Below are 221,267 nucleotides of genomic sequence, written 5' to 3'. Positions count from 1 at the left end.
CTTAGGTTTAAAAGACATAGAAGTTCCCTAGTGGTAAAGCAGGTTGAGGACCTGGCATTGACCTGTGGCTTGGGTTGCTCCTGTGGCACAGGTTTGATTTTTTTTTTTTTCTCTTTTTACTGCGCCAGGTGAGGGGTCGAATCCATGCTGCAGCTGCCAACCTACATCACAGCCAAATCAACATTGGATCCGAGCAGAACATGCAGCCTACACTGCAGCTTGTGACAAAGTGGGATACTTAACCCACTGAGCCAAGCCAGGGATTGAACCCGCATCATCATGAACACTATGTTAAATTCTTAACTCACTGAGCCACAGTGGGAACTCCCTGTGATGCAGGTTTGATCCCTGGCCAAAGAATTTCTGCATGCCACAGGCATGGCCAAAAAAAACCAGAAGGAAACCTGGATACATGGATTTGAGTTGGGGACGATGCCAAGAGAACTGTTAGGGGAGTAGGAAAGTAAGACAGAAAGAAAAGAACCAATTCAGGGTGTGTTACTGAGCAGGTTACTGCTGTGGGCATCTGGGACCTGTATGAGATGGTCCAGAACAAAGATGTCCAGCCCACGAGGCAAGGAAATGGATTTTTAAACACCAACTCCCATCAGTCATTGGTTGTGGGTTGCTCCTGGAAATGGCTTCCTGCACTGCTACCTCCCTGTCCAGATGGGTCTGAGCAAGACTCCAGCAGCCAGAGAAAGACCTCTGGCTACACTTCTCGGTGCTCCTGTAGGAAGTGGCTGGCATATCTGGGAATGGTGTGTGCTGATGAATAGGAGCAGGACTCTGACCATGTCTGCAATGTACACCGTGGCTGGAGTCCAGGTCTTCATTCAACAAACAAGGGAAGAATATGCTGCCCTCATGAAAGTGCTTTGCCTTTCCCTGTGTGGGATTGATTCATTAATTTGGTCTGACCCAGTGGAGTGTATTCCTTCCGATTTATTTTTGCCCCTAGGCACGCCACCAAACCTCGTGGTTCTTCCAAATGAAGGAAGGGATATTTTATCCTATTATGTATAGTCAGCTGATGTGGAGGAGATTCCCTTTCAGGCTCTGAGCACCAAAGAACATAGCCTCCTTTCTGGCTGGGCAGCCAGCCGTCTGGCCATTCCATCTTCCATGTCATGATGTGATTTAATTTCTAAAAACAACCCAAGTCCAGAGCCTGATGGCCTGGCCAAGTCTGGTCCATGTGGGCCACTCTCAGAAAGGCTTGTTTAGGGCTTTACATGTATGCCAGAAGTGGTAGGTGATCGCCAAAAATCACAAGTGACAAGTGACTTAACCTTTCAGAGATTCAGTTTCCTATTTGAAAAACCACAAAGAGAGTGTGGCATGAGGCCACCTCTAGGGTTCCTGCAAGCTCGAGGACCCTGCCTGACCAGCAACTCTACAGCCAGAAGAGTCACCTCTGTATGTCCCGGACTCCCCCCTGGGGACTGGGAGAAGGTTGCCCCTTCACTCGGTCCCCACACCTTTGGCCTCATCCCACACCTGAAGGTACATTCCAGTGAAAAACCCAGCAGTCACGTGGTCAGCATAAAGGTGTTCACCACAAATTCATAGAAGGATGGCCAGATGGCTTATGACACATTCAGGTGATGCCATGTGATTCAAATGGCAGGAAAATCGTGAAGAATTGTCAAAGACACAGATTCCCGCAGCCCATGATGAAAAACAGGATGTAAGCCATGTATGTAAAAGGATCCCAACCGGTTCTAATATATGATTATAACAGATCTGAATTTTCTGTGTTTATAAATGTATATATTATATATTTATAAACGATCAGAACATTAATTACAGTTGATTTTCCCCTGCTTTACCTTATGTTTTCTAAGTTTTCTACAATTAACAGAAGTATGTTAGTTTTATGAACAAAAAAAGAACAAAAGTATTTAAAACAGCGCATATTTGGGCCTTTTTATTTGTCTGCAAGAGCTCTAGTATAGGCACCCAGGCATCTGCTGATCGTCTTTTACTCAACTTGGCAGGCTTCACTGTCGTGGCTGTCATAGGTTTTTAGGGCAGTTACCTGCATTGTCTAGATACCAATGATGGAGTTTGAGCCCCTGTTCTTTCCTGTCTCTTGCAAATGCTGCTGTCTCATTTTTCAACTGAGTGTCAACGGCATCATCTTCTGCCCAGACTTGTGCTGACTCTACGGGGAGAAGGTGACCTCATTTATTTTGAGTAGAGCTGGAAATGGGGGATGGGAACTGAAAATGGTGAAGGCTTCAATTCCAGTTTGCCTTTGCTCCATTGCCAATACCTGGGGCTAGATTTTCTGCTTCTTTGCTTAAAAGCAAATAGACTTTGCAAGGCAAAAATGGTCATTCAAAATATCATACTGTAGGAGGTCCTTTTGTGGCTCAGCGGTAATGAACCTGACTAGTAAACCATGAGGATATGGGTTTGATCCCTGGCCTTGCTCAGTGGGTTAGGGATCCGGCGTTGCTATGAACTTCGGTGTAGGTCACAGACACGGCTCAGATCCAGAGTCACTGTGGCCGTGGCTTAGGCTAGCAGCTGCAGCTCTGATTCGGCCCCTAGCCTGAGAACTTCCATGTGCTGCTAGTGTGGCACTAAAAAAAAAGGCCATACTGTATATTTACTCTTTTTTTGTGTGTGTGCCATGCCCACAGCTTGCAGTAGTTCCCAAGGCAGGGATCAAACCCTTGCCACAGCAATAACTCAAGCCACAGCAGTGACAATGCTGGATCTTTAACCCACTGAGCCACCAGGGAACTCTCTATATGGTATGTTTTAAATGTGGAATATGGCTCATTTATGAATATGACTTTGACTCTTAGAGCAGATGCTATCAGTGGCCCACCCATACGTCCTCTGCCTTCCTAGAGGGCTCTCTAGTGTCTCTGTCTGAGACATTTTCTGACCCTAGGAAGTGGGGCTGTTCAGTCCACTCTAGGGTAAGCCAGGGGTGTCAGAGAGTTAATGCCCCAAGAGCAACCCTCAGCCACTGAGGAATGGGAGCAGGTGCCTATACACCCACCTCTCCACCCTTGGTGGATGGCCTTGAGGCTCAGTCCAGCAGACCTTCAGGATCCTCAGAGGATGAAGTCCCAGGGACCACAACAGAGACCTCTGCTGATGGGTATCTGCTTCATTGCTCTTCACCCTCCTTTCTCCCCTCCCTCACCAGGTCCTCCATAAACCTTGTTGTTGTGCACCAATTCCTTGCCTCACTAAGAGAATCTCACTCCATGCATACCTGACAACACTCTGGGCCATTTGGAACAAAAGACATCACCTTTATCCTCCCCAAACCAAGATGGAATTAGGGATATCAAGTTCATTTACCCATAGGCTGTAAAGCAGGAAAGTACCCTAACTTCCAATTCAATTGTTTAAATCTCTCTCAGTTGGGTAGGACCAGTTAAACCCTTGGTACCAGCAAGCAATGAATCATTTCCTGTTTCTACAAAGGAAGAACTCGTTTTGGACCCTGGCTGGAAAAGAGAACCTGCTTCACTTCCCTAAAGCATGAAGACATTTCCACCAAGCCAACAAGAGCTTTTACATGATTTTGCCCTTAAAATAACATTCTCACTCTTGAATGGGTTATAAAAACTGAAATAGTAGGTTATTTTCTTCCACCTCCAGAACAGCTGCTCAGAAACTCAGAATGTCGGAGGGAATTATGCAATGACTTGGTGCTCTCTTCAGCTTGGCAAAGGGAGTCACTGCTCTGTGATGGGCTTTCAAGGTAATGCAGTGGGAGGTGTGAAGATCCATGTGAGGAGGGGAGGAAAGGGCTGAAGAGTGGGAAAAACAGCTTAATCCCTGGCCTCACCCAGTGGCTTAAAGATCTGGCATTTCCAAGAGCTGCGGTGTAGGTCACAGATGCAGCTCGGATCCTGCCTTGCTGTGGCTGTGGTGTAGGCTGGCAGCTGTGGCTCCGATTCGACCCCCAGCCTGGGAGCTTCCATATGCCGCACATGCAGTTATAAAAAAAAAATAAACTTACTCTTAAGGAAGTTCCCATGTGGCCCAGTAGGTTAAGATTTGGCATTGCCACAGCTATGCCACAACTTCGGCGTAGGCTTGATCCCTGGCCTAGGAGCATACACATGCCAATATGACAGCCAAAAGAAAAAATTACTTTTAAATTGTTTCTGTGATTATAAGACTATTATATGAAATACAGTTTTTGGAATTATATGTTATAATAATACAACTTATGAAACTATTAAATATTTTATTGAATTTTTAAAAAATTGAATTTGTATTTTATATTAGAGGATAGTTGATACAATGTTGTGTAATGTTAGTTTTAGGTGTATAGCAAAGTGATTCAGTTACACATATACATATATCCATTCTTTTTCAGATTCCTTTCCCATATAGGTTATTAAAGAATTTTGAGTAAATTGCTATACAGTAGATCTTTGTTGATTATCTATTTTATATATAGTAGTGTGTATATCTTAGTTCCAAACTCCTAATTCATCCCTCTCTACCTTTTGTCTTTGGTAACAATAAGTTTGTTTTCTATGTCTGTGAGTCTATTTCTATTTTGTAAATAAGTTCATTTGTATCATTTTTTTTCCTTTTTATAGCCTTACCTGTGGCATATGAATTTCCCACACCGCGGGTCAAATGGGAGCTGCAGCTGAGGCCTACACTACAGCCAGGGCAACACCAGATCCAAGCTGCATCTGAGACCTACACCGCAGCTTGTAGCAACGCCAAATCCTCAACCCACTGAGTGAGACCAGGGATCAAACACACATCCTTACAGAAACAACATCAAGTCCTTAACCTGCTGAGCCACAGTGGGAACTCCTGTATCATTTTTTTAGATTCCAGGGAGTTCCTGTTGTTACGAACCCAACTAGTATCCATGATGATGGGGGTTCATTACCTGGCCTCGCTCAATGGGTTAAGGATCCAGAATTGCCATGAGCTGTAGTGTAGGTCACAGATACAGCTTGGGTCCTGAGTCACTATGGCTGTGGCATAGGCTGGCAGCTGCAGCTCCATTCAACCCCTAGCCTGGGAACTTCTATATGCTGCACCTGCGGCCCTAACAAGTAGATTTCACATGTTAGTGATATACGGTATTTGTCTTTCTCTCTCTGACTTACTTAGTATGATAATCTCTAGGTCCATCCATGTTGCTGCAAATGGCATTATTTTATTCTTTTTTATGGCCGAGTAATATTCTATTGTATATATGTACCACATCTTCTTTATCTCTTCCTCTTTTGATGGACATCTGAGTCACTTCCATGTCTTGGCTATTGTAAGCAGTGCAGCAGTGAACATTGAGGTGTATGTATCTTTTCAATTATGATTTTTTCTAGATATATGCCCAGGAGTGGAATTGTTGTGTCATATGTTTCTTTATTTAGTTTTTTCTTTTTTTTTTTTTCTTTTTAGGGTTGCATCTGAGGCATATGGAGATTCCCAGGCTAGGGGTCGAATTGGAGCTTTAGCCTCTGGCCTACACCACGGCCACAGCAATGCCACTTCTGAGCCATGTCTGCAACCTACACCACAGCTCTCGGCAATTCCAGATCCTTAACCCACTGAGCGAGGCCATGGATTGAACCTGCATCCTCATGGATACCAGTCAGATTTGTTTCCACTGAGCCACGATGGAAACTCCTTTATTTAGTTTTTTAAGGAGACTCCATACTGTTCTTCATAGTGGCTGCACCAATTTACATTCCCACCAACAGTGTAGGAGGGTTTCCTTGTCTTCACACCCTCTCCACTTAGCATTTGACTTTCATACTTTTGACTACAAAATGACTCTTCCACCTCCAGGTGTCACATACAAAGAAGGAGCTAGAAGGGCAAAATCCATATGTCAGATAAGTCTTTCCCTCTCTGTCATTAAAATAATGACTTTGCTAAAGCCCCATCCAGTAGACTTCTGTCCATATCCCACTGGCCTGGAATGGGTCACCTGGCCTGCCCCAGCCTGTGAGGAGACTATGTATTTTAACTGACATGTTGCCCCCAAGACAAAGTTGCAGTTTTATCAATGAGGAAGTAAACAGAAGTAGGTACTGAATAGACAGTTGCCAACTCATGCCATAGCGCCCACCCAAGCACATAGGGAATCAGGGTGGGGGAGCAGGCATCTGGTCCCAAGCTTCCTAAGGCTTGTCACAGGGAGCAGAGAGGGCCACTGGCTTTGGCCTCACTGTCACAAAGGGCCTCAGATTGACCTTATATGTGTTCAATCATTGCATTTTGTATGTATGCTAAATTAAAATTTATTAAAAATAAATAAGATATATAGTACATTTTTTTCAATTGTCTTTTGACTTTTCGTCACTAAAAATGTTCCCAGGAGTTTAAAACATAGAACAGGAGGAGTTCTTTTGTGGTGCAGTGGCTTAAGGATCCAGTGTTGTCACTGTAGCAGCTTGGGATCGCTACTGTGGCTCAGGTTTGATCTCTGGCCCAGGAGCTTCCATGTGCCATAGGCATGGCCAAAAAAAGAAAAAAAGAAAAAAAAGAAAAGAAAAGAACAAAATGTAGAACAGAGTTTAAAAATATATCCCAGGTCTCTCTCATGTGCTGGCTCCGTTGCAATGACTTAACTAGTATTGATGGGCAGTAGATAAAAAGATGGGCCTCTGTGATCCAAGAATGTCTGTGGGCTAGGTGGGAGCAAGGCAAAGCAAGAGATATTTGATTAGTAGTTTTCATTTTACTTGTGAGTGGTAGAAGGTGGACCTCTTAAGGCCAGAGGCCTTTTGATGGCCTTGACCCAAAGGACTTCCACAGACACTTCCCAAGGTGGCACAAAGTTAAACTCCTGCCTCAGTACAGCCAAAGTCTGTTTTCTTAGTCAGCACAATAGACCATAAAGTGAATTCTGAGTCACAACCTTGACATCCAGAGGACCCGCTTTCCCCTAACTGCCTTCTGTCCTTCCTCTTTCTCAGCTCTCTCCTGAGGGAGTGGGGACTTCAGTCCATCACCAGAGAGCACAGATGCTGATGTTCTAACGGAAAAGTTGCTGTAGTAGGTTCAGTTGAAGCAAACTGTGCATTCTGCTTTAGCCACTTTCTACTCACTGCAAATCCAGATACCAAAGCACCCCTAGCCATTGGGTCCCCATGCGATACCCCAGCCACCTCAGCCGTTTTCCTCCAATTAGTGGAGAAAACAGCAATAATGTTAGGAATGATGCTTTCAACACTTGTACTCAGCGTTTGGTCTGCAGAGCAGCAGCATCTGTGAGTTTGTTGGAAAGGCAGAATTTCCATCCTGACCTCTGATATTCTTACTAAGAGTTTGCATTTTAACAAGATCCCTGGTGATTCAAATGCACACTGAAATTTGGAAGCCCAGCTTAAATGTTAGCACCTTAAATCATAAATCTAGCTCTCTTTGTTCATTCATTCAGCTACCTAATGATTTTTTTTTTTTTTGTCATTTTCTAGGGCTGCACTCGTGGTATATGGAGGTTCCCAGGCTAGGGGTCTAATTGGAGCTGTAGCTGCCTGCCTACACCACAGCCACAGCAACGCCAGGTCCTTAACCCACTGAGCAAGGCCAGGGATTGAACCCGCACCCTCATAATTCCTAGTCAGATTTATTAACAACTGAGCCACGATGGGAACTGTAGCCACCTAATGATTATAATTTGTCTGTTGCAGAAGAAATGCCTGCTCTAGCCTCCTTTTCCTTGCCTTTTTCTTTTTTCTTTCTTTCTTTCTTTCTTTTTTTTTTTTTTTTTTTTTTTTTTGCCACTGTGTGCGGCAGCCTGATGTGTGATTTCAATTCTCAGACCAGGTATGGAACCCTGGCCACAGTGGTGAAAGCCCCAAGTCCTAACCACTAGATCACCAGGGAACTCCATTCCTTGCCTTCTTAAGAACAGACTTCAGCTTTATTTGGGGAAGCAATGTACCTCTCTAAAAGACCACCTTTCCCAGATGCTCTTGCAGCTAGACGAGGCTCTGAGATTCTCACCAGTAACATTTAAGTGGAAATGTTTATGGGACTAATGAGAAGTCTCTGAAAAACAGATCCTTTCTTCTTTCCTCTTAACTGTTGCCTGCAACATGGACATCACGACTGGCCTTTAGAAGTCATCTTGGGATACAAGGTGACCTTGAGAATGGAAGTCACAGACTGAGGATGGCAGAATACAAAGACTAGAGCTTATGTCCCAGTGAAACTACTCTATCAGCCTGGATATGTTGACACTGTATGTCATACTATAGAATATGTTGTATATTCCAGACTTCTTTTATGGGAAACTCCTATTGTGTTTAAGCCACTATAATTTTGGGTTTTCTGTTATATGTAGTTGTTATTTGGGTAAGTGTCTAGAACTTACTGGCAAAAAAAAAAAAAAGGGCAAAAGTTCAGCCCCCTCAAGCAGTTAAATCTCTCCTTGTAAATTAGCAAAATGAAATTGAGATTCTGGTTTATACATCAGTCTCTTTGAACTGTGAGAATGTGAATCTGTCCCAGAGAAATGACCTGGTGAGGGAAGGGCAATAAGGGTGCCAGCCAAGGAGGACCTCCAGGTAGCCAGCTGGTCCCTTGGTAGGCAATACCCCTGTCTCTTGCCTTTCATTTTCTTCTAACCTTAATATGCTCTATTAGCCAGAAGAAGGATATCTAAAAAGCCTAAATAATTCCAGACAGAATAAGCCATTGTTCAATCTCTAATATTCAATTTATTTATACATTGTTTTCTATGAATAGTTAACTGGTCTTTGTAAACATATCAGTGGGGATACACTGGGGATGTGGCACACAGCATCCTCTCCCATCATGCCATATAGACTTTGTATATTTCTATATATAACTGTCTTTTTCTAGCTATGGCTTATATACTGGCTGCAAGTTGGTTTAATTTTTCCTTTCTTTCAGAGATAGCAAAGATGTGAGATTATCCACTTTACCCACTCCCATCCCTCAGACTCCAAAGCCCAAGAAGTGAAACAATTTATCCAGGATCTCGGAGTTAGGTAGATACAAGTCCTAGACTAGACCCCTGTACCCCTCCAAGAGAGTTAATGATCCTCCTAAAACATCACAGTGATTCTCAGTAAGTTCTGAAAAGATCATGTTATCACAGCAATGTTTTGAGCAAAGTAAAGAAATATCCCCGGTTGGAGTTCCTTGGTAGCTCAGCAGGTTAAGGATCCAGTGTTGTCACTGCTGTGGCTTCGGTTCAATCCTTGGCCTGGGAACTTCTATATGCCTGTGTATGTATTACACAGCAGCATTGGTCTTAAATCAGCACATGATTACTTTCAGATTACCTTGAATTGATATTGGAAAAAAGCCTGGGGAGTTCCCATTGTGGCTCAGCAGGTTAAGAACCCTACATAGTGTCTGTGAGGATGTGGGTTTGATCCCTGACCCCGCTCAGTGGGTTGAGGATCCAGCATTGCTACAGGCTGTGGTGTAGGTCATAGATGTGGCTCACATCTGATGTTGCCAAGGCTGTGGTTTAGACTGCATCTCCAGCTCCAATTTGACCCCTGGCCTGAGAACTTCTTTATGCCACGGGTGCAGCACCCCCCCCCCAAAAAAAGAAGAAGCCTGAAATCAATCACTATATAGCTTTAGACGTAAATGTAACTCTACAGAGCTGTACGCGCAAAACCAGTCTTCTACAGAAGCTCTAAACAACCAGCTTTTTTGAGATGCAAGAGCAGCTAGCTGTATCTTTGGGCACCAGACGGAGTAGCTGACTTGTATTTAGGCTTCATGTTGTATGAAAAATCCATACCTGCGGACACTAGAAGCACGTTCAGTGTGGCCAGGCAAGCAGTGATGTGCCAGTCAGCCGGCTCTCTGAAATAAAGTATCCTCACAGTATGACAGTAACATTTGCTGACATCCATGGGATGTCATAGTTCCACCATACCCCATTTCAAGCTACCAATGTGATGTCACCGACAGAGTTGGGAAAGAGATGTGCCCATTTGCTCCAGCACCCAATGGAAAGGCAAGGACTGACTTGCCCAACTCAGAGATCTGTTGATTCATGTCTCCTACTTCCAGTTCATTTCAGGATTCCAGGGCATACATCTAAAATATCAGACATAGTTACTGTATAATTTAATATTTCTCTTCTTTTTTTTGTGTGTTTAGTGTTTTGGTCACATGCATTCAGTTGAGTCAGTGTGAATGAATTGTACCTCTGATCTCTCTCTCTCTCACCTTTAGTTGGAATAGGTAAACTCGTTCATGCTCAGCTAAAGTAGATCATTCAGATAGTACTCACTGAGGCCAACCTGCAAACCAAAGGTGCTCTGTGATGATCAGGCTGAACTTACCAAACACAAAAGAATGTGTTCTCTCATCTCCATCTCAGCCTCTGTAATGCACCCAAATTCCTTATGCCTCAGTCTCTCCAGATCAACAGAATGAGGAGATATTTTAATACCCCTGACCTACACAAACATGTGGGTGTTGAAACCTTATTTTCTATCACTTTCTGTTATGTTGGTGAATATTGTTTATGCAGGGTGATAAAAATTATATTAGCTGTATCAACTAAAAATAAAAATTACAGGAATGCGGAGTTCCTGTTATGGCTCAGTGGTTAAGGAATCCGACTAAGAACATGAGGTTGCGGGTTCAATCCCTGGCCTCACTCAGTGGGTTAAGGATCAGGCGTTGCTGTGAGCTGTGGTGTAGGTCGCAGATGTGGCTCGGATCCTGCACTGCTGTGGCTGTGATGTAGGCTGGCGGCTACAGCTCCGATTGGACCCCTAGCCTGGGAACCTCCATATGCCATGAGTGCGGCCCTAGAAAAGACAAAAAAAAAAAAAAAAAAAAAAAAAAAGAGGAATGCCGCGGTAGCTCAGTGGGTTAAGGATTGCCACTGTTGTGGAGCAGTTTGCTGCTGTAGTGTTGGTTTGATCCCTGGCCCCAGAACTTCTGTGTGCCACAGGTGTGGCCAAACAATTTTTTTTTAAGTATATTAGTCTTTTTTTTTTTCTTTTTTTTTTTTTTTTTGGTCTCTTTGCCTTTTTCTTGAGCCACTCCTGTGGCATATGGAGGTTCCCAGACTAGGAATCTAATCGGAGCTGTAGCCACTGGCCTACACCAGAGCCACAGCAACACCGGGTCTGAGCCAAGTCTGCGAGCCACACCACTGCTCATGGCAATGCTGGAGCGAGGCCAGGGATCGAACCCACAACCTCATGGTTTCCAGTTGGATTCATTAACCACTACGCCACGACGGGAACTCCAGTCGTCTTTTTTTTTTTAATGGCTGCACTCATGGCATATGGAAGTTCCCCAACCAGGGATCTAATCCAAGCCACACCTGGAACCCAAGCCACAGTTGCGGCAATGCTAGAGTCTTTAACCCAACATGCCAGCCGGATATTGAACCTGCATCTCAGTAGTGATCTGAGGCACTGCAGTGAGATTCTTTTTTTTTTTTTTTTTTTTTTTGTCTTTTGTTGTTGTTGTTATTGCTGTTGTTGTTGTTGTTGCTATTTCTTGTTGTTGCTATTTCTTTCTCCATATGCCTCCATATGCTCCCGAGGCATATGGAGGTTCCCAGGCTAGGGGCTGAATCGGAGCTGCAGCCACTGGCCTACACCAGAGCCACAGCAACGCGGGATCCGAGCCGCGTCTGCAACCTACACCACAGCTCACGGCAACGCCGGATCGTTAACCCACTGAGCAAGGGCAGGGACCGAACCCGCAACCTCATGGTTCCTAGTCGGATTCGTTAACCACTGTGCCACGATGGGAACTCCCTGCAATGAGATTCTTAACTCACTGCACCACAGCGGAACTCCGCATTAGTCTTAAATATACAGCTTGATAAATTTTTACCTAGGCAGCCACACAACTAACATCTAGATCAAGACCTAGAACATTTCCAGTATCCCAGAAGTCTTCCTCATGCTTTTCCCCAATCAGTAGGTGCCCCCTCCATTTGCTCCAGGCATCTTAATGTTTGTTGGGATTTTTTAAAAAGATAGTTCTTAATCATAGACTCATTAAATGGCATAACTGATCTAAAATGCTTGGTATTAATGAGACAATAGAAACTCAGAGGCCAAATGACCTTTCTGAAATCATCAATTTGTTGTCTGGGCTGATTCTAGGACCCAGAATCCAAGATTCAGTTACAGTTCAGTGGTTGTTTGTTTTTTTTTTTTTTCCCTTGGCTGTGCCTATAGCATGTGGAAGTTTCTGGGCAAGAGACCACACCCACACCACAGCAGCAACCTGAGCTGCTACAGTGACAATGCCGGATCCTTAACCTGCTGTGCCACAAGGGAACTCCCTAGTCCAGTCGTTTTTAATGTGTGTCCACCAGACCAGCAGCAATAGCATCACTGGAAACTCATCATAAGTGCAAATTTTTACATCGCCCCTACTCCCACCTATTAAATCAAAAACTCTGGGTGGGCTCAGCAAATTGTGTCTGAAGAGGCTCTCCAGCTGATTCACATACTCAAGTCTGAGAACCACTGAACTGCACCAATGTTTGTAAATCAATATTAGAGTTCATAAAGTTCTTGTTGGAATTCCCTTGTGGCCTAGTGATTAATGATCCAGTGCTGTCACTGCTGTGGCTCAGGGTCAATCACTGGCCTAGGAACTTCTGAGTACTATGGATGCAGCAAAAAAAAAAATAATAATAATGATGATAAATTTCTTGTTAATTGTGAAATTCTGTTTAGTACCAGGCACAGAAGAGTTTTAAGGAGTATTTAGGAGGCCTATACTATTCAGTCAGTAAAAAAGACTCACAACGGCACAGTCTGGAAAAAGAATATGGACTTAGTTTTGCTTTTCATTAGCTTTGTAGCTTGGGCAAGACACAATCTCCTTGAGCCCTAGTTGTTTTGGATTGCAAAATAATTACCCTAGTATGTTAGAGCCTGGGTTGGATCCTGGACTGAATTTGTATTTTGTTTGATCTACCCAAAGATTTTTCTTTTTTGTTTGTTTGGAGTTAAATGCTGTGTTAGGAGCAGTGAGTGGTCATCAAATATCCAACTGCTCGCCTTCATTTCTTTGCTCTCTTTGGACTCAAGCAACTCCATGTGATCAATGGACTATGACTGAAATGTATGTCATCTCCTGGCCTAGGCACATAGGAACTAGTATGCATCTTCCATCTCTTTCTTCCCCTGAAGTGGTGACCTTGGAAACCATGTGTTGTGTGGCAGCATCACAAGATAAGGGATCCTTGAAATTTCCTGATGGCCTAGCAGTTAAGGATTTGCCATTGTCACTGCTGTGGCGTGGGTTCCATCTTTGGCCCAGGAACGTCTGCATGCTGTGGGCACAGCCAAAAAATTAAAAAATTTTAAAAATAAGAGTTCCCATCATGTCTCAGCGTTGAACAAACCCAATTAGTATCCATAAGGACTCTGGTTTGATCCCTGGCCTCACTCAGTGGGTTAAGGATCTGGCGTTGCTGTGACCTGTGGAGTAGGTCACAGAAGTGGCTCAGATCCCACATTACTGTGGCTGTGGCATAGACTGGCAGCTATAGCTCCGATTTGACCCCAAGTGTGGAAACCTCCATATGGCGTGAGTTCAGCCCTAAAACAAACAAACAAACAATAAATAAAAGGACACCCTACAACTCAGCAGCTTAGGACACTAAGCTTATTTATGGCTGTGGGTTTGCAATTCAGCTGGAATTGGCTCCAGACTGTGGGTCTGCTCCATTGGGCTCATTCTGTGGTCCAGGCTGAGGGCTAGTGGCTACTTGGTCATGTTCTTGGTGGAGGTCAGAACTTTATAGAGGCCCGGGTGCAGAGTTCACACACACACACACACACACACACACACACACACACACACGCGTGTGCGGAATTGACAGTGTATCAGCTCTGCCCACACTCCTTTGGTCAGGATAATCCATACGGCCAAGTCCAACATCATATATACTGAACAAAAATCTCACTTTTCACACCTTCTCTCTAAGATTTTGTAGCTTTTTTGTTTTTTGTCTTTTTTTTTGTTTTTTGCCTTTTCTAGGGCCACTCCTGTGGCATATGGAGGTTCCCAGGCTAGGGGTCGAATCGGAGCTGTAGCCGCTGGCCTACGCCAGAGCTACAGCAACGCGGGATCCGAGCCAGGTCTGCAACCTACACCACAGCTCATGGCACACCGGATCCTTAACCCACTGAGCAAGGCCAGGGATCGAACTCATGCCCTCATGGTTCCTAGTCGGATTCATTAACCACTGAACCACAACGGGAACTCCAGATTTTGTAACTTTTGCCATGTCTTTTCTCAGCTTTTATTTTCTTATACTGAAAATTTTCAATCTTTTTCTTCTTTTCTGATAAAGACTTCACTCCCTTCCTGCTTTGCTTTCCTCTCTAGTCTCCTCGCCTGGTTAGATGTGACCCATTTTGTTGGCCTTCTCTGTATACATTGTACTGTTGGGCTTTGGAGTAAACCTGGAAATAAATGCCTAATGTCCTCTTCTGGGATCAAGATGAATAAAAGAAGTGAAAGGAGACTAACATTTTTGGAATCAATGACATGCCGAGCACCAAGGTAGGTATTTTTCATATCATGTTACAGATTCTTCGCACATGGTCTCTTTAATCCTCACAAATCAAACACCTCTAGGAATGAGGCAGGCACATGAGTGAAGTGAGAGGGATATTGTGATTTTCTCACTTCAGATGTAATTGCATTTCACAGCAGGGACATTTATTTTATTCACAATCGAAAGGAACCCCCTGTTGAAATTTAAGCCCCATTTTTTAGTTTGTAAGTTTTTCAGCAGGCATCTTTACTCTACAGCCATGGTAACTCTTCCTATGGGTCACTTTGGAGTAGCATGTTACACTATCTCTTTTGACATAGACACACTTTACTTTCTTTTTGGGGGTGCCCATGGCATGTGGAAGTCCTGGGCCAGGAACTGAACCCACACCACAGCAGTGAGCCACAGCAATTACAATACTGGATCCTTAACCCATTGAGCAACCAGGGAGCTCCATACACTTTAAACATTTAGAGATATTCTTCTCTCCCACAAAGAACGCTGCTCTCTTATAATTTTCTTTAATCAAAACCCCTCATGATCTATGTTAATTTTCCCATTTTTTGGTTAGGGTTATGCATATGGAGATATTTGACTTTCCTCTTGGTTATAAGAAAACAACTACACGAGAGTGAGGTTGAGTGGCAATTGACATTCAGCTGTGTTGTCAAGGTTTCCTTCAGGAAGTGGTGAGAACTGTGTGCCCGGCCAAGACGGGGAAGCATCACTCAGCTCTGGATAATTATTACCATTTAGGAATTCAGGCCCAGCATTGCTAGATCTTCTCTTTATTAAGACAAGTGAAGAATCCATATTATTAGTAGTAGTAGTATTTGCTTTTTAGGACAGCACCCACGGCATACAGAGGTTCCTAGGCTAGGGGTCTGATGGGAGCTGTAGCCACCAGCTTACACCACAGCCACAGCAATATGGAATCTGAGCCGCGTCTGCGACCTACACCACAGCTCACAGCAACGCCTGATCCTTAACCCACTGAGTGAGGACAGGGATCAAACCCACAACCTCATGGTTCCTAGTCGGATTCGTTAACCACTGAGCCATGACGGGAACTCCAACATCCTAATATTTAAGTGTCACCAATTGTATTAGTCAGGATAGACTAGGCTATGCTGTAATAAGAAATAACCCCCCAAATATTATTGGTTTAGTACATTGTACAAAGTCATATGTAAGTCAGGAAGGTTCTCTTCCATCTGGTCTCAGGGAACCAGGATCCCTTTATCTTTTTTCCTTTTCCATGCAGAAGTTCCCAGGTGAGGGATCAAACCCTCACCACAGCAGTAACCAGACCCACAGCAGTGACAATGCCAGATCCTTAACCCACTGAACTGCCAGTGAACTCCATCAGAGTGCCCTTTTATGCAGCATTATTGTAGCAAAAGCTGACCACTATGGAAGGTACAGATGGGGAAGAGCTAATTCACCATTTATAATGTCATCATTTATAATTTCCCAAATGCCAGGACCAGTCACCTAGACTTTCTTCTATATGAAACTTCAAAAGAGAAAACATACCTATCTGCTCCCTCTCCTTTAAAGCCTCCATTCTCACCTTTGATGCCCCGTCTCTCTGTTGCCCTTCATTGTTTGTTTTCATTTATGCACTGTGGGTGGGCTTTCTCCATCTCATTATTTCCTCAAAATGAGACTTAAGTAGGGAAGCCTCAGAGTACAGAGGACAATGTGAAGAGGGAATCAACACCAAGATTTGGCAGATCAGTGATGAACCAGCTGGAGCAATGAGGGGAGGGATGCTAAGCATGTCAGTCCTACAGGTAAGATGGTGATTGCCCTGCCCTCTTTGACAATGGCAATGTTTAGGGAGCAAGCCAATCTACTTTGTTCTTTAGTATGGGGTTATTCAGAATTTTACTTTAACATGTACCTGCATCTTATTAACTGTAGTAAAAATAGGATGGTGATTTAATTTGCAGCAATGTGGATGGACCTAGAGATGATCATGCTAAGTAAGCCAAACAGAGAAAGGCCAATACTATATGATATCACTTATATGTGGAATCTAAAATATGGCACAAATGATTTATCTATGAAACAGAAACAGACTCACAGCCATAGAGAACAGACTTGTTTCCAAGGGGGAGAGGGTTGTGGAAAGGATGGAGTGGGAAGTTGGGGTTAGTAGATGCAAACTATTACACAAAGGATGGATAAACAAGGTCCTACTGTACAGCACAGGAAACTATATTCAATATCCTGAGATAAATCATCATAAATGAGATAATAATACAATCTTAAATTATTGTAATACCCCCTCCCCCACCTTGAGCAACCCAGCCTACTCCTTCCTACTCAGACTCGGAAAGGTATGTGGTCACCTCCTCACCCTACCCCTATAGGGGCCTTATACACCCCTAACCAACCAGCAAGTGTATCATAAGTCACCTCTTTCCCCAACCAATCATCAGGTCAACAGGTGTATTTTAAGACTTCTCCTCTCTCCCTGGGCTATAAAAACAGACAAGACTTTGAGTTTGGGGTCGGTTCTCCCCAGTTATCATCCTGCTGCACTAGCAGTGTTTCTTATCTCAATAAACTCTTCTTTCTCTTCCCCTCACTATGAGTCTGGAAATTCTTTTTCCAACTCATGCACAGATCACAACAATATTCAGGGGGTATTCTTTTCCAGTAATACATTTTTTCTTTGTAAAATTTAATCCTAAAATATGGTTGTACACAAACACACACAAATGCATACATAAGCACTTTTTTTAAAAAACAAAAAAAAAGAGGGGCATAGAAATTGAGGAGATTATCTTTCTGGTGTTTTCTTTCTTTTTTTTTTTTTTTGGTGTTTTCTATGAAGGAAAAAAAGCCCCTAAGAAAGTCAATTTCTACCTTCTCCTATCAGGTGTTTCCCCCGTCTCTGTCTGATATGCGAAGTTCTGAGAGGGCTCACCTGATAAAAATCCTAGGTGAATGGTAGGAGAGAGATAAGATCTGTAATTAGAGGCACTGGTGACTAAAAAGTGAATTAAATATCCATCATTGCTTTCATTCTAAGGAGGTACTCAGATTGAGATAAACATGACTCAAAAGGAAAGCAACAAAAGCAAAATTGGGCTGTTTTTTTTTGTTTGTTTGTTTTGTTTTTCCTAATTGGATCCCTGGATCCTCTGCTGGGAGAGGTTATATTCAAGGACCTACCAATTCTGACATTACCATTTTGTCTCAAATGTCAGAGATGTTAACCAAAAAACAAAAACAAATTAAAAGTTTCATATACTGTGTAGGGGAGGGGATTCTTTAACCTCTGAAGGTCATTCTAAAGCTGTTTTATTATTTGAGTTGTTCATAGAGTCAAACTTTAAGGGACTACTCATCATCTTGCTTATTTCCTTTTTCTTTTGGTTTTGGCTTTTCACCTGGCATTGGTATCAATGGTGATTGCCAGCATTTGGCGCAGTGGGTGAAGCAAGTCTTAATGAAAAATCTGCCAGAGACAGCCTGTGGGCACTGGTACAACAGGAAGCAGCATGAGGGGTGGCTGCTTTTTCCCAGTTCTCATACACAGAGGGAGGCATCCCAGACAGAAAGAGAATGTAGCCTGCACCCCCCACCTGAGCCCTACAGAAGACTCCCCTCCCTGACTACTTTTCTGCAGAGCTCTTGTATGTGACCATTGCTCGCTTTTCTTGAGATAAAGAAATGCCTAATTGCCTTCAGGGAGCTGATGAGTAAGCAGAGGATGATGTTTGACAGAAGAGAGTTATAGCTCCCAGGAGATGAAAAGCTGGAGAGAGGAGATGTCTTTCTTATGAAGGAGTGTTCCATTCCCCAATTCCAGGGCCCCAGGCTCAGCTGAATTAGAAATCACACTAAAAGAGACATCTGGGGTACCCCCAGGGGGTATCCCAGCAGAAGCTAAGTTTGCCCATATAGCAGCAGGATACTGTGATTGAGGAACCTAAGGGGGCCCAGGGCATCCAAGAAAAGGTAAATCAGTATTCAGAAAAATCTGTTAAAGTGGTGAGAGAATATATCAAATATTTTAGAAGGATTTATATAAAAAGTGGTTAAAATATCGTAAAAGAGAGCTCCTGCTCTCAGGTTTTGAAAATTCTTTTGTACACTATTCTCAACTTAAAACACACACACACATCCTTCTCATCATCCTGACATTTTAGACACCTGGTGACAAGGACTAAATCTGTTCATTTTGAGAAATAAAATATTGCCTGCCAGATCAGTAAACAAAAGATGCTAGAGTCATCAGTGAGTGCAGCCACCTCCAACGGTGAGCTGGTGAGCCCTGAGGGAATTCAGAAAGGACATAGAACACCTGACATCAACCATCATACTGCACCTACTCCTAACAGTGAGCCCTGAGGAAACTCAGAATGTGAAAACACAGGATACAGGCCCCAGAAAGCTGAGTGCATATCAAAGGAACGATTTCAGTGAGCCCAGACCCTGCATCTTCCCAACTGTAGAAAAGTGCTAAATTCCTTAACTTGATATATCTAGTTTTTTGTTATTAGCAGTAATCTTTTGTTTCTACTACCTACCCTTTGTTGAAAAACTCCTATGTATACTACCTCCCCCATCGCCTCCTCAGAGCAGTTTTCTCTGGGTTACTTGAGATGCTTCCTCCTGGGCTTAAGTCCTCAGTTTTGTCCACTGAATAAAACATAACTTTTAGGTTGTGTGTTTTTTTCAGTCAACAGTTAATTCATACCTTCAACGAATCTTCACTGAACATCTGCTATGTTCTAGGCACAAACTGCTTGGAGCAATTATTGAAGCCCTCACAGAGCTAAAGTTCTAATAAATAAATTCTATACAGTTGACCCTTTGTATTTGCAGGTTCTACACTCACAGATTCAACCAACCTCTGATTAAAAATACTTGGAGGAGTTTCCACCATGCCACAGTGGGTTAAGGATCCAGTTTTGCCACAGCTGCAGGATAGATCACTGCCATGGCTCCAATTCAGTCCCTGGCTTGGAAACTTCATATGTCAGAAGTAAGGAAAAAACAAAACAAAACACAACAAAAAACCTTGGGAAAAAAAATTATAGAAAGTTCCAAAAAGCAAAACTTGAATTTGCCCCATGGAGGCAACTGTTAACATAGTACTTACATATATTTACAACTATTTATATAGCATTTACATTGTATTAGTTATTATAAGAAATCTAGAGATGAGTTAAAGTATATGGGAGGATGTGCATAGGTTAAATGCAAATACTACACCATTTTATATATTTTGTATCCATGGATTTTGGTATCTGTCAGCAGGTCCTGGAATGAACTACCATGCAGATACTATGTTAGGAGGTAATAATAAGTATATTTTATGCTACATCAGAAGGTAGTAAGTATTATGGAAAACAAGAAGATAAGCAAGGTGAGAAGAACTTGGAATTGCAGGGGTGAAGATTTACATTCAGCACTGAAGCAAGGGTGGGTAGGGTGGACCTCATCCAGAAGCTGAGAACTGAGCAAAGACACTGTAGGAGGAGGAGAGGAAAATAGCCCAGTGGCTACCTGGGAGAAGACAATGGTTTGAGCATCTCCTTACCTCTTTCAAGGCAGAGGGAACAGCTAAATCAAAGGGATATAAAATATGTCCAAGCAATAGCAATGGGAGCCCTGAGGGAATTCAGGAAGGAAACAGAATACCTGACATCAGCCATCAGCAATGGGGCCATTGAGGCTGGACGGGAAAAATCAAAGCACAGAGCGGAGCACAAAAGTCCAGAGAGGCAATGGGGGCCAGATTCTACTGCCTTTTGGGTCATTGTAAGGACTTTGGCGTTTACTCTGATTGAAATTGTGGAAAGTAACATAATGTCTTCCCTATCAAAGGAAATCTTGGTTACTCCATTTTGCTCTGGTTTTGCCTTCCTGCGACCCCCACCCCTCCCCTTTTCCTCTTCTCCCAGTAACAGTTTGTTTCAAATTAGCCAACTGGGAAGAATGTGCACCCTGACCTGACCAATGGGAAGGGGACAGGTAAATCACCTGCATTAGGGATAAATGGGGGAGGGTCCTCCGTTTGGTGCACGCACTTTTTGGAGTACCTGCACCCTTCTGCAGGAGTAAAGAGCCTTGTCAAGATCTCCCCATGTTCTTGTGTCTCATTTTTTGACACTGACAGTCTGAGCCATGTCCCCAACAAAATGAAGAGCCACTATGGGGGTTTGAGTAGAGGAGTGATAGGATCTGGCTTATATGTTCAAATGATCTCTCCAGCTGCCATGTTTTGTTTGTTTTGCTTTGTTTTTTCTTTTTTTTGGCCACCCTGCAGTGTATGGAGTTCCCAGGCCAGGGACCAGATCCCAGCTGCAATTGTAGCAACACCAGATCCTTAACCCACTGTGCCATCTGGGGATTGAAGCTGCGTCCCAGTGCTACAGAGATGGCACCAATCTCATTGGGCCATAGCGGGAACTCCTCTAGCTGCCATGTTGAAGAGCCTTTTATAGTAGTTCAGGTAAGAGATGACAGGTCAAGGTGATATCAGTAGGTGAGTGGTAAGAAGCTAAATTGTGGGTATATTTTGAAGGTAGAGATTCTAGGATTCCTAAAGGATTCAGTGTAGGGTGTGAGAGGAATGGGGAAGTCAAGAATAGCTTAGGTAACAAGGAGCTGCTAGCTAGTGGGGAAGATGATGGGTGAAGTAGCATTTTGGGAGAGAGATCAGCAGCTCAGTTTGGAGTATGTTGAGTTTAAAATGTAGAGTTTGGACATCCAAGTAGAGATGTGGAAGAAGAGTTGGATGTATTAATCTGGGGTTCTAGATGGGGTTCTGGGATGGAGAGAGAAATCTGGGAGTTTTTATCATACGGATGGAATTTAAAGTATTGAGACTGCATGAGATCACCAAAGGACAGTGTATAGATAGAGAAGAGGAACAAAGACTGAGCTCTGGAGTCCTCTAACATTAAATAGTCAGGAAAATGAGGAAATGGTAAAGAAGCCTGAGAAGGAGACGTTAGTGAGGCAGGAAAAAGAAAAAACCCAAAGAGAACATGGTGACCAGGAAGCCATGTGAAGAAGGATAGACAGAAGAGGTGATCAGCTGTAGCCTGTGATGCCAAAAGGTCAAGAAAGACAATGAAATTAATTCCCATTGCGGCTCAGCAGTAATGAAGCTGACTAGTATCCATGAGGATGCAGGTTTGATCCCTGGCCCCACTCATGGGGTTAAGGATCTGGTGTTGCTGTTAGCTGTGGTGTAGGTTGCAGATGTGGCTTGGATCCTGTGTGGCTGTGGCTGTGGCTGTGATGCAGGCCAGCAGCTGCGCTCCAATTAGACCCCTAGCCTGGGAACTTCCATATGCCACACATGTGGCCCTAAAAGAAAAAAAAAAGAAGAAAAAAGAAAGAAAGACATGGAAGGCCAATTTACCATTGGATTTAGCAACAAGGAGATCACTGACAACAATGATAAGGGCAGTTTCTGTGGTGTCATGGGGTAAAAGTCTGAAGTGGGTTCTAAGGGCAAAGGGGAAGAAGAAGACAGTATATGAAGACAACTATTTTAAAGAATTTTTCTATAAAAGAGTGGAAAGAAATGTAGCCAGAGTTGGTGAGGGAGTAGGGTTAAGATAAATTGATCAAATGAAAATCAGTAAATGATTATACAGAGAAAGAAGAAGAAAAAATTTTGGAGCAATGTCCTTGAGTGGAGGAGAGGAGTTGGAATCTAGCGCAGAAGTGGAGAGATTATTGTAAGATTTGGTGAAAGAATACAGATTATTCTTCTATGATAATTGGCAGGATAATTGACAGTACAGATACTGGAAGGAGGTTTATGTGTTAGGGGAAATCTGTGGAAGTTCTAAAGGCCTCCAAGTAGAAAACACATACATGCATACACAGGAAAGGATTAGGAATCAGAACAGCTTTGGATTTCTCAATGCTAACACAAAATCTAGAAGACAAGGGATCACGGCTTTGAAAAACCAAAGGGAAGATAATCTGCAACCTAAGAATTTTATACCTAGCCAAACTATCACTAAGTGAGCATAGTCTACATGCATTTCTGACAGGGTGAGCTGGATATCTTCTGTTTGGCCTTCCAGATCCACTCTCCATCCTTCTCTTTCCTTCTTTGTGCTCGGGAGGGTAGACCTGTACAGATTGCTTTGCTTGAGTTCTCTTGCCCTCTAGCTTCTGGTGGGTTTGGCAGATGTGAGATACTGTAGGATACCAGGGAGCAGAAGAGAGAGAGGTCAGTGCTGTGTTCATTTACTGTAAAGACATAGATCTTGCTGATCAACACTTCTATAGCTGCAGCTCTCTGGATTTTAGTAATCACTCCTTCCTTTTACCCCTTCAGGCCTCAATCTTCCTGTTGTTGCTAGCCTCAACTCTTAGTATCATTCACACCTTTGTAACCAGTTCCTTCTTGAAGCTTTCCTCTGGCTCCCACTTAAGAATGCCTTTTTTTCCCCCCTTGGCTGGACCTTGACTGAATGACTACATAGATTTCCAAAAATGTAGCCATACACTTTATCTCATAAAACCATTGAAGAAAATTCTCCCCTAAAATAAAAAAAGAAGATGACACAGGAATGAGGCAAAGAGAATCCTCAGAAGAATGGTGAAAGGAGATTCCAAGATGACAGCTGTGTATTAGGTACACAACAAGCGATTCTAATTTGAGCTGGAGGGAAGGCAATGACAGTGCAGGAATTCCACACCCGCCGCGGGGTTTGCGTTTGCGTTTGCGGACCAACTGATGAGTGGGAGGGAGCATTGTTCCTCTGACACACCTCAACGCACCCCGGCTGCAGCCCAGGGCTGAGGGCGGGGTAGAGGGAAGAGCTTCAACTCGCTGAGCTCAGGAGGACAGGCGCTGCAGCGGAGCGGCCCGCCAGGCCACTCGCGCACGCGCATCCCCGCCGCACCCCGCCAGCCTATAGCGCACGCGCAGTCCGCCCTCGCTCGCTCAGGCAATCCCCCCAGGGCCAGGGCCCCACCCCCGCAGGCCCCGCCCCGCTCCCAAGCGCGGAGCGCTCCATATCCGGGTTCCCGCCGCTGCCGCCTCGCTCATTCAGCTTTGCCGGGAGTGGTGTGATCCCCGACCAAGATGGCGGCCGTCGGGCGAGTCGGCTCCTTTGGCTCCTCTCCGCCGGGATTAGTCTCGACCTATACTGGCGGCCCCTTGGCTAACGAGCTAACGTCGGGAAACGGCGGGGCCGCGACAGGCGACGACGAGGACGGGCAGAACCTTTGGTAAGGACCGCAGCCCTCCCTGGTCCCCGCTGGCACCCTCGGCCCTGCGGACGCCCCAGGGTCTCGTGCCCGCCGGAGCTCGGCGCCCACCCAGGCCGCGGCTTTCTCGGCAGCTCCCGCCCCGGCGCACTGAGCCCGGGGCCGTTCCTCCCTCGCCAGACCCCGGCCTGAGTGTGCTGTTTGCTCTCCACCAGGTCCTGCATCCTCAGCGAGGTCTCCACCCGCTCGCGCTCCAAGCTCCCCGCGGGGAAGAACGTACTGCTGCTGGGTAAGTGCCCCCCACGCCACTCTTGCTCCGCTCTGCGCGCCCCCACCACGGCCTGGGTACGGGTCCGAGTCTGCTCGCCGCTCCTTGGCTCGCTTTGTGCGGACTGCCGGGCCTGGCTCCACCCGCGCGGGGCCGGTCCTTGACAGCTGGGGGAGGAGGAAACCAGGGACCCCTGCCCCGGGACCTGCGAGGACTCGCCCTCCACTAGGTGTGCGTGGGTGGCCCTGACAGCCTCCCCTGAGAAGGACAATGCCGTTAACCCATCTGAAAGATCCGAGTGGCTTGGGGTTTACCTAGAAAATAAAGACGGTTTTTCTTTCATAACAAAATTTAGTAGCAGGACACTTTCTGCAAGAGCTCCAGTGCAAATGGCATGCTATCAATATTTAATTGCTGGCTCTTTGTATAATTAACAGAGAAACTAGAAATGAGCCCTTGTAGTCATGACAAATGTTCTTACTTGATTCAGCTTTTATTGGTACAATGGGCTCGTGTTATAGCTGCCTTTTCAACTGTCACTTAAAATTCCGAAATTCGTAAAGGGCAGTAAACACCTTGCTAGTTCAGTCCCTTTAGCCAGATAGATGTAATAAGGAGAAATATCTCAAATCTCCTGATGGTTCTATATCACCTTTGCTCTCTGGAAGTTGTATGTATTTTGTTTCTTTACTGATTCTGGGGGTGGATGTGGAAGACAGGGAGAACAATTCACAGGTCCACATTTTTGCAGGCTTAGCTTCAAAGTCATTTAGAGGAGAGATTTCATTTCCTTTAGATGTGAAGTTTTGAAGTTTGGCCTATAAAATGATGGTTGAATTGTAAAAATTTGATATTGATGTCTCAAGACATTTTATGTACATTTAAACACGGAACAGGAAACAAAGACGTCAAATGCCACTTGTCAGTGTCCACTTTTAATGGGAATGCTTACTTTTTTTTCATGAACAGCCGCCATCTACAATATATGATTCTTGACGTTTAAGTTAATGGATCTAGTTGAAAAATTGGTGTTAACCTTGGTTTTTTTAAGTTTTTAAATGTTTTTTATTTTAAAAATTTTATAGGAGTATGGTTGACTTAGACTGTTGTGTTAACTTCAGGTGTAACCTTTGTTTTTAATGTGATTGAAAGTACCAAAGGCACACTGACATGGGTTCACTCATGGCCATGTCATATACTAGTCCTCTGATCTTATGGAAGTTCTTTGACTTCTGGTGACCCTCAATTTCTTCATCTTTAAAATGAATGTTATAGAAATAATAATTCCTACTTCCTAGGAATATGAAGAGAACTAAATGAGATGATGTTTGTAATTACAACAGTGTGACTTTTTGTGATGCCTTTCTCTTAACTGGATTAGAAAATGTTTTATCAGAACTCTTTTTAAAAATTGAGTTTGCACCTATATAAGCCATATTTACAGGGCAGAGATAAAGATCCAAAAGAAAAAAAGAAATCCAGAAAGTGTTTGTAATTTACTAGTTAAACCAAATTACTATTAAGTACTAAACTAAAAGGAACCTGACTATATGACCTTGTTGAAGTGAGTTATATTTTAATTACTCTAAGATAAACAAGACTTCTTTTCAAATATTGTTATTGTAAAGATAAGAGTTCTGAATTTTTTCATTTTATAAGTTCCTCCCAATTATTCCTGTGCAGTCGATGCTTACTTACATGGTGCTGCTTCTAGTGAACAAAAGTGACCATTTTGTTCATTTCTTGACATTCCTAATTTGCACTGAGGTTGCACTATGCTTTTTGTTTGTTGGTTTTTTGTTTTTTAGGGCCGAACCCACGGCATGTGGAGGTTCCCAGGCTAGGGGTCCCGGAGCTACAGCTGCCGGCCTACACCACAGCCACAGCAACGCCAGATCCGAGCCACATTTGCCACCTACACCACAGCTCATGACAATGCTGGATCCTTAACCCACTGAGTGAAGCCAGGACTCGAACCCGAAACCTCATGGTTCCAGGTCAGATTCATTTCCGCTTCACCATGACGGGAACTTCACACTATGCTTTTTTTTAAACCGTTCTTTGACACTGGGTCAGTGCATGTGGCTGAATGTGTTTGGAGGCCAACTTAGAATATTCTTCAAATTCAGAAGAAATTAAATTCCTTTTTTCATGAACTTAATAGTTGATGAAGCTCCACCTAGTATCCAGTTATACAAGGTAAAAATTTAAGAAAAATTTTGAGGACTGTTACTGTTGGGATTTTCATCATAGTCCTTTTCAGCTTTGGAAGAAACTGACAACAGACTTTTTTTTTGGCTTTTTTTAGGGCTGTACCTGTGGCATATGGAGGTTCCCAGGCTAGGGGTCTAATTGGAGCTTTAGCCGCTGGCCTACGCCAAAGCCACAGCAATGCAGGATCTGAGCTATGTCTGCAACCTGTACCACAGCTCATGGCAACCCCGGATTCTTAACCCAATGAGCAAGGCCAGGGATCGAACCTGCGTCCTCATGGATGCTAGTCAGATCCGTTAACCACTGAGCCACAACACGAACTCCTGATAAAAGATTTTTATGCTGATCATTTAAATAGGATGAAATTTCTAGAATACCTCCAAAGATGTCTTAAAAGACATTTTACCATCATATATTACAGCCACGTTCAGTTTATGCTGGTGGAGGGGAAAAATACGTAAATAGGCATTGTCGATTTCTTTGTTATGAGTTTGAAGGTGCCAGGCATAATTCTTTCACGAATTATGGTGATCTCTGGAATCTCATATTTAAAAAACCAAATCTGAGACTTTAACAAGGTTTTACATTTCCAGAAACACTATAGAGTAGGAACAATGATCTAGGTTTATGTACCCCACACACAAATTGTTTGTTACCTTACTTCATGGCCTCTCCTCTCACAGCCTATGGGTGAAGAGAGTCACAACTAACAATTTAGGCGCACACATGAGGAATTTTCAAAGCATTTTCATGCAGATCTTAGTTTACCTCTTATGCCCCCACCCCCAAATCTGAGAGGTAGATGTTAACATCAATTTATAGATGAGGACCTGAATTTTAGAGGGCTGTTAGGCGAGTTTTCTAAGATTGCACAGCTATAAACACCCTGCATTCTCTGACTTTGGCATAGCTTTCCTTTCAAGTAGAAGAGTAGAAGTTCCTTTCAAGAGAGAAAGTTCCAGGTACTCTTACTGCATAACTCTTTCTTTTCTTTTTTTTTTTTTTTTTTTTTTGTCTTTTTGCCATTTTCTTGGGCCGCTCCCGCGGCATATGGAGGTTCCCAGGCTAGGGTTCGAATCGGAGCTGTAGCCACCGGCCTATGCCAGAGCCACAGCAATGCGGGATCCGAGCTGTGTCTGCAACCTACACCACAGCTCACAGCAACGCTGGATCCTTCCCCAACTGAGCAAGGCCAGGGATTGAACCCACAACCTCATGGTTCCTAGTCGGGTTCGTTAACCACTGAGCCATGACGGGAACTCCAGCATAACTCTTTTGAAAGGCTATCTTTAGTGAAGGTACCAATAATTATTTTAATTAATTAAATGAGTTTTTTTTTCCAATTTGGCCGCCGCAAGGCATATGGAGTTCCCAGGCAAGGGATCAGATCCGAACCACAGTTGTGGCCTACACCACAGCTGCAGCCACTCTGGATCCTTAACCCGCTATGCCAGGCCAGGGATCAAACCTGTGTCCTGGTGCTGCAGAGACACTGCCAATCCTGTTGTGCCATAGGGGACAGTCCGTCAATAATTATTTTAAAGTATAATCCAAATATGTGTTGAATTGTAGGCTATCTCTTAATGAGGGACATGTGTGTATCATGGCCACAGCACTTGTGTTGCAGCAGTCACTTACTCTACCTAGGCTTGACCCAAAACACTATGTGAAGCCCCAAAACATTATGGCATTACCATTTAGCCAGTCTCTTTCTTGAAAGATTTTGATAATGAGTTTGTTTTTGTTTTTTGTTTTTTATTTGTTTAGGGCCGCACCTGTGGCATATGGAAGTTCCCAGGCTACGGGGCTAATTGGAACTGTAGCGGATGGCCTACACCACAGCCACAGCAAGGTGGGCTCCAAGCTGAGTCTGCGACCTACACCACAGCTCACAGCAATCCCGGATCCTTAAGCCACTGAGCAAGGCCAGGGATCGAACCTGCGTCCTCATGGATGCCAGTCAGATTCAGTCTACATGGGAACTCCGGAATGAGTTTGTTTTTAATATTAAAGGCAAAACTTCTTGGAGTTGCCATCATGGCTCAGCGGAAACAATATGACTAGGAACCATGAGATTGCAGGTTAGATCCCTGGCCTCGCTCAGTGGGTTAAGGATCCAGCATTGCAGTGAGCTGTGGTGTGGGTCGCAGGCCGGCTCAGATCTGGTGTTGCTGTGGCTCTGGCATAGGTTGGCAGCAATAGCTGTGTTTGGACCCCTAGCCTGGGAGCCTCCATGTGCGGTGGGTGCAGCCCTAAAAAGACAAAAGAAAAAAAAGCAAAACTTCTTGTGCATGTATGTTAAGTAGGTTTAACTTTTAAATGGTCCTTTTAAGAACTATTTTTCCTCTTTACCCTTTTTAATCAATTTTTACTATAGTGATTGTAATTATACATCTTTCAATAGCTGCTTTTGAGCACTTTCTCCATACCTTGGTTACATAACTATGTTGTGATAAGAAAACTACCTAAGGAAAATAAAAGCAATAATACATAACTTTTTTTTTTTTTTTTTGTCTTTTTGCTATTTCTTTGGGCCGCTCCCGCGGCATATGGAGGTTCCCAGGCTAGGGGTCCAATCGGAGCTGTAGCCACTGGCCTATGCCACAGCCACAGCAACGCAGGATCCAAACCGCGTCTGCAACCTATACCACAGCTCACGGCAACGCCGGATCGTTAACCCACTGAGCAAGGGCAGGGACCGAACCCGCAACCTCATGGTTCCTAGTCGGATTCGTTAACCACTGCGCCACGACGGGAACTCCTAATACATAACATTTATAGAGCACTTACCTGTACCAGTCACATATGGGTGTTTTACGTACTGCGATTATCCCCTTAAAGTTCAGGATATTAAGTAAATTGCTGTGAGGTTACATAGCCAGAAAGGAGCAGGTTCAGGATTCTAGATTGTGCAGCCTGCCTCTAGAGGCGGTATTCTTAATGTATACACTGGACTGTATCTCTGCAGAAGAGAGCTTTCTTTGTAGGAAAAGTCAGAAGCTGTTTAGCAATTACTGAGGAATTTTATCTGATTGTCCTGATTAAATCTCTCTCATTGCAAAAAATCTCGTTTTTAAAGATTAATTGAATTCATTGTCTATGAAGACGAATATGTAGTCCTGGACCCCAGCATGATATATAGGTAAGACAGCAGTATAACTTTCTGATTTGAGGCCAGTGGGAATTAATGAAACGTAGTTGGCCCTTTGGTAAATCAAGTAAGCTTTATCTTTCTCATCTGCTAGCTAAGATATTTGGATTTAATGATCTCTGAAGTCTTGTCTCCTTACATTCTGTAATTATTTCTAATTGTGAAGTTTATGAGTTGTATATTTTTTAAGAAATGCTTTGAAGACATACTGCAATTGTTTTTTTGTTTGTTTGTTTTATAGCTTTATTGCTTTGCCAGGCAAAGGAGGCTCACGACAGGCTAATGCCTTAAAGACTGTGCCCCCTGGGTTTTAATTAATAAATTTTTTCCTTGTATATGTGGGGTCTTTGTTTCCACCCACGGAAGAAATCAAGAGTCTGTGTTTTTCCCTGAAGGCCCTAGTTTGGGATAGTGTGCAGCCAAAAAAGTCCCACAGGATGTTGAGTATATCATCAGGAACAAAACTAGCTTCTATTATGTTTGAAATATGGCAAGTAGGAAACATCAAGCTATGTACTGTGGACTAGAGATCTGTTCAGAGAGGTAACTTGTCAAGGAAGTGAATGGTTTTCTGTGTGAGAGCTGACTCTAAAAATAATGAGATTGTTCAGTCAGAAACTTAATTTTGTGAGAAGCTAGCATTAAAGATCATCAAGGTTCTATGACGTGTGAGAAACGGATTTTTTCAGTCAAAGCATGTTAATGCTGTTTTCTGGTGTGATTGGTTGTGGGAATATGGTGCAAGGAATAGAGTGTTAGCACAGATATGATGTTGGATTGGTAATTTTCAAAGGGTTAACAAAACTATTTATTGCCTGTTATGTGTTAGTACTACTAAAAATATACCAAATACAAAATATTTTGAGAGTCCAGTGGCATATTGGTGTTTTATGATGGACAGCAACCTATTAGGGCCACATGTGAGCCATATAGTCTCTGTTGTAACTACTCAACTCTGCCCTTGTAGCCACAAAACAGCCATAGATAATATATAAATGAGTGGATATGGTATTGTTTAATGACATTTTATATATTTTTTATTTTTTGTTTTTTTTTTAGGGCCGTATCCATGGCGTATGGAAGTTCCCAGGCTAGGAGTCAAATTGGAGCTATAACTGACAGCCTATGCCACAGCCAGAGCAATGCCAGATCTGACCTGTGTCTGCAACCTACACCATAGCTCATGGCAACTCCAGATCCTTAACCCACTAATCAAGGCCAGGGATCGAACCTGCGTCCTCATGGATGCTAATCAGATTTGTTTCCTCTGAGCCACGACAGGAACTCCTATTTAATAACATTTTATTTACAAAAACATTGAGCAGGTGAGATTTGACTTGTGTGCTGAAGTTTGTAGACCACTACTTTAGGCCATTATGGGCATCAATTTTATCAATAAACTCAGATGCCAGTTAATACAGGTTTCTGATTAATGGAATATGATGTTTGGCACATGATAGGTGCCCAGTTAATAAATGTTGGATGAATGATGACCAGCTTTTACTTAAAGGTTCATTGTTTTTCCGGCTAGAAGTATAGTCTGAACACAGGTTTAAGATATGTCAGGAGTGGTCTATATATTTCCCCCCGGTATTTCTCTCAAAAACAGAAAACAGAGCAGGAAGAACCTCAGAGGTAGGCTGGTAGAGTGGTAGTTCAGTGAGTGTGAAGTCAGCGTGAGAGAAAGTCAGCAAAAGCAATTTTAAAATGCAAAACAGACTGAAGCCTTGAGCTATGAAAAGGAAAAAAAAAAGAGCCAAAAAAAAACAGGGGTTACTGGGACTGGGTCCCTGCCCTCCAGGAGCTTATAACCTGTCGGGAAAACTCAAAGTATATAGTAAAAATCAAAACATGTCAGTGTGAACTAATTGCTAAATGGGTTACATAAGATTTTGTGGAAGAGGCAGCATCTGAGTAAAATTTTGCTAAGTAGGGTGGGGAGAACACTGCAGGACTAAGGGAATATGTTGCTGTAGCTAAAGTCCTGGTGAAAAGGCAGGGGGTACTCGTTGTGGAAGAGTCCTTACCTAGGGGCTCCAGATATGGGAGTCCTTTCTACCCTTTGAAGCTGTGGGATTGTGGGCAGATACAGCCTCTGTTAACTGAGATTCTTTCATACTTCCTGGGCCTAAAAAAACTAAAAGTATATGTAAAATACCTTCCTCTTAAAATTAGTGTTTTTTTTTTTTTTTTTTTTTTTTTTTGGTCTTTTTAGGGCTGCACCTGCAGCATGTGGAGGTTCCCAGGCTAGGAGTCCAGTTGGAGCTGTAGCTGTTGGCCTATGCCACAGCCACAGCAACTCAGGATCTGAGCCGCTTCTGTGACCTACACCACAGCTCACAGCAACGCCGGATCCTTCACCCACTGAGCAAGGCCAGGGATCAAACCCGAAATAACCTCATGGTTCCTAGTCGGATTCGTTTCCGCTGTGCCACAACGGGAACTCCAGTATTCACTATTTTAAATTATAAAAGTGATACATGTTTCTTGCCAGAGGAAAAAAAAATTTACAAGGATAAGAAATTGAAAATAACACATGATCTCACCACCTCGAGGTGTAATAAGTGTTCATTTTTCCTGTGTGTATATTTTTTAAATAAAGTAGGCTCATACCTTATATTTGGAAATGCATAATTTTTTCTTTATGGATCAGAGGGGTTTTTTGCATGGCAATAGGTATGGATTTCTTCCTTTTTAATGACTGAATAATATATGCGGCTCTATCATAATTGAGTAAACAGATTATTGTTATACCCCATTTCCACTTGCCAGGTATTACCTTTGAGATATATTCTTTTTTTTTTTTTTTTTCTCCTTTTTTTGCTTTTTAGGGCTGCACCTGCATATGGAGATTCCCAGGCTAGGGGTCAAATCCGAGCTGTAGCTGCTGGCCACAGCCACAGCAACACAGGATCCGAGCCGCGTCTGTGGCCTACACCACAGCTAAGGGCAATGCCAGGTCCTCAACCCACTCAGGGAGGCCAGGGATTGAACCTGCATCCTCGTGGATGCTAGTCAGATTTGTTAACTGCTGAGCCACCATGGGATCTTTTGGGATAAATTCTTAGAAATTGAATTGCTGGGTCAAAAGTGTATTATTTTAAGTCATTTTATCTACTACTAAAATAATAGTTTTTGAAAGTTATACCATTCTACATTCCCACCATCAGTATATGAAAGTACCTCTTTATCTATCACCATTGCCAACACCAAGGGTTATTCATTTTAATCATTGCCTTTCTGCTGGGTAGGTTAAAAATTGGCATGCTAATTTGAAGGCAATCTAATTGTGGAATTCATACCATGTTTGTTAATTAAGAACTATTGTGTTAGTGTGACTTTGACCTTCTGGAGCATAGGAACTGTTAATAACCATTGGGATCAGCATTTATTGGCCTTGGTAAATGTTTATTGAATTAAACTCAGTAATTTTCAGTTCACATCTAGTCAGTCTGCAAGAGTGAAAGAAACGGTAAAGGATAAGTTCTATTTTTTAATGTACTATGAATTGCTGAATGGTGATATTCAAAGGGGGGAGGGGTTTGGCTAACTAATAGGAGATAGCATGGTTAGGCCTGTTACAGGAGTGTTTTGCTAGGTGCTTTATTATGTAGCATGTTCACTGTTGGACAAAAGAGAACTTTAAACCCCAGGTTACACAGCTGAGCTGGGATTCTGGATTGGGTTTGTCTAACTTTCCACTATACATGCACACCTCGACAGGTAGTCTCAAGTCCTTGAATGCAGGTGCTACAGCTCGTTAACAGTTTCTTCCTGATTTTGCCAACTGAGGCAAGGGAGGAGATGCTCTTCATGAGTGGGGAGCACACCCACAACTCTCACTCTACCTGGATCATCCAGATAACTTAGGGAAGACCTTGCAGAAGGTCAGAGCCTAAAAGTAGCTCCAGTGAAGACCACCTCATGGCTCTTGTCGCCAGAGCTTTCAGGTAAAATAGGGTGATTTATTTTATATCATACAAAGCCAAGTCAAAGATGTTAATTTTACCATGTTGATATCTCACTTGGATAAAGAAGGAATATAGCAGGCTCGCTATTCTGATTATCATTGTGCTGTGGACCATAAAGTTTCCAACAGAGTTGTGGAAATGTGAATCAGCTCTGCATAGAAAGCAAGCATGGGGCACACAAACCTGTGCCAGGCCAGAAGGGTATAGTGCTTTCCTTCCGGAAAAGACACTGGGAGGAAAGGGAGGCAGAGTGCTGTTTTACCTTTTGTCATCCCTGTCTTGAGTTGGTGGGGGGAATCCTTGGGAACTCAGAATCCTCATATTATCACTATGACAATGATAATAGTGTGGAGCAGTATTGTTGGAGTCAAGTCCTGACCCTTCTTGAGCAAGTTGCTTAATCTTTGAGATTATATTGTTTACCTTTTAGGATTATCATGAGGATTATATGAGATAATGTTTGTAAGACACTTTAAACAGTGGCATACATGAGATGTATTCAAGATAGCTGTTATTAGCAAACTATGTGTACTAACATGCTATGTATACTTTGACTGCTCGTTTTTACAATTGATGTTTCTCTGTTAACTTTTTGAAACACTGTTGATGCCCTATAGAAATTTTTATTTCTATTGTATCACCGATCAAGAAGTAATGAGTTGTAATAGTCACAGAACTTTAAATCCACCATCATAGAGATTGTCTGCTTTTACCCACCCTGACCCCCCCCCCCCCATTGAGAAGACAGGGAGCAAATGGAAGTACTTGACCTGTCCTCGTTCACTCTAATGGTGACAGTGTTGTAGTTAGAGATCACATCTTCTAGATCTCTATTTTTTTTTGTATGTGTGTGTGTTTTTTTGTTTTTGTCTTTTGGCTTTTTAAGGCTACACCCGTGGCATATGGAGGTTCCCAGGCTAGGGGTCGAATTGGAGCTGCAGCTGCCAGCCTTCGCCACAGCCTCAGCCACAGCAACCTGGGATCTGAGCCGTGTCTGCAACCTACACCACAGCTCATGGCAACGCCAAGATCTCTATGTTCTTAATTCATTAAATTGTCATTTTAAACTTTATGGACAGTACATCCTGTGGTTGAATTAGAGACCTATTGGGGAGAAAAAAATAGTATCATAAGTCTACCTTTACCTCTATACTGTTTGGGTGTCTTTGTGTGGAGTTGTGTTTCTTTGTTTTTGTTTTTATTTGGCTGGGCTATTCAGTAACTTGATGTGGCATCTCAGTTCCCCAACCAGGGATTGAACCCCAGGCTGTAGAAGTGAAAGCAACTAATCCTAACCACTCGGCCACCAGGTTTCTCCCTGGAGTTTTTCTGTTGTAATCAATTTTGTTTTCATACTTGAATTGAGAAGTGAGAATTGATGGCTGTGCTTTATGATTTTTTTTAAGTGCTTTGATCCTATACTTGGCTCACAGGGAATTACTTATTTGAACAGGATTCAGACAAATAATTTGTAATACCGGCTTATTTGCTGTGAAGAATTTCACTGTAATTGGATCAGTAAACCTTTTGGTCCATCCACTAGGGCAGGGTTTGGCCTGTTTTTTTTTTGTATGGCCAGCGAGCTAAGAATGGGGTTTGTTTCTTTTCTTCCTTCCTTTCTTTCTTTTTTTTTTTTTTTTTTTTTTTTTTTTTTAGGGCCACACCTATGCAGCTTCCCAGGCAAGGGGTCCAGTCAGAGCTGTTGACTGCCAGCTTAGGCCACAGCCACAGCAACGCCAGATCTGGGCCATGTATGTGATCTGCACCACAGCTCATGGCAACACCAGATCCTTAACCCACTGAGCAAGGCCAGGGATCGAACCCTCAACCTCATGGTTCCTAGTCGGATTCATTTCCATTGTGCCACGACGGGAACTCCTGGGGTTTGTTTCTTGATTTTATTAAGAATTGGGAGGAAAAGAGATAAATATGTGAGAGACCTTATGTGACTTACAAAGCCTAAAATACTGTTTATCTTGTCTTTTACAGAAAGAATGGCCCAGTGCCTGGATGAGGACATGAAAATAATTTTATTATAATAGAATTTGATCTGATGAAATATCTTGGTTTGTTTTTAAAACACTTTTAAATATGCCCTCTTTTATTTTATTTTATTTATTTTTTAATTTAAAAATTTTTTTTTGTCTTTTTGCCTTTTCTAGGGCCACTCCTGCGGCATATGGAGGTTCCCAGGCTAGGGGTCCAATCGGAGCCATAGCCACCGGCCTACGCCAGGGCCACAGCAACGCGGGATCGGAGCCGTGTCTGCAACCTACACCACAGCTCACGGCAACGCCAGATCCTTAACCCACTGAGCAAGGCCAGGGATCAAACCTGCAACCTCTTGGTTCCTAGTCGGATTCGTTAACCACTGCACCACGACGGGAACTCCTAAATATGCCCTCTTTTAGAAAACCTAATAGAGAATTACAAATTTAGATAAAAGTATTTAAAGAAAAATTTTGGCCTTATCACTGAAGCGTGCTTTATAGACTTTGATCATAGTTTGTTTAAATAGGAACTCTCCTTGTATAAGTGTATGTTTACAGATCATTAAGTATTGGCTGGCACACTTAAAGCTGGTGTGCCTGTTTCACTACTAGCTGAAGGCCAATGAACTGAAGATAAAGCTCTCTTAATGTTCATAGACAATAGATAGATGAATGCTTTCAGCATTGTTTGAAGCCACACAGGCCCCATTGCCCTACTTGCCACTTTAAAGGTATAGAATGAAATATATAGGTAGTTTTTATTTTACCCAAACTATTAGGCACTTTGTTTTGTTTACCAAAATTATCATGGAATTTAGTCACTTTTGTTTCTTGAATGGTTTGGCCAGTAAAGATGATTTTTAGGAGTTTCCACTTTGGTGCCACGGAATTGACAGCATCTTGGGAGCCCTGGGTCACAGGTTCAATCCCCGGCCTGCGCTACTGTGTTGAGGACCCGGCATTGCACGGATGTGGCCTAGTCAACTCTGGCTCAGATCTGATCCCTGGCTCTGGAACTCCATGTGCCACAGGGTGGCCAAAAATGGAAAGAAAAAAAAAAAAAAAAAGATGTTTTTTAAACGTCTTTCAATGCCAAATATAGGAATCCTGAATTTTAACTTTTTTTTGTATTTTAAAAATTAAAGTGTAGTAGATTTACAAAGTTGTGTCAGTTTTTGAATTTTAACAGTTTTGAAACCTTCTAATTGCATAATAGAATAAAGAGAGTATTTATGATGGAGATTTTAATATCTTCAAACAGTTCAGTTTCGCTAAATACTGACAGCTCAGTGCAGTGACTAGCAAGTTTTCATAAGTTAGTGAAGGAAGTATATATTATGATATGTTATTGATGAGAGGCAGCCAATTGAGTTTTTTTAAATTAAGGTGTAGTTGGTCTACAATGTTGTGCCAACCAATTGTTTTATAGCTATGACTGATGAATTATTACAGAAGATTGTGGTAAAGGCCCAGGGCAAGAAGTGACAGATGAGGTATAGGTATGAAAATAGCTATTCCACATGATTGTGGTTGAGATATGAATACTGATGAAGGATCTTCTGTGTGTAGAACAGGTGCTATAGAATGTGTACCCCCAAATTCATGTTGAAATTCTAACCCCAATGTGATGACATTAGGAGATGGGGGCCTTTAGCAGTTGATTAGATCATGAAGGTAGAGCCCTCGTGAATGGGTTTAGGGCCCATAAACAAGAGACAGCAGAGACTCTCTCACCCTTTCTGTCATATGAGGACACAGCGAGAAGACTGTCCATGACCCAGGAAGCTAACCCTTATTAGCTACACCTGCCAGAACCTTGATCTCAGATGTCCCAGCCTCCAGAACTGTTAGAAATAAATGACTCTTGTTATAAAACCACCCATCCTATGGTATTTTTGTTACAGCAGCCTGAAGAGACTAAGACATGTTTTCAGGTTTGGGTGAGCAAGCAAGGACAGTGCCTGTTAAGAGTAGGATAATTTCTTTCCTATAAGCAACTTAAAAGCAATGTCTTCATATCCTGCTTACTGTTCAGATAACTCGCCCAAAGAACATTTGTTGAATGAAGGAAGGGAATGTACATTATCACAGTCCGCTGAAGAAAATACACAAATAATGCAAACTATTGCATTTGGAATGGATAAGCAGTGAGATCCTGATGTCTAGCACAGGAAATTATGTCTAATCACTTGTGATGGAACATGATGGAGGATAATGTGAGAAAAAGAATGTGTGTGTGTGTGTGTGTGTGTATAATTGGGTCACTTTGCTGTACAGCAGAAATTGACAACATTGTAAATCAGCTGTAATTAAAAAGAAAATAAATAAGCTGACACACTGCAATGAAGTGTCTGAGCTGTGTGGTGTGTTCTTGAAAGTACAAAGAAGGGTGCTTAACCAGACTTATGGAGTCAAAGAAAGCTTCCTGGAAGAGACTTAATTGAGACTGGAAAGATAACGAAGGGTTCTCTCAGGTGTGGTAAGGAGAAGGAAAGACTGTTCCAGAAAGAAGTGACAGCATGTATGAACATTTAAGTGCTGAGAGAGCAAGGCCTCACTGCTGCCGTGGAAGAAAGTGTGAATGGCTGGAGCCTTGCCTGTGAGTGGCAGGAGTTGGTGAAAGCTGGGCTGGAAAAATGAGGGGGCCTTTTGTAAGGGCTTGCGGCAACCCTGGATCCTTAACCAAGTGAGCGAGGTCAGGGGTCGAGCTCGCATCCTCACAGAGGCAACATTGGGTCCTAACTTGCTGAGCAACAATGGGAACTCCATTTTTTGTTTGAGACAGTCTATCAGGGGCTGCTCTGTGGGAGGATTAGGAATATGCCTTTCACTATGAAAGGAGCAGAGTTCATAGGCACTAGGGATGCAGCAATAACAAAACACAAAAATGTCTGTTCCTCTGGAGCTTTGAGGGGTAGCGAGTGACTAAGGGGAAAAAATATTAAGTTGAATGGAGAAAAATAAAACTAGCCTAGAAATGATAGGAGGTTGTGATTTTAAATGAGGTGTTTAGGGACAGCCCTCTGAGAAAGTGATATTTGAGGGAAGGTGGGAAGAAGCTTACGTAACAGATTTCTGAAAAGAATGTGTCCCAGATAGAGGACAGTGGATGAAGGCCTTGAGGTTGGAATCTTATATGTACATGAGTGTTTGGGGGAAAGTGGCTAGATAATGGTAATGCTTTTGTGCATAGTGAAATGTGAGTTATTTGTGGGACATCCAAATTGTGATGACCAGCAAGTAGTTCGGAAGAGGTCCAGTCTGGAAGGAAATCTATAGATCAGCAGATTATAGGAGGTATGGAAGTATTGTGTGAGAGTCCCTGGAATGAAATGTGGAGTGAGAAGGATAGAGGGCTGAGGAAGGAACCCTGGGAAACACACATGTTGGGTAAGGATGGAAGCCTGCAAGGAAGACTTAAGTCTTAAAAGTAAATAGTAGAACAGGAGAGGGTGGCGTGATGGTCCCTGTGGCAAGGGAGCATCTTTGCCTTTTGTGTCGTCCTTATTTCCCTGCCAGCTCCCAACCAAATCAGCCTTTGAGTACAGCTGTCCCAACCCCCATCACCTAGGACTCCAGTAAAAGTTATCGAATCTCCTTTCCCTAAACTTACCCTTGTCAGTCATTCTTCCACACCTTTGTGATAGCAGTCTTTCTAAAACACATAAATACTGCCAGGACTCTACAGGATGAAGTCTAACCATCTCAGCCTGGCATAAGATGCCCTTCATGATCTAACACTCCCTATTCTTACTTCCTGGTTCTTTTTATCTTCACATCCTAAATTTAATGCATTCAAATATTTGTCCTTTCTAGAAGGACACTTCTTTGCCTCCAGGCCTCTGTGTGTTTTCCTGTTTCCTGGAATGGCTACCTCTATGGTTCATTAACACCACAAGATTTGACTAAAGTGTTACCTTCTCTCCAAGCAAAACCAGAATCTTCCCTTAAGGCTGGCTTCCTGGTTTGTTGAACATCTGTAGTATAGTCCTAGTGATAGTATCTTTTTTATTTGATTTGATTTTTTAAAAGTATAGTTGCTTTACTGTGCTGATTTCTTTTTCTTTCTTTCTTTTTTTTTTTTTTGTCTTTTTGCTATTTCTTGGGCCGCTCCAGCAGCATATGGAGGTTCCCAGGCCTACACCAGAGCCACAGCAACGTGGGGTCCGAGCCGCGTCTGCAACCTACACCACAGCTCACGGCAACGCCGGATTGTTAACCCACTGAGCAAGGGCAGGGACCGAACCCGCAACCTCATGGTTCCTAGTCGGATTCGTTAACCACTGTGCCACGACGGGAACTCCTACTATGCTAATTTCTGCTGTACAGCACAGTGACTCAGTTATACACACATATATATATTCTTTTCCTTTATAGTTTATTTTAAGAGATTAGATATAGTTTGCTGTGCTATACAGTAGGACCTTATTTATCCATTCTAGATACAACAATTTTCATGTACTAACCCCAAACTCCCAATCCTTCCCTCTCCTTCCCCCCTGCTCCCTTGGCAACCTCAAGTCTGTTTTCTATGTCTGAGTCTGTTTCTGTTTTGTAGATGGGTATATTTGTGCCATATTTTAGCTTCCGTGATAAGTGATATCCTATAGTATTTGGTTTTCTCTATCTGACTTATTTCACTTAGAATAATCACCTCTAGGTCCATCCATGCTGCTACAAATGGCATTGTTTTGTTCTTTTTTATGGCTGAGTAATATTCTGTTATATGTGTATTTAAGTTGTTTCCAAGTCTTGGCTATTGTGAATAGGGTTTCTATGAACATAGGAGTGCATGTATATCTTTTTGAATTATTGTTTAGTTTGGGTATATGCCCAGAAGTGGAATTGTTGGATCATACGGTAATTCTGTTTTTAGTTTTCTGAGACACCTCCACACTTTTCTATATTGACTGTACCAACTTACATTCCCACCCATAATGTAGGAGAGTTCGCTTTTCTTTATTTCCTCTCCAGTATTTGTTATTTGTAGATTTTTTGTTTCCAATAATGGCCATTCTGACTGGTGTGAGGTGGTACCTTGTTTTGATTTGCATTTCTCTAATAATTAGCGATGTTGAGTATCTTTTCATGTGTCTGCTGACCATCAATATGTCTTCTTTAGAGAAATGTTTGTTAAGATCTTTTGCCCATTTTTTGATTGAGTTTTTTTGTTGTTGAGTTGTATGAGCTCTTTTGTATATTTGTGGTGATTCAGACTTTGTTGGTCACATCATTTGCAAATATTTTCTCCCATTCTGTAGGTTGTCATTTTGTTTTGTTTTGTTTTAATGGTTTCCTTTGTTGTGCAAAAGCTTGTAAGTTTGATTAGGTCCCATTTGCTTATTTTTGTTTTTATTTCTATTGCCTTGGGAGAGTGACCTAAGAAATATTGGGTACAATTTATATCAGAATGTTTGCCTGTGCTGTCTTCTAGGAGTTGTATGGTGTCATGTCTTATGTCTTTAAACATAAGAGTTAATTTTTGTGCATGGTGCGAAGGTGTGTTCTAACTTAATTGATTTACATGCAGCTGTCCTAACTTTCCCAGCACCACTTACTGAAGAGAGTGTCTTTTTCCCATTTTGTATTTTTGCCTTCTTTTTTGAAGATTGATTTACTGTAGGTGTGTGGGTTTGTTTCTGGGCTCTCTGTTATGTTCCATTGATCTGTGTGTCCTTTTTGTACCAATACTATACTGCTTTGATTACTGTAGCTTTGTAATACTGTCTGAAGTCTGGGAGAATTACACCTTCTGTTTTGGTTGTTTTTTGTTTGTTTGTTTTTAACTCCTCGGTATTATTTTGGCAATTGTGGGTCTTTTTTAGGTCCCATGTAAATTTTTAGATTGTTCTGTTAAAAATGTCATGAGTAATTTGATAGGGATCACATTAAATCTGTAGATTGTTTTGGGTAGTATGGCCATTTTAACAATATTAATTTTTCCAATCCAAGAGCAGGGTATATATTTTCATTTCTTTGCATCCTTTTTAATTTCCATTATTAATGTTTTATGGTTCTCAGTATGTAAGTTTTTCACCTCCTTGGTTAGCTATGTACTTTTTTTCAGTGTGATTTTAAAAAGTATTTTTTGGGGTTTTTTGCATTCTCTTTCTGATATTTCATTATTAGTGTAAAGAAATGCAGCTGATTTCTGAATGTTAATCTTATGTCCTGGGAGTTCCCATTGTGGCCTTGCTCATTGGATTAAGGATCCAGCATTGCCATGAGCTGTGTTGTAGGTCACAGACACAGCTCAGTTCTGGCATTGCTGTGGCTGTGGCATAGGCCGGCAGCTATAACTCTAATTCAACCCCTAGCCTGGGAACTTCTGTATGCTGTGGGTGCAACCTTAAAAAGACCAAAAAAAAATCTTGTATCCTGCTACTTGGCTGAAGTCATTTATCAGATCTTGTAGTTTTTGTGTGGAATCTTTAGGGTCTTCTTTATATAGTATCATGTCCTAATGATAATATCTTGAAATTGTCTTTTGTTTGTTTTCCCTCAGTTGATCATGTTGTGTGATCCTTTTAATGTATTGTTGGATTTGGTTTGCTGGTATTTTGTTGAGGATTTCTGCATCTATGTTTATCAGTGATATTGGCCTGTAATTTTCTTTTTGTTGTTGTTGTTTTCTCTTTGATTTTGGCAACAGGATGATGATGGCCTTGTAGAATGAGCTTGGGAGTCCTCCTTCCTCTGCAGTTTTTGGGAAGTGTCAGGATAGGTGTTAACTATTCCCTAAATGTTTGATAGAATTTGCCTATTAAGCCATCTGGTCTGGACTTTGTTTGTTGGAAATTTTTTGTTTGTTTGTTTTTGCTTTTCACGACCACACCTGTGGCATATGGAAGTCCCAAGCTAGGGGCCAAATCGGAGCTGCAGCTGCTGGCCTGTGCCACAGCCACAGCAGCGCCAGATCCAAGCCATGTCTGTGACCTACACCACAGCTCACGACAGTGCCAGATACTTAACCCACTGGGTGAGGCCAGGGATTGAAGCCACATCCTTATGGACACTAGTCGAATTCATTTACGCTGCGCCACAACAGGAACTTCAGCTTCCTGTTGGAAGTTTTTTTAGTCACATTTTCAATCCAGTACTTGTGATTGGTCTGTTCATATTTTCTATTTCTTCCTAGTTTAGTCTTGGAAAGTTGTACCTTTCTAAGAATTTGTCCATTTATTCTAGTCTATCCATTTTATTAGTTTGTAGTAGTCTCTTAATGAACCTTTGTATTTCTGTGGTATCATTTGTAGTTTCTGCCTTTTTAAAATTTTATTAATTTGAGCCCTCTTTTTTCTTGATGAATCTGGCTAAAGGTGCATCATTTTGTTTATCTTTTTAAAGACTCAGCTTTTACTTTCATTGATCTTTTCTATGTTTTCTCTGTCTCTATTTTATTTATATCTGCTCTGATATTTGTGATTTCTCTCCTTCTGCCAACTTTGAGTTTTGTTTCTTCTTTCACTGGTTGCTTTAGGTATATTTGAGGTTTTTCTTATTTCTTGAGGTAAAATTGTATTGGTATAAACTTTCTTAGAACTGCTTTTGTTGCATCCTGTAGGTTTTGGATCGTTGTGGTTTCATTTTTATTTGTTTCCAGGTTGTTGGCTTTTTTTTCTCTTTAGGGCCACAGCTGTGACCTATGGACATGCCCAGGCTAGGGGTGGAATCAGAGCTGCAGCTGCAGGCCTACAGCACATCCATGGTAACACTGGATCTGAGCTGTATCTGTGATCTGTGCTGCAGCTTTCAGTAACGCTGGATCGTTAACCCATTTACCAAGGCCAGGGATTGAGCCCACATTCTGACAGACACGATGTCAGGTTCTTAACCCACCGAGCCAGGAGTTCCTCTAGGTATTTTTTGATTTGGCCTTTGATTTCTTCAGCAATCCATTGCTTATTTAGTAGCATACTGTTTAGCCTCCATGTGTTTTGTGGGTTATTATTATTATTATTATTATTTTTTTTTTTGTCTTTTTGCTATTTCTTTGGGCTGCTCCTGCGGCATATGGAGGTTCCCAGGCTAGGGGTCGAATCGGGAAAGATGGTTAATATGATTAATATGATTTCAGTTAAATTTATTGAGGCTTTCTGGCCCAGCATGTGTTCTATCCTGGAGAATGTTCCCTGTGCACTTGAAAAGAATGTATATTCTGCTGCTTTCAGATGGAATGACCTATAAATATCAATTAAGTCCATCTATTCGAATGTGTCATTTAAGTTCTGTGTTCCCTTAATGATTTTTCTGTTTGGATGATCTGTTCCTTGGTGTAAGTGAGGTGTTAAAGTCTCCCACTATTGTATTACCTTTGATTTCTCCTTTTATGGCTGTTAGACTCCCCCCCTCCCCCTTTTTTGGCTGCCCCATGGTGTATGGATTCCCCAGGCCAGGAATCAGATCGAAGCCACAGTTGTGACCTACACCACAGTTGCAGCAGTGCTGGATCCTGTAACACACTGTGCCAGGCTGGGGATTGAACCTGCATCCTGGCGCTGCAGAGATACCATCAATCCTGTTGCCCAGCAGCAGGAATTCTTATGGCTGTTAACCTTTGCCTTATATACTGAGGTGCTCCTATGTTGGGTGCATATATATTTACAGTTGTTTTATCTTCTTTTGGGATTGATCCCTTGATCATTATGTAGTATCCTTCTTTGTCTCGTATAACAGACTTTATTTTAAAGTCTGTTTTGTCTGATGTGAGTATTGCTACTCCAACTTTCTTGATTTCCATTTCAAGAAATGTCTTTTTCCATCCCCTCACTTTCATTTTGTATGTGTCCCTAGATGTGAAGTGGTCTCTTATAGACAGTATATATGTGTCTCACTTTTGTATCCATTCAGCCAGTCTTTGTCTTTTGGTTGGAGTATTTAATCCATTTATATTTAAGGTAATTATCAATATGTATGTTCTTATTGCCATTTTCTTAATTATAGGCCTTTTTTCCCTCCCTCTTTTATTCTTTTAAGCTGATGACTATCTTTAGTGTTGTGTTTGGATTGCTCTGTGTGTGTGCGTGTGTGTTTATTGTAGATTTTTGGTTTGCAGTTACCATGAGGTTTTGCTCTAGGAATATATGTATATGTGTATATGTATATACAGATAGATAGACAGATAGATACACACAATATTGTTTTAAGTTGTTGGTCTCTTAATTTCAAATGCAGTTCCAATATCCTTCATTTGTACTTAGCTCTTCTTACCATGGCTGGTTTTGAGATCTTATTTGTGTATGAATAATTTCCTACATTTACTGTATGTTTGCCTTTATCAGAGAGCTTTCCCACTTGTAGTTTTCTTTTCTTTTTTTTAGGGCTGCACCTGAGGCATATCGAGGTTCCCAGGCTAGGGGTTGAAACAGAGCTGTAGCTGCCGGCCTGCGCCACAGCTACAGCAACACGGGATCTGAGCCATGTCTGCAACGTACACCACAGCTCACGGATCCTTAATCCCCTGAGCAAGTCCAGGGATCCAACCTGCATCCTCATGGATGTTAGTCGGGTTTATTAACCACTGAGCCATGAGGGGAACTCCCCCACTTGTGGTTTTCTTGTATCTAGTTACAGCCTTTTCCCTGTAGAGAAGTTCCTTTAGCATTTGTTGTAAAGTTGATTTGGTGGTACTGAGTTCTTTTAGCTTGTGCTTGTCTGCAAGGTTTTGATTTCTCTGTCAAACCTGAACGGGAGCCTTGTTGGGTAGGGTACTCTTGGTTGTAAGTTTTACCTTTTCATCACTTTAAATATTTGTGCCACTCCTTTCTGGCCTGCAGAGTTTCTGTTGAAAAAATCAATTGATAACCTTATTGGGGATTCCCTTATGTATTATTTATTGCTTTCCCCTTGTTGCTTTTAATATTTTCTAATTATCTTTAATTTTTGTCGGTTTGATTAATGTGTCTTGGGTGTTCTTCCTTGGTTTTAGCCTGTATGTGACCGTTTGCTTTCTGGACCTGGGTTCCTTTCCCTTGTTAGGGAGCTTTTCAGCTCTTATTTATTTCCTCAGATATTTTCTCAGGCCCTTTCTCTTTTCTCCTTTTGGGACCACCTCTCCTCACTCCCCCATAATGTCATAATGTGTATGTTGTGTTTGATGCTGTTGGCGAGGTCTCTTAAAATGTTTTTCTTTTTTCTTTCCTGCACTCTCTCTCTCTCTCCTTTTTTTTTTTTTTTTTTTTTAGGTTTTTAGGGCTGTACCCGTAGCATGTGAAAGTTCTTTGACTAGGGGTCTAATTGGAGCTGCAGCTGCCAGCCTGTGCCACAGCCATGGCAACACCAGATCCTTAATGCACTGAGCAGGGCCAGGGATTGAACCCTTATCCTCATGGATGCTAGTGAGATTTGTAACCTGCTGAGCCACAACAGGAACTCCTGTTTTCATTTCTTTTCATTCTTTTTTCTTTATTCTGTTCCGCAGCTATGATTTCCACCATTCTGTCTTCCAACTCACTTATTTGTTCTTCTGCTTCATGTATTCTGCTGTTGATTCCTTCTACTGTAGTTTTCATTTCATTTATTGTATTGCTCACCTCTGCTTTTATATTTTGTAGCTCTCTGTTAAACATTTCTTACGAATTCTTGGTCTGTGCCTCCATTTTTTTTTTTTTTTTTTTTTTTTTTTTGTCTTTTGTCTTTTGGTTGTTGTTGTTGTTGTTGTTGTTGCTGCTATTTCTTGGGCCGCTCCCGCGGCATATGGAGGTTCCCAGGCTAGGGATTGAATCGGAGCTGTAGCCACCGGCCTACGCCAGAGCCACAGCAACGCGGGATCCGAGCCGCGTCTGCAACCTACACCACAGCTCACGGCAACGCTGGATCGTTAACCCACTGAGCAAGGGCAGGGACCGAACCCGCAACCTCATGGTTCCTAGTCGGATTCGTTAACCACTGCGCCACGACGGGAACTCCGTGTGCCTCCATTTTTTTTCCCAAGATACTGGATCATCTTTAATGTAATTACTCGAATTCTTTTTCAGGTAGATAATCTGTCTCAACTACACTACACTACACTAGGGGATTTCTCTTGGTGGTTCTGGGGATTTCTCTTGTTTCTTCATCTGGAATGTATTTCTTTGCCATGTCATTTTGTCTAAATTTTTGTGTTTGTGGTCTCCATTTCACTGGCTCCATAATTGTAGTTCCATCTTGCTTCTGGTGTCTGCCCCCTAATAGGCGAGGCTGGTCTATGGGCTTATGCAGGCTTCCTGGTGGGAAGGACTGGTGCCTGCCCACTGGTGGGTAGAGCTGAGTCTTGTCCCTGTAGTGACCAGGGCTGTGTCAAGGGGTGTGTTTAGAGGCAGCTGTGGGCTCAGGAATACTTGAGGCAGACAGTCTGTCTGCTGATGTGTGGTGCTGTATCTCACCTTGTTGGTTGTTTGGCCTAAGGCATCTCAGCACTGCAATCTATAGGCTGTTGAGTAGGGCCAGGTCTTGGTGCCCAAATGGCAGCCTCCAAGAGAGAGCTCATTCCAATGTGTACTCCCTGGTACCTTACCACCAGTGTCCTTGTCCCCACAATGAGCTATAGTTGCCCTTCACCTCCCCAGGACACCCTCCAAGACTAGCAGGTAGGTCTGGTGCAGGCTTGTGTGACATCATTGCTTTTCTCCTCAGTTCTGGTATGCACAAAACTCTCCAAGAGTGGAGTTTGTTTCCCCCGGTCTTGGGGAATTCCTATGATCAATGCCCTCCCTTGATCCTTTTCCTAGTGCTTAACTTCCAGGCTGGGGAGCCTGACACAGGGCTCAGAACTCTCACTTCTTTTACAGTTGATGGTTTGCCTGTCCAGCAAGTATGGGATTTGATGATATGGGAAAGTGCCCTCCTGGCATCTCATTGTGGATTCTTTTTTGTCTATGGATGTAGAATATCTTTTTTTGTTTGTTTTTTTGGGTAGTAGCTTCCAGTATTTTTTGTCAGTGGCTGTTCAGTTGTGGTTTTGATGTTTTTGTGGGAGGAGGTGAGCTCAAATCCTTCTATTCTGCCATCTTGGCTCCAATTCCACCCTCTCCAATTATGAGCTCCTAAGACAGCAGCTTTGACCTGTGGACCTTTGTATTCCTGTGTGTGTGTGTGTGGCTGCACCCATGACATATTGAATTTTCTGAGCCAGGAATGGAAACAAAGTTGCAGCTGCACCCTGCCCCACAGCTACAGCAGTGCTGGAGGATCTTTCTATTTCTAGTGCTTGACTTAGGGTATTGAATATCCATGCAGTGGTTCTCAAAGTGTAGTCCTTGAACCAGCAGCATCAGCAACACTGGGAAGAAACTGTAAGAAATGCATATGTGTGGGCCCTATCCCGTACTTACTGAATCAGAAAGCCGGGGGATGATGCCCAGTAATGTGTTTTCACAAGCCTCCAGGTGAGTCTGATATATTTTAGAACCATTAGTCCAATGAGATGAATGATGGACAACATTCACTCAGAGGAATAAACTCTTGTCTCATGGTAACTGGGGGAGGAACCTTCCACTTGTATTCAGACCTTAGAAAAAGGAAACAGCCATGCTGTAGTGATGGCTGCAAGAACGTAAAATAGTGAACATATAAAGTTATTATTGACAGTATTTTTGATATGAATTGGTGCTCAAAATCAGTCCTGGGCATATTGTCTTGAAACCTTTAAAATTAGAGTTAGATAAACTAAAAGAAGCAAACTTATTACTTAAGAAATCACTCATCACACCATCAGAGATAACTACAATTATCAAGGATTATTTCTGTTATTATGGTTTTTATTCTTTTTGCTTATGCTTAAGCTCATCTACGTGTGTGTTTGTGTATGTGTTTATGTTTTATTCAGAAACCTTTATATATAAAATATCTTTCAGGAGTTCCTGTCATGGTTCAGTGGTTAATGAATCCGACTAGGAAGCACGAGGTTGCGGGTTTGATCCCCGGCCTTGCTCAGTTGGTTAAGGATCTGGCATTGCTGTGAGCTGTGGTGTAGGTTGCAGACGCGGCTTGGATTCTGTGTTGCTATGGCTCTGGTGTAGGCCGGTGACTATAGTTCCGATTGGACCCCTAACCTGGGAACCTCCATATGCCGTGGGAGCGGCCCTAGAAATGGCAAAAAGATCAAAAAAAAAAAAAAAATCTTTCAAATATTAAGAAGTTGAAACATACCTTAATCTCTTGACCCTTTTAAAGATGTATTTTCACTTTCTAATATGTAATTTGGGGATTATAAGATAAATCTTGGGTCACGTTCAGTGAAATTTTATTTGACTAATTACTGTCTATTTTAATGGATCTACCTATACTTTGAAAGTTCTTAGAGCAATTTTAGGTTTACAGCAAAACTAAGTGGGAAGTACAGAGAGTTTCCAGCTTGGGGTCCATTTGGAGCTACAGCTGCCGGCCTTCACCACAGCCATAGCACATGGGATCTGAGCCATGTCTGTGACCTGCACCACAGCTCACAGCAATGCCAGAGCCTTAACCCACTGAGTGAGGCCAGGGATCGAACCCACAACTCATGGTTCCTAGTCAGATTCGTTTCCACTGTGCCACGACAGAATTCCAGTGCAGCAACGTTGACTCATCATTATCACCCAAAGTCCATAGTTAACTTGAGGGTTATGAATTAAATGCAGTAAGAACTATAGAACAGATAAAGTGCAAATTAGTAATCAATATAACAAATGGGTGTTTTGCTAAAATTAAATACCTATGTTGAGTTTAATAGTAGACTGAAGTGTTAATATATTTTATTTTTCACGAGTTAAAGTTATGGTTTCCATTTCAAGCATGATCATTGCGAGACTGTCATTATCTTAGATATTACTGTTTTCAACCCAATTTGTGATTTTGATGGACAGTTTGAATAGTTTACTGTAAAAACAGTACTGAAAGATAAGTACTCATTTAATGACAGATTCTTTATTGCCTAGTTAAAGCTACACTTATTGTTATGAAGTGCTGGAAAATGGTGCAGAACCAGTCTGACCAGTACAATTGAAAATAGTACTGGAGTTCCCGTTGTGGCTCAGTGGTTAACGAATGTGACTAGGAACTATGGGGTTGAGAGTTTGATCCCTGGCCTCGCTCAGTGGGTTAAGGATCCGGCATTGCCATGAGCTGTGGCATAGGTCGCAGATGTGGCTTGATTCCCGAGTTGCTGTGGCTCTGGCGTAGGCCGGTGGCTACAGTTCCGATTAGATCCCTCACCTAGGAACCTCCATATGCTGCAGGTGCAGCCCTAGAAAAGACAAAAAAAAAAAAAAAAAAGAAAAGAAAAGAAGATATTACCACTCTGGGGCTGCTGACTTTTTGAGTTTGGCCTGCTATGTGCCTCTTCTCTTCTTGTTACTGTCTGCATCACTTGACCTCTGCTTGGCACCAATAAAGATAATAAGCATCAATGCAGAAGTGGGTACTGCAATTTTCTGCCAGCATTTAGATATAAAGATGGTTTTTCAGAAGATCCAGGACATATATAACTTTTTATAATTCTTAGAAAGTGAAAATAACTTCTAAATTGTCAGAGAACTCATGAATCTCCAAAAATAAGTCATTAGATCCAAGAAACTCACCGTTATTGAGTACTAATAAATGATACTGTCAATAACAAAATAAGTTCATTAAACAGTAACATAGTATTGGAATTCCCGTTGTGGTGCAGTGGAAATGAATCCGACTAGGAACCATGAGGTTGTGGGTTCGATCCCTGGCCTTGCTCAGTGGTTTGAGGATCCAGCATTGCTGTGAGCTGTGGTGTAGGTCAGAGATGCGGCTCGAATCTGGTGTTGCTGTGGCTCTGGTGTAGGCTGGCAGCTACAGCTCTGATTCGACCCCTAGCCTGGGAACCTCCATATGCCGCAGGTACAGCCCTAAAAAAGGACTAAGACAAAAAAACAAAAACCAGTACTGTAGTATTTAAATAAATTCACAAATTAAAAAAAAATCTCACCAAAACATTGAATAGCAGAGTATTCATCAAGGCTTAGTGTAAACGAATCTGACTAGTGTCCATGAGGATGCAGGTTCTATCTCTGGCCTCGCTCAGTGGGTTAAGGATACAGTGTTGCTGTGAGCTGTGGCATAGGCCACAGATGCGACTTGGATCTGCCGTTGCTGTGACTGTGACTTAGTCTGGCGGCTATAGCTCTGATTGAACCCCTAGCCTGGGAACCTCCACATGCTGCGGGTGCAGGGAAGGAAGGAAGGAAATACTGAATAGCTAGCCTTGTCTTAAACTTTTAAAATTTGTGCCAGTTGTTCTTGTTGTGTGTTTGGTTTTTTTGTTTGTTTTTGTTTTTGCCGTACCCATGGCATGTGGAAGTTCCTTGGCCAGGTCAAACCCACCCCACAGCAGTGACCAGAGCCTCTGTAGTCCATGACAACACTGGATCCTTAACATACTGTGACACCAGAGAACTCCAGGATTTGTGCCAAGTTTAAACTGCTTTTCTTGCTATTCATATTTTTTAAGTCTACATTTTGTTTTTGTCTATTCTACCTTCTCTCTACCTGTGTTCTTGCCCCAACTTACTACCCCAACCCTCAACTCTCTCCTTTGCTACATATTTCTTCTGGTTTCATGGTTTTGGTGAGGCTACGGTCACAGTTCCCTGCTCTGGTCAGTTTTTATGTATTATCCAGCCTCTATGAGTGGCCCTTAGGTGTGCACACAACCCAAAGTGGACCAACAAACAGTCTTTATCTGAGAAGTCTATGGAATGAAAGCCAACAGAGAGAGTCTTTTGTTCTTTGTAGATGAAGTGGGGATGGCATAAGAGTTGAGCTTCCTGAGTAATACTCCTGGAGGAAGCCATTTGTAATAGGATAAAATGAGACTGAATAAGAGGAGCAAGAGAACGAATCCTGGAGGTAAAGTCTGTATCTCCACCTGTGTGGTTACCTAGTTATCTTGTATCAAATTACCCTTTTGGCTGAAGCTAGTTCCAGTTGAGTTTTTCACTTGGCACACTTTTTTTTTTTTTTTTTTTTGGCTTTTTAGGGTTGCCCTTGTGGCATATGGAGGTTCCCAAGCTAGGGGTCCTATTGGAACTCTAGCTGCTGGGCTACACCACAGCGACAGCAACAGCAACACAGGATCTGAGCCGTGTCTACAACCTACACCACAGCTCATGGTAATGCCAGATCCTTAACCCACTGAGCAAGGCCAGGGATTGAACCTGTGTCCTCATGGATGCTAGTCAGGTTCATTAATCACTGAGCCATGATGGGAACTCCATCACTTGGCACACTCTTGAAAGCACCCTTAAATAATCCGTATTGTAATTTTAAAGATTTGTCCTTTTTTACAGGTGAAGATGGAGCTGGAAAAACAAGCTTGATAAGAAAAATTCAGGGAATAGAGGAGTACAAGAAAGGCAGAGGATTGGAATATTTGTACTTAAATGTTCATGATGAAGACAGGGATGGTGAGTGTCATTTATTTGTAATGAAAGTTTCCTAAAGCCTTTCCAAGTTGCACTGCTATCCATATTAGTCTGACTTTTCTTTTTTTTTTTTTTGGCTTTTTGCTATTTCTTTGGGCCGCTCCCGCGGCATATGGAGGTTCCCAGGCCAGGGGTCGAACCGGAGCTGTAGCCACTGGCCTACGCCAAAGCCACAGCAACGCGGGATCCAAGCCGCGTCTGCGACCTACATCACAGCTCACGGCAACGCCGGATCGTTAACCCACTGAGCAAGGGCAGGGACCGAACCCACAACCTCATGGTTCCTAGTCGGATTCGTTAACCACTGCGCCACGACGGGAACTCCAAGTCTGACTTTTCTTAGTGTGTCATTTTTTATTAGGAGTCCTACTATATCATGCCAGTCAATAAAGTATTATATTATGGCATACTTTTATTGGTAGGGAATTGGGATTCATATAGTGGTATTTTTAAACACTGTAAAAGATAGTCTCATGTGCAGACTTTTACTTTCTTGGTAACCTTGAAGCATCTCAGTTTTTCAGTTCATTTTCCCTCAAGGTAATAGTATCCTCTATGATTGTTTTGCCTCTCTTTTTACCTTCTTCTCATTTTTTGACATAAAAACATCATCTGCTCTCCAACTTTTCTCATCTGATCAGCCATTTTTTTTCTTCTGTACATCACTTGTCCTCTCATTTTTGTATATAATAATTTGAATATGCGTGGCTCTATCTGCTAGTGTTAAGAGTAGAAACTTTATTCAGTTTAAGGTTTGGGATTGAGAAATAGGAAGCAGAGGATGCTGATACTCTGTGTTGGCAGTCTAATCATGTTTTTAAATACTTGTTAGGACCATACTGAATTGGTAGACATCACCCAAGTATTTGAACATTGCCAAAGGAAGTTTCTCCTTTGGAGAGCCCTAAAATATACTAAGTAGTATTGCTAGTTGGATGAAGTAACTTTATCCTGTTGTCTTAGTAACTTTCTTTTGTCTGTTGTAGATCAAACAAGATGTAATGTATGGATCTTAGATGGAGACCCGTATCACAAAGGCCTCCTTAAATTTTCACTGGATGCCATTTCTCTGAAGGACACTCTAGTTATGCTGGTTGTTGATATGTCAAAGCCTTGGACTGCTTTGGATTCGTTACAGAAATGGGCAAGTGTTGTTAGAGAACATATTGACAAATTGAAAATTCCTCCCGAAGAAATGAAAGAAATGGAACAAAAGTGTGAGTAATCTAGAAAATATAGATGTCAAAGACAAAAGGTCCTCTCATAATTGTTACGAACATTGACTTTAAATAAGGTGTAATGAATGAAACATAAATGCAAGTACTGTTTTTGAAAATTAGTTTGAATGATGTACAAGGTTTTAATATAGTTTTATGTTGGAAACAGACATATGGCAGCCTCCATAGTAAGGCTCCCTTTCTCTTTTGCCAAGATGCTCTATGTATTCATTTTGGAAAGCAGTTTTTCAAGATGAAAAAACTTGAATCTTTTTTCAGCTGCTCTTTTCCAGTAGTTTTTTTTTCTCGATAAGGAGAACACCCCTATTAACCTTGTAAAAATGAAGTATATCCATAAAGATGTTAACAACATAAAGATGTTAAGCTAGTTTTATGGTTTACTATGTACATGGTATATTTGGTACATTCCCATGTAAATTGGAGATTTTCATGGAAATTATAAAAATGATATGGGTGATTGCTAACAAGTTGTAAGCCACTTGTCACCATTCCTCATTTCACTGAGAGCTCTTGTATCAGTTTCATTTTGCTTAAGAAAATATGTGATATGCTGCTGTTTTCAATTGTTAGCTGATAACTTTTAGGGGAAATTTGACAGCTTACTAGAATTTATATGCAAGGAAACAGTAAAAACTTAAGAGCATGTATGTCCTAAATCATTGAAAAAGATGTCTAACTCCTTTTAATCCATACCTTTCTTTCCTTGTTGGTCATTGCCTGTGGGGCATTTTTCCCCTAAGTTTATGCTATAGCAGTGGTTCTCAGTGTGTGGTCCCAAGACCAGCAGCATTAATATCCGTTCATTTGGGAGATTGTCAGGAATACATTCTGAGGCCCTCCCCAGAATGCTGAATCAAACTTCTGGTGCATGCTAACACTTGAGAACCACTGTTAGATTTCATCCTCTGATTGGAAGGGTAACAGCTACTAGAGCTGCTAAAGGTATACGCATGCCCCATGTTCCTGGAGGAACTGTGTTCAACTCTTCAAGATTCCCTCTTCTTTGACTCCATATAAATTTAGGACAGTTTTCCTCCTGTGTGGCACTGTATAATATTCCCTCATACTGTTTTAATACTGTGCTGTGGATAATTTGTTTGCAAATTTGTTGTTTTGCCTTGAAATGTGAAAATGAGTCACATGGAAGTCCCTGTGTGTGTATCTCTGGTTGGTTCCTTGAGAATTCCTTGAAGAGTGATTACTGAGTCAAAGTATACATTGTTAAGTCTCTTGGTATATTCACATTAACTTTTTTAAAGTTTTTGACAATTTTGCAAATGAGTTCTAAAAATTTATCAGTATTGGTAATATCTCACTATTCTTACTGGGGTTATAGAATAAATATGACTAAAGATTGCACATAGGTAGAAAGGAGAAAACCTGAGGTTTAGAGAAAGGAAATTAATATTAGAATATAATCTAAACTATCTTTTAAATTGTGGAATTGCCCATCCCCATCCCACCCCCACCACCAATAGGCATGTATTTATTTTTCTTTTATCCTTTCAGTGCCCTTTGTGAATTAGAGTAAAGGGACAAAGCTCAATTGTGACCTGCCCAAAGTAATTTTCACCAATGAACCAGGCCTGCATTGAATACCACTCTTTGGAGCTGTTCAGTGTTTTTATTCTGTCTCCTGGTAATTAATGTGGGTCCAGTGTTTCTGAATTGACCTTGAAATAGATTTCCTCAAACCCTTTTGTTTCTTACATAAGACTAAGTCTGAACTCGAGTAAAATATATTTTTAGATTATGGCAGAAAAACTATCTGCTGAAATAAACTATTTCTGAACTATGTATTAAATTATTTACTTTGATTTTCAGTGATTAGAGACTTCCAAGAATATGTAGAGCCAGGAGAAGATTTCCCAGCTTCTCCTCAGAGAAGAAATACTGTGTCACAGGAAGACAAAGACGACAGTGTGGTTTTACCTCTGGGTGCAGACACACTCACACAGAACTTGGGCATTCCAGTACTAGTAGTTTGCACAAAGGTTAGTTTGCTTCCTACAGATTCTGCTCCTGATAGTAACCAGGGATGGACAACTGTCTTATTTTCTAGGCTCCTTTTGAAGTTGACACAGTTTTTCTAGGTAACTTTTCTTAATGAGTAGAAATAATAGTTTAGGAAGTTCCTGTTGTGGCTCAGCAGTAACGAGCCTGAGTAGAATTCGTGAGAATGCGGGTTTGATCCCTGGCCTCGCTCAGTGGGTTAAGGATCTGGTGTTGCTATGAGCTGAGGTGTAGGTCGCAGATGCAACTCAGATCTGGTATTGTTGTGGCTGTGGCTGTGGCTGGCAGCTGCAGCTTCAATTCGACCCATAGCCGGGGAACTTCCATATGCTGCAGGTGCAGCCCTAAAAAGGAAAAAAAGAAATAATAGTTTAAAATATTGAGTGATATTCACATTTGTTTTGTAATCTTAATAAGTGTTTCTTTTAAGTAAATTTAAATTTTTTAATTTTTATTTAAAAATTTTTATATGCATTCTTTTAAAAAAATACTCTTTTTCATCATGGTCTATCCTAGGAGATTGGATATAGTTCCCTGTGCTATACAGTCAGACCTTGTTGATCCATTCTAAATGTAATAGTTTGCATCTACTAACCCCAAACTCCCAGTCCTTCCCGCTCCCTTCCCTCTCCCCCCACCTTTGGCAACCAAAGTCTGTTCTTTATGTCTGTGAGTCTATTTTTGTTTTGCAGATAGGTCATTGTGTCATATTCCACATGTAAGTGATGTGATATATGGTATTTGTCTTTTTCTTTCTGACTTACTTCACTTAGTATGTTTTCTTTTGTTTTGTTTTTTGCTTTTTATGGCTGTTCCTGCGGCATATGGAAGTTCCCAGGCTAGGGGTCAGATCGGAGCTGTAGCTGCCAGCCTACACCACAGCCACAGCAAAGTCAGGTCCAAGCCTTGTCTGTGACCTACACCACAGCTTACGGCAACACCAGATTCTTAACCTACTGAGCGAGGCCAGGAATCGAACCTACATCCTCATGAATACTAGTCAGATTCGTTTCTACAGAGCCACAGTGGAAACTCCCTCACTTAGTATGTCAGTCATAGTTTCTTTGGAACAAAATGTTATTCCAAATATTCTGTGATCGAATTTCATTTTCCTAATTCCAATTAGACTTCATTGTACAGTCACCTTAGTAGAAATAATTACAGGTAAGATAATAATCATCAACTTTATAAAATAAAATATTTTTCCACATTGTTTTTATATTTAATATCGTGAGATGAGGAGATTATGTTCTTAAACTTAATTTTAAAGACCTTTCAGTACTTACTTGTAAAGTTGATAATGCAGCCATCAAGAGCCTTTTATTTTATTTTATTTTTTTTCTTTTTAGGGCCATACTTGCAGCATATGGAGGTTCCCAGGCCTGGGGTCCAGTCGGAGCTGTAGCTGCCAGATTAGACCACAGCAACACAGGCTCCGAGCTGCGTCTATGACCTACACCACAGCTCACAGCAACACCAGATCCTTAACCCACTGAGGGAGGCCAGGGATCAAACCCTCAATCTCATGGTTACTAGTTGGATTCGTTCCCACTGCACGCCACAGTGGTAACTCCGAGCCTTTTATTTATTAAGAGATTCTAACAGGATTCCTGTTAGAAAATTCTGTTTAGTTCTATCACTGTATATACTTTCCAATAAAGTCAGATTTTCTTTAAAAATAGTTGATAGTTCATCTTCTCCCTATCTGGTCCTAGGTGATTTCTTTGCTGTGTAAGCCATGGAATAGTTAAGAAAATGACAGGGCCTAAAAACCCTTTTGAGATCTAAAATTATTCATGTTTTTTGTAACATGAAATTTGCATATATAATTGAAGGAGGGTATGGATTTTATTCACCTTTGGAATAAAAATGATTAAAAATTTAAACCTAGCTTAAGTTGTACTTTAAACATTACAAAATCATCCATAACAAAGGATAGTGGTCAAAGTCTAATGCCTGCTTTTCTAATGGTAATTCTTATGTTGTTAATCGTTAATTTAACTTTTCCTTTAAAACTATGCTTAAACTCTCAGAATTCTTTTTTTAGATAGATAGACTTCATTTATTCATTTATTTATTTATTGTCTTTTAGGGCCACACCTGCAGCATATGGAAGTTCCTAGGCTAGGGCTCAAATTGGATCTGCAGCGATAACACAGGATCAACACCAGATCCGAGCTGCATCTGCAACCCACACTGCAGCTCATCCTTAACCCACTGAGCTGATTGGGGCCAGGGATCTAACCCACATTCTCATGGATAGTAGTCGGGTTTGTTACCCCTGAGCCAGGATGGGAACTCCTTCAGAACTCTTTATGTGTGGTTGGTTTGGTAATTCAAACAGATATTTGCCTGTTTTTATACCACAACTTGCTTCATGAAAAGCTCTTATTTTCCAATGGGAAAATGTTAAGCTTAAAGGAACCTCAGTCAGTATCAAATAACTCATAGATTCATAAAAATTTCAAGCCATAAAAATCATCTACAGTATTTCACAGAATCTAAGACACCATCACTTCTACTTCAGTTTAAGAGCTTTTTAAATGTATGGAAGGATGGGAAACTGTATGTCTCAGGATAGATGAAGAATGATGGTTCAACTCAGTTTAAAGATCCTGGAAATTGAGCTTCAGAGAGACCGAGTTTCTTGTCAGATCCTCATATTTCAGTTAAAAATGTCTTTACTAAACTATACATGCTTCTGGAGTTCCCGTCGTGGCGTAGTGGTTAACGAATCCGACTAGGAACCATGAGGTTGTGGGTTCGGTCCCTGCCCTTGCTCAGTGGGTTAAGGATCTGGCGTTGCCGTGAGCTGTGGTGTAGGTTGCAGACGCGGCTCGGATCCCGCGTTGCTGTGGCTCTGGCGTAGGCCGGTGGCTACAGCTCCGATTCAACCCCTAGCCTGGGAACCTCCATATGCCGCGGGAGCGGCCCAAGAAATAGCAACAATAACAACAACAACAACAGCAACAAAAAGACAAAAGATAAACTATACATGCTTCACCAAAAGTGTCATAAGTCAATAGTATGATAATCATGAGTATCTTTAATAATTTGACGTAATTATTCTGTGTTCTATAAAATAGACATATACTACATCATGTTTATTATACAAGGAGACTGTTCTACAGTGTAAATGCATAACGAAAAATTACATATAAAAGTGCATATCAAAGTTGACTTCAAACTAATATTAGGTGTAATGGACAGTGTTTATTTTTAGATTTCATACCTTCTGTTCAGAAAGATTTTGTGAAGCTATTTGGATATCATATTTGAATATGCCTTTTTTTTTTTCCTAACATTTTATTATAGCAAGCAGAATTCAGAGTTGTTTCACTGATTGTACAGGTGGACATTTCAAAAATAGTCTGTAATTCCCCTTTTTTTGCTTTTGGAAATTGACGTGAGAGTGAATAAAGCACCAGAAAAGAAATGAAGGTCAGTTTGGAGTTCTCAGGAGGAACAAAGAGGAATTAGTGAGAAGTGCAGACTCCCTGGATATATTGAGCGTTTTATAGAAGTAGACTAGATTTTAGATTTTAAAAACTTTGTTTTAGGACATAAGTAATTGAGTTAGCAAGTTTGCCCATTCTAAGCTTGTCCTATTACTTTTTCTTCATTCCTTTATGTGCTGTAACTTTTCCTTTTGGTGTTCTCACCACATTCAGTATATCATAGAAGTTGATGTGCTTTTCAATGAAACTATTCATAAGTCTTAAGACTCCAACTTAAAAATCTCTGGACATAGAGGAGTTATTGATACTATAGATCTTACTCATCAATCACAGTATCAGAGTGGTAGTTTTGTGATATTCTCCTACCAAAAATTGAACTCTTTAAATCATTATATTATTTAAAGTTAATGTTATTGTTTTTTAAATTAACTCCTCAGTGTGATGCCATTAGTGTGTTGGAGAAAGAACATGACTACAGAGATGAGCATTTTGATTTCATTCAGTCACATATCCGGAAGTTTTGTTTACAGTGTATCCTTTTAATACATTGATTGGTGAAATGTACCTTAGCTGTTTGTTTGTTTAAATAAGGGAATTAAATTGATGGATTTTAGAAATCAATGAACTTTTTTCCCCTGCTTCTGGTTGGAAATTTCATTTTAGTTCCCAAATCATTTCTATCTAAGGTATTTGAGATATAAAAAGCAGGTGTTAAAATATGTATCTTTGATTTGCTGTTTAAGATACTCTGACTGAGGAGTTCCCGTCATGGCACAGCAGAAACAAATCCAACTAGCAACAAGAGGTTGCGTGTTCAATCCCTGGCCTCAGTGGGTTAAGGATCTGGCATTGCCATGAACTGTGGTGTGTATAGGTCCCAGACGCAGCTTGGATCCCACGTTGCTGTGGCTGTGGCATAGGCTGGTGGCTACAGCTCCGATTCGACCCCTAGCCTGGGAACCTTCACATGCCATGGGTGTGGCCCTAGAAAAGACAAAAAGACCAAAAAAAAAAAAAAAAATCCAGGGAATTGGCATTGTAAACATTCTGATTAAAAACTGGTGTTTATTTCTTGGGGGTGGGCAGTAGGGTAAGATCATATTTGGGTTTGTTTGTAATATGTTGAGTAGGTCATCTCCACATGTAGTCTAATACAAGATCTGGCTGTGTCCATCTAAGACTTACTGAATTAGACTGTTATTCTAAGGTGAGGCTGTTGAATCTACCTTACATTTTTAAAAAAGCTTTCTGGGGAGTTCCCTTCGTGGCGCAGTGGTTAACGAATCTGACTAGGAACCATGAGGTTGCGGGTTCAGTCCCTCGCCTTGCTCAGTGGGTTAAAGATCCGGCATTGCTGTGAGCTGTGTTGTAGGTTGCAGACACGGCTCGGATTCCGCGTTGCTGTGGCTGTAGGCCGGCGGCTGCAGCTCTGATTGGACCCCTAGCCTGGGAACCTCCATATGCTGTGGGAGCGGCCCTAGAAATGGCAAAAAGACAAAAAAAAAAAAGCTTTCTGGGTGTAAGCGATCCTGTGTAGTCTAGGTTGCAAGGATTAGATGAGCCAGTGAATAACATTTACAACTAAATGAAGGATAAAAGAAGGGAAGTGTGAATGCTTTTAAGTGAATTTCCTGTTGAAAATGTCAAGCAGCTTCAGAGCACTGAAGAGAGCTGTTCTCACCCTCTTGGATCAGATGCTTTGCAGTTGCATCCCTAGTCAACATTTCTGGGTCTGAAAAGTGAGCAAATAATAGATAAAAGGAGTAAATATGAATAATAAGTAATGTACACATGTCTGTAGTGTCTGTGGTTTTTCATTGCCATTAGTGGACATTTAATTCAAGGACCTCCTTGAATAATGAATAAGATCGCTTGACACGGGGAGTTTCCCTTTTCCCTTTTTCCTTCAATACTTTCTTCTCCATGTCCCTTTCTTTTCTCATGTCACATTATGGTTGAGTTGGGTTGAATTAAAGGGCATTTGTCTACAAAAGAAAACAAAAAGTGGGAGTAATTGAAGTAGATGTTATAGCCTTTTTGGTTATGTTTGCAGATTAGAAAATTTGAGAAGTCTCTTGAAAAATTTATTTAATGCTACTTGAAAATGTACATATAGAGATGTAACCAGGAAGGAGACTGTCCACTAAAATAATTACAGACCTTTATTACAGCTAGTTGATTTTAAAAGAATACAAAATGAGAAATCACTTCAAGATAGTGAGGTATGTGTATGTGTCAGTAAATGAGGGCAATGATTCAAAATCATCTTCATTTTTAAATTTAAAAAAATTTTAATATTGCAATGCAGAATTTTCCAGTGTGTAAATCTTCCAAATTGAATTAAATTGGTTCTCATTTTGAGAAAGATCATTAATGAAAAGTTCACACAATTAAGCTTTTACTTAAGATTATGATGATTGTTTCTACCAAATCAAGTATTATGACAAGTAATATTTAGCAGTACCACTTCAAGGTTCATAGACATTGGTTCACATCCTAGAAAATAGGAGTATCCCAGTTCAGAATTTAGGCCATTCTCAGCATTTCCTCTTGGCCTGAGTCACCATCTTTTTGGGGACCTGAAGACTTGTGCTACAGTGTGGTCCTAAGCAGAGGTCAGAATTTCTGATAGCTGCTCTGATCAGATCATCTGTCAGTAGTCACATTTGCCCCCTTTTCTACAGGCCTCTTTTTATCTTTTGATCTGCCATGTCATTTGGATAAAAGGTCAAAGTTAGTATCTGCTTTAATTACTCCATCTTCCTTTGATTGTGTTCTGTCAGGTTGTGGTCGTGAAATCTATATGTGTCTTGGATTGTTGCTGAAGGCTTCCTAATTAATGGTACTTAAATGGTTCACCTTCTCTGTCTAGTGCATATCCTGAGCTTTCTCCTCAAAGTCCTGATTCCTTAGACTAGTAAAAACTATGAGAGATGCTACTGCAAACCATTTTTGTTGAAAAAGCAAATGAAACAGTTGTTGATACATAATTATCCCTTCGAGTTCCTGTTGTGGCTCAGTGGTTAACAACCTGACTAGCTTCCATGAGGACGCGGGTTCGATCCCTGGCCTCACTCAGTGGGTTAAGGATCTGGCGTTGCCGTGAGCTGTGTGTAGGTTGCAGATGTGGCTCGGATCCTGTGTGGCTAGGCCAGCGACTGTAGCTCCGATTCAACCCCTAGCCTGGGAACCTCCACATGCCACGGGTACGGGCCTAAAAAGACACACACACACACACACACAAATCCCTCTTTCATGAAGTTTAGGAAGGTTAAAAACAAAAACAAATTTCTCTTCATATGCTTTCAATACAGAAGCAGTAGTGGTGGCATCAGTTACTAAGTTTACCTTCACTTTTTTTTTTTTTTTTTGGTCTTTTTGCCTTTGCTAGGGCCGCTTCCATGGCATATGGAGGTTCCCAGGCTAGGGGTCTAATCGGAGCTGTAGCCGATGGCTTATGCCACAGCCACAGCAACAGCAACTCAGGATCTGAGCCAAGTCTGCAACCTACACCACAGCTCACGGCAATGCTGGATCCTTAACCCACTGAGCAAGGCCAGGGATCAAACCCGCAACCTCATGGTTCCTAGTCGGATTCGTTAACCACAGGAACTCCTGGAATTTTTGATTACCATGTAATTATACATTTAGAAGTTATTTTTGAAACTAATACACATAAATGTTAAGCTGAGAACAGTATCTAATGGTATCTGTTCATAGAGTTTATCCAAAAATTTCTTTAACAATATTATTCAGATGGTGCAGCACTTATTTACACTTCAGTGAAAGAAAACAAAAATATAGATTTAGTATATAAATACATCGTTCAGAAACTGTATGGATTTCCCTATAAGATTCCTGCTGTTGTCGTGGAAAAAGATGCAGTATTTATGTAAGTATATTCTTCAACATACTGTTTTATCATGTATTGCTACAATTTGATGGTGCATTATCATTTTTGGTTTTGGGGTGAGACTAGTAGATTTCCTTGATGAGCAGATGAGAATCTGTTTCTAGATTGTTTAATTTATAACGTGCCTTGACTTATTATACTTGCCTTTTAGATTTATTGCAGGCCTGGGCCCTTTTTGAAAGGCTTGCTACTGTAGCTAAAATATCTATTGAGTACATGTATCAGTGTATTTACTTACTCTTTAATTGGTTATGATACATAAAGAACCCAGTGTGTATCAAGACATGCTTTGAAAAGTTAACTGAATAAATTGGGAGGTAAAAATAATTACCACCTTCTCCCTAAAAAAACTGTAATGGCAGTTTTTAAATCTGGGAGATTGAGTAGTTCCATGTCACAGTTGGTTACGGATCTGGCCTATCTGTGACCTAGGTTGCAGATGCAGCTCAGATTCTATCCCTGGCCTGGGAACTTCCAAATGCTGTGGATGTGGCTGAAAAAAACAAAATCAAGAAGATGGATAATAATTTTAAGTAGATATGAGTAAACTTGAGTATTATAATAAAATTTAAATTTTTCATAATTGGTCAAATTTAACTTCATAAAAATATTCCTCTTAATATTATCATGGGTTGAATGAAAGAATGACTATATACATGCGTGAGAATTTATCATATGCATTTCTTTCTAGCCCAGCAGGATGGGATAATGATAAGAAAATAGGAATATTACATGAAAATTTTCAAACATTAAAAGCAGAAGATAATTTTGAAGACATCATAACTAAACCACCTGTCCGAAAGGTAATAGTTTTAGTAATATATGGTCTCAATATTTAGGCTTTTAAACTGAAGAGGAAGTCCATAATTTGAAGATTGTAAGTAGAAAGGTAAGGGAGTCTTTTTCTCTCAAGCTGTGAACTTTCCAACCTAAATAGAGCTCAGCCAAAAGCCTAGAGCGCCTTGGTAGAATAATTGTATTAGATTCTGTCTGTCTAGACGGGTCTTGTATCTTTTCTAAGGTTGTGACATGCATACCAGCCACATCTGTCGAGGCACTCCCAGGTTCCTAGATTTAATTTTAGTCTTCACTGTTATGTATCATTCTTAAGATTATTAAATCTGATTCCAGAAGATATTCCTCTTTCATATGTCTTGATTTCAGTAACCGTATGTGCTGTTTTATGGTTAGATAGTAAAGATATTTCTGAAAAGTTGTGTAAAAATGAATGTTTGTGCATAGTCCTTTTCACTGACTTTCAGTTTGAACATATTTCAGGAAAAAATAATTTTTATATAACCTATAAGACTTTTAATTAAAAATCCAAATGTTTACATTGAGCATTTAGAAATAAAAAACGTCAAATGAAAAATCAGTTGGTTTGATACTTGGTTTGGATGTCTATCAAAAGAAGTGCACACATTAAATTTTTTTTTCCGGAGTTCCCGTCGTGGCGCAGTGGTTAACGAATCCGACTAGGAACCATGAGGTTGCGGGTTCGGTCCCTGCCCTTGCTCAGTGGGTTAACGATCCGGTGTTGCCGTGAGCTGTGGTGTAGGTTGCAGACACGGCTCGGATCCCGCGTTGCTGTGGCTCTGGCGTAGGCTGGCAGCTACAGCTCCGATTCGACCCCTAGCCTGGGAACCTCCATATGCCTCGGGAGCGGCCCAAGAAATGGCAAAAAAAAAAAAAAAAAATTTTCCCTTTTCTCTCTTTTACCAATAGAATCGTGCTTTAAGTTGTCTTTTATTCATTCCATAACTGTTTATTGAGCCACTTCTATAGGCACTAGGTGCTAAGTAAGAGGGCGATGCTATAGGGAATCAATACATGTATCATCTCTCAAGTAAGAATAAGTGCCATGGAAATAAAGTGGAGTGCCGGAAGAGTGAGAGAAAAAGGTGGGCAGGGCTGCAGTTTAAGGAATGTGAGGGACTGTCTCTGATGAGAGAGAAGAATGTTGAAGGCAGAGGGAACAGAAAGTGCACATGCCCTGAGGAATGTGCAAGGGACCAGAGAGGCTGGAATGGCCCCCAGAAGGGCCAGAGCAGTAGGAGAAAAAAGCAGAGTTAACGTCTGTGGGGCTTTGTCACGAGGCTACAGTCAGGACTTTGGATTTCATTCTAAGTGGTATGGTAAGTGATAGGAGGTGGAGTTGAGCACAGGAGTGATGTAATCTGGCTTACCCTTTTCTTCTCTTTCTTTTTTTTTTTTTAGGCTTTTGTTTTTTCTGTTATAATTGATTTACATTGTTCTGTCAATTTCTGCTGTATAGCAAAGTGACCCAGTCATACATATGTGTATATACATACATTCTTTTTCTCACATTATCTTCCATCGTGTTCCATCACAGGTGACTAGATATAGTTCCCTGTGCTGTACAGCAGGATCTCATTGCTTATCCAGTCCAAATACAATAGTTTGCATACTAACCCCACTAGCTACCCCTCAGCAACCGCAAGTCTGTTCCCCAAGTCCATGAGTTTGTTTCTTTTCTGTAGAAAGGCTCATTTGTGCCATATATTAGATTCCAGATATAAGTGATATCATACGGTATTTGTTTTTCTCTTTCTGACTTACTTCACTCAGTATGAGAGTCTCTCCTTCCATCCATGTTGTTGCAAATGACATTATTTTGTTCTTTTTATGGCTGAGAGGTATTCATTGTGTATATATACCACATCTTCTTAATCCATTCATCTGTCAGTGGATGTTTAGGTTGTTTCCATGTCTTGGCTATTGTGAATAGTGCTGCAATGAACATAGAGGTGCATGTATCTTTTTCAGTGAAAGTTTTGTCCAGATACACGACCAAGAGTGGGATTGACAAATCATATGGTAGTTCTATATTTAGTTTTCTGAGGTACCTCCATACTGTTTTCCATAGGTGGTTGTACCAGTTTATGTTCCCACCAACAGTGTAGGAGAATTCCCTTTTCTCCACACCCTCTCCAGCATTTGTTATCTGTTGACCTGACTTACCCTTTTCAAAGGGTCACTCTGCCTACTGGGTGGAAGGTAGACTGTGGTGTGCATTGTACAGAAATAGGAGAAGCAAGAGACATTTTCAACTACCTTTCACCATATTATTCAGCAGATAGAAGAGCTGTTATATTTTTATTGCAGGGAAATGAGGGGCAAGTTGCTTTTCACTCAACTGCTATATTATTGGCCCTATTGAAATACCTAACTGTTGAGCAGACTTCATAAGCAAGACTATAGGCCTGTGTCTCTCAGGTTCTAATACAGTAGTTTCTGGTCACTATGGCTTTTGAATATAAATTAAGTAAAACTAAATAAGATAAAAAATTCAGCCCCTCAGTGATGTTAGCCACATTTCAGTTGTTCAGTAGCCACAGGCTAACATACTAGATGACACAGATACAGACATTTATATATTGTTGCAGGTGGTTACTAGACTACTCTGCTGTAGGGCTATGGGTAGGGTAGCTCATCTGTGTGAATATGGTATAGGTAATTTTAAAATGTATTCTAGGAGTTCCCGTCGTGGCGCAGTGGTTAACGAATCCGACTAGGAACCATGGGGTTGCGGGTTCTGTCCCTGCCCTTGCTCAGTGGGTTAACGATCCGGCGTTGCCGTGAGCTGTGGTGTAGGTTGCAGACGCGGCTCGGATCCCGAGTTGCTGTGGCTCTGGCGTAGGCCGGTGGCTACAGCTCCGATTCAACCCCTAGCCTGGGAACCTCCATATGCCGCGGGAGCAGCCCAAGAAATAGCAACAACAACAACAACAAAAAAAGACAAAACAACAACAACAACAAAAATAAATAAATAAATAAATAAAATAAAATGTATTCTAATCTAGAGAGTGAGTTATTAATGACTTTAGCATAATATATTAGAGTTGCTCATTTATGCATCGTTCATTTCAGTTTGTGCACGAGAAGGAGATTGTGGCAGAAGATGACCAGGTGTTTCTTATGAAGCTACAGGTATGAAGTTATATCAAAAGCAGACTTAGTACAGTTAAACTGTTCTCGTGTATATTTTCTTTAAAAATAAAGCAATATATGTCTGAACGTCTAACCTAGAATTTTTTGTGTGTTTTTCAGTCCCTTTTAGCAAAGCAACCACCAACTGCAGCTGGAAGGCCTGTGGTCAGTATTACAGATTTTGACAAAATTATTCAAATACAGTGCATATTATTTTAGTTTTCTTTTTTTTTTTCTTAATTATATCTGTTTCATATGGGTGTGCTTTGCTATAAACTTCATTCCCCTTTAGAATATCTAAATCATAAAGATCTATTTTGCAACACTAGTTGCAGAGCTGAACCATTTGTACGAGTTATTCTATAAATCCTCACAACAGCCCTATGAGGCAGTTACTGTTATCCCCATTTTTTAGGTGGGGAGATGACAGCTTTGTAGGACATCATGGCTTGCCTGAGATTATACAGCATGGAGGTTCCCAGGGTAAGGATCAAATTGGAGCTGTAGCCACTGGTCTACACCACAGCCACAGCAACGTGGGATCAGAGCCACATCTGCAACCTACACCACAGCTCACAGCAACACCAGATCCTTAACCCACTGAGCAAGACCAGGGATCAGACCTGCATCCTCATGGCTAATAGATTCATTTCCACTGAGCCATGATGGAAACTCCAAAAAATAGTATTTTAAAATGTGATGGGCCTTTGGTATTCTAATAATGAGGATATGATTGCTTTTATCAATACATAGCTTGCAGTGTAAAGGGACCAGGAGAAGAAATGGGGGAAAGCTGAAAAATAGTTTCTTTATATTATGAAGTTGAAATTTACAGGTTTTATAATTATGGCTTTCCTGTTTTTACATAGGACGCCTCACCAAGAGTCCCAGGAGGCTCCCCTCGGACACCAAACAGATCTGTGTCATCCAATGTTGCCAGCGTGTCACCCATCCCTGCTGGGTCAAAAAAAATTGATCCAAACATGAAAGGTACATTCTTTCTTAAAACAACACCATACATTAGCAATAGAAATCTACCTAGAGTCGTTCCATCTTTTGCTGTAGCCATTATCTTTTTTTAAACTGATGCATGTATATTTTATTTTTTTGTATTTTTAGAAATTTTTATTAAAATATAGTTGATTTACGACGTTGTACCAGTTTCTGCTGTATAGCACAGTGACTCAGTTATACATATATACATTCGTTTTTATATTGTTTTCAATCATGGTCTGTCTCAGGAGATTGAATATAGTTCTTTGTGTTCTACAGTAGGACCTTATTGTTTACCCATTCTAAATGTAATAGTTTGCATCTACTAACCCCAAATTCATTCTATCCCTCTCCTTCCCTGCTCCCCTTTGGCAACCACAAGCATGTTCTCTATGTCTGCGAGTCCGTTTCTGTCCTGTAGCTGGGTTCACTTATCAGTGGACATTTAGGGTGCTTCCGTGTTGTGGCTGTTGTGAACAGTGCTGCTGTGAACATAGGAGTGCTGCATGTATCTTTTTGAATTATAGTTTTGTCTGGATATATGCCCAGGAGTGGAATTGCTGGATCATATGGTAGTTCTATATTTAGTTTTCTGAGCTACCTCCATACTGTTTTCCATAGTGGTTGTACCAGCTTACATTCCTACCAACAGTACCAACAGAACTCCCTTTTCTCCACACCCTCTCCAGCATTTGCTATTTTTAGACTTATTAATGATAGCCATTTTTACTGGTGTGAGGTGGTACCTCATTTAATTTGATTTGCATTTCTCTAATAATTAGTGATGTTGAGCATTTTTTCTTGTGCCTGTTGGCAATCCATCTGTCTTCTTTGGAGAAATGTCTATTTAGGTCTTTTTTTTTTGTTGCTGCCATAGCTATTTTCATTTTTATGCAGTAGTTTCTAATCTTTGTGTCTATAGATAGAATCTCATACACCATTTTATAGCATAGTCTCTTTTTATGGCTGCACCAGTGCACATGGAAGTTCCCAGGCCAGGGATCGAATTGGAGCTGCACCTGAGGCCTACATCACAGCCATGGCAACACCAGATCCGAGCCACATTTGTGATTTCCACTGCAGCTTGTAGTAATGCCAGATCCTTAACCCACAGAGCGAGGCCAGGGATCAGTCTGCATCCTCACAGAGACAACGTCGGGTTCTTAGTCTGCTGAGCCACAATGGGAACTCCCCGGTATAGTATTAATATATCACCTGTATATCACCTTTATGAAAGCTTTGTGTTATATTTAATCATTCCCCTGTGGTAGGTCATTGAAGAAAGTCATGTTTTTCCTATCATAGGTTATCTGCAGTTAGCATAAAGAAAAAAACTATATGCATGGTAGTTACTTCTCTGGGGATAATTGCCCAGAGAAGAGTAGGTGAGAGTTTGTACCTAATGCTTTTTTTTCCTTTTTATGCTTTTTGATGATGTTTCTTGAATGATCATTCAAGTTACATGTCATCAACATTGAATGTTGGAATTTGCTCACAACCCAGTCAGCTTTCTTTAATAACTAATAAAAGCTTTTACCCTTAGTCTTTCCTTTCTCTTTGTACTTTTCTTCTGTGAATTGTTTATTGTTATACTTCGTCCAATCATTTCTTAGAACTTCTACTGGTTTTCTTATAGGACTGGATGACTTTTTGTAATACTTAAAGCAAATATTTCTCCGCAGTTATATTTTCGAAGAACTCCTTTCAAAAGGGAGATATTTTGGCATCTAACATCTGTTTGAAAATACTACTGGCCCTTTAAAAACAACATTTTAATTTTTTAATAATTATCTTACCTCTTTTGTGTGTGTGTGTGTAGCTGTGCCTGTGGCATGCGGATGTTCTTGTTATTGAACCCACACCACAGCAATAACCAGAGCCACAGCGGTGACAGCACCAGTCAGATCCTTAACCCACTAGGCCACCAGGGAATTCCTAATTATCTTTAACTCTTAAACACTTACTCACATTTTGTTTTATATATGAGTAGATTAGAGAAGTTACCCAGCCTCAAAAGATTAAACTAAACTGGGATTTGGAACATTTTCTGTGTGTGATTCATTTTTTGTGTATGATTACTATAATAATAATTTATAGAAAAGTTGAATGCTTTGAGTACACATTTTTTAATCTCATTTTTTTATAGCTGGAGCTACAAGTGAAGGCGTCCTGGCAAATTTCTTCAATAGTTTGCTAAGTAAGAAGACTGGTTCCCCAGGAGGCCCTGCTGTTGGTGGTGGTAGCCCTGGAGGCGGGGCCGGAGGCGGAAGCAGTGGTTTGCCCCCATCTGCCAAAAAGTCAGGTATAGTTATTTGGAGCTTTAAAACAAACAAACAAACAACAACAACAAAAGCTTTATTGAGATATAAGTTACATACCATGAAGTTCACCCATTTAAAATGTGTAGTTCAAAGTTTTAGTATATTTACAGTTATGCAGACTATTATCATCTTTGTAAAAAGAAACCTCCAACCTATTAGCAATTACCCTTCCCTCCACCACTGTCCTACTAGGTAACAGACAGTCTGCTTTCTGTCTCTTTGGATTTGCCGGTGGAGATTTCATAGCAATGGACTCACATAGTATATGCCTTCTTTAAAATAATGTTTTTTGAGGTTTTTTCACATTGTAGCATATGTATCGATATTTCATTTCTTCTTATTGCTGAAAAAATTCCACTGCATGGATATGCCACATTTTATTTATCTGTTCATCAGTTGATGTATGTATGTTTTCGTTTTTCTTGAGTATATACTTGGGAGTGGAATCCCTGGTTCATGTGGTAACTGTTTTAAATTTTTAAAGAACTGCCAAAATGTTTCCAAAATGCTTTATTATACCATTTTGTATTCTCCCACCAGCAAGGTTTGAGGACCTCAGCTTCTCCACCTCTTTTCCAACATTTGTTATTGTTCATCTCTGTGTTTTTTTGGTTTCTTTTTTTTTTTTTTTTTTTTTTGCTCAACCAAATCCAAAATGTCTCATTATTAAAGTATTTGTATATGCATGTTTTAAAAATCGAAGTATAATTGACTTAAAATATTAGTTTCCAGTGCATAACATAAAAATTCAATATTTTTATACATTACAAAATGATCACCGCTTGACCATCATTTTGATTAGAATCATCCTAGTGTCTGTGAAGTTGTAATCATTGTGGTTTTGATTTGCATTTCCCTGATACTAAACCATGTTGAGAATCTTTTCATGTGTTTTATTAACCATTTGAATATCTTCTTTGGTGAAATGTCTATTCAAACCCTTTGCCCCCACAACCCCTTTTTTTTTAAAACGACCACACCTGCAACATATGAAAGTTCCCAGGCTAGGGATCAGATCATAGCTGCAAATGCAGGTCTATGCCACAGCAACACAGGATCCAAGCCACATCTGTTGCAGCTTGTGGCAATCTGGAATCCTTAACCCACTGAGTGAGGCCATAGTCCCAACCTGCATCCACATACAAACTGTGTTGGGTTCTTAACCTGCTGAGCCACAGTGGGAACTCCCCTTTGCCCTTTTAAATTGGGTTATTTATCACAGTTTCTGCTGTGGTGCAGTAGGTTAAGAATCTGACTGCAGCAGCTCATGTTTGGTCCCAGGCCCAGTGCAGTGGGTTATAAAGGATCCAGCATTGCTATAGCTGAGGCGTAAGTCGCAACTGCGGCTTGGATTCAATTCCTGACTTTGGAATTTCCATATGCCACATTGTCTCATCATTTTCTTGATAGTGTCCTATGAAGCACAAAGGTTTTGAATTTTGATGAAATTCCTTTTGTTGTTAGTATAACTGCTCTTTAAACTGACTTTATTTAGGAGTTCCCGTCGTGGCGCAGTGGTTAACAAATCCGACTAGGAACCATGAGATTGCGGGTTCGGTGCCTGCCCTTGCTCAGTGGGTTAAGGATCCGGCGTTGCCGTGAGCTGTGGTGTAGGTTGCAGACGCGGCTCGGATCCCGAGTCGCTGTGGCTCTGGCGTAGGCCGGTGGCTGCAGCTCCGATTGGACCCCTAGCCCGGGAACCTCCATATGCCTCGGGAGCGGCCCAAGAAACAAGAAATAGCAACAACAACAACAACAACAACAACAAAGACAAAAATAAAAAAATAAAAAAAAATAAACTGACTTTAACCTAGTCTCCTTTTTCCCTTTTTTTTTTTCTTTTTCTTTTTGTCTGTGCCTGTGGCATGTGGAAATTCCTGGGGCAAGGATCAAACTTGGGCTGCAGCAGTGACAATGCTGGATCCTTAACCTGCTGCACTGCCAAGGAACTCCCCATTCTCCTTTTTTTTTTTTTTTTTTTTTTTTTTTTTTGCTATTTCTTTGGGCCGCTCCCGCGGCATATGGAGGTTCCCAGGCTAGGGGTCGAATCGGAGCTGTAGCCACCGGCCTACGCCAGAGCCACAGCAACTCGGGATCCAAGCCGCGTCTGCAACCTACACCACAGCTCACGGCAACACCGGATCGTTAACCCACTGAGCAAGGGCAGGGACCGAACCCGCAACCTCATGGTTCCTAGTCGGATTCGTTAACCACTGCGCCACGACGGGAACTCCCCCATTCTCCTTTTTTAAATCGCACCTTTTGCCACCATTTTCACAAATTCAAGTATAAATTGAATTACTTCTTTTTTTTTTTTTTTGTCTTTTTGCTATTTCTTGGGCCGCTCTCACGGCATATGGAGTTTCCCAGGCTAGGGGTCGAATCAGAGCTGTAGCCACCGGCCTATGCCAGAGCCACAGCAACTCGGGATCCAAGCTGCGTCTGCAACCTACACCACAGCTCACGGCAACGCCGGATCCTTAACCCACTGAGCAAGGCCAGGGATCGAACCAGCAACCTCGTGGTTCCTAATTGGATTCGTTAACCACCGCGCCACGACGGGAACTCCTGAATTACTTCTTGATTCTCTCACTCTCAGTATGAAAGATTACTCTTCTCAGGATTGCTAATTTATATACCACTCATTTATCTTCTTTCCAGATTCCAAAATTTTGTTGCTATTTTTTTTTTTTACTGTTCTTATTTATTGTCTTACTCCTTTTTAAAAACTGTCTTTATGAGATTAAATGGTAAGTGCTAGTTTTACTTCTATTTGGCAGCAGAGGCCACAATTTAAAATGAGGAAATTTGTTTTTTTTTTTGTTTTTTTGTTTTTTTTGTCTTTTTGCTATTTCTTTGGGCCGCTCCCACACGGCATATGGAGGTTCCCAGGCTAGGGGTCGAATTGGAGCTGTAGCTGCCAGCCTACGCCAGAGCCACAGCAATGCGGGATCCGAGCCGTGTCTGCAACCTATACCACAGCTCACGGCAACGCTGGATCGTTAACCCACTGAGCAAGGGCAGGGATCGAACCCGAAACCTCATGGTTCCTAGTCGGATTCGTTAACCACTGCACCACGATGGGAACTCCAATTTGTTTTTTATATAACTTTTTATTTTAGATAAAGTTGATGAAACTGTTGGCAGTTTTTTAATGAAGAGACATTGATGTAAAAAATACTTTGATTTATGTTCAAATCTTAGTTTCTTTTCCTTTATTGTAGGCCAGAAGCCTGTCCTGTCAGATGTTCATGCAGAACTAGACAGAATTGCACGAAAACCTGTTACAGTTTCTTCTACAACACCTACATCTCCTACAGAAGGAGAAGCTTCTTGAAGATACCAAATAAAGCCATTTATTCAGTTTTTGGGGATAATATAAACTTGCCTCTGCCTTCTCCTTCAAAAGTGGAATTAGGGAGCTGGAGTGCTTTTTCAGATGGACTAAATTTATGTCTTTTTTGTGTGTGTGGTTGCCCATTTTTATAAAAGGGAGCTATACAGAAAAAAGTTATTCTACACTATGTAGAATTTCTATTTGCATCGCCACTTTGCATAAGGAAGTAATTTTGGATTTTGAAAAACTCAGATTTATAGATCTGAAATACAGCCATGTGAGCATATTCTAAAGGCTACTTAAAACATATAGGAGGGTTTGGGAAGGGCAGAAAATAATGTGCTTTGGGCATTTGACTGACTTGAAAGTCCAGGCTTATTTTAGTTAAGATTTAAAAATCATTTTAAAGAATTATGTTGTTAGCTTTTCTGAAAAAGAGAAAATGATCAGTTGTCAGGTTTCCACACCAACATGGAATATGCGAGAAAACTATCAGATAGCATTTGTTATACTAGTCACTGTCTCAATCCATGATCCTGTAAGTTGTCATCACAATATGATTTAGAAATACTGGTTAAGATTTGTTTCTTTAACTGAGAAGAAAAGAAAGCACACTGCTGAAATGTATAAAAGAAAAATGCAGAGGTTAAGATGTAAAGAGGTAACAGTCTTTGGATTTGTCTATATATATATATATATACATATATATATATACACACACACATACACACACAGACATATATATATATGGCTCTGCCTTAATATACCCCTATTTTGTTTGTGACTTTCAACTGTAATCAGTTAATAAAGTATTTATTCTCTGCATTCAGGTTCAAATAACTTGTTGCATTCTCTTAAATTTGTATTTATCATATAATGAATACAATTTTTTAGTATTTTAAAGTGTTTGACTTGATAGGATTATTGAGTGTTCTGGTCTTTCTTCTTTCTAAGAGACAATTGAGTACATGAGGTTCACCACCCTGGAAGTCTCCTTAAATTGGGATTTACGTTGATCAGTACATCTTCCCCTTCAGGTTGTCTTAAACTACAGAATCTGTGTTTGGTATTCCTAGTACGAAAAATAAGAGCCTTTTATCATCTCATGGGCAGAAGCTATTTTAAAAGTTTGGCAAATGCACTGAGACATGGTTACTCTCTTATGGGTGAGATTGCCTTTTAGTAGTTCCAGCTTTTCAATACTCAGTTTTCAGTGCTTGTTTTGGAACCTTCAGAAGAAGAGCTTGGTTTTCTTACTGAAGTTCAGCTAAAGAACACATGCACATTTGACCTAGTGAGTAATTTCAGATAATTGGGGAAATGGTTACTACCCTTTAAACTGATCTTTGTTATAACTTAAAAATATTCCAAAGATTTTTTCAACAAAATGTTTAAGGACAGTACCTCTACTATCTAACATAATTCTTTCATTAGAATTTTACCTAATCGCTTTAGTTTTATAGTAGTATTTGGCTCCTACTGGTTGAATGTAAATACTGAAAGTATATGAGAGGATTATAATTTGTTTCAATGTGGGAAAAACTTGGGCTGTTCGTGGGTATGGAAAAATTAATTTGCAAAAACATTTTGTTTGATAAAATATGAGATGAAAAACACCATTGATAAAACCTTCAATCCAGAAAGGGTTCTGCAGTCCTAGTGTTGATTTTTCTAAACTGTTAGTACTTGATGAAGTAAGTGAACTAATGAAGAAATTTGCAGATTGTACATGATGGCCTACTTTGATATGTCTGCTGTGTTTGGGTGTCTAGACCAACACATGTTTCTTTCTGTGCAGCGTTGGAGATACACTAAAAAAATCCTCAGAATTGCATTGTTACCTGAAATAATTGTAATCATTCACTTTATATGGGATTCAGTTTTAACTAATCGAAAGTCTTTTGTTTACTGCATTTAAACTTTAAGCCTATTTTTATCCCAGTTTTGGCAAGGAAATTTGTTTTTAAATTCCTTGATTTTTTTTCAGCACTTTTTATTGATGTCTGCAATATAGAAAAGTATACAGGTTATATAGGTGTATGGTTCAAAACATCACAAAGTGACCACATGTATGGAGCACAGGATCAAGAAAGACAATGTTCCAGGCACCCCCAAATGCTTCCCCTGTCAGTAGTCCCACTCACCAAGTAGCTACTGTTCTTTCTTCCAAAGCTATAGATAAGTTTTACTTATTTTTTTAAGCTTTATATAAGTGGAATCATAGAGTTTACATTCTTTTGTGCCAGGCTTCTTTCAGTATTCTGTGGTTTATTCATTTTGTTGCATATAGCAATAGTTATCTGTTCTCATTGCACTGTAGTACTTTATTATGCAAATATATTAAAATTTTTCCAATATGCTGTTGATGGGTGTATATTAGTTACCTATTGCTACTGTAATAAATTATCAGAATTTGTAGCTTAATACAAAAATTCATTATCATACCATTCTGGAGGTCAGAAGCCCAGAATCAGCCATACTAATAAGTTAAATAAGTTTCAACAAGGCTGATTTTTCTTGTAGGCTCCAGGGAGCATCTGGTTCCCTCTTTTCCAGCTGCCTGAATTCCTTGGTTCCTGGCTCCCTCTCCATCTTCACAGCTAACAGCATCACATCTTCTGCTCTCTGCTTCCATCATACTGCCTCCCTTGTATTGGGATCCATGTGATTAAACTGGGCCCATATGAGTAATCTAGTGTAAGCTCCCTCAACACTTCACTCTGTTTGATTGCATGATTTCTGAGGAGAAATTGGATATTCTTACCTATACTTCTCCATAGGTGTTTTTCCCCTTTGGTTCTTTTAAGGTTTTTTTTTTTTTTTTTTAATCTTTGATTTTATGCAAATTTTTTTTTTTTTTTTTTTTTTTTTGTCTTTTTGCTATTTCTTCGGCTGCTCCCGCAGCATATGGAGGTTCCCAGGCTAGGGGTCGAATCGGAGCTGTAGCCACTGGCCTACGCCAGAGCCACAGCAACGCAGGATCCGAGCTGCGTCTGTGACCTACACCACATCTCACAGCAACGCCGGATCCTTAACCCACTGAGCAAGGGCAGGGACCGAACCCACAACCTCATGGTTCCTAGTCAGATTCGTTAACCACTGCGCCACGACGGGAACTCCGATTTTATGCAATTTTTAAATTTATTTTTGGTCTTTTGTATTTTTAGGGCTGCACCCCACAGCATATGGAGGTTCCCAGGCTATGGATCAAATCAGAGCTGTAGCCACTGGCCTATACCACAGCCACAGCAATGCAAGATCCGAGCCAAGTCTGTGACCTATACCACAGCTCATGGCAATGCTGGATCCTTAACCCACTGAGCGAGGCCAGGGATTGAACCTGCGTCCTCATGGATACTAGTCAGATTCGTTTCCACTGAGCCATGACGGGAACTCTGATGCTATGCAGTTTGAATGTGATATGCCTAGGTGTAGGTTTTGGTGGGGTTTATCTTTCTTAGTGTTTTTCAAACTTCTTAGATCTGTGGTTTGGTGTCTGACATTAACTTGGCATTTTCAGTCATTATTGCTTCAAATATTTTTTCTGTCATTTTCCCTCTTCTAGTATTGTATATGTTAACATTGTTTGTAGTTGTCCCACAGTTTTTGAATATTCTGTTCCTTTTTTTCTGCAGTCTTTTTTCTCTTTGCTTTTTGTAGTTTGGGGAGTTTCTGTTGACATGTCCTCCAACTCAGAGGTTATTTCCTCAACCATGTGTAGTCATGAGCCCATGGAAAGCATTCATCATTTCTGTTTCAGGTTTTATTTTTTATATATATGCCTTTAAAAAAATTCTTTCTTAGAATTTATATCTCTTTGCTTATATGACCTACCTGTTTTGGTGTGTTGTCTTTTTCTCTTAAAGGCATTAGCTTTTTATATTAATGGTTGTTTTAAATTTGTAGTCTGATAATTCCAACATCTCTGCCATGTCCGAATCTCATTCTGATGCTCACTCTGTCTCTTCGAACTGTTTGCTTTTCATTTGTGCCTAGTAGTAGCTTTGTGTTGATAGCTGAATATGATGTCCTGGGTAATAGAAACTCCAATGAACAGATCTTTAGTGCTGTGGTGGGGGGATAGCATTCTGTAGTCCTGTGATTAGGTCTCAGTGAACCCGTGTGCATGGGCTGTGAACTTCACAAGTGCTTCTCAGTCTTCCTCAGCTCTCTGCCCCATACATGGGACAGGATGGCTCAAGGGAGCTAGAGTTGGAAATTTCCCTTCTACCAGGTTGTTTAGGCTCTGACAAACCCCAATAGTTGAGGTGCTGATAAAATAGTTCCTTCTGAGGGCAGGCCTTGTTAAGAACAGAATACTCTGGGTTATTTCAAAATGGTTACTTTCTCTGTTCCCCTGCCAGAAGCACCAGGGGATTCTCCTCTGAATTTCCCTTTGCTACCCTGGAAGAGCTTCTTAAGGTAAAACAAAGCTTTGGGGATCCCCTATGACTAGGGGATTTTACTCAGTGACTTGTCCACACTGAGCCTCCAGCAATTTGTCAGTTACAATTCAGGCTTTCCTACCAGGGTCCTGTCTCCCTGAGACGTTTCTGCTTCAGTAAGTTGTGATTCTCTTTTCACCTGTCTCTGCAGTTTGGGAGACTGCAGATTTCCCTCAGTTCTCTGACAGACCTAAGAGTTGATTTTTCAGTTAATTCGGCTTTTTTCTTGTTAGGATGGACAAGTGACTTCCCAACTCCTTATTTGGTAGACCAAAAAACCCAGAATCATAAATTCCCCCCTCACAATCCTAATCATACCTAGAGAGTCCCTTTGCCAAGTAAGGTAACATTCACCAGTTCCAGGGATTAGGATATAGACATCTTTGGGTGGGTAGTATTCAACCTACCGTAAGATGTTTGGATGGTTTTCAGTTTTCCAATTGATCCTATGAATTGTTATGAACAGTCTTGAATGCATCTTTTGGGAAACATGTTCACTTTTTTGTTGGTTATATATGTAGATGTGGATTGCTGGATCTATAGGCTATATATGTATTAAGCATTAGCAGATATTAAATGTTTGGCCAGTTTTTCCAGAGGTATCATTCCTGGGATAAAATTTTATAGAGGTATCATTCCTGGGATAAAATTTTTCAAATGATGTATCTGATAAGAATCTAATATTCAGAATATGTAAAAACTCTTAAAACTCAATAGGAAGACAACCCAATATTAAAAGACAGTATTTGAATAGATATTTCCTCAAGGAAGATGTACAAGTGGGAACCACATGAAAAGAAGTTTGATATCATTAGTAATTGGGGAAATGCAAGTCAAAGCCACAATGAGATAACCACAGCCAAAATAAGTGTTGGTAAAGATGTGAAGAAATTCCCATTGCTGGTGGGAATGTAAAATGATGGAACCGCTTTGGAAAACTGGTGGTTCCTCAAAAGGCTAAACATTTAGTTACTATGACCTAGCAATTCCACTCCCAGGATATTTACCTAACTGAGGTAAGAACGTATGTCCTCCCAGAAACGTGTGTGCAAATGTTCATAGAGCGTAATTTATTATTATAGGTAAAAGATGGAAACAACCCAAGCACCCATCAACAGACAAAAATGGATAAACACAATGTGACATATCCAAACAATGGAACTTTTTTAACCATAAAAGGAAAGAAGTATTGATACATGCTACTATATGGATGAACCTTGGAAACCTTAAGTGAAAGAAGCCAATCATGAAAAGTCACAATGTATGATTCCATTTATATGAAATGTCCAGAATAGGCAAATCCTTTGAGGCAGAAAATAAATTAGTGGTTGCAAAAGAAGAGGGCAATGAGGAGTGACTGCTAATAGGTATAGTGTTTCTTCCTTTCCTTTCCTCCTTTTGACTGCACCCATGACCTCTGGACCAGGGATTATACTCAAGCCACAGCAGTGACAACGCAAGATCCTTAACTGGCTACATCACAAGGGAACTCCAGTATAGGGATTCTTTTGACTGTGATGAAAGTGTTCTGAAATTTTATAGTGATGGTGGTTGCACAGTCTGGTGAATGCACTAAAAACTTGGGGAGTTCTCTGATGGCTTAATGGTTAAGGATTTGGCAGTGTCAACTGCTGTGGCTCAGGTTGCTGTGGCGCTGTTTTGATCTCTGGCCTGGGAACTTGTACGTGCCACGGGCATAGCCTTTACTTCAAAAGGGTGAATTATGGTATATGAAATATATATCAGTTTTTTAATTTACATTACAACCAGCAGTATATAAGAGTTCCAGTTGCTCTGTATCTTTTTGTACACTTGGCTATTGTCTGTCTTTAGTTTTAGACCTTCTGGCAGGTTTTTTATTTTTACAGTAGGATCTTATTTTGGTTTTAATTGTTTTTTCTTGATAACTTTCAGTTAAGTATATTTCATGTTTATTGGCCATTTGGCTATCTTCTTTTGTAAAGTACCTATTTAAGAATCTTAAGAGTCTTGTCTTCCCCCACCCCCCTCAGAAAAATAGGGAAATAATTGCTTCTTTCTTACTAACATATTCTTTGCATATTCAGGATACTAGTTCTTGTCAGAAATGTAAATATCTTCTCCCATTCTGTGGTTTGGTCTTTTCACCCTTTCATACTACCTTTTGATGAGTAGAAATTATTGATTCTAATGTTCCATTTGCCTACTTTTCATTATAGTTACTGATTTTTTTTTTTTACCTGTTTTGAAGAAATCTTTGCCCTCTAGGTCATGAAGATAGTTTATGATGTTATATTTCTAGAAGCTTTATTGTTTTGCTTTTCTGTAGTTCTTCTGGGATTGATTTTTTTTGCATGGTATGAAGTAGGGTATAACTTTTTTTTTTAATGTGGTATTCACTTACTCTGATATCATTATTGGAGGGGTATCATCTTTCTGAACTGCAGTGTCACATTGGTCATAATTCAACTGTCCATTTATACGTATCTCTGTTTCTGGGCTTTCTATTCTTTTCCATTTGCCAGTTTGTCTATCCTGTACCAGTATATTATAGTCTCAATTTCTGTAGTTTAAAAAAAGCCTTTATCCAGTACCCTCTGCCGCCTCTATTTTTTCTTAAGATTGCTTTTGCTATCTGCCCCCACCCCAGCTTTTTTTCTCTTCAGCTGGCCCCAGGCGTGTGGAGTTTCTAGGGCAGTAGTCCAATCCCAGCCGCATATGCTATCTACACTGCAGCTGCAGCAACACAAGATCCTTAACCCAGTGCCCGCAGCCAGGGATGGAAGCTGGGTCCCAGCACTCCAGAGTTGCCACCAATCGCATGGCACCACAGCAGAAACTCCACGTTTGCTATTTTTGACCCTTTACATTTCCAAATAAAATTTTTCAGGGCTACAGGTACAGCATATGGAGGTTCCCAGGCTAGGGGTCAAATCAGAGTTATAGCAACACCGGATCCTTGAGGGTTTGATCCATGAGTGAGGCCAGGGATCAGACCCGCGTCCTCATGGATATTAGTCGGATTCGTTTCCACTGTGCCACAACAGGAACACCTCAAATAAACTTTAGAATCAGCTGGTCAATTGCCACACCAAAAAAGTGGTATTTTGATTGAGATTGCATTGAACTTATAGATCAATTTGAGGATAATTGTCATCTTTACAGTATCTTCCAAACTATGCACAGAAATATCCCTACATTTTATGTAGGTCTTCAGTCTCTCCTAGCAGTATTTGTATCGTCTTGTACCTTCTTTTGGTAGATTTTTTTTTTCTCAGCTCATTTTTTTGGGAATGCTATTGTAAATGGCACCCTTTAAAATTTTGCATTCTTTGTTTATGGTATGTAAATACTTTTCATATTGATCTTATCCAAAAAGCTTACTCAAATCCATTTGTTAATATAGTAATCCTTCTGTAGTTTATTTTGAATTTTTCTACAATTATGTCATCTGTAAATGAGTATTATTTCATCCTTTCTAATATTTTGCTCTGTGACACCTATACTCCAGTATACAACTCTGTAGAATTGATGACAGGAAGCATCTTTATCTTGTTCCCCATCTCAGAGTGAAAGCTTTAAATACTTCACTATTGAGTATATTTGCTAGATACTCTAACAGAAAGAAAGTTCTCTTTCCTGCTTACTTGTATAACAGATTTTATTATGAATGGGTGTTGAATTTTATAAAAAGATTTTTTCTAGAGATAATTTTTTCCTGTTAGTAATACCAGTTATGTTAATTTTTAGAAGTATTAAACCAACTTTATACCCCTGAAATAAATTGACTTGATCTTCATATATTAGTTTTATTATAGTGCTGGCTTTGGTTTGTCAGTATTTTGATAGGAAGTTCTCATTGTGGCTTAGCAGGTCAAGAACCCAACTAGTAGTCTTGAGGACTCAGGTTCAATCCCTGGCCTCAGTGGGTTAAGAATCCAGCATTGCCGGAGTTCCCGTCGTGGCGCAGTGGTTAACGGATCCGACTAGGAACCATGAGGTTGCGGGTTCGATCCCTGCCCTTGCTCAGTGGGTTAACGATCCGGCGTTGCCGTGAGCTGTGGTGTAGGTTGCAGACGCGGCTCGGATCCCGCATTGCTGTGGCTCTGGCGTAGGCTGGCAGCTACAGCTCCGATTCGACCCCTAGCCTGGGAACCTCCATATGCTGCAGGAGCGGCCCAAAGAAATAGCAAAAAGACAAAAAAAAAAAGAATGCAGCATTGCTACAAGTTGCAGTGTAGGTCACATATGTAGCTCAGATCTGGCATTGCTGTGGCTGTGGTGTAGGATGGCAGCTGCAGCTCCAGTTCAACCCCTAGGCTGCGAACTTCCATATGCCACAGATGCAGTCCTAAAAAGAACAAATTGGTTAAAAAAAAAAAAGTTAGGATTTTGCATTATACTGGGAAGAATTAGTTTGTAATTTTCATATTTTTATCAGTATTTGATATCAAGATAATGTTGACATCCTAAATCAGGTTGGGAAGTATTCCCTCTTTATATTCTTTGTAAAGAGTTTGTGGTAGACTGATGTAACACTTGTCAGTTTTGTTTCTTTAAAACTATCAGATATCAATTTAGAAGACTTGTAGAAATTAACAACAGCCCAAATGCTTTTACCCATTACGATTTCCTTATGTGGGGTTTCTTTTTCTTGTTTTTTGTTTGTTCGTTTTGTTTTTCTTTTTATGGCCATACCTGTGGCATATGGAAGGTCCTGGGCCAGGGGTTGATTTGGAGCCACAGCTGTGACCTATACCACAGTTTGCAGCAACACTGGATCCTTAACCCACTGAGCAAGGCCAGGGATCAAGCCCAAATCCTCACAGAGACAACACTGGGTCCTTAATCCCCTGAGCCACAATAGGAACTCCAGGTTTGGTTTTGTTTTGTTTAATATGGGCTTTCTTTTCATTGAAAGTAACTTGATTTTTAAACTGGCAAAATGCCAGAATATAGGAATTCCTCCTTCACATAACACATTATTAATGTCCTTATCAAATAGTTGTCCCCATGGTGAAATGGAATTTGATGATGTCAGGGAATTTTCAGTGTATGTATCAGATATATTCTGTAATCATGATCACTTCAGAGAATTAGAAAAATGTAATCCATACATATAATAAAAAAGCATGAAGTGAGAGGTATATGAAATTCAATAATTTAAAAGATATTTCTCAGACAATGAGAAAATATATGAAGATAATCATACTTTGAGAAATAATCGGAGTTCCCATCGTGGCGCAGGGTTAACGAATCTGACTAGGAACCATGAGGTTGCGGGTTCAGTCCCTGCGCTTGCTCAGTGGGTTAACGATCGGCGTTGCCGTAGCTGTGGTGAAGGTTGCAAACTCGGCTCGGATCCCGCGTTACTGTGGCTCTAGCGTAGGACGGAGGCTACAGCTCCGATTTGACCCCTAGCCTGGGAACCTCCATATGCTGCAGGAGCAGTCCAAGAAATAGCAAAAAAAGACAAAAAAAAAAAAAAAAAAAGAAATAATCTTCCAATCTCTCAATATATGACTCTAGAGAGGGAGAATAATACACATACATACACACTTAATCTTTTTTTTTTTTTTTTTGTCTTTTTAGTGCCATATCCATGGCATATGGAGGTTCCCAGGCTGGGGGTCAAATGGATCTGTAGTTTCTGACCTACACCACAGCCACAGCAATGCCACATCTGAGCCATGTCTGTGATCTGCACCGCAGCTCATGGCAATGCTGGATCCTTAATCCACTGAGAAGGCCAGGGATCGAACCCACATCCTTATGGATACTAGTTGGGTTCATTACTGTTGAGTCACAGTGGGAACTCCCTGGTGACAATTCTGTTTTATCTTGGGATAAATTCTCTTTCCAAAATTCAGATGTAGCCGTTCTCAAAATTTTTGGTCACAATACTCCTTTACATTTGTACTTAAGAACCCAAAGAATTGTTAATATGGGTCATTTATATTTGCTGTGATAAATAAAAGCTGAAATTTTTGAAAATATTTTATAAATAGCAATAGAAAATCCATTACATGTTATAACTTTGTAGAGAACAACTTTACAAAACTAAAAAATGAATGTAGATAATAAAATTAGAAATGAAAAAGAAGTAACAATGGATATCACAGATATACAAAGGGTCATAAGAGACTATTACATGCAACTATACGCCAATAAAATGGAAAACCTAGGAGAAATGGACAAATTCTTAGAAAAGTACAATCTTCCAAGACTAAACCAAGATGAAATAGAAAAGATGAATGGACCAATTAACAAGTACTGAAATTGAAACTGTGATTAAAAAACTCCAACAAACAGGAGTTCCTGTTATGGCGCAGTGGATACAAATCCAACTAGGAACCGTGAAGTTGCAGATTTGATCCCTGGCTTCACTCATTGGGTTAAGGATCTGGAGTTGCCATAAGCTGTGGTGTAGGTCGCAGGCACAGCTCAGATCTGGCTTTGCTGTGGCTGTGGCATAAGCTGGCAGCTGCACTCCAATTAGACCCTAGCCTGGGAACCTCCATATGCCACAGGTGGGGCCCTCAAAAGACAAAAGAGAAAAAAATAAAAAATAAATTATAAAAAAAAAAATTCCAACAAACAAAAGTCCAGGACTAGATGGCTACACAGGTGAATTCTATCAAACATTTAGAGAAGAGCTAACACCTATCCTTATGAAACTGTTCCAAAAAATTGCAGAAGGGACACTCCCAAACTCATTCTATGAGGCCACCAACACCTCATACCAAAACCAGACAAAGATATCACAAAAAAAGAAATTACAGGCCAATTTCACTGATGAATATAGATGCAAAAATCCTCAACAAAATACTAGCAAACTGAATCCAACAATACATTGAAAGAATTGTACATCACGATCAAGTGGGGTTTATCCCAGGGATGCAAGGATTCTTCAATATCTGCAAATCAATCAGTGCGATACACCACATTAACAAACTGAAGAATAAAAACCATATGATCTCTCAATAGATGCAGAAAAGGCCTTTGACAAAGCCCAACACCCATTTCTGATAAAAATCCCTGGAAAGTGGGCATAGAGGGAACTTACCTCAACATAATAAAGGCCATGTATGACAAACCCACAGCAAACATCATTCTCAATGGTGAAATGCTGAAAGAATTCCCACTGAGATCAGAAGCAAGACAAGGATGTCCCCTCTCACCACTACTCTTCAACATAGTTTTGGAAGTCCTATCCAGGGCAATCAGAGAAGAAAAAGAAATAAAAGGAATCAGGATTAGAAAGGAAGAAGTAAAACTATCACTATTTGCCAATGACATGATACTATAGCTAGAGAATCCTAAAAACTCTACCAGAAAACTGTTAGAGCTCATCAGTGAATTTGGCAAAGTCGCAGGATGCAAAATTAATACACAGAAATTGACGGCATTTCTATATACTAACAATGAAAGATCAGAAAGAGAAATTAGGGAAGCAATCATATTTAGCATTGCATCAGAAAGAATAAAATACTTAGGAACAAACCTACCTAAAGAGACAAAAGACCTGTACTCTGAAAACTATAACACTGACGAAAGAAATCAAAGATGACACCAACAGATGGAAAGACATACCATGCTCTTGGATTGGAAGAGTCAATATTATCAAAATGACTATACTACCAAGGCAATCTACAGAGTCAATGTAATCCCTATCAATTACCGAGGACATTTTTCACAGAGCCCGAACAAAATATTTTGAAGTTTCTTTGGAAGCACAAAAACCCAGAACAGCCAAAGACAGCCTGAAAAAGATAAATGAAGCTGGAGGAATCAGGCTCCCGGACTTCAGACTATACTACAAAGCAACAACCATCAAAACCATATGGTACTGGAACAAAACAGAAACATAGATCAGTGGAATGGGATAGAAAGCCCAGAATTAAACCCACACACCTACAGCCAGCTCATTTATGACAAAGGAGGCAAGAATATACAATGGAGAAAAGACAGCCTGTTCAATAAGTGGTGCTGGGAAAACTGGCCACATGGAAAAGAATGAAATTAGAACACTTCCTAAAAAAAAAAAAAAAAAAAATAATAATAAAAAGAACACTTCCTAACGCCATAACAAAAAAAAACTCAAAATGGATTAAAGACTTAGATATAAGACCAGACACTGTAAAACTTAGAGGAAAACAGGCCAAACACTCTCCAACATAAACAACAGCAACATCTCAGATCCACCTCTTAGAGTATTGACAATAAAAACAAAAATAAACAAATGGGACCTAATTAAACTTCAAAGTTTCTGCGCAGCAAAGGAAACCCTAAACAAAACAAAAAGACAACCTACAGAATGGGAGAAAATCTTTGCGAATGAATTGACAAGTGATTAATCTCCAAAATTTATAAACACCTCCTGCAGCTCAATACCAAAAAAAACAAAGAACCCCATCAAAAAATGGGCAGAAGATCTAAACAGACAATTCTCCAAAGAAGACATACAGATGACCAAAAAACACAGGAAAAGATGTTCAACATCACTCATTGTTAGAGAAATGCAAATCAAAACCACTCTGAGGTACCACCTTACACCAGCCAGAATGGCCATCATCAAAAAGTCTACAAAAATAAGTGCTAGAGAGGGTGTGGAGAAAAAGGAACCCTACTACCCTGTTGTGGGATTGTAAATTGGTGCAACCACTGTGGGAAACAGTATGGAGATTCCTCAGAAAACTAAACATGAAATTACCATTTGATCCAGCAATCCCACTCCTGGGCATCTATCCAGAGAAAACCATGACTCGCAAAGACACATGTACTCCGATGTTCACTGCAGCACTATTTTCAATAGCCAAGACATGGAAACAACCTAAACATCCATCGACAAAGGAGTGGATCAAGAAGAAGTGGTACATATACACAATGGAATATTACTCAGACATTAAAAGGAACGAAATAATGCATTTTTAGCAACATAGATGGACATAGAAATTATCATGCTAAGTGAAGTCAGTCAGACAATGAAACACCAACACAAATGCTTTCACTGACATGTGGAATCTGAAAAAAGGACACAATGAACTTCTTTGCAGAACAGATACTGACTCATAGACTTTGAAAAACTTATGTTTTCCAAAAGAGACAGGGCGTGGAGGGTGGGGGGATGTGCTGGGGTTGTGGGATGAAAATCCTATAAAACTGGATTGTGATGATCATTGTACGACTATAAATGTAATAAATTCATTGAGTAATAAGAAAAAGAAAAGACACATGTACTCCAATGTTTATTGCGGCCCTATTTGCAATAGCCAAGACATGGAAACAACCTTATTGTCCATCAACAGAGGAGTGGCTAAAGAAGATGTGGTACATATACACAATGGAATATTACTCAGCCATTAAAAGGAAAGAAATAATGGCATTTGTGACAACATGGATGGACCTAGAAATTATGCTAAGTGAAGTCAGTCAAGCAATGGGACACCAACATCATATGCTATCACTGACATGTGGGATCTAAAAAAAGGACACAATGAACTTCTTTGCACAGCGATACTGACTCACAGACTTTGCAAAACTTATGGTTTCCAGATGAGACAGGTTGGGGGTGGGGGGATGCACTGAGGGTTTGGGATGGATATGCTGTAAAATTTGATTGTAATGATTGTTGTACACCAATAAATGTAATAAAATTCATTATTATAAAAATTTCATAATTGAATATGTAGTCCTTATCTAATTGAAGTTACAAGTTCTGTGTCTAAAATAAATCAAGATAAGTTAATCCAAAAAAAAAAAATTGTATGTAGAAAAGTGCCATTGTTTTACATTTTCCCAATCTTCAATGTCTGGTTTAATGGAGAACAACTGTATTCCCTCAACTGCTGTATCTGAAGTGATGTGCTTTTCAGTTGAATTTCATGAAAAAATCCAGCCTCAGAAATACATAGGTGGAAAAGGTAGTATTTTAATAGTTTTTCCAGATAATTGCGAAACTTCTTTTTTGATGCTATAACTTGACAGGTGTTAGTGCTCTAAAGCTCAATCACAATGTGGAATCCATTGGTCTCTCTTACACTCTGAATGGTTTTTTACCCATATTTGATTTTATAACATTATTCATTGGATTTAGAAAAATAGCAGTTCACTGAGTTTCAGAGTTCTTCCAAATCTTGATGTGTCTCATTATAAAATATCTTCCAAATCACATATTTTCAGTATTATTAGATCTCATTAGAAAAGTTTGGGGGTTTTTTTTTTTTTTATTTATTTATTTATTTATTTATTTATTTATTTATTTATTTTGCCGTGCCTGCGACATGCAGAAGTTCCAGGGCCAAGGATTGAACCCATAGCACATCAGTGACCCAAGCCACAGCAGTGACAATGCTGAATCCTTAACCCACTGCACCACCAGGGAACTCCTAGAAGAGTTTAAGTTTCCAGGCTAGGAGCCGAATCAGAGCTGCAGCTGCTGGCCTAAGCAATGCCAAATGCCACAGCAATGCCAGATCTGAGCTTCATCTGTGTTCTACACTACTGTTCACGGCATCACCAGATCCTTAACCCACTGAATGATGCCAGAGATCCAACCTACATCCTCATGGATACTAGTTAGGTTTGTTACTGCTGAGTCACAATGGGAACTCCTAAATGGTTGTGGCTTAATGAAATTAATTTTTCTTTTATTTTAAAAAAAATTTATTAGAGTTTATTTACAATGTTCTGTCCAATTCCGCTGTACAGCAAAGTGACCCAAGTATACATGCACATATATATATACACATTCTTTTTCTTGCTTTATCCTCCATCATGTTCCATCACAAGTGACTAGATATAGTTCCCTGTGCTACACAGGAGGATCTCATTTCTTATCTACTCCAAATGTAATAGTTTGCATCTAACCCCAAACTCCCCATCCATCCCACTCCCCCTTGGCAACCACAAGTCTATTCTCCATGAATTTGTTTCTTTCCTGTAGATTGGTTCATTTGTGCCACGTATTAGATTCCAGATATGTGATATCATTTGTATTTGTCTCATTAATGCAGTATGTAGCACGTCAGTCTCATAATAATATTAATTTTTATTTCTTCAAGGGGATTATTTTTTCTTTTTGTGGCTACACCCACGGCATATGGAAGTTACCAGGGCCAGGGATTGAATCTGCACCTCTGCAGAGATCAAACAATTGCAGCTGGATTCTTAGCGCAATGCACCATGGTGGGAACTCCCTTCGAGGGAATTCTTAAATGAACTTGTCTTTCTATTTTCCCACATAGTGGTGAAGAATACAACAACTGCAAATTCAGCTTGGGGCTACTGCCTTGCTTTGTGCTAGAGTGCTAGCAGTTCACCCACGGTGCAAACAAATGTTCACACAGTGAAAAGGGCAGATGACCTCTTCCTAGTTAGTTTTGACCTCACAGATTCCCGCAAAGTTCTAAAGACTTCTAGGGATCCTAGGGTCACACTCTGAGAACTGCTGTTGTAATCCAGTAGCCAAATTGGTCATTTGATTTTGCCCCATGTTGGTTTAGAATTTCAAACAAGGCTTTGGTTCAGAAATTTCGATTGACATACTGTGGAGTGTGACTCTTCCAAGTGTTTTCTGTTAAATGTGTTCTGTCTAAATGCTACAACTTGGCCATCATAATTGGGTTAGTCTCCTGTGTTTTGGGTACATACACTCACTCTGGTCTTTCCAAGCTCTGCTCAGGTGGGAAATTCTATTAAGTTGTTGGTGGAAGACCACAATTTCGCTGCACCCAAAACTTTGGCTGCTCTTTAACTGCAGTAAATGCTTAATATTTCATTGAACATTGTTAAACTTCAAGTAAAATAATCTTTTTTTTTTGTCTTTTTAGGGCCACACCCACAGCATATGGAGGTTCCCAGGCTAGGGGTCTAATCAGAGCTGTTGCTGCCAGCCTATACCACAGCCTCAGCAACACCAGATCCGAGACCCGTCTGCGACCTACACCATAGCTCACAGCAATGCCAGTTCCTTGACCCACTGAGCGAGGCCAGGGATCGAACCCATGTCCTCATGGATACTAGTCAGGTTTGTTACTGCTGAGCCATAATGGGGACTCCTGATAGTCCTAATATTTGAAAAACTCTCGAAATGAAGGTGGGAGAACTAAAATCCTGATAAAAATTAATAGGTAAAAAACTACAATACAAAAATAACCCTTGAACATATATAAATATGTTCAATTTTCCTCAGGGAGAAATGCAGGTTAAAAGTATACCAAAAAAGAAGTTCCTGCCATAGGGCAGTGGGTTAAAGGATCTGGCATTGCCACAGCTATGGTGTAGGTCAAAGTTGTGGCTTTGATTCAGTCCCTGACCCGGGAGCTTCCATATGTTGCAGATGTGTCCATAATTTATTTTTATTTTTTATTTTTTATTTTTATTTTTATTTTTTTTAGGACTGCACCTGCAGCATATGTAGGTTCCCAGGCCAGGGGTTGAATTGGAGCTATAGCCACTGGCCTACACCACAGCCACAGCAACACCAGATCTGAGCTGAGTCTGCAACCTACACCACAGCTCATAGCAACACTGGATCCTTAACCCACTGAGCAAGGCCAGGGATCAAACCTGCGTCCTCATGGACAATAGTCACATTTATTTCCTCTGAGCCACAATGGGAACTCCCATAAATTTTTTTTTAATGTGGTACATAGTATGTGGAATACTACTCAGCCATAAAAAAGAATGAAATAATGCCATTTGCAGGAGTTCCTGTCATGGCTCAGTGATAACCACCCCAACTAGTATCCATGAGGATAAGGGTTTGATCCTTGACCTTGCTCAGTGGGTTAAAGATCCAGCAGTGCTGTGAGCTGTGGTGTAGGTTGCAGACGTGGCTTGGATCCCCGAATTGCTCTGGCAGTGGTTAGGCTGGCAGCTACAGCTCCAATTCAACCCCTAGCTTGGGAACTTCCATATGCTGCAAGGGCAGGCCTAAAAAGACAAACAATAATAACAATGCCATTTGCAGCAACATGGATGCAGCTAAAAGTTCTTAACTCACTAAGTGAATTAAGTCAGAAAGAGAAATGTTCCTCTGAAGAAACACAGGAAAGATAACCAGAAACTAAAAAATATTATCTGAGGAGGGTAGTTGGACGACATGAAATGGAATGGATAAACTGAACACCTAACTGACCTGAGTGTACCTTTTCGTATGTCTTCGCTTCTGGTACATTAAGGTTTCACATTTAAAAAAACTAATATTTGGAGTTCCCATCGTGGCTCAGTGGTTAACAAATCTGGCTAGGAACCATGAGGTTTCAGGTTCAATCCCTAGCCTTGCTCAGTGGGTTAAGGATCCAGCATTGCTGTGAGCTGTGGTGTAAGTTGCAGACTCCGCTTGGATCCCGAGTTGCTGTGGCTGTGGTGTAGGCTGGTGGCTATAGCTCCAATTAGACCCCTAGCCTGGGAACCTCCATATGCTGTGGGAGGGGCCCAATAAATGGCAGAAAGACAAAATAAATAAATAAAAATTAAAAAATTAAAAAATTAAAAAACGAATATTTAATCAACTACGAGGGAAAAACCATGATTTTTTCCTGATTTTTTTTTTTCTTTTGGCCACACTGCGGCCTGCAGAAGTTCCTGGGCCAGGAATCAAACCTGTGCCACAGCAGTAACAATACCAGATCCTTAACCCATTGCTCCACTAGGGAACTCCTGTTTTCTGTACTCTTTAATGATGTTCACTGAGGTAAGTCTGCGTGTTAAGAGTAGGCTTGTAGTAAAAAGGCTCCCTGTAATTCAAATCCCAAACTCTTCCCAAGCAGTCAGAAGTTTCTACATTTGTCCATCACATCTCCCACCCAAGTAAACAAAATGTCCTGAACTAAAATACTCAACTATGATACGGGAACAAGGAGGCTAAGTTATCTACGGTCTTTTTCCAGCTAAATATCACTTGGGAATAACTCTCCACACAGTAGCACAGAAACCCTAGGACAAAAGGCATTATTAGCATTCCTTTGCTGTTGCAGCCCTCTGCTGGTATAAATGAAACATGGAGATTGACAATGCTATTTTCTTGTCCTCTAGTCTAGTTTTGTTGATAAACTATCATCCCTAGATTTATTTTCTTTTTTTTAGGACCGTACCTGTGGCATATGGAGGTTCCCAGTCTAGGGGTCCAATCAGAGCTGTAGCTACTTGCCTACTCCACAGCCACAGCAACACAGGATCCAAGATGCATCTGCAACCTACACCACAGCTCACGGCAACTCTAGATCCTTAACCTTAACCCACTGAGTAAGGCCAGGGATCAAACCCACATCCTCATGGATACTAGACAGGTATGTTAACTGCTGAGCCATGATGGGAACTCCCTTAGGACATTTCTGATCCAAACTTTTCTCTGCTTAGCTGGCACAACACCAAACACTCTGAGGTGTTTGGAAATGTTGGCAAGGAAAACTTCAGACTTTTTCTTTGCCTTCCTGAACACTATTTCCTGTGTTCTCCTGCTCTAAACACTCCTTTTTTCTCTGCCTTTTCTTTACTTTTTCTCCCACTCCTGCCAGAGTTCTAGCCCAAATACCCTTCTTTCTATAGGTTCTTCCCTTGAACATTTACGTGGTTCTGTTAGCACAATGAGCATCTAGCAAATGCTGTTTCTCCTCCAGATCCATATTTGAAACTATGTAACTAGAACTTCCCTTGAACTTCCCTGTGGACCAGACACCTCAGTGTGAACGCTCATCTGGGTTCGTCATCTTCCCTATGTTAAGACAAAAGATCCAAAACCTGGACATATGCAAAAGGATTACTGAGTGCCCTTCAATGCCATGTATCAGACTAGAGCATCAGCAAAGCGTGGTCCTGGACCACCAGCATCAGCGCATCTTGGAACTTGTTAGAAATATGAACTCAGATTCCACTCAAGATCTCCTGAGTCAAATGCTTTGGAGGAGAGCCCTGGAAATCTGTGAATCAACAGGCCCTCCCAGTGATTCTGTTGAGAATTTGAGGTGAGAACTGCTGAGCTGGAGCAGGATCAGCTTGTGGGTAAATCCAGCCCAGTGCCTGTTATTATAAAGTTTTACAGGAGAATTTTCCTTTCTTTTATTTGATGTATTTTTTTCCTCTATAAGATTTCTCATTTCAGTGTAGCAAGCCCCAGTGTTTATTCAGTATTGTTTATTCATTGCTGAAGATGAACGTTTTCTGTGTGGATGCCCCCATCAGAAGGGCTCCCTAATCATCACTTGGTGTCCAGGGGGGAATGGTTCCAGGACACCCCTGCAGCAGGATACCAGAACCCTCAGATGCTCTAGTCCCTTATATAAAAAGGCATGGTATTTGTATATAATCTATGCACATCCTCTCTTACATTTAATTAATTAATTAATTTTTTTTGCTGGTCCTGTGGCATGTGGAAGTGCTTGGGCCAGGGCCTGAACCCTCGCCACAGCAGCAATCCAAGCTGTTGCAGTGACAACACCTGACCCTTAACCCACTGTGTCACAAGAGAACCCCCTCTCCTATACATTTTCAATCATCTCTATTTTATTTATAATACCTAATGTGGTGCAAATGTAATGTAAGCAATTCCTGGCATGCAGCAAGTTCAAGTTTTGCTTTTTGGAGCTTTCTGGAAGATATATATTTTAATACTTTCTATCATGGTTGGTTGAGGCTACAGCCATGGAACCCACGGAACAGAAGGCCAACTATGTAAATGCTTTGTTCATGGAGCCCTAAAATCTTCAGTTGGTCTTTTAATTCATTAAGAAATGTAAGCAATGCACACCTGTTTTTAAAAAACTGGCAGGAATATTAAGTGTCTAAATCCTAAGCACCCTCAAATCAATCAGAGCAAAGGAGGTTATGGCACAACTGCTGTCTCCTACCTAATAGCTTTCATTCCCTTCACATTATATTTCCATCACATCGTAAGACAATGTTCCTCCATTATGGATAGATTTCTCACCAGTATTATCTGGAGAGCTTCTTACAAAAGCATATTCCTGAGACCTATCCAAATTCAGACACTTTGGGGCTGGATCTCCAAGAATCTTTTTTTTTTTTGGTGTTCCTGTCGTGGCTCAGTGGTTAAAGAATCTGATTAGCATCCATGAGGATGCAGGTTTGATCCCCAACCTTGCTAAGTCTGGTAAGGATCTGGCAATGCCATGAGCTTTTGTGTAGGTTGCAGATGCCACTCAGATCTTGCATTGCTGTGGCTGTGACTGTGGCCAGCAGCTACAGCTCCGATTAGACCCCTAGCCTGGGAACCTCCAAACGCTGCGGGTGTGGCCCTAAAAACTAAAAAAAAAAAAAAAAAAAAAGATTCTTATGCACCCTGAAGTTTGTGAATCACAGGCTACATTCTTACCCTCTTCTAAGTTCAAAGAGAAGAAGAGACTCCTTTAGTATTGCCCAAGTGCACCATAAACAAACCAAGACCATTGAAAGAGCCATCCATCTTCTCTCTCATAGTCTCCTTTTTCTTTGTAACTTTCCCTCAGTATTTTATTTTGAAACTATCCAAACACAGAAAAGTTGAAATAACTGTACAGTGGACACCCATATACTACTCCATTGACATGTTCCTGCAGTTGCTTTTTCACCAGACTCTCCTTTTACTCATATCTTTATTCATTAACCCATCTTTTTGGGAGGGGGCGATGAATTTCTAAGTAAATTTCAGATGCAGGTAGTGACTTATTTGGGATGATGGTGATTTGAAGAATAACAAAGCACTGAATTCTTAGAGCCCTGGTGAAAACACAGTGGCTTTATTGGACAGGATTTGTTGGCTGCTTTGCCTCAGCAAGAGGTTCAGAATGTTCAATTAAAGATAGAAGGATAGCTTTGGCTGACTGTAGAGTCCCTCCCCATCTTCCTGCAGGGTAGTATCTACTTGTCTCTATTTATTTGAATGGAACCTTTTGTTTTGTTACTAGGGGGAAAAAAAGGGAAGTTTGGGGCTGTGGAGAACAGAAGATAAATGTGGAAACAGAGGGCAGCAGTAACCCCTTCCCTCCTCCATGGGTCTTGAGGCCCTAATGGATAGCCGGTTTGAGGTTTGCTGGGCTAGCGGTTAGCAAGGCCATGAGTCAGACTGCCTAGGCCTACATTCCAGTTGCCCCTGGGTGTTTGACCTTGGATGTTATCCTTGGCCTCTTGGCCTTATTTCCAAACTGAATTTGAGTCTGCTTACCCACTGCATAGCAAAGCCAGCTGACTGACACCCAGTCATAGTGATGGAAAGTACAGCATTTATTGCATAGCCCAGCAAAGAGCATGAATGGCTAGTATTCAAAAGATCAGAACTTCTCGATGGTTTTCTGGGGAGGGCTCTAAAGGCAACATTTGGGGTGAGAGTTGAAGGGGGCGTGACTTACTTCTGATTGGTTGATGGTACTGTAACAACCTTCAGGTTTCAAAAATCTTCATCACCCACCTTCTGGTTCCAACCAGAAGTGTGGCGTCTATGTGCTTGTTGTCAGCATGTAGCTACTATTCTTCACCTGAGTGGGGGGACTTGGTTCCTGCAGAACAACTCAAAATCTGTGTCAGATGTTATGTGCATCCCCTGAGGAGGAGCTAGGACTCTATTCACTGAACTGTTGTTTCTTGCTTTTCTTTCTGCATTCCTCACTTCTCTAATTAGTAACCGCTTGACTCTGCTCTTTGGAGCTCAGGAAAGGCCTAGGAGACTAAAGCCTTTTTCTACAGGCAAGAAACAAGGGGACACAGATGGGCCTTTGTACCTGGAAGGGCTTGGTTTAAGCCTTAGTTTTCTCATCTGTAAAACTTATGACAGTACCTACATTACGTTGTTTTGGAGAAATATGTGTGCCTGGCATATGACTGGATCAACTTCAGTAGATAAAATATAATTACTTTTTTTTTTCAGGGCTGCACCCACGGCACATGGAGGTTCCCAGGCTAGGGCTTCAATAGCAGCTGTAGCTACTGGCCTACACCACAGCCACAGCAATGAGGGATCTGAGCCATGACTGTGACCAACACCATGACTCATAGCAACATAGCAACGCTGGATCCTTAACCCACTGAGCTAGGCCAGGGATCGAATCTGTATCCTCGTGGATACTAGTCAGGTTTTTTTCTGCTGAGCCACAACAAGAACTCCTAATTGATAAGTCTAAGTTCACCAAAATTAACATGTGATCGTAGCAGCTGGTGAACAAGAAAGAGACAAGTAAATTGAACAATTTTGACAAGTAAGCCTAAAACCTCAGAGAGAAGCAGGAGAGAGCTTCCTTAAAATACTTCCAGACAGCCCATAGCATTTAAAATGAAATCCAATTTTTCCCTTGCTGTGCAAGCCCCCTGCATTATCTGGTCTCTGACTACATCTTCAGCTTCACCTACTTCTCCCTTACTTAACCTAGCCACACTAGCCCTTTCAAACTGCGCCGAACTCGTTCAGTCCTCAGGAATTTTGCACCTGCGGTTCCCCTTCTTTGAGTCTCTCCAAGTCGTTATAAGTCTCGATGCGTAAGGCCTCGCGGCAGGGGGCGGGACTAGAGTGAGGCGGAGGCGGGGCCGAGCGGAGGCGGGGCCGAGCGGAGGCGGGGCCGAGCGGAGGCGGGGCCGAGCGGAGGCGGGGCCGAGCGGAGGCGGGGCCGAGCGGAGGCGGGGCCGAGCGGAGGCGGGACCGGGGCGGGGTCGGCCGGAAGCGGGCGGAGGCCCAGGAAGTGACGGCCTTCGCGGAGTCCGCCGAGACTGAGACGCCAGCAGCTCTCTTGCGTCCCTGGGCCCTGGGCGATGGAGAACGGAGCGGTCTACAGCCCCACCACAGAGGCGCACCCAGCCCCCTCCAGAGGCGCCCGGAGAGGCCTCTCCAGCTACTTCACCTTAAAGCGGCTCAAGGGGCCCTTGCGAATCCTCAAATTTATGCAGCTGGTGAGTCTGCGGGCTGGGCGGGAGAGAGGAGGTTGCGGAGCCGCCCTCAACCTGGCTGTTGGAAGGGGCAGTTTCCACACCCCCAGTGACTTCCCCCTCTGCCTGGGAAGGGGCTGTTTCCTTCCGGGCTCCCCCTTCCCACCGGCCCCCTCCTCTCCTGGTACGTCCGGGTTGAGTTCCCGGTGGCGACCTAGGACCCCTCAGTGTGTTTGGCGGGCGCAGGAAGTGCGTGGGGGAGACCCAGGTCGTCCACGCAGACTTTCAACTTCCATAGCGACTTTCATCGCTTCTCCCAGCTATTACTCTGGGAACATTATCTCCCGAAGTCCTCATATTTAGGAAATGAAATGCTTTTTTTTATCTTTCTCTGGTTTTTGCGGTTTTCCTGGTGCGCGCCGATGGGGGCAGTTTAATTTGTTGGACAGAGTCTTTGGATACTGCGCATGGTGTTGAGATGTGTGTGTCCTAAATTGTCTCCAAATAGTTATATATTGGCTGGAAAAGAATTGTTCCTGAATAAGCAATATGTGTGTACTAAATACAAAGTCAAAAGGACAACCTTTTTTTGGTGTGTTTGTACGCAGGTAGCAGTGCCAGGGCACGGTGTACTTCTTTTTCAGTTTCATTGAATTTCAGTTTATTTTAGGCTTTGGTTAAGGACCTTAAACCTATTAGTGAAAATATCAAAACATCTCTGAGGTTTAAATTTTAATTCAAGTCACACACACATCGTTGCTGTTTTAAGCAATGATGAATAACATTTTCTGCCAGAGGGAAAATCAGACTGTTTAGCATTTCTAGTTTATGGGTTGGTTTGGTTTGTTTAACCATCCCACGTGAAAATAGCCAGTTGGTTTCCTTCGGAAGAAATTAAGTTCTTAGAACTCAGATAACCAGAATTTATATTCTTAGAACTCATATGACCTACTTTTATTGTATAGAAGAATAGCAGTGGGAAAACTAATGCTACTTTTTAGCCACTTCTGGGAATAATTAGGAAATCACGTGGAGGCAAGTGACAGGCCTATGGAACTTAGGAGGGTCTGGCTCTACTTTTAGTTCCAAACTGGCAAGCTTTCTGTTCTTAGCAGGTTCAGTTTCCTTTCTGCCATTGTTCCTTTGCATGGATCCTTCTTTCTACCCAGAAGGGCTTCCTTCTGCCCTTCCTCTTGTCAGTTCTCACATGACTTTTAGATACAAGCTATATTTGTCTGCCTTAGAGCTAAAATGTTTCTAAATAGTAGAACTCTTTAGAACAGAAAAGAATAAATATTCATCTGAAGTACTCTTGGTGCTCAGAAGACATATCAATATTGGTCTCTTGTACATTAAATTTCTTTTAGGTTGCCATTATATTTCCTTTCTAATCAGAACTGGCAAATCTAAAGTAAAATTTCTCATTACCTTTGTTATTATAGTTTAATAAACCAAAGTTCCATATCTTTATAATAGAATACAACCAAAAGTGGGGTAGTGGACTTTTTTTTTTTTTTTTTTGGTCTTTTTGCCTTTTCTTGGGCTGCTCTCACAGCATATGGGGGTTCCCAGGCTAGGGGTCGAATCGGATAGCCGCCAGCTTACGCCACAGCCACAGCAACAGGGGATCTGAGCCGCATCTGCGGCCTACACCACAGCTCACGGCAAAGCTGCATCCTTAACCCACTGAGCAGGGCCAGGAATCGAACCCGCAGCCTAATGGTTCCTAGTCGGATTGGTTAACTACTGAGACACGACAGGAACTCCAAGGGTAGTAGACTTTTTACTTGAATGTGGAGAGGAGGGGAAAGATGAGTTTGCCTTGTAAAGTTGTTAGACTATTCCTGCTTGTTCTCCATCATCCATAAAGAGAAAGTGAAAGAGTAACATCTGATGTCTCTTCGTGAAATCCATTTATTTGTTTATGGGAACTTGTAATTTACAAAATCACTTTTCCTTAATGTAGATGTTTAAAATTTTCCATTATTGCCTTTCATTTCAATGATTGCCTTTTTGTTCCTGCTTTGTCTCTATGAACATCTTACCTCTTGATGACATCATAAGAGTTACCCAGAAAGTCCCAAGAAGTTATATATGGAGTAAGTGAAAAGTGTCATCTAGCCTGGGGCAACAGGCAAAATCTTCTTTGCCTTAACTCAGATTCTGCCTTTAGGTTGTTTTACTTTAGCTAACTTATTTTTTAATTAAATGTAATTGGAGAGCTCCAATTAGGAAGCTATAGTGGAGAAACCCATAATCAAAAGAGGAGGTACTTTAACAAGGGACCTGCAAGCCTTATGATATTTTATTCAAAATATAGTGCATTTCTGTGTTCGGGTACATTATTCTGGACCCATAAATCTTACTAGATTCTCAAAGACCTCAAAAGAGAAATGAATCTTCTTCTAAAACTTAAAAACCAGACACTGTGTACTTAGGAAATTTTTTGAATTCGAGAAGGTTGGATAGATTTCCTCTGAGGTTCTTTCCAGTCTTAAGATTTTTACAAATCTCCGAGGCTCTGTGGGATGTGCTTGCTGGTACAGAGTTGAACACCGAACGGTAGAAAGTGGAGCCTCCAAGCTGAAGGCGAATTTAGAGAGGCAATAGCATAACTAGCTCTTGAGTTACATACTCTTGGAGTTAGAGTATGTGCCTGCCATTCAGATATGACCTTAATTTTTTTTTCTTTTAAAAAACTTTTATTGGGATATAGTTGGCTTACAATGTTGAATTAGTTTCAGGTGTACATGTTGCTTCTAGGCCTTTTGGCAAAGACCAAGTGTAGTTTCAGATGTACAGCAAAGTGATTCATTTATACATATACATATCCATTCTTTTTTCCCCAAATAGGTTATTACAGAATATTGAGTAGATATTGTATAACACTGTGTATGGTGCTATACAGTAGGTCCTTGTGAGTTATCTATTTTATATATAATAGTGATCTGTTAATCCCATCCTCTGAATTTATCCCCCCCCCCCACAGTGACCCCTTTGGTGACCCTAAGTTTGATTTAAAAATCTTTGTTTCTATTTTATAAATAGGTTCTTTTGTGTCACTTTTATTAGATTCCACATGTAAATTATATGATATTTGGCTTTATCTGACTTACTTCACTTAATATGATAATTTTTAGGTCCATCCATGTTGCTACAAATGGGATTATTTTGGTTTTTTATGGCTGAGTAATAGTCCATTGTATATATGTGCTACGTCTTCTTTATCATACTGTTCATCTGTCAGTGGACATTTAGGTTGCTCCCATGTCTTGGCTATTGTGAACAGTGCTGCATTGAACACTGGGATTCATGTATCTTTTTGAATTATGGTTTTCTCTTGATAGATGCCCAGGAGTGGGATTGCTGGATCATGTGGTAGTTCTTTTTTTAGTTTTTTTTGAGATTTTACCAATTTACATTCCCACCAACAGGTAGGAGGGAGGGTTCACATCTTTCTCCACACCCTTTCCAGCATTTATTGTTTGTAGACTTTTTGATGCTGGCCATTCTGACTGGTGTGAGGTGATACCTCATTGTAATTTTGATTTGAATTTCTTTAATAATTTTTGATGAACATCGTTTTTAAATTTTTTTTCATTAAAGTATAGTTGATTTACAGTGTTGTGCCAGTTTCTGCTGTACACAAAGTGACCCAGTCATAAATATATACATATACACACACACATTCTTTTTCCTATATTACAGATGTGACATTAATTTTGTCCAAGGCTTGTCCATAACATAAGCATCCCCTAACTACCATCCACCCTTCCAGGGTGGAGGAAGAGAGACTCAGCTGAGAATTCACTGTAAGGAGTCATTGCAGTTCTAAATTTATGCAATTTATTTATTTATCTGTTTATTTATCCTTAGATTGGTCCTCATACCCACAATTTATTTTGTGAGGTTTTTGTTATTGCTATTTTTGAAGAGGTTTTTTTTTTTTTTTTTTTTTTTTAAGGGGAGAATTGACATTTGGCAACCTATTTCCTTGTTAGTAAACTGGAGCCGTGAACCAAGTATGTGTGATATTCTTTCTGCAACAAGCTGACATTGTGTTTGTGGTTTCATGTGATTATAATGACTCTTCAGGCAAGCAGTTTGATTTCAGATTCACCAGTGATTTGAATTTATTACATTTTAAATTATGTTATTCTAGAAGTTCTAAGAAACAAATCACATAGAAGCACTTTGTCCTATATCGGTGCTCTTTTTATTATTTAAATGTGAAAATTGAAACTTAACTAAATTGAAATGCTCTGTTTTTACCTTGAAGAAGATTCATAATGTCAGCAAATTATATCTTTAAACTTTTGTGAGAATAAATGTTTGCTCAAGGCAAAGGAGGCTTAGCCTAACTTCAGGCTGACAGATTTGTTTACTTGAACCTTACATATCATTACAAGGTTTTTAACACCAAGTTCAGTAATTCAGACTAATAAAATTTTGTAGGTTGAGCCTTGTAATTATTGGCAAACATTTAAAAGTTCTTTTATGAGAAATTTTTTAGTAGTAGACTGTTAAATGATGGAGAATTAGTATTTAATGTGATGGCTATTAATTTTAAGGAAGATTGAAGTTTCAGAAAAGGTAGTGAAACTGAAATGGAGACACAGGGTAGTCATTATCTGAATGTTTAAGTCATTAAAACTTAAGACCATCTTTAGTCACCAAGACTTCCCAAATGTGCTGACCCTTGCATGTTGGTTTTAATGTGTGATTTAATAGCAAAAGGGGAAATGCACAAAACTATGGTTTTTAACTTCAAAAACTCAGTCTTACAGGGAAAACCTGTACAAACATACATAGCTGTAAAATGAACGTAATAAACAGTGCTTTATGGGGAGGAACAAGTACAGAGTGGGAGTCAGGAGGCCTGGCTGGACAGTTTGGGATTTATTCTGTCAGAGATCCAGTCCATCAGCTGTAAACATGAGGGTAGGAGACTATGTTCTCCAAGGGTCCTCCCAACTCTAACAGCTGGATAATTCCCTTAACTATATTTGGGTAAAATTTTTTATCATTACAAGGAGCCACATTGGGCATACATTAGGCACTTGGTTTAATACTCAGTAAGCAGTATTTCATGTGATGCCTTCATGCTATTGAGAGCAAAACTATTTACTGGAAAATAATCGCTGAGCCATTTATTTATTTATTTAGCTAGCATATGGCAGTTCCCAGGCTAGATCTCTACTGGAAAATAATCATTGAGATTTTTATTTATTGATTTACTTGGCTATGGAGGCTAGGAGTCTAATCAGAGCTGTGGCTGCCAGCCTATACCACAGCCACAGCAACTCGAGATCCGAGCTGTGTCTGTGACCTCCACCATACCTCATGGCAACGCTAGATCCTTAACCCACTGAGGGAGGTCAGGGATCGAACTTGCGTCCTCATGGATACTAGTCAGGTTCATTAACCACTGAGCAACAATAGGAATTCCCCACTGAGCCTTTAATTTCAGGGTTGCATTCACTGTTATTTCCTTATGCATTTCAGTGACCTTACCTTATCTCTCTTCTTATCTTTGGTATTTAGTGCTGGTGACCACACATTGTTCTAAATTCTTCCCTTAACTTTCACATTTTTTCTTTTAAAATACTGCTTACAAGTATAAATATAAACATAAATCTATATATATGATTAAAATAAAATAAGCCACACTTCAGCCTCATAGTCTCATACTTCCCAGCATTACTGTTAGATTAAAAATTAGGAATGTGTTTACTTTGCTTTTTAAGGAATTTTCCTAAGAAGTGTTAATTTTCTATGCTTGTCTGCTGCTGGTTGCCCTTTTCCTTCCTTCCTACCCTTGAACTGTGATGTTCCTTCAGACCTCACCCAGTCCTCTGCTCCTCCTGTTTTCTAACCAGCTAAACTAGACAGGCCATCCCTACATCTAGAAATCCATGCTCCCTGCAGTGACAATCACGTAACCACACTCAACTCTTTAACCATTTTCCGCATCGTTCCCTATCCAGTTAGGTCAGTTGCCTTATTATCCCTTTTGGGCTACCATACAAACAAATCCTTTCCATCATTAATCTGTTCTTTTTGTGTCCCACCCAGAATGTCCTCTCCTTGTCCAGTTCCTGTGTCTTTTGGCCCTGGTTTGAGTCTTGCTTTTCCATTCATCCTTCTCCTGCTACTATTAGTCCGGGTGGATCTGGACATTTTCCTGAAATTTTCCAAATTTATGTATAATGAATGCTCAATTATGAGATATAAAATTATTGTTTTCTCATTTTTTCTTGTTCATTGCTTTCATTGCTCTCTTTATTACATGTTCTTAGACATAATACAATGTTGGATACATAATACACTTCTTTAAATTTAGTTATATTTGACATGGAACATTAGTTTCAGGTGTACAACAACAATTTGACATTTGTATACATTGTAAAATGATCACTTTGTATTAGAGACTGTATAGTGCTGTGGGGGCTTTTAAAGGAAGGTTAGCATCAGAAATGGGGAGTCAGGAGAATTTTCATTCTGAATATGGCTTATGGTGCTAATTTCTTGGCCTTTGACTGGAAATAGGAACTAGTAAATGTCTGAACTTGATGTGGTACCTCTTGAGTCTCTTAGGAGACTATGAACCCTGCAGAACCCAATACAGCTCTAAGCTTCAGGTCAGTAAGAATAACTCCTTTAGTAAGTTTGGAATAGGACTTGTAATGGACTTGTCACTGATTGCTTCTGGCCCAGCAGACTCCTGCCCTTTTTTTAGAGTAGATAAGCAATCTATGTCTATACTAAGAAAGGTTATGTCACATAGCCTACACTGATGAATATTCCTGATAATCTCATTATTGTAAAAGAATGGTTCAGGATAACTAATCTCATTTAGGTGATATCTTCTCACAGTAATTGATTTCATAACCTAGGTATATTTTGCAGATCTCAGAGAAACTCCTAAAACTTGGCAACATTAACATGTAGATTGAGAATAAACAAATGAATACTAGACATTGGTATTTTATTATATGTGGACATAAAATTTTATGATAAATGAATTACTTTAATTAAGAGTGATTATATCCTTCTACATGGTTGAACTAACTTCTGGACTGAGAATTGATTCGAATATATGCTCTCAGAAATCACGTGATAGGATCTATTTTTGTCTTTATACATTCTTCAGTTGTGGGATGTCTGAATTTTTGCTGCTAATAGGGGGAACCTTATAGCTTAGATGTCAATTAGTTGCTTTTTATGTTTATTTGAATGTGGTCACAGGTTGGAAAATTAAAGGGAGTCCTTGCATTCTTGTGTCACTCTGTCTGTTCATCAAGATGTTCTAATCACACACAGTCAAGATCAGAATATCCGTAAACCAGTGGTTCCTCCTGCCTCATTATCCAACTTCTCAGCATACTAAGTAGTTTCTATCTCTTTATTGTTTAATAAAGGATCTGCAGAAAAGCCTTTTGAGATTCATTTTTTATCCTGCATAATCCTTGAGGTGTGTATAAAGTTATTCTTTTATGCTAAGAGTATTCATGGTAGGTACCACAGGTTGCTTAGCCACTGAAGGACATTTGTATTATTTCCTGTTTGGGGCTCTTAAGAATAAAATGCTATGAACATTCATATATTGGTTTTTGCATGAAGGTAAGTCTTCATTTTTTTGGGTCAGATGTAGCATGTAGGAATGCAGTTGCTGGGTCATAGGGCAAGTGCATGATTGGTTTTTAAGAATTGCTAAATTGTTTTCCACAGTGGCTGTACCATTCATCTCTGATTTGATGAAAACGTTTTGTAGTGTAAAATTTTTGTTATACATTATGGAATGTGTGTGTTGATTTTGGTAGCAGTCTTGTTGCCATCCATCCTTCTGCCCACCTGGTATGGGTGAGATGGCTTTTCCCAATAGGCTTTGGCTTGGGTCATCAGTCATTTTGATGATTTTAATGCTCAGGAGGCAATTCCCTTAGCGTCCACAAAACCCACACAAACTGCCCAAGTCCAACTCTCTTTTTCTCTCTCTCCTTCCTATTTATAGAGATGCATTAGCCCCAGACTTTAGCCCTGAATCCTACCCCTAGAGATCCTCTTTTCCTCCTCTGTCTCTAGACCCACTCATCTTATAGGTTTCTGTCTTAGCATTTAAACATGCTCAGTTCTCTTTGTCTAGAAATTCCTTTCCCTTGGACCTCATCCTCTACCCGATCTGGCCACTTGAAGCTGCACTTGGTGACTGGGCCGTACCCGTTCCACTGCCTTTCTGGCTCTCACTTTTTAATGTGATAAGCTGCCCTATCTGACCACACTGAAATGGTCCTGTTGATGTCACCAGCAACCTTCTTGTAGCTCAGGCTAATGGAAACGTTTCAGGATTGTTCTTACCTGACTTCTGAGGAGCATTCAGCATGCTTGATTACTTGCTCTTTGTAGAAATCCTTTCTTGTTTTCCTTTTTTTTTTTTTTTTTTTTTTTTTTTTTTGTCCTTTTTAGGCCAAACCTGTGGCATGTGAAAGTTCTCAGGCTTGGGGAATTGGAGCTACAGGTGCGGGACCTGGCCCGATATGCAAGAACGCAGATCCGAGCTGCATCAACGCCTAACCCAACTCATGGCGAATGCAGACCCTAACCACTGAGCAAGGCTAGGCGATCGATACCCCACCTCCATGGTTCCTAGTCAGACTCGTTTCTGCTGCGGCCAGAGAACTCCTAGAACCTTTCTCTTGATACTACGTCCCTTGGGCTGTGTTCCTATGTCGTTGTGTACTTGTTGATCCCTTGTATTTAGGGTTCCTCCATTCGAGGTCAACCTCCTCATCTGGGTGAGCTCCACAACTGCTCTCCACCTCAGACATCCCCGACTCCAGACCCATATATCCATATATCCTGAAGTATGGCACCTAACTATGTGACATATCACAGCATATTTAAAAGGAATTTTCCTCTTCCAGCACTTGCGCTAAAAAGACCTTTCTTTGGCAGTGAGCCAGTGTGCAAATTAAACATACAACAACAGGGATGCTACTCATGCATTTGGTTGACTGCGAATTAGCAGCATACTCTGCCACAATGTAAATGCATAAAAAATTATACTTTTTCTAGCCAAGAAATTAAATACTATAACAGATTGAAATTGAATGTGAAAGGAATTGTTCCGATGAAACAAAATGAATTATTTGGAAAGACTGAAAAATAAGTTAATACGCTACTCGTGGGTTTAAGAACAAGACAGCTGGGGATTCCCTATCAATGGCTCAGTGGTTAACAAATCCGAGTAGGAATTTGTTTGTATTTTCCTGTCTGATGAAGACTTCTGCTGCATTTCCAGGAATTTCACTCTTCTCCTATTACTACTATCCTGCTCACTGTCATTCGCTGATTCCCGACTATAAGCTTCCCAGCCGGATGTCTTACCTCAAGTTTGCCTTATTACCCGTCCCTCTCTATTTGTCAGTACGCTACTAAACATAAACGGATCATTCACTCCTTTCTAAAAACTCCTTAAATCCAGATACCTCAAACTAGTAAAAGGGCACCTAGAAGATCTGCTTCTATTTATGTCTCTAGTCTCATCATTTTTGTGCTGCCACCCGCTTGCCTCTAATGGGTGCGTTAGCCATGTTGACTCACCTCACTCTCACGGTTCAGTGTGTGTTTGAGGGGGAAGGTTTCTGGGCCTGTGTGTGTGGGGTGAAGGTACCATGCTACTCACCTCTAGGTCTTTCTGTGTACTATTCCTCTGCCTGGAATTTCTCCCTGTCTTTTAGCCCCTAAACTGCCTCTACCATCCTCCTGGGTCTCAGCTTGCCTTCAGGAAGCTTTTCCTGACCACCAGATTGAGTGCCTCTTCTGTGTGCCTTTTTTTAAACAACACCCCAGATTTCCCCTATCTAGCATTTAGTGCACAGTGGCTGTTAATATTTAGTTTCAAGGCAACTAGACTGTAAGCTCTGTGTAGATCAGGTTCATTCAGTAATCTTGTTGCCAGGTCTCCACATTAAAATACTTGGGTAACAATGGGTTTTTCTGAATACTGTAAGTTTCTCTGAAAAACATTTAAGCAAAATGTTTTGTTTCTTTTGTAGGTGCTCTCTCTGTTGGCCTTTATCTGTGAGAATCGTATCACAATGTACTCTGTGTGGAGGACTTTACTTTTTTGAATTTGTAAGTTGCAGTGCCTTTCTCCTGAGTCTTCCTTATCTCTGATTGTGTTACTGCACTCCAGTGTATTGACAAAGTTGACCCCGAAAAAGTCAAGCCATCGGTAAGCATGAAAATATAACCCCTGTTAATGAGCATTAGATCTTTGGGAATCTTTGTGTAGTTCATTGTTCACAATAGTTATGCTTTCACAACTTGTAACAGGAAAAGACACTATCCATTGTTTCAGCTCTGCCTCTAGGCAACTCAGTTTCCCTGCCAAACAGGATGATAGAAGGGAGAGTGAAATTGGATGCAAGTGACAGATTGCCAGTAGTTACAGTGGTGGTGTAATCAATTCATCACTTTAGGTATTTTTTTCTTTTTATGGCCGCACCCATGGCATATGGAAATTCCTGGGTTAGAGGTCGAATTGGAGCTGTGGTTGGGGCCTATGCCAAGCCACAGCAATGCTGGATTAGACTTGCATCTGCGACCTCGCTACAGCTGAAAAAAAGCTTGTTTTTAGCTCGCTCAATTTTCACCCACTGAGCCAAGGCCAGGGATCAAACCTGCATCTTCATGGGTTTTAACCCGCTGAACCACAGTGAGAACTCCACATTAGGTGTTTCTTTGTGTTTTTGTTTTGTTTGTTTGCTTTTTAGTGCTGCACCTGGCATATGGAGGTTCCAGGCTAGGGTCAAATGGAGCTACAGCGCATCCTCCATCACAGCCACAGCACGCTAGATCAGAGCCCATGTCTGCGACCTAACACCACAGCTCACGAACACTGGATCCTTAACCCACTGAGTGAGGCCAGGATGGAACCCACAACCTCATGGTTCCTATTGTGGTTCATTTCCGCTGCACCATTACAGGAATTCCACATTAGGTATTTTTTAAACTAAGGTTTTGTCACTTTTGATGTCTACATTTCAAAGTGTCACACATTGGTTCTACAGTTATTCACTGTCTCCCTGCTACTATAGGCCAGCCCATCTGGACATAAAAGAGATGGAGAATTGAACCTAGTGATATGTTTGGGCCTTTAAACAAAAGGGCATTAGTTCTACCTATGTGGTTTTGGTTTTGTTATAAAAAGTTGTTTGTAAGTGAACTTAGAAGGCATTTATTAAATTCGTCCTTCAGAAATTTCCCTAAAGTGTACTTGAGAAATTTGTATTCACAGAATTAGAGATTTATAACTTTCTAAAGACTTAGTCTGCTGACCTGTGTGGCTTTTTGGGTTTTTTTGTTGTTTGTTTTTTTGTTTTTTTGGTCTTTTTCCTTTTTCTAGGGCCGCACTCAGGAAACATATGGAGGTTCCCAGGCTAGGGGTCTAACCAGAGCTGTTGCCGCTGGCCTACACACAGCCACAGCAACGCAGGATCTGAGCAGCATCTGCGATCTACACCACAGCTCACGGCAAAGCTGGATCCTTAACCCACTGAGCAAGGCCAGGGATTGAACCTGCAACCTCATGGTTCCTAGTCGGATGCGTTAACCACTGTGCCATGATGGGAACTCCCTGACCCTTTGTTTTTATTTGAGTATAGTATGGATTTGTGACATGACGGAGGAGATAATTTACATAGTGCATTTAAGGAAGAAGAATTGAGCAATTCTTCAGTAGTATTCAAGTTATCAGTAGTAGTTTGTAGAGAATTGTAACTGTTAGGTTGATTTATGAAAGAATTTACCTCTTTGAGGGAAAAGATAAAAATTAGGGTAATTTTTACCCATTAAAAAAAAATGACAGGATAAATACAAGGCAGTAAGATTTTACCATGGCTTTAAATTAATGAGAAGCACGCATTGGGTCAATACACCTAAGATTTACTTTTCTCTGTGTACCCTTTTATACATCTTAAATTTTGTGCTGTTGAACATCTGTCACCTTCTTTTAAAATAATCCTTTAGCATGAAATACTGCACCTGCAGTAACATGGAGACTTAGAGAAATTATTACTTAGTGGGGTGAGTCAGAGAAAGACAAATACTGTAAGATATCACCTATATGTGGAATATAAAAAATAATACAAATAAATCTATATACAAAATAGAAACAGACTTACAGACATACAAAACAAACTTGTGGTTACCAAAGGGGAGAGGGAAGGGGGACGGACAGATTAGGTGTATGGGATTAACAGACACAACTCCTATACATAAAATAGATGAGCAATAAGGATTTACTGTGTAGCACAGGGAACTACATTCACTGTCTTAAATAACCTATAATGGAATATAATCTGAAAAAAATATAACTGAATCACTTTGCTGTACACCTGAAGCCAACATAAAATTGTAAATCAACTGTATTTTAGTAAAATACATATACAATATACACACCTAAGTGTTTTAAGTTTAAAATTAAAAAAAAAAGTTGATACCAAATAGTTAAAAAAGTAACTTTAAAAAACAGAGTCTGAATCAAATCCGTCAGGCCTTTGATGAACACATGCATGTGACATGGCCATCATATGACATTTCCCATTATCTTACCCGATAATAGCTGCTATCAGTGTGTATATGTGTCAGGCACTTTACATTAGTATTTTAAAATCTTCAGACCTAATGCTTCATTTTTCTGTTGAGAACTTAGTTCAGGGTGGTTAGTACCTGTCGAGTTAACAAAAGGTAATAAACTGAGATATACCCAGGAATCTCAACTTGAACCTCATACTCTGCAGTTTATTATGTGGCTAGGCATACCTCCTATTAGAATTGCTGAACAGGCAACTACAGATGATGACATGGCAAATACCATTACCATAGGAATTTCTTTATTTTCTTCTTTTGTCTTTTTTTTTAGGGCTGCACCCTAGCCCTTATGGAGGTTCCCAGGCTAGGGGTTGAATTGGAGCTGTAGCTGCTGGCCTACTCCACAGCAACAGCAACGCCAGATCCAACTATGTCTGCAAATGACACCACAGCTTACGGCAACACCACATCCTTAATCCACTAAGTGAGGCCAGGGGTTGAACCTACATTTTCATGCATGCTAGTCAGATTCGTTTCCACTGAGCCATGTCAGGAACTTCAGGAGTCTCTCTGTAGTGAAACAACAGAACTCATTTATTTTATGAAATATGCATTAAGAAAAGAATAGAGAAACTACCTTAGAATTTTTGTTAATTATATTTGTAATTTTTGAAAAGGTTTCCTGGAGTTCCTGTTGTGGCGCAGTGGAAACAAATCTGACGAGTAATCATGTGGTTGTAGGTTCAATCCCTGGCCTTGCTCTTTGGGTTAAAGAATTTGTGTTGCCATGAGCTGTAGTGTAGGTCACAGATGTGGCTCAGATCCTGCATTGCTCTGGCTGTGGCATAGGCCGGTGGCTACAGCTCCGATTTAACCCCTAGACTGGGAACCTCCATATGCTGTGAGTGTGGCCCTAAAAAGCAAAAAAAAAAACCAAAAAACTTTTCCTTTTTCCAGATACTTATGCAACAAGATTTCTACATGGGAAAAGTTCACTAGTATCTGAGCTGATTGATTTATAGTCTGAATGTATACATGTATATACACACACACATACACATAATATACTTTTTTCCTGGCTGTGCCCACAGCATGTAGAACTTAGCAGGTCAGGTATTGAACCTGTGCCACAGCAGTGATGTGAGTCACAGAGGTGACAATGCCAGATCCTTAACCACTAGGTTACCAGGGAACTCCTACATTTATATTTTAAAGATTGAAAATATTTTTCATTTTTTATTTTTCAACAGCAAAATAGTATCACTATCCATAAAAATATTTTTATAAATGTTTAGTGTTTTTGTGTTGCATCTATAGTATTTAAGAACATTGATCTTTTTGACAAGAAACACTATTATAATATTTTCCAGTTCAGTATAATGGTCAAAGTAAACAGAATGTAAAACATTTACTACATTAGACTTGAGCATTTAAAGTTATTTTAGAGTAAATACTGATATTGAAATACTGAGAAAGAAAAAAAGTTAGTCATTTCATCCAAAAATAGCTTTTTAAATATTTTACTATGTTTCTTTTAGGTCTTTTGTTTTTATTCCTAAGTGATTTTTTTTTTTCCCTTTTCTTTTTGCCTTTTCTAGGGCCGCTCCTGAGGCATATGGAGGTTCCCAGGCTAGGGGTCGAATCGGAGCTGCAGCTGCAGGCCTACACCACATCCACAGCAATGCCAGATCCAAGTTGCATTTGTGACCCACACCGCAGCTCATGACAATGCTGGATCTTTAATCCACTGAGTGAGGGAGGGATCAAACCTGTGTCTTTATGGATACTAGTCAGGCTTGTTACTGCTGAGCCACGACAGGAACTCCCAAAAAGCCATCTTTTTTTTTTTTTTTTTTTTTTGTCTTTTTGCCATTTCTTGGGGCGCTCCTGCGGCATATGGAGGTTCCCAGGCTAGGGGTCGAATTAGAGCCATAGCTGCCGGCCTACGCCAGAGCCACAGCAACGCGGGATCTGAGCTGCGTTTGCAGCCCTTTGCCACAGCTCACAGCAATGCCGGATCCTTAACCTGCTGAGCAAGGCCAGGAATCGAACCCGCAACCTCATGGTTCCTAGTTGGATTCGTTAACCACTGCGCCACGATGGGAACTCCGAAAAGTCATCTTTTTGAAGAGAGAGTCTTTTCTCTCTTGTGCTGTTGTGGGTCAGATTATATCAAGAATAACAATAGCCAATGTTTATGGAACATTTACTATGTGTCTGGCACTGATCTGAGCACATAGATTAACCCTAATCTTTAGAACCACCCATGAATATGATGTTGTTATTACTCCCTTTTTGCTGATGAAAAAGCAAAGGCACACAGACATGAGGTAACTAATTCAGAATCATATAACTAGGAAGTAATAAAGCTGGAGTATGAACTCAGTCTGGATCTAGAACCCATGCATATTGAACGTTACATTATTCTGCATCAAAATGATTGTCTTATTTAAATATTGTCTTTAGTGAACTCCAAATATTAGTAGTTTTATATTAGCATGTAATGTGGAGTTCCTGTCATGGCTCAGTGCTTAATGAATCCGACTAGGAACCATGAGGTTGTGGGTTCAATCCCTGGCCTTGCTCAGTGGGTTAAGGATCTGTCGTTGCCGTGAGCTGTGGTGTAGGTCACAGATGAGGCTCAGATCTGGCATTGCTGTGGCTGTGGTGTAGGCTGGCGGCTACAACTCTGATTGGACCCCTAGCCTGGGAACCTCCATATGCCATGGGTGTGGCCCTAGAAAAGACAGACCGAAAAAAAAAAAAAAAAGAAGTAACAGATTTGAAATAATATTCAAAGGAATAGAAAAAACAAAATACTGCAGAAAAACACTTCTTTTTAGAAACAAAATCTGAAGTTTTTTTAAATGTTAAGTGAACTATTGAGTATAGGAATTCTACTTTGGGTAGTTTTATTGATATTAGGTTTAATAGAGGTTACGTTTCTGAAACTCCAAAATGTATGAGACCTAAAACCCTTTGGAATGGCTGCCATTTTTCCAGTTTCTCCTCTGAATCAAGCCTGTATGTCAAGGACTGTTTTCTTTTGGCACCTGAGAGAGGCCTTGTGAAGTCGAGCCTGAGAGCACTTGGAAACCTAGGAGAAATGTCCTTGCTATAAGCTGCATTATAAAGACATGTGGAAGCTTTTATGCAGTAGATCATTTCATCATAAATGCTTATGTTGGATCATCCAGTTGGGACCATTGACAGCAACATGTTATCCCAGAAAGCTTATGTGTCTAAAAAACACACTGTTGATACAATTTATGTAGTTAATGATGGGTGTTCCTTTCAATTCTCTCTTTTCCAAAGTGCTTTAAAAGCACAGAAGGAGTTCCCGTCATGGCTCAGTGGTTAATGAATCCGACTAGGAACCCTGGGTTGCGGGTTTGATCCCTGGCCTTGCTCAGTGGGTTAAGGACCTGGCGTTGCCATGGGCCGTGATGTAGGTCGCAGACGCGGCTTGGATCTGGCGTGGCTGTGGCTGTGGTGTAGCTGGTGGCTACAGCTCTGATTGGACCCGTAGCCTGGGAACCTCCATATGCCACGGGAACAGCTCAAGAAAAGGCAAAAAGACAAAAAAAAAAAAAAAAATCACGGAAGTGCTCTCAGAGAAGCCATCCTAGCATGGATTACTTTGAAAGGGAGGAGAAATGCTTTTCTTTGCAGGAAGTAACATGGAGTTTAATAAATACTTGGGCTTTGATGATTCTAATACATCCTAGAGAAAAAGATAAACATATACATGCATGACCTTTTGTGAAACTGTTTTTAATAACTTTTGTTTGTAGTAACTTTTGTTTGTAAAAGAATATAGTTGATTTACAATATTAGTTTCAGATATAAAATAGAAATTCAGTCTTTATAGATTATACTCCATTTAAAGTTAGTTACAAAACAATGGCTATATTTCCCTGTACTGTACAATATATCTTTGTGGCTTATTTATTTTATACATAGTAGTTTGTACTTCTTAATCTCCTCCATTTGTCTTTTTTTTTTTTTTTGTCTTTTTGAGGCCATACCCATGGCATATGGAGTTTGCCAGGCTAGGGGTCAAATCAGAGCTACAGCTGCTATCCTGAATCACAGCCACAACAACACCAGATCTGAGCTGCGTCTGTGACCTACACCACAGCTCACGGCAATGCTGGATTCTTAACCTACTGAGTGAGGCCAGGAATCGAACCCACAACCTCTTGGTTCCTAGTCAGATTCATTTCCACTGCGCCATGACGGAAACTCCTACATCTGTCTTGCCCCTTCCCACTTCTCTTTCCCTACTAGTAACCACTAGTTTGGTCTCTATATCTGTGGATCTGTTCTTGTTTTATTATATACATTTATTTATTTTTTAGATTCCACATATAAGTGATAATGGGGAAATATTTTTATTTAAAGATTATCTTGTGACGTACTTTCTAAATATGCCCTGTTCAAAGTATGGGTAGTGTTCCTTTATAGAATATTTATCAAATACTAGTCTTAACTGAAAAGTTAGAAGTTGAAATAAATTTGGGTCAAGAAGAAAAAGTCACTGAAGTTTTTTTTTTTTTTTTTTTGTAATTGATGCATTTGTTTTCAACCGACCTAACCATGCTGTATTTATTTTATGTGTATATATAGGATTTTTATATTACTGCGGGAATAGGATTCGTGTTTCTCGTGGCATCTGTCATTTTTGCTTTCACACATGACAATACCTATGCGGAACTTTTTGCAATTGTAAGTACCTTTTATCTTTGCTTATTGGAAGTACTTCACAAGTTATAGAATAAGGGAGAATAGTTTGTCTGTTAACTTTTTTTTAGTGTAATTTTAATAGAAGACCTAAAAGCAAATAAATATGATAGCCTTTAAAACCTAGACCCTGTTCCTAGAATTTGACTGAGTTTTATTAACAAAAATCCATTTACTCTACATATGAACATATTCTTGCTAATGGAAGTGGTAGAATTGACTTTATCTTAGATCTCTCCCCTTTCCAGTTGAGCAAAAATATACGTACCTGTCAAGTGCTGTTTTCATTGTAGGGAATAGGCAGGAGAAATCCCAAGTTCAGCCGATTATAAGAGATAGATAAGTAAATATTTTTATCTTAAATCCTTGAAGGACAAATATTTTTTAGAATTCAGAATAGTCTGGATTTTAGAAACACTGCACTGTATTACACACCTTCAGAGGGCCATGGCAGCATCTTGTAATCCAACGTATTATAATATTTCTGAAGCATATGAATGAATATTCATAGTAAGGGCTAGATAGAGATTGTAAAGTTTTGTGTCCATTTTGAGTCAAGTAAGTGTGAAACTGAGTTTTTATAACTGTGGATTTTCAGAATTGTAAGTCAGGGATCATGGACCTAATTGTACCGTATGTGAAATGAACAACTAACAAGCTAGTTAACAAATCCGTCATACAAGTCAGCTGATTTCAGTTTAATGCTTTGTTCATAAAGTAAAATTTTTTTTTTTTTTTTTGGTCTTTTTTTTCTTTTCTAGGGCCGCTCCCATGGCATATGGAGGTTCCAGGCCAGGGGTGGAATCAGAGCTGCAGCCGCTGGCCCACACCAGAGCCACAGCAACGTGGTATCTGAGCCGCATCTGCAACCTACACCACAGCCCACAGCAACTCTGGATCTCCAACTCACTGAACGAGGCCAGGGATCAAACCCGCAACCTCACGGTTCCTAGTCGGGATTCATTAACCAGTGAGCCACGATGGGAACTCCACAAAGTCAAAGTTTTAATTAATTCAATTGTCAGCTAATAGATCATGAAAAACTGCTTTTTATGGTAGGGAGAGTTCCAAGAATTAAACGGCTAATCCATTTATTTACGTGCACATGGTTTATTAATACTTTACACTTGTAAAAACAAAACATAAAAATAAAATTAATGCTGAGCCTTGACTCATTCTATGGAAATTAGTAATATTTAGCTATGGGTACATTGAACCAATTGAAGAGAAAAAAAGCCTTATGGTTAATTTTATTTTATAATCCTATTTTTGTTGCAGAAGAGTATAATAGAATGAATCAGTAAAATACTTTCTAGTATAAAAAATATATGACTATAAAATCCTGTGGAGAAAGTGAAATAAAGTTGAGAAAATGATGAGTTCATGAGGGGGAAAAAAGCATGTTCTGAATTCCAGAAATTGAAAAAGAGCTTAGTTATGTGTTTTAATTAAGATGATGTTTTAGTATGTTACGTACTTTTTTTTTTTTTTTTTTTTTTTTTTTTGTCTTTTGTCTTTATTTAGGGCCACATCCATGGCATATGGAGGTTCCCAGGCTAGGGGTTGAAATCGGAGCTGTAGCTGCCGGCCTACAACCATAGCTACAGCAACACTGGATCCGAAGTGCCATCTATGCATTGGGTGCTAGACAGATTCCGTTTCCACTGAGCCACTACAGGACTTGTTTGTTATAGTGTTTAGATTTCACTGGATATATTTAAGAGTGACTGGTAGTTTAAAAAATTCAGCATTTATAATATACTAGAAAATTACCTTGTGCAGCTATTTAAATTATGAACGATTATGTAGACTTAAAGGAGTTGAGGGGGTCTGTTTTTTGAAAAATGTGATATGAACAAAAGAGCTAGAAGATCATTTGGGTTATATGGTGTAAAAGCCCTGTGTGGACTGGACCTCTCTGAGGTCAGAGATGGCTTCATAGTCAAGACGACATCTGTCTGCCTTTAAAGTATTGCATGAAGTTGCCAAATAAGGGAATAGATACCATCAGGCCAAAATAAAGACTCCGGAGCTGAGAAGAGACTTGGTTTTGAGGGGTGGAATTGACAGTTATATTTAGGTTGGATGTGTGGGGACTTGCAAGTGGATTAGTGGTTTTAGAGCTCAATGTGCTCTATAGTGAAGCAAGGCAGGTTGCATATTCTTTAGGGTTAAGGGGTTGGGTGTGAAGGGGAAGAGACTGCAGCAAACTACAACCAAATGTTAAAATTCATGGAGATGGAGCCTTAGAGTTGGAAGGGATTTAGCCATGACTTACCTCGATTTTCTTTCTTTCTTTCTTTCTTTTTTTTTTTTTTCATGTGCTTGTTGGCCATCTATGTATCTTCTTTTTGTCTTTTTGCTATTTCTTTGGGCCGCTTCCGCGGCATGTGGAGGTTCCCAGGCTAGGGGTCTAATCGGAGCTGTAGCCATCGGCCTATGCCAGAGCCACAGCAACGTGGGATCCGAGCCGCGTCTGCAACCTACACCACAGCTCATGGCAACGCTGGATCATCAACCCACTGAGCAAGGGCAGGGACCGAACCTCATGGTTCCTAGTCGGATTCGTTAACCACTGCGCCACGACGGGAACTCCCGATTTTCTTTTTTTCTTTTTTTTTTTTTTTTTTGTCTTTTTGCCATTTTCTTGGGCCGCTCTCGTGGCATGTGGAGGTTCCCAGGCTAGGGGTCTAATCGGAGCTGTAGCCATCGGCCTATGCCAGAGCCACAGCAACGCGAGATCCGAGCCGCGTCTGCAACCTACACCACAGCTCACGGCAACGCCGGATCGTTAACCCACTGAGCAAGGGCAGGGACCGAACCCACAACCTCATGGTTCCTGGTCGGATTCGTTAACCACTGCGCCACGACGGGAACTCCCCGATTTTCTTTTTTTTAATGGCCACATCTGCAGCATATGGAAGTGCCTGGGCCAAGGATTGAATCCGAGCTGCAGCTGTGGCAACACAGGATCCTTTAACGCACTGTACCAGGCTGGCGGGGGGATAGAACCCACATCTCTGCAGCTACCCAAGCTGCTGCAGTTAGGTTCTTAACCCATTGTGCTATAGCAGGAATTCCTCCATTTTGTCTTTTTACAGAGCACTTCTTTGGCCCCCTTTCCTTAAGAGTTTTGCTGCTGAAGAAGCTAAATTTGAACCATGGTCTTCTGTCTCTAGAGAGAATTCTCAGTGTTTGATCAGATGTTAGAAGAATATAAAGAGGAAGTGATTTAAGGAAGAGGAAGTAGGTAGTGGCGTCATGTTGCTGTGTGATTGCAGTGTGACAGTTAACTGGAAGATATTTTTTGAGTAACCTAAAAGTATCTTCAAAATCGAATTTCTGTTCTGATATTAATAACTCTCCATTTTTACCTAGGGTTTGGCTGCCTACTCACATATTTCCCTAATCTCACCTGTGGGTCAGTGTAGCCACTGCTAATAATCCTGTGTTTTGTATCATGTTAAAGGACTTTGTTTTTCATCTATTAACCCTAGCTTCATAGATGGGAACCACACACATACACATACAAGACAATTGTTTTTTGGCATGTTAACTTGTCATTATTCTGGAATTGTTTTTTGGTAATTTTTCATTTTTAATTACCTTAAAATGTTTTAAACCATTGATGTTATAAGAATAATGTGTATAAGATAAACTGATGAATCGTCTTCCTTGTATGAAACATGGTTGGAGCCAAGTAGGAGATTATATGATGAATTCTGGAAATAATCTCTACCCTTTTTTCCTCCTCAGGGTTTGGATTTCTAGCAAGTTTGAGCTTTCTGTTTAACTTCTTCCTTATGGCCTATGAAAAATTTAAACAGCTCCGGCCAAGAAAACCTGAGGATACCACCAGGACAGAGCCCCTCACTGAACCACTTAATGCCTAGAGACTCTAGGGAACAGGTGTTCCAGAAGGTAGCAGCTGCCAAGTGCCTGAGCAGGAGTGCTTGGAGAATGTGTGTCGTGGAGAACAAGGCAGGAAGGCAGTGTGGTCAATAATGATTGGACTGTGTGTCAGTCACCATACCCTGGGCCAGAGGGCTTTTTGTTTTTTCAAAAAAATTTTTTTATAACAATTGAAAGTAGTGTCAAATGAAGTTTTGTTTGGAGGTGAGGGCAATTGTTTCTTTATCATCAGCTGAGCTATGTGATTTATTCTGTCATTTTTACTAGGCTAGTAAGGCTTAACTTTAAGTTATACTTTATAGCTGTATAGACAGTAGCATGATTAAGTCTGTCTATTTAGAAATGGTTCCATTTTTTAAGTCAATTTGCTTTGCTTTTACTGTTTTTTGATGTCTAGATAACATTTAATCTATGTGTTTCAAAGATCCGTATTTTAAATGTTGGTCTAAGTTTTTCCCTTCAAATGTAAAACCCAGGCTTTACTGTATCTCACTCAGCCTTAAAATTATACTGTAACATTTTACTGTATCTCACTTAGCCTTAAAATTACACTGTAATTATTATTCTTTCTGAGACCTGTTATAAATGTATGGGAGATGTTGATATTCTGTGTTACAAAAACAACAACATCAGCAACCCCGTGTTTATATTGCATTTTGGTTGTTGATATCAAGTTAAAAAATCTTTATATACCATTACACATAGAAAAATGGAAGAAATTGCTGTCATGACTAAGGACCAAAGATAAGAAAGATCTACTTTTTGCCCAATATAGTGAAAGTAGTTTGAAAAGCAGTCTTTAGCCACTTACCAAGTGTCTGAAGAGATGGCATTCATACCACAAGCTAGAAAATGGTTCGTTCCCTTTTGCCATATAATTATTTCTACTGAAAGTAATACAGCTCTGCAGGTTCTGTTCAGTGTTTTCTTTGGAACCAGTCTAATTTTTAAAACCCCAACCTTTGATTTTTCATTTGAGAGCCTCCCTCTCTGTCTCCGTATCAAAACGGTCCATGACCTGCCTCTCACTGGCAGAGATGGGCCTCTGGCCCTGGCTTCCTTGATGGCAGTGGGCTTGAGGTGTTCTAACAGTCTTGGGCCTTTCTAACTGCATAGAGTCTGTAGCAGGATCTTTAGGGTTCTTGTTCCCACATAGGCACTGCTCTCATTTCTCTTCAGAGGAGACCTTCTTGAGAAAGTGAAGATCTACAAAAGAAAATCCTGCCCAGGTTAATAATGTTGAGGGTATAAGGGAGTGAAACCATTCTCAGGAGATAGTTCCTACCCAGTTCTGATCATTTGGAAGAATTGTCTGTAGCTGGCAGCCTCTCTTAGAGTCACAGGCAGACAGGGCGCTTTGAGTGGGACCTTTCTAATCAGGTGGTTCACAGGCTAGACCTTTCTTATCCTCCTGCTTGACTTTTGACTCAAGACGCTAGGGTGAAGGCAGTGAGGCCACATAGCAGGTCCTGCAGTACTTTGGTGGAAGGCTCCCAGGCTAGGTTTTCTGTCTGAAAGAGTGGAATCACCTTTCCATTGAGACAGTTTAACAACCCCACCCTTTAACTTCTCATCTGCCATTCATGTTGTGGATGGGTTTCAGACATGGCTTCTGCTCTGTCTTATTGCCACAGAACCTTAGCCATTTACATCAGAGTTTTGATGCTAGTGCTGGTGGTGATGTCACCACTACCTGCTTGGGAGATAATGAAACCAATCATGGGTGTTTTTTTTTTTTTACTGGGATTGCTAAACTGAGAAAGGAGAAAAGGTCTGAGTCTTGGGTCTAAGAATAAACACTTGTTCAAAGATAAGCAGCTTATGGTAGGCAGATTCTTGAATTTCACATCCAGCTGTATACCACTATCGCTTTAAGTATCATCTTCACCTAGCTGGGATTCATAGTGGACCGTCTGGGCTGCCTCAGGGTTCCCACTGGTGCACCGGGCTCAGCTGAATTTGAGGGACTATCCTCAGCTGGCCTCACTCAAACAGCATTTACACGTGGAGCTGAAGCTCTGCTCTGAGGTTTCCCTTCCATCTGTTTCACTGGCACAGAAGTGGACCTCTGATCCAGCCACTGAAAGATAAAATCATCACTGGAATTATTGGTTAATCTAGAACCTTTCTTCACATTTTTTTTTTTAAACAGGACCCATGACTGTTTAACTTCCATCTTCTTTTGTAGAAGGAATTAGGATTAAAATTTTGCAGTGAATAAAAAGTTCAAGAAGAACTTGGGACCAAAGCCACTGTTATGTATAGAAAAGGGCAAAATCAGTAAACTCAAAAATAATTTCTTATTAGTGGTTGTGATAAATTTGTTACATTTTATACAAATTGTTTAGAATGGTTCTTAAAAATTATAAGGGAACTGCACATACAGTATGAAAATTTTATAATTTCTATACTTAAATTATGTTCTATTTGGGGACTGGGAAATGTATTTTTACATTGTTTATAGCCAATCATTTTTGTATTTATTAATTTAAATCCTGTGGGTCTTTTATATCTCTCTTGCTATCAGATTTTTTAGTCTTCTTTTTCAGTAAATCCACTTCATTATAGTACCTTTGTAGTTGTTTCATTATTGCAGAAGCATGATATTTAAAGGAAAGTTTTCTCCAGCATTCTGGGAGCTAGCTCCACAACCTTGGTGAGTTTCTCTGTAGAACACCAGACTTTGGATCTGCCCGTGTGTAGGTAGAAAAGAAACAAGTCCATCTCGTACCCTTGGGATGTCCCTCTTGTTTGAAATTTGGACTGTACATTCACACAACACTTGTAGGCGGCTGGGTGTGAAGAGTTACAAAGGATTTCCAAAGAAGCAGATTCAGACATTCTGGGTGTGGCCAACAGTGCTAAAAACCAAACGAGCACACTGTCTTTCAGGCTGTTCAGTGGGAATGTGTGAAGCAAAATTTAGGGTTCTGGTAAAGCTACAGCTGTTTGTGTAGTTTGCAAGATTCCTGCCTCCAGATGTCTGAGAATAACAAGGTCTTTTTAGTCATCAGGAACTCACTGGAATTTGTACATTCTTCAGAGTTTTTGTGTTTTGTCTTGATAAAGCATGATTTTATCAATATGCAAATCAATTGCAAGGAGCAGAAAACCTAATTGAGTCCTAAGCAATAGGATAGTTCCACAGCTAGTGAATTCAGTGACTCAGCGGGATCATCAAGGACCCAGCTTCTTTACCTGTTTTTCTGCCTGTCCATCATCTGCTGTGAGTTTACGTTCTCGGATTGACCCTTTATGGTGTAGCATGATGGTGACAACACCTCCTGGCACCATCGGCTTCTACAGTGCTCAAGGGCCGGAAGAGAAGAGGTTGTTTATTCTCTCACGTCTCTCCAAGGTGTTTGTTTTTCACAGAGGCCACTTGGCAGACTTCATCTGCTTGTCTTACTCGGAAACATTCAATGCCTACTTTCAAATCACTGTCATGGAGAATAGAATTGATGCAATTGGCTTCAAAGTATCAAGATTCCTCCCCTTAGGTTATGAATACCCTTTGAAGCATATTCAAACCGTGGTTTTCACATGCCTACAATGCCCTGCCAAATCTCCCTTCTGATAGCTGAACAAAATTGGTTCTGTTAGCATGACAAAGGGCCATGGGTTAGGGGGTCAACAGTGTCCATCTTAAGCATGTAAAGAATTGTGTCCCAGCTAGGAGAAATATAATCACCAGTTTAAGAAGTTTTTGTAGGCCTGACTACCCCAACACAATTTAAAATGGAAAAAAAAAAATAACAGTTTTGTTTTTTTACACTAAATTTCAATTCTGCAAATAATATATACCATAGGAAATGGGTTTAATAAAAAGGTGGGAAATATTGTTCTTTCCCTGCTAACTTTGCATTGGGCTATTTTTAATTTTTGAAATATGTCAAGCAACAGAAGTACAGAGAATAGTGCCTGGTGTAGATACCACCCAGCTTTAGTAGATAACCCAGCTTTTTTGTTGTATTTGCTTTAAGGGCCCTGTTCAGTGAGAAAATGAAGTTACAGTACTTTTAAAACATCACCACCTCTAATCTAAATCTCTTTCCTTTTCTCTCCTGTTTTTCTTGGCTGTGCCATACGTGTTTTTTCATAGTTTGCTTTTTTCCAATCAATTTTGAAATTTATCTGTTTGTAACTCTAGTTCTTTCATTTTAACTGCTATATGTAAGCTATCTGGTGTTCTATTGTGTATATGTATATGCCACAGTTTACTTATTCCCATTGGTAGAAGAATTTTAAAAAATTTGATCCTTTCAACCAATATTGCATTGAGCAAACATACTTGAACATCTTGTGCATGTGTTTTGGGTGAATATTTAGAAGTCAAATTATAGGGTCAGGGGATACATGCAATTTCAACATGGCTAAATATTTCCAAGTGGGTCTGCTAAGTGGTGGAACCAGTTTGTTTATTATACTCTCAGTAGCAACCTGAGTGCTGGTTTCACAACTGTCTTGCACTTGACCTTAGTTATCCTTTCCGTTTTGGCAGATCTGGGACTGAAATGCCCTCTCATTTTACATTCCCCATATACACATACATGTACCTGTGTATTAAACAGGTAAGCAACCTGCTTTAACAACCCCTGACTTCCTACTAAACCGTGGTTTTCACATGCCTACAATGCCCTGCCAAATCCCAAAACAAGCAAAAACATACAAATGCACAGGATTGAATCTGTCTCTTTAACAAACATTTTAATGCTCAAAGTAGACCCAGAAAATAACCCTAGTCATACCAATGAGTTACTTAGATATATAACGCTTATATAGACATCTCCCTAGAGCTAAGAGCCATTTTTAGCAAATTTAAAAATCCTAAATTTTCAACAAATGATACAAATCAACCATACACAAATTACTTTATTACGTAAAGTAATACATACAAACTCAATCTGTTAATATAGCTTAAAATTTAAACCAAGGCACTGAAACGTGAAAAGTTGCTCAATATCACTAATTCTTTGAGAAATGCAAATCAAAACTACAATGAGGTATCACCTCACACCTGTCAGAATGGGCATCATTAACAAGTCTACAAACAACAAATGCTGGGGAGGGTGTGGAGAAAAGGGAACCCTCCTACCTGCTGGCGGGAATGTAAGTTGGCACAACACTATGGAAAACAGTATGGAGGTGCCTTAAAAAACTAAAAATGGTGCTATCATATGATCCAGCAATCCCACTCCTGGGCATACACCCAGATAAAACTCTAATTCAAAAAGATACATGCGCCCCTATGTTCATAGCAACACTGTTTACCATAGCCAAGACATGGAAGCAAACTTAGTGTCCATTAACAGAAGAATGGATAAAGATGTGGTACATATATACAATGGGATATTACTCAGACAAAAAATAATGAAATAATGCTATTTGCAGTAACATGGATGGACCTAGAAATGATCGTAGTAAGTGAAACTAGATAAATACCATATGATATCACTTATATGTGGAATCCAAAATTATGACACAAATCAATATAGCTACAAAACAAAAACAGACTCAGATACAGAGAACAGACTTGTGGTTCCCAGAGGATGGGGGTTATGGGGGAGGGAAGGGTCAGCGGCTTGGCATTAGCAGACACAAACTAGTATATATAGGATGAATAAACTGTAGGTTTTATATAGGCCCTACAGGTTTGTATATAGCACAAGGAACTATATTCATTATCCTGTGATGGAACTAGAACAAAAAAAAATTGTTTAATTTGTATAGAAACACAAAAGACCCCATATAGGTAAAGCAATATTGAGAAAGAAGAATGGAGCTGGAGGAATCAGGCTCTTGGATTTCAGACTATACTATAAAGCTACAGTCATCAATACAGTATGGTACTGGCACAAACACAAAGGCCAGTGGAATAGCACAGAAAGCCCAAAAATAAATCTACCTACCTATATACAGTCAATTAATACACAATAAAGGAGAAAAGACAGTCTCTTCCATAAGTGGTGCTAGGAAAACTGGACAGTGAAATTAGAACACTCTCTAACACCATACACAAAAATAAAATGGATAAAAGACCTAAACATAAGACTGGATACTATAATACTTAGAGGACAACTAAGGCAGAACATTCTCTGAAATATTTTGCAACAATATCTTTTTTGACTGAACCTCCTAGAGTAAAGAAAATAAAAAACAAATGTGATCTAATTAAGCTAAAAAGCCTTTGCTTAGCAAAAGAAACCATAAACACAACAAAAAGACAACCTACAGAATAGAAGAAAATCTTTGCAAAAGAAGCAACCAAGAGGAGTGCTCTTCATGGCTCAGTGGATCCATGAGGATGCGGATTCAATCCCTGGACTTGCTCAGTGGGTTAAGGATCTGGCGTTGCAGTGGCTGTGGTGTAGGCAAAAAGAAGCGACCAACAGGGATCAATCTCGAAAATACACAAACATCTCACACAGCTTTATAACCAAGAAAACAACAGAGCTACCATATGATCCAGCAATATCATTCCTGAGCATGTATCCACAGAAAACCATAATTGGAGAAGGTATATGCACCACAATGTTAATTGTAGCCAAGACATGGAATCATCATAAATGGCCATCAACAAAAGCATGGATGAAGAAGAGGTGGTACACACACACACACACACACACACACACACACACACGCGCAATGGATTATTACTCAGCCATAAAGAATGAAATAACACCACTTGCAGCAACATGGATGGACCTAGAGATGATCGTACTAAGAAAGTTAGACAGAGAAAGACAAACACCATGTGATAATAAATAACTAGAACAAAGACAAATACCATGTGATATCACTTATATGTGGAATCTAATTTTAAAATGATACAAAAGGATTGTTTCACAAAACAGAAACAGACTCATGGATTACAAAAACAAATTCATGGTTACCAAAGGGAAAAGGTGGGGGGAGGGAGTAAATTAGGAATTTGGAATAAACATATATACACTACTATACATAAAAGAGATAACTAACAAGGACTACTGTATAGCACAGGGAACTCCACTCAATGTTCTATAATAACCTACATGGGAAAGAATTTGAAAAGGAATGGCAGTTCCCATCGTGGCTCAGCGGTTAATGAAACTAACTAGCATCCATGAGGATGCAGGTTCGATCCCTGGCCTCAGTGGGTTAAGGATCTGGCATTGCCATGAGCTGTAGTGTGGGTCATAGACTCTGCTTGGATCTGGTGTTGCTGTGAACCTGGCATAGGCTGGGGGCTACAGCTCCATCTCTAGCCTGGAAACCTCCGTAGGCCAAAGGTGCATCCCTAAAAAGACCAAAAAAAAAAAAAAAAAAAAAAAAAGGAATGGATATATGTATATGTATCACTGATTTACCTTCTTTTTTGGTGGGGGCACACTCACAGCATATGGAAGTTCCCAGGCTAAGAGTCGAATTTGGAGCTGTAGCTGCCAGCCTACACCACAGTCACAGCAACACCTGATCTGAGCCACGTCCACAAACTACACCACAGTTCACGGCAACCCGGATCCTTAACCCACTGAGTGAAGCCAGGGATTGAACATGCATCCTCATGGTCCTAGTTGGGTTCGTTAACTGCTGAGCCATGAAGGGAACTCCCATCACTGATTTACTTTAACACATTTTATAAGTCAGTTGTACTCCAATAAAAATTTTAAAAGTCCTGTGATAAATCAAAATGGAATAGAATATGAACATATATATATATACACACATTTGTATAACTGAGTCACTTTGCTGTACAGCAGAAATCAACACAATGTTGTAAACGAACTAAACTTCAATAAAATTTAAAAAAGAAGCAAAGCAATGAGTTCCTGCTGTGTAGCACTGGGAACTATGTCTATCATACTCCATCATAAGTGACCAATGTGAGAAAAAAGAATGTGTACATGTATGTGTAACTGGGTCACAATGTTGTACAGTAGAAAATTGACAGAACATTGTAAACCAGCTACAATGGAAAAAAAATTAAAAAAGCAAGGCACTGAAAATGCCTAGATGAGTCTACTAATTCTCTAACATATAGATTTGGTCCCTGCTTTTCTATTAGTTTCTTTTTTTTTTTTTTTTTTTTTTTTGTCTTTTTTGCCATTTCTTGGGCCACTCCTGCGGCATATGGAGGTTCCCAGGCTAGGGGTTGAATCGGAGCTGAAGCCGCCGGCCTACACCAGGGCCACTTTAACGCGGGATCTGAGCTGTGTCTGCAACCTACACCACAGCTCACGGCAACGCCAGATCGTTAACCCACTGAGCAAGGGCAAGGATCGAACCCACAACCTCATGGTTCCTAGTCGGATTCGTTAGTCACTGCGCCACGACGGGAACTCCTCTTTTTTTCTTTTTATGGCTTTTTATGGCTGTGCCCATGGCATGCATGAGTTTTAAGTCCAGGGATCAAACCTGTGCTACAGCAGTGACCCAAACCAGAGCAGTGACAATGTCGGATCCTTAACTCGATGTGTCACAAGAGAACTCCTAAACTAAAAGCTAAAGGAGCATTTATTTTTTAATTTTATTTTTCTTTTTAGGGCTGCACTGGAAACAGATGGAGATTCCCAGGTTAGGGGTCTAATCGGAGCTACAGATGCTGGTCTATGCCACAACCACAGCAATGCCAGATCCGAGCCACATCTTTGACCTACACCACAGCTCACAGCAATGCTGGATCCTTAACCCACTGAGCAAGGCCAGGGATCAAACCCACAACCTCATGTTTCCTAGTTGGAATCATTTCTGCTGCACCACGACCAGAACTCCTAAAGGAGCATTTAGAAGTTAATTAAAAATAGAGTGCTTGGAGTTCCCGTCATGGCGCAGTGGTTAACGACTCCGACTAGGAGCCATGAGGTTGCGGGTTTGATCCCTGCCCTTGCTCAGTGAGCTCTGGTGTGGGTCGCAGACGCGGCTCGGATCCTGCATTGCTATGGTTCTGGGGTAGGCTGGTGGCTGCAGCTCAGATTGAACCCCTAGCCTGGGAAACTCCATATGCCGCGGGAGCTGCCAGGAAATGGCAAAAAGAAAAAAAAAAAAAAAAAAAGAAAAAAATGAGTGCTTAATTGAATCAGGCCATGAAGCATGCACACACTGTCATACTCCTCAAGTATTACATAACCGCCTACAAACTATTAGCAAGTACTAACTGTATGAAAGGAGATAAGTCATAACAAAAAAGCGTACTGGAAAGGATGCTTGGATAAATCCAAAGTATAGCTGAAATGAAAGAACATAGTTTATACCCAGGAGATTTCATAATTTATGATTTGAATTAAAACTTACTACAAACCTCCTACAAATCCAATGACAACACAAATCAAACAAAACATTCACCCAATATTGAAAGTACAGGAGATAGAAATTCAAAAAATTTGGCACCAAGGAGAAAGTACCACAAAGGAAAGACCAAAGAAATAGTAAAAGTAATAGAAAGGTAAGCTTATCCCTTTTCTCTTTTGCATAGTAATTTAACTAATAAATATTTAACAAAGAGAATTTAAATACCCTGAAACCAGACAAGCTATTTAGGAAGAGTTAACCAAACAAAATCATCTATGTGGCAAATAGTGAAAAGTAGAGGTGCTGAGTCTGGTGAGCCTGGTGATAGCTGGTTGTCCAGAAGAGAATTTTAGTTCAATTTTTAAAATTACCCCCAAAAACTATAAATTTTAACATAGTAGTTTGAAATGTTAATCTAACAAGATGCAGTTTTTTAGAAACAAGATACAACCTTATCCAGGGAGTAAAACAAACAATACCATAGTTGGCTTAAAAGCAGCCACCAGTTAAAGCAATCAACCTCACCAATATATTTACCTCAATACCAACAACAAAGTAATCAACTCCTATTTAATACTGGACTAATCTATTAATTAATAGAAGCATAATGTTAATATGACTGACAAAATACATTTCTTGCATAAGCTTACATCAGTGACTAGTGCTATACTGACAATGAACAGTAAATAAAACCAAAAACTATCAAATATATCGTTAAACCAACATAGGAATGAACCTAGGAAAGATTTTGAAAAGTAAAAGGAGCTTGGCAAACATAAACCCCTCCTGTTTACCAAAAACAAACCTCCAGCATAACTGCTATGAGAGGTACTGGCTGCCAAGTGACATCCGTTAAATTGCCGTGGTCTCCTGTCTGGGCAAAGGTACCATAATCATTTGTTCCTTAAATAAGGACTTGTGTGAATGGCCACATGAGGGTTTTACTGTTTCTTAGTTGTTGTTGTTGTTGTTGTTTTTTGGCCGGGGACTGCGCCTGAAGCATATGGAAACTCCCAGGCTAGGGGTCGAATTGAGCTACAGCTGCCAGCTCACACCACAGCCACAGCCACACCAGGCCTTAACCCACTGAGGGGGGCTAGGGATAGGACCTGTGTCCTCATGGATACTAGTCAGGTTCTCAACCCACTGAGCCACAGTGGAAATTACTACTGTCTCTTACTTTCAATCAGTGACACCGACCTTCTTGTGAAGAGGCGGGAATCAAAAAGTAAGACTGCAACGTTACAGCAGCTGCCCAGCAGCCCTGCTCAGTGTATCAGCTCTAGAGACAGCCCCGTGGCTGTAGTGTACCAGCTCCAGCAGCTCTGTGGCTGCAGTAGATCAGTTCTTTCACCCAGCGAGAAACCAAGCAAGCACTCGGAGAGTTGGAGAACTCAGGTTTTTTATGCCAGCAGGCTCAGAGGAGATAGATCTCCAGAGTCTTGAGCCCGGAAGAAGAGTTTTGCAAGGCTTTTATGGGCTACGTCTTCCGGGTCCATGCTTGGCTGGTCGGACCAGAGTGAGGTCAGGCAAGGTAGGAGATGCATGGGAGAGGGGTGGTTAAGGGCAGTTGGCTGGACTTTGCTTAGTCATCATGGCCAGGGTCTCTCCTTTCTACCTTTTTATAGGGACATTTTCTCCTACAGGAAGAGCCTAGGGAGCTAGTTAATTAACCCGAAAATAAACTTAAACCATTAAGGGAGAACAAAAATGTCATGTGAGTTCAAAATTTTGGTTGGGGTGAACAAAAATTCTCTGAGACCTATTTGTCAAAATAATTTATCGTTTATTGATCCAAACAGTTGAAAAATGGAACAAGTTACCCTAGGGATAGCAGTGCCATCCTATCCTAGATTTCCTATCGACTATATGGTTTATGACTTCTATATTAGATGAGGACACACCAGGGGTGTAACCGCTCTTAAAGTTCATGTGTTCAACAAGTAAACCTCTGTAATCTGAGCTCTTAACAGAGTAACCCAGGTCAATTTCCATCTATTCTATATTTCTCCCAGTAGGAAAGGACAAGAGAAGTAAGGGGTACTTTACGAAAGCACCTTAAGAGATGGGATTAAGATAGCTCAACTTCTCCCCTAAAAACAACAAAATTTACAACCAAATACTGAGCAATCTTCAACCAAATGGACTGGAAAATTTCAAAAAGATATCCTACTCCAGAAGACAAAGAGGATGCCACATCAAGAGGTAGGAGGGGTGATTACGGATATAAGCAACCCTATACCTCCTGGGTGGGAAGCCCCACAGACTAGAAAAAAACTGTGTCACAGAGACTAACCTACAGGAGTGAGAGTTCTGAGCCCCATGTGTGGGGATCTGGCATTGGGAGAAAGAGCCCATAGAGCATCTGGCATTGAAGGCCAGTGGAGCTTGTGCACAGGAGCTCCACGGGACTGGGGGAAACAGAAACCTCATTCTTAAAAGGTGCACACAGACTTTCATATGCACTGGGTCCCAGGGCAAAGCAAAAGATTCCCATAGGAATCTCAGTCAAACCTGACTGCAGTTCTTGGAGGACCTCCTGGGAAAACAGGGGTGAATGTGGCTTGTTGTGGGGGAAGGACATAAGAAGCAAAGCTCTTGGGAATATTCAGCAGCTGCCTTTCTCTGGAGGTGGCCATTTTGGTTTCCCATCAGCACTGAGAAGCCCCAGGCCACACAACAATCCAGGTGGGATCACAGCACTGCCCCTCAGTAAACAGGCTGCCTAAAGACCCCCAGCCACACAGCCACCTCTAATCTCACCCAGAGACTAAGCTCCACCCACCAGAGGGATTAGAATAGGCTCCACCCACCAGTGGGCAGGCATCAGCCCCTCCCATCAGGAAGTCTACAGCAAGCCCCCATACTGATTTCAGCCACAAGGGAGGCAGACACCAGAAGTAAGAGAGGCTACAACTCTACCATCTGTAAAAAGGTCACCACACCAAAAACCTATGAAAATGAAAAGACAGAGAACTCTAACTCAGATGAGGGAGAAAGGAAAAACCCCAGAAAAACAGCTAAGCCATGAGGAGATTCTCAGCCTCCAGGAAAAAGACTTTAGACTGTCAATGCTGAAGATGATGCAAGACATTGGAAATAAACTGGAGGCAAAGATGGATAACTTACAGGAAACACTGTCCAAAGAGATACAAGATATAAAACTTAAGCAAGAAGAGATGCAAAATACAATAACTGAAATAAAAAATTCACTAGAAGCAGCTAACAGCAGAATACAGGAGGCAGAAGAATGATAAGCGAGGTGGAGGACAGAGAGTAGAAATCACGGATGTGGAACAGAAAAGAGAGAAAAGATTGAAAACAAATAAAGAGAGTCTCAGAGAACTCTGAGACAACATTAAATGCACCAACATCTGTATTATAGGTGTGCCAGAAGGAGAAGAGAGAAAAAAGGGGACAGAAAAAATATTCCAAGAGATTAATAGCCAAAAACTTCCCTAACATGGTAAAGGAACCACTCATTCAAATCCAGGAAGCCCACAAGTACCACATACAAAAGCACCTCAATAATTACTGATATAATCTTATTTAATTCATAATTACCCAAGAGAAGGGTTTGTTAGGGTGGCAAAGCCTGAGAATTGCATAGAACTTAACACTATAATCAGAGGTTCAACTCCCCCCAATATAGTGCTTATAATCAATATTCAAATACTCATCATTCCAATGCTATCTTTAAAGCAATCCTTACACTAATGGAACAAAAAGAGCCAGGTTATGTACAACTTCAAAAAGGACCAAACGTCATTGGACCATATGGCCTATTACAGCCTATTGCTGATGCAGTCCAATTACTCATTGAAGAACCACTCTGACCAGCCACATCTTCTATTCCCATATTTATGATAGCACTTATTCTAGTGCTACCTTTAGCCTTAACCCTATGAACATCCCCTACCCATGCCTCAGACCCTCAGTAACATGAGCCTAGGAGTGTTATCTGTATTAGCAGTATCAGCCCAATCATCTTCTCTATCCTATGATCCAGAAGAGATTCTAATTCAAAATATGCACCATTGGAGCCCTACCGGCTGTAGCACAAACAATTTCATATGAAGTAACACTAGCAATTATCCTTTTTTCAGCCCTCACCCCGCAACTCCCTGCTGTACTTGCAGCATATGGAGGCTCCTTGGCCAGGGCTTCGACCTATGCCACAGCTGCAGCAAGGTTGGATCATTAACCCACTGTGCCAGCCCGGGGCTTAAACTGGCACTTCTACAGAGATAACCTGGATCATTAACAGTGGGAACTCTTCAGTCCTTTAATAAATAAATTCTGTACCCTTTTATCCCTCATCCCCATACAGAAACATGTATGAATAATCTCCCATCCTGACCCCCTAGCCATAATATGGTTTATTTCTACCAGAGAAGAAACTAATCATGCCCCTTTTGACCTAACAAGAGGAGGATCAGAACTCACTTCCATGTCGAATAGGCAGCAGGCCCATTCACTATAATTTTCCAACCAGAAGATGCCAATGTCATCATCATAACTATCTTTTTTTTTTAATTAAAAAAATTTTTTTTTTTTGTCTTTTTGCTATTTCTTGGGCCGCTCCTGCGGCATATGGAGGTTCCCAGGCTAGGGGTCGAATCGGAGCTGTAGCCGCTGGCGTACACCAGAGCCACAGCAACACGGAATCCGAGCCACGTCTGCAACCTACACCACAGCTCACGGCAACGCAAGATCGTTAACCCACTGAGCAAGGGCAGGGATCGAACCCGCAACCTCATGGTTCCCTAGTCGGATTCGTTAACCACTGCGCCACGACGGGAACTCCCATCATAAGTATCTTTAAAACAATCCTACTCCTAGGAGCATTACATGCTCCCTAGAATGAGAACTATATATAGTCCATTTCATTACCAAAACCACTCTCACTAACAATTTCCTTCTTATAGATCTGAGTATCCTACCCACGATTCTGATATGATCAACTCATATCTACTCTGAAAAAATGTTCTCCCACTAATACTAGCCCTGTGGATATGACAGGTCTCACTACTTATCATAACATCAAGCACCCCTCCCAAAAACATAAGAAATATACCTGATAGGAGTTCCCATCGTGGCGCAGTGGTTAACAAATCTGACTAGGAACCATGAGGTTGCGGGTTCGGTCCCTGCCCTTGCTCAGTGGGTTAACGATCCGACGTTACCGTGAGCTGTGGTGTAGGTTGCAGATGCGGCTCGGATCCCGTGTTGCTGTGGCTCTGGCATAGGCCGGAGGCTACAGCTCCGATTCGACCCCTAGCCTGGGAACCTCCATATGCCGCGGGAGCAGCCCTAGAAATGGCAAAAAGACAAAAGAAAAAAGAAAAAAAAGAAATATACCTGATAAATAGTTACTTTGATAGAGTAAATAACAGAGTTTAACTTTTCTAATTTCTACAATTAGAAGAATTGAAACTACCCTTAAGAGTTCAATGTTCTTCATGCTACCACATGCCCCTGCAATCTGTAGTAAGGTCAGCTAAAATAAGCTATCAAGCCTGTACCCTGAAAATGTTGGTTTCTATCCTTCCTGTACTAAGAAACCCCATTGTCTTTATCACCATATTAACAGCTATGATTTCAGGAACCATAGTTGGAATAATTAGCTCATAGCGATGACTTCTCTCAGTTGGACTCAAAATAAATATACTAGCTAGTATCCCATCCTAACAAAAATCTTCAATCCGCTAGTTATAGAAGCATCTACTAAATACACCTAACATAAGCCACCATGTCAATGTTATTCATAATAACTGTCATCATGAATTGCCTATTCTCCAGCCAAGGAACCATCACAACGGTCCTTGAACCAACGGCATCAACAACCATAACATGTCCCTAGTCATAAAACTAGGACTCTTCTCATTCCACTTTTGCATACCTGAAGTCATGCCAGGCGTTTTGCTATCAGCAGGCTTAATCTTATTAACATGACCAAAGAGGAATTCCCATCAAGGCTCAGTGGTTAGTGAACCTGACTAGTATCCATGAGGAGGTGGGTTTGATCCCTGGCTTCTCTCAGTGGGATATGGATCCAGCATTGCCCTGCCTGTGGTGTATGTTGCAGATGCAGCTCAGATCTGGTGTTGCTGTGGTTGTGGTGTAGGCCGGAAACTACGGCTCCAGTTCATCTCCTAGCCTGGGAACCTCCATATGCCACGGGTTTGACCCAAAAAACACACATAGACACACACAAAGACATGACCAAAGGACTGCACCCCTGTCAGTATTATACCAAATTTCACCATCCACTAACCTAAACTTGCTCCTGCTTATATCCACACTAATCAATTATATTGGAGGACGAAGTCAACTAAATCAAACTTGATTATAAAAAAACATAACTTGTTCATCAGTTGCCCATAGAGGATGAACACCAGTTATCAAAATGTATAATCCAACTAGAACAATCCTAAACCTAACCATTTATATCCTAGTAACACTCAGCATATTTGCATTATTTATTCATGGCTCAACCACATTATTGATATCACACACATGCATGAAACAAAATACCCCACCTTACAACCTTATTCTATTATCAATAGGAGGCCTTCCACCTCTCAGGATTTACACCCAAATGAATAATCATTCAAGAAATGACAAAAATAATAACATTATTTTACCTACACAATTAGCTATCACAGAATTATTCAACCTATATTTCTACATAGGATTTATATATTCTACATCATTAACCATATTTTCCTCAATAAACAATATAAAAATAAAATGACAATTTGAGCATACAGAGCAAACAAACATGGACTGTCATATTTACACTCATTCTACCTCTCCCACCAATCTTATCACTACTGGACTAGGGCTTTCAGTTGGTGTAGACCAAGAGCCTTCAAAGCCCTGAGCAAGTATCGTTTACTTAATTCCTGTTCAGTAAAGACTGAAAGACTTTATCCTACATCAATTGAATGTAAATTAAACATTGCTTTTTTGTCATTGTGTTTTTTTGGTTTTTGCCACAAATGGCAAAATGTGGAAGTTCCCGGACCAGGGATTGAATCCAAGCCACAGCTGTGACCTGTGCTACAGCTGCAGCAACGCTGGATCCTTAACCCACTGCACTGGGGCCAGGGATTGAACACATGTCTCAGTAGCAACCCGAGTCACTGCAGTCTAACTCTTAACCCACTGCGCCACAGGAGAAACTCCAAATCAAACACTTTAATTAAGCTAAGTTTCACTAGATCCGTGGGGTAACATTCCCACAAAATTTTAGGTAACAGCTAAATACTCTAGTAAACTGGTTTCAATCTACTTCTCCCCGCCAAACTCTACTCAATATTTTGTCATCACCTCTATGGGAAAAGAATCTGAAAAAGAATGATATATGTATATGTACTAATGAATCACTGAGTTGTGCATCTGAAACTCAGACATCATTGTAAATCAACCATGGAGTTCCTGTTGTGGCGCAGTGGTTAACGAATCCGACTAGGAACCATGGGGTTACGGGTTCGATCCCGCCCTTGCTCAGTGGGTTGGGGATCTGACGTTGCTGTGAGCTGTGGTGTAGGTCGCAGACGCAGCTTGGACCTCTGTTGCTGTGGCTCTGGCATAGGCCGGGGGCTACAGCTCCATTGGACCCCTAGCCTGGGAACCTCCATATGCCGAGGGAGCGGCCCTAGAAAAGCCAAAAAAAAAAAAAAAAAAAAAAAAAAGCAGGAGAAACCCATGCAGAATGGAAGCTGCCTGTTTGAATTTGCAATTCAATGTTTCTTTCACCACAGGACTTAGCAAAAAGCGACTCAACCTCTGTCTTTAGATTTACAGTATGATATTTACTCAGCCATTTTACCTATGTTCATAACTTGCTGATATTTTCAACAACCCTAAAGATATCCACACCTTATTTTTATTATTTGTGCTTGGGCTGGAATAGTAGGTACTGCCTTAAGTCTACTAATTTCTGCCAAATTAGGTCAACCCAAGCATCACTTGAAGTTGACCAAATCTACAATGTAATTGTAATGGCCCATGCATTCGTAATAATTTTTTTCCTAATTATATTTATTATAATTGGATATTTGGAAACTGATTAGTTCCACTAATCATTGGAGCACTCAATATAGCTTTTCCTTCTATAAACAATATAAACTTCCAATTGCTCCACCCTCTCTCTTACTCTTCCTTCATCATCAATGGTTAAACCTGGCACCAGCACAAGCTGAACTGTATACCCACCTTGGACCAGAAACTGAGCTCATGCAAGAGCTTCATTTGACCTTAGCATTTCCCCCCTACATTTACCAGGTGGTTTTTTGGGTGTGGTTTTTTTGATGTCTTTTTTTCCCCTTTTTTGGTCTTTTTAGGGCTGCACCCTCGGCCTGTGGAGGTTCCCAGGTTAAGGGTTGAATTGGAGCTGTAGCTGCCGGCTACGCCACAGCCACAGCAACATAGGATCCAGGCCGTGTCTGCGACCTACACCACAGCTCACGGTAACGCCGGATCCTTAACTTGCTGAGCGAGGCCAGGGATCAAAGCTGCATCCTCATGAAGGCTAGTCAGATTTGTTTCCACTGAGCCACAACGGGAACTCCTCCCATGTGCTATTCATTTCATTACCACAATCGTTATATAAAACCATTCCCTCTCCTCAATACCAAACACAATTATTCATATGTTCTGTATTGATTACAGCTATATGATTATTATTATCATTACTAATATTAGCAGCTGGAATTACTATATTATTAACAGACCAAAACCTAAATATAACCTTTTCTGACCCTGCAAGAGGAGGAGACCCAAGGCTATAACAACACGTTTTCTGATTCTTTGATCACCCTGAGGTTTATGTTTACCTGGACGTGGAATAATCTCACACAGTGTAACTTATTATTCAGGAAAAAGAGCTCTTGGGCTATGTGGGCTATGATATCCATAGGCTTCCTAGGATTTATCACATGAGCCCATCATATATGTGCAGTAGGTATGGATGTCAGTACATGAACCTACTTTACATCAGCTGCTGTAATTATCACCATACCTATGGGAGTACAAGTATGTAGCTGATTATCAATTCTTCATGGAGGTAACATCAAATGACCCCTGCTCTAACATGAGCCCTAGGGTTTAATCTCCTTTTTGCAGTAGATGGTTTAACAGGAATTGTTTGAGCTAACTCATCCCTAGATGTTGTCCTTAATGATACATACTATGTACTTGCACATTTCCATTTGTATCAACAGGAGCCGTCTTTGCCATCATAGAAAGCTCTGTGCCTTGGTTCCTGCTATTCTAAGGTCACGCACTAAATTGAGCAGGAGATAAAACCTATTTTGTAATTATAGGTTTAAGCAGAAAAATCACCTCTTCCCACATTTCCTCTATCTGGAGTACCAGGATGCTATTCTGACTATTCTGATACATCTACAACATGCAATACCTTTTCATCAGTAGGTTTTCATTTCGCTTTTGCAGCTATACTCATCATTTCATAAGCTGAGAGGCATTTGCAACAAAATGAGAGTTAATCACTTCAGACTTGGAGTGATTACATGAATGTCTTCCACCCTAGCACACATTTGAAGAACCCACTTCTATCCATCTAAAATAAGAAAGGAAGGAATTGAACCCCCTTCTACTGGATTCAAGGCAACACCATAACCATTATGTCTTTCTCTGGAAATGACACATTAGTAAAATCATATACCTTTGTCCAAGTTAAATTATATAACTTTGTCCAAGTTAAATTATAGATGAAAACCCTATATATAGCTATGGCAAATCTTTTTCAACTAGGGTTTCAAGAGGAAACATCATGATAGAAGAGCAGCTACATTCCCACGATCACACATGAATGACCATATTTTTAATGAGCTCTTTGGTTCTTGATATTATTTCACTCATACTGACAACTAAATTAACACATATAATCACAAGAATGCACAAGAAGTATAAACACTCAACAGCACTATTTACTAGAGAAAGGCAAATAAAAATTGCTATATAGCACAGGGAACTATAGCCAATCACTTGTGATAGAACATGATAGAAGATAGTACGAAAAAAGAATATGTATATCTACAAAACTGGGTCACTTTGCTGTACAGCAGAAATTGACAGAACATTGTAAATCAATTATAATAAAAAAATTAAAAAAAAACCTACCTCACACCAGTCAGAATGGCCATAATCAAAAAGTCTGCAAGCAATAAATGCTGGAGAGGTGGAGAAAAGGGAGCCCTCCTACACTGTTGGTAGGAATGTAAATTGGTGCAACCACTATTGGGGAATAGTTTTCTCCTTAAAAAACTAAAAAATGGAAATACCACATGATCCAGCAATCCCACTCCTGAGCATCTATCCAGAGAAAAACATATGTGGAAAAGATAGTGCACCCCAAAGTTCATTGCAGCACTATTTACAACAGTCAAGACATGGAATCGACATAAACGTCCATCACCAGAGAATGGATGAGTTCCTTCTGTGACACAGTGGATTAAGAATCTGACTGCAGGAATTCCACTGCTGCACAGTGGATTGATGATCCAGCTTGTCTCTGTGGAGGCCCCAGTTTGATCCCTGGCCTGGTGCAGTCAGTTAAGAATCTGGGTTGCCTTGACTGTGGCATAGGTCACAGCTTAGGTCTGGATTTGATTCCCTGGCCCAGGAAGGTCCATATGCCACAAGTGTGGACAGAAAAAGAAAAAAAAAAAAATAGAGGAATGGATAAAGAGGTGTACATATATATAATGGAATATTTACCCGTAAAAAAGGAATGAAATAAGGCCATCTGCAGCAACATGGATGGACCTAGAGATTATCCTACTGAATGAAGTAAGTTAGACAGAGAAAGAAAAATACCATATGATATTATTATATGTGGAATCTCATTTTAAAAAATGATAAAAATGAACTTCTTCGTAAAACAGAAGCAGCTCATAGATTTTGAAAACAGACTTATGGTGACCAAAGGGGAAAGGGGAGGGGAGGGATAAATTAGGAGTTTGGGATAAACGTATACACACTTCTATATATAAGAAATAGATAATCAACAAGGACCTACTGTGTAGCACAGGGAACTCTACTCAACGTTCTGTAATAACCTACATGGGAAAAGATTCTGAAAAAGGGTGGGCATGTGTATATGCATAACTGAAACACTTTTTGTACGTCTGAAAATATAACACATTATAAAGCAACTATATCCAGTAAAATAAAGTAAAAGAAGTAGGAAAAAACAGAACGATTTTACAAGCCATCATCCTCATTTTTTTCCCCCAGGCCAGCGATCAAACCCATGCCCCAGCAATGACCTGAGCTGCTTCAGTGACGATGCCAGATTCTTAAAACACTGCGCCGCAAGGAACTTTCATCATCCTATCCTTGCAAATTCTTCACATAATAGATGAAATCAATCATCCTTCTCTGTAAAACTATAAGCACCAATGATGCTGGAGCTACAAATACACAGATTATCTAGGTTTAAATTTTAGGAGTTCCCATTGTGGCTCAGCAGTTAACAAACCCGGCAAGTATCCATGAGGACTCGAGGTAGATCCCTGGCCTCGTTCAGTGGGTTAAGGATCCAGCGCTGCCGTGAGCTGTGGTGTAGGTCACAGACACGGCTCAGATCCTGCATTGCTGTGGCTCTGGCATAGGCCGTCGGCTACAGCTCCAATTGGAACCTCCATATGCCGTGAGTGCGCCCCTAAAAAGACAAAAAGACAAAAAAAAAAAAAAAGAAAAGAAAAGAAAAGAAAAAAAGACATAAATTTTAACCCCTATATCAGACCTAAAGCCAGGAGCACTGATTGTTAGAAGTAAATGACTGGGGACTTCGCATCACGGCTCAGCGGAAACTAATCTGACGAGCATCCATAAGGATGCGTGTTCAATCAGCCTTGCTCAGTGGGTTAAGGATCCGGCGTTGCTGTGAGCTGTGGTGTAGGTCTCAGACATGGCTCGGATCTGGCATTGCTGTGACTATGGTGTAGGCCAGTGGCTACAACTACGACTTGACCCGTAGCCTGGGAACCTCCATATGCTGTGGGTGCAGCCTAAAAAAAGACAAAAGGAAGAAGTAAATGACTGAGTTTTCTATGCATAGAAATGACAATCTGAATATTCATCTCCTCCAAAGATATTTTACACTAATGAGCCTTCCCTTCTTTGAGCCTAAGAACAGATGCTACTCCAGGATGCTTAAACCAAACACCCTTATAGCAACACCATCTGGCCTATACTATGGACAATGCTCAGAGACGTATAGGCCCCATCATAGCTTAATCACTATCATCCTTGAATTACTTCCACTAAAATATTTTGAGAAAGGATCTGCATCAATATTGTAAATTTATTAAGAAATTCAACAGCATTACCCTTTTAAGTTAAAGACTGGGAGTTTAAAATCTTCCTTTAATGGTATGCCACAACTAGATACATCAACATGAATCGTTACTATATTATCAGTCATTCTAGCCCTATTTATCACATTCCAATTAAAAATATCAAGGAGTTCCTGTAGTGGCTCAGTTGAAACAAACCCAAATAGCATTCATGAGGATACGAGTTCAATCCCTGGCCTCGCTCAGTAGGTTAAGGATCCAGTGTTGCCGTGAGCTGTGGTATAGGCCGGCAGCTACAGCTCAGATTTGACCCCTAGCCTGGGAACTTCCCTATGCCACTTGGGTTTGGCCCTAAAAAGACTAAATAAATAAATAAATACATAATAAAAAATTAAAATGTCAAAGTAGGAGTTCCCTGGTGGCCCAGTGGTTAAAGGATCTGGCATTGTCACTGCCATGGCTTAGGTTGCTGCTGTGGTGCCGGTTGGATCACTGGCCTGGGAACTTCTACACACTGTGGGTGCAGCCAAAAAAAAAGTCAAAATATGTTTATCACTTAATCCCAGAATTAAAACTCACCAAAAGGCAAAAACAACCCACCCATTGAGAAACAAAATGAAGAAAAATTTATTGGCCTCTTTTGTTACTACAACAATAATGACATCCTATTTGTATCTTAACTGTTATAATCCCAAACATGTTATTCCCCACACCTAATGGATAAATCAACAACTATATAATTTCTATTCAACAATGCCTAGTCCAACTCACATAAAAAAAACCTAATAGCTAGGGAGTTCCCATTGTGGCTCAGTGGGTTAAAAACCCAAAGTTATCTCTGTGAGGAGGCAGGTTCGATTCCTGGCCTCACTCAGTAGTTTAAGGATCTGGCATTGTTGCAATCAGTGGTGTAGGTCGCATGTGGGGCTCAGATCTGGCATTGCTGTGGCTATGGCATAGGCCTCAGCTGCAATTCTGATTTGACCCTTAGCCAAGGAACTTCCATATGCTACAGGTGTGGCCAAAAAAAAAAAAAAAAAGAAAAAAAACAAACAAAAACAAAACTCATAGCTATTCGCAATTACAAAGGCCAAACCTGAACACTAATCCTTAGATCACTCATTCTGTTTATTGGGTCAACAAATTCCTTAGGACTCCTACCACCTTCAGTTCCACCTACTACACCACTCTCAATAAATTAGGTACAGCAATCCTTCTGTGAGCAGAAACTGAATTACTGATTTTCAGCCACAAAAGCATCTTGGAGTTCCCTGGTGGCCTAGCAGTTAAGGATTTGGTGTTGTCACTGTGGTGGTGTGAGTTCGATCCCTGGCTGGAGAGCTTCTGTATGGTAAGGGCATGGCTAAAAAAAAAAAAAAAAATAGCTTTCTTATCCCATTTTCTACCAAAGGCACACAGTTCCTCTTATCAATATGTGAGTAATAACTGGAAAAACTAGCCTACTTATTCAACTAGTAGCCTTAGCCGTATGATTAACAGCCAATAGTATATATAGCAGGTCACTTATTAATTCATTTAATCAGAGAGCAACCCTACATGACTCAATAATAGTACCACCACAGCCCTTAGGACACTCATTATTGTTAACCCTACTCAGAATCCTCGAATTTTCCCTTGCCCTAATTCAAGCTTATGTATTCACCCAACTAGTAAGTCTCTACTTCAATGACAATACATTGGACCCAACAAAACCATGCAGATCATAGAGTAAATGGTATCCCCTGACCCCTTACAGGAGCTGCTCCAGCCCTCCTCATAACATTCAGCCTTGTCATACTATTATTACCACCAGAACTACTAACTAATTCTCTAACCATATAGATGACGAGATATTGTCCAAGAAAACACCTTTCAAGGCCATCATATGCCAATTGTTCAAAAAGGATTCCTTATTTGAGAAGTGCTCTTTTTTACCTGGTTTTCTGAGCCTTCCATCACTCAAGCCTCGACCCAACACCTGAAGCAGGTGATGTTGACCGCAACAGGCATGCGCCCTCTAAACTCACCAGAGGTACCACTCTTTAACCCTTGGTTGTATTAGCTACCAGAATGTCCATCACCTGAGCCCACCACAGCCTTACAGAAGGAAACTGAAAACATATGCTCTGAGCCCTCTTGATGACAATTGCCTTGGGGTTTACTTGACAATTCTATAAGCCTCAGAATGTAAGAAACATCTTTTTCTTTCTTTTTATTTTTGTCTTTTTTTTTTTTTTTTCCCCAGAGCCACACCTGTGGCATATGGAGGTTCCCAGGCTAGGGGTCTAATCAGAGCTGTAGATGCCGACCTATGCCAGAGCCACAGCAACGTGGGATCGGAGCCGTATCTGTGACCTACACCACAGCACACGACAACGCTGGATCATTAACCCATGGAGCAAGGCCAGGGATTGAACCCACCATCTCGTGGTTCCTAGTTGGATTCATTTCCACTGCACCATGACGGGAAATCCAGAAACACCTTTTTCAATATCAGATGAGCTATACAGATCCACTTTCTTCAGAGCTGCAGGATTCCGTGGTCTCTATGCAGTGATTGGTTCTACTTTTCTAATCAGCAGCTGCTGCTGCTTCTTTTTTGTTTTGTTTTGTTTTGTTTTAGGGCTGCATCTGAGGCATGTGGAAATTCCCAGGCTATGGGTCAAGTTGCAGTTACAGCTGCCAGCTATGCCACAGCCACAGCCACACGGGATCCAGCCATGTCTGTGACCTACATCACAGATGATGACAACACCAGATCTTAACCCAATGAGTAAGGCCAGGGAATCTAACCCACAAACTCATGGATACTAGTTGGGTTCATAACCTGCTGAGCCACAACAGGAACTCCCCAATCAGCTGTTTCTTATACCAATTAAAATTTCACTCCACATCCAATCACCACTTGGCTTTGAAGCTGCAGATTGATAGTGACAATTTGTAGCGGTAGGGTGGCTATTCCTTTCTGTATCGATTTATCAATAAGGATGTTATTCTTTTAGTAGGAAATAGTACAACTGGCTTCCAATCAAGTAGTTTGGTATAATGTGAAAAAGAATAATAAATCTTATATTGACATTCATCACAAATATAGCACTAGCCTCACACTTGTATTTATTACATTCTGATTCCCTCAATTAAATATTTACACAGAAAAAACAAGTCTCTGTGAAGGTGTATTTGATTCTATAGGATCAGCATGCTTACCCTTTTTCCATAAATTTTTCTTAGTGACTATTATTTCTGCTCTTTGACTTTGAGATTATTCTCCTTTTACCTTTATTCTGAGCAGCCCAAACAACCTGAAAACAACGCTTCTTAGAGCCCTGTTTCCAATCTTACTCCCAACAAGCCTGGCCTATGAATGAATCAAAAAAGGACAGAATGAACAGAACATGATCATGAATTTAAGCTAAAATAATTGACTTAAACTCATTAGATTATGATTCAGTTCATAATTATCGAGTGCCTTCAGTATATATAAATATTATAGCATTTACAGTATCTCGTAGGATTAGTAATATACTAGTCTTACTTCATATCCTCGCTATTATGTCTAGAGGGATAATATTACCACTATTCATGAGAGCAACCCTAATAGTTCTTTTTTTGCTTTAAGAATACAAGTTTATTGGAGTTCCCGTCGTGGCTCAGTGGTTAATGAACCCAACCAGTATCCATGAGGACACAGGTTCGATCCCTGGCCTTGCTTAGTGGGTTAAGGATCTGGCATTGTCGTGAGCTGTGGTGGAGGTCACAGAAGTGGTTCGGATCCTGAGTTGCTGTGGCTGTGGCATAGGTTGGCAGCTACAGCTCAGATTTGACCCCTAGGAATCTTCATATGCCACAGGTGTGGCCCTAAAAAGACCAAAAAAAAAAAAAAAAAAAAAAAAACAAGTTTATTTATTTAATTTTATTTTTATGGCCACACCCAAGGCATATGGAAGTTCCCGGGTTAGGGATGGAACCCAGCCGCAGGTGTGTCAATATCAGATCCTTAATCCATTGTGATGGGCTGGGGATTGAACCTGAACCTCCATGGCAACCTGAGCTACTGCAGTTGGAGTCTTTTTTTTTTTTTTTTTTTGTCTTTTTGCCATTTCTAGGGCCGCTTCTCGCGGCATATGGAAGTTCCCAGGCTAGGAGTCTAATCAGAGCTGTAGCTGCCAGTCTACGCCAGAGCCACAGCAAGGTGGGATCCGAGCCATGTCTGCGACCTACACCACAGTTCATGGCAACGCTGGATCTTTAACCCACTGAGCAAGGCCAGGAATTGAACCTGCAACCTCATCGTTCCTAGTCGGATTCGTTAACCACTGAGCCACAGCAGAAACTCCTGATGTAGCATTTTCATAGGACTAGCAGGCATAGTAACCTTCCTAGGAAAATGCCCCTGGATGGCCTTCTCCTCTGGTTCCCTAAAGCACACGTAGGAGGCCCCCTTGCAGGATGCATAGTCTCTGCAGCTGAACCACTAAAACTTGGGTGCTACAGGTGCTACAGATCTAAATCTAATAGATTCTAAACCCACTAACAGACTACATAGCATACCCCTTTCTCCAACTTATCCTATGAGGAATAACCATAACAAGCTCAAATTACGGACCCCAAACAGATTTAGAATCATTCACCACATACTCCTCAGTCAGTCACAGGACACTAATCATTGTGGCATTATTATTATTATTATTTGGCCACACCCACAACATGCAGAAGTTCCTGAGCCAGGGATTGAACCCACACTACAGCAGTGACCCAAGCCACTGTAGTGACAACACCAGATCCTTAACCATTAAGCCACCAGGAAACTCCAGTCATGGCCATTCCTATCCAAACACCTTGAAGCTAGAGAGGAGCTACCGCCCTATCCACTGCCCACGGCCTCACATCATCCACAGTACACTGCCCAGCAAACCCAAACTACGAACGCACTCACAATCATCCTATATCCTAACGGGGGTCTACAAATGTTCCTCCCATGAATAGCAACCTGATGATTACCAGCAAGCCTTATAAATGCAACCCTAGCCCCAACTGTCAATTGAATTGGAGAATTACTTGTACCGATAGCATCTTTCTCACGAACAAACATTACTATTATCCTAATAGGAATTAATATGTAATAACTGCTTTATACTTCCTATAGATGTTAATCGTAACACAACCAGGCAAATACACACATCACATGAATAACATCACACCATCAGCTACAAGAGAAAAATGCCCTTTTAACTCTCACCAATTATCTCTCTTTCCCTTATCACTCAATTCCAAATTATTTGAGGGCCCCTCTACTATAAATGTAGTTTATAAAAAACCACTCATTATAAATCTAGTAGTAAGTTCAAACCCAGTTTTTCTGGCCACACCCACAGCATGTGGAAATTCCTGGTCCAGGGATTGAACCTGAGCCACAGCAGTGACAGTACTGAAACCTTAATTCCTAGATCACCAGGGAATTCCCTCAAACCTTCTCATTTACCAAAAAAGTATGCAACAACCACTCATTCATACCCAACAGTATGGATTTTTAGACTTTTTTTTTTTTTTTTTTTTGGTCTTATTAGGGCCATACCCACATCACATGGAAATCCCCAGGCTAGGGGTCAAATTGGAGCTTTGGCTGCCGGCCACAGCAAAGCGGGATTGGAGCCACATCTGTGACCTACACCACAGCTTGCGGAAACTCAGATCCTTTAACCCACTGAGTGAGGCCAGGGATCAAACCTTCATCCTCCTGGATGCTAGTAGGATTCGCTGCTGTGCCACAATGGAAACTCCCACTTTTTTAGATTTTTAAAGGATAGAAGTCATCCATTGATCTAAGGAGTCAAAAATAGGTGCAACTCCAAATAAAAGTGATAAGCTTATTAGCCTCTTTCACACTAGGTACACTATTTATATCAACACTACCAATTATAATAACAAACACTAACATCTACAAAAGTAACATATACCCATTCTGCATAAAAACCGCTTCTTGGAGTTCCCGTTGTGGCTCAGTCATTATCGAATCTGACTAGGAACCATGAGTTGTGGGTTCGATCCCTGCCCTTGCTCAGTGGGTTAAGGATCCGGCATTGCCGTGAGCTGTGGTGTAGGTTGTAGACGTGGCTCAGATCCCACATTGCTGTGGCTCTGGTGGAGGCGGGCAGCTACAGCTCCAATTCGACCCCCTAGCCTGGGAACCCCCATATGCCACGGGAACGGCCATAGAAAAGGCAAAAAGACAAAAAAAAAAAAAAAAAAAAAAACCAGCAAAAACCGAAAAACCACTCTCTCACGTGCTGTTATTACCAGTCTAATCCCCATAACATTCATTCAATCAGGCCAAGAAATAATTATTTCAAACTGACATTGAATCAGTGTCCAAACCCTCAAATGATCACTTAGCTTCAAGAAATAGATGACTTCTCCATCATATTTGTACAAGGAGCACCATTTTGTTACATGTTCTATCATAAAATTCTCAATATGATATATACACTCAGACCCTAATGTGAACCAATTTTTCAAATACTTACTCCCCTTTCTAATTACAATTCCAATTCTTTTTTTTTTTTTTTCATCTTTTTAGGGCCATACTTGCGGCATACGGAGGTTCCCAGACTAAGGGAAACAGCTGTAGCTGCTGCCCTATGCCATAGCCACAACAATGCCAGATCTGAGTCGGATCTGTGACCTACACCACTGCTCAGGGCAACGCCAGATCCTTAACCCACTGAGTGAGGCCTGGGATCGAACCTGTGTCCTCATGGACACTAGTTGGATTCGTTTCCACTGAGCCGTGATGGAAACTCCTCTAATTACAAAACTAATTCTTGTCACTGCCAACAGTCTTTTCCAACTTTTCCTAGGATGAGGAGATGAAATGATGTATCTTTCACTTATTGGATAGGCACATGGCAGACACAAATACAGCTGCTCTTCAAGTTTTTTGTTTTGTTTTTTTTGCCTCACCTGGAGCATGCACAAGTTCCTAGGCCAGGGATCAAGCTGCAGCAATGACAATGCTGGTCCTTAACCTGCTAGGCCACCAGGGAACTCCCAAGTAAACTTATGTAACCACATGGGAGATACTGGATTCATTACATCAATAGCATGATTCTTTTTCAATTTAGACACATGGGCTTTATGACAAGTTTTTATACTTAACCTCAACTACCCCAGCTTACCCTTCAACTACCCCAGCTTACCCTTCATAGGACTTTTACTAACCGCAACTGGAAAATCCACCAATTTGGCCTCTACCTTTGACTTCCTTCAGCAATGGAAGGCCCTACCCAACATAAGCACAGGCATTGCAGCACACATTTTTCTACTTATTCAATTTCACTCCCTACTGGAAAATATTAAATTCAGTTAGGCAACAACTTTGTGTTTAGAAGCAATTACCGCACTATTTACAGCAATATAGGCTCACCCACAAAACAGCATCCAAATATTGTTGCTTTCTCTATTTCAGGCCAACTAGGCCTTTTCAGGGTAACAATCAGCATTAATCAACCTTATTTAGCATTCTTACACACTGGCACGCACACACACCATCTTCAAAGTCATATTGTCTATATGCTCTGGACCCATCATCCACTATTTCTTTTTTTTTTTTTTTTTTGTCTTTTTTTTTAGGGTCACACCTGCGGCATATGGAGGTTCTCAGGCTGGGGGTCAAATTGGAGCTACGGCTGCCAGCCTACACCACAGCCACAGCAGCAATGGATCTGGGCCGCGCCTGCGACCTACACCACAGTTCATGGCAATGCCAGATCCTTAACCCACTGAGCAAGGCCAGGGATTGATCCCATGTCCTCATGAATACTAGTTGGGTTCGATAACTGCAGGAACTCCCAAATTATCCACAATTTCCAAGATGAACAAGACATAAGAAAAAGAAGAGGTTTAATTCAAGCCGTACCTTTTCCCGCAACATCCCTCATTTTCGGAAGCCTCAAGTTAATGAACAGGACTACCACTGCTCACAGGTTTTTATTCCAAAGACTTAATGACAGAAACTGCTAACATGCATCCAGTGCCTGAGCCCTATTAACTACTCTCATTGCTGCACCCTCACAGCTGCCTATAGCACTTGAATGATTTTCTTCACTCTCCTAGGACAACCTTGCTGCTCCATTAATTCTAATCAGTGAAAATAAACCACTCCTAATCAATTCCATTCAACCACGAGCCAGAAACCCTCTTGCAGCTTTCCGTATCTCCAACAATATTCCACAAATGCCTATGCCTTATTATTTGAAATTCACTGCCCTGACCGTGACTATTTCAGGTTTTATTCTCACACTTGAAACCAAACTTACTACACATAATCTAAAATTGATTTATGTAATAAATAAGTTCCTACCGCATAGCACAGGGAACTGTATCCAATCTCCTGAGATAGAGCATGATGGAAAAGAATATTAAAAAAGAATATATACCTACACACACACACACACACACACACACATAACTGAGTCACTTTGCTATACAGTAGAAATTGGGAGTTCCTGCCATGGCTCAGTGGTTAGCGAATCCAACCAGCATCCATGAGGACTCGTGTTCGATCCCTGGCCTCACTCAGTGGGTTAAGGATCCAGCATGGCTATGAGCTGTGGTGTAGGTTGCAGATGCGGCTCCCATCCTGCATAGCTGTGGCTGTGATGTAGGCCAGCAGCTACAGCTCTGATTCCCCTAGTCTGGGAACTTCCATGTGCTGCGAGTGCAGCCCTAAAAAGACAAAAAGACAAAAAAAAAAAAAAATTGGCACAACATTGTAACTATACTTTAATAAAAAATTAATTTAATTTAATTTTAAATCCTTCAAATCTCTTCAAATCCTCTAACCTCTTTTTTTTTTTTTTTTTTTTTTTTGTCTTTTTGCTATTTCTTTGGGCCACTCCCGCGGCATATGGAGGTTTCCCAGGCTAGGGGTCCAATCGGAGCTGTAGCCACCGGCCTATGCCAGAGCCACAGCAACGCGGGATCCAAGCCGCGTCTGCAACCTACACCACAGCTCACGGCAACGCTGGATCGTCAACCCACTGAGCAAGGGCAGGGACGAACCCGCAACCTCATGGTTCCTAGTCGGATTTGTTAACCACTGCGCCACGACAGGAACTCCTCTCTAACCTCTTAAGATATTTTCCAACTAACATGCACCACCTCTTACCATACTTATATTTATCAGCAAGCCAAAAATCAGCACCATCACTTTTATTCTGACTAGAAAATGTTTGACCCAAATCCACCTCCTTTACTCATTTTTCAGCTCCTTCCCAGGGGTGCAGGTCCCGTCCTGTTTCCTCTTTTTTTTTTTTTTCCTTTCATCCCACCATGTTACGTGAGAGAATTCTTGTCCTTTCAGGTGTTTGAATTCACCTGCTAGCATTCAGTATGTGTTCTGTGAGAATTGTTCCATGTGTGGGTATATTTTTTATATATTTGCAGGAAGAGGTGAGCTCCACGTCCTCTACTCTGCCATTATTTTCTTCTTATTTTCGTCTTTTTAGGGCCACACCAGTGACATATGGAAGTTCCCGGGCTAGGGGTCGAATTGGAGTTACAGCTGCCAGCCTACACCGTGGCCACAGCAACTGAGATCTGAGCAGCATCTTTGACCTACACCACAGCTCATGGCAAATGGAGACTTAAGCACTGGGAGAGGCCAGGGATGGAACCCACCTCCTCATGGACACTATGTCAGCTTCTTAACCTGTTGAGCCACAATGGAACTCCGAGGGCCCTTACTCAATTTTTTTTTTTTTTTTTTTGTCTTTTTGCCATTTCTTGGGCTGCTCCCGCGGCATATGGAGTTCCCAGGCTAGGGGTCGAATCGGAGCTGTAGCTGCCAGCCTACGCCAGAGCCACAGCAACTCGGGATCCGAGCTGCGTCTGCAACCTACACCACAGCTCACGGCAACGCCGGATCATTAACCCACTGAGCAAGGGCAGGGACCGAACCCGCAACCTCATGGTTCCTGTCGATTTGTTAACCACTGCGCCACGACGGGAACTCCCCCTTACTCTTAAAATAGCTAGGTTGGATGTAGAATTCTAGGTTGAGAGTTATTTTTCTTCAATACTTCAAAGATATTATTCCATTGTCATGTGGGCTCTAACATTGCAAAAAATCTGCTATCAGCTTATATTCAAGTTAGGTACTCATTGATTCTTTTAAGAGTTTTATCTTTGCATTTGGTATTGAGTTTCACTGAAAGAAATCTAGGTGGGTTTTTGGCAAAAAAAAAAAAAACCCAAAAAGCTATATTTGGCCATGGCTGTGGCATGCAAAAATTCCCAGAGGTACAATGCCAAATCCTTAACTGCTAGGCCACCAAGGAGCCTATTTTTTTGTTTTTGTCTTTTTTTCTTCTTTTTTTTAGGTCCACACTTGCAGCATATGGAGGGTCCCAGGCTAGGGGTCTAATAGGAGCTATTGCCTACGCCACAGACACAGCAACATCAGATCCTAGCCGCGTTTGTGACCTACACCGCAGCCCATGCAACGCTGGATCCTTAACCCACTGAACGAGGCCAGGGATCAAACCCGTAACCTCATTGTTTCTAGTTGGATTTGTTTCTGCTGCATCATGATGGAACTCCCATAATGTGTGAGTTTTTTTTTTTTTTTTTTTTTTAATTTTGAAGCTAGTTTTTAATAAAACCAGTCTCTGTGGGACAGGAGGTATAGTTGGAGACCCTGCAGTTTTGTTTTGTTTTGTTTCTTTTTTGGCCACCCTTCAGCAAATTGAGCACCCAGGCCAAGGATAAGATCCAAGTTACAGCTGCCACCTAAGCCACAGCTGTGGCAATGCAGGATCCTTAACCCACTTTGACAGGCTGGGGATTGAACCTGCATCCTAGTATACCCAAAACACCGCTGATCCTGTTGCACCACAATGGGAACTCTGAGACCCTGAAGTTTTTTTGTTTTTTTTTGGTTTTTTTTTTTTTTTTTTTTTTTTTTTTTTTGCTTTTTAGGACTGCACCTGTGGCATATGGAGTTCCCATATTAAGGGTGAATCAGAGCTATAGCTGCCGGCCTACACCACAGCCACAGCACGTAGGATCTGAGCCTCATCTGTGACCTACACCACAGCTCATGGCAATGCCAGATCCTTAATCCACTGAGTGAGGCCAGGGATCGAACCTGCATCCTCATGGACACTAGTCAGATTTGTTTCCACTGAGCCACAGTGGGAACTCTGAGATCCTGAAGTTTTAAGCCACTCTTGGTGCCTTCCGTATCTATTACCACAAATAATGAGCATACAAAGTGACAGAAAGCCACACAACCTAAACCATGACAAGAGACTCATGAGCTAAATAGTGTTGAATTTGGGGGTCACTTAGCGGTATAGCTTCCTGTTTTGGGCTTGCTTGCAGTATGGTCATTGACTTGCTGTTGACTAGAAGCTCATGCTCAAGCCCTAAGTGATTGTCAGGTCCCTGTTTTATCCTGTTTTAACCTCCCACCCTGCCCTACTTCCTTGAGCACATGCCCTCACAATGACAAGTGGTAGCTCCCACCAAGGATGAGTGTGCTCTGATTAAAGACTATTTGAAAAAGAGTTCCCTGGTGGCTCAGTGGCTTAAGGACCTGGCATTGTCACTGCTGTGGCTCTGGTTACTGCCATGGTAGCCCAAGTTCAATCCCTGGCCTGTGAGTTTTATATGCCACGGGTGCAGCCCCCCCCACCCCAAAAGCTTTCATCCACTGTGAATCTACAGGGGAAAAAATTCACTGAATGGAATGTAGAAATTCTCTACAGATACCAAAAGATGTTCAGTTTCATATGACATAGTGCCTCTTGGTACTGATATAATGTAGGACATGGGAGAAATCAAGCAGATTAGAAGTTGAGTGTGTGCAGCTCCCCAAGCTCTCATTAGTCTAGAGTTTGTGCTGGACCTAAATGGGCTACATGCATGCGGAGAGGGACCACACCCCACTGCGCTTCATGGGTCTGTATGGAAGGTTAGATGGGCCACCGGAGTAATCAGGTAGCTCTAGGAATGGAAACTCGATGGAGGAGTGGCCTCACTGGAAAAGAAGACCCTCAAAAGCTCTGGGGCTGAAATCAATAGGTTTTTCCTATGTGTTAACTCAGACCCTGAGTTATCACTCCAATAAGCCACCAGAATGAGGGAGGAAATGAACCTTCAGGGCTACCCACACTTGTCTTAATCCACCCCTGGCCCTTAGGGTCCTGCAGGCAGGTTAGGTGGGGCGGTAACATACTTGACCTCATGAGAACTGGAAGATTAGTGGAAGGACATTTGAGACTGTTTGTTCATATTTGTAAAAGGGGAACTAGAGTTACTTTTTCTTGGCCTCTTTGTACCTCTGGGGTCAGACATGTTCATTCCTGATAAGTTGTGGTCTGTCATACCCTCCTCAGGGATGAGCCAGCTCATTCTCCTTTCTAGACCCAGGACTTGCCACTCTGCTCTGGTAAGTAGGGAGAGGGCAGAGGAGAATAACTGGGACAAAGTGTCCAAAGTTGTGTCCATAGATCTGAACATCCATTCATCTGTTGAGGTCAAAGCAGGTACAAAAGCCCTTGAGCACCTGGGAGCTCAGGTCAGCAGAAGGGGTAATCAGTCGCCTCATGCAAGTTGTAAATAGATGAAGACAGAGCAGCTATTCCTGTAGAAGTCATTGCTAAGAACTCCAGTATATTTGGCAAATAATACAAGCCATTGCAGTGAAGAGTTGCTTCCATGACTTCTCCTTGGCATCTCAAGCCTTATGGTGGTTCCACTACTTGGAAGGCAGGCCGCTTGGATTTTATCCTCAGTCAGGACCTGTCTTTCATCAGCTGTGCTTGGGTGGCACATAATCCAGCAAAAGCATTTTTCTCTGTGGGGCCTTTAGGAAATGCCAGCATAACTATGGGCAGTTCCCGCTAAACAGGGTGTGGCCAAGATACTTTTGTTCTCTCACTGGAGAATTCAGGGACACAAGTGTCCTATGTGGTATGTCAGATGAAGGCAAACTAATTCCGTTTGTCACTCACCACCCACCCCAGCCCTCATTTAAAAAATGAAGTGTTAGCAATACTCTGGGCTGCAAACTCAGAATCTGGTATGATGGTGGTGGCACACACATGTACCCACTTTGGAGAAGCAGGGAGCTGCAAAAAGGAATGTGGACATCTTCTTATTTAAGTGCCCAGAGTCCACAGTAAAGCTCTGGGGTTCCATGGGCCTGACAGTGGGATGACATTTCCAAGGAAACTTGGAAGCTCTGAGTAGCACCCCTGGCCTTATAAAACCTTGGGTGAAAAGGCCTTGTGCCTTTTCTCCTCCCAGGAAGAAGCACTGTTTCAAATGTTTTGCTTGGTCAGCTCTATGAGCAAACTCTCTCCTTGGTTCTGCATCTGACTCACATTATCTGAGACACCAGTGGATGCAAAAATCTGTGAGCAGGTTCTTAGAAAAGAGCAGCAAGTATAGTCCAGACCAAAACCAAACAATACCCACAAAACTACAGCCAGTATCTAGGAAGTTTTGGAAGGTTTACAGCTTCCTCCTGTGTGGAGGTGAATCCAGGGACCCCATCCCATACCTGAGTCTTATCCCTGCTTGTCCCCTGGCTGTCACTGGTCCAATCTGAGCGGCATCAGCTCACACTTAGTAGGTCTTTGCCTCCCAGGAGCCATGGAATCACTCCAGGTTTCTGGTCTGCTGCTCCCAGGCATCCTCCCAGGCTCACTCGTCCACAGCCCCTTTAATGCTCTCATTCACCTGATTTGCAGTCATAAATTAGGTGCATCTGTGCAGGGGTTTCCCTGGATTTCCTTCTTCCTGGCTTTCAGTGGCTGCGTTACCCAGGATTTTTATTAGGTAGATAATTAACCTCTTGTTCAAACAACTTGCTCATTTGAGAATCTCAGCAGCTTTCTGCCCACCCATTTCTTGGGGCTCATGGTTCTTTCTCCTTCCAGGCCCCTGGAGGTTCACTGCTCCCCCGAGGCTGCATATTTTCTTTCCATGGATGAGTCAGAAACCAGAGCTCTGACCACTGGGGAAATGAAACTTCACTGCTGTCTTCTGAGGCCACTCCCGAGTAAGGCTTTTTTTTTGGCTTGTACCCACATATTCAGATGAACCATCTTTGAGGGCAGGAGAGAGAGCTAGCCAGTGTGAGGATGGGTTGCCAGTGGGCTACCCCGTGTGATCTTTGTGGGACTGTCCTTGGATACCTCATATAAAACCTGCCTCAGGACAGAGACAGAGAAGGAGGATAAAAATATCCACTGACTCCTATGTCCCCTTAGCCAGCACCACCACTCAGGCCAGGAACTCTCCTGCACCTGCAGGCCAAACACCCCTGATGGTGACCACAGGAATGCCTGATGTTACTGTTAAGAGCTGTCACTGAGGCCTGCAGCCTTACTCTGTGGTTGCTCTGGGATGAAATTGGTCCCTGCTTTTGCAGGGCAGGCCCGCAGTGCCAGCTGGATTAAGAGGTACTGGCCAAAAGGTCAAGTGTTGCCTGAAAGCCGGTGTCTGTTACAGCAACACGACAGGATTATATACAGCATGGTATCCTTGTCCTTTAATTATAAATAACTGCCATACTTATGGACGCTTTTTAGGCAATACACCAAGAATTATGTAGAAAGAAAAACAGGAGTTCCCGGTGTGACGCAGCGGAAATGAATCCGCCTAAAAACCATGAGGTTGCAGGTTCGATTCCTGGCCTCGCTCAGTGGGTTGGGGATCCAGCATTGCCGTGAGCTGTGGTGTAGGTCACAGTCCCGGCTCAGACCTGGTGTTGCTGTGGCTGTGGCGTAGCCCGGTGGCTACAGCTCCGATTGGACCCCTAGCCCGGGAACCTCCATATGCTGTGGGTGGGGCCCTAAAAAGACAAAAGCAAAGAAAATAAAAGAAAAAGCAAGCTGTGATGAATGGGAGATTTGGAAGGGAGGAGAGCCAGGAGGAGGATAGGATGGGAAGCGTGGAGTTACAGTTAAATGGAGGCTGTCGTCAGGGACCAGTGACCAGCGGTGTGAGAGTTAAGAACAAAGAGGATTATGATTCATCCGAGTGCCTGAGGGCCAAACCAAACATGCAACCTGCGCTTCTAACCCCAGCGCTGGATTGGGAAGAACTGAGCTCTCTGGGCCGTGCGGCGGCACTCCCTGCGACCACCAGAGGGCGGCGCTGCGGGCGCGGGCGGCGCGGACTCTGGCGGCCACCTGCGCGGATCCGGGCGTTTCTGCAAGAGGAAAGCGGGGCCCACAGGGAGCAGTGACAGGGGACTAGGCTCCCCCGGGAGGGCCCCGCGCGGACTGTCGGGAGGAGGCAATTGACTTCCTGCGCTCTGCAGGAAGCGGAGAGCTGCCACCTGGTGGGGTTGAAAACCTGCCCGGATGCAAGTTTTCTTTGGCTTAAAAATCCAGATTCCCACTTCTCTCAGTCACTTGGAGCTTCTGACGACACCGGGCAGCATTTGTGACTGACCCTCCATGTGCATTCCCCTACCAGGGAAATGAGGGCTTCTCTTTTTCCTTTCCTTTTTTTTTTTTTTAAATACAGTTTTGGTCAGATCAATAGTAGCCTGCCCATTTTTCTTGCTGTTACCACTATTCAGAACTGAGTCAAGTGGAACACTTCATACCATAGCATTTCCTTTTTTGTACAAACTCTATATAGAGTTAATCATGATGTAGGGTTTTCTCTTTGCATAATTTTTCATCTATGCAGAAAATTACAGTAAATCCCCAACAAGCCACCAGTTGCCCCACTCTCCTTGCAGGGTCCAGAGGCACCAAGCGTAGTCACCGTGGTCTTCTGAGGTTTCTCCCAGTGTCCCACCTCCTCCAATCTCCAAGCCCCTTTCCATTTGTCTGGTGCCTAGTGGGTAGCCTGGTAATTCCTTTCAGCTTTTTTTTTTTTTTAATTGCCACAGAATGCAGCAGGTGGATATAGGACCTCAGTTCCCAGGGCAGGGACTGAACTTGGCCTGCAGAGGTAAAAGTGCCGAATCGTAGCCACTAGACCACCAGGGAACTCCCCTTAGCTTTTAAAAACAGAAATCCCCCTTTTCAATCTAAATCACACATGAAATTCCATGATCTAAAACAAGAGGAGTTCCCGTCGTGGCACAGTGGTTAACGAATCCGACTAGGAACCATGAGGTTGCGGGTTCGGTCCCTGCCCTTGCTCAGTGGGTTAATGATCCGGCGTTGCCGTGAGCTGTGGTGTAGGTTGCAGACGCGGTTCGGATCCCGCGTTGCTGTGGCTCTGGCGTGGGCTGGTGGCTACAGCTCTGATTCGACCCCTAGCCTGGGAACTTCCATATGTGGGAGCGGCCCAAGAAATGGCAAAAAGACCAAAGATAAATAAATAAATAATTAATTAAATAATAAAACAAGAAATAGTGTATTCATAGAAATTATTCATTTACATTTATAACATTGACCTATTATGAAGTCTGTCTATAGGAGTAATGGGATTAGTTTGAAAAGGGCACAATTTAGAGGAAGGTGCTAATGGGGCCTGTGGCCTCATCTTAGATTCATTCTGCTGCTTGGTCTTGGTGGTGGGAGATGAAGAAGCCTGGCTTGCCCAGGACTTCATAGAAGGTTCTCAGCAGATCACCTCCCTGGACCAGCTGAGGTGCAAGGCCAGCTTCCCTGGGGGTGCTGCACGAGGTTAGGGAGTCTGTGCTGGATATCGGCCAGCCCAGGGCCTCCCACTGTCAGTGTTTGCCAATGCTAACAGGAAAGTGTGCATGTTAAAGTGTTAGCATTTTGCACATAAAACCAGACAGCTGTGAGCCCCTTGAAGCACCTGTGACGGTTCACAGGATGCATTTCAGAAACTGTCACCCAGTGGGGAAGAGGTAGGGCTGAGGAGGGGCCCCAAGGCCTGCTGTGTTTCCATGGCAACAGAATTCAGCTTTCCCTGCTGAGGAAGAGGCCTGGGAGGTGGTGGCACAGGGAGTGAGACAGCTCTGGTCACTTCAGCGTCCTGGCTAGAGGCCCAGGCTGAGGGCTGAGCAGGTCACTGTGTCTGGAAAAGAAGCCTCCAGCCCCACTGAGGCCCAAGGGCTGTGTCAGGGCCTCCTTTGGGAACACTTGTTTCCTTCTCTGGGTCTGTCTGCAGACATCCGGGCCAACTGTCTGTGGAGGGAACCAGCTGGCACAGGCTGATTCTGGCCCTGCCTTGCCCAGAGGCCCTGGTCGGAGTGGTGGTCACAGGCCGGGAGCCCTGGACTCAAATCCCAGCTCCGTCCCTAACCTCATTTCTCCTCAGCTTTCTCCTTGGGTCTCCCTTCTCCACGGCCTGACCTTCAGGGCAGGTGTGCAGGCCTCAAAGAAAGTGACAGTTTTATTGCTTCCTGTCACCCTCTGTAGAGAGAACCACACCAAGCTGTCTTTGAGAGCCCCTCCAAGCAGCAGCCTTTCTCATGGGTGGTGAGAAAACATCTGTGCAGAGGCCTGTCCCAGGGAGGAACCACCCTCCCCCCTCTAGCCTCCTCCCCGGGGCTCTGCTGGCCAGGGGCTGCCTGCTCATGAGAGAGGATGTCTGCAGACCCACTGGGTCTCACCTCCCTGTGTTCCTGTTGCCACAGGAGCCAAGACCCTTTCTTTCCACAAGCCAAGGCTGGCTCTGCATCCTTGGCCCGACACCCCCACGGGTCCCATCTTCCCTCCTCTCATAGTTTCGCTTGGTCCTGTGGGGCTGGGACTGCTCGGTGGGTTGCCTCCCTGTGCTGGGAGCTAGGGTGGTGGGGATGGAGTTTGGCTTACACATGGGCACTGCCCAGGGAAGAGCAGTCCCAGACCTAGTGTGCACAAGACATACACCCTGCAGCCTGAATTCTTCTCTTTTTTCTTTGCCTTTTTTTAGGGTTGCACCTGCAGCATATGGAGGTTCCCTGGCTAGGAGTCCAAATGGAGCTGTAGCTGCCAACCTACACTACAGCCACAGCCACGCTAGATCCGAACTGCATCTTCAACCTACACGGTAACACTGGATCCTTAACCCACCAAGCAAGGCCAGGGATTAAACTGGCATCCTCACGGATACTAGCTGGGTTTGTAACCCACTGAGACACAGTGGAAACTCCTGAGAATGTCCCTTTTTTGAAAGAATGCCTGCATTGCTTTTGAGTCATGGAAATAGCACTGGGGTCCACCCTTAATATCAGTTTACTTGGAAAACACACGTAACTTGGGAAGCCAGTATCGCCTGAATCCTTTCCTCTTCTCACCTTCAGTGGGGCCCATAAACCCAGTGGGCTCCCAGGTAGCATCAAAGGCTTTCCCCATGAGTTTTGGGGTCCCCCTGCCCTTCACTCTGGTTCTACAGCCTTCTTCTAGTTTAATAAGAAATCCTCCTGCAATTGGCCAAGTCAACATTTTATTAAAAAACACATAAAAAACATGTTCACAATGGTAAGAACAGGAAAGGAGCAGTGAGATCTCCTGTTTGGGGCCAGTCTGACCCCACGGAGCTTCCACAGGCCTCCCTTTAAGAAAGAGGGTACCTTCAAAACCAGATTTCCAAGCTAGATAAATTAAGAGGTGGCTGTGTTTTTATAAGAGGACTTAAGGCAGCGTCCCTACCCCTAAAGGCTGGGGAGAAAGGCAGGTTTCCGCGGGAGAATTCAGAAACCCCTCCTTCACCTTGAGCGGGGTCATCAAGTCCCTGAGGCAGTTCTAAAGCAGGAGGGAGAGACCAGATTTCCCTGGAGGCTGCTTTTCTTTTCCAGACAGGGAAGAAATGAGGAAAGCTGGAGACAGAGGCTGGAGCAGCTTAGGAGCCAGAGGAAAAGCCCCTCCCTTGTCCACCGGCAGGGGATCTGGCACAGGGACACAGACCCTGGTCTCTCCTGGGGCCGCCGCCCGTGACCCTCCCGTGGGCTGGGCCATCGGTCCTGCAGGGCCTCCTGCAGAGCCAGGGGGAGCAGTGTGGTGCTGGAGCGTCATCAGACGTCTGCATCTGTGGAAAAAAGGGGCAGAGTCTGGAGGGCTTGGCGGGCAGGGCTGCGCATGTGCTGCATCCGTGCCTGCACCTGCTCCTGTAGGAACCATGCTGCGCCTTTCTACTACATTTCTGAAACATGAAATAAATGAAATAGTGCCGAGGGGATTCCTTTCCCCACTCCTCCCCACCCCAGGCTTCCTCCTCAGAGGTACCTGAAACCCTTTGGCTGTTTCTTTTGGCTCTTCCTCCCTAATTTTAACTAAAATATTTACACCAATATTTATGCATTTGTCAACTTGGGACATCACCTGTTAAACTTTTTCACACATTCTCTTTTTTCATCATTTCCCCCTTTTTCTTAAACAGCTTTACAGAGCTATAATTCATATACTACACAGTTTATCCGTTTAAAGTGTGGGCTTCTGTGGTTTTCACTATATTCTCAGAATTGTGCAACTATACCCACAATTTTAGTACATTTTCATCACTTCGGAAAGAAGCCCTATACGCATGCGAACTCACCCCTGTATCCTCCTCCCAACTCCAGTCCTAAGCAACCACCCCTTACTCTCTGCCTCTATGGATTTGACTGTTCTGGACATTTCTCTTAAAGGGAATCCTACAAGATGTCCTTGGTGACTGGCTTCTTTCATCTGGCTTTCTGTTAGCTTTTTGTCAGTGGGAAGGAGACTGAAGCTCTGCTATGGTAACCTCTCTGCTGGGCCACATAAGGTGCTTTGGTATTTTTATTTTTTGTCTTTTTTTTCTTTTTAAGGGCAGCACCAGAGGCATATGAAAGTCCCCAGAGTTCATCTATGGTGTAGCATGTGAAAGAATGTCCCTCTTTTTTTTTTTTTTTCTTTTTAGGGCCACAGCCGCAGCACATGGAAGTTCCCAGGCTAGGGGTTGAATGGGAGCTGTAGCTGCCGCCTATGCCACAGCCGTAGACACACAGGATCCCAGCTGAGTCTTCGACCTACATCACAGCTCACTGCAATGTAGGCTCCTTAACTCACTGAGCAAGGCCAAGGATCGAACCTGCATCCTCATGGATCCTAGCTGGGTTCATTAACTGCTGAGCCATGAAGGGAACTCCTTTATTATTTATTTATTTATTTTGGTGCTTTGTTATTTTTAAGACATATTTTTAAAACAAAGAAAAAGAATAAAGAAGAAGGTGCTGGATCAAAGAAAGAAGTAAATTAACCAAACCAGCTTGTTCAGCTTTCAGCAGTTTCATTTCTAGGAAGTTAGTCTAAAGATAAAAAGTAATATTAGCTGTGTATACGGGGATATATTGACAAGGATGATCATTACAGCACTGTTAGGTAGGAAAGATTTTTTTTTTTTTGAAAGAATTTAAAACAAATCAAAAACCAAACATAATGCCCATAAATAGGAGACAAGTAAACTTTGGCACCAACATGCAAAGGAGTCAGTGCAACACCATGGAGCCATGAAGAATGACAGCCAAGGCTATTTAATGACTCTAGGGGAAGTGCCTGATAGCAGTTTGGGCAGGAGCAGAAGAGCAGGTTACAAAATAATACATGAAGTCAGATCCTTCAATAAAAGCCCGTCTGGGGAGTTCCCTTGTAGCACAGCTGGTTAAAGAGCCAGCATTGTCTCTGCAGCAGCTTGGGTTGCTTCTGTGGTGTGGGTTTGATCCCTGGCCTGAGAACTTCCACATGCCATGAGTGCAGCAAAACAAACAAACAAAAACATATCTATACTGCTCTACATATTCAAAGAGACAAAATACTGGACTGATGATACCTAGGAGGTGCTACGTCTGGGTAGTAGTGTGATAAGTTTTTATTTAAATTTTTTTTCTTATTTCTATTTTCTAAATATACTACATTTTATTTTTGTCATTAGGAAACTTAAAGAAAACGCTTCTCCATCAGGGACTGAGATGTCAGGTGGCCGGGGCGAGGTGGTGACAGGCTAGCAGCGAAGGGTCCTGTGTGCCAGGGTAATTCCCTACTGCCAAGCTTCAGAGCTCATCCCCTCCCGTTCCTGTGCAGAAGGAAGCTTCAGGGTCATCTGTGTTCAGACCAGAACTCACCTGTTGACTGGGTCACACACGAGATCTTGTAAGACAACCACACGCTCGCCAGGCAGAGGAAGGTGGCCAGGAAACCGAAGATCTGCAGGGAGACAGGGGACAGGAAATGCCCAAGCCAAGGGCCAGTCAGGCTGCTTTCTGCTGTTCATCCCTGTGCCTGTTCATCCCAAGTACCAGCTGTGAGCAGGAGGGAGCTCAGGGACTCACTGGGCCCAGCCACCTGTCCTTATTCAGGCAGGGAGGTGAGGCTTTGACCCTCAGCGGGGACACAGCCAGGCTCCCAGCCCTCAGCCCTCCTCTAGGCAAGTTTGTGCCACTCTTGGGTTTACCTTTACTACTGAGCTAGGGCCAAGCCACTGGAATTTAATTATCCTGGCCAATAAGGAAGAAAAAGGAGGAATTAGGTATTTTCTTTTTAGGGCTCCATTCACGGCACATGGAAGGAAGCTCCCAGGCTAGGGGTCAAATCAGAGCTGCAGCTGCCAGCCTACACCACAGCCACAGCAACGCCAGGTCCAGGCCAGATCCATGACCTACACCACAGCTCAGGGCAACACTGGATCCTTAACCCACTGAGCGAGGCCAGGGATTGAACCTGCATGCTCATGGATACTAGTCGGGTTCTTAAGCCACTGAGCCACAATGGGAACTCCCTTAATTTGGGTTTTTAACTTTTTTTTTTTTTTTGTCTTTTTGCCTTTTCTATGGCTGCTCCTGTGGCATACGTAGGTTCCCAGGCTAGGGGGTCCAATTGGAGCTGTAGCCACCAGCCTATGCCAGAGCCACAGCAACACAGGATCCGAGTCACATATGAGACCTGCACCACAGCTCATGGCAATGCCGAATCCTTAACCCACTGAGCAAGGCCAGGGACCGAACCTGCAACCTCATGGTTCCTAGTTGGATTCATTAACCACTGAGCCACAACGGGAACTCCGGGTTTTTAACATTTTTTGTTCAAATGGATTTTCTTGGTGTGGTACCACTGTTTCACTTCATCCATAAAGGTCTTCTGTTCTGTTCTACAGCTGATGTCAAAGCTGAGGCCTCGATATCCAGTCTTAGGTATGCACACATTTAAGCAATATTAGGCTGACATAAATACAGGCAGTGCTCCTTTCCTTTCCGAGTCCTCCCCATGCTAAACTGTGAGGCCCTAGCCCAGAGCAGCTGCCTCATCTGTAGATGAGGAAAGGGGCTCACAGGAAGCTCATTAAATGATGGAAAGAGAAGTAGGCACAGACTCAGGGGCCTTTACCTTTGGAACATGGAAGCCTGTAGTCTTTCCTGACTTGTCAATATTACTGGCAGCTGCGATAGCTAAAGTTGGGCACTTATTTCATACAAGGAAGTGTTCTAAGCCCTTTAGGTGTGCAGGTTCCTTTAATCCTCACAGCTCTGCTGGGTGGGCGCTGCTTCACCCCTCCCTTCTCGTTGTCCAGCTCAAGAAATGAGGAACAGGAGGCCAACTGTTTAGCTCAGGACCACAGAGACAGCAAGGGCCAGATCTGGGATTTGAGCCCAGAATCCACCTCTGTTTGCTTGTTGCACAGGTGTCCTTGGGCTTGCCAACTGCACAGCCAGAAGCCCTCTAACATGCAGTAGGAACTGCCCAGGAGCAGCCGGATTTTCCGAGATTGGTTCCTTCTTCAGCCTGGCTGCTGGTTTACACACATGGCTGCCCCATCGGCCTGCACCCGCCTCCCCATCCCCCTTGTCTGTTTCCTTGGCTCCTTTTGTACCAATTGTCTGCACCACATAATCTGCCTATTAGAGCCTGTCCCGGCCTCTCATTGTCTGTTCTGCACAATTAGCACATTATACACCATCCCGGTCTCCAACTGTCCCCACTGCATAATTGAACAGTTTATTATAGGGCAGCACAATGCTATTCTGGATGACAGTGCCTTGTGTGCTAATTGTTTCACGTGCCTTGGCCTCGACTCCTAAGCTAGATGACCACTTTCTCGTAAGCAGAGACCATATCTTTTTATTTCTTCTGGCCCCTCCCTACCCTGGGCCCATGCTTGGTCCTAGGCAGAGAGATAGTGTATGACAAATGGGGTTTATTGGGATTCCAAGGCTAACACTGGGATGTGCAACTTGCATTGGAAAACCCAGTGGGAATCTCCCCTTGTGGTCCTGAAACACACTGGGCACACATCTCCTCTGTGGCTCCTCCACCAGCCTGCCTGCAGGTGGGCAGGTGGGCAGCTTCCTTCCTCTCGGAAACTGTTCAGGAGTGGGATGGGACAGTGGGCTGTGGGACGTGACTAAGGGGCACAAGTGCTCAGGGGTTTGGCTGCCCCTCTGCAATGACCTTCTGCCCTGGGCAGCCTCCATCCCTCAGGGGAAATCCAGGCTCTCACCCACTCTCAGCCTTAAGTCAAGAGAATTTTGGTACCATGTGGAAGTGAGTGACTATACACATACACACACACAGAGTTTTTCTTAAAACTCATTTTAAAAGTGAGGCAAATCAGTTCTGGCCCACAGGATACCAAATTGTAAATAATGAGCTGAATGAGAAATCAGATGATAGGAAACTATAAATCTTTAAAAAGTAATGCATATAGGAGTTCCTGCTGTGGCTCAGTGGTAATTAACCCAACTAGTATACATGAGGACATGGGTTCGATCCTTGGCCTTGCTCAGTGGGTTAAGGATCTGGCGTTGCTGTGAGCTGTGGTGTAGGTTGCAAACTTGGCTTGAATCCTGCATTGCCATGGCTGTGGCATAGGCCAGAGGCTGTAGCTCCGATTTGACCCCTAGCCTGGGAGTATCCATATGCCGTGGGTGCAGCCCTAAAAAGCAAAAAAAAAAAAAAAAAAAAAAAAAGGTAATGCATATGCACATGTGCCTATCTGTATGAATATGTGATAAACATACATTGTTCCCACAGCACTATATTTTGGTATACGTCCCTGCTACTTCTGTTCAGGCTAGTAGATGGGATCCATTTTCACCTCTGAAATTTGGAGGAGTGTTTCCCAACCTGAAAGTGGTTAAAAATCAGGAATGGCAGAGCTGGGACTCACAGCAGGTATCACTAGCTGATTATAGTACTGTTCCCCTGGGCCCAAAAGAGGCCTCAGAATCTTCCCCTGCACAGGGCGGAGGCAGCCACGAGCAAATAACCAGAGTTGGCATGAGAATTAAAACATGAGAATTAAAACTGATCTGCTCCCTGGTTTAAACAGTGGCTGTTAAGACAGAGAGGCCTGGGCTGCTGAGGCCGTTTGACTTTGCGACGGTCCTGCTGATCCACCTTCTGACACCCTCCAGTGTGGGCTCAAGTTTAAGGCTCTTTGATGCCTGGTGGATCAAGGCAGGGACTGATTCCAAGAAAGAAAGACCCTTGGGGACAATTCCTTTGCTGCCCTGTGAGGAAGAAAATGAGCATTCGGAATGTGAATTCATTCCTGACGCCTCCTGGGAAGGTCCTCACCGCTCCAGCCACCAGTCCACTCTGGCCGTAACTCTTGGAGGCCGCCACGATGGATGCGATTAGGAGGAGCAGGGTACCGATTAAATAGTGCAGGAGCTCCTGGGGGCAAAAACAAAGCAAAGCAGTGGGTGGGGAGCTCTATTCCTGGTTCTCAGAGGTTCCCCGGGCATCAGGAGAGATGAACGGAGGGAGGGAGGGAGGGAGGGACACTTCCTCCCCTTGTGGCAACACCCCGACAGGAGCAGCGAAGCCCACAGCCACAACGGAGGAAGGCTGGCCAGGAGGAGGCCAAGCAAAAGAGAAAGGACGCAGGTAGGCAGGAAGAGAGGGGTCAAAGAGAAAGGCTGCTTCTTGGATGAGGAGAGAGAGCCACGAAGGACCGCTCCACTCCGGAGGTCCACCTGTCCACGGTACTTTGACCTCTAGCCAAAGCTACTAAGAAGCAAACAAGGTGCTCTCAACTCCCAGGCTGGAGAATTTAAATGAAGCTCTAGCCCTGAGAGAAGCAAATGTGTGTCCTCACTTCTGCTTCAGACAAAGTTCCGGGCTAGCAAATGTGTTGGCTTTGGTGGCTGCCCGGAGGATCTGCTCATTCTGTGGACACAAGTCCTCCTGGTGTTGCCCTCATTTTGTCTCCCCTCTTCTCTTCTATTGGAAGTGTCCCCTCAGGCTGATCCAGCCTCTGCTCCCCTTGCAGGGCCATCCATTTCTGGCCCATTCACTCTCTGGCTAATATGGGATCACTGCAGGCCCTGGAGGAGGCGGGGCCTCTGTCCTTCAGCAACAAGGTAATGCTTCACCTCATCCTTCCTCCGCCCCATAAACCCCGATCAGAGGAGAACTGCGGCTCTGGGCTATTGACAGTGCTCACTCTGAACCTGGGGTTGTCTTCGATGAGAATTTAGTCATTTCTTCGGGAAGTTCTGCCCATCAGGGCAGGCAGCTGTTCCATTTTGGAAAAGCGGTCCACTTTTAAAGATGCAGCTCCTCTCAAAGCTGTCCAAAATCAGGGACCCCGGTTTCTCCCTGAGTGGCGAGAAAGGAAAACCACCAGCTAGACCACAGAGATTTTGACTAAAGAGCAGATTACAAATTGGACATTCCCTACCTCCAAGATTCTCATCCACAAGGAAAGAGGGAGATGACACGGGGTACGGAAAACTGGCTTGAGAGGCTTAAGTGGAAGGCACCTAATAGGACTCAGCCAGGATGTGTGTGAGCCTCCGCTTCCCCCACTCATTCCCCTTTCAGCCCATCCTCCTTCATTCCTGTCCCCAGCTTTTGTTCTCCTTAGCTTGTTCATTATCAGCATCAGAGAAGCCCAGAGGCGTTTGTTCTCAAAAGAAGCAGAAAGGTCCCATAACTTTGAAAGGGGCCTTATAACATAGGAACACAAAAGAAATGTCTCTCAAAATAACATAGTAATAATGCTGACTATGAAGTAAACAATCCAATCAAGAAGCGAAGGTTGTCAGACTGGATTTTGTTGTTGTTGTTGTTTTAATCCGAGGATATGTTCTCTACAGGAGATGACCCCCCTGCTTTTTTCCCCTTTTTAGGGCCCTCCTGAGGCAAATGGAAGTTCCCAGGCTAGGGGTCAAATCCGAGCTACATCTGCAACTGCACAGTTTGTAGCAGCTCTAGATCCTTAACCCACTGAGTGAGGCCAGGGATCGAACCCACATCCTCATAGACACCATGTCAGGTTCTAAACTGTTGAGCCACAATGGGAACTCCAAGAGGAACATTTTATGACAATGAAAATGTTAATTCATCAGGAAGACATAACAATTACAAACACATGCACGTAATAACAGAGCAACAGAATACATGAAGCAAAAAACTCAAATTAAGGGAGAAATAGATAATTCAAAAACAATAAGTAGAGGCTTCAATACCCCACTTTCAATAATGTATACAGAGCAACTAGAGAAAAGACCAACAAGAAAACAAAAGACTCAAACAAATAATACTATAAAACAATGCAACCTAACAGACATCTATAAAACATTCTACCCAACAGCAGTAGAATACATATTCTTCCCCAATGTGCATAAAACACTGTCCAGGAGAGACTATATGCTAAACTATAAAATGAACCTCAATAAACGTAAAAGGACTGAAGTAATATGAAGTATGTTCTCCAACCACAATAGAATGAAATTAGAAATCAACAGCAAAAGCAGATTTGGGGAATTCATAAACATGGAGAAATTAAGCAATATATTCCTAACTAACTAGTGGGTCAAAGAAGAAATCACAAAGGAAATTAGGAAATATATGGAGATGAATGAAAATGAAGATACAATATACAAAAATTATGGGACGTAACTAAAGCTGTTCTCAGAGAGAAATTTATACCTGTAAATGCCTATATTAAAATGTGCAAACTATTGCCTTTGGAATGGATAAGCAATGAGATCCTGCTGTATAGCACTGGGAACTATATCTAGACACTTGTGATGGAGCATGATAGCAGATAATGTGAGAAAAAGAATGTGTGTGTGTGTGTGTACATGTGTGTGACTGGGTCATTTTGCTGTACAGTAGAAAACTGACAGAACACAGTAAACCAACTATAATGGAAAAAATAAAAATCATTTAAAAAACATAAGAAAGGATGGAAATCCTGTGAAATCAGATTGCTATGATCATTAAAAAAAATAAATAAAAAACATAAGAAAGATTTCCAATTAATAATCTAACCTTTACCTTAAACACTGGAAAAGGCAGAGCAAACTAAACTTAAAGCAAGCAGAAAGACGGGAATAAAGAATGGAGCACAAGAGTTCCCTGGTGGCTCAGTGGGTTAAGCATTTGGTGTCATAACTGCTGGGACACAGGTTCAATCTCTGGCCCAGGAACTTCCATTTGCTGCAGGTGTGGCCAAAAAAAAGATTGGAGCAGAAATTAATGATATAGAGAAGAGAACAGTAGAGAAAATCAGTAGCTGGTTCTTTGAAAAAAATCAACAAAATACAGAAACTATAGATACAACTTCACACTCACTAGAATGAAAATCTGAAAGTCAGAAATAATTGTTGGCAAGGATGTGGAAATATTGGAACCCTTACACACTGCTCCTAGAATGTAAAGTGGCAAGTGGTACATCCATTTTGGAAAACAGGCTAGCAGTTCCTCAATTAAACACAGTTACCATGTGACCCAGTAATTCCACTCTTAGGTATATTCTTAAGCAAAACAAAAACATGTCCACACAAAAAACTTGTACAAAGGAATTCCCTTTGTGACCCAACATAGTGCCTGTGAGGATACGGGTTTGATCCCGGGCCTCACTTAGTCAAGGATCTGGCACTGCCACAAGCTGCAGTGTAGGGCCAGATGTGGCTTGGATCCCACACTGCTGTGGTTGTGGCATAGGTCTACAGCTGCAGCTCCAATTTGACCCCTAACCTGGGAACTTCATATGCGGCAAATGCGGCCGAAAAAACAAAAAATCAAAATAAAACAAAACACTTGTACAAGAATGTTCATCGTAGGAGTTCCTGCTGTGGTGAGGTGGATTAAGAACCTGACTGCAGTGGCTCAGGTTGCTGAGGAGGTGTGGATTCAATCCCCAGCCTGGAGTAGTGGGTTAGAGGATCTGCTGATGTCATAGCTGCAGCTTGGATTCAATCCCTGGAGCAGGAAATTCCATATGCCACAGATGTGGCCATAAAAGTAAAAAAAAAAAAAAAAAAAAGAATGTTCATCACAGAATGATTCCTAATTGCGAAAAGGTGGAAACAAGCTAAATGACCATCAATGATGAATGAATAAAGAAAAATGTGATATATCTTTTCAATGGAATACACTCAGCTATAAAAAGAAATGAAGAACTGATACCTTACAACATAGATAAACCATTAAAACACTTTACCAAGTGAAAGAAGCTAGTCATAGAGGACCACATGTGTAATTCCATTTACATGAAATGTCCAGAATATGAAAAGCTATGGAGACAGAAAGTAGATTAGTAGTTGCTCAGGGCTGGAAGGGATGAGGGGTAGGAAGGAGGTCAGGTTTAAAGGGTCCAGGGTTTCTTTGTGAGGTGATGCAAATGCTCTAAAAAAGACTGAGGTGATGGCTGCACAGCCCTGGGAATATACTAATATGCACTGAATTGTCCACTTCAATGGGTAATTGTATGACATGTGAATTACATATCAATACAGCTGTTTTAAAGAGAATATAGTGGGAAGAAGAGACCCTAGCAACTCCTGAAGTTCCCCTTGTGGCACAGTGGAAACAAACGTGATTAATATCTATGAGGATTTGGGTTCAATGTCTAGCTGTGGGTTAAGGATCCAGTGCTGCTTCGAGCCATGGTGTAGGTCGCAGACAAAGCTTGGATCCCTTGTTGCTGTGGCTGTGGCGGAGGCCAGCAGCTGCAGCTCCAATTCGACCCCTAGCCTGGGAACTTCCATATGCCACAGGTATGGCCTTTAAAAAAAAAAAAAAAGAAAAAAGAAACCTAGCAACTCCTGAAATCTTTCCTCAGACTCCACCAGCCCATTTTCACTGAGAAATCTTATCAATACTCACAATAGTATAAATACCCACCACCTCCATCCGCTTCTTCCTTCCACATTCCTCAGCCAACTCTCACACACACAGCCCAGTTTCTGTCACTTGAGAAAATAAGCATCGAAGTGAGAGGCACAGCCTTCTTGCAGCTGGAAGGTGAGTTTTAGAAACAAGTGGAACATGAGACATAGATGTCCGACAAACAGTGGGAAATTCAGAGCTGAAGCCGCAAAGGACAGTGAAGGAGGTGGGGTGGACGGACGGGAAGGGCGCCGTCAGGCTCAGCGCCCTGCCAGTGTTGCAGGACTCAGGTACAGAGAGACGGGACACCAAGGCTCATTGCCAGGAAGCAGCATTTATTCATGCCTGCACTGGCTCAGCGGATTCATATCCAAAGGCAGAGCCCCAAAGGCAGCGGGGCATTGCCTTATGTACCCTCTGTTAGTTTCCTCTGTACATTTTGGTTCCTTTGTCCCCCTTATAAGGTAACATACCTTCTGTACATTCTGACTGGATGGTCTGTGTTACAAAGTTACGCATGTGCACATAGGCACTGATAGCTCGTGTTCCCACAGAGTTACGCGTGCACACACAGATGCTGACTATGCCACATTGACTTCCCTTTGTTCTGGGAGGGCCCTCACCACACCAGCATCCGACGTGTGCGAGCGGAGGGCAGGCCAGGCCATCCCTTACCGATAGGGGCCAGCTGATACAGGTGAGCACACGGTAGAGACGGAAGAGGTGGACCAGGTAAAAGGCCAGGATCATGATCAAGTTGCAAATGGTGACCACTTCAAAGTAGCTGTAGGCACTGTAGGTGATCTTCAGAGAGCTCCTCACACAGATGAAGGCAATCAGCAGTGTGATCTGGGACGGAAACACAGGGACATCAGAGACAGGCTCACCCAAGATGGCAAAGCAACAGGAACACAAACCGCCACAGGGAAATGAGGAGCTGCCATCACCCAGATTGTTTGGCTGGAAGAGTGCAACTTCTCAGAATGTAAGCTTTTGAAACGCAAGTGGTTGTGGATGCTGAGCATGGCGGGGGTGGTCTGTCCTCCCTGGGGTCTGTGATGCCTTCCCAGAGAGAGGGCAGAATACTGGAACTAACCAGATAGGACCATCCCTCTTCTCTGCTGGCTCTCCATAGACTCAGCATCCCAGCTTTACTTGGTAGGGTAAACTGGAGGAAACTGCCAATATTTGACATGTGTGTGTGTGTTTGTGTGTGTTAAAGGCATGCAGCATCCTGATGTGGGATTTTGTCTCCCACACCAGGGATAAAACCTGGGCCGCAGTGCTGAAAGTGCTGAATCTTAACCACTAGATCACCAAGGAACTCCCTGGGTTTTTTTTTGTTTGCTTGTACTGCTTCTGATCCACAAAGATGGCAAGTCATACATATGACCTACCAACTGGCAGACAGTAACTTCGCATCTACTGCTGCCTGATGTACATGATCTCATGGAGGCTTCCCAGAACTCTGCCAGGTAGATGAAATCCCCTCCATCCCATGCTCACCTGGGGAAACAGGCACACAGGCTCAGTGATTAGTCCCAGGCTACCTGCTTGTAAGCAGCCGGGGCGGGATTTGACCTGAAGTCCGTCGGATTCCAGGGACCGTGTTCCTCCATGACTGACGCAGTTTTGCCCTCCAGAAGTGTAAGCCCTCACCATCGACAAGCTGAGGAAGGTGGATATGTCATCAAATGTGAGGGAATCCTGGCCAAAAGGTGGTGCTTGCTCACTACTGGGCCTGCAGTGTGAACTTGCTAAGTATGTATATTGCTACATATACTGAATGAGTGTGAGAATTCATAAATGACCAACTAATAAATAAACAGATCAGGTAAATTATCAGTAACATAGGAATACTATGGGAAGAGCGGAGAGAAGAGTCTGAGTTTTAGGAAGGCCCCCCACAGAGAATAAAGTCTTGTTCATCCCGCACAGGGTATATGTAAACCAGTAACACGTGGATGTTAAACATATGTAAAGTCTTAGGGTCTATTTTAAAAGCACAACTAACTTAAGACAAAGGTTAAATATTTGACACAGTCTCTAGCCTATGGAAAGAGAGTCTCCAAGGATGTGTGTGTGACTCTGTGTCCGGGGGACATCTGGCTATGTCTGGAGACATTCCTGGTTGTCACAGCTGCAGGAGGATGCAGACCTCTCCCCGGCCAATGCACAGAATAGCCCAGGGAACAAAGAATGACCTGGCCTCAAGGGTGGCCCTCAAACTACTGTGCTGCAAAACGTGAGTCTGCAATGAGAAATAGATCACAAAATGGATCTCATGCCGCTTAAAGTGGTCAGTGCTAAAACTGGCTCTATTTCCTAAAGCCCCTCAAAGCCCCTCATTGTGAGCATTCTACCAAGGTCTGCAGCAATAGGCGCAACAGCGAGAAAAGAAGGCTCAGTTTGAGGCCCTAGGCAGGCCCAAAGCAGAAGAGCGCGGCTCTGACACAGAGGGACCCTCGACATTTGCGTATTTCCCTTTGCTAATGAGCGACCGGAGGATTTTCATTTTTTCAGTTCCTCTCTGGCCAGCAGGCCACTGGTGATACAGTGATTCACACCTTGTGGGTGTCGTAAAGCGCCAGAGGGAGGCTCCGTTCACCCTGGAGTGCGGCTGATGGTCAGGGTTCTGCTGCCTCATCAGCCCCCACTTTCAGGCCTTGTCTATCTGGGGAGCCCAGGGGTCTTCCCAGTCTTGCACCGCCCCTCTCGCGCATGCTGGGGCGGGTTTTTTATTCAAGGCCTGCCTTAAGATGCAAATAACTCAGGATTATGCAGTGTGATTCCTAGGCAAAGCAATTTTGCACCTAATTTAATGTAAAGATTAGAATAATTTTTACAAGTCCTCATGTGTGACAGAGTCTGCAGACACTACACGTGGGATTTTCCCCAACCAGCAAAAGGGGCCCCCAGCAGGCCTTCCCCTCTGAGCCCTCGGGGCTGAGACTGTGCAGCAGGAAGTATACCACCGCTCTACCTCGAACCATCTCACCCCTCTCTGGGCAACCTGACTGTGCAATAAGACTTCCCGAATTCTGACCCCTGGGCCTGAGGCCACCTACTCCGAGCTCTTCTTCAGGAAAGCCCAGTTTTGGCCAATCTCATTTAGACAGTGGACGGTATGTACTTGCACACACTACTGCAAGTTTCCTTTGGCCTGAAGAGTCATTCATTCCCACTGGAGCCAGTATGTTAGCCAGTACACTTTTTCTTTTCTTTTCTTTTTTTTTAGGGCTACACCTGTGGCATATGGAAGTTCTCAGGCTAGGGGTCAAATTGGAGCTGCAGCTGCTGGCATATGCCATAGCCGGACCCTTAACCCAGTGAGAGAGGCCAGGGACTGAATCTACATCCTCACAGGTACGATTCAGGTTCTTAACCCCCCGAGCCACAATGGGAACACCATTAGCTAGTGCACTTTCAAAAGGAGAGAGAGAGAGATTTGATTACTGCTAAACTTTTCAGGAATTCTTCCAGGGCCAGTAAGTTAACCTCTGCACATGCTGGAGACCCCCTGAGTCTACTAGATCACTATTCAGGGGGCAGCCGGGAAGGTGAAGCAGGAGAAAGGACAAAAAATGGAGAGAAAAGGCCTGGGGTGTGGGCACCCTCCCCCCAAACAGCTCTCTCAGGACGTCTTTTGTTCCTCTTCCTCCCTTTTTAAAAAACTGAAGTATACTTGATTGACAATGTTGTGTTAGTTTCAAGTGTACAGAGAAATGATTCAGTTGTACACATATATACCAATTGTTTTCCAGATTCTTTTCTGTTATAGGTTATTACAAAACAGTGAGTATAATTGCCTGTGTTTAAATCCTTGCTGTTTAAATCCTTGCTGTTTGTCTGTTAGGACCTCTTCTTGCTTCCAGTTAGGAATAACTTGCTTCTCTAGGTGCCTCCTAGCTCTGAAAGCTTTGTTGTTTTAAAATGAACTGTCAAGAAAGGTGAAAATAAGGTACCATTTAACTTTAAGAAAGTTAAATAAGGCACTGCTTAGAGTCACTGGCTTCACCCCAGATTAGAAACCACCTCCTCTTCCTCAAACCGTGTCTTTCTGACTCCATTCTATCAGAATTCTGACTATAAAAGAAGAGATGATTTTTCTTTTAATGGCCACACCCATTATTGAAGGTCCTAGGCCCAGGGATTGAATCTGAGCTGCAGATGTGCGGATATGGGAACACCGGATCCTTAACCCACGGCACCCCAGTGGGAACTCCAAGAAGCGATGACGTTTGCAAAAGCAGCCTTGGGTTTCAGTTTCACAGGAGATGAAGCAAACCTTACATGACCTGAGAGACATAATTGTTCCCTGAGACCTTTGGAACTGAAGCAGGCTGGTGGTTAAGTTCACAGCCAGGTGCCAGGAGCGGGCCCAGGTTCTCAGCCTGGGTGGGCCTCCGTCAAGGGGAGGAGGGAATTTTGAAGTCTAAGACAGACAGTTTCTGGGAAAGGACTCAAGAGGCGGTGCTCAGACAACCTCTAGTGGTCTCAGGGGGCCCGGGGACATCCCCGCAGCAGGCCTGTCCCCAGATGCCCTGCCACGTCTGGGCGCTGAGCGTGCCTGCGTCTGGCTGAAGATGGCACCAGACACCTTTTGTTGAGAGCCCGGGGCTGGATGCCGGCAGGGTACCCGTCCCATCTTCTCCCAGGGTTTTTATTCTGACCTTGGAGTAATGTTTCAGTGAGGGAGACAGGCACGAGAAGGGCAAGTAATTGATGAAAGGCAACATCAAAAAGCCTCAGACCAGCTCTAAGAGGTTTTTTCTGGAAAAGCCCAGGAGATGAAAGCCAGGCTTGTTAAAAAAGTCAGAGATGCAGATGATGACTCAGTGACTGGAAACTGCCTTTGTAGATGCAGGCAGGCCTATCAATGACTTTGCTTGGCAGCAGGCCGGCAGGCTGAAGAATCTGCAGTGTTCCTGCTGTTGCGGAGTCGGCCCTGGGGTGGAGGGAGGCCTGCCTCCTGGACAAGCCCCAGCTATTCGTCACCAGGAAGCAGCCCTGTGTGATCTCACGGACACCCACGTGCCAACGGGTTATTCAGTGGTTTTTAAAATTCACTTATTTACTTATTTATTTATTTTGCTTTCTTTTTTTTAAGGGCCACACCTGTGGCACATGGAAGTTCCCAGGCTAGGGGTTGAATCTGAGCTGCAGCTACCAGCCGACACCATAGCCACAGCAACACAGGATCTGAGCCATGTCTTTGACCTACACCATACCTCAGGGCAATGCTGGATTATTAACCCACTGAGCAAGGCCAGGGATCAAACCCACATCCTCATGGATCCTTGTTGGGTTCACTACTGCTGAGCCACGACGGGAACTCCAAAATTCACTTCTTTAACTCAAAATGGATTAAGGATCTAAACATAAGACTGAATATTATAAAGCTCCCAGAGGAAAGCATAGGGAGGATACTTTGACATAAATTGCAGCAATATCTTTTTAGATCCATCTCCTAGAGTGATGGAGATAAAAACAAAAATAAACCAATGGGACCTAATTAAACTTAAAAACTTCTCCACAGAGAAGGAAACCATAAACAAAACAAAAAGACACCCTCCAGAATGGGAGAAAATACTGCAAACAATGCAACTGACAGGGGATTCATTTCCAAAATACATAAACAGCTCGACACCAAAAAAACAAACGACCCAATCATAAAATGGGCATTAGATCTAAAACGATATTTCTCCAAAGAAGACATACAGATGGCTATTAAGTACATGCAAAGATATTCAGTATCACTAATTATTAGAGGAATGCAAATGAAAACTACAATAAGGTATAACCTCACACTGACCAGAATGGCTGACATCAAAAAATCCACAAATAATAAATGCTACAGAGGGTTTGGAGAAAAAGGAACCCTCCTACGCTGTTGCTGGGCATGTAAATTGGTGAAGCCACTATGGAGAACAGTATGTGGTTCCTTAAAAAACTAAAACAGAGCTACCATATGACCTGGTAATCCTACTCTTGGGCATATATACAGAGAAAACCAGAATTCAAAAAGATACACGTACCCCCAATATCACTGCAGCACTACTTACAATAGCCAAGACATGGGAGCCCCCCAAAAGTCCATCCACAGAGGACTGAATAAAGAAGAGGTGGTACATATACACAATGGAATACTATTCAGCCAAAAAAATGAAATAATGCCATTTGTAACAACATGGATGGACCTAGGGATGACCAAACCAAGTGAAGTCAGTCAGATAAAGAAAGACAAATATCAGAGTTCCCACTGTGGCTCAGCAGTAATGAACCCAACTAGTATCCATGAGGATGCAGATTTGATCCCTGGCCCTGCTCAGTGGGTTAAAGGTCTGGCATTGCCATGAACTGTGGTCTGTTGCAGACGAGGTGTGGATCTAGCATTGCTCTGGCTGTGGCGTAGGCCAGCAGCTGCAGCTCCAGTTCGACCCCTAGGCTGGGAACATCCATATGCTATGGGTGCAGCCCTCAAAAAAGAAAAAAAAAAAAAAAAGAAGACAAGTATCATATGTGGAATCTAAAAAAGTAATATAACTGAACTTATCTACAAAACAGAAACAGACTCACAGCCTTTGAAAACAGACTTAGGATTACCAAAGGAGAAAGGTTAGCAGGGATAAACTAGGAGTTTGGGATTAACACATACACACTACTATATATAAAATAGACAACTCACAAGGACCTACTATATAGCACAAGGAATTCTACTCAGTATTCTGTAATAACCTATATGGGAAAAGAATTGAGAAAGAATATATATATATATATATAGATACAGACATGTATAACGAGTCAGTTTGCTGTACACCTGATACTAACACAACATTGTAAATCAACTATATTTCAATTTCAAAAATTCTCTTATTTTGTTTTCTTGTATTATAGAGATCACATATTAAGTTAATAAAAGCACTTGATTATCTTGGAGATCTTTAACGGCATATATATAAATCTACCCTTTCCTTTTAATTGGCTGCAGCTTCATTTGACCCAGGGCTCCCTAACCTCGGTACCAATGACACTTTGGACTGGGTGGTACACTGCGGTGGGGGCTGTCCTGCAGGGCGTTTAACAGCCATCCTGTCTCTTCTTTCACGCGTGGATTCCTTTCTGTCACACTGGTCCTCCTTAATGTGATGCTCCACAAAAGACAGCCCAATGTGAGCACTTACTATAGTAAGTGCTAAGTGCTAAGTACTCTACGATTTTTTTGTGTGTGTCTTTTTTTGTCTTTGTAGGGCCACACCTGCGGTATCTGGAGGTTCCCATACTAGGGGTTTAATTGGAACTGTAGCTGCCGGCCTACACCACAGCCACGGCAATGCTGGATCCGAGCCACATCTGCGACCTACACCACAGCTCACGGCAACACCAGATCCTTAACGCACTGAGCAAGGCCAGGGATCAAACCCGCATCCTCATGGATGCTAGTCAGGCTTGTTAACCACTGAACCATGACGGGAACTACTCTACGATTTTTTTTTTTTTTTTGTCTTTTTGCTATTTCTTTGGGCCGCTCCCGCAGCATATGGAGGTTCCCAGGCTAGGGGTCGAATTGGAACTGTAGCCACTGGCCTACGCCAGAGCCACAGCAACACGGGATCCGAGCCGTGTCTGTAACCTACAACACAGCTCACGGCAACGCCAGATCGTTAACCCACTGAGCAAGGGCAGGGACCGAACCAGCAACCTCATGGTTCCTAGTCGGATTCGTTAACCACTGCGCCACGATGGGAACTCCCTACTCTACGATTTTTAATCAAGTTCATCCTCACAACAGTTCTAGGAGGTAAATACTATTGTCATCCTTTTAGAAGGAAAATGAGGCACAGGGAGTTCCCACTGTGGTGCAGCAGAAATTAATCCAACTAGAATCCATGAGGATGTGGATTCAATCCCTGGCCTCGCTCAGTGGGTTAAAGGATCTGGTGTTGCTGTGAGCTGTGGTGTAGGTGGTAGACACAGCTTGGCTCCTGCATTGCTGTGGCTGTGGTGTAGGCCAGCAGCTGCAGCTCCAGTTCAACCCCCAGCCTGGGAAGCACCATATGCTGTGGGTGTGGCCCTAAAAAGACCAAAAAAAAAAAAAAAGAAATAAAGAAAAAGACAAAAAAGAAAGGAAAAAGAAAATGAGGCACAGAGAGGTTAAGCAACTTGCTCAAAGTCACACAGCAGGGCAGCAGAGCCAGCTGGGCCCCTGGCAGCTGGCTGTGCATCCCTGCTCCCCATCATGATTGCTACCCTGTCTATAGGACCTGCATTTTTGTCTCCAGGCCCCTCTCCTGGTTCCTGGCCTCTGTTTTCATCCTCTGTCCAGTTCCCACTCGAAGTGAGCATGGAACAGCCCATGAAACTCTGGATGAAAGGAAGGAATCATGCCATGACTCCCTCACACTGGCAGGCAGGGCTCTGGAGATCCAACTCAGAAAGGCAGGCCCGTTAAAAACAGGAGAAGTGTTGAGGGTTCTGCTTAAATAACAGGGGTACTCTAATTAGATAATCAACACTTATTCAATAGAGAAGACTGATTCATGCAAGTGTCTAAGAAAACAAAAATCACCTATAACCCCACTTCTCAGAGATAACTACCACCCCTGGTGTTTGGGGGTATTTCTTCCCATATGTAGATGTTTTGAGCACTTATGAATTATTTTTCCTTTTCGAAGATTGAATTACATGCTATACATAGTTTTATCATTTGCAGTCTCTCAATTATTCTTCTTCAGAGCCCAGCAAGCTGTGTATTCCATCTGTTTGTTTGTTTGTTTATTTTTGTGGCATGTGGAAGTTCCCAGGCCAGAGATCAAACCCACACCTCAGCACTGACCCAAAGCACAGCAGTGACAATACCAGATCCTTAACCCACCGAGCCACCAGGGAACTCACCTATTTAATTTTTATTGTCTGTCATCCCCAAACATAAGCCCCAGGATGAGGGGGGCTTTGATCTATTTTGCACACTATTGTTTCCCCAGAGCCCAGAACCCTGAGTGGTACGTAGGTTCTCCATAAGTATCATTGGAATGAATGAATACAGTTCTACAGTCCACTCTTGAGGCCACCAACGTTCCAGGCACTGAGCAGGGTCACGCTCTTGCTGACAGGTGGTTAGAGGGGAGTGAGGGTGAGTAGAGAAAGGAAAATGCATCACCTTGGACAGGTCCTACCTTAACACGTGAGACGAGATCAGCCCCACTTCTGAGCATCTGAAACAAGTGTGGGCTTTAACCCCAGATGCAAGAGGTCATCAGGAAAGCTTACGAAATACACAAGCATGTGTCCAGGTGTGGATCAGGCCTGAGTGAGGCCCTGACAAGCTGGTCCTTATGCTCACACCCTAGGTCAAGGCCGCCGCTGCCCAGTGCATTTCCTAATTGTAAAATGTTGTAAAATGGCGGGGCCCGTGATGAATTCCCCATTATACCCTCAGGGCCTGCACAGACTGGATCCTCAGAAGCACCCCAGTGTGCAAATGGCTTGCCAGGAGGATTACAGCCTCTGCTCTGCAACTGCTTCCCTCGGCTCTGGGTGATGGGTAGGTGGCCCTGGAGCCAGACGTTTGCTTTGGGGACAGAGCAGAGGGGCTGCCTTAGCAGGGACCACCACAATGAGCACAGAGAATGCTCGGCAACCAAGACACAGCCCAAAATACTATGGATGAAACAAAACACAGTACAGGAGATGCTTCGCAATAATCTGGGAGTAAATCGGCCTAAGGGACCTTTGGGAAGTGATGGAAATTTCCTATAATTGGTTATGGTGATGGCTGCACAACTTTGTCAGTTTACTGACAATCACTGAATTATACTCTTAAAACTAGTAGCTTTTAAGGTATGTACATTATACCTCAATAAAGCTGTTAGTACAGGGGGACAAAGGGGCAAGGATGTATTTCAAGGAGGATTGGGCATGAACTGGTGATTGCTGTAGCTGGGTGAAGGGTACACAAGGGTTCCTTGGGCTATTCTCGTCACTTCTGTATATGTTTGGAAATTTCCTTAATAAAATATAATTAATGCCATAAAGAGAGGAGAGGAGAGGGGAGGGGGCAATGGACTGAGATTTGGGGGCACAAGCGGAAGTTGGGAAATTGTCTTTCATTTTTTTTGGTCAAACCATAAAGCAACAATTCCATTTAATAAACAATTCAGGGAAGTTCCCTGGTGGTCTAGTGGTTATGATTTGGTGCCTTCACCATCATGGCCCAATCCCTGAATCACCAGGTTTAATCCCTAGTCAGGAAACTGAGATCTCACATCAAGCTGCTACAAGCTGCAAAAAAAAAGAAAAAAAAAAAAAAAAAGGAAGAAAGAAAAAACAAAAAACAAAAAACAAAAAGAAAAAAACAATTCAGTTAGTGCGATGACATGGGGCTTCATCTAAGCGTAGGCAATGATTTTTAGTTCCTTCCGATAAAGTGAATGAAAGTACAACAGTTCACATCCTGACCACAGCCAGACCCAGCGGTTACTTTCTACATTCACAGAGCAAGCACCAGCACAGAGACCCGGGAGAGTGTGTCTGAATGGGGCCAGTGCCTGCAGCTGCCTACAATTCTTGGTGCAAGGTGGACCAAACGCAACTTGTCCGATTCTCTGCAAAGAACAGAAGGAACGTCCCAGAGCAATGTGTCCCAAGATTGCCTAGAACGATATCCAAGCTACTCTGACCACCTTGGCAAAGGATGTGAGGAGCGTGTCTAAGACCCTGAGAAGGTCTAGAAATGAAGGGTGTAATTTGATGAGCCAGACCAAGATCCTACGTAGCAGAAAAAGGAGTGACAAGCTTTACACTAGGTGAGATTGACTCCTTCCCGCCAAACCCAGTCAGCCAGCTGCACTCACAACACCTCAGCTTAATTCCTTTAAGCCTTCCCTCTCTGCCTGAACCTCAGACACCCTTGACTTCCTGCTGCCTGGAGGAAGCAGCCCCTTAAGCCCCTTCCGAATGGGCAGTCCTCTGAGCTCCTGCCTCCCCTATAGATGAAGACATGAAGAGGAGGCTGGAGGCAAGGTTCTCCAGGCAGCCTGACTCAGAGGCCACCCACTCAGGTCACCTTGAAAGGGGCTCCGGCAGGCCTTGGGAAGAAGGAGCTGAGGGGCACTCCCCATGGCCCAGGACACAGCCCACAAGTGGGCATTTTTCTCTCCAGCCCATGTGGTCTGGGACTAAGCCCCTCTTCTGCCACGCTCTCCACAGGGAGCACTGCAATCAGTCACCTGAAGGGGGCAGGCTGTCTTGTGCCGTGGACACCACCCCCAAGGATAATCCTATGAATGCTACAGACTCTGATCCAGCCAGCTTGATCCAGGGCCAGATGATGCCACACATGGGCATCCTTGGACCATGAGGCCCTGGGCACCACAGACACTTGGAGGTCCCTGGTCTGACGAGGACACCTTCATACCATCACCTCAGGTGCTGCTTTCAAACCCTAGGGAGGTCTAGCACAGATGGGGCTTGCAAGTTCAGGTGCCTTTCCCACGGGGACTTCCACTTTCCTGGGCACATCCCATGTCCACACCGCAGGAAACCCTGCTCCATCTTTTATTTTTTTGACTGCACCCAAGGTATGGAAGTTCCCAGGCCAGGGAGCAAACCTGTGCCACAACAGTAACCTGAGCCGCAGCAGTGACAATGTTAGATCCTTAACCTGCTGAGCCACCAGGGAACTCCTCCATCCTCTACTTTCACTCCCTCTGCCAAACTCCTGCTTCTAGACCAGCCAGGTCCAACAGAACCTTCTGTGATGACAGAGATGTTCTCCACCTGGGCTGTGCAATATGGTAGCCAACACGTGGCCAGTGAGCACCCTAGACATGTGGCTGGTACCATTAAGGAACTGAATTCTTAATCTAATCTCAATTAATTGAAATTTAAATAGCCACATGTGGCTGGTGGCCACTGTACCATCCAGTCCCAGGCTGTCCATGAAACAGTCCTGCCCTTCTGCTCCCCAGACTGAGGGGCCTCCCCCGCCTAAAGCAGGCCATGCCACCCCGTCTAGTATCTGGCATGTTTGCTCCCCTCAAGCCCCTCATAAGATGAGACCTCCTTGCAGATCCAGGCAGGCCCTGGGTCTCTTCAGTCTCACAGAGCCAGCACTTAGTGAAAGAAGGCACCCAGGGCTTGTTCCATTCAGTTGGATCAGAACCTGTTCCTTCCTGGATGAAGCATCAGGCTGCTAGAAATGGCCTTTCTATGTAACCAGAGAGATTGGTGACATAATGGGTGAGTTTTTTCCCTTTTGTGCTTTTCATATTTTGTAACATCTATATTGCAAATATTACTACTTTTGAAATTATGGCAAAGGCAGTTTTAAACAATCTTGCTTCAATAATATAGGAAAATATTCACGACATAGTAATAAATATGAAAAAGGTCTCCAGAAAGATGCACAATGTGAAAACATACCTCTGTGTAAGCTGAGAGAAAAAATGGAAGCCAAGCTCCCAGATTGTAAACACATAGTGCTCATTTTAACTCGGGGTTTTAGGTAGGGGATCAGATGTTCTAGCTGGTTCAGGATGATCCCAGTTCATGCTCCAGACCAGCTGGCCAATTGGCGACCCCCTCACTGTCAAAAGTGTCCTGCTAAGGTGTTCCCTGATGGTGCTATGAATTATGGATCTGGTGTTGTCTTTGCAATGGCCTGTGGTATGAGTTTGATCCCTGGCCTGGGAACTTCTACAAGCCATAGGCATGGCCTGAAAAAATTTGTCCTGCTAAATTAAACACAACCTAACTATAGGAGGTTCTTTTTTTTTAATGTGTTTTTGCTTTTTAGGGCTGCACCCATGGCCTATGGAAGTTTCCAGGCTAGGGGTCAAATTGTAGCTACAGCTGCCAGCCTATGCCATAGCCACAGAAACACCAGATCCTTAACCCACTACGCGAGGCCAGGGATTGATCCCGCGTCCTCATGGATACTAGTTGGATTTGTTACCACTGAGCCACAATGGGAACTATTTTTTTTTTTTTAATTAAAGTACCAGTTGATTTACAATGTTGTGTCAATTTCGGCTGTAGAGACTAATTTTCCCATGTGTGTATTTCTATATTTCTAGATTCGAATGCAACACATAATGTGTTTCCTTAAATCTAACTTGTACTTCCCCCCACACATTTAATGTTGTTGAGATTTGAATTTAATTTACAGGTTATAGATTATTGCTCTTTACCTGTCCCCACCTCATTCCCCATTTCATAAAACCAGTGGTGGGTTTTACAGCTAGTAGGATGTTAGAATGTTGGTAATACAGCCTATTAATTTAGAAAGGGAGAAAACATAGAAAATACATTAAACATCCTTTTTGAAATTTCTAAGACCTAGAGAATGGGGAAAAAATCAGACAGATAAGAACTCCTGTGTGCAGCCAGAGTCTCTGAATAGGAGTAGGAGCTAGTGTTTCTCAGAGGTTCCCTGATGAATAATAAGAATAAAATAAAAGAGTGACTGCTAAGGAATCTTCCCCAGGACTGGTAGGAACAGGGGCAGGGTCTTCAACCCTTGCTGGAACATGAACCCCTCCCCTTTTTTTTTTTTGGTCCATACCCACAGCATATGCAAGTTCCCAGGCCAGAGACGGAAACTGCCCCACAGCAGTGACAATGCCAGATCGTTAACCACTAGGCCACCAGGGAACTCCTGGGAGATGAGCATTCTACAAAGTGCTGAAACAATGCTTATGACAATCATTATTTTCCAGAACAGTTAATATCCATCAGGCACTTCCACGTGCCAGATAACACGTTGTGCTCTTATTACTCTCCTCCTGTGGGTGAGGAAACCCAGAGGTGGGGAGGTGCCTGCACATAGAGCTGTGTGTGCAGTGGCAGGATTCAGTCTTTTCCATGGGTTCCCACAGTACCCTGCTTCCTGCCTCTCTTGTGTCCCCCGCCCCAGCTGTGTGATTGGGCAGGTGACTCCATCACCAAAGCTTTAACTGTAGAGCATTCCCCGAGGACTCAGTGGTTTAGGGGAGGGGTTGGGATGGGACTGCAAGGCACATAAGGCTTAAACAAACCTCAGCAGCCAGCTTCTCTGATACCCTCAGCCTCAGCAGGGAGGGGCCAAAGGGACATCCGACACTCCATTGGTCCACTATGACTGTTTTCCCAAATTGGGTGCAGCCACACTTCCAGTACCTTCGGGTTCCTCCCCAAGAAGCAGACACTATCTCCCTCCCTCCCCCTTGAACCTGGGCAGCCTTGGCGGCTGGCTAGCATCTAATGGAAATGACACTGCGGGCTTCCAATGGCGGGTCAGGGACCCCAACACAGACATAACTTTCCTCTGTTCCCCCTGCCCCGCCCCACCTCCGCAGATGCTCACACTTGGAACTCTCCCCCTGGAGATCACTGGGGAGACCATGGGTGGCTGCCTGGCCAAAGCGCCTGCTGAGGGTTGGTCACCAGGCAACATCAACTGTGACATGTGAGAAAGCCAGCCCTCAGTCCATTCCAGCCCCGGCTCTCAAATTTGCTCTGCTGTGGCCCTGTCAAACAAAAGCCCTCTTCACCATGTCCTGCCCAAACTCCTGGCCCACAGAATTTGTGAGCCCACTGAGTTGCTGTTTCACACCCACTAAATTTAGGAGTGATCTGCTAGGCAGCCACAGTAGCTGGCGCAAGCGCTTTTAAAAAAGGTCCTGCTTGGGCTGTTTTGAAAGTTGCATATGAGTTGTTCTGGGTTTCATGTTTTGATTCTTTGCAAAGAGAAGCTGAGATCTGCTGAGGGCAGTGGTGGGCCCAGGTGAGAGATCACATCTGCATCCTGCACCTGGGATTCTGGCCTAGAAGTGTCTCCTCTACAGAGCCACCCTCAGAGCAGGCTCGGCTGAAAGGCAGCTGTCGCCTCAGAGAACCTGGTCACTGAATATTACATAATGTCATTATGTATTAATACTGTAGTAACAAAGCTGCTGCTGTGGGGATGGCGTGTTTTTTGTTTTTTGGTTTTTTTTTTTTTTTTTTTGCTGCACCCAGGGCACGTGGATCTTCCTGGGTTAGGGATTGAAACCCGAGCCGCAGCAGTGACAATGCCAGATCCTTAACCTGCTAGGCCAAAAAGGGACTCCCTGTATTGATTCTGTATAAATTCAGTGTGGTGACTGTCTCCATGGTGTGGAGCACAGGCAGGGCCTCGAGTCTGGGGAGGTGTACCTACCACCCCATGTACACTTTGTGACCATGCAACCCTCCCACCACTTCACACAACACAAGCTGTGAGGCTGCTGGTCCCAGAGGGTGACAGACACATAGGCAGTGCTGAACCTGGTGACTCCAGCTGAACCCAGCCTAGATCACACAAGAAGCCAACCTCCAGACGTGCAAACAAGCCCAGTTTACCATGAGCAGAGTCAGCCCCAGCCAACCTCAGTCATGTGAGAAACAAACACTTATTGTTTATGCTACCAACGTCTTGTGATTGTTTGTCATGCAGCACAATCTAACTGATGCATCCGTTGGCAGAACTTCCCTGATTTCCCATTCAAGCAACCCTGGCTTTTCATTTTGTTTGTTTGCTTTTTTTCAGCCACACCCATGGAATGAGGAAGTTCTAGGGCTAGGGATCAAACCTATGCCACAGCAGTGTGCTGAGCCTCAGCAGCAACAATGTCAGATTCCTAAGCCATGGTCCACAGGGAACTCCCAACCCCAGTTTTTAAAGTGGAAAGAAGAATAAAATTATTGATTCATTCCTAGCCTTGCTTAGGGACCCAAGGCTACGCTGGTTTCCACATTGCCCAAGACAATACTAAGGAAACCTTGATGCAGGAGAAAAAGCTATGCCACTGGGTACTCTGGCCAGATCCTGGGGAAGTAAATATTTGAAGAAGCTGTGGGGCCGGCCCCAGCAGGAGGCCTGGCATCCAGCCCTGGGCACCTGCCAGAAGTAAGCGCCTGTTGAATGTGAGAATGTGGGTGTGGGATGCCTTGATTAAAAACCCAGGCAGCATGATGCCAAATCAGTGCCAGCCTGGGGAAAAAGAAATTAGTCTGGGATAAAGAGAGACAAAGCAAGTACACAAGAACTATTAAAGGATTGTAAGCCTGTGTCACTGATGGAAAACCACAGCGGTCAAGATCGTTGTATGGTAGCCAGTGAGGAGAGGAGAGGAGAGGGAAGCCGGATTGTGGGCCAAAGGGTGGCCTCCAGTCAGAGTAAGCGAGGCTGAAAGGGAGCAGTAGAGCACAACCAGCAACCCGCGTAGGTCAAACAGTCACTTAACAAATACAATTACTAATTCCTAAGCGAACCCCCAAGGGCCTCCTTTTATTCTTCATCTTTAAAAGGCGGATAAGAATAAAACCACAAAGAGTTGATACGAAGATTAAATGAGCTGATTCAGACAAAACATTTAGAACAGCTGGTGGTTCTTCATAAACATTTAACAAATGTTAGGTATTAAAAGTCCTGGCAGGGAGTTCCCGTCGTGGCGCAGTGGTTACCGAATCCGACTAGGAACCATGAGGTTGCGGGTTCGGTCCCTGCCCTTGCTCAGTGGGTTAACGATCTGGCGTTGCCGTGAGCTGTGGTGTAGGTTGCAGACGCGGCTCGGATCCCGCGTTGCTGTGGCTCTGGTGTAGGCTGGCGGCTACAGCTCCGTTTCGACCCCTAGCCTGGGAACCTCCACATGCCGCGGGAGCAGCCCAAGAAATAGCAACAACAACAAAGACAAAAAAGACCAAAAAAAAAAAAAGTCCTGGCAGAGGTTATTTTGGGAAGAGTAACATGGGATGATGTTTGAGAAGCTCGCAGCACAGAGCAGCACTTAAACGGTGCTTCTTCTTAGTGCAGGGAGTTGTCACCAGGTGATGAGTACAATGTAAGGACAACTTACACCCAGGCCCTGTCCCCAAGGGCAAGGAGCTTCAGACCCAGACACAGGTACCTTAAAAGAAAACAGTGGACAGGGGTGGAAGGGATGAGTTGGGGGTTTGGGCTTGGCATATTATGGCATATGGAATGGATGGGCAATGTGGACCTGCTACAGAGCACAGAGAACTCTGTTCAATATTCTGTGATAACCTATAAGTATATATGTGTAACTGAATCACTCCGCTGTACGTCTGAAAACTAACACAACGCTGTAAGTCAACTGTACTTCAATACACTTTAGAAAATGAAAGGAAAAAAAAGGGAGAAATGCTGTCAGAGAGGTACCATCTCTGAGGAAGGATGCTGGCAGAGGGGGAAGGCCAGGCACGTCCCCTGTGAAGTGGGGGTGTGGCCCTGCGTGGATTCACAGGAGGTGGGATCTGAACACACAGAGAAGGAAAGAGGCTTCCAGCTGAGGGTACCTGGCAGGGAGGCACAGAGAGGGAAAACACAGGGCATATTTGGGGACAGGTGAGTCGTCCACTTTAGGCAAGCCCTACACGTGCACAATGGGAACAAAACAGGTCGGGGGGTGGAGGGGCATCCTATTCTAGGCTGAGGAAGCAGACATTATGAGTGGGCAGTGGGGAGCCAGTGAAGGTTACTGAGCAGAGAAGACCCACAGGCAGAATTGCAGGCTTGGAAAACAAGTCTAGTGGAGAAGCATTCAGAACAGCCTGTGCTAGGCTCTTAGCATGTGAATGTCTCAAAGAGAAGAACTGAAAGTGGACTGAGTCGACAGCAAGCTTCTGGATAAACTCTTTTCAGGCTATCAAAACCCTCAACAAAATATTGGCCTATCAAGGAGTTCCCAGGTGGCTCAGTGGGTTAAGGATCTGGCATTTGCCACTGCTGTGGTTCAGGTTTGATCCCATGCCTGGGAACTGCTACGTGCCGAAGGCATGGCCAAAAAAGGTATTGGCATGTGGAATCTAACAATGTATAAAAAACGTACATGCTCAACAACTAACTAGTTTATCCCAGGAATGCACAGCTGGCTTCAACATTTGAAAATCAATGAATGCATCATAGTAAGAGACTGAAGAAGAAAACTCAAATACTCCTATCAAGAGATACAGAAAAGGCATCTGACAAAATTCAATATCCACTCAAGATAAAAACTTTCAGTGAACTATGATCACGAGTTCCCTGGTGGCCTAGCAGTTAAGGATCTGGCATTGTTACTGCCGTGGCTTGGATTCAGTTCCTGGCCCAGGAACTTCTGCATGCCATGGGTGCAGCCAAAACAAACAAACAAACAAAACACTCAACAGGGCAGTTTAAATGGATGAACTGTATGGTGTGCAAATTATATAGCTCACCAAAAAAAAAAAAAATTAAAAACTTTTTAAAAAGCCGCCCCCCTCCCAGTTAAAAAAAGCCATCTGCAGAGAGATGGTTTGATGATACTGAATTATGGAGTGAGGAGTTGCGAAGACAACGTGAGGCCCCAGCCCTCACTATACTCGGTAAAAACTTCCCTGCGGCACTTCCACTGGGTTTTTTCCAGCGACTTTCTCTGCCCTGGAATGTCTCTTTTTTGGTGGCACTGGCAGCATGCACAAGTTCCCTGGCCAGGGATCGAACCCGAGCCACAGCAGTGACAACATTGGACCCTTAACCACTAGGCCACCAGGGAACAACTTGTCCTGGAATTTCTTTCATTTTTTTTGCTTTTTAGGGCTGCACCTGTGGCATATGGAGGTTCCCAGGCTAGGGGTCGAATTGGAGCTGCAGCTGCCAGCCTACACCACAACCACAACAATGCCAGATCCAAGCCACGCCTGTGACCTGACATCGCAGCTCAGAGCAACCCGGATCCTTAACCCACTGATTGAGGCCAGGGATTGAACCTGCATTCTCATGGATACTAGTCGGGTTCATTAACCACCGAGCCATGACAGGAACTCCAACTCTGGAATTTCTTGAACAGAAAAACATTTCCCCAAAGCTCCCGATGCAGGAATGGCCCAGCTCTGCATAGGCACAGCACACCTACACCAGCACCCAGGCTTTTCTCAGCTTGCCCAGCAGTTTATTTTCTGGTCCTGTGCATTCATGCATAACGACTAGAACAAGTGTGATTTTGAGAAGTTTTCTCCCCTAGTTCACAGGGTAGAAACCTGAGACAAAGAGAAGGGATGTGGTTTTCCCAGGCTCTCACAGCTGAGGGGCAGCAGAGCTGAGAGCCAACCTGATGTCCTTTCGTCACCTCAATGCCTCTCCTCTTCCTGGCGCCAAGTGCATGCCCCATACCTGGAAGCTACATGCAAAATAAAGCCTGTGCAGCACCTTGAGCAAAGGCAGCCTCTCTCCTCCTTCAGACACTGAGCTGTGCCAACCTCCATTCCCCTACTGGACCAAACAGACTCTTGGAAAAAAGACTGGGACTTTGTAGGAACTATGACTACTGTGAATATTACGAACGGAGCCAGTTGATTTCTGGGCAGAGGTTTAAAACGCTCTCACTCATCACTGAAAGGAGCTAACAGAGTAACAGCCACACTTCTTCAGAGGACTTCACACAGGATCTGTCTGCTCAGTAACCGCCGTGACCAGGTCACGTCGTCATCCCCCCTTCACAGACGAGGAAATAGGCACAGAGACGTTAGGTGGTTTTTCTAAGATCACACTGTAACCGAGGGAGCCCCACTGTTTCTTCCTAGCAGTGTGACCTGGAAAAGCTACTTAACTTCCCAGAGTCTCAGTTTTCCCATCTGGAAAGTAGAGATGATACACAATATCCCCCTTTGGAGGGTTCTCCTATCTGAAATAATGGAAAGGCACTAAGCCGGTGCCCAGGATGTGTTGCATGGCTCTACATGCATTAAATGCAGAATAAAACCTTCATTGGGTCCATGCAACCATCTACTATGGTAAGCAACCGGCAGGCCCCATTCTTGAATTACCATTTCCTCTTCCTTAACTCAATTTTCTGAAAGGAGTCTCTTTCTGCAAGTGAGTCAGAAACTAGATAGAAGCAGCCACTTCATCAGCCTCCTTGTCCCTCCCTTCCTGCACTGCATAGCCTTGCGTTTTCTTCCTTGCCCCGCTTGGCCCCGAGGAACGGAAACTGTTGACTTAAAGTGGACATCTGTTCAGGGCAGATGGCCTGCACAATGTGAATATTCATTATTTTAGTACTTTGGAAGTACCTCCTCCTAAAGTAAGAAGTCAATAAAAGGGGCCTCTGTAAGAAATGTCAAAGATGAAGGACAGAGCAGAGATTTGCACCCAGTAGGAGCTATAAATGCAGTGTTCAAGGATCACCAGGAAGAACTACACAGAAGGTGCGAACTGTCAAAGTCAATGCAAATAATGAAAACCAGGAGGTCCTGCTGTGGCTCAGCGGAAACAACCTGACTAGTATGCATGATGTGGGTTTGATTCCTGGCCTCAGTAAATGGGTTAAGGAATTGGCATTGTTGCAAGCTGCGGTGTACTTCACAGGCTTGACTCGGATTCTGCATTGTTGTGGCTGTGTCGTCGTAGGCCAGCAGCCGCAGCTCTGATTTGACTCCTGACCTGGGAACTTCCATATGCCACAGGTGCAGCCCTAAAAAGCAAAAAGAATGAAAACTGAACCAAGAAAGTGTGGGTTGGCCATTAGGATGGAGGGGAAGAGGGAGGGCCCTAGAAATAGACTCGGAACACATTCCCAACCCCATGGCAGTCAAGGGACACACAACAAGTAAGGAAAAAGAAATCCAAGCTATGACTTCAGATATATACTATAAATGAAAATAGCAAGATGAAAACCATCAAAAAAGTAAGATGCTATCTTTATTTTTTTGGCTGTACCTGCAGCATGCAGAAGTTCCCGAGCCAGGGATTGAACCCGAGCCACAACAGTGACAATGCTGGATCTTTAACCTGCTGAGCCACCAGGGAATTCTAAGATATTCACTTTATAATGGAGGGAAGAGGCTAATAACACCTGAGCCCACTGATCAACTGTAACACCATGAAAGAGAGATAACCAGACATCATGTATCCCCTGGTAGGAATACACATCACCATCTGTGAAGTGGTCTTGCAACAAACAGATAAATCTGAGTCTAATGAACCTCTAGATCCAACTGCCAATTGGTAGGAAGTTCTGGGACTGGAGAACTTGATTTTTTTTTTTTTTTTGTCTTTTTTGCCATTTCTTGGGCTGCTGCCGCGGCATATGCATATGGAGGTTCCCAGGCTACGGGTCTAATAGGAGCCAGAGCCACAGCAACGCGGGATCTGAGCCGAATCTGCAACCTACACCACAGCTCACAGCAACGCTGGATCGTTAACCCACTGAGCAAGGGCAGGGATTGAACCCTCAACCTCATGGTTCCTAGTCAGATTTGTTAACCACTGCGCCACAACGGGAACTCCTGGGACTGGAGAACTTGTTAAGGACAGCACAGGGATGCAGTCAGACACATCTCCACAGGAGTGAACCACAGGAATGAATGACCAGCTTTATTGGAGAAATAAATTGTAGGAGTTCCCCGGTGGCCTAGAAGTTAAGGATCTGGCATTGTTACTGCTGTGATGCAGGTTCAATTCCTGACTCAGGAACTGTGAATGCAGTGGGCGTGGCCAAAAAATTAATAGTAATAATCCATGGGGTTTTGTGGGAGACGCAGATGAAATAAGTTTGGCCATGTGTTGATAATTGTTTTATCTGGGTGATGGGTCTGGGATTATTATAATACTCTCAGTATGTTTATGTTGAAAATTTCCCATAATAAAAACTTTAAAAAGTAAGTTATAGAACTGTGAGCAGATCCAAACCATGGAAATAATGTTGCCATCAGGGAAAGCTGAATGGAGGTGTGGAGAAACTTTTCTTAGTTTATCCCTTTTAGACTTTGTGGTTTTTTGAACTGAACTACATAAATATATATTATATATAATGCATATTTATAAATATTATATTTGAAAATGTTATATATATTATGCATTTTTAAAATAATTTAAAATTAAAAAACAGTAATTATAGCAGAGCTAACAGAGCCATATGAAAATCTGTGCTCCACCTTCCCAAGGTACAGCACTGTAGCTGAGAAGTGTTACTCAACCAGGGAACATGGCAGGGGAAAGGCTACAGTGTTAAACCACAGAAATTTGAAGGTTTATTTGTTACAGCTGCCAGTGCTACACTAATACAATTAAGAACTGTGAGAAATTCTGTGAATGAACTGGGTGCTACTAGCCCATTACAATGGTGATGTAAATTAGTACACTCTGCATAAACAAGTACTAATAACAAAATAAGTCAAAATTGCTTTTATAATAGCTTTTAACTATTAAAATCTTATAATGGTCAATGAATTGGTTCATTCATTTGTTCTCATGACATGTCACTGGGTATACTGACCATATTTATGCTATAAATTAGAAATTATTTTGAAATCAGCAAAATAACATATAGCTTATGAGTGAATGATTCCACCTTTTATAATTTTTTGTCTTTTTTTTTTTTGGTCTTTTTAGGGACGCACCTGCAGCATACAGAGGTTCCCGGGCTATGGGTCTAATTGGAGCTACAGCTGCTGGCATACACCACAGCCAGATCCAAGCTGCCTCTGTGACCTACACCACAGCTCACAGCAAAGCTGGATCCATAATCCACCGAGTGAGGCCAGCGACCGAACCCACAACCTCATGGTTCCTAGTCGGATTCATTTCTGCTGCGCCATGACGGGAACTCCAGAATTTTTTTTTTTTTAATGGCAGCATATGGAAGTTCCTGGGCCAGAGATTGAATCTGATCCATAGCTGTGACCCACACTACGGCTGCAGCAATGCTGGATCCTTTAAACCACTGTGCCGGGCTGGGGATTGAACCCACTCCTCTGCAGTGGCCCGAGCTGCTGCAGTCAGATTCTTAACCCACCGCACTACAGCGGGAGCTCTCTCAGAATTTATCTTAAGGAAAATAACCCTAATCAGAAGAAACCTCTCTCTACACACTGTAGTAAGGGGTTGGCAAGTTTTTTCAGTAAAGGGCCATGTGGTAAATATATTAGGGTTTGAAGATGATACAATCTCAACTATCACAACTACTCAGCTCTGCCACCATAGTGCAACAACAGCCATATGCAGTGCAGAAATGAATGGGTTTTGCTATGTTCCAATAAAACTTTATTTATAAAAACAGGTGGCAGGCTGGATTCGGATAGTGGGCTACAGCTTGCAAACTTCTTCAAATGTTCAACATAATATCACTTATAGTAGCTAAAAGCTCAAAAGTAACCTACATGTTCAAAAGTGAATGATTAACTAAAGAATATCAACTTAGATGATTATACATATTATATACAACCATGTAGACTTTACAGCCAACAGAGACATGTTACTAGACACGGAATTTTTTTCTTTTTTCTTTTTTCTTTTTTCTTTTTTCTTTTTTGGCCATCCTGCAGCATGCAGAGTTCCCAGGCTAGGGATCCTATCCTCAACACAGCTGTGACCTACACCACAGCTACAGCAACCCCCAATCCTTTATCCCACTGTGCCAGGCCAGGGATCGAACCTGCATCCTGGTGCTGTGGAGACAGTGCCAGTCCTGCTGCGCCACAGCAGAAACTCCTAAATACTGAATTTTTTAAGAGAGGAAGCAGAACCCATGATTTAATATAGGATTATAACTGCAAACTTCATATATACACTGAGATAAGGACCAAACTAGATCATCCATGGAATTTGTGGAATGGTGGGCCCATGGGTAAATTTTTTTTTTTCAATTTATTGGAGTACATATAGTTGACTTACAATGTGGCATTAGTTTCAGGTGCACAGCAAACTAATGTGTATAACTGATACACATTTTATATATACATATACATTTATCCATTCCTTTTTAGATTCTTTTCCCATATAGGTTATTACAGAATACTGAGTAAATTTCCCTGTGCTCTACAGTAGGCTCTTGTTATTTATTTTATACAGTAGCATGAATATGTTATTCCTAACCTAATTCCTCCTGTCCCTTGTAAATTTTGTTTTTTTAATAATTTTTGGACCTAAATTATATTAACATTGCAACAATCATATTTGTGTAATAACATAAAACCACAAAAATAAAAGACTAGGCCTATAAAATGTTTTCAGTGGAAGATCTAGATGAAACAGGTAAATTAACACTCTCAGTTTCCATGAAACTGATGATGGTGAAGCCTAACAGAACCATGACTAACTTATTTCTGTGGCTAACAGCTGCTTCCATATTGCACCATGACCAAAAAGCCCATTTTGCAAACTGGATCAAGAATATTTTCAAATCATACCTTCTCTCTCAACTCTGGGCCTTTGCACAGGCTGTTTCCTCCTCCAGAATGCTCTTCCTGCCTTTATCCCTGCCTCCCCTTCCCAAGATCAGGTCTCAGCCTGGAGATTCCTTTCCCAGGAAGGTCTGAAACTTAGGCTGGGGAGGATCCATTTGCTGTGCTCACAGCATCCTCTGTCTGCATCATACTTATCACCCTCATACTAACCACACTTCACTGATTCAAAGATACTCCCTTTTTCACATTTTCACTTCCCTCGAGCCAGGGCCAGATGTGCAATGGATGCCGGCCAGACAAGACAGCAGTTGTGGAGCAGTTACTAGTGCCTGCGACATGTCAGCATCCAAACTTGGGAATGGGTATCTACACACAGAAGAAAATCTCAGAGACTACAGGAGATAAGTCTTTGAAGCCCTGGGAACCTGAGATTGTGGGGCTAAGGTGGTAAGAAAGTGAAACAGGCACATTTAGCATCATTCCTAGAAGGAGGAGCCAAAGGCCAGCTTATGAGCCCAGCAGCAGCACTCACTTTTAGTGCCTTCATGGGTTCTTCTACGGAATGATGCATTGCTCACGATCTTGATGACACAGTGGAGGAAAGTGGGCAAAGATACTTAAAAAAAAAAAAAGGAATTTAGAAGAGGAGGGCCATTTATTTATTCAAACAGCCAAGACATGGACGCAACCTAAATGCCCACCAAGAGAGGAATGGATAAAGAATATGTCATACATATATACAATGGAATATTACTCAGCCATAAAAAAGAATGAGATAATGCCATTTGCAGCAACATGGACGAACCTAGAGACGATCCTACTAAGTGAAGTAAGTCAGAAAGAGAAAGACAAATACCATATGGTATCACTAATATTTGGAAGCTAAAAAAATGGCACAAATGAACCTATCCACAAAAGAGAAACTGACTGGCACAGGGTACTATATTCAGTCTCCTGGGATAGAACATGATGGAAAAGAATATAAAAAAAGAACGTATATATATGTATAACTGAGTCACTTTGCTGTATAGCAGAAATTGGCACAACATTTGTAAATCAACTATACTTTTAATTTTTTTTTTTCTTTTTACAGCCAAGCCTGCAGCATATGGAAGTTCCTGGACTAGAGATGCAACTGGAGTTGCAGCTGCCAGCCTACGCTACAGCCACAGCAGCAACACTGGATTTGAGCAGCATCAGTGACCTATGCCACAGCTTGCAGCAATGTCAGATCCTTAACCACTGAGCAAAGCCAGGGATCAAACCTGCATCCTTATGGATATTAGTCAGGTTCTTAACCCACTGAGCCACAATGGGAACTCCAACTACTCTTTAATTTTTTTAAAGTGGTTAAAAAAAAAAAAAGATTAGGAGTGCTTTCTAAATTTCAGGCACCCTGCAGTGACCTCGACAGGATGGTCACTGCCCCTTCACAGTTCAGGTCCTGGCAGAAAAGACTCACCATCAGTGGGTAATGATGACATGAGCAAGGGGATTTCAGCTAAAGAAGTTCTGGGAAGAAAGCAGAATGGAACAGGGTGATGGGGTGGTTAGGGTGGAGTTGGGGGAACCACTTTAGATGGGGGAGCTGGAGAAGGCTCTTCAGAGGCAGGACCAGGAGAAGCAGGCTGTCTCTAGCCCTAAGATGGTTTCTGTTTCCTTATTATTTTTTTTTTTTGGTCGTGCCCACCCCATGCCAAAGTTCCTGGGCCAGGGATTGAACCCATGCCACAGCAGTAACGCCAGATCTTCAACCCACTGAGTCACCAGAGAACTCCCTGTTTCCTTATTTTTAAATATGAACAATAGGGTCTTAGAGTCCTCTTCATACAGCAGACAATGACGAGAGAATTCTGCCTCTTTAAAGCCTCAAACAGGAAGTGATGATGGCACTTCTACGCTCACTGCACTGGTGACAACTAGCCGCATGGCCACTCAAATACAAAGGCTGGGGTTGTATAGGTGTCAACCGGAAACAAGCCTTCACCCTGGGAGATGGAGCACGCCTTCTGGCGAATAGCTAAGACCTCTGCTGAACTCTGTATCCGACAGTGCACTCAGATGCTGGGCAAAAAATATGAAAGCTAATAGCACCTAAATGTGAGGCTGTTGTGAGGATTAAGCGAGGTAATTCATGCACGTTCACAGAACAGGACTTGGTAGATAAGAACCCCTTAATCAATTTCAGCCTTTGTCCCAAGCATGGGAACTTTGAGCTGTTTTTTTGGTTTTCTTAACAGAACAGGGTAGTTAAAGCTCAGCTAGAACAGTTACCTTCAGATAGGAAGTTTGCAAAAAGGACATTTGTGAAAACAAAAGTATTAAAATTGAGATAAGGTCACAATGGTCCAAAAACATTTTCTTTTCTGTTTTTTTTCTTTCCCTTTGCCTCTACTGTAGTTACAAAATATTGAGAATCAGAGGGTCTCTCCAAACTGACTTTAAACTCCAGTGATGGGGCCTGCTGTCCTGGACTCTTCACAAACATCAAGGTCAGGAAAGATAAGTAAGACTGATTCATGTAAATTGGTGCACCACTATGGTGAACAGTATGGAGGTTTCTTAAAAAACTAAAAATAGAGCTACCATTTATGATCCAGCAATCCTGCTCCTGGCATATATCCAGACAAAACTATAATTTGAAAAGATATACATACCTCAGTATTCACTGCAGCACTATTCACAAGAGCCAACATATGAAAGCAACCTAAATGTCAACTGACAGAGGAATGGATAAAGATGTGATCCAAGAGTTCTCCTGCGGCCCAGCAGGTTAAGTGTCCAGTGCTGTCACTGCAGTGGTTTGGGAGCTGTGTGGGATTGGTCCCTGGCCTGGGAATTTCCACATGCCATGGGCATGGCCAAGAAAAAAAAAAAAAAGAGAAAGAGAAAGAAGACAAGATACATATATACAATAGAATACTACACAGCCATAAAAAAGAATGAAATAATGCCATGTGCAGGAATATGGATGGACCTAGAGATGATTATACTAAGTGAAGTAAGTCAGAGAAAGACAAATATCATATGATATCACTTATATGTGGAATATAATTTAAAAAGTAATGCAAATAACTTACTAAACAGAAACGGACTCATAGACTTCAAAAAATAAACTTATGGTTATCAAAGAGGAAATGTGGGGGGAAGAGAGAAATCAGGAATTTGGGATTAACATTTACACACTAATATATACAAAACAGATAATCAACAAGGACCTAGTGTATAACACAAGGAAATCTACTCAATATTCTGTAATAACCTCTATGGAAAAGAATAGATTTACATGTATGTATAATTGAATCATTTTTGTGTACACCTGAAACTAACACCATATTGTAAATCAACTGTACTCCAATAAAATTAAAAATTAAATTAAAAAGATTGAAGAGATTAAAGACACATGACTACAGAAGGCAACACCGACCTGGGATGTGGCTCTAGACCAGAGAAAGGACACTAGTGGGTCACTTGGTGAAATGTGAGTAAGGCTGCTACATTAGACGGTAAGACGGGTGTTATTCACCTCCTGATGGAGAGAACTGTACCTCAATTTGTAAGAGAAAGTTCTTCTTAGGAAATACACACTGAAGTACTGCTGGAGGAACTGCAACTTCCTCTCAGATGACCCAGAGAAAACAGTAACAACATGTATATCAATTAAAAAATGATGAAATAGGGAGTTCCCTTTGTGGCTCAGTGGGTTAAGGATCTGGCATTGCTGCAAGCTGTAGTGTAGGTCGCAGATGCAGCTCAGAAGTGGTGTTGCTGTGGATTGGTGTAGGCGGGCAGCTGCAGCTCTGATTCAACCCCTAGCCTAGGAACTTCCATACACTTCTGTAAAAAGAAGGAAAAAAAAAAGAAAAAAGAATGTATACACACACACACATACACACACACACACACACATATATACACACACACACATATATACATGTGTAGCTAAGTCCTTTGCTGTACAACAGAAATTAGCACAACATTGTAAATCAACTACACTTTAAAAAAAAGAGAAAGTATTTTTAGGAGTTTCCATCATGGCTCGGTGGTTAACAAATCCAACTAGGAACCATGAGGTTGTGGGTTTGATCCCTGGCTTCGCTCAGTGGGTTAAGGATCTGGTGTTGCCGTGAGCTGTGGCGTAGGTCGCAGACGAGGCTCAGATCCCGAGTTGCTGTGGCTCTGGTGTAGGCCGGTGACTACAGCTCCGATTAGACCCCTAGCCTGGGAACCTCCATATGCTGCGAGTGTGGCCCTAGAAAAGGCAAATAGACAAAAAAATAAAATAAAAAAGAGAAAGTCTTTTTATACTAAGGTATGTATTTTTAAAAATTTTTCTTTTTTTAGACATAATGCTATTGCACACTTAATAGACTATAGTGTAAACGTAACTTTTATATACACTAGGAAATCGAAAAATTTGTGTCTCATTTTTACCGGGATATTCGGATATGTGCTTCACTGTGTTGATCTGGAACTGAATCAGTGATCTCTCTGAAGATGCCTGTACAGGACTGATGTCATCGTGAACTGTACTCAGCAAAGGGACGCCCACCAGGGTCATGGGATGCATGGTAACTACATGCTCTCATTTTTCCTCTGCCCAAAGCGGCAGCCAGTAGTCAGGACATACTGTCAATAATGACACTCAAGGGCCCTTGTAAAACCCATGTCATGTCATCAATACAAGGGTCAGTGGTGCCTCCCCTACCTTTGCCAAGTGAAACTCACTAGAGTATGTGTCAATCAGGCCCCCATCTCTGATCAATAGATCCTTCCAAGGAGTTAAAGCAGATATAGTCAAGTTATTTATTGAAGTTCCCATTGTGGCTCAGTGGTAAAAACCTGACATAGTGTCCATAAGGATGTGGGTTTGATCCCTGGCCTTGCTTAGTGGGTTAAGGATGTGGCATTGCTGCAAGCTGCAGTGTAGGTCACAGACTCAACTGGGATCCTGTGTTGCTGTGGCATAGGCTGGCAGATGCAGCTCCGATTCAATCCCTAGCCTGGAAACCTCCATATGCCACAGGTGCAGCTTGTAAAAAGAAAAAAAAAGTTATTTATAGCATGCTGACATTGCTTATAATTCTTCCTTAACAGGTTATAGAGGGAGTTCCCTAGTGGTCCAGTGGTTAGTATTCATCACTTTCACTGCTGTTCCCTGGGTTCAGTCCCTGGTCTGGAAAATGAAAGCTACTGCAGGCCATGGCCAAAATAAATAAATTTTAAAAAGTTACAGAAATAATTTTGCTCTCTATTGATTTGATTTTTTTTTCATTCAACAAACATTGATTTGTTTTCTTCCCTCCTTGCTTCAAATAGGAGTTGAACAAAATAACAAAACTGTTTAAGTTGAAAAAAATAACAAAACCGCAAAAAGTCACAACAGAAGTCCTTCGCTGCCTATAAGGCAGCTGCCTGGCCCCACAGATCCAGGGAGCGCCTGGGTAAGAAGACAGATAAACCAGTTTGACAGGTGGAAGGAGGCCAGAGTCGGTTTGCTGCCCGCCTCCTCCCACTCCCCCCAAAGTGAACCCACTGAAGGCCTGAGAAGAGGTCAGATCAACGAGAAAGTCATTCCAAAGGCTCCTGAGAGACACAGGCTGGCGCTCTTCAGTGCCTAGTTCAATCCAGCCTCCTTTAACGGAGGCAGTGTATCCAGACTCCAGTGACTGCAGAAGGCGCTACTAATTCCTCACACCTGCAAACTTCTTTGAATAATGTCCTTTGCACAGCTGTCCGGCTCAGGGGTCCCCTCTCTGGTCTGCAGCCAATGCACAGAACAAAAATCAATGCACACTGCCAAAACAGGGGCATCTCTGTGGTCCACCTCACCCGCCAGAGCGCCCACACGATCAGGCGGAGGGATACTTCTCAAACGCTGGGTGTAGTCTTCCTCCTGCCCTTGCCCGCTGCCCTCACTCTAGAAACCATCGCATGAGACGCCCCAGCTCCAGCTCTGCTTTTCGGGAAGCTGACTTCAACACTTCCTGTGATGGATGTTGGGAATTTTTTATTTTTTTCTTTTTAGGGCCACACCTGTGGCATATGCAAATTCCCAGGCTAGGGGTCTAAACAGAGTAGCAGCTGAGGCCTATCCCATAGCCACGGAAACACCGGATCTGAGCCACATCTGTGACCTATGTGTAGCCTGCTGCTACTCGCGCTCCTCAACCCACGGAGCGGGGCCAGGGATCAAACCCCCATCCTCAGGGAGACTACGTTGGATTCTTAATCTGCAGAGGCACAATGGGAACCCCAGGTGTTGGGAAATTCTAAGAAAAATTCTGGTCACTCAGGTCTTCTTGTTCCCTAGACTTTTCTGGTTCTTGACATTAAAAAAAAATTTTTTTTTTTTGGTCATGTCCACAGCCTGCAGAAGATCTCCCACCAGGGACTGAACCCGCACCACAGCAGCCACAACAGTGACAACCTCGAACCCCTTACCGGCTGAACCACCAGGGTACTCCCTAACATCTTAAATAAAGTCAAATGGGAGACCAGAGCAGTGGAACTCTGAGCTCTGAACACTAAGGAGAGCCTCTCAATGACAGTGGATGCAGAAGATCCCTGAAACTGTAAGGAAACCACAGGTGATGTTTGAGAATCTGAGTTACAGGCCAGATGAAAAAATTTCTAAGAACAGCCAACATCTGGCCCAGCCATTCTACTTTCAGGAATTTCTCTTTCTGATAATCTTTTACACACACAAAACTATGATATACACAAAGCTGCCCACAACAGCATTAGGAGGTAACAAAAGATGTGAAATAATCTAAATGTCTGTCAACAGGGACAGGTCATATAAATCATGGTAAATCCATTCTTTGGGACATATGCAGCTGTTAAGGAAAATGAGAATGAGAACACTCTGAATGCATACGGAATGATTAAGATGGAAAGCAAACACAAAGAGAAACATAAAACTACTCTTGAAGGATATACAAGAAACTGATACTACTGGCGGCCTCCAGGAAGGGAAAAGGGTGAACTGGGAGGACTTTTTCTACTTTAAAAAAAAAAAAAAGAAATTTTTTTTTTTTTTTTTGTCTTTTTAGACAGTAGCATATGGAAGTTCCCAGGCTAGGGGTCAAATTGGAGCTGCAGCTGCTGGCCTATACCACAGACACAGCAACATGGGATCCAAGCCATGTCTGTGACCTACACCACAGCCCACGGCAGTGCTGGATCCTTAACCCACTGAGTGAGGCCAGGGATTGAACCCGCATCCTCATGGATCCTAGTTGGGTTTGTTAACCACTGAGCCACGAAAGGAACTCCTACTTTTAAAATCTTGATCATGTGAATGTTATCTATTCAAAAAAAGTAAATACCACTTTAACAACTGTACAAACACAGTTATTGTTTACATACGGATTTTTATTTTTTTCAAATAGCTCTGGGGAGGGACCTCAGAGGGCAGCCAGACTGCTGGGCCTTAGAGGCAGTTTTACAAGCCGAGTGGCGGCTGCACAGAAGGTATTTAAACTCCCACACAGTTTCCCCATCTGTAAAATGGAAATACTGACACCTCTTGGAGATGTAATGATGAGTGAGTTCTCACATACAAAGCATTCAGCATGACGCCCAGAGCAAGAACTCAACCAACAGATTTACTCCACAGGAATTCGATGACCTATGACCACAGCCCAGATAAAAATTGTGTAATTTTTATAAAAATGGAGTTCCCGTTGTGGAGCAGTAGAAACGAATCTGACTAGTATCCATGAGGATGTGGGTTCGATCCCTGGCCTCACTCAGTGGGTTAAGGATCCAGCGTTGCCACGAACTGTGGTGTAGGTCACAGATGCAGCTCAGATCTCGCATTGCTGTGGCTGTGGTGTAGGCTGGCAGCTGTAGGTCCAATTCGATCCCTAGCCTGGGAACTTCTATATGCTGTGTGTGCGGCCCTAAAAAGCAGAAATAAAATAAAATAAAAATGGCACTGTAGGAGTTCTCTTGTGGCACAGTGGGTTGGGTGCTGTCACTGTAGCAGCTCAGGTCGCTGCTGTGGCATTGGTTTGATCCCTGGCCCAGGAACTTCTGTATACTGTGGGCATAGCCAAAAAAAAAAAAAAAAAAAGACACGGTTTTTCCTGCCTCCTGCACTGGTATTGCCCAAGCTTTTCTTGCTAAGAAGCAACCATGAGAGCCCCAGATCTGATGCAGGAGGCAGAGGCTTCTGTGGGTGTATTAGATACCTACATATCAAATTACCCCAAGTCAGTAGCTTAAACCAACACTAATTTATCATCTCCCAGTTCCCACTGGTCTGGAACCCCAGTAAACATCCCTGCTCACGGCCTCACATGGCTACAATCTAGATGTAGGCCAAGCTGGGGCTTTAATCTGAGGCCTGGACCAAGCTCATTTGTTGCAGCTGTAGGACCGAGGTCTTTATTTTCTGGCTGCCTTTTAGCTGAGGGCTGCTCTCAGCTTCTAGACATGATCCACAGATATCTGCCACGTGGCCCTGTGCCAGGCCTTCTCTCAGCAAGGCAGGAGTTTACTTCTCCAGGGCCAGCAAGAGACTCTCTCCTCTTGGGAAGAAGCCAGTACCTCTTTTAAGTGCTGTCACCTGATTTGGTCAGGTCTATCTGGAGATGATGTCCTTTTGACCAACCCAGAATCAACTGATTTGGAACGTTAATGACATCTGCAGCATCCCTTCACCTTGACACACGACATAACCACAGGAATGACATCCCATCACCTTGGCCACATTCTATTGGTTAGAACAAGTCACACGTCCCACCCACACTCAAGAGGATGGAATTACATAAGGTTGTGACTCACTGGGGGTCCCCCTAGGCAGTTCCTAGGGTGTGCCTGCCACAGTGGGCTAGCCTGGGAACCAGTTTGTCATACACAGAGAGACAGCACACCATGGGGGTGGGAGGGTCAGGCCTTGGCCACAACTGGGTTTGAAGGCCGACTCCAGAATTTAATGGACCTTGGGCAAGTTACAAGACCTCTCAGTCTTCATTCAACCAAAAGAAGGGGGAAATAAATAACGAACAGAGTCATTAAGGGTTACCCTAAGGGAAACTGCATGTAAAATGGCCTGATATAAGAGAGCAGACACTCAAACCATAGTTCTCCTCTCTGGAGGAACTTAGGACTTAAACAGAAGAATGATACTAATGGTCTCCTCTTAAGCCTTCCAGCAGCCCAGTCAGGAACATGTGAGACACTTTCTAAACTACTACACATGCTGTCTGGCCTACACACCCAGGAGGGGTTTTCCCCACTCTGCAAAGGGTTTTCGTCTCTGGCAAAGAGTGAAATTGCCATTTGCACCTGCTGTGACATCTCAGAACGCCTCCTTTTAGATTAGCTACCCACCCACTAGTGAGGAGCCAAATGTATAAATTATGGACCAACCAAATAATAAACTCATATGTCATTATCACAGCATCATTTTCTTTTCTTTCTTTCTTTTTGTCTTTTTAGGGCTGCTCCTGTGGCATATGGAGGTTCCCAGGCTAGGGACTGAATTGGAGCTGCAGATGCTGCTTACACCACAGCCACAGCAATGCCAGATCCTAGCCTTGTCTTTGACCTACACCACAGTGCACGGCAATGCCGGATCCTTAACCTACTGAGCAACGCCAGGGATCGAACCTACATACTCATCCGTACTAGTCAGGTTCATTTCCTGAGCCAAGATGGGAACTCCACAGCATCATTTTCGAATGAGGTTTAAGGAGTTCCTGTCATGGCTCAGCGGAAATGAACCTGCTAGCATCCATGAGGACACAGGTTCGATCCCTGGCCTTGCTCAGTAGGTTAAGAATCCAGCATTGCTGTGAGCTGTGGTATAGGTCACAGATTCGGCTTGGATCTGGTGTTGCTGTGACTGTGGTGTAGGCTGGCATCTACACTGATTCAACCCCTAGTCTGAGAACTTCCATATGCCACAGTGTGGACCTGAAGAAAAAAAAACCAAATGACATGAGAAAATACTCATGACATATTGATAATGGGGAGAAAAAAAAAAAAGACTCCAAACTGCCCTTTCATGAGCTCAAGATCTGGACTCAAATGGCCTGGCCAAAAAGCCAGTTTCACTACTTATAACTTTGTGACTTTGGGACAAGTCATCTAATTTCTCTACGTTTCCTCACCTGTAAAACGCAGCTAATGATAAGACCTACCTACCTATCATGAGGATTAAATGAGGTCACACACATGTAACACCTAGCCCAGTTGCTGTCACCTAATGGGAACTCAATACATGATAGACAATAATAATAATATTAGTTAAGTATCACTTTCAACATTTGAGAGGAAAAGTTTAAAAAAATACTTGTTTATAAACAATTTTAGCATTGTTGCTTCCTCCTTAGAGGAATAATAATAATTAAAAAAACCTAAGAGAAAAGTAAAAAGATATGGAGGTCATGCTATATTTAGTAACTCTCCACTTTTCAGAAGGTCCAACTTATTCTGAAAAATAAGCACCTGAAAGCACCTAATTAATTTTTCCATTTCTCCCCTTTCCCATTCCCTTCTGAAGGAATTTCACTTTTTCCATCTCTAAAAATGAGGATGTTATCTGTTACACTCTAAGTTTCACAGCAGTTCTTTTTGTGGGTAATATGTGGAAACCATATTTCCCTTTACCCATCCATCTATCCCTCTATCCATCTAAAGTAAAAGGAACAGCCTTGTCACTGCCTCTGCTGATTAAGACAAACCAGGTGAAAGAAATTCTCTGCAAGGGGGCTGAGAAGCTTCTTGGTTCTGATTTCTGCCAGGGAACGGAGCGAGCTGGGCTGGCTGGAGAGAGAGCCCGTGCTCCCTGTGAGCCCTCCTCCCTCCCAAAGAACTGGGGCTAGAGGACCAGCAGCCAGTGCTGGGCCCTGAGCCAGGCCACCGATGCCAGGAGTTGCTAAGGACCCCAGAGAGGAATGAATGCAGCAGGCAAGGGAACTGCTGAGCCAAATGAGTGACAAAGAAGGACAGCATGTGGCAGGCGGCGGGTCAGAGGGAGGACGCTGGGCAGCAGGCCGGGGCCAGCACAGCGGGCGGGTGGCAGGGGGAGGAAACAGATGGACGGCCAGGGGCCAGAGCAGGAAGCTCCATCGCTGAGAGCAGGAGGAAGGGAGGAGAGAAGATGCCATCCCTGATACAGAACTGAAATAAATGCATTGACCTAGACACGGAGGCCCAGGGATGGGCTGGAGGGCCTCCAGGACTCACTGTCATGCCAGAAACGCTGTGGACTCTGTTCAGACTCATGGGGCACCAACCCATACCCCCTCTCAGCGGCACCCTGGTCCCCCAGCCTTGTGGATCCCTCAGCTCCTGTTTTCATCAGTACACGCTCCTCTGGCCAGTGGCTCTGGATCTGGGTTGAAGGCGGTCATTTGGGGTGTTCTGGAGAGGGATTCTTGCTAGTAGTCAGGAAATCCACACACTCTGCAGCCTGAATAAATAAGGCCCGACAACTGTGTAGTCCTATCATCCTTCCATCATCTGCACAGGCTGTTGCCATCACTTAACTGCAAATGCATTCAAAACAGCACGAAAATGGAGTTCCCTTGTGGCTCGGTTGGCTAAGGATCCAGCACTGTCACTGCTGTGGCGCAGGTCTGATCCTTGGCCCTGGAACGTCCACATGCCATGGGCAGGGCCAAAAATAAAATAAAATAAAATTTTAAAATAAGTAAAAATAATAAATAAATAAAAATAATCTTCCATCCCACCAATGTCACTGTTTCTTTTCCAAACCAGCAGACACAAAAAATACTATTATGGCTTAAAATATCATTACTATCACATTGTTTCTGGGTGATACAGGAGCATCCGTTAATTTCCAGAGGTTAAAAAGTCTAGAAGATTGTTTAACGCCACCATGCTCAGAAGGGCAAGAGGCACTCCATTGCTCTCTCAGGGAAAGGTCACAGCCATTTATCCTGGGGAAGTATTTACAGCTTCGTACACCAAAACTTCTCTGCACGGGCGTTCAGCACAGCCTTGTTCGTGAAAGGGCAGAAGTGGAAGCTTCTTGAGACACAAAAAGGGGGAGGGGGCTGCTCACAAAGACCATGGTACATCTGTGACTGGCTACAAAAACCAATTACACAGGAACGGTCAGCCACACAAGAAATCATTCATCGCATATTAAGCAAAATATGCATTTTACAAACTGTATAGTATCGTCCTACTTTGGTAAAAACAAAACAAAAGCAACAACCGCAAATTATATGTGTCCATTATGAAATAGTATAAAATCTTACTCTAAATAGTAATCTTGGGGGAGTTCCTTTGTGCCGCATGGGGTTAAGGATCTGGTGTTGTCACTGCTGTGGCTTGCGTGGAGGCTGTGGTATGGGTTCCATCCCTGGCTAGAGAACTTCCTCATGTTGTGAGCATAGCCAAAAAAAAAAACAACAACAACAATGAAAAAAAACAAAACTGGGGAAGAGGGAGTGGGAGAGTCTGTTGTCTTCTTTGTGTCTCCTGAAGTTTCTACAGTGAACTATTACCTCTGTCATCAGGAATAACATCCATAACTTTTGATTTCTTTTTGGCCTCATCCTCGGCATGCAGAAGTTCTGGGGCCAGGCATTGAACCTGTGCTGTAGCAGTGACAATGCCATAGCCTTAACCCACTGAGCCACCAGGCAACTCCCCACTTGACCAGTGATGGAGAGCAGATTCTTATTCTTGGATCAGGATTAGGTGGGGGTCAGAGACTCTTTTTTCTTTTTCTTTTTTTTTTTTTTTTTTTTTCTGTCTTTTCAGGGCCATACCTGCGGCATATGGAGGTTCCCAGGCTAGGGGTCAAACTGGAGCTGTAGCCACTGGCCTACACCACAGCCACAGCAACAAGGGATCCAAGCCGCATCTGCAACCTAAACCACAGTTCATGGCAATGCTGGATACTTAACCCACTGAGCAAAGCCAGGGATTGAACCCACAATCTCATGTATGCTAGTCAGGTTCGCTAACTGCTGAGCCATGACGGGAACTCCGGGGTCAGAGACTCTTGACAGTGAGGTTCTTGGCTGCCCTTAACTCTCCAGCTTCAAGGAAATAGGACATGGGTATGCGGACTGCATTTGGGAACCAAACTGGGGCTCCCTTCTCTACAATGGTCTGGAAGAGAACACACTGGGGTGGGCCATTCTGAGCTTTGCTGGTTCATTCTCCACTCACAGGTCCATCCACGGTTGTATCTCCCACGGTCTAATTCCCTGTGGGGTCTGGGCTGTGAATATCCGAGTGAAGTGCACACTTGCCCTTGGCTCCAAGGCCTTCGGGCTGCACCCTCCCACCAGAGAACTCAGGCACTTTCCCCAGACTCACACTCACTTAGGATCCACTCAGCTTGGACAGGCTCCTTCAATCCTATTTCAGACAACATATCTCTATAGGATAGTTAAGTATTTGCAATGCACTCATTACTAGGCAGAAATGAATAAAATGGTAACCAAGTTTGATCCAAATGAACCCCTGTGATAATCAAAAGAAGTTTTCACAAAGTTTCCAAAATGACCCCTAGGGGGCTGTACAGCCCCAGGCTGAGAACCACCACTTCAGTGGTGGGTTGACACTATAGGATGCTTCTGGGATAGTCCTAGAAAAAGGACCATACCCTCAACCATGATTAAGCAAGACTTGGAGGGTACAGTCAGGGCATATTTCTCCTGACTCACTCACACTACTCCTGGCCCCGCTCCCTCCCCTCCAATCATTACCAATATTCCTTCCTCCAGTCTCTGAGCCATCGTCTGTGCTCTTTCTTCCGGTAAGAGCTGTTCTCTCATCCTTTAAATATCCCTTCCTCAGAAATGCCCATTCTTACCTTCCGGACAGTGAAGGCCCCCCAGTTAATTTTTTTTTTTTTTTTTTTTTTTTTTTTTTTTTACAACTGCACCTGCAACATATGGAAGTTCCCAGGCTAAGGGTCAAATCAGAGCTGCAGCTGCCGGCCTATGCCAGACTGGAGCCAAAGGTACGACCTACACTACAGCTTGCAGCAACGCTGGATTTCTAACCCACTGAGCAAGGCCAGGGATTGAACCCCCATTCTCATGGATCCTAGTTGGGTTCTTAACCTGCTGAGCCACAAGAGGAACTCCAACCCTAGTTAATTTTTAATTTTCTGTGTACTGAGGACCTCTCTTTCATAGCTTTTTATACTTATAATCATTTTATTAATGTTTATTTTCCCTATTAGAGTATCAAGAAGACAGAGACTAATCTGTCTTGTTTACTGTTTCCACACTTCCCTAGAAAACAGTAGGTACTCAATATTTACTGAGTAAATAAATGAACCTTCTGAAAGACTTTTAGATTTCAACCTTTATTGCTTATGGAAACTACATTGGGGGGGGGGGGTGTTCCCTGGTGGTCTAGCAGTTAGGATTCAGTGATTTCACTGCCAAGGCTTGAATTCAATCCTTGGTCTGGGAACTGAGATCCCACATAAAGCCACTGCATGCCACAGCCAAGAAAAAAAAAAAAAACCTTGAAAAAAAAAGAAACTAATTTTGATTCTCCTTCCATATCATGGTTCTATAAATGTTATATATAGTCTCTGGTGAAAGGATCCATCTTGTTAAAGGCTGTATTTCCACACACCTCGCTTGCACAGAGGTAAGACCAGAGTAGATGTTCAGTAAGTGAGATGAAGCCTCTTTCTAAATGTCAGGATGGGAAGATTATCTTGAATTGCCCAGTACTGGCCCATGTTGTTCTCTCTCTCCTTCCTTTCCACCCTCTTTCCTTCCTCCCCGCCCCACCCAGCATCACCTACCTCTGACTTAGGCATATTGATTAAAGACACTGAGAGGCCAGTGGGGCACTCCCAAACAGACATATCTACACTCAACTCTCAAGATTCAGCTCAAATGTCACCTTCGTCTTCCTTCCATCCTTCCTCCCTTATGTGGGCAATCACAGAGCTTTCATCTCCCTGACCAGGCAGTTTGGGGACTTCTCTGCCTCCTCAGCAGAACCACAGACTTCCTGAAAGGCAAGGGCTTTGTCAACAGAAACAGAGATGAATATGGCACTCACAAACACACTCACGAACACACTGACCAGGAGTGCTGGTGGAACAGGAGCAAGGGTCCCTGGACCCCTGCATAACTGGGGCACCCTTCCACCTCAGGCCCCTCAGGGACCCAAGTGATGCCAGGAGACCTGGCTCTTTAGGTCAGGCTCTTGTGAGGTTCCAGATGGACATTCCAATAGGGTGCTTGGGACGACTCCCAGAAAAGAGAATGGGGAGGAGCTAGAGAAGGGGCCCAAGTGAACAGTCTTAAATGGTCTCGCTGTTGTAATATGACCATCCTGCAAAGGCGACTTCACTCCCAAGGGGTCTGCTCAAACCAGCCTGCAGTCATAGGGGGGTCCCCTGTGCAGGAAGAAGGTGTCAGAATCCTCTGGGCACACAGAGGAGCTATTCTCCAAGTCTTTGTTCTCTTTGAAACAACCAGATCATCACCTGCAACTTGGCACACGAATCACAGTTAAGAGGCTAGCTGAGGAGCTTAAATTGAAATGGAGGTTTGTCTTCACAACTTTGTCCATTAAACTCATGGACCAAGATGGAGGCTCTGATTACAATCTTTGTCCACCAAACTCACCATACAGCTCAGCTGGGGCCTGACCCACCCCCACCCATTTTTTTAAGGATGCGGAGGTAGGCTAGCCCCCTCAATTTGACTGATCAGACCGCTTAGCCTAAATCAAAAAAAAAAAAAAGAAAGAAAAAAGAAAAAAAAAAAAAAGCCTTGCTCAAAACCAACACAGCTCAACATAATTTTTTTTGTTAATAGCTAAAATGCCCCTACTTTCTAATTTTTGGTCCACTTCAATGCTCTTCGAGAAAAGGGAACTCAATCCCCCTTCCTTTCAGGTCTGGCCAAGCAGAAAACCAGAGCCCTCTGTACACACTCAGCATCCAGAGCAACAGCGCTGTGGATACTTGGACAGACCTCATCCCGCGCCCATCCCTGGGGCTGATGCAGCTGCCCTGGCCCTGGCTCTGGCTCTGTGACCGGGTGGCTAACCCACATCCCTTCCTTCACACCCCCTTTCAAAATTACCACTTCCCCGTCCACCATTCCGGCTGCAAACAGTACAATGAGTGGAGTCACAGAACAGCCCAGCTCAGTTTCAAAACATATCCAACAAACGGGAAAGGTGTTTTCCTTAAGATTTAAATATTTTAAGGAAGAAAAAAAAAAAACGGGAAGGGAGAAAACAGTGCGGAACAAGGGCTCAGGCCGGGAAGGTCTGCCCTGGTGGAGGTTCCTGCAGCTCTGGTCGCACTCGGCGCCTGGGCTTTCGTCCTGCCCGTCTCCAAAATGACCCCCAGTCTGGCGACCCCGGCTCCCCAAAATCGACGTTCCCCAGTGACCGCTGCCGTCCAACGGCCGCGAGACCCCCTTTGAAGCTTGACGGCTGCCGCACGGATGCTTTCTCTCCCCGCCCCGCTCCGCTCCGGGAAGCCAGGCCTTCGGACTCCGCGCTCGGAGGAGGAAGCCCCGCGGCGCGCGGCTCCAGAAAAGAGGCGGCCGCGGCCGAGAAGAGGTCGGGTTCCGCGGCCTGAGTGCCGCTGCCCGGGCACTCTCCCCTCCCGGCTCGGGTCCGAAGCTGCGCGGCCCGAGAAAAGGAAGGAAGACGCACAGGAACTTTGGCGGCGGCTTCGGTCACGAGCGGGCAGGCCCCTCAGAACTGCTGGAAACACTTGGGACCCCGGAGCGGGGGCTGCTGGAGCAGACCGAGTGGGGCGGAGTTCCAGCGCGGGAGCTGCACGCTCAACTCGCCCGAGGAAGCCCCCTCCGACTTGACTTGGGCGGTACGCTCTCCGCCGGGGGGGCGGGATGCTCCGGCGGCGGGCGCGATCCCTCCCCGGACTCTGCCCTCCAGGTCTCCCCGTGTGACCCCCGGCCCGCTCCCGAGCCTCTCTCACCATCTGCGCCACTTTCAGCAGCGCCGCGTGGGTGCGGGGGTAGAAGGGGTCCAGCAGCCCTTCCGACGAGCCCGCGCCCGGCTGCCCCGCGCCAGCACCGGGTCCCGAGGAGCTGCCGCTGCTGCACGTGGTGCGAACGAGCCCAGCTCCGTGCGACATTTCGCAGCCCCTGCCCGCCCGCCGCCTCCTCCGGCCGGGGCCGAAGGCCAGCTGCGAAGGGGCGGAGTGGGGCCGCGGGGCGGGGCGGGGCCGCGGGGCGGGACCCTAGCGTCCGGGAGAGGCGCTAGCGCCCCGGGCCCGCGCGGGGACGCTCACCCAGCCTCGGCGGGACCTGGCCGGGGAGGGCCCGGTTCGCGATCTCCGGAAAGGTGGCTGCACCCCCTAGCCCTCGGGGAGGCGCGGAAGTCGGGCTGGAGGGAGGAGGGAAACCAACGCCCTGGGCCGTGGCCTTTCCGAGGTGGGCGAGGCCCGGGCACAGCTGGGTTTGGGCCTCCTGGGATTTGGTGTGGGCGCGCCTGCGAATGTGTGCTAAGAGCGCTTGATTGAAGTGTAACTCGCATACACTGAAATGCCCAAACCCTCCGTGTTCAGCTCCGTTAATTGTTCTGTATGTGTACGTACACCTGTGTAACCCCCCCGCCCCAGCAACCAATAGAACATGCCAATACTTGTGCTTTCCCCCTTGTGTCACTACAGATTCGTGTCCTCTCTTCTCAGACTTGATATACTTTAAATAATACAGCAATATTCTCATTTGTGTCTGGCTTCTTTCACTCAGTACAACACATTGAGATGAATTCTGTGTGCCCAATAAAACTGTGGTGAATATTCTGGTGAGATTTTTTGGTGGACATAAACAAGCTCTCAATTCTTTGGATAAATACCTATGAGTGGGTTTGCTGAGTCACATGGAGAGCATAGGTTTACCTCTAATAGGAGCGGCCAGTTATCCAAGCCATGTTGCCCTCCTTTGGGGTTACTTTCATTTTATTTTTTGTCTTTTTAGGGCTGCATCCGTGGCATATCAAGTTCCCAGGCTAGAGGTTTAATTGGAGCTGTTGCTGCTGGCCTACACCACAGCTCATGGCAACACTGGATCCTTAAACCACTGGGCGAGACCAGGGATCAAACTGGCATCCTCATGGACACTAGGTGTGGTTCTTAATCCGCTGAGCCATAGCAGGAACTCCCTGGGTTACTTTTAAATTGAAGACAGGTGCAAACAGGACTACTGAAGTGAGATGTTATCGGTGTTCTCTTTGAGCAGAGTGTCCCTGTGGCCAATCTTGTTATTTCTCAAAAAAACTTGGAGATAATGCAAAAATCTCTCTCTAAGAGATCACTGGATGCCAGGGCTGTGCTGTCGTCAGGAGACTGTCTTGATGATTCTAGAAAGTGGAGATACTCATGCAATCTCTGCTTTGATAAGTTTCCCAGGTGATTCTGATAAAATCTCAAGTTTGAGCACCAGTCATTGCCAAAGTTGAGGCAGTTGGGGTTTCACTACACTATTTTCTCCACTTTTGTGTACATTTGAAAATTTCCAGAAGTTCCCATCTTGGCACAGCAGAAATGAATCCGACTAGGAACCATGAGGTTTCAGGTTCCATCCCTGGCCTCGCTCAGTGGGTTAAGGATCCAGTGTTGCCGTAAGCTGTGGTGTAGGCTGGCACCTGCAGCTCCAATTTGACCCCTAGCCTGGGAGCCTCCATATGCCATGGGTGTGGCCCTAAAAAAAAAGAAAGAAAGAAAGGAAGAAAATTTCTTTGATCAAAAAAATAAAAAATGCTCCCAGTATCTGTGTTCTCTTTAGACAGCAGTCACAGTGCCTGGTAGTTCAGTTTCCTTCTCTGTAAAACAAAGATAATTGCACCTTGGGGCTGCAGTGACAATGAGCAGAGCAGGAGGTCTGTGACTGTTTCAGATGCCACAAGCATGGATTTTGGAATAGCACATTACGTTCCATGTAAACTTAAGTCACTTCTGGACCTTTCCAAGGCTTTGGAACCCACCATGGAGATCACAGGGGGTCTTTGTTGAAGTGAAGGCTTCAGGGAAGCAGAAAAACCCAGCACTGGACAATTTCTCCTCTTTATGGGAGACTTCATCTAATTCTCCAGCAAACTGGTGATTTTTTTCCTTTTTTCTTTTTGTCTTTTTAGGGCCACACCCATGGCATATGGAGGTTCCCAAGCTAGGGGTCAAATTGGAGCTGCAGCTGCCGACCAACGCAGGATCCAAGCCACATCTGCAACCTACACCACAGCTCACGACAATGCTGGATCCTTAACCCACTGAGCTAGGCCAGGGATTGAACCCGAGTCCTCATGGATATTAGTCGGTTTGTTACCACTGAGCCACGAGGGGAACTTCAAGAAATACAAATTCTGGAGTTCCCATTGTGGCGCACTGGTTAACGAATCCGACTAGGAACCATGAGGTTGAGGGTTGGGTCCCTGCCCTTGCTCAGTGGGTTAACGATCCGGCGTTGCCGTGAGCTGTGGTGTAGGTTGCAGACGCGGCTCGGATCCCGCGTTGCTGTGGCTCTGGCGTAGGCCAGTGGCTACAGCTCCGATTCAACCCCTAGCCTAGGAACCTCCATATGCCGCGGGAGCGGCCCAAGAAATAGCAACAATAACAACAACAACAACAACAACAAAGACAAAAAAAAAAAAAATAAAAAGAAGACAGCTGAATTCTAAAAAAAAAAAAGAAATACAAATTCTTAGCATATATTCCTCCCCCTCGTTGTCATCCACACCAGACCTGCTGAATCAGAACCTCCTCAGAAAACTAAATACAGAACTACCATATAATCTAGCAATCCCACTCCTGGGCATCTATCTGGACTAAACTATAATTCAAAAAGATACATGCACCCTGTGATTATTGCAGCACTATTCACAATAGCCAAGACTTGGAAACAAGCTAAGTGTTCATTGACAGATGAATGCATTAAGATATGGTACACATATACAATGGAATACTACTCAGCCACAAAAAAGGACAAAATAATGCCATTTGCAGCAATATGGGTGCAACTAGAGAGTCTCATACTGAGTGAAGGAAGCCAGAATGAGAAAGACAAATACCATATGATATCACTTATATGTGAAATCTAAAATATGGCACAAATGAACCTATCTACAAAACAGAAACAGACTCACATAGAGAACAGACCTGTGGTTGCCAAGGGGGAGGGGGAGGGAGTGGGATGGACTGGGAGTTCGGTATTAGTAGGTGCAAACTATTACATTTTGAATGGATAAGCAATGAGGTCCTACTGTACAGCATAGGGAACTATATCTAATCTCTTGGGATAGAACATGATAGAAGAGAGTATGAGAAAAAGAATGTATATATATGTATGATTGGGTCACGATGCAACACAGAGGAAATTGACACAAAACTGTAAATCAACTAATATATATATGCGTGTATTTATGTACACACACATACACACAGCTATATATGGGGGAAAAAAAAGAACCTCCAGAGGTGAGGCTCAACAATCTGTGTTTCAACAAGTTGGCCCTCCACCTCCCGTATGATTCTGATGCGGGTCAGAGTTTGAGAACAACTGTCATCTCCTGAGTCCACTAGAGTTGAGATTTTGCTGGTTTTCTCTGAACACTGTTGGCCAAAATCCCAGCCTAGATGTGAAGTAGTCACTGGTGATGGCCACTCTGTGTTAATCACTTTATCATGATCACTTAAAAGCTTGAGCAAGAGGATTTCCCGTCATGGCCCAGGGGAAATGAATCCGACTGGGAACCATGAAGTTGGGGGTTTGATCCCTGGCCTCACTCAGTGGGTTGAGGATCCAGCGTTGCTGTGAGCTGTGGTGTAGATCGCAGACGTGGTTGGATCTGGTGTTGCCGTGGCTGTGGCGTAGGCTCGTGGCTTCAGCTCAAATTAGACTCTTAGACTGGAAACCTCAATATGCCATGGGTGCAGCCCTAAAAAAAACAAAAAGATGAAGAAAAAAAAAAAAAAGCTTGAATGAGAAGCTTGGCTGCACAAGAGCTAGGTGCTGGCTTGGAGTATAAGAGGCTCCATTGACCAGACCTGCAGCCAAGTACATGAAGATGTCTACATGGTGTGATGCCTTCTGCCCCTCAGGGAGTAAAGGCTTAGGTGGGGTGCACTCACAAGAATGAAGGTCCCACCCACCTCTGCCATGTTGTCTTGCTACCCCTCCAGTCACATCTAGGAGCTTCCAATCCTTTGGACCCCATGCTCAAGCCTGAATTAACTTTATGCCCTCTGCTACATCATGCCTCTGTTTGTCTGAATTCTCTTTGCCACCCACCAACGGTGGCATTAATAGCTCTTTATCTGTCAATGTGTGGTTGAGATGGCCCTTCCTCCAGGAAGCCCTCCCTGACTTCTATTTCCCAGTAAGGTAAACTGAACTCCCACCATTTGATTAGGAAGCTGCATGGTGATATTGTCAAGTCATCTTTGGACAATACAACTTGCCATGACTCTTATGAGGATTAGATAAATTAAGGCCTGGAAAGCCTTGAGCACAGTGCCTGGCACGTAGCAAGTCCTCAAAAATGTACAGGCTTTTCTGAGTCCTATATCCTGATATCCTGGGCACCAATCAAAAGGCCTGGAACACAACAGTATATCTTTATTACTTTTAAATTCGATAGTGGAAGAACTGTTAACCATTTATTTACACTTAATTGCCATGCAGCCCAAGAATAATTGTGACTATCATTAAACTGGTCAGATCAATTTCACTGTTCTAGTAAATGAAAACTAAGCCTGAACATGACTGCTTTCTGTGTATATTGAGTGATCTTCTACTGGAAAATGGGGAAAAAAAATAGAGGAAACCTGGATGTTCCCATGTGGTGAAGTGGGTTAAGGATCTGGCACTGCTGCAGCTGTGGCACACATTTGATTCCTAGCCCAGGAACTTCCACTTACTGTGGGTGCAGCCGGAAAAAAAAAAAAAAAAGAGGAAACTTACCTGGAGAGTCAAGAAAAGAGTGGAAAGAGCACTGGGTTCAGAGTTAGAACATCTGGCCTGGAATCCAGGTGCCTTGGAGCAAGAATCTCTGTATCTGCAAGGGGTTGCAGGGAGCATTGATTACCTCACAGGGCTGCTGTGAGAACTGAACGAGACTACACTTGTTCAGGCATTCGGCACACATGAGTGGACCCTGAAATAAACTGGGATGGAAAATGGCTATGCCTGGCAGATTGGGGCAAACAGCATCTGGAGCCGAGATATAGCAAAAAGCAAGCAAGCAAACAAACAACAAAGCAAAAACCTCAGGGCTGCCCTGGGCTCAGATCTGCGCTTTGCTCATAACCCTTGTCCAGCGTATATGCCTTGCCCGAAGTCCTTCAGATGCCCCAAGAGAAAGGTCTGTGCACAACTGAGGGACGCAAAACATTGCTAATGCCTGCTGCCCTGCTCAGGCCATGTGTACTTGGTTCCTGCCTGCACTTGAGCATTAGGGGCTGTATGGCACTGGTGGCCCCCAAACTACCCCCCGCCCTCACCTGATGTGTCTCTGGAAAACCCACCCTATGGTGGATGTCACTTTGCAGATGATACCTGCCAATGTCTGCTCCTCTAAAACTGGCAAGGACAGATGGTTTGGTGATGGCTGAGAGCATGGTGACATTCTACAGGTCGGCAGTGAAGCTGGCCTTAGTTTTCTCATTTTCTGGCAATTTCCTGTGTGTTTGCCGTGTCTCAGGTCACTGTAGGCTCCCTGTTGATCATCTCCTCCATCAGTTTCTTCCACTGGCTGCGACTTGCTAGTAGTGAGTTGTTTACCCAGGCTGTGGGGCTGTACATTTGGAAGGGGTTGGGCAGGGGGCTTAACTCCTTAAGCAGTGAGACAGTCTGTAAAGGTCCTGGTTTTGTTTGCTCAACCTTTGGAAGGAAGAGATGGGACTCTGGCTGCCAGTCTGCCCACAAATGAAGTTGTCTGGATCTCAGTGTGCCTCAATGAAATGGGCAGATGACACTCTTTTTTTTTTCTAGAGCTGTTCCCGTGGCATATGGAGGTTCCCAGGCAAGGAGTCTAATCGGAGCTTTAGGTACCGGCCTACGCCAGAGCCACAGCAACACCAGATCTGAGCCCCGTCTGTGACCTACACCACAGATCATGGCAACGCTGGATCCTTAACCCACTGAGCAAGGCCAGGGATCAAATCAGCAACCTCATGGGTCCTGGTTGGATTCGTTAACCACTGTGCCACGATGGGAACTCCCAACACTCATTTTTGAGGTTCAAAAAGAAATGAGTTTGAAAATGTTAAGGTAATAAAGCAACATAGAAATGTAAGGAGAAATCAGCTTTTTGTGCATTTTTCTACTAGAATCAGTGCATCTTCTATGAAGTTATCAGAAGAGGGGAGGGGGGAAAGCTCTTTTTCCTCCTTTGTCCATGTGATGGTGAAAGATGACTACACTTCCCTTCAAAAGGACACCCAAGCAATGGGTATATTTGCCTGAATGGTTTTCATACAATTGCTATAGTCATTTGTCACCCTTTATAAGAGGACCTGAAGATACTAATTTTCCCACTAACAGCAAGGATCCTATTTTTTTCAGCCTGCTGAAACCACCACCTTTTCTTATTTTAAAATATCCATTATTTGTTGAGAATCAATGTATTTCCGGCTTATCGCAGAAAATCGGGGGAAATTCAGAAAAAAAAAAAACAAGAAACATATGGTCCCACCACCCTTTACAGTTTGGTGTGCTCCATCTTTTGTAAACTCCAAGTTATACCATAAACAGACCCTGTTAGAGACTCCTCACAGTGGCATTCCCATTTTGGCTCAGCAATAATGAACCTGACTGGTTATCTGGGGTTCAATCCCTGGCCTCATGGGTTAAGGATCCGGTGTTGCTGTGAATTGTGGTATAGGTCGCAGATGCGGCTCGGATCCTGTGTTGCTGTGGCTGTGGCTGGTGGCTACAGTTCTTACTCAACATCTAGACTGGGAACTTCAATATGCCACGGGTGTGGCCCTAAAAAGACCAAAACAAAACACTTCCTCACAGGAATTTCCATTGTTGCTCAGCGGGTTAAGAACCCAACTAGTATGCACGAGGATGAGGGTTCGATCCCTGGCCTAGTTCAGTGGGTTAAGGATCTGGCATTGCCACAAGCTAGGTAGGTCACAGATACGGCTCAGATCTGGCATTGCTGTGGCTGTGGTGTAGGCCAGCAGCTATAGCTCTGATTCTGCCCCTAGCCTGGGAACCTCCATATGCCATAGGTGTGGTCCTAAAAAAGAAAAAAAAGGAAAAAAGAAAAAAAAAATTCCTCACAAAGTTTTCAGTGGCAGCATTGATTTTCCGTGTGTATGCAATTGATTTTTCTCCATTATACATTTTTAGGAAGACCATACTTTAACCACTGATCTTAAGTTTAATAACTCATCTAGCAAGCACAATTCAAGCACACCCTGAGAAATGTGTTAAAAATACAAAGTTAAATCATTAATGATGGTGCTCATCAATTCCAGTTGTGAATAAACTGGGGTTGTAGTGCATTCATTTCTAAAAGCTCATTCAATGGATTTGATTATTTATTGAACCATTTTCCAACTAAATCTAGTTTATTTTTTCCCCTACTATACCTAAGACTAGGATTAGTATCTTCGAGCGTGAATCTTAGACTCCTACGAGAGGCATTTCCCAAGTCCAAAAGAATGAATTTTTTTATTTGTTTTAGGGCTGCATCTGCAGCATATGGGAGTTCCCAGGCTAGGGATCAAATCAGAGCTGGTCTACACCACAGCCACAGACTCACCAGATCTGAGCCACATCTGCAACCTACCCCATAGTTCACGGTAATGCCAGATCCTTAACACACTGAGTGAGGCCAGGGATCGAACCCACATCCTCATGGATACTAGTCAGATTTGTAACCCACTGAGCCACAATGGCAACTCCCTGAGAATGAATATTTTTTAAGGCTCTTTTTTTTTTTTTTTTTTTCCTGGAAATGTATCATTTTATCCCTAAACCCTATGTAGTTTTCACCTGGATCCTTTCCTCATAAAACAGATGATTTCTGTACACTAGGCTGAGAGAGTTGAAGGCCAGAAGTGATAAGACTTCCATGTCAGCCCAAGCCATTCTAATTACTCAAGTGCAACCTTGGGCAAATCACTGATCACTTACTGCAGCCTCAGTTGTCCTCATCAGGTAACTGGGGCTGTGGACACCTGCCTTACCAAAGGCAAAGCACTTCTGAGGATCATTTGACACCATGTGCAAAAGCAACTTAAGTATAAAGTTGTAGGGTTTTGTTTTTGTTTCGTTCTTTTTTTGGCTGTCCCGTGACATACGGAGTTCCCAGGCCAGGGATGGGACCGTAGCCACAGTTGCATCTCAGCTGTGGCAACACTGGATCCTTAACCCACTGTACCTGGCCAGAGATTGATCAAACCTGCGTCCCAACACTCCAAAGACGCTGCCAATCCCACTGTATCACAGGGAGAATTCCAATTGTAGGCTGAATAGTGAAACCGCCATTTTTGAAGGTCGAGAAAGTCATAGATTGGCACTTTTATACAGCTCAACCTAATACTCTATCATTGAATGGTTGGAAGTTTTTAGGCAATTAGTTTTTTATATGCTCCAGAAATCAATCAGCTGGTTGTATGATTTCCCAGGTACCTAGTTCATCAACTACCTGGGAGGTCTCACTTAATAAGCACGTTTCTGACAATATTATTTCTGAGCACCACAAGCGGGTCACAGATCTGCAGGTTCCTCCCGGATGCTCAGTGCTAGGTCCCAATACCGCCTGCCTGCCTCCCCTTGGGATCTCGTGTCCCCACAGCAATGGTTTCACAGCCATACTCAGCCTTGTCCTCTCTTGCTTCACCTCATCTTGTCTTCTAACTTGCTAATCCTTCAATCCTTCTGTGACCTTTCATTAACTTCCCAGTGTCTTCACTGGGGCAGATGTTTATTAATACATACTATGTTCTGTGTACTTTGCTGGGCCCCAGAAGGAAGACAGAGATGAAAGCCCACCATCTCAGCTCTCCAAGAGGTCATCAACCAGATGGGAGACAAATGGTGAGAAACAGCAAGGCAGATGGAATTAGGGCTATAATAGATCTTAAAAAGTACTCCACTTCTTTTCTTTAAAAAATCAGGTTTTTGGCCACACCCACAGCATGCAAAAGTTTCCTGGGTCAGGGACTGAATCTGTGTCACAGCAATGGCCTTAACTTGCTAGGACACCAGGGAGCTCCTAAAATCAGCTTTACTGAGCTTTACAAAAAATAAAGTGCACCTATCTTAAGTTTGTGAATTTTGACAAATGTATATGCACATGCAACTCCCACAATCAAGATATAGAGTATTTCTATCACCTCAGAACATTTCCCGATGCCCCTTTCTAGCCTATCCTTCCACCTTGAGCCCCAGAAAACTACTGACCAGCTTCCTCTCTCTAGATCTATACATCTGTTTTACCTTCTTGAATTATATGTAAGTAGAATCAAACATTACATATATACGTATAATATAAATATATTTAATATTTTTACCTGGCTTCTTTCATTCAACATATTATTTTGGTGATTTGTCCATACTGTTGCATGTATCTGTCTGGGGTTTGCTCCTCTTTATTGCTGAGTAATATTCCACTGTTTAAATACAAAATTTGCACTGTTTTGGTAATCATTTGGTTGTTTCCAATTTGTGCCAATTATAAATACAGCTTCTATGCATATTCTTGCATAAGTATTTTTGTAGACATATTTCTCTTGGGTAAATATGTAGGAATGGAATTGCTGGGTCAAATGATGTTTAACCTAACAGATAATTGTACTATTTTATAGTCCCACTGGTAGTGGATGAGAATTCTAGATGTTGCACATCCTCGTCAACACTTGGTATTGGCAGTCTTTTTAATTTCAGCCATTCTAGAGGATGTGATGTAGCACCTTATTGTGGTGCTAATTTGGGGGGGGGGAGTACCTCCATTGATCTCTACACATCCTCACTCCTTACAAGGTCGATGTTCTTTGGCACTTATTGGCCAACTTCCTTACTGAGAGGGAAGCCCGTTCTCAAGAGTGACAACAAGGTGAAGTTCTCATTATAGGTTAGAACAGCTGGTGGCCAGACTGTTCATGTTTCCTTCTTTACGCTCAGCTTTCCTATTGCAATGACCAAAGTCAGGTCATGAAAACTTTGATGGACACCTTCCTCCCTGCAGTTTCTCTTTTGAGAATTTTCCTTTGCAATCAGCATCCTTGGGAAAGTTTGAATCACTCTCTCAAGTGGAATCTCCCGTTTTCCTTTTTCTACCCTTCAACTGCTAAAGAGCACTGGAGCTGAAGCAGACTTATCCCATCATTACTGCCATCTACCTAAGGCCTATGGTGACTTGTTATTAGAAAGCAAACCAGAACAAAGCTCTGACGCCTTTGCTTGAAAGCCATTAGCCAGGATGCATCATCGGTAACGAAGCACACTGCTGCATGTAACAGAAAATAGGTTAAGCAAAGTCGGAATAATTCCTTGTGTAATTGCAAAAACTAGAGTCTGACAGCGTTCAGGGCTGCACTGATGCAGTGGCTTGATGACATAATCATGAAGAAGTTTCTTTCCTTCCCTTGGCTGTTTCTTCCAGTCACCTTCATCCCACAACTGGCTTCCTTTTGTGATCACAATATTATTGGCCTGCTGGGAGTTCCTGTCATGGTTTAACAGTAACAAACCTGACTAGTATCCATTAGGACACAGGTTCTATCCCTGGCCTCCCTCAGTGGGTTACGTTTCTGGTATTGCCATGAGCTGCGGCATGGGCTCGGATCCCACACTGATGTGGCTGTGGTGTACACTGGTGGCTGCAGCTCTTATTTAAGCCCTACCCTGGGAACTTCCATATGCTGCGGGTTCAGTGCTATAAAAACAGAACAAAAAATTACTGGCCTACAACTTCCTATCTGCACATTTCCTCAAACCTTCTTTCCCAAAACTCTCCAGCAAGCCTGAGTCACGTCCCCATGCCTGAACCAGTCGCTGTGGCCGGGGGTGGAATCAGCTTAGGCAGAGCTGTGTGCTCCATTCCTAGAGTTACGGTGGAGCTGGCTTTTCCAGAAGTCGCTGGGACATCAGTGAGTGGAGTGGATATGGAATAAAAACTAGGGTATGTAGGAGTTCCCTGGTGGCTAAGCATATTAAGGATTCAGTGTTGTCACTGTTGTGACATGGGTTCAATTCCTGGCCTGGGAACGTCCACATACCGAGGGTGTGGCAAAAAAACCCAAACCAAATCAAACCAAACCAAGTAGGGTAGTTTGATAACAGGAGGAGGGAGAAGGGGTGGTGGCAAGGTAGCAACCAGGTCTGTTATGCCCTGGATTAACTGTTCTTCTGAATATTCTAGGAAAAAAAAAAAAATCTGCCATTGACATGAAAGTTTTCTCAAAATGTACTTTTCAAATTGAATGTCTCCTTAACCAACAACTTTAGCCACTCAGCTTCCTAAATTTCTGAAAAATCATCACCTCTATGTTGCCAAGGACTTTCCCCCAAACCTGATCCTTTTATATACACCAAACACCTAAGTTTACTAAGTTAACTTACAACCACAGATAGTCTCACCTTCCCCATTATCCCAAGTCATCAACACCAACAATTATCTCACCTACCTTTACAGCTGTCTGTTTATAATTCACTTTGGCAGCAGAACGTAGCCAGGAGAACATTTATGTGAGGCCAACTTAGCAAATATTTCTCTGGTTGACATTTTCGAGTGTAGGCATGCACATGTGCGCCTCTAGCTTATTACAGGCATTTCTTGGAGATATGGCAAGTGTGGTCCCAGACCACCACAATAATGCCAGTCATATGAATTTTTTTGTTTTCCAGAGCATAGAAAAGTTCTGTTTCACAATAGTCTGTTAAGTGTGCAGTAGCATTATGTCTAAAAAACAATGTACCTCACTTAAAAATACTTTATTGCTGGAGTTCCCATCGTGGTTAAGGACCCAACACTGTCTCTGGGTGGATTTATGTTCAATCCCTGGCCTCACTCAGTGGGATCTGACATTGCCACAAACTGTGGCATAGGTCACAGATA

At 42.6% G+C, this 221,267-nt stretch overlaps 3 protein-coding genes across 5 annotated transcripts; 2 read left to right on the top strand and 1 right to left on the bottom strand.

Annotated features, from left to right (window-relative positions):
* On the top strand, positions 23,497-73,844 carry DYNC1LI1 (dynein cytoplasmic 1 light intermediate chain 1). The gene is made up of 13 exons (XM_021071542.1): positions 23,497-23,734; positions 23,929-24,002; positions 51,583-51,699; positions 52,704-52,934; positions 54,780-54,949; positions 58,864-58,957; positions 62,183-62,318; positions 63,031-63,142; positions 66,231-66,290; positions 66,411-66,455; positions 67,160-67,280; positions 69,430-69,585; positions 72,829-73,844. The coding sequence occupies exons 1-13, from the start codon at positions 23,589-23,591 to the stop codon at positions 72,939-72,941; spliced, it is 1,575 nt and encodes a 524-aa protein (XP_020927201.1). The 5' UTR covers positions 23,497-23,588; the 3' UTR covers positions 72,942-73,844.
* On the top strand, positions 96,014-120,039 carry CMTM6 (CKLF like MARVEL transmembrane domain containing 6). The gene is given in 6 exon segments (XM_021071540.1): positions 96,014-96,241; positions 106,276-106,304; positions 106,306-106,420; positions 106,422-106,454; positions 113,444-113,542; positions 117,313-120,039. Coding segments are annotated over 6 exon segments (552 nt in total). The 5' UTR covers positions 96,014-96,103; the 3' UTR covers positions 117,451-120,039.
* On the bottom strand, positions 157,422-210,227 carry CMTM7 (CKLF like MARVEL transmembrane domain containing 7). 3 transcript variants are annotated; one of them, NM_001243922.1, is given in 5 exon segments: positions 157,427-158,025; positions 160,079-160,160; positions 163,527-163,625; positions 168,750-168,923; positions 209,170-209,383. In NM_001243922.1, coding segments are annotated over 5 exon segments (528 nt in total). In that variant the 5' UTR covers positions 209,329-209,383; the 3' UTR covers positions 157,427-158,011.

The sequence above is a fragment of the Sus scrofa genome, chromosome 13 (assembly GCF_000003025.6).
Source record: "Sus scrofa isolate TJ Tabasco breed Duroc chromosome 13, Sscrofa11.1, whole genome shotgun sequence".
NCBI classification, from domain to species: Eukaryota; Metazoa; Chordata; class Mammalia; order Artiodactyla; family Suidae; genus Sus; species Sus scrofa.
Note: the sequence above shows the minus strand (reverse complement) of the source record. Positions and strands in the feature narration are given on the sequence as shown.

Excerpts from the sequence above, each read along its gene's own strand:
- CMTM7 (XM_021068407.1), bottom strand. The coding sequence starts at position 209,923 with ATGAGAATATTGCTGTATTATTTAAAGTATATCAAGTCTGAGAAGAGA. Across the intron at positions 168,924-209,484 it reads CCAGGTCCCGCCGAGGCTGG|ATCACACTGCTGATTGCCTT; the intron begins GTGAGCGTCCCC and ends TTTCCGTCCCAG.
- DYNC1LI1 (XM_021071542.1), top strand. The coding sequence starts at position 23,589 with ATGGCGGCCGTCGGGCGAGTCGGCTCCTTTGGCTCCTCTCCGCCGGGA. Across the intron at positions 52,935-54,779 it reads GAAAGAAATGGAACAAAAGT|TGATTAGAGACTTCCAAGAA; the intron begins GTGAGTAATCTA and ends TTTGATTTTCAG. Across the intron at positions 63,143-66,230 it reads CTAAACCACCTGTCCGAAAG|TTTGTGCACGAGAAGGAGAT; the intron begins GTAATAGTTTTA and ends CGTTCATTTCAG.